General features: G+C 42.7%; 1 protein-coding gene and 1 pseudogene across 3 annotated transcripts; both read right to left on the bottom strand.

The window, feature by feature from the left end:
- Positions 1-2,794: 2,794 nt before the first annotated feature.
- Positions 2,795-199,350, bottom strand: KCTD1 (potassium channel tetramerization domain containing 1). 3 transcript variants are annotated; one of them, XM_053571664.1, is made up of 6 exons: positions 101,343-101,860; positions 67,285-67,595; positions 52,041-52,219; positions 27,288-27,432; positions 8,606-8,911; positions 2,795-3,806 (listed from the first exon to the last, which is right to left on the bottom strand). In XM_053571664.1, the coding sequence occupies exons 3-6, from the start codon at positions 52,202-52,204 to the stop codon at positions 3,648-3,650; spliced, it is 774 nt and encodes a 257-aa protein (XP_053427639.1). In that variant the 5' UTR covers positions 52,205-52,219; positions 67,285-67,595; positions 101,343-101,860; the 3' UTR covers positions 2,795-3,647. The 3 variants fall into 3 exon arrangements, with proteins under 3 accessions (XP_053427639.1, XP_053427637.1, XP_053427638.1); XM_053571662.1 differs by lacking the exon at positions 67,285-67,595 and adding an exon at positions 99,180-101,151; XM_053571663.1 differs by lacking the exons at positions 67,285-67,595; positions 101,343-101,860 and adding an exon at positions 199,237-199,350.
- Positions 144,591-154,090, bottom strand: LOC128572104 (60S ribosomal protein L30-like; annotated as a pseudogene).
- Positions 199,351-288,358: the final 89,008 nt, after the last annotated feature.

Below are 288,358 nucleotides of genomic sequence, written 5' to 3' on the forward strand. Positions count from 1 at the left end.
GTGCAACAATTGATAAGACAACTGACCTAGAATCTTTAAGTTGAGGTCATGGAAAGACAAAGCAACAACAAAAAGGAAGGGACATTATTAACAAATGCAATGCATGATCCTTGACCAGGTACTCTAGGGGAAAAAATAAGCACAGCTATTAAAGATCATTTCTGGGACAGTGGTGAAATTTGAATATGAACCGTATATTGGATATAAAAGGAGTGAAAAAAAGATTGTGACTCAATTGTGGTTTTATTGCTCTCTTATGGCACTTTGGTATCTGGGACTCTGTATGTTCTCTAAGATCTAAAAAGGTGAAAATTACAAGTTAAATGCTCCATTGACTTGGAGGAGGGTTTTTACAGAAAGAATGTGCATGTGGGTTGTAGTCATATAAATGGACCTACAAACTTATAAAAGAACAAAGTGGGGATGTGCCTGGGATGGTACTAACTACACATAAGACATGCTGGAGGATTGTTAACTCTGACAATAATCAGAGTCCCAAAGTGAGCCCGTTGCATTATGGATTTCAAGAAATGATGCCTGATGAGAACGGATTGCTGGTAAATGGCAGAGCAATTTTATTCTCTTTTCAGTAGGACATGGATGACCGAGCAGCTGGTAGGAACAGCCCCGTCTATCCCTGTCTAAGACAGTGTTGTGTTAGTCTCAAATAAAGGGAAATTACACAACCGTATGGAAGCCCAGCTAGCAGTCATTAAAGTAATTTGGTGTTTGGGCTGCCTCTGTGTTCCAGGGAGTGATAGGAGCCATTAATAGCTTACTTTTGGTTTCAGAAGTCAGAGATATTTTCATTACTGGTGTCCTCGGGCACACACTTTTTAATGTAAAAAAAGAAAGTAAGTTCAGGATGGAAATAGCCCATCACAACAGGAACGTTCTCTGCAGCAAAAACACATTCTCGTTTACCTGCCAATCTTAGCAGCATGCCAAGTTTATTTTGAGTGCCTGGGATGAGGAAGAGGAAGAAAGGAAGATAGGCCGGCGTAAGGCTCGTAGATAACCACGGCCACTAACCTTGAAAAGCGGAGGACTTCATTCTAAAGCAACACTAAGATCTCAGGTTTCTTACCATTGGCTAATAATACAGTGATTATTTTGGCCTGAGATTTTCCCTACTTCTCCTGAAGCCATAATGTCCTACTTTTAAGATTTTTTTTGACAGGTGTTATGGTAGATTCAGGTTGGTCACAAACTCTTTGCTACTTTTCCTGAAAGGTGGATTTTGGCTTTATGTCAACCAGAAGTAGGTCACCTAAGTGGACTGTACAGTCCCAGGGCCAACCGTTCAGAGGTCAGTGGCTTCTGCCTTCCTTTTTTTTATTTTTTTGAGACAGAGTGTCACTTTGTCACCCTGGGTAGAGTGCTGTGGTATCAGCCTAGCTTACAGCAACCTCAAACTCCTGGCCTCAAGCCATCCTCTTGCTGCAGCGTCCCACGTAGCTGAGACTATAGGTGCCTGCCATAATGCCTGGCTTTTTTAGAGATGAGGGTCTTGCTCTTGCTCAGGCTGGTCTTGAATTCCTGAGCTCAAGTGATCCACTTGTCTCGGCCTCAAGAGTGCTAGGAGTCAGCCATCACGCCTGGCCTTCTGCCTCCTCCCTTCTGACTTTTACTTGGAACCCAGTTACCATGTTGACAGTGGCCCAAGCCACATGGAGGCCAACAGCCAGTATGAAGGATAATAATTAGAAATAAACATATCCTACATCAAGCACACAAAGTGAACTCAGTGTGAGTTTAAAATGGCTTGTTTTTTTTCCAGAGGCTTAAGGGACCTGGGCCCCCCTGGGACACACACAGAGTTGGTTTGCCTGGAGTTAAAAATTCCACAAGCCCATTCTCTGAAGCTGTACACCCCGTGAAGCCTGAGATCAAAGGGCATGCCGCCCTTCCGGGCCAGAGGGTTGACGTATGTTAACAACATATTGTCAGAGGTCTATAGGTGCTCTGCCCTGAGGAAAAGACACAGTCGTTACTTCATACTGAGTAAACTGAGTGAACACTCGAAGATACTCTTCCATTAACCCTGTTCCCCTGTGGCTGCTTTCTTCTTTGTGATCTTTATTTAGATACTTGCCCAGAGATTAGTCAAGTGACTAGAAGAAGATGTTTACTTTAGAAGTGATTGTGTTGATATGGTAACAGGATATTTCCTTTCAAGTTAATGTCAGATAGGTAAAATGAGGTAATGGTGAAACTAACAGATAATAGATGAAGTGTGTATGTGACTAGAAAGGTATAAAATCAAAACCCCGAATAAAGAATTTCACTACACGCCATCCCATCCTGTGTAGTCGGTTTCTTGACTTAATAATTATAGAAGCAAGTTTACACCCACAGCAAAGCTGCTGTTCGTTCGCGTTTCCAGTCACGCAACACAGTATCAATTGGCAGCCCTCTGAGTGAGCCACCTTGGACATGCCAGCACAGTCATGCCTCTGGATCACATCATGTGAAGAAGCCACCTCCTGAAGGCCAGTTAACATGCGAATCAGAGAGTCACAAGACACAGTGAAACGCTATTGTAAGCCACCGAGTTTTGGCACGGTTTGCTCTGCAGCAATAGATAACTGAAATAGGTGTGACTGACAATTTCATAAGAAGGAAGATTTATCTTGCTAGCCAACACAAATATCGAAACACAGGAAATAACATTTGCTGAGTCAAAAGAGAACTGTCTGGAACAGGTGATGACGTCTTTACCCTTTAGTGGGTTTGGACTTCAAAACCAGCCCCGGTTGTCAGGCCTCTTTTTGATGTTCAACACAGAAAATGGAAAAGAGAAAAATCTGACTTTAATCCAGCCTCATACCAACACGTGTGTCCCACACAGACCTTATTTTTTAAACAGAGTTTATTGTATTTAATACATTATAAAATTTGAAAAATTGTAGGAAAGCAGCAGACTCAAACCGGAGCAACTCTAACAAGAAATAATTCTGGCCCCTTTGCCAAACTGATCAGTTTAAAAACAAAAGTAAAGTTCACATCTGTGAGGCAGACAAAATGTGTGACTTCTGTACAAACTACATTTAAAATTTCACGTCTAACGTCTTTCCAATGCGATGTGCTTAGGAGAGTTTTCCTGAAGAAGTCCTGCCTGGTCCCCACCTAAAGAGAGACATAAAACCTCCATATGCAGAGAAACTCGAGTCAAGGTGTTTTTTGTTTTGTTTTTGTTTTTTGTTTTTTTTAAAAAAGGAAAAAGAAAGACAAAGGAAAAAGAAAGGATGGGTGGCTATTGGCAATGGAATCTGTAGGAGAGTATGGCCTCACCGCTCATGGCTTATGGGTCAGAGGCCTTCGGAGGCCCAGGACACTTCACGGCCATCACAGCACCAACTGCAGCTATCACCTGTTTTCTTTTTTTTTGCATTTCCTACCTTTTGACATATATATATATGTATATATATATATTTATATATTTTTTACACCGTGAGGATATCACTATTCCAATTGTTCCCATATGAATACAGGTGTGGTCTCTATTGGATATAAATGTGTCTTGTATTCGATTTTAGGTCCAGGACTTGTTTTGCTGTCCCAACTGCACATAAATGTCCCTTTTTTTTTGTTTGCGTTATTTGTTGTGTATGTTTTCCTTTTTTGCATAAGAAATATATGTCCGTTTAGTCCAGAGGCTCTTGCTTTATCCGGATGACGGAGGGTACACGGGGCGTCCTCCTCAGCTCTCGCCGAAGGACGTATTCGCTGAACTGGGATGAGTCCACTCCTCCCCCACAGGAGCCCACGATTTCAAACCCTCTTTGCTGCAACCTCTCGAGGACCTGCCAGAGGACAAGACAAGCATCTGGTTAGGAGCCAGGTAAGTCAGTGGTCACATAAAGAACCCAAAGGACTGTTCCAAAGTGTCAGATCGCGTGCAACTCTGGCCTGTCTCATCTAACCCTTTTTTCTCTCTGAGTTACTTCTCTCAAAGGAAGACCCTGGATTAAAGGGCAGGAGGGAAGGAGCAAACATGTATTATTTGCCTTCATATGCTGTACACAGGCTGGTGACAACACTTGGCAGTGTTAGTCCCATTTTGCAGATGAGAAAACTGAGGCTCATGGCTAGTACGTGATGATATTGGGTTTCCAACTCAGGTCTGGCCTCAGCTCCTGTGTTTTTTGTATATTCAATGCTGCCTTCTCTGCCAAAAATGTGGGTTCACATATTCCATGAGATGACAAAGGATACGGAAAGACAATGCTATCTGAATTTCCTTAGCGAGTGATTCACTTGTACTCTCAACTCTGCCAGTAGTCAAGTCTCTCAATACAGCCTGAATATTCTATATTTCAGCTTAGGAGATAGATGTAATTTCAATAGCAGAACAAATGGGCTACTCAAGACAGTGGAGGATTGGGTGGTGCCTGTGGCTCAAAGGAGTAGGATGCCGGCCCCATATGCTGGAGGTGGCAGGTTCAAACCCCACGCTGGCCAAAAACTGCAAAAAAAAACAAAACAAAAAACAAAAAAGAAAGAAAAGACAGTGGAGGTTCCTCCCCCACAGGTTTGTGGCATTTGAAATAGATGTCTTGCCTTGCATGCATTTAAGGAGGCAAGAATAAATGCAATGATTATGCATTTGAAAACATATCCAAAATAAAGACTAAACTTCTCCCAGAAACAGAAGCCACAGAATCTGCCCCTGAGTTTTGAAACCAAACACGTAATGCCAGAAAGGTCCCTGGGTTTGGTACTGCATGTCTGACAGGAAACAGTACCTGCTACTTTTAGACAGGCAGAAATACAGGGATGTGACCTTGAGCACTCTTTTTCTTTAGAAATCCAATAAACATCAGACTTGCAAATGGTCCTGGCCAGAGTTCTCAACATAATTACATCACTTCTACACCACTCTAAAAGCAAGATGACTCAATTATAACTTTGCAAAAATGTCACACTTTTTTTGGGAAAGAAATGAAATGTTACCAAATGACTCTCCAAATGCAGTCAATATAAGTAAACGCTCACTGTTTTTTTTAAGCTATTAATTTCAGTTACCACTAAGATTATTTTAAATAACTTTTGTTATCTACTTTCTTTTTTTTTTTTTTTGAGACAAGGTCGCATTCTATCACCCTGAGTTTAGTGGTGTGATTATAGTTCGCTGCACCTTTGAACTCCTGTGCTCAAGCGATTCTGCTACCTCAGACTCCCCAAGTGCTGGCATTACAAGTGTGAGCCACCTCGCTTGGCTAGTTATCTACCTCTGTATGGAATATAATCTGCTACCTTGCAAAACAGCTTACTAGATGATGTGGGAAAGCAAGAAAGTATGTTTTCTAAAAATTACAAGCTCCAATACAGGTTGGCAAATTAAAAAAAAAAAGTCTTAGCCGGGCGCGGTAGCTCAGGCTTCTAATCCTAGTACTCTGGGAGGCCAAGGTGGGATGGTCACTTGAGGTCAGGAGTTTGAGACCAGCCTGAGCAAGATGAGACCCCTATCTTTATAAAAATAGAAAAACTATCTGGGTGTGGTGATACATGCCTGTACCCCAGCTACTCAGAAGGATGAGGCAGAAGGATTGCTTGAACCCAAGAGTTTGAGGTCGCTGTGAGGTAGAGTGACACCAAGGCACTCTAGCCCAAGCAACACAGCAAAACCCTATCTCACAAAAAAAAAAAGGTCTTTTTAAAAATTATTATTATGATGATTATTTTTGAGACAGAGCCTCAAGCTGTTGCCCTGGGTAGAGTACTGTGGCATCACAGCTCACAACAACCTCCAACTCCTGGGCTTAAGCCATTCTCCTGCCTCCGCCTCCCAAGTAGCTGGGACTACAGGCACCCGCCACAATGCCTGGCTGTTTTTTGGTTGTAGTTGTCATTGTTTGGCAGGCCTGGGCTGGATTTGGACCCACCAGCTCTGGTGTATGTGGCTGGTGCCTTAGCCACTTGAGCTACAGGTGCCTGGGCCAAAAAAAAAAAAAAAAAAAGGTCTTTATGAAAACATAACATTGTGCCCTGCAGGGCTCTATTTCTGTAGGTGCATTCACAAGGCTTGTGCACACCAGTCAGCGTAAGGACAGGGTGAAGAAAACAATGCCCAAATTCAAAAGCAAGGTGTGCTTCAGTGGCAGGTAAATAAAGAGACAGAGAACAGCTCACTCTAAGAATTTCCCAGACAGGCGGGAAGGCAGCCTGTCAGCAAGAAACACCCTGGTCTGCTTTGGCCAAATCCCTGCAAGATGCCTTGTTATAATTAGGGAAGGAAACACGACGGTGAGGGAGCTCTGAACAATAAAAAAACCTAACTCAGACATCCATTTTTCTTTCAGTGTTGTTAAGGCCACCAAATTGCTAATAGGAAATCTTAGCTCTTCCTCCCTGGGGGTCTGACAGGCATGATATGATAATTACTCAGTATGGTCCAGTGCTTTGTTGGATGTGGCAAAAGCTATTTCAATGTGATGCAAATAGCTTATGAAGTCATTACTTTTTAAACGTCGACGTGTTAATAGCAAAGTTCCTTAAATTGAGTGATCATTTATTTGGGAATGTTAAACTCACTCAGGGGCGGGCAAGTGTCATATGCCTTATTCCAAAGTCTGTGCCTACAGGCTTTGGGAAGCAGGAGCTGGTCATGCCAGTGTGGGAGACCAAGTTAATCCAGATAAAGATTTCCACATCTGATCTGGGGGATGTGTAATGAATATGAGTTGATGATAGCTATTCACCAGCCAGGGGCGTGGGGCCAAGGCCTTCTTAGCCCGGCTTTGAATGCTTCTGCCCTTCCCTCTGCTCCAGTGGAGCACCTGGGCAGGGCAGGGTCTGCATGTGGCAGGTGACAAGCCTTCTGGGATTTAGGGGCTTTTTAAACAGCAGAGGCTCAGCAACGCTGAGCAGGGTGGCATGGGAGGGCCACCTCCAGGGGGCGCCATCCGCACAGGCGAGAATGTGAATGTTGTCCCAGCAGCCGCCCTACTCGCTGCCAGGGAGCATGTGTGCCTTCTTCTGGCATGTTTAGAGGTCATTTTCTGCGAGTCTTCTGCTATTTTGCTCTCAGACATCTGCTCCCCAATTTTAGAAATTACAAATAGTCGTGGAACAGTCAAGGACTGTTGGTGAGATAGTGAACAAAGTCATGGACCCATTACTACTAAAAAGGAGAGCAATTAAAAAGAAGGGGAGCGAACCCCTCACTCCCCTAACTTGGCACAGAACTGGAGGCGGCATGCAGCTGTGCCTGTTTTCTCAGCAGTGGGACGGGATTAACAGTGCTCGCCTCTTCGCGGTGTTACAGGAAGCCAGTGCGCGTTCAGGCTGAGGCCCGGGGTAGGGCAGAGTCAGTGCCTGGCACACGTTAGCTAAGATGACACTACACGCCTGCCCCCGGACACCCAGGGCACCTGGCACCCCCTTGCGTGGTATAAACCAAAGTGCTGAAATCCACCCCCAAGTCTGCTGTCCCCACAGCTTCTCCATTGCAGGAAATGGCGATTCTACTCACCTAGTCCCTCCACCCCAAATCTCAGTCATCCTGGGTTTACAATCCACAGGCGTCATCAGAGAATTGCGTTAGCTCTATGCTGGGAATTGACACTTCACGAGCCCTGCCTGAACGGCAGCTTTCTAAGCCATTTCCTTGCTGCTGTTTTTCCTGCTGTTGGAATACCCTCACTTTAAAATATAATTTCTGTCAGGCTGCTTTTTGCTCGAAATCCTTTAATGGCTTTTCACTCAATTCACATGGCAAATGAAACCAAATGAAAAGAAATTAAAACAAATACTCTTAGAGCTCTAGGAGGCTCTTCACAACCTGTCCCTGGTCTCTGCTGGCTGGTGTCCTGCACTCTCCCATTGATTCACTTCTTAAAGCCACATGCTGGCTTTCCTAACAGTCATTATCCCCAGCACACACACACAATATATTTATTTTTTGATTCCGAGTCTTGCTCTGTCACCTAGGCTAGAGTGCAGTGGCATGATCATAGCTCACAGTAACCTCAAACTCTTGGGCTCAAGCAATCTTCCTGTCTCAGCTTCCCGAGTAGCTGAGACTACAGAAGCCTGCCACCATGTCCAGCTAATTTTCTATTTTTTGTACAGATGGAGTCTTGCTCTTGTTCAGGCTGGTCTCAAACTCCTGACCTGAAGTGATCCAATCCTCCCATCTTGGCCTCCCAAAGTGCTAGGATTATAGGTGTGAGCCACCATGCCCAGCCATGGGCAACGTATTTATATGGGTTCTTTACTCCCACCCCACTCCCATAAAGCAAGTTTTATGTCTTGTTCTCTTTTGTTCTTTTCTGGGGGGAGGGGGGTCTCACTACATTGCCCAGGCTGGCCTCAAACTCCTGGGCTCAAGCAATCCTCCTGTCTCAGACTCCCGGGTGGCTGAGATTATAGGCACAAGCCACTATGTCCAGTTGTCTTGCTCTCTGTGTCTCTGGCATTCATCCCAGCACCTGGCACAACTGTAGGTGTTCAGTAAAGATTTGCAGAATGACTGAATGAATGCTGTAGGGGGGTTATAAATCACCTGCCCAGTCTCGGTGTTAGCATGTGAAGCCAAGGTTAAGTAACAGTATAAGGGTGACATTTGATGTCACATGGTGTACGTATGGCAACACTGTACCTGGACTGAGTTGAGGTGACAGTAGCCATTTAGTGGAAACCTGATGACGTGCGTTGAGTCGTGATTCCAGCCGGCATTGACTGAGTTACACATCACGTCGCCAATCTCTGGAAAGACTTCCTCTATCAAGGATTTGTCACCGCTGAGTGTGATCCTTTCTCCAAGATCTGGGGCCACACGCACCACGAGGCACTCACAAGGCCTGGAAAAGCGACCAGTTTCTCTGTCCTGCTTCCATCTTTCCATTTCCAACAACATGGGCTGAAGCTGAAAATATTTTGCCTCTTCATATAACAAAGTGTAGTCCTAAAAAAAAAAAAAAAAAAGATATTTCCCAGAGCAAAACATAAAGTACTGAACATGTCCACATTTAAGAGGGTGCTTTTTTCTTTTTCTTTTTGTAGAGACAGAGTCTCACTGTACCGCCCTCAGGTAGAGTGCTGTGGCGTCACACGGCTCACAGCAACCTCCAACTCCTGGGCTTACGCGATTCTCCTGCCTCAGCCTCCCGAGCAGCTGGGACTACAGGTGCCCGCCACACGCCTGGCTATTTTTTTGTTGCAGTTTGGCCAGGGCTGGGTTTGAACCCGCCACCCTCGGCACATGGGGCCAGCGCCCTGCTCACTGAGCCACAGGCGCCGCCCTAGAGGGTGCTTTTTTCAATTCTGCTTTTTCAGTAATCAGATCTGGGCATGCATTGCTCGCTGACATGTTTGGGAAGGCTCGGTTTGCATTCATTCATCAGTGATGGCAAAGGGAACTGTGGGTATTAAGGGGCTTTATATGAATTAAGTCTCGTAACCCTCATCACTGCCCAGTGAATTAGGCACCATTATCATCCCATTTTGCAGATGCGAAAATCGAGATCTGAAAAGGATTCTCCCCAAATTTGTCTCTTTTAGTAGAAAAATGAGTCTGGGTAGGTCAAGTTTGATTGTGTTGGTGAGAATCCCATTTCTATCCTCTCAGGTGGAACACAGAACTTGATTAGGGTGAGGCACAAGTGTGTCAACATGCACCTTTGTCCAGAAGCCCACAGTCCTGGTCCCTTCCGGTGGCAGCTCCAGAACTTGCTGCAGGAGGGCGTGGGGCAGCAAGATGGTGGAAGTGTGGGGCTGTAGACAGTGAGCACTGGGCACCCGGAGGACAAGCACCAGCTTTCAGTTGAATTGGGGTGTGGATCTGTGATGGTCTGGGGAGGCCGGTGCAGATTTAGAAGGCTAATGCCCCATCCTCCCCCCTGCCACTTGTTGGTGTGGTCATCATAAAGTCAGAGAAACAATGTTAGGCTGGACTTCTGGAAGATATAGGTAAAAGAGGAAACTAGTCCATTTCTGAAAGTAAAGTCAGTCACCAGTCCGTAGGTCTGGTTTCTTTAGCCTTATAAAAAAATCTATCGAATTAAAGCAGAAATCTAACAAGCACGTATTCAAACACACTCATAAGCCACTGAGTGGGAAGACAAAGGAACATGAGGGGGAGGCGGCACCCTGGGGACAGTGCTAACAAGCGGGTCAATATTATGTCTAACGTAGCTATGGCCACAATCGTTTCTGGGTGTGAGATAAGTGGATACTTGTCCAGACATGTTGACTGTTTTAATCAACTAACACAGGTCTTTCTGACTTCCTCCCCTGGGCCAGGGCTGGCAGGAGAGCCCCAGTGCCTCAGAGAGGCCCCTTCTGTCCCCAGGGGATGGAGTGTGAGCAGCTGGGATGACCGGGGGGACTATTTTCATTTTGCACTGAGCTCTTTAGCTTGCAAATCAAGCAGCAGCAGAAGCAGCAGCATTATTGGAAGCTTCCAGAGAAAACAGTATGGACAGAGGAGAGTACTTGGGGGCCTCTGGCTCAGCTAGTTTCCATGCTGGGAACCTGGGGCCTGGTGGAAGATGCTGTCTGTGGAAGATGCTGGGGTTCACGCCAACCTCAGCAGAAGGCGCTGCCTCTTTATCCGTCCTTCTCCCGGCAACCCCGGCATTACAGGAGCCTGGGTCCCCACCGCTCTGATAATCTTCCTTGTACATGTTCCTACCCGCTTAGCCTCCTGCCCCACAGGAGATCCTGTTTTGCTGGAAGGAGTTGAGAGGTAGGCTGAGGTGTGGCCATACTTAAGACAGGGCAGAACTGGGGCCCCCAGCCCAGCCTGAGGGACAGGAGTAGGGACACTCTGCAGGTGTCTCCTGGTCTCCTGGGATCTCCAGCACTGGGCTTTGCCCTCCCTGCATTACACCAGCTGTGAGACACTGACCTACTTACTTTACTTATCAATATGACAGCTCTCAGAGAGATTTAAAAACAGCATTGAAAGTTACACAAGCAATAGAAGCAAGAAATTCTGCTACTGCTTTTTATTTTCCTGTGAGATTTAATTACAAATTTTAGCACAAGGAAGGATCTGGACTCTGCTGAAAAAATGCCTTGTTTTTCTGGAGCCATCAAGTCTTTAGATCCTAGACTACAGGTGCTTACAACAGTCTTCTTCACTAACTTTGACCCTGTGGAGGAATCCTTCCCAACATCACTGAAAGTGACCACTCGACCTCTGATTGAATGCCCCCAGTGATGGGAAGCTTACTACCTAAGAAAGTTCAGAATACACTTTGCTGGCAACTCTCTTGTAATTGTATCATTAGAAAGACCCAAATTTCCCTGTAATACCAACCTACTCTAATTCTGCCCTCTGGGGTCACAGTGATTTTAATCTCTTGTTGACAGGTTAACCTTTCAAACATTTGAGGACAACTGTTACATCTTAACAATTTTTAAAGTTGAAAATACCCAATCTTTTCAACTCTTTCTCATTTGTTATGATCCTGAGGTGTTTTTCAACACCCAGTGTGTATTTGACTTTGCCAACATGCTTCCTTCCTACAACCCTGACCAGAACCAAACCCAACACTTGTGACGTGATCTAAAGAGTGCCTTGTACCACCTTCGTTTGGCCAGAGGCCAACCACTATTCATGCAGCCTGCATTAGTTTCTTCTCGCTACTGTGACAATCACCACAAATTTAGTGGCTTAACACTACACAAATTCATTCTCTTGTAGTTCTTGTCATAGGACAAAGCTCAAAGTCTAAAATGGGTCACCAAGGCTATGTTTTTTCTAAAGGCTCTAGGGGAGAATCCCTATATTAAATTGCCTTTTCCAGCTTCCAGAGGCCCCCATGGTCCTTGGCTCCTGGCCTTGCATCATTTCTACGTCAGCTTCTGTTGCGACATGCCTTCTCTCACTCTGCACCCTCCCCCCGCCTTATTTATAAGGAGCCTTGTGATCACATTGAGCACCTTCAAAAATCCAGGATAATCTCACCATGGCAAGATCCGTAATTTCATCACATCTGCAGAGTCCCTTCTGCCACTAAGGTTCCAAGAATCAGGACACAGACATCTTTGCAGCAGTACTATTCTGCCCACCACACAGCACAGCTGTGTTGTCTTTCTTAGCAGTCCCACGACTTTTGAGTTGAGGTTTTGCTTATAGTTAAATCCCTACACTGCTTTCACAAGAGAGGCCATGACTTGGGTGTTTTTCTTTTTTTTTTCTTTTTCTTTTTTGACACAGGATCACACTCTGTTGCCCAGGCTGAAGTGCGGTGATGTCATCACAGCTCACAGCAACCTCAAACTCCTGGGCTCGAGTGATCCTCTTGCCTCAGCCTCCCAAGTAGCTGGGTCTGCAGGCGTGCACCACATCGCCCAGCTGATCTTTCTGCCTTTACTCCTCTGCTCAGGCTGGTCTCCAATTCCTGAGCTCCAGGGATCATTCTCCCTCAGCCTCCCAGAGTGCTAGGATTACAGGTGTGAACAACCACACTCTGTGAGAACTAGGTCTTTCAGCATTTGTGAAAATTTTAAATCATTTATTGTCTGTCTCCCTTTAACTTTCACATAGGTTCTGAATTTGTTCCACTTTATTGGGAAAACCTGGCTCCTCTCATTCAGTGTTCAAGGTCTGTCTCTCATTTCTGTGTCAGTTTAAACTGGGTGTTCTGTTTCCTGTATGTGAATCATTTCTGATAGTCCTGAGAAGACTTGGCTAGGTCTGGCCCTTTGTTCAGGCTGATGATCGGGTAAGGAATTAAGACTCTCGAGTTTGGCTATTCAAGCAGTTATGAAACCTGTAATTCTAAGACCTCCAGCATGATTATGGCACTTGCTGGGTGTCTTGTTGAAATACTGTGCCGTATGCAGTAAACTCCACTTATCCAACTCAAGCAACCAGCATGCATATCACCTACCCTCACCCCCTAAAAAAAAATCAGAGTTTAAACTGGGTGCTCCATGCTGTCAGTAAGCCAACGCTCCGTGCAGCACGCCAGCAGCTCCCATGTGTAGCAGTTTTAAGTGTTACGTGTGTTATTTGAAGTTAAAAAAAATATGTAGTGAAGTTGAAGTGTATTGACTGCCATTTAACTAGAATTGTACGCGGTATTCACAAAGCTGTTTTATAATGCAATGCAACTGTGCTACAATAAGTAAAGTTTGCCTTTATTTGTCTTAATTTGCTTTGAATTAGTGTATTTCAATGTTAATATCAAGTCATACAGAGTTTATGGTATAGTGTATAGAATTTATTAGGCCTATTTTTAATAGTAACTCTCAAGCAACTGTAAACAACATTTATTTGGACTCTACCAATCCCCATGGGTGCTGGGTAATGAGGAGATTACTGTATTTGGGTGGGACTCCGAGGGGAAGACTGCAGTTCTGGGAGGATCCCAAGGCTCTGTACTGCCCAGGGACTGTCCTTAACTGTTTAGGGCTTCAGCTTCCTCATCTGTAAAATGAGGCGAGATAATGACATTGGAATTGCTTCCGGCCCTAATATTCTCTGACTTTATGTCCATGACAAAGCCCCAAGCTATCATGTTGTCTGTTATAACCCAAAGGAATGAGGCTAACAGGACTTGAGGTTAGAAGTCCCCCTATGCTGACTCTGAGTCCTCGCTACCTTCTTTTCCTCTAAACGCTCTGCGTTTAAATGATCCACTTGGAAGTGTGGCCGTGGAAGGACAGAGAGCTTCCCAGTATAATGTTATTGGAATTCATCATTATCTGCTCTTTGAAAATGAGGGAAATGCTGGCCCTTTTTAGACTTTAGGATCTAAAGGATCCTGCTAGGGTCTTTAAGTGGCTCCGAAGGGTGCCCCTGAAGGCCACCCTGCACCTGGGATGCGTCTCAGGGCTGGCCTGACACGGCTTTAAGCTGCCAGGTCTTCCTTCAACCTCTCCTGGCCATCCCGCTCCTTTTCTTCCTTTCCCACGTTGTTCCATCTGGCTTCCAGAATACAGCCACTGTCTGTAAGGGGGGTGGGGGGTGGTGGTGACAGAGGACAGCTGAACACACGTGTGCTTCCCCAGCGAGGACTCACCAGGCTGACTCGCCTCCTAGCATTGGCTGGCCCCAGAACAGGAAAGGTCCTTCTCGTTGTGTTACCATTTTCTGCTCGGTTAGGCTCCCGCCAGCCATTCATTTCCTTGGCAGGCCCCTTTCTGACCATCTTTCTAGACTTCCTAATACCTGCTTCCAGTCTTGCTCATCAGGAAACTCCCAGCAAAGCAGTCAGGCTGTTAGTGGCTTCCTTTAGAAACCCCTTTCCTTCCTTAAGCAGGATCGTTTCATTTTACCATCTAAATCCCATGCTTTTTAAAGTTTAGCTTGTCAGTTCCCTGGCCTCGTGCGTATGTCCTTCAGCTTTCTCAATCTTCAGAAATCTTTCCCAAGGCCTTGGTTCTGCTCTGACAATGTCCCTTCTTTGGCTTGTACAAAACCTGATGATGGGGGCTCTTGTTTTCCAGGTACTTGGTGGCAAAAGGAAGGAGTTTACAGGGGAGCATCAGGTTGGCACTAGTTCTGAAGGAAAGGAACCCAGAGCACCCACTGTTCATCCTTCTGAGTGATGAGCTTTCAGCAAAGCCACTGAAGAATGTGCCAGCGGCTGTCACTCTTCCCCCACCCCACCCCATCCATTCTGTCTCCTCTGATTAAGTATCATCCAGATTGCTGGCTTCGTCCTATATCCAGTTAAAGGGAAACTGGTTACAGACCTACTACCATGTTTAAATGATTTAAAAATCCTAGAATACATGTTTAAAAAATATGTTTTTTGAGATTTACAATGATTTTTTGAGATACCCTGTTTCCCCGAAAATAAGACAGTGTCTTATTTTAAGGTGTGCTCCCAAAGATGCACTAGGTCTTATTTTCAGGGAACATCTTATCTTTCCTGTAAGTAGGTCTTATTTTCGGAGGATGTCTTATTTTCGGGGAAACAGGGTAGAAAGATCAAGATTTCATTTAAAAGAAGAGCTTGCCCACGACCCTGAAGATAGATATGTGGACTACGAAGGTAAATATGGGTAGACTCTAAAATGTAAACACTTTCAAAACTTCTTACATTTTCTTTTCTTTTTAGACAGCGTCTTACTCTGTCGCCCCGCCTAGAGTGGCACGGAGCAATCTCATACTCCTGGGTTCAAGCAATCCTCCTGGGTGGCTGGGACTATAGGCACCAGCTGGCTAATTTGTCTATTTTTAGTAGAGACAGGGTCTCACTTTGCTCAGACTAGTCTCAAACTTCTGAGCTCAAGTGATCCTCCCACCTCAACCTCCCAAATACTAGGGAGTCATTGCACTCAGACCTTCAAAACTTATTTGATTATGTATTTTCCCTAGAGGGAAGGAAATGATATATATAGCGTTATCAGTTTTCTACGGCTGCTGTAAGAAATTACCACAAATTTGGTGACTTAAAACAACACAGATTTATTCTCATAGAGTTCTTGAAGTCAGAGGTCTGAAATGGAGCTCACTGGCGTGAAATCCAGCTGTTGGCAAGGATGCTTTCCCTCTGGAGCCTCCAGGGCCACATCCATTTCCTTGGCTTTAACCTTCCAGAAGCTGTCGGAATTCCTCAGCCATGGCCAGCAATCACATCACTTCCTTCCACACATCTCCTTCTCTAACTCCCCCTCTCCTGCCTCCCTCTTCTAAGGACCTTGTGATTACATAGGGCCCACTTGGGTTACCCGGGATAGTCCCCCCATCTCAAGACCCTTAATCACATTTGCAGAGTCCTTTTGCCAGTAATACTGGCAACATAACCACATGTCGTGGGGATTGGGACTTGGGGCCCAGTACTCAGCTTACATTCACAGCTACTGGTCCACCAAACAACTCAAAGGCTTATTTAACTCCTAATGTACCTGAGGTTTAACAGAGCACAGGCAGTCCCCGAGTTACAAACATCTGGTTTATGTATAACTTGCACTTAAAAAAGCAGACTATTACAGTAAGTCTCCACGTTACAAACATCCAGCTGACACATGACTCGCTCTTACGAACAGAGGCTATTCCAGGTAATAGGTAAAGGTACCTGTTCCAACTTTACACCCAAATTCAATGTAAGAACACACCTATAGAACCTGTCTTGTTTGTAACCTGTGGCCTGCCTGTAGTTGACAGTTGTGTACACTGAAAGGGCAACTCAACTTCAACCTGCTGAAGAGTGGCTCCTCTGGGGGATCTCTCCATTGCTCCCAAGAGCCCTGGCAGCTCTTCTCATACCCAGGCTCAGGACAGCAGGACCCTGCTCTCAGGACCCTCTGGCAGTGCACGGTCCCCACTAGTCAGGGGGCCTGTGGATCAAAGATACCACCAGCAAAGCAGGGGTACTAAGAAAATGAGAGGAAACAAGAAGATTTTATATTTATCTTTCCAAGAGCATTCACGTAATAGTCATCTTAAGAAAAGACAGATCTGGCTGGGCGCCTGTAACTCAGTGGTTAAGGGCGCTGGCCACATGCACTGGGGCTGGTGGGTTTGAACCTGGTCCGGGCCTGCTAAAACAAACAAACAAATAGCCAGGTGTTGTGGCAGGCGCCTGTAGTCCCAGCTACTATGGAGGCTGAGGCAAGAGAATCCCTTGAGCCCAAGAGTTGGAGGTTGCTATGAGCTATGATGCCATGGCACTTTACTGAGGGTGACAAAGTGAGACTGTCTCAAAAAAAAAAAAAGAAAGAAAGAAAGAAAAGAAAAAGAAAAAAAGGCAGATCTCTGCAGGATTTACTTTGATTTTAAAGGTTTTTTTCCCTTATTTTTGTGGGGAGGTGGGATGACCCCCATAGTTTTTCAGTGTTTGAGGCTTCTAAAACTCTTAATTGCCCTGGCTTGAAATGCTTCCTTGAGTTGTCATTCTTTCTTTTCTTCAAAGCCTGGAGAGACTGGCCACTTGATCCTCTTCCCCTCCTACCATTTGTTACTTCTTGTCAGGAGGTCCCCTCCCGGTCCAGGGCACTGACTTCTAGCTTCTCCCAACTATACTTGTTTTCCTGGAGCAAGGACATTCGGCCTAAGATTTATTCTGATGGCTACTAAAGGAAATGAAAGAAGCAGCAAATTGTCCCTTCTCTGTCCTGCCACTGGCTCCACGCCCCATCCTACAGCCCTCCCATAAGAAGACTGAAGTACACACAGGTGCCGTCAGGGTGCCCATGGCAGGGCTGAAGGTGGGTCCATCTGCCTTCTGAAGCGACACGTGGGCCTAGCAAGGCGTATGGACCCTGTGCTGAAGGAGCAAGGCCCGATGTAAAGGGTGTAAGGAGGGTAAGGAGGGGCGGGGGCAGGGCAGAGAGGTGCTGCTGGGCAGGAGCTGGCTGCTCTGCCTCTGGGGGAATGCCCTTGGGAGGAAAGAAATGGCACAGGCAGAAGCACCAGGCTGCACCAGTCTCTGGATCAGGGAGGACAATCCTGGTGGCAGCATCTGAGACCATGGGCAGGGCACCCCAGTAGGTACTAGAGAATCAACTCCCTGGGGGCCTCCCAGCTCACCACTCTGCCTCCTCAGATAAGGGGTCCAGCCCACAGGAGCGAGTGGGCAGAAGCCCTGTCTGTGCGGCAACAGCTGATTGGCCAATAAGCAGGCCTCGGAGCCAAGCTGAGCCAATCAGATGGTGTCTCTGTAGGAGCCACGGCAAAGGGGCCCTGGGCCTTGCTGGGGCAGATGACAACCGTCTGGGTGTTTCCCTGAGAGACGCTTCCACTAATTCTATGAGATAAACTAGTACCCTCTCACGTAATACTCCTTTTCCTTTTCCCTTAAGCTAGACCGCTGGTCCTCAAGTGGGAGTGATTTTAATACTAGGGGGCACATTGCAATGTCTGGAGATATTCTTTTTTTTTCTTTTTTTTAATTTTATTTCAGGTTAATGTGAGGGTACAACTAGGTTACAATATTGCATTTATTAGGTAGAGACCCTCTTGTAATTGTGTCCTGCATCCAAAATGTGTGACACAGACACTTACATCGTGCCCCTTCCCCTCTCCTTCCTCCCTCATTCCCCCACTCCATCTTGAACTGCATTGAGTTTTTTGTGGGCATGTAGTAGATCATTCACTGGCTTCACGTTAGTATTGAGTACATTGGATATTTGTTTTTCCCTTGTTGTGATACTTTACTAAGAATGTGTTTCACCTCCACCCAGGTTAATACAAAAGATGTAAAGTCACCATCTTTTTATGGCTGAACAGTATTCCATGGTGTACTTTACCACAGGTTGGTTGCTGCAACTGGGAAGGAGGTGCTACTGGCATTTAGTGGGGAGAGGCCAGGGATGCTGCTGAAAAGCCTACACTGCACAGGACAGCCACCGCTGCCACCATGAAGCATTATTTGACCTAAAATGTTAATAGTGCCAAGACTGAGAAACTCTGAGCTTGACAGCGACTCTTTTTGTTGCAGCCTAAGGAACAGGCAACTCACCCTGATTGAACTGTCAGTCTTAACACCATTAACGGTGGTTCAACCACATCATGTTTGCCAACGTGATGTAACACAAAGCATAATACATCACTTGAGATGTAGTCTCCCTCATTTAAACCCATCAGGACTTCAGATGCAACTTCTGGTTTACAGGAAATCAGGGAACAGATTAATGAATTATCTCCTTTTTTTCTTTTTTCTTTTGGAGACAGGGTCTCAGACTGTTGCCCAGGCTGGAGGACAGTGGTGCAATCATAGTTCACTGCAGCCTCAAACTCCTGGGCTCAAGGGACCATCCTGCCTCAGCCTCCCAAGTAGCTGGGATTATAGGTGCACATCACCACAGATGGCGAATGAATGAAACTACATTTGACAAGACAACCAGATACATCTGGATGCTAGGACATTTTATGGGGCAAGTGGCCTAGTCTTTTCAGCAAGTCAGTATCATTTAAGAAGGAATCATACTAGATAGTAAAAGGCTAATGGGACATAACCTAATTCAATATGTGGTCAGATACTGTCTTAGAAAAACCACCTGTAAAGAATATTTTGGGATCAAGCAGGGAAATCTGAATATGCTTTTGGTATTAGAGGAAATTAGATTTTTGTCAAATAGAATAGTAGAGATTATTGTCCCAGTTAAGCACAGAAAAAGATCTAGAAGACCACTCACTAAAGTTTTACCACTGGCAATCTGAGTGGTGAGAACATACTCTTTAGTTTTGTTTTTTGGTTTGTCTATATTTTCACATTTTCTACAGTATCTTTTATAAATTAAAACTTTATTAAAAATAATGAATACATTTTGAACATTCCCAGGTATACATGAGCTATATATTGCCTGCTAGCAAATTTGTCTCTGTTTAGGATTGGTAGACATTCATATAAAGTGACCACAAAAGATGTTAGCAACAAGGGACACTTACCAAAGAAGATCTTAAAAGCAAAAGGAGAGAGAGAAAGAGAGAGGGAGAGAGAGAAGGAGAGAATTTTATGGTTCGCTATTAAAAAAAAAAAAGGACCAAAGCTCCACAGCACACTCCTGGTGCACTGTGAATTGCAACCATGCTGCGTGGCTGTAGATATTCGTATGCAGGGAAGAAAGCAACAATGAACAAGTAATTGGGGGGAGGGAAAAGCTAAGGGAAGATGGACACTTATATCCACAATAAAACACTACAGAGAAGTTCTGAGATCACTTATCTAGAGGACAGATTCCAGTGGCTTTCAGGGGGAACCAGGGCAAAACCAGCTGCCACACATGGTGTTCTGAAATGTGAAATTATCTACATTGTTAAGTGGGTATCTAGCTCGGACAGCACATTTGTGGAATGAGATTTTTAAGGGACATAGGAGGCTGTGATTTTAAGATTTCATGCACTTTCTTACCCAGCATTAAATGACTAGAGAGAAGCAGGTAATCCACGGATACTCTCCCTAGTAAATCCTAGAAGGAAATTCCCTCCCCAAGCATAAAACCATGTCCCTTTCCTAAGGTCAGGAGGAAACCTCTGGGAAGGAAGAAAGCACCTGTAGTCCTGCTGAGGACACCAGGCAGCCTGAAGCTCCTACGTGTTGGGGATTTGCATATTGGCAATGCTGGTGCAGTACCGTCCTCAGCCACCAGAGCCAGGTGACCACCTCACCTTCCGTTGATTCTTCTGCTCGTCCCACGTTCCAGAACACCCTCTACTGTAATTTATGGCCTGTCGCCCAGGGGTTCTGCAGGAAGGGTATTGAGGCCCTGGGATACGTGAGTTTCATTTGACAAGCCCTTTCCCCCCCCCCCAAGCCCGGGCTACAGCTAAATCCTTAGCCAATTCAAGGGTGTGGTCTGTATTTCAAATTGATGAATAGCAGTTCTCTGAGGGCTCGAGAAGCAAACGTCCCAATCCTAGGCAGACAGACGTGACTGAGTCCTCACTATGGAATCGGCTATCGCTGAACTCCACGCAGAAGTTTTGCCCTCCCCAGGATCTAATCTGAATGCTCTAAGAGGAAAAATAATGCTGTTTAGGTTAATGTGCTGGGGGTTAAACCAAAGTATATGCTCAGAATACCTAGCTCAATTTCTGAAACATATTGCAACTAAAAACAAAGGGCTATTATCATTTTCTAACTGTAATTCCCAATATATTCTTTTGTGATTCCTTGGAGTTTGCCTCCCTTTTAGTAATGGAAATTATAAATTAATAAACTACCCTGGCAAGCTGCATGGCATGACGATATCACGTACATGCCTGTTTCACACTTTCCACTTAGTCCTACAGGATTTTAAAGAGAAGACGTTGCCTACTTATTCTTGGCTTCTGGTCTCCTGAAGCTCTTTTGACCCGTTCCGTTTGTATTTAAATTAATTAATATGAAGCAATAATTGTGTGCCCGGCACATAATGTCCTCTTGAAAAACAGAAAAATGTCCCTGCCTGCAAGAACCTTATAATACAGCAAGGAAGTCAAGATATATGTATACACATAAAATAGCCAGAGTCCAAATACAAGAAAGTATATGACCAGGTTTTAGTTTAGCTGGCATGAACCACAGTCTAGTCTGAATGTGAGACTCATGCCACTCATCTGTTCATCCATCCACGTATTTATTCACTCAGGCCACAGATATCTACATGCTTAATATGTGCCAGGCACTCAGCTCGTGTGACACACTGCTAGCTAGCTTCCCCAACAGCTCTCCCTCACCTCTCTCATGGCTATTTCTCTCTCTGCAGAGGCAGTAAAGGAGAAGAAAAATCCCTTTCCTGACCCCCCCTTTGAAGCTAGAGAGGCTTGGTTATGGCCAATGAACAACAAAGGGAAAGTCTTCTGGAAGCCCCCAGAAGACCTTCTGCCAAAGACAGAGTCTTCTGAGTTAAAAAGCCCTCTGCCCCCTTTCCCTGCCTTGAATGAGGACATGATGCCTGGAACTGTGGCTGTCACCTTGGGACCCTGAGATGATCGGTGTGAGGCTAGAATGTCAACACCAAGGATGGCAAAACAAAAAGACAGAAAAAGTGCTGGTCCTTGCTCACATCCCTGAGTAGATACCTCTGCCAGCAGCCACGGACCTCTGACTTCTCAGAGAAAGAGAGAAAGGCAATCTCTATGAGTGAAGCCTCTGTTAACCCTGTGCTGACTCTTGTACAGCTGGGTATATGGTATAGATGTTATATCTCTGAACGGCAGAGATAGGTGGTAACAAATATACTGTGTGTGACCACAGAGAATCAGGGTCACAGGCAAACCTGAGCTAGATCGGGGCTGGGAAGGATGCTGAGGGGACATGATCAATTGGATAAACCCTGAATTTAAATAAAGACTGGGGAAGAGCAGAGGAAAGACTGACAGATGCACAGAGGGGGCTGTCCTGAGCGGGCCAGAGGATGGCACCTGAGGACCTAGGAGAAGTCCTGTAGGGCAGGTGTGTAGGGCAGTAGTTGGTGAGGCCGGCAGGGCCCAGGGAGTGTTCTGGGCTGTGTGGACTCTGATAAGGATGTAGTGCTTTGCTCCAGGAAAAACAGGAGGTGTCTGGACAGTTTCGAGAAGGAACAAGTCATCCTTATCCTTTTTGAATAGTGTCACCTGGTTAGGGCGGGAGATGGAGGCATAGGGAACCGTGGGTATGGCAATCGAAGGGGAACGGGGATGCTGGTGGTGATGGACTGTTCTGTACCTTGTCTCTATCAATGCCAATATCCTGGTTGTGAAGTTGTACTATAATTATGCAAGATATTACTGGGGTAAAATGGGTAACACAGGACCTCTCTATTATTTCTTACAACTGTATGCAAATCTATAATGATCTCAAAATAAAAAGCTTAATTTAAAAAGTGTTTCCTGGTTGGGCATGGTGGCTCACACCTATAATCAATATCAGCATTTTGGACGGCCAAGGCAGGAGGATCACTTGAGGCCAGAAGTTTGAGACCAGCCTAGGTAATATAGGGAGAACCCATCTCTATAAAAAAAGTAGGTGGGCGAGGTGGTGAGGGTGGTCAGGAGACAGAGTAGAGGACGGCTTGATTCTGGGAGGTGGAGGTTGCAGTGAGCTGTGATCACACCACTGCACTGTAGTCTGGACTACAGAGTGAGACCCTAATCCCTGGCTGACACACATGCACACACGCGCACACACACAGACACACACACACACGAAAGCATCTCCTGGTTCTAATACTGAGAGCGCGTCAAAGATGGGTGAGGGTGGGAGAGGGGAGAACAATTATGAGGTCACTCAGAGTAGTCCAAAACTCTGCTGAGCCTTGAGCTAGGGAGGTGGGAGGAGCGCGGTGGATTGATTCCAGAGGCTTCCGGGAGATAGAATGGCAGACGCACTGACAGATACGTGGGAGGTGAAAAAAGAAAAAGTCCAGAAGGACTCCCAGGTTCTTGCCCTGAGCAAGTAGGTGGATTCTGGCACGTTTTGCAGAGACGGGATACAAAGGAAGAGGGGCGGGCTTTGTGCGTGGTGCAGGCAGCGGCGGGGAGAGGGGCAGACGGGCAGGCTGAGCTCATTTGGGGCCAGCTTCAGGTTAAGGAGCCAGTGAACTCTCTAGGCAGAGATTCCGAGTGGGCATTTGGAAATGCAATCACCTAGAAGTGAGGTGATTTCAGTATTGCACTAAGTCTTTTTTCCAGATGAAGTCTAGTTATATATAACTTAGCAAAAAATATAATGAAATCCTATGGCTGTTTCCCTTACTGATAATTTGACTTCTTTTTTGACAGAAATTTATTTTACTGTTTTATGTTTTTACCTAAGTAATATTGAAATGTGTGCTGGTTGCAAACAAATGAGACCTAATTTTTTAGAGACCTAATCTTACTTTCTTGCCCTCAGTAGAGTGCCGTGGCATCACAGCTCACAGCAACCTCAAACTCAGGCTTAAGCGATCCTCTTGCTAACTAGGCAACATCTGATGTTGGTGGCTCCAGGTTGGACAAGTGACTGTCACTGCTGGAGTCTGTACCCTGAGCAGGGATGTGGCCCTTTCCCCATCTCTATGTGAGCCCAGTACCTGCTTTCTAGGGGGGGCCTGACTCTCCCTCACTCTCTGTCCCTCCTACAGCTGGTGTGGGACGTGGGCCTGCAACACCCCTTGGTGGCGGCTGAGTGGCTTCTGGGCTGCTGTTTAGACCAGTCAACTGTTTCTGGGTTGTGTCTGAGTTCAGACTAAGGCTGGAGGTAGAGACTTACCTCAGCCCTGGGCCTGTGGGGTTGTTCTCTAATCCAGCTGTTATCTGAAAGCCCTGAATGCAGTCCGCACTCAAATTAATAAAGAAGTATGAAGAAAAATGCAGGGAAGAGATTCGAAAGTTGGCATGCAAAGAAAAAGCAGCACATGGAAAGTGACTCTTGAGAACCCTTTAAGAAGCTGGAAACAGCTTCTCAGTACACAGCCCCTCCTGAGCTAGAAGAGACCTTCTTCACTGATGAAGCTGCTGACTTTGACGTTGCCCGAGCCAGGGCCATGTGTCTTCAGACCCTGGGATGGTGCTTGGTGCGGTGAGAGGTACCCCTTGGCTGGGGAGCAGTGGGCTCCACACCTTCCCCAGGCTCATTCCAGGACTGGGGAGGGGACACCCACTGGCTGCAGCTATTTTTCTCTCTCTTGTGTTCTCGTTTCCCTGCCAAATGCATATAGCTGTTTTCATATATTAAAGAAAACAAATGTGTGCACCACGTGGCTCTTCTGTACTCTCTTTTCCATTTGGCTAATACTCCTTGGCACACGAGAGGATGGAGAAGAGGGTAAGGGAGCCCTAAGTCCCTTGTTAATTTCCGTCCTACTCTTCTAGATTTTCTCCTATGCCTTTATATATGCGCAGATATACATGATTTTTTCAAATAATTGGGAAAATACTATACACATAGTTCTGAAGCTTAATATTTTCAAAAAATAAAATTTTGGTGATTTTTGCCCCCCATCCTATCATACATCAATAGCTACGAACTGTACTATAGGATGGATACTCTATAATATTGTAAGCATCAGCCATCTTGGAACTTTCTCTTTTAGTCATGTCTTATTTTCACTATTATAAACATGACTAATTAATGCTCTACCTATGTATATCTCCACATATTTACACGAATATTTCTAGAAGAAAATTAATAGATATATAATTGCTAGATCAAAGAGTATACATATGTGAAACTTTAATAGCCACTGCTGAACTGCCCTCCAAAAACGTTCAATGATTCTCACTCTCAACCACACTGTCTATTCCCCAACATGTATATTATCAATCTTTTTCATTTTTGCCAATCTAATGGATAAAAAGGAGTATCTTGTTTTGTTTTTGTTTCATTGACATTAAAGAGATTGAATGTCTTTTCAAATGCTTATTGGCAATTTCTGTATTTTCTTTTGGAAAATATTCTTTATAGCTATAAAAATTTTCCACTGGGTGTCTGGGATATTTCTTACAGATATTTAGGTGCTTTTTAAAGGTGAATATTAGTCTTTTGTTGCAAATACGATAAAACCACCATAGTTGATCACCTCCCTACACGGACCACCTCCTTAAGTAGACCTAATTTTCATAGACCAGACATGCACCACAGGTATGTATTAGTACAGTAGACCTCGTTCCTTTTGTTGACCACCTCTGTACGTTGACCAGTTTGTTGCAGTTGGGTGGTCAACTTATAGAGGTTCCACTGTGTTCATTCTAGTCTGAGCCTTACCTTTAATTTGTTTATGTCTTTAATTCAACTTTTTTTAAAAAAAGAATGTTTTCTGGGTAATGAGTCTTGTTTAGATAGGCCCTTTCTGCCTCATAATTATACTTTTAGAAATTCTTTAGTGGCTCGGTGCCTGTAGCACAGTGCTTATGGTGCCAGCCACATACACCAATGGTGGCGGGTTCGAACTCAGCCTGGGCCAACTAAACAACTGCAACAAACAATAGCTGAGCATTATGGCAGGCGCCTTGTACTCCCAGCTAAGAATCGCTTAAACCCAAGAGTTTGAGGTTGCTGTGAGCTGTGACGCCACAGCTCTCTACTGAGGGCGACATAGTGAGACTCCGTCTCAAAAAAAAAAAGAAATTCCTTTGTATTTTTCTAATACCTTTACAGCTGTAGTTTTTATGCTTATTTCTGGCATTTTTGTGAATTTATGATGTGAGATCAGGATCTGGCTTTACAATTTCCCCAGATGTCCAATGCCGATTACCAACCTTCTTTTCTTTCCCTACTAATCTGAAATGCCACCAATTTCTAGATACATAGTCATCTATCCCTGAACCCGAAACTTCGTTGATATATTTGTATATTTTAGCCCTGACATAATTGTACTTAATTATTACAGCTCTATTTTTCTTTTTTTGAGACAGAGTCTTACTCTGTCACCCAAGCTAGAGTGCTGTGACATCAGCCCAGCTCACAGCAACCTCAAACTCCTGGGTTCAAGTGGTCCCCCCATCTCAGCCTTTATGTTACATTTTGATGGTGGCAGGACACATCCACCATCACCCATCTTTACCACCACTATTCTGAGCTGGAATCACAGTAGTTAAAAGTAACTACTTTTGCTTATTTTTTCTTTTAATTTCATCTTACACAAACTTTACATATGGGTCAAACGTCATTTTGAAAAAATCCATTACTTAAGTGGGTTTTCATTGAGGCCAGGTGTGATGGCTCACGCCTGTAATCCCAGCACTCTGGGAGGCTGAAGCGGGTGGATTGCCAGAGCTCACAGGTTCCAGACCAGCCTGAGCCAGAGTGAGACCCTTGCCTCTAAAAATAGCCAGATGTTGTGGCAGGCGCCTGTAGTCTCAGCTACTTGAAAGGCTGAGGCAAGAGAATCACTTGAGCCCAGGAGTTTGAGGTTGCTGTGAGCTGGCAGGCCATGGCACTCTACTGAGGGTGACAAAGTGAGACTTTGTCTCAATAAATAAATAAATAAATTAATTAATTAATTAAATAACGAATAAATGGGTTTGCACTGTGTAATTTGACGCCTTCACAACACTGAGGCTTCCCATTCAGGATCACAGAATGTTCCTTTATTCAACTCTTCTTTTATACTTGCAATAGAGATTTGAGGATTTCTTAATCAGGCCTTGTATATTTCTTGTTAGGTTTACTCCTAGGTGTTATAATCTTTGCTGTGGTATGTTTTTTTTTTTTGCAGTTTTTGGCCGGGGCTGGGTTTGAACCCGCCACCTAAGGCATATGGGGCCAGCGCCTTACTCCATTGAGCCACAGGCGCCGCCCTGCTGTGGTATGTTTTGCTAATATATTTTATGATTGGCTCTCGTTATTCTATAAAAAAGCTATTGAGTATAATATGTGGATCCTGAGTTAAGCTGCTTTAATGAGTTCTTTATTAGCTCTAATAGTATTTAGCTGGTCTTCTATTTGAAGAAATGGAAGAAATATTGTCAGCTGCAAAAATTCCATTTTCATATATCCCCTTTTAATATTAACACTTTGTTCTCCTTGTCTAACCCCATTGCCTAGAGTTACCAGTACAAGGTGGGACTACCTCAAAGTAAGTAACTTTAACGCTTGTTACTAACTTTAAAGAAACTATTCTAAAATTTTCCTGATCACGTTTGCTTTAGACTTCTGGGAGAAAAAGGTCTTCATTATATTAAGGAGGTTTTCTTGATTCTCTAGCTCTTTAAGACTTATCAGTAATGAGCTTTGAATTTAATCAAATTCTTTTCAGTGAGTTCAAATGAATTGTAATTGAATTCTTTTAATAAAAAGCAATCCTCTTTTGGTCATGTATAAGTTTAATGACCATATACTCTATTTCACGAAGACAGTATAACCACGTCAAAGAGACCTCTGGTACCATTAGAGTTGGTGTATGTCAAAAATGTGGAACTAGAAATACTTTTGGGAGCACATCAAAACAAATCACATATTTATGCTATTGGCAATTGACTGTGGATCCCTCACCTTGAAATCATCAGGAATGAGGAGTTTTGATGTTCGTAGAAAATTCAAGATATATCTGAACATCTGTCCATCTCTGTCAATGAAATAGTGCTGTTTGAGACTGTCCAAAACAATGGGTTCTGTACCATCAAAAAGTCTTCCGATTCTGTGACAGAAAAGAGGGAACAGTGAAGACAATTAGATCAATTGTTTGGCCGCTAAGACTAAGAGCTACGGTTTTGTGTCTCTATCAAGGTAGCATTTCGAAGATGGTAGTCAGGAAAAATCACCTGTTAAGTAGTTATGAATCTGAGAAGTGCTGGTCCCCTGCTTGATAAATATCTCAGGACCAGATAATTCAAAATAGTCCCAGGCTTTCTCAAGTAAATTCTGTTATTCACTGTCTTTCACCTGCACAGAAAATGTTCCTGACACGATAATTATGGCTAAGTGCTGTCAGTATAATAGAACAGCATGTCTTCCCCTGTGTTACTTAAAACAACCTTCTCTGCTACTTGGAAAATGTTACTGCTCCAAAAGTGTCTTTTAAATAGATTCTATTAAAACAGCAATTTTTGTTCTCAAGAAATCTGTTTTCTGGGCTCAGCTTCTGTAGCTCAAGTGGCTAGAGCACTAGCCATAGTCACTGGAGCTGGCGAGTTCAAATCCAGCCCAGGCCTGCCAAATGACAATGATAACTACCAGCAAAAAAAGAAAAAGAATAGTCAGGCATTGTGGCAGGTGCCTGTAGTCCCAGTTACTTGGGAGGCTGAGGCAAGAGAATCGTTCAAGCCTAGGAGTTTGAGGTTGCTGTGAGCTGTGACACCATCGCACTCTACTGAGGGCGACACAGTGAGACTCTGGCTCAAAAAGAAAAAAAGAAAGAAATCTGTTTTCTGAATGTTTCCCACCCCCGAATCCCAAACATTCTAAAAATAAGGCAATGCCTACACGCTAACATCTATATTTAATTATAAAAAAGAATAATTTAAAATATTAGTCATTTAAGAAAGTATGTTTTCCATTAACAATATACAGTCCAGTTTCTTAAGTCTCAGCAAAAAGCATTTTTTACCAGCCAGGCATTATTATAAAAAAATAAATATTTGGCCACCTCCCCAAAATATAATCTAGTTCTGGGACGTGAGTGGCTACGGGTAATAAAAATAAAAAAGGATCCATAATGCTTTCCCTGTGTTTAGAGTTAGACTTGGACAGTGTGCTACAATTAAGACATTTTGCATCATCATTTACCCCGCTAAGGAAGGCTGAGCCTACAAAGGTCAGTATATAAAGTATTTAGTCAATGGGAAGTGGTCATATCCATACTATCAACAAGTGGAATGCTGGCTAATGACACACAAACCTATCAGAAAATAGAATTTACACATTAGAAATGACCAAAAGGTGCATGTTACTTTTCACTAACAGTGTAGACGGCAAATGACTCCTTTTTTTTTTTTTTTTTTAAATGAGAAGCTTTTGCTGATCTCAGAACAAGCCCATCTGTGATTTGGAATATCATTCTGCTGCTTTGAAGATTTCTGAAATCATACATTTTCTAAATATATGTTGAAATGGGATAGGTGTAATGGTAAAACAATTGTAATCTCACCTCCTTAAAATATAGTAGGAAAGCCGCTTCCCTCCTTCCCTTTCAAAAAACGAACAGCATATAAATTTCTGTTCTAATAAAAATCTTTTAAAGATAATTTAAAAACTTGTGTCCTATCAGAAGGTAGTAAAGGCAAAGAAGAAAGCAACTAATTGTGGTAGGAGCTATATTTCTAGAAAACCAATACATTTTTCTGAGCTAATAGTTTTGTTCAACTTTCCATGGATTGACCCTGGTTATCCAGGGTGTGGATCACAATCATGCTGGGATCCTTTCATTGTACACCACCCAGTCATTCATTTCTCATTGATACACTAATCAAATGGTAGCACTTGAAACTAAAATACACTTAGTCACTCCCTTGTCGTGTTTCCAAGACAGTCTGATGCGGGATGGGAAAGTCTGAGACTTGTTTGCCTATTATAAAAACATTTTACTCTCCACTGTTAATAGCATGATAAATTTATAGTTGACAGGGGAAGAAAAGGGAGCTATATTAATTAAGTGCTTTCCAAATGCCTCTGACTATTCTCAGCAATTTGTATGTGTAACAAAGCCATTATCCTCATTTTAAAGATGAAGAACCAGACGCAAAGAGATGAGTAACTTGCCCAACTAGTTAAGTAGCATTGGGGGATTTGTGCACAGTCTGTCTGATCTTACAGGGGCCTCTCTAAGGACGAATGGAATGAAAAGAATTACCACTATTGAATAAAAGATTTTAGTTCACAGTTTTTATTTCTATCACCTATTTCTTGGCAAGAACTTTACAATGAAATTCCAAGCACCTGTCCTGATTGTTTTCTGTAGCCTGAAATCAGTATCCATAATCTTATGTCATTTTAGTAAACAGAGATGAAAAGTTGGTATTTTATTTGTAAATAAATCCTATGCTTTCTAATCTTAGATAAGCGCTCCTTTTCAAGTCAAGTCTGGGATGTACACCAGCACGAATGAATGATTCATAACCGATACTGAGTGAATGAGTGAAGCGATCAGGAATGAAGACTGGACTGAGGAGGCATGGCCAGTTACTAGCTGTAATCTGGATGAATGGACTTCTCCGTCCCCGTTTCTTTTGAAAAATTAAGTCTCGGGCGGCGCCTGTGGCTCAGTGAGCAGGGTGCCAGTACCGAGGGTTGCGGGTTCAAACCCAGCCCTGGCCAAACTGCAACAAAAAAATAGCCGGGCGTTGTGGCAGGCGCCTGTAGTCCCAGCTACTCGGGAGGCTGAGGCAGGAGAATCACCTAAGCCCAGGAGTTGGAGGTTGCTGTGAGCTGTGTGACGCCACGGCACTCTACCAAGGGCAATAAAGTGAAACTCTGTCTCTACAAAAAAAAAAAAAAAAAAGAAAAGAAAGAAAAATTAAGTCTCACTGTGTTTTATAAAATGACCCTAACTTTTTCTCAGGGTTGATGAGAACATTTAATGTGGTCAGGGTGGGCTCAAAAAGCACACATCGACAGAAGGTGTTCCAAGCTAGCCAACACAAACGTCTAAGAGAGCCGCTCTTGGACGACTGTAGGCACGAACAAATGGATTGAAGGAGAAAAAGGGATGATCCTGGCAGATGCTTACTGCTTACAGACCTTTCCAAAAATAGAAGTGTCACTGAAGTGGTTTTTAGGATGCAAAAAAGCAAGAACAAAACCACAAGACTCTGGCAGATACAGGACACGGAGCGCAGATGTACCCTCACCTCCCGTTTAGGTGAAGCAGAAAACAAAGGAAAGAGCAGGTGAAAATCTGAACCGAGGCCTGGCAGTAAACACGCTGGCCTGGTGTGTGGCCTAGAGGTGGCTGCACCCTCCGAGTGGGCAAGGCAGTGGGGAGGGGGGGATCTCCAGGTGGATCTATCAGAAGTGAGGGGGATGAGAAGCTGAGTAAAGGTGCTCGCTGCCAGGCAGGGAGGGCCCCCAGCCAGCTGTGGCATGATCCAGGGCGGGAAGGCAGGCCTGGGCCCTCCCTCCCTGGACTCCCCATGGCCAGGTGGCTCCAGGTCGGAGGGCAAGGGCACCTCGGCATGGAGGCCCACTCCTGACTAGGGAGAAAAGCCACCCTCAGGAGAATAAAAAGCTCCCTATCTGAAGCGACTAATGTTGGGAGTCATCAAAGCAGTCCACCCTGTTGCTATCTGCCAACTTAAAAAAAAGGAACATCTGTGCTGTGCAAACAACGTGGAAAGAGGGTTTGGTGCCAGTGGTCATAAAATGGTGTCCCTGGGGGGTTTTTGCGATTGGGCTGACGGTGCCATGGAAAAGTATTGTTTGGCTAAGCAAATACAGGGGGAAATTGACACAGGCTGTATTTCTTGTGGACATGTGAATGGAGCTACAAATCAAACTGCAGTGATTTGTAAACGCTGCTGCCTGAAAACTATGGGGAACTGATTGCAGTTTACTAACCTTGGAGAACATTCCTGTTTTCCAATTGACCACGACCAAGCTGGTTCTTGATGACGGATGGCTAGTTTTTGTTTTTTCTACACTCACTGAATCAAGTGGCAATGCTGAGAACGACTTCCATGATTTCTTTGATGTTTTTAAAGAATAATTAGTACTATTCTAATACATATTTGTTAATGTTTTTTAAAAAAAATTTCATTTTGAACACTTACAAACTTATGCCAAAGCAGAGAAAGTAGTATGAGGAACCTCCACGTGACTATCACTCAGATTCAAAAGTTATCAACTCTGTCTCTATCTCTCACTCTCTCCCACTGGAGTTTTTTTGAAGTAAAAATTACACCATTTTACCTGTAAATATTTCCTGAATGAACAGGATGATAAAGTTCACTAAAAATAAATTCACTAAAAACAATAGATAGTGAAGTATATCTTGTTTCTTGCTTTCTAAATATTAGCACTCTGTTACTTACTCCTATTTATGAAGCAAATAATGCTGGACCTCAGCTCAGGAAATCAAGGCCTTTTTGCTGAGAAGTGAGCCTGGTTCCCAGACATGGCTCCCCTCCTGCTGGTGTACTGGGCTGTACTTGCCATGTATTAAAGAATGATCTTAAGTGAAAGAGAGTACTTACTGGGCAAGGATCTGCTTTACCTGGCTTAGGGCGAATCATTCATTCAGAATTTTTTCTTGTGTACTCATTCATTTATAAGACCTGGTTTCTCTAATTTTCTGTGACTCAGCTCCTGCAGAATTTCTCTTCCCTTCTTTCTTGTGTAATCATTCAGTTATTCATTCATTCTTTCCACCAATAATTGTGGAGCCTCACTACACTGAGCACAGGGGATACAGTCCTTGCTTCTGTGGAATTCAACAGTTTGTGGGGTTGGAAGGGCAGGTCAAGCATGGTGTGATCAAGTGTGTCACTGGGCGTGTGGAGTGGGCTATGGGGAACACAAGAGGTGCTTCTGACTCACCTAACTCAATGTGGGGCTGGCAGGAAGAAAGAAAGCTCATCGGACACCTGAAGGACAAGGAGAATTTGGCCAAGTCCAGGGGCAGGAGGGAAGGTTAGATAAGCAGGGAGAAGGGTGGGAAAGACACAGAGGCTTGCAGCCAGGAAAAGCTGGCCTTGTGATTCCTTTCCAATGGGGCGGACTCAGGCCGGCTGAAAAATGAGGCCGGAGTGGCAGAAGCCAGATCGTAAGCCAGTCAAGGAGTTTAGACTTGATCTCGAGGGCAATGGGGACTGATGTCAGGCTGTGAGATAGTAAGAAAAAGAGCAAATTTAGAAGTGAGATGGAATCGAGATCCCATATCTGAAATCGTATCTCCTCACAGACAGGGCCTCTGGCTTATCCAAACACGGTTTCCTTGGCCTTGCTTTTGACTACGTCATTTGCCTTGTGCAGTGGTTTAAAGCCCTGGCTGCACAGTGGACTCACCTTTGTGGGGGGCTTAAAAAAAATACTGATGACAGGCCCCAGCCCCAAATACTCTGATGGGATTGGTCAGGGCCAGGCTCCCTGAGTACCAGTAAGTCTCACCTGAGTTGAGAGTCAGCATAAAGGGGAAGGAGCAAAGAGATGGAAGATGAGCTAGCAGGGCCCTCAACCCAAGACGCCTGCACCTGCAGCCATCACAGCGGTCCTTGAACAGCACAGGAGCTCCAGGATACCACATTCAGCCTCCCATTTTACAAATGGAGAAGCAGAGTCCCAAATACGTTACACTCGAGGACACACAGCTGGCTACACAGGGGTGGCTGCAACCCCCATCGTGCTGCCTGGGGAGGGGGGGCAGGCAGAGAGTCATCACATTCAAGCCTGTGGAGGACAAATGCTCTGGAGCCAGTCACCACTGATCGGATAGTATTACGTGCCTAAGAGTGAGCTGGCTGTTTAATCTCCACAGCGATCCCAGGAAGGGGCCTGCCTCATTCTCATTTCACAGGGAGGAAACAAACCTAGAATGGTCAAGTGGCTTGGCCAGGGAGCACAGCTTTTGAATGAGGGAGCACAGCTTTTGAATGAGGGAGCCCAGGGGCAGCGCCTGTGGCTCAGTGGGCAGGGTGCCAGACCCACATACTGAGGGTGGTGGGTTCAAAACCCGCCCCGGCTAAACTGCAACAAAAAAATAGCCAGGCATTGTGGTGGGCGCCTGTAGTTCCAGCTACTGGGGAGGCTGAGGCAAGAGAATCACCTAAGCCCAAGAGCTGGAGGTTGCTGTGAGCTGTGCCTCCATGGCACTCTACTGAGGGCGACAAAATGAGACTTTGTCTCTTAAAAAAAAAAAAAAGGAATGAAGGAGCCTGGGTTCTAACCTGACTCTAAATCCTGTTTACATGACCACTAAATGTGTTACTTTTGCATTTATAATTGAAAAACAAACAAAAAAATTCAACTTTCCCTTGGGAAATGTATAGTTGCTATAGTTCAATAGAGCTTATTCATGTGACATATTGTCCAAGAATGTTTGGTTATTATCAACTTTGAGGGGAAGCTAATTTACTTAGTAGCTGGGATACAAAAGTTGAGGCTCTGGGGCTTGGTCTAGCTGAGTTTGGGGAAAGCACCGTGTACTGAGGAGATGGCCGGCACCGAACCAAACTGCAACACTCCAGGACTTCCAAGTTACTTTCAAACTGCTGGTGTAACTGTGCAGGGGCAGAAGAAGGGATGGGAAGGAAAACGAGTCCCAGGACAATGAAAACTGCTGGGAAGAGCAGCACACGAGGTTCCACCTCTGTTTACCTTGCAGCTCTCGACCAATATGTGTTGTCCCTATGTAGATCCTGACAAGCTCCTATGGATGGGATCTGTCACTCAATGGCTAAAGAAATTCAGCCTGAAGAGGTTTCTGAACTCCAGGCTCCGTATACCCCATCCTCCCCAGCTGAGCTGTGTGGCACACCCCGTGTGTGTCACCTCACGGCACCCTGTTGTGTAACATGACACCAGGCCTTGCTTTACAGGAGGCAGGGAGGCACCATTAATCCTCTCAACTCTCCCTGCGGGCCTGGCACAGTGACTGCAGAGGGAGGGCTCATCTGCAGGACAGGGCGGAGAAGATTGTGCTCAGGGGTGGGGCTCAGGAATCAACTCACTGCAGACTAAGGACCAAGGGAGGAGGAGGGCGAGAAAAGGGCAGGACACCAGCACTTGGGCCTTTTCACCCACGTAGCTCTTTGCTAGAAATGCCTTTTTTACCTCTGGGCTCTTAAGTCATGGAAAACACAGTTTGGACTTGAGGAAAAGATGTCATTGAGTTTCTGGTCCAGATTTGTTCTGCAGACTAAGGGATGAAGAGGTAACTAACACTTACTTCCTCAGCCTTTGGAGATTTTTTTTTCAGTTTTTGGCCGGGGCTGGGTTTGAACCCACCACCTCTGGCATATGGGGCCAGTGCCCTACTCCTTTGAGACACAGGCGCTGCCCGGGGATATTTTTTAAAGTGTAAAAATGATACTACTCACTGCTAAAAACTGAAAAAGCATAGAGGGTGAAGAAGAAGCAAAACCAAAGAACAGTCTGCTGTGGTTCCAGGGAACTATTTAAAAAAAAATCTGATTGAAAAGAGTATTTTTCTGTTAAACCATTTTTTTGTCTTCAAAAGCATCTGTAGCTTCATACTTTTTAATGTCTACTAACTTGGATTCCCAACCAAGCTTTTGTCCTCACATCAGAAACCTAAGATAGGGTAACCTCAGGGTAGAGTGCTGGGTGGAGGTGTGCATGTTTGCATGTGTGTGGGTGTGCATGCACGTGTGTGTACGTGTGTGCGTGTATGTGAGGCATGTGGACAGCTGTGGCCCCAGGAGCAGCCTGGACTCTGAACAGCAGGGAAGGAAGGAGACCTGGGGAGAGGAGATGGTGTTGTATCCAAAGGGTACCTTTAACTTTTTTTGGCTGAGATGGGAGAAGGCAAAAAAATCAGGTACAAGAGGAGAAATGCCAGGTTAATATCTGAAATGTTTTGGAAACTTTTCCAAAAAAGTGATGGTTCCACATGGTGTCTCCCTGTTTTTGCAAATATTTTTAAATGTTCATAATAAAAACTATGTTTTATTTTTTCTTTAGAGACAGAGTCTCACTTTGTTGCCCTCAGTAGAGTGCCGTGGCGTCCTAGCTCACAGCAACCTCCAGCTCTTGGGCTTAGGCGATTCTCTTGGCTCAGCCTCCTCAGTAGTTGGGACTACAGGTGCCCACCACAACGCCTGCTAAACTATTTCCTTTTTTAAAGGGAATGCTATGCTGGCTATTATTATAATGTTAAAAATAATCACTAGTCAATTCATTGTTTTAGAAGTCTGAATTATCATAAGCATTTCATTTGTTTAAAGTATTACAACTGTTTAAAAAATTCTAGGAATAGCTCTTTAAAATTCTTAGACTTGAGAAATTTCATCTATATTTCATGAACACAGACAAAAATGAGTTCAGAGCTTATTACAGAAATGGATAGATGAGAAGAGAGAAAAATACCTCTTAAGTAAAAACAAACAAAACAAATTATACGTACTTATGGGAAGTATAATTAAGTACCTGTTTCCTGAGGCAGTATCATTTCCTTAAATGATACATACAACTAAAGTAAAAGGAAGGCAAGTTTAAAATATAAGAAAAACAGTACAAGTGCAATGACAATTCAGGAACTCAGAAGTTTGGAGATGGGTTACTGATGGCAGAACTGATGGCTCAGGGGTAGCTCAGCGCCACTCAGGAGGCTGCTAATCCTCCAGTAATTTCATGAATCTTTCCCATGACTCTTTGGCTAAAGATTTTAAAAATCAGGCAGAGTTACGATGACTGTTTACCAGGAAAAAATGTATTATTATAATGAACCTGATTTAAAAATTAAAATACCAGAATTTATATAGGTCGACTCTTTACTTCTGTATTTACTGAACCTGTATTATGTTCTCAGTGCTCTGCTGGGTCTCTTATAGCAAGGATGATATGGTCCCACTAGGTGCCAGAACTAGCAGCCCCAAGCAGGCAGGGAAGGCTTCCTGCAGGAGCCAACGCCCATGCACGGTTTTAAGAATCGTTAGGGTCAGGGTCAGGGCACAGGGGCTTGGAGAATAGATTGAAGACCAAGGGCTCAGCTTGAGCGAGGCCACCAAGGCAGGAAAGGGTATGATGGGTGAAGTAGGGACATGGCAAACGAAGAATACATCTCTCAAAATGTCAACCTGAGCAGGACATGTAAGGGGGCCATTTTGCTCAAGTGTTTCAGCATGGCTCCTCCAGTCATGTCTCGGGAACCCACCACATTCAGCTCTAAGACCCATAGATCTGGGTTTGATTTCTTCATCTGAGCAATGGGATAATACCTAGTTCTAAGAATTCTTTTTTATTTATTTATGTATTTATTTGACAGAGTCTCACTTTGTCGCCCTCGGTAGAGTGCCATGGTGTCACAGCTCACAGCAACCTCCAGCTCTTGGGCTTAGGTGATTCTCTTGCCTCAGTCTCCCAAGTAGCTGGGATCACAGGCGCCTGCCACAATGCCCGGCTATTTTTTGTTGCAGTTTGGCTGGGGCTGGGTTTGAACCTGCCACCCTCGGTATATGGGGCTGGCGCCCTACCCACTGAGCCATAGGTGCCGCCCAGTTCTAAGAATTCTTATGAGGATTAAATGGATATATAATAAATCTAATATCTAATTAAATGAGTATCTAATATTTAATTGACTGAGTGTTCACTGTGGGCAGGACATAGTACTGGGTCTCCAAACCTCTGTGAGGCAGGTACTATCACCGCAACTTTACAGGTGAGGACACCTGGCCAACTAGTGCTTGGTGATGGTAGGATTCACAAGCAGACAGCTAGATTGCAAAGCCCAAGCTGGGCACGGTGACTCACACCTGTAATCCCAGCATTCTGGGAGGCTGAGGCGGGTGGCTCGGAAGTTCAAGACCAGCCTGAGCAAGAGCAAGACCCCATCTCTACCAAAAATAGAAAAACTAATGGGCATTGTGGTGGGAGCCTGTAGTCCCAGCTACTTGGGAGGCTGAGAGAAGAGGATCACTTGAGCCCAAGAGTTTGAAGTTGCTGTGAGCTGTGATGATGTCATGGTACTCTACCCAGGGTGACAGAGTGCAAAGCCAGCATGGCCCTGTATGCCACTGCTCCTAGGTGAAGCGGTGCCTGCCCGGCATGGCCCCCCGCCGATGCCAACGGAGCTGCATTTCTGGGAGAGCGCGTTCTATGCCAGCACAGAACCCTGACTGTACGTAAAAGCCTGTTGTGCACCTTCAATTGAAAGAAAACGTTGAAGGTCCCCTGGGCTTGCTCTTTGGTTTGAACAACGAACAACTGTCCACTGAAAATGATTTCTAGGGCAGACGGCTATTTTTCTAAGATCAGTCCTGGATCAGATCATCACCACTCTTGGAAGCCCAATTTGGTATTTTCAGCAAAAAACAGTTTCTGTTTTAGGTTTTCTCCAGCTTTGTATTTGGACAGGCAAGCACAGACACTCACCCAGAGCCTGTCTGCTCCCACACCCGCCCACTCCCAACAGGCGCTTCTGTATGGGGGGGAATTTCTGATATACCGCTTCGTCTTTTCTCTTGATTAAAAACTCCAGAATGTTTCTATTTTATAATAATAATTACTACTCATAGAGAAAAGTGTTCTAATAGCTGACATTGATTGAGGGTTTGTGTTAGGTACTCTGTTCAAATCTTTATCAGCCTATAGTTCCAGCTACTCGGGAGGCTGAGGCAAGAGAACTGCCTAAGCCCAAGAGCTGGAGGTTGCTGTGAGCTGAGATGCCAGGCACTCTACCAAGGGCAACAGAGTGAAACTCTGCTTCTAAAAAAACAAAACAATCAAAACCTTTATTGATTATCTGATTTAATCTCCATTCAGTATTTACAAGTGATGTTTTGATCATCCTAACAGAGAAACTGTGCACAGCACCGTTGAGGAACTTGGCTAGGGTTTCCATCCCCAACTTGCAATATCTGTCTGTCCCAGCGCTCCAGCCCCTTCCCTGCTTGGGCTCCTCCTGCAGATCTTCCCCCTCTCCCGCCTGCACTCCAGCTGTCTTCTTGTTACAAGATAGGCCTTTGCACGTGTTCCTGAGTTTAATCTGTTATGGGGGACCATCCCGATTCCTGGGTTCTTGGTATTAGCAGCCCTAACTATTGCACCAGAGCCTTCCTTTATGATGAAACAAAATGTTCTTGACAATTCCACCTGTGTTGTCAACATCTCTGAAAATGGGATAGACTCTGGGCCCGTCCCCCTGAGCCAGCTGCTCTCCAGGTGACCCCGTCTCTCCCCCTACTTTGTGATTATCAGTGAAAACAAAGTTTGCCCCTATTTCCTTTGGTGTTTTGCTATTCCAGACTATTGAAATTTACTTAAAACATGTCCTCGTTGTCACTTCAAATAAAGACGTCATATTAACTATAGGACACCTGAGAAGACTCTGGCCAAGCCAGCTATTTCTATTTTCAATTTAAGAATTTTTCCCATTTGTAATCATGCCAGCCCAAGAGCAGCTTACAATGAAAGCATTTTAATCTTTTGCTCTGAAGAACCAGAGGCTAACCGTGGTGCTTAATAAAAAAAGAAAGAACAAGAAAATATATATGTCTGATTTACCTAGAGACTAGGTAAGTGCTTTTTGAGCGCCTAGCAGAAGATGCACGGGAGAAAACAACTCAACCACCCTGATTCCTCCGCACCTGCTTCCACCCTTCCTGTTGTGCACGGACTCTCACACACAACTTCCCTGCTGACATCATTCAGGGGTCTTACCACCGCAACAGAGTATCTGTTCAAATATGTAGAGCATGGAAGGACGGTTAGAAGAATGAAAATGAGTAAGTTAGTCGGACATTGTATGACTTGGGCGTGACTAGGAAGCTGAAGACACATTCAGAAACCAGGCTTTGCAACGAGAAGGCCAAAGGGAGGAGATTTAGCTTCAGCACCGTGAGTTAGAGATCTCCTTAAAAGAGAGAAAGTAAGCCGAAAACTGGACAAGAGTCCTATTTACACAGCTTCAAAAGTATATCAACATTTAAAAGAATACATCAAACATCCACCCTACCCAAGATCTTTTTAGAATGGCCTAACTGCTTCTTCCAACCACAGTGGACAATGAGCCTGGTTGGCTTTAGACTGAGAGGCTCAACATTTCCAACTTCTATTGCAAGGTTATTTAAATACATAGCAGTCACCAATCAAGATGGAATGTGAAAAATATTAAGTTTATATCAATCAGCTCATGATTCAAGGACACTTGCAGGTGCGAGTGGTTGGGAAATACCCAAGGCACTGCTGACAGTGTTCTGCTCTTGGCCGCACCACAGCCAACAATGTGAGGTCTGTAGGAGTGTGTCTTGTGCAACTGTCCACGCCCTTCTGGGCTTCGGCTTGGCTGATCATAGTTCAAGAATTTACCCGGAGGCACCATGCTAGTCCATAGCCACGCTGGGCAATAGGTGTATGTATCAATATTTCTCCCTGCCCTTTTTTTTTTTTTTTGTAGAGACAGAGTTTCACTTTATTGCCCTCGGTAGAGTGCCGTGGCGTCACACAGCTCACAGCAACCTCCAACTCCTGGGCTTAGGCGATTCTCCTGTCTCAGCCTCCCGAGCAGCTGGGACTACAGGCGCCCGCCACAACGCCCGGCTATTTTTTGGTTGCAGTTTGGCCGGGGCTGGGTTTGAACCCGCCACCCTCGGTATATGGGGCCGGCGCCCTGCTCACTGAGCCACAGGCGCCGCCCTCCCTGCCCTTTTTAACAAAGAAGAGAACCAAGCCCTAACCTGGAAATCATTTAAAGAAATAGAAGTTTCCCAGCTACTAACAAGAATTTCTCCTTTTTTTCCTCTTCCTTTTAAGATGATCATATATAGAAGTTGAGAAGTTTTAGGAGTTGTTTGCTATCATTGCTTCCCATAACTTGTGGTTCCTCTGACCTTTCATTCAGAAGGCCTGGGTGAGAAAGAAATACTTTTTCTCAGTTTTAAGATCTGCATATAGGATTACAAACAGGTTCCTCAACAGCCTGATGCAGAATGTACCTGGGAACATGAATCAAACCAAGGTTGGACAATTCTGTTTGTTAGCTCATCCTAGAAAAAAAGTGCTGCGTAATCTCATTGCTGACTATCACCATGGTCACCTTCAAAGTGCTCCCCTTGGCCATCTGGTGACAGTAGTGATATTCAGCAGCGAGGGACGTAGCACTTTTCCTTTCTCTAGGAAGAGTTTGAGAACGTAATTATCTGACTTTCTATCTTCCCTGTTCGGCTTTTCTGATCAGCACAGACAGCTAGCAGGGTGAAGAACAGAACTCTATTTATTTTAACAGGGTTCCCCAGCTCCGCTTAGCTGTTAGAACCTAAGTCTATTCCAGTCCATCTTAACGTGCCCAGTAATTTTCTCTGAATTCCACCCTTAAGGCCACCTTGTTCCTTCTACAAAGAATCATCAAAAATAGTGATGTTTTAATGAACCACCTTCCTTACAGCCCCTAAGGTTATGGAACAGTGGGATACACTTAAAAGATGATTCTTTTTTTCTTTTGTATTGACTGTTTATGCCGTGTGGGGACTAGTAAAGTTTTCGTTCTTTTTAGGTAAACTCAAAAGGCTTCAGGGCTTTTTACGCTGTTTTTTTCAAAAATCTGTTTTTGGAGGAATGGAAGGGGCCTGGCCAAGCCTAATGAGGCTGGGTGGGAGTTCTGGAACAGTGTCAGCTCAGATCACAGAAGCAAGTCTGGGCGAGCTCAAGTTCACCTTTCAGTTATGAAGCCCCCCCACTGCCTGGCAAGGTTTTCACTGTTTGAAAGTGGTGGTTAGCTGTTGTGCACAGTTGTAAATTGTCTTCTGAATATGAAGAACACACTAAGAAAAACTGTCCAAGAGTAAAAATAATCATTACCAACAGAAAAGATAAACAGCAGGGTCATCACTAAGCAAACTGACACACGGCCTTCATGGGGCAGCAGGAAGCCAGGGACAGTGTCCTTTCCACCGATACCCGGTCTCAATGAGGTTCAGACAGTCCACCACTGTCCTGTGGTGATCCAATAGTGGGATTGAACATGAATTTTTTTTTTAACATTTTCTTTGCAAATGGCATTGCAACCAGCTTGGAGCTTTTGGGTATCTACCATTGAAATATGAATGCATGAAAAATGCAGGCCCTGACAGCACACCAACTTCTCATCTACCATCGTCTTGAACACCTTGGATAGGCCAGCATGGAAGTGTTCTGCACCCGCTCCAGGTGGCTGCTTTGGGGACAAACTGCCACCACTTTCTATCTCTAAGCATCTTGGGAGTAAACTTTCAGAAGCAAAATACTGATAATGTATCTTTTGGAGGTTATAAATCCCACATTTTTAATAAAAATAAATGAAATGGTATTTTAATAGGTGACTTACATAAAAATAACAGGCTGAGCCATCTGGTAGATGTGGTAGACCAGACTTTGTTACTGACAGGGCATCAGCAGAGGGCATTTATATGTTCAGGGGACCCATAAGATATATTTCAGTGTGACTTTCTGATACAACCTATAGGAGGTTTGTTTTTTTTAAGTTCTCTCATTTTATTTTTCAAATTTTTTAAATTAATTAATTTTTTATTGAGTAAAAAATAAATTTGGTATAGTGCCGTGCTGCCACAGCTCATAGCAACCTCAAACTCTTGGGCTCAAGCAATTCTCTTGCCTCAGCCTCCCAAGTAGCTGGGACTATAGGCAACTGCCATAATACCCAGCTGTTTTTAGAGATGGGGTCTCTGGCTCAGGCTGGTCTCAAACTCCTGAGCTCAAGCAATCCACCCACCTTGGCCTCCCAGATATTTTTTAGAGAGTTTCACTGTCACCCTGTGTAGAGTGCTGTAATATCGCAGTTCACAGCAACTTCAAACTCCTGGGCCCAAGCCATCTTCCTAACCCAGCCTCCTAAGTAGCTGGGAGTACAGGTGCCTGCCACAATGCCCAGTTATTTTTTTAGTAGAGATGAGGGTCTCACTTTTGCTCAGGCTGGTATAACTACTGAGCTCAGGTAATGCACCTGCCTCGGCCTCACAAAGTGCTAGGATTATAGGCATTGAGCTACAGCGCCCAGCCAAGTCCTCTAATTTTAAATGAAAATTATAGCATCATGTTTTTTGGTTGTGAGTAAATGCTTCTGTTTGGAAGTTAAAGAAGAGCACTGAGTTTGTGCATTGGCTTAGTGAAAAATGACTCCAACTTGAGAGTAAACTGTATGTGGGCTTCTTCCAGCCAAGGATGCAGACAGCATAGATACCTCACTGTGTCCTAACCTACGAGTGCTCCTTGGACACACAGAGACTTCATAGCTCTGTGAGGCTGGTCACGGTGCCAGGGAAGATGACACCAGAGTAGTGTGGTAGACACAAGAACAAGGCTGTCACGTGTAATACTTCCTGGCCTCCAAGCTTTCTACATGGCCAAAATGCCATCTGCTTTTTAGGAATTCACTTATAGGGCTTAAATGTTGGTACTCATCTGCTATAGAGAAGCTCTCAAATGAAGCACTAACCCAGAATCACAGTTATGTGACTGGTAGAAAGAAACTACCAGAAGCCCGAATCTACCCCTAAGGAGAGAGGCATGAGATTCCTGAGCTGGGCTGTATGAAATAACATGCAAACTTTGTGTTTTTGAAACAGAGGCCCACTCCATTGCCTCAGGCTAGAGTATCATAGTGTCAGCCTATCTCACAGCAACCTCAAACTCCTGGGTTCAGGCAATCCTCCTGCCTCTGCCTCCCAAGTAGCTGGGACTACAGATCCCCGCCACAACACCTGGCTAATTTTTTCTATTAGTAGAGGTTGGGATCTCTTTCTTGCTCAGCTTGGTCCTGAACCCCTGAACTCAAGCAATCCTCCCACCTTGGCTTCCCAGAGTACTAGGATTACAGGCATGAGTCCCACACCCAGTCAACAGGCAAACTTGTAAGCCTCTTTGAATGGAATTGTTCTCAAGAACACAGTGAAAGTGGCGCACACTTTGCACATATTAACCTCATAAGAGATTATTTAAATCTTCTATGAAATACCTACTAATTAATTTTCAAGCAAGCAAACAGAGCACATGGCTTATTATAAAAGTTCTTGTATAATGAGGGGAAACATGAAAATACAATAACAAAAAACACCAGCAAAATGGGGTGTAAGCAAAAATAGCCGGGACATTGCTCAAGACGCTATTCACGATTGATCAGAAATTGGTATGGTCTGTGTTATTGTCCCAAGCGATGTGGGTCCTGCCAGAGTCAGTAAGAAGAGCCTCACTCTGCCAGCACCTCTCCTGGCACACCAGCACCCCGGCCTCAGTCCTGCACATAGACGCATTTATGTGTCACCACCCTGCTTTGCAGATTGGGCGCCCATGGGGATCACCTGGATGCTTAATGAAACTGAAGATTTCTCTTACATCCTGGGAGGCACAGATTAAGTAAACAGCAGGTGGAACTCAGGAGTCTGCATTTTTTCAGGGACCCTGACATGATCCTGACTGATACAGGGACACTAGGGAAAAGGTATCAATTGGGGGAAAGCATTCTGCAGGCCAAGGCGACAGTCCCATTCATCTGCTTCCTTACTCTTTCCCTTCAGAGTAATGAGGCCAGACAGTCCCTTTCTGGTTTGTCCCTTTTGAAGAAAAAAGAATGTAAATCTTTCCCGCCCAGATTGGACAGGCCAGTCAAGTCCTAAGATCACTTTGGCACCTGATGGCTCAAAACGTTTGCCCTTCACTCTGCAGCTGCACTGTGCTGGCTGAGTTGCTCCAGGTCACAGAGGGAACGTTAAGCAAAATTCATTCATGGTCAACAGATATTTACCAGGCATTTGCCATGTGCCGGGCTCAGTGCACAAAGCACCAAAGACAACTGGTGGGTATCTGCTTAAAAACCTAAGCTTAGGTTTAGAGGGTGTATTTTTAAAATGAAATTTTAACGAAGTTTTCCAGGTTGGTGTGTGGGTGAGTACATGCACATGTGTACGTGTGTTTCGTGCAGAATGGACGTGAGCCCTGAGTGGGTTTGTTACACTTTGGGGCCTGCTGTTCCATTGGCAACAAGAAGGGAGGGGCACAGCGGGAAAGAGGTGACTAACGCAGCCATGGGACTGGGTGCCCCAACCCTGGAGAGCAGCCCTCAGTGTCCCAGTGCTGCCCCTGCCTCATTCCTTCTGGTGGGTGCCCTGTGCAAGGTCAAAGCTGGGCACTTTCTCTTCACAGGTACAACCAGCTAGCCCTGAGGCAAGTGGCAAGGTCCCTGGTCCAAGGCCAACTTGGTCCCTGGCTGCAGCAGGCTTGTACAATGGACATGGGGGTCGGGGGAGTCCTGAGAACAAAGAACTTGGGAAACCCACAGGAACGTGAGAACAAGACCTGTTTATTCCACTTCTGGTCTGAGGCAGTTCTTTCCAAACTTTTCCACGTCATAACACACATAGAAAATGACAGCGTGTATCTGTATGACTCTGGGGTGGCAGAGAAGGTTGTTCATGCCTAGAAGCAACTGGCCAGGACTGCCTCAGGGGAGGAATGGCCCAGTGTGTGCAAACTTCGCCCTGGCACTGACTGAGAAGCTCTCAGCTAGGGAAGAAGGTGAAGGTCATCTTGAAAATAAAGTGGCTTGAAATATCGTAGATGACCTGCCCTCTTAAGCTGAACACCACTCTTAGAACACAATTCCGAGAGATGGAATTCAGCCATGGACTACGTGGCTGACTGCGGGAAGCATTAAAAAATCCCATGCCCAATCCCAGCCCTAGAATAATCAAATCAGAACCTTTGGGGGAGGTCCAGGCACTGTTTTTTGATTCGGGAGTCCCGCTCGATTCTAATTTGATCCTAAGGTTGCAAACCATTGTTAACAAAGAGGGAAGAACAAGGGTCACGTAGTCAATGTGGGGTCAGAGACTGACCCGTGAGGTTAAGTCTCAGCCTCTCAGAGAAGAAGGAAGATACTGGGGTAAAGATAGTTGCTGCCTGTGAGGTCACTGGGGCATGGGACATGAGACGATATATGTAACGAGCCCGGTCCGGCTTGTAAACTCCACTCTGTAATATGAATAACTTCATTCAGTTACGCTCCCTTCACTGTTTTGACAAAGCCTCTGTGTACAATATTTTCCCGTCACTTATTCATACATCAAGCAAACTTGAACGTCCACTCTGTGGCACAATACTTGGTACCAGGGACACAAGGACGAAACACAAGTGAGAAAGACCTTTTCAGGGATTGGGTTTCTATCTAAGATGACGTTGAGTTTTTGGGAAGTGAGAGGTTAATAAGGGTAGGGAATCTGGCTCACAGTCCTGAGTTACTTCACATTGGGATACCCAGCGTGACTCAGGAGTCACATGGCTGTGCCACCCTCCCAGGGGGACATGGATACAGGATGTCGGCAGCTGAGAGGGTGGCCTCCACCTTCATGGATCAAGTATGATTTGGGATACCAAAGTGACAAAAATCTGTTCCTAAACCTAAAATAAAAGGCAGACTAGATTTTGTCTTGAAAATTTAGATGAACAAATAAAAATGATGGGGAAAAAAATCCACACAGGAATAAAATTACCTTTAGACTTAACACACTGCAAGGTGGGCCCATTTATCTTGTGTGTTATTTTTCTTAGTAGCACTTAACCATTCCCTGAAATACTGCTTGCTTATTGGTTGTTTATTTACTGGCTGTCCCCTCCGCTCCCCCAAGTAAGCCTCAGGAGAGCAGGGAGTTTTCTTGGCCGCCGTATGCCCTGGCAGAGGGAAAGCACACAATAAATCTGAATGAGTGAAGAACCTCACGGGGAAAACACAGGCACTGTGCGGCTCTCTTCTTCTTTCACTTGTGCTCTAAGACAAGATTTTATGATTTAGATTACTTGAAAAGTGAGGCCAATTTTGTTCCCTAGTGGCAAAGGAAGTTTGTTGAATTCACCAGTAGTGCAGTGTAAGTTACCAAAGAACTGGCTTTTCAGCACTCAACAGAAAAATCCAGTTTCATTGTTTCATAAAAAAGAAAAAGGCTTTTGAAGCCAACTATTTCATTTACCCTTTGCCTATATAACAGAGGAGCAATTTTCGAAAAGCAATATTGTAAGATGAAAAGAAAAGACAGAAAAGAGGAAAATTTCCCCTATTACCCTGGAGAAACTTTCCATTTTTCATTTGCCAGGTGCTTGTTCCCTTTTCAAATCCCTCTGTAAACAAATTTTCTTTTCTTTCTTTCTTTTTTTTTTTTAAACATCAACCAATCTTACCCGTCAAAATCGTTCCTCGTTTCACGCGTTAAGCGTTATACCTGCATTAGCAGCGGGCATACGCTCTCTCTCTTCACTTGGGCTGAGATGATACAGCTCAAGTTCACTTCCCCTCATCTAAAAACTCCAATAACCTAGTCTGTGATTTTTAACTTTGAATACACATTGAATTCTAAAACATGTGGGTCTAAAGAGCAAGCCATAATAAAAAGCTTTCTTTTCAATGCCGTGCGATAATTCTGAAAGCAAGCGCAGCAAACTACTTGGCAAAGCTGAATGCATTTTCTTTTCCCAGCCTTTCTGTTGAGATAATAAAACATGGGACAAGGATGCTGGACCCACATCTAAGGTCTGTAGTGTTAAAATGGGAACCGGGAAGTCATAAAAAGGGATGGCACAGAATCCCCAGCCTTGAAACAGGATTTACAGCAAAGTCCCTAGGCTGGCGTATAAAAATTACAATAGAAAGCTTTTCAATTGTCCTCCAAACGTACACACCAATCCTTTAATTATTGCACTTGTCTGAATTTCCTTTCAGTGTAGCTACACGTCAATAATCCTGTAATGGCTAACACATCTGAGAGTGACGCATGCCAAAAGCTGATCACCGCTGGCAAGGCACACATGCTTGGCAACCCCATCCTAAAGCTCCAAATACACACACCCCTTGGGTGGCCACAAGTGTTGATTGACTCCAAGGCTGAACGTAGAGTCCTTTGAGTTTTGCAATTACCCACATAACGCCAGCGTGCTTAGTAACTCTGCTGCTATTTAGGAGAGACCAATCTAGCTTAATCTACTTATGTGGGAGTCAACTCATGTACTGGATTTAAGATGTACAAAAGCTCTGTCAAGCCGTCAGGTTGGACGGCTCAGCGGATTGAAACAGGAGACCTCGCCTTTCACCTCTAGGTCACTGGGTGACAGGAAGCTCCTCAGGGAGACCCCTGTCTTAGTACCACCCAGGAGGTTTGGTTAATTAGTGGTTTCAGCCCACTTCCTGGTTTTAAAGAGTTCACATCTGAATAGCCATCAACTGTTGCTATTCTGATTGCTTTTGTTAGCGATAAGAGTAAAGAATAAAGTATGCCTAACTCTAAACTCATACTTCTGTCTTCTTTTAAAGCAATCACAGGATGTATCTTTCATATCACACACGTGGCTAGGAAGATCTCCAGGGTCTACCTCGAATATGTCTAGATATCTAACAGCTAGTAAACTATTGAGCAAAATATTCCATTTTCTTAATATATCCATTTAAAATCTCTTCTTGATGGTGATCTATTTTTCTTGATTTTTTTCTTTAACTTGTTTGATGTAAAATTACTACAGATCAGAACTGGATGTTTTTCTTGGGGATTGCAATTCAAAACAGCAATCAGAATTAGCCCTGTTAGGATCCTCTGAAAGGGTCAGTGTTTACCTACAGAGATGGTGTAGATTAACTTGACTCATAAACATCTCCAAAGAGCTGTTTGGCGTCTCATGCACATGTTAGGTAAGACAGTACATCACCGAAATCTGAAAAAATTTGAAAACTTCAATCCCTTTAGCTCAAAAAAACACTTGATGACGGGAAGTGAATAACAACGCAAGCGATTAACCTTATGAGATGTAAGTCAGCTTGCTTACTCCATCACTGCTTAGGGCTTACAGGCTTAAAAAACCACAGGGGAGCAGCGCACTCCCCCACGCACACATGCTGTGGAAACACTCCTAACCTTAGTACTACATAATTACAGAAATGAAGACTGAAAAGAATTTTCTTCGGTGAAATGGGCCATTATGATATAGCATGAAATATTTACTGAGGCAGAGGCCTATGTTCTCCAGGAGGGACCGAACATCTTGGTGTTGTTCAAAGCCAGATGGTGAAAAATCAAGACCTCTGCAGAAAATTGCAGAGCTCCTTATTTTATTGGTCTGGGGCAGGGCCTTGCTTTTTAATGATTCCCAGGTGCTTCTCAGGGTCAGCACTGTCGTCCTGCATACAACTTTCTGGGGACGATGTTCCAAGGGTGTTCTTTAGCCAAGACAGTAGATTAAATACAGATAGAATTTAAAAATCCCCTATAATATTTCAAAGATACTAGGTTCTTTGCAGGACCTTTAAAATTGTAGAAAGTTATTGCTGCTTTTAAGGTCACTTTTTACATACCAATTAGTACTTTTAAACTACAAACAAGTATCCCCTTAAAATCTCAGACAAAGCACTCCTTCACTCTGGGTTGAACCAAGGAAGAGACAGGTGAGTCAGGAACAAAGAGCTCTAAGGAGTGGGGCAGAGGATGTCCCTCAGGGTAAGAAAGGCTTGAAGCATCCTAGCTAGAATCTAGAATTAGAACTGGAGTTAGTTGTGATGCCATCACCATGGGCAACCTGATGTTAGATATAGGATTTATCCCCAAATGGTTAATAATATGCAAGAGATTTTCCCATAAATTGGAAGGAACGCCTGACACTCATAGGGAAAGCATGAAAAACTATTTCTCCTCCATTGCTTTGATTACTAAGATTTGTGTACGGGTCCCCTTGAGCTGGCTGCTGCGTTGAAACGCAGTTATTTAGCAAAACACCTCCAAAAAACGCAAGAGGGGGCAAAGCAATGCATAGTAATCAATTTGACATCAAACCAGTGTTACCTGACCTGTGTCATTTAGTTTATTAGGTATAAGCAACAGAAACAGAATTACTTTGTAAGGCTTGTTTCAAAAGGGTCTCAACAAATTATTTAAGATACCCGTAATGATAAAGAGGAGCTCAGAACTTGTGACAGGTGTGGGTATTTAAGGTCTAGGCCAAGAGTCCCCTGACAGTGTAGTAATCCAGCTATGATGCTGTTTCCATTGATAGGAAATGAAGGAATGGGATATTTTTGGATCTTGAAAGGCAGTTTGAAAAGAAGCAATTGCTGGGTTTGGCAGATTAAGTCTATATAGGCAATCTTATGGGTCAGGGCATGGTGTGCTTTTCATAATCACATGTAATCCTCCCAAAAACCTTGCAAAAAGACATATTTGTGCTTGTTTTACAGGAGGAAAGACAGGTGTTCAGAAATTGGAACTGTCCATAGCCAAACAACGGTTAGGCAAATGGCAGAGACAGCATCTAAACCTGGAACTAATGAATCACAAATTATTTTTGCTACTGCGCCTGTGATATTGTGGTCCATTGGTGTCAGGAAGCCTAGGGAAAGGTCAGAAAGCCTGGGGAAAGGAAGATAACAATTCTACCTTTTCTAATTCTGTGGGTGAAAGGAAAATTCAATTCTTAATGTATAGAAGTATCGGGTTGGGGGAGAAGTAAGTTTAATTAGGTGCTTGTATAAAAACATCTGTTCACAGATCAGAGATGTCCAATAGAAATAAAAAGTGAGACATGTACTTTTTATATTGTCTAATAGTCACATTAAAAAGATAAAAAGGAAAAAGTGAAATTAATTTTAATAATAACATTTTAACTCAATGTATTATCATTCCAACATGAAATCAATACAAAAGACTATTGAGTTGTTTTATTTTTTCTGGTACTAAGTTTTTCAAATCCATTGTCTTATTTTACAACTGAGGGGATACTTTAATTTGGAATGGCCACATATAAAGTGTTCATTAGCTACATGTGTCTGCGGGCTGCAAAGGAGACGGTGGAGGTACAGAGAATAGAGATTGATGGAGTCTGGGTAGTGAGGGATGAAAAGAGGATCCCTAGAAATACCCATGGAATGATGGGCTGAGGAAGGATCTGCAAATGGGACGCCATTTGAGCTCTTCATAACATACAGCATCAAAATGATGAAAGTGGCTAATTATTTGAGAGACAGGAACTGAACAGAAGGAGCCACTATCCTTCTATCTTCTAGCACCACTAACAGGCCAAGTGATGCCAGGGAGCTTGACAAGGAGCCAAACCCGGGGGAGCAGGATTGTGGTAAAAAACCCAGCCTGTTACAGTGAGCACTGGAATAAAACCTCTTGCTTAGGTCATAGGCAAATGCTGTTATTATTAGTAACTCCCCTCCCATAACAGGGTTCAAAAAGCAAACAGAAGCAAAAGGCTACCAGCCCAGCCCAATGAATTCTTCAGCTACAGCTGAAGATTTGCTTTTGACTCATATATATTTTGTGACTTGATCCCTTGAGTTAACTGTTCATTTGAAGCACCAGCAGTAATTTTTTGTTGTTGAGTTTGATATTAGCAGTTAGAAGAACTGGAAATAGTTTTTTTGTTTTTTTTTAAAGAACACTACTTATATAACAATATTCTTGAAAACTACAGCCATTATTATCACACGAATTTGTAGTACCTACCATAATGCACTTAGAGAAGGTGGGGACTCAATAATACCAATACATGACTCATATGATCATTTTATTTTAAAATATATAGTCTGGGCAGTGCCTGTGGCTCAAAGGAGTAGGGCACTGGCCCCATATGCTGGCGGTGGCAGGTTCAAACCCAGCCCTGGCCAAAAACTGCAAAAAAAAAAAAAAAAAAGAAAAGAAAAAGTATATGTATATAGTCTGTTGGGTCACTGGATGAAGAGAAATTGATTTTATTGAAATCATTTCATGTTGATTATAGACATTAAATCTGGAAATCAAGATAGAAAATATTTCATCTTCCTTCTTCCCAACTTTTATGTTCTTTAAATATCAGGTAGTGGAGACAGATTTTAAAAAACCCTGCAATCAATCTTCATGTACTTTTCAAGATGACAGTGATTTTTATGTCAGCGCTATCTGCTTAGGCAGTAAGCTACCTGTTATCTGTCACTTTGTAAAATGTTCTTAAAAATGCAATCGGTGCTCTTCTGAAGCTCAACCAGTGTGTTTTTCCATTTCCTATGAGCAAAAACAAGCAGAGAAACGCCCTTTCCCCTGATATCAGCCCACATGAGCTCATGCCTCATCCTTTATCCACCAGCAGGGCTGGTGAAGATAAATCCCTTTACAAGATCTGGGCATAACCCCTGAATATGAACAGAACCAAGAAAGTTGTCCCAGGGTCCAAAGGAAATTCTTTCTTTGGAATCCTTTTAGAAATGGGTGGGGGTGTAGAAGGGATATCTCATAAACAGAAATGTATACTGCCTATTTGTCAAACACTCTCCTTCAAACAATTCATGAATTTATTTACCTGCCTTGAGCTTTCTCATCAATGACTCTTCATTTTTTTTTTTTTTAAACAAGACTTTTTTGGCTTCCTGGACTTTTGCATACTGTTCTAAATATAACACCTCACTGATATGAGTCTCTCATTTTTTTTTCCAGTTTACAAACTGATGGGCCAAGTAATCTACAAAATGATCAGAACCTGTAAGACGTACAGCCACATTCTACAGCAGCCTCCGCTGTAGCATGGCCCACGTGGCGCCCGCAAGCCTTGGCCAGGCCTCGCTGTTATGCTGGTCAAAGGAAAAACAGTTAGGTCATCAAATACATGCACTTTGGAGTGTGACTTTTCAGTTTTTGAGATTACCTTGATTCAGGGTATTTGGTGAGGGTAGCCAGGCTGCTGGTGTACATGTGGCCGCCCACATCAATGTGGACGGGCGCATTGGATTTTGTGAGTTGTGCTGGAGTAGGAATGCCTTGGTTGTTCAGTGGAGAAGCAGGGGATCTAGTGATCAGAGGTCTTGACATATTGGGCCGACTGTCCTACAGAGAGATAAGCAAGTTTAGACATTTTTTCTCTTTTCAGTGGAGAGAAAGGAAATACACACATCATAAACAATAACGCGTGATTAATGGTGACATTCATTCGATAATAAAACCTGGAACATTGGCAGAGTCCTTGTTTTTGTTAGCATGAATATTAGAAAAACAAATTCTGTAGCAAAGGAAAGGAAAACTTCACATACTCAGAATCAAGAGCTGAACTAATGCTCACTTCAAATAATTCTGAAGACTAAGAGCATTTATTATACAAACTCTCCCATTTCACAATGGGGGAAATGGCATGTGGAAGAATTCTATTCTTTCCAAAGGAAGAGACAACACTTATTACGCATCTAAAGAAAATACGTGCGATTGATCCTTCTCTTTGAAAACTTCCTCCTTGTTACGTATTGGGAATAAAAACAGACTGTTGGCACTTGAGTTCTACAAATTTTTTTTTTTAAGAGACAGAGTCTCACTTTGTCACCATCGGTAGAGTGCTGTGGCGTCACAGCTCACAGCAACCTCCAGCTCTTGGGCTTAGCTGATTCTCTTGCCTCAGCCTCCCAAGTAGCTGAGACTACAGGCGCCCACCACAATGCCTGGCTATTTTTTGATGCAGTTTGGCCGGGGCCGGGTTTGAACCTGCCACCCTCAGTATATGGGGCCGGCGTCCTACTCACTGAGCCACCCTACAAAATGTTTTCTTAAATTTCTAGTTTTTGAATCAGGAAAAAGAGGGCATAGCTGGTCTAGCCATCAGCTAGCTAGCTAGCTTACGTAAAGCAAACTTGCAAAGAGGCACCCCAGGTTTATCAGTTAGCAAATTAAAAAAAAAAAAAGGCAACCCATATTTTATCTCCTTTTCTCTGTTTCTTTCCCTCCCAGACCATGGGTGTGGGTATGCTTTGTACAAGAATACACCCTCCTACGCTGTATGTGTGCTTATAAACCACCACAGAGCTGCCCTTCTGTTTGCCTGACTTCTTGAAGAAATCAAGTTCCCAGGTGGTGGCACTGGGCGGATGTTGATGTGGGGATGTGTCATCATAGCAAAGGTGCCATGTGAGCAAAGAGACCAGAATGAGGACCTCTCAGGATGGCGGCAGGGACACGTGTCAGAAACCGGGCTCTTGAGGAGATAAAATATTACATGTGTTCCATGGATTCAATATAAATATTTCAAATATGTCTTTTTGCTTTTACATTAGAGCCCAAACCACAGACAAGTCCAGTCAGGTCTCTGGCACCCAAGGGGTCCCACATTTAGAGTCTATAATTGAGGAATGAGCTAAAATAGTGTTTATGTATGAATTCTGTAAGATTGACGGCAGGTGACACGTGCACGCTCCTGGCTTTATAATTTAGCCAGAGACGGTTTTCCAACATGCAAACAATGTGTGGCAAAGCCGGTGATAAGGCATACTAAAGGGATTTTGAAAAATGCCTTTGATGGAGATTACAAAGAGGAAGTCATCTAGTTTTTGTGCATAAAACGCAGCATGATAAAATATAAATTTGCGAAACATCATAGATTTTATGATCTGGAACAGCTTTAGGAATTACCTGGGGCACAACTGTTAAACTACTTAGCATTAACCACATGTCCAAGCAAGACTGTGAATGCACATGCTTTCTAAAACTCAACATCTACCATAAAGGGGTGGTGATTGGGCCTTTACACAAAATATTTACCATCTGTGTTGTGCTTTTCTACATGCTGAATTAAACAGAACCCCAGAAACAGTCACAGAAAAGGACTTCACGTGTTAGTTCTTTTTTTTTTTTTTTTTTTTTTTTTTTTGTAGAGACAGAGTCTCACTTCATGGCCCTCGGTAGAGTGCCGTGGCCTCACACAGCTCACAGCAACCTCCAACTCCTGGGCCCAAGCGATTCTCCTGCCTCAGCCTCCCAAGCAGCTGGGACCACAGGCGCCCGCCACAACGCCCGGCCATTTTTTGGTTGCAGTTTGGCCGGGGCCGGGTTTGAACCCGTCACCCTCGGTATATGGGGCCGGCGCCTTACCGACTGAGCCACAGGCGCCGCCCACGTGTTAGTTCTTAAATTGGGTGGTAGGCTCCAGGGAGTTCACTATATTATTCTCTATAAATTCATATGTATTTTTAACAATGAAAAATAGCCACTAAAAAAGCACAAAAGGATGTCTGAAATATATAAAGAAAAGGAGTTGAAGGGTTATTGGGTAGGGGAAGAAACCTAAAAAAATAAAGGCACAGTTGGTAGGAAATACAAAATAGTTAGGATTCAGGAATATTAAAAAGTAGCATTTTAAAATTTGGATGACACAAGACACATTTTTCTTTTCTCTTTTTTTTCTTTCCTTCAATTCTCCAAGACATCCGAATACATTTTTCCATTAAAACCCAATCATATAACCTCCACTTCTAAGAGATGCATACTATCTAACTTCCTTCCAGAAAATCACTTCCTGGCTACACACACGCGCGCACACACACACACTCACTTCCTGGCTACACACACACACACACACACACACCCTGCTTGTTACATTTCGGCCCATCACAGCACTGCAAAGTCTGTAATAGTTTTTCAATTGGACACATTCTCTGTCCTGCCTGAGGGTGCTCAGGCAAAAATGAGCAGATTTGCAGGGTTAATATCATCGTTAGTCTGTGACCCCATTCAGCACAGCACTAACACCGCAAGGTCTATACAGAAGGGAGAAAAAAACCAAAGTGTAACTGATTGGTTGAAGGATTCCAGATTTGTCAGAATATACACCATTTATACTGCAAGTCATACATGTATGGATATTACTAAATTTAAAACTGAACCAGTGTTTCTCCAGCTGAGAGTAGTGGGTGGGCATTAAAGCTCAAGGGCAAGGACAAGAGCTGCCCTCCTTTGGGGAGCCCTTCCCCCCCTGCTCCTGGGCTTCTCCCCACCCTGGATGGGTTCCTTGTTCTGTGTCCCTAATTACGGTCATTTTTAAGGCATCATCTGATATTAGCTAACAGAGGCAGAGCTTTCCTCTTGGTATTTTCTGTGTGGGGCAGACTGTAAACACTTTTCAAATACATAAGGCAGGGTTTAGGGGAGGCTCTTTGGGGCTGGGAAGTCTCGACACTTGCAATGGACCTTGGAGTTGACAGTCAACCCTCACCTCATCCACTCTGGATGTTTCATCTAGCACGATTTTGGCAGCCTCCTCCCCTTACCAGTATCAGGAGCTGATGCTGAAGTCCCAGCGGGGATGCTCCTACTGCAGCTGCCATCCCCCCACCAGCCGAAGGGTCAAGCCGATGCGCAGGATGGCAGAGTGGAGGACAAGAAAGAACCCGGTCCTGATGTCATTGAGACACCAAGTCAACCAACTCTGAATCTATCTTTAGAATCCCTGTCACTTGGGCAAATAAATTTCTTTATTTTCTTTTTTGAGACAGGGTCTCATTCCATTTCCCAGGCTTAAGTATGATGGCACAAGCCTCCAGGTGCATGCCACCATGACAGGGTATTTTATTTTCATTTTGTAGAGACGAGGTCTTGCTATTTTTCTCAGGCTGGTCTTGAACTCCTAGCCTCAAAAGCAGCCCTCCTGCCTCTGCCTTACAAATTACTGGGATTACAGGCATGAGCCAAGAGGCCTGCCCAAATTTCTTTATTTTTAAAACTAGTTCGAGTTAAAATTTCTGTTAACTGTCCTGTTACATGTCTGCACCCCATCAGATGGTTTGGCTTGGTGAGACTTGGCCTGTGATGCTAAAAACAGCTGCCTGCTGAGATGTGGAATTTTCTATCATATCGTCACTCTTCTTTAACTCCGTTCTCCCATTCTCTCCGTTTTCCCTTTAATCACTTACCCATCATTATCTTAGTTTGCACATGTCTTTTAGTATTACTTCTGATGAAAGGAAAACTATAGCACTCCGGGAGGTCAAGGCGGATGGATCACTTAAACCCAGGAGTTTGAGACCAGCCTGAGCAACAGTGAGACCCTGTTTCTACTAAAAATAAAAAAACTAGGTGGGTGTTGTGATGGGTGCCTGTAGTCCCAGCTACTTGGGAGGCTGAGGCAGGAGGAATGAAGTCCAAGAGTTTTAGGTTGCTGTGAGTTATGATGATACTACAGCACTCTACCTAGGGCGACAGAGTAAGATCAATCTCAAAAAAGAAAAGAAAAAAAAAAAAAGGAAAGGAAAACTATAAACTTTCACCAGATAGAGTATAAAGAAGTTGTAAGTGCCACTATCACTACTGAAGGACCAGCTCAGAACTACAGTCCCCACCCCCGGACCCTTGACCAGTACTGGTCCATGGCTTGTTAGGAGCCAGGCCACACAGCAGGAGGTGAGCAGCAGGTGAGTGAGCAAAGCTTTATCTGTATTCACAGCCACTCCGGATTCTCATATCACCGCCTGGGCTGTCTCCTGTCAGATCAGAAGCTTTGTCTTTTTTTTTTTTTTTTGTAGAAACAGAGTCTCACCTTATCGCCCTTGGTAGAGTGCCGTGGCATCACACAGCTCACAGCAACCTCCAAATCCTTGGGCTTAGGCGATTCTCTTAACTCAGCCTCCCAAGTAGCTGGGACTACAGGCGCCTGCCACAACGCCCGGCTATTTTTTTTTTTGTTGTTGTTGCATTTTGGCCGGGGCTGGGTTTGAACCCGCCACCCTCGGCATATGGGGCCGGCGCCCTACCCACTGAGCCACAGGCGCCACCCAGATCAGAAGCTTTGGATTCTCACAGAGGCACAAACCCTCTACCGTAAACTGCACAGTGAGGGATGTAGGATTCATACTCCTTATGAGCATCTAATGACCTGAGGTGGAAATGAGGAGGCAATGCTAGGTCTGGGGAATGGCTGCAAATGCTGATTATCATTAGCAAAGAGGGAAGACCAGTCCCTGGTGCCAAAAGGATTGAGGACTGCTGGCTCAGAGCACCTGCCGTATATATCTGGAAGCTGGTCAGACAGGAGGCTGCCTCTGAATAAAACCCCTATGGAATGTACTCCTCCCCAGGGGAGGGGAACCCACCCTATCATGAAGTGACTGAGTCACTGCCCCTCTCTCATGCCAGTCTGTGCTCCTTCCTTCTGTGGTTTATTAGTGTCTCCTACGTGCTGGGTACCGTACTAGGTCATGGATACTCAACAGCGAACAAGACAGACTGTTTTCTGCCTTAACCGACTGTTGTCCAGTGGGAGAGAAACCACGAAACCAGCAACTCGACAGGGCAGAAGGCCACTAAGGTAGCTGAACAGAGGCGACACTTAATCCAGGCTTAGGGGCTGGGAAGGATGGGGAAGGGTCCTTAGAGACAGTCTCAACTGAGAGCTAGCAGATGAGACGGGAGGCTGGAAAGAGGGTGCCAAGCAGTACTGCCAAGTCCCCAAAGCGCGGGAATGCATGGTATATTCTAGAAATTAAAAGTTCAGTACAGTGTGGGAATTCAACCACTTATTATTTTTCTCCCCCAAAGTGGACGGATGATGCAGGAGACAGAAGCGTGTATGATGATGTGTGGTCTCAGAACCACAGAATTAAAGGACAACTTATAATGGAAAAAATAAATAAGGCTCACAATAACATCTTCCTGTCTGGTAGAGGGGCGGTGGAAGAGGCGGTAGGCCGGGAGCCCACACCGGGGAGCGCTTCCTGCAGGGGTGGGAATGCTCTCCATCGGCCTGTTCAGGTCACCATCACTGGTCCCCAGTGACTTCCTGAGCACTGAAGTGTGACAAGTGCATCCCAGGAACTGAATCTTTAATTTTAATTTCTTTTACCTAATGTAAATGTTGATTGACATAGCTACCCGTGGCTAGTGGCTATCATTTTGAACAGCACAGTAAACTTGGCTTGAACATTCCTTAATATTTGGAAGCCCAAATCCGAACAGGCTTGGACTTACCACTCATGTGATAAGAGAAACCCGTGTGTTTTGGAATGGGACGTCAGTGGCATAGGACCCTACGACACAATCTTCCCTCTCTCCTTCTAAGAGAATTTCTGCCTTCTTTACTGATGCCATGGGGCAGGATGCGGGGGAGGATTCGGCAGAACATCGCAGAAAAGGGACCAGACACAAGAGAGCACATTCCGTGTGATTCCAGTCATAGGAAGTGCCAGGCAGGTAAAGGAACCTGGGACGGCACCTTTGGGGGTCCGACTGGGAGTGGTAAAAATGAGCCGCAGGAGAGCCAGGAAAGTTCGATGTCTTGAGCTGGGTGATACGTAGGTACCCTTAAGATTTATTAAAAAAAAAAAAAAGATTTATTCACTTAATTATAACTCCTATTTAAATAAAAGGAAGATAAACCAAAAATAATCTGGGAAAAACACCTCCTCCAATCAGGATCCTTTACTGTTCAATTATTCACTTAAATTTTGATGAGATATCTTTTTTTAAAAAAAGCCACAAAAATGTTTATTAATTCCTTTCATAGAATTCACCCCATCTAAATTACTCTGTTATGAACCAGTCCTCGGGAATTTTATTTCTTCCTTCTTTTCCCATGTCTATGCTGCACAGATTTTCCAGGCATGTTGATCAGTTTATCTGTAAAATTTCCATTTCCCAGGTGCTTTCAGTTTGCCGCTTCCTGGTAGTTTACATCATCCAACTCACCTACCCAACAGACCAGCAGTGATTTTTGCCAGTAAAATCCTTTAAGGGATTTGACTTCGGGCATCTTTCAAAAGCAGCAAGTGAAAAATTTGCCTCCTAACCTAGCTGTGGCCTGTTCAAACAGGAGCCCCAGGGCACTGCATTGAACAAATGAGCTAAAGTTTAAACCGAAAGTATTAATGACTTTATGTTGAGAATGTATGTCCCTGTCTTATGTCATGTTTCACTATCGAGTTGGACTATATTCTCTCTTTCACTGGAGAAAGAAACAAGCTTCTTCGTGTCACTTCCAGAAAAGCAAGTCAATAGTAAAATACTTTTATTATTAGATAATCTAATTCATCACATTTAATAGAATAGTGAAAGAATTTAATACAGGTCCTAACTTTTCCATAAATTTCAATCTGGATTAAAACACGTATATTTCTCTCTCTCTCTCTCTCTCACACACACACAGAACATCTATATTATACCTCATGCTTGCAGAAGGGAGTGTTCTCATTAATTCTGATAATCTGACAACTGTAATAAAAGTATCTTAGGCAAATACCCTGCTTCCTAGGATGGAAATTTATGGCTGCCTTGGGAGTATTATTTCAGGAATGACACAATCCTGCCAGACTCTCGATAACAGTTCTCAGAGAAAACCATCACTTCACTGACCACAGTTACTTCATCATCTAGCCAGACTCCCAGTTGAGTGTCAATGTTTTTTGGAAAAGGCTTCATTTGTTTCTTCATTCTCTTAAGTATGATTTATTTGGGTACCTATTGTCTGTCAAACTCTGAAGTCTTTATCGACTTTAACTAAATAACGGAATGAGCCTGGAGAGAGAAAAAAATATCTTTCCTAATAATTTCACCTAAGTTAAAAAAAAAAAGAAAATTCCCCAGTAGTGCTTCAAAATTGATGAGTACTATGTATATAATTTATTTAGAGGGCAGTTTCCATCAATCTCAACCCTTTGGAAGACAGTAAAGAATTAGGCCACAAAAGTCTTTTGACTATCTGAATTTGATGTCAAGCTCTCCACGCACTTTATTCATAGGTACCCTCTTCAAATTCATAGAGACTACTTCCTTTTTTTAAGAACCTAATCAATCTTTTTAAAAAAATTTATTACCCCTTTCTTTTTTTTTTTTTTTTTTTTTAGAGACAGTCTCACTTTATCACCCTCAGTAAAGTGCCTGGCATCACAGCTCACAGCAACCTCCAACTCCTGGGTTTAGGCGATTCTCTTGCCTCAGCCTCCCAAGTAGCTGGGACTACAGGCTCCTGCCACAACGCCTGGCTATTTTTGTTGTTGTTGTTGTTGTTGCAGTTTGGCTCGGCCTAGGGACTGAATTCACCACCCTTGGTATATGGGGCTGGCGACCTACTCACTGAGCCACAGGCGCCGCCCACCCCTTTCATACTGTTGCTGGGACTGAAAACTAATACAGCCTCTTTGGCAAGAAGTACAGAGAATCCTCAGATAACTCAAATTAGACCTCCCATTTGACCCCACAATCCCATTACTAGGCATCTACTCAAAAGAAAACAAAATCATTTTATCATAAGGACGTTTGCACTAGACTGTTTATTGCAGCTCAATTTATAATCGCCAAGATGTGGAAACAACCTAAATGCCCATCAACGTGGGAATGGATTGACAAGCTGTGGTATATGATGGTGACTTCATGTATTTTGTATTATTCTGGATGGAGCTGAAACATATTCTTCCCAGTAAAGTATCACAAGAATGGAAAAGCAAATATCCCATGTACTCAATACTAACACGAAGTCAGATGATCTGATTCACATCAACATAGGAGAAAAACTCTTTTCAATTCAAGTTGGGGGGAGGGAGAATGAGGGAGGACAGAGAAGGGAGGGGGGCTTTGGTGTGCTCCCACTTAATAGGCACAATGAGGGGGGTATGGCACATCTTTTTGGTGCGGGTCTGAACTACAAGAGGGACTCTACCTAACAAATTCAAATATTGTGACCTGGTTCTTTGTACCTTCACATTAACCTAAAATTAAAAAAAAAATTTCTATTGCTCATTGACACATGAGTAATATTTTAATCCATGTATACAATGTGTAATGATCAAATCCAAGTAATTCACATATCCATTACCTCCAACATGTAGCATTTCTTTGTGTTAACTTCTAATTCACACATTACAACATTTACAGCTACTGGTTTTCTAGCTCGTACGACGGCAGCTAATTACCAAAATCATATAAAGTTAAGTCCTATAAAAAATCAAGCTCCAGACTAACTTAGACTGGAAAGCATATTGAAGAAAGATTTCCGTCCAAAAACAGTAAAGGAAAACATTTTTCTAAGTTAACACAATTTTCAAAACTTCATACCACTGGAAAAGTTTCATATAACAGAGTGCCCTAAGGGTACAGGAGAAAGAATTCTGTTGACTTGAGCTCAGCCTTGCCCTTGGTGTGATTTTGGAGAAGTTACCAAACCTATTGGACTCCAGTTTCCTCATCTCCACACCCCACAGAGAGGCGAAGAGGCAGTGCCTGTGAAGACCTTGAACACAGGGCTCGGCACAGAGAAGGAGAAATGGAGTTTATTTCACTCCTCTGCACACACAAAAATGTAATTTGATAAACCAGTAAATCAAAGGTTTGGAGGAGCCTGCTCTGGACCTAGTGAGAAGTACAGGAAACTACTTTTATGTAGCTGAGCGGGCAAGGCCCAGAAAAAGGAGAGTGTCTTCACTGATTTAATAAAGTACCACACTGCAGGGTTCAGACAAAGAAAATAGGATAGAGCAAAAGAAGATGCTAATTCTGTGCTTTGGACAAGGGCATGCAAGGAAACAGATAATGAAATTATCACAGTTGGTTTATAAAATGAAGTGGCACTTGAGCCGTATTGATTTTTCTTTTCAGATAAAAATCCTAATTTCATGGGGAAAAAAAAAAAAAGAGTGCTTCAAAGTTGTTTCAAAATGACCATCAAGTACATTAAATCAATCTGGAATTCTTTCCTAATCTGAAGTAGTAAAATGCTACCCTTCTCGCTGTGGCCAGAAGTGACTACTGTGAAGTGACTACTATTTCAATGCACAGTCTCTCTGCCAGATTTGGAGCAAGTGCCCTGAACATGCTTTCTGTTTCTTCCTTTTTCATAATGAGATCTGTGTCTGAGAAGCTCCCTTATTAGATTACCAAACTGAGGCCATGAAAAGAATGAGTATTTCACCATTTCTCTGCTTTCTGGTCAAAAGGAAAATGAACTTGACGAAGAAAATATAATAGAATCTTGTCATGTTTATTATTGCTGAATTAATTTAAATAGATTTCTTAGATATTTTAAATGAGCTTAAAATACGATAGGGTATTTAAAAACATATACTACAAACATCATTAATATCTTTAGCTCAACTAAAGATATTAATTTGAAAAAAATTTTAAATATAGGGCCAGGAGCAGTGGCTCAAACCTGTAATCCTTGCACTCTGGGAGGCCAAAGTAATAGCACCACTTGCGTTCAGTAATTTAAGAACAGCCTAGCTGAAAATAGAAGAACTAGCTGGGTGTGGTGGTGGGTGCCTGTAGCTCTACCTACTCGGGAGGCTGAGGCAGGAGGATCACTTGCATGCAGGAGTTTGGGGTTGCTGTGAGCGAGGCTGATGCAACGGCATTCTAGCCTGGGCAACAGAGTGAGACTCTGTCTCATTAAAAAAAAAAAAAAATTAAAATGTAGCTTTAAAGAGACAGAGCATGTTCAGTAATACTACCTAATAGTTTTATAAGGAAAGGCCATTTTTGCAAAAATATGTATAGTTACAATGAAAAATTCTGGAATTAAATGCACCAAAATATTAGCAGGGCTTAAGCCTGAGTGATGACATCACAGGCAAAGTTGTTTTGATGTTTTTATTTCTTTATGCTTTACAGAATTGAATATTTATTACTTTTGACATTTTATAAAAGGAAAAAACTCAGCTCTACATTGCCCAATTAAGTCACTTCGTACGCACTCTTGGCACACTGTAATATTTTAACTGTCATAATAGGGATTTTTGGGACATTTTTTAAAAAGGACTAAATGAAGAAATACAGAAATGGAACTAAATTTAGGGCTAATGTTTTCCCTCCCCTTTATTTTCTTGCCAGGGAGGAAATGTGCAGAATTGAAAATTAAATGAGCCTCAGGTCATGGTAAGCTCATGTTCAGCTGACACAGAAGTCTATTTTGTTTGATCCTAAAAGAAAGGGGCAGTGGTGTGTGGTTTCCACACTCCTGGGGCCCATCTGGTTATCTGCCCCCTCTTCCCAGATCCCTCCATTCTCAGCTCAAAAGCACAGCTAAAGTGATGCACAGGCGTACATGTCTCCTGCGTTTCCAGAAGTTGGTGTTCTGTGCTCACTCTCGGAGGGAGGATTCAAACGCAGCAAAGGCTGGCAGCCAGACAGTGTCTGACACTTACAGAGGGGCCTTCAGGTCTGAAATCAGAAACCTCTGCACAACGTTAGGTATTATCGCCATTTCACAGCAAAGGAAGTTGACTCTGAGGTCAAGTGCCTTGCCTATAATTATCTAGTAATAAATTTTACTGTGATATTTTACGCACTAGACATTGTGTTCCCAGATAAGGTTGCCACTCTCCTATTCCTAGGCTATACATGCTCTGGCTTTCCCAGGAGAGGGGTATGTTTGCCTTGTTCCTTTTACCTGGTCTGTTTGGGGATGAACACACTGCCTGGAGGGTTAGAAGGATGGTTAGTGGTCACTGAGAGGGCAGGAGCCAGTTGGCCCAAATGGATACCTCCCCAACTCCAGAGAACTAGCATTTTATTTACTTCCCTAAGTCCTAGTTCTAGGTGCAGTTAGCAGGATCCATCTGCCCCTAAATAGGCAATAAACTTGACTTCTTGGATGTGGTCATAAAAATTCTTCATTTAGCACGGTATCTAAAGCAAAATGTGTTCCTTTTAACCTTAATTGAGTCTCTGGGAATCTCCTCTTAAGATTCTTAAATGCCCATTTGCCTGTTTTTTTTTCATTTGCTTTAGTTTTAACATTAAAAACAAAAAATTAAAACAAACAAAAAAATCAAAACATACAGGTTTATAAATACATGCTTCCTCTACATGTATAGAAGATGTGTTTACTGAAAGTTCATTTGCTCCTTGGTTCATTTGTTTAGAAAATGCTGGCTGGCTGCTCTACTTGGTGCCAGGCTAGGGCACTGTGGAAGTGAAATCCTCAGAGTTGAGAGTTTAATCTGCAAACTGGCCATATGCACAGGGAATTCCTGATGACAAGAGACACCCGGGTAAATAAAAACCTTTAAATCAAAGGCATGGTGGCTCACACCTATAATCCCAGCACTCTGGGAGGCCAAGGCATTCAGATTGCTTGAGCTTATGAGTTTGAGACTAGCCTGAGCCACAGCGAGACCCTGTCTCTAAAAATAGCCGGGCCTTGTGGTGGGTGCCCGTAGTCCCAGCTACTCAGGAGGCTGAGGCAAGAGAATTGCTTGAGCCCAAGAGTTTGAGTAGCTATGAGCTGTGATTCCACAGCACTCTACCAGAGGGCTACAGAGTGAGACTCTGTCTGAAAAGAAAAATTAAAAATTAAAATCAAATTATGTCTTACATATTCTGAGAACTACATATGGATACTCTCAAGTGATCATTTTGAAGCCGAGCAACATGTTGGTGCCATAAAGAGCACACCTCTCTTGGTTTTATGAATCCAGGCCATATTGTTTTTAAATAAGACATTCCTATATTTAGTAATTCCACACTACAAAGATCACACTTCTACCTTTTGCCCCAATTACCTTTTAAAGAAGGAAGTACTTTCAGCACTTCTAATGGTGGTGACATCAATCGAGGTACCTGAGCTCAGAACGTTTTCCTGAGGATGTGGTGACATGCAGACCAAGTTTTAGTCCAATCCATGTAACCAGCGAGTTATGTGGCCTTGGCCAACCATTCTCTCCCTTCCGTTTTCCCATTCATGATACATGCAGTTGGACCAGATGCTCCTATAATGCTCTTTCCAGTTCTGAATTTTTACTAGTCCTACGATGTTTCAAATACAAACCATCAAACCATCAAATTCAAATATCTTAAGAAAGCTAGCATTTTAGAAGGTCAGCACTGAAATTCAAAATTCCTTTGCAAGAGAGGAGAATTGGTCATGAAATGAAAGGCATTCCAAAAGTGTGAGTGCAGGAGGGAGCCGACTCAGAGCGATTGCTTAACAATTGTACCATTTTCTCCAGCTGATTGGGAAGATTAAATTTTAATCACTACTCCTTCTACTTGCCTTCACTGGCAGAAGGAAATAGCAAATAAAATGTGGTGCTTAACGAGCAAAATGCCTACTTCAAAAAAAATTTCGGAAGTAGTATTGTTTTAGTGGGGTATTTTAAATTTATTTATATCTTACACTGTTCTGGAATATTAGAGTAGTCTGAAAGCAGCTTATTTGAGATTTTCGTATAGATTACAAAAATAATTGTTTTAGTGATAAAGCAGCACGTTTTTGTTTGTTTGTTTGCAGTTTTTGGCTGGGGCTGGGTTTGAACCTGCCACCTCTGGCATATGGGGCTGGCGCCCTACTCCTTTGAGCCACAGGTGCCGCTTAAAGCAGTGCTTTTTAAAAACAAAGTTAGGATCTCTTGTAAGCAGAATCAGTGGCATCTCTTCCAAAAGACACAGTGGGTAATAAAAACAGAAAATGAGGGGGCGTTTGAGGGAAGTGCCAATGGGAAGACCCTAGACCCAGTGGGTCACGTGTCCTGTTGCCAGGCAAACGCCAGGCTTTACGGTTTGCCAAAAACACTTGCTGGGATCTTTATGCTCAGAAGTAAACAAGGTCAATTCAGTTTGCAAACTCATTCTAGAGAAAGTGCTACCTACCTCATTGCTGAATATCACTACTATCACCTTTGAAGTACTCCCCGTGGGAAGCTCTGCACCAAAGCCAGCACCTAGTCCGCCCTTCAAAGCAATTTTATGGACTAGCCATCTGAGCTGTTGTCGTACCAGGCAGGGTCTAAGAATTAAGTTTACAAGCTCATCTGAGAAAAATTGCCTTGAAGGGTGGACTAAGCCTGGCATCCCCACCGGGAGTACTTTGAAGGTAACCGTAGTGATATTGAGCAATGAGGTATAGACCACTTTTGTAAGATAATCTTGAGAACTATTGTCCGACCTCAGAGACTGATTTTCTTCTGGCTTCTGGGTCCTGCCTCTCAGTTACATGAGTCCCATTTGGAGTTGCTGATGGGAACCGGTCCTGAATAAATGCACTGCTGAATGAATGGGCTCCTCTGGTCCTGCCCGTTAGGATGTGGCCAAAGCAGCAACGGTGGCCAGTGACCCTGGGAGGTGCTTGCAGCCAACCTGCCAGCCCTGGTATTAGCACTTGTTTCTCAGAATATCCTGGAGAGAACAGTGGTTGCTAAAACGTTCTGCTCGGGAGCAGATGGGTGAAAAGAGAGCACTGAAGCCACAGATGAAGGAGGCATCTGACCGAGCACTAAAGACAGCCGTGAACAACCCTCCTCCTCAGTATTTGATTGCATTGAGCTATTCTTTAGAATTTTCACACTGTAAAGGAGACATCTGTGTTCTTGGAGATATGTCTTAAAATACAAACCATCGAGAGTACAAAACAAACCAACTTTTAAAAGACCAACCTGATTGGGAAGAAAAGTTCCCTATAAAAAAATGCATTAGAAAAAAAAATCATTCCTTCTATTGCCATGGTGCCTTCTGCTTATGAAGTAGTTATCTAAGAGATCCCAGGACTCCAAGGACTTTACCAGCGGTCAGAACCTGTAATTAAAGGTCTGGAGAGGGAAGAAGGCCAGGCCTCTGCTATTTATCGCAAAGTTGGAACACTGAGGCAGCAATATTTAGGTTAGTTGATTTAAAGTTGGAAGCAAAATCCTCTGAAATCAGAGCTTGCATCCTCCCATCTCGGGTGTGCTGTCTCTGTCTGGGGCAAGCTGGTGGTGTCAGACCCAGCGGGGCCTCAAACTCTGAAAACAGGCCTTGCCCTTGCCCTGGCAGCAGGCGGCATTGCGCAGGGGCATTCTGCTCAGAGAAGCAGAACGGGCAGCAGGGATTCTAGGGTATTACTAAGAGCCCAGCTGCAAAATGGTTTTTTAAAGCACAAGACACAGTACTTGCCTGTGGCAATGGTGGGGAGTGGGAGAGTGCAGGGGGCAGAGGAAATTTTGTCTGGGGAGAAGAGGAGCTTCCCTCTCAGAGAAGCAGGAAAGGGGCAGACAGCAGCCTGAGAAAGGTGAGAAGAAAGGGAAGAGGGGCAAAAAGTGGGGAAAGGCCAGGAGTGTAGCAGGAAAATGAAAGAGAAACTGATGGAGAGGCAGGAAGAGAGAGACAGGAAGAAAGGGGTGTGGGCTGGGAAGAAGGAGTCAGACCAGCTGAACCTCCTCATTTCCCAGCCACCTGTTCACCTGTGTATCCAGGAGGTCAGCTTCTAAGGCCTGTGTTTTTGGCTGCAGGTCCTCTGGTTTATACCACAGTAGGATCTTACTTGACGCCTCTGCAAATGGGCTTTCTTGCTTGCAGCCATCAGAAGTTTGGGAGAAGGGTTTAAAGATCCCCCAGGTCTTGCAATTTGCTATGGTCACCAAATCCAAATGCGCTCTCTGAACGTGGCTTCCTTAAGATGACTGTGAGGCTGACGCTTGATTTTTGGAGAACCATGAAGATCCCTCGCCCAGATGGAAAGTTCCTCAGTTTATGAGCTCACAGAAAAATGGTCCTAACAAGAGGAACGGAAGATCACAGGCATCAAATGAAAGCCTGCGGATGACAATCAGAAAGGAATCAGGCTGTACGGGTCACACAATGGTCCTTCCTATCAACTCGCCACAGTGCCTCCTTCGTACTTTTTGGGGTACGCAGTAGAAAGTGAACAGAGTATGATGACGATAAAGCAAGTCCATAAGGCTCTGTAATTGAGTGCTCTGATCTCCTTCCAGTAAATGACCTCAGCGATTTATCCCATAGGGCAGTAGCCCTAAAACGCTTTTTGATTTGTTACCTACCCATCAATTAAAGAGAAAAAAAAACCACAATCTCATAGTGCCAATAGGCACACATGTCAAGTAAAGAGAAATTAAACATTAATGAGGTGACGGGGCTTTTGTGAAAATAAAGTAAATACATAATACTTCCCAGGACAAAAACACAGACACTGTCACACTACACAGGGAGCGTCCCAGGGCCACAAGGAACTAGGCAGCCTTGTGTGCCGAGGAGTCTCCAGGGTTTCCAGAGGCAGCATGGTAGGAGTTTTTGTAGGATAATATTTAGAAATAAACATATCCTACATCAAGCACACAAAGTTTTGATATCTCTGTGGCTTAAAACAAGTGACAAGAAGGCAGCCACACAGCTCTGTGGGCTGGCCCCCGGATCCCTGCAGCTCCAAGAGATAGCCTCAGACGGGGCAGACCAAAAGCCCCAAACAAAGTATTTTCACAAGTGAAATGTAGTACTCAGAACTGTCCTTGGAAGTCAGTCCGACTGCAGGCTCCGCAGCGGGTGGGAACGGCAGGCTTTGCTCACTGCTCCCCTAGTCTGTCACACAGCGCCTGGCATCCCGCAGGCACACATACACAGAAATTCCAGGGGAGAATTCATAAGCTGGGTGTACCATGGCGCCCCGTCTTTCACCTTCCTTCACAAAAACTTGTTTTCTCTCCAACAAAGTGTCAAGAGACCACTCCAGTATGGAGAACAGTAAGGGAAAACAACAAAACTAACCTGGGGCTGGAACAGGCAGAAAGTTTAAGTAATGCAATACAGCAACATTATTGAAACATAGAAACTATGAGAATGTTATGAATAACTGGGGTAGACCTTGACTCTGTAATGCAAGTAGTAACTTTTCAAGGTGAAGTAAAATATTGTCTGGTATAATCTTTCTCACAGCTAGTCAGTCTTTCTAAATTCTAATTGGAAAAACATTACTGACACATAGGGCAGGGTATACGGAGGCCAAAAACAAGCCTGAGCTCTGGGGCCAGACTGCTGCGATCCACCCTAGATCCATCTCGAACCTGCTGGGTGAGTTAACTGCTTAGCACCCCAGTTCCCTGTCCTTAAGCTGGTAACAATAATGCCTTGTACGATTATTAAGAAACACCAGTAACTCATATAAAAGTAGAAAGTCATGGAATGTAGAATGGAAAGCACTTATTTAGGGTCCAGAACTAAAAAAAAAAAGCAAAGTTATCATTTTTAATGACAATTTTCAAAATTGTACAAATAGTAGTTATAAATTTTTAATGATTGTCTTTAAGGGATATTTACAAAATAGCAATCTACATGTGTCACTCACACACCATCTTATTTCTTTACTTCCTCTGTTTTCTAGTGGTTCTGAACTCACAGTGGAAACTCAGCACACTTCATACTGCACAGGTGACACTGGGCTGTACAGATACCCAGAAACCTGTACATGCACAGTAGGACCTCTGTAAGGTGACCACCCAAGGGACTCTGACAACATGTCAACATACAGAGATGGGCAACGTAAGGAGCCAGGCCTACTGAACTGATGTGTGCAGGTGGGTCAACTGGAGGAGGTGGTCAGTGTAGACAGGTGGTCAACTGGGGGGGTTCTGCTGAGGGATAATGCGCACTAATGACTTCTGATATTATTACCCACCAAGAATAACAAGCAGGAAATTCATTTTTTCTGCTTTTACTTTATTTCCAAGATGTTTAAATACAACTTCTATCACAATTAAGATACCTGGTAAATGAAAATTTCCCTGACTTTCACGATTATGCCTATTCTGATAAGTATCGTTTTTTACCTATATTAGAAATGCCTAACTTGAATGATAGCCTTCGATAGTCACTGCTTAATAGTCACACATGTGAGAACTGGACGTGCTCTCAGAAATACAGAGCATATCTGTTTTTTATGCTTCTTATCTATGGGGAAAAGCAAACAGTAAGACTCCAGGTACGAATGATGCTAGCAACTACTTGTTCATAAGTCAGTCTAGTATTCTATGGAAAAGTGTTTTGTTGGGAGAAATTAAAAAATGTTCTGCATCTTTATCTTTGAAAATAACACTGGCCTTCGGATGGAAATCCTAAACTAAAGGTCATCAAAGGAAGTTAATGATCTAACTTTCTGGTCTGCTTATCACCTTTGAGAGAAGATGACCTGAGCTGTAACATTCACTCGACCATGTATACAAACTAAGACTCAAAATAAATTCCATCCCTGGAATTATTTCATCTGCTAATAAGGTACTCGATATCCTATTTCACGTGCTTGTTAGATGGATATTAAAATGTTAAACAAATTAAGCAGGGATTATCACTTCTCTCTCTAAAGCTGTATTTGGTTGTGCTAATATAATTTAGTTGGACGATTATAGAGAGAGATGGGAGGAGGTAAGAAATTAGCTTACTTGAAATGAAAAAAAAAGAATTGTGGAGTGGGACCATGGCTGTTTTAGGTTAGAGTCTATATATTTGGAGCCAATTGCTGGCATTTGTTACTCTTAATTTACAAATCTGTAAGAAAGCATCAAAATGAATTCAATTCAATCTTAATGAGACAGCTCTAGTGAGAGCCTATTCACTGTGCTTGTTCTAATTAGCATGAATATGTCCTCAATGTCAAATATGACAATACACTTAACTAAATTAATGTTAATGCCGTAATACAGGATCCTATTTGAGTTAGTAGCTCTAAAATAGAATTTGCATATTAATATTTTGATAATAAACAGCAAAGAAATTCAGCCTAGAAAAGAGTGGGTTTGTGATTGCTTCTGAAAAAAGGGAAACTGAGTCTGAGGGCAACTGGATGCTGCTGGCAAGCACAGTTCCTGCTTCAACACATCCATGTGCCCAGCTATTTTCTTTCTGCCTTCTCCCCACAGAGACATGGAGCCCATGCAACCTTGTAAAACTAAATGGAAGTCAGATGATCCTGCCCTAAATTATTAATGACTAACAGTATTTGTGGAGACTCTACAGCAGAAGGCCTCAGGTACCCCTGTGGAAGTTATTAAGTATAATTCTTGCTTTTTAATTGCCACTTACGCTGAAATTACTACCTCTTCAAGATTTATACAAAGATAATTTAGAGATTTAGTTTGAGGTGGATGTCGACACACACTAATTGACCTTAATTCACATGTATTTCTAAAGTGATAGGAAGGATAAGGGAGGAGAAATATATGACAAATTAGATCTAAAAAACCCCACAAAAATTAAAAATAACTGCTAATGGATGGTGTTGGCTGATTTCATATTTTAGTTCTAAAATGTTTAATACTTTCCAAACAAAAACCGATAAAATCACTATTCACCTCTTTCTGTGGGTCAAGCAAAAGACTGCCAAATTATGAACTTTGACTTCATACCTACTGATTCTCCGGCTTGGCTAGCACTGGAGATAAGAACATTGGGAAGAACAGTTCCTGGTTTGAACAGGCATGACATTAAAATAAAATGTCTCAATGCTGGGCCGGCACCTCCCTGCTCTGTTTGACTGTCCTAACGGCTGGAACTCTGGAGAGCTGAGTTTTAGTGTCCCAGACACCTGCCATACAGAACCTCTGCGGCTTCTCACGCATAAAGATGAAGAGGCAGAACCCCACTGGTGAAATGCCCACGTGTGGCCACTATGGTACCAAATCAGAAAAAGGCAGAGCTACCGGGGGAACAAGAGTGAAAGAGGGGACAGGCTCACCGCTGCACTGATACATGGTTGTTAAAATGTTAGACAAATTAAGCAGGGATTACCACTTCCCTCTAAGGCTATAGTCAGTTGTAGTAATACAGGCTCACCCCTCCCTGGCAATGGGTGAAACATCAGGGTACGGAAGGGGGAATAATGCTGGCCTGAACCATTGCAGAGGGGCTTCCGCTGTTATGGTCTGCAAGTCCCTGAGTCGCAGAAATGACAGGTGACATCTGGGGGGGGAGGGGTGTGCTTCTATGTGCCAGGCACCCCTGACATGCACTATGTCATTTAATCTTTACAATGGCCTGGGACGCCTCATTGAAAACACCACTAGAATTAGCAATTATGAATTGGGCTGCAATAAACATTCTGGTACAAATATCTTTGTTATGATGTGATCTTTGGTCTTCTGGGTATATGCCTAGTAGAGGAATTATAGGATTTAATGGCAGTGCCCATTAATCCACAAATGGATTAATAAATTGTGGTATATGTACACCATGGAATATTATGCAGCCTTAAAGAAAGATGGAGACTTTACCTCTTTCATGTTTACATGGATGGAGCTGGAACATATTCTTCTTAGTAAAGTATCTCAAGAATGGAAGAAAAAGTATCCAATGTACTCAGCCCTACTATGAAACTAATTTATGGCTTTCACATGAAAACTATAACCCAGTTATAACCTAAGAATAGGGGGGAGGGGGAAATGGAGGAGAGGGAGGGGGAGGGGGGGCGGAGGGAGGGTGATTGGTGGGATTACACCTGTGGTGCATCTTACAAGGGTACATGTGAAACTTAGTAAATGTAGAATGTAAATGTCTTAACACAATAACTAAGAAAATGCCAGGAAGGCTATGTTAACCAGTGTGATGAAAATGTGTCAAACGGTCTATAAAACCAGTGTATGGTGCCCCATGATCGCATTAATGTACACAGCTATGATTTAATAACAATAAAAAAAAGAAATACCAAAAAAAAAAAAAGAAAAGAAAATACCACTAGAGGCATATTCCAATATTCCCAAGTGCTGATCTTGGCAAAAGCTCAATATCCCTCAATTTAACCCATTATCCAGGGAGCAATAAGCAGAGACTGAAAAAAAGAAAACATACTTTAAGAAACTGCCTTGTTTTTCCAGACTAAGTGTGTAAGGAGAGTATTCAGAAGCTGATATAATGACAGGAAAGGAAAGAATCAGACAAATGAAAACAAATTAGTTGCTCTTGGAATTAGAAGCTATTATTGTTGTTGTAATTTGGTTCTTTTTTTGGAGAACATAGCAAGTGATATTAATTATTTTTAAATAAAGAGTTTATAATTCTAAAAATAAAACGAGAGAGAGAGAAACTGTCTGTTTTATAAATGCAGAAAAAAATGCTTACTTCCAGGGCTGATCTGATTTAATGAGGGTCTGAGGAACCTAAGACAGGGCCATGGGCAGAGTAAGGAAATGTTAAACTTTTCTTTAAAGATCTACCAAAATTGAATTCTAAGGGCTGAATTTATAGTCATTAAAAACTTCTATACTAGATTCCTGTGGACTCACGGTTCACGTTAAATTAAAAGCAGACAAAAGGCCAGTGGTTCATCCCTGTAATCCTAGCACTCTGGGAGGCCAAGGTAGGTGGACTGCTTGAGCTCAGGAGTTGAACACCAGTCTGAGCAAGAGGGAGACCCTATTTCTACTAAAAATAGAAAAATTAGGCCAGGCATCGCGGTTTATGCCTATAATCCTAGCACTCTGGGAGGCCGAGGCAGGCAGATGGCCTGAGCTCAGGAGTTCAAGACCAGCCTGAGCAAGAGTGAGACCTCATCTCTACAAGAAACAGAAAAACTAAGGCAAGAGGATCACTTGAGCCCAGGAGTTTGATGTTGCTGTGAGCTATGATGCCAGGCACTCCACCCTCAAGGGCAACAAAGTGAGATTCTGTCTCAAAAAAAAAAAAAAAAGAAAAGACAAAAGAAGAACTAGCTGAGCACTGTGGTGGGCACCTATAGTCCCAGCTACTTGGGAGGCCGAGGCAGGAGGAATCACTTGAGCCCAGGAGTCTGAGGTTGCTATGAGTTAGGCTGACCTGACCCCTCCAGCCTGGAGCAACAGAGTGAGATTGTCTCTAAATACACACATACATGCAGATATAAGCAAAAAAGCCAGCAGAGAGAATATATACTATATAATTTCATTTACACAAAATTCTAGAAAAGGTGCAGCTACAACTAATCTACAGGAAGCAGGCCAGAGATTGCCTGGGGGCTGAAGCCTGGGAAGAAACTTTCTAACGTGATGGAAATGACCTTCACCTGGACTGGGGCAGTGTGGCACAGGTAGAATATATCTGTCAAAACTTACTGAACACTTAAAATGGGTGCATTTTGTTGTAGAGAAACTATACACCTCAATAAAGGTAACTGAAAAAAAAAAAAAAAGCAGTTCTAAGAAAAACAAGAAGCAGGCACAAAATTTCACACCTAGATGTTGAGCTGAATCTCTTTTGCATGTTTGTATTAGCATTGACATTCTGTATTGAGTTATGGGTTGAACTGTGTCCCCAAAACTTTTACAAGTTAAAGTGCTAACCTGGTACCTCAGAATCCAACCTTCCTTGGAAACAGGGCTGTTGCAGAAGTAATCAGTTCATACTAGCGTAGCAAGGGCCCTGATCCAAGGACTGTCATCCTTACAAGAAGGGGACATTTGGACAGACACAAGCCCAAGCACAGGAACACCAGAAGACTGCCAACGAACCACCAGAACCCTTGATCTCAGACATCTGGCCTCCAGATCTGTGAGACAGACGATAGAGTTGTGCTGTTTAAGACACTCAGTCCGTGGTTCTCTATGATGGCAGTCCTAGGAACAGAATATAATCAGGCGTATTTTTTACTCCAACTACATAGGATTAGACACTTGAGCTGACTGTAACTTTCTTCTTTAATCAAATCTCAATGACATCTATTTCTAGCTTGCTCACTACTGTCCCCAAGACAGAGTCCACTGGGCTCTTCTGAACAGCAAACCTGCTTGGAGCTCACGAACCACTAGTAAGGAAGTATTTTCTGAGCACCTACTGTGTGCCAGGCACTGTGCAAGTCAGTTCATTTAAGCTCTGCAGTAACCAGGAAATAGAAACTAATAGATTTTCTGATAGAGAAACTGAGGCCTATAGAGGTTAAGTAATTTGATCAAGTCAAAAATCTTGACTGAGACCTAAGACTAGATTTTAAGCATCTCCCACAGTGCCTTGTATATTGCTCCATAACTCTGGAAATATTAGTGTTAGCTGACAGCCATGTGGATAACTTTTGGAGTTTCTGAATTAGACATAAATTATTTAAAATAGTGCAAACAGAGATGCATTTTTTTAAAGAGTTACTCCAAAACTACATTTTGTTTTTCATGGTGATGTTACAGACTTGTGTTTCCCAAAGTGGTACTAGGTATTGATTGCCAAGTGGAGGCAGGGGAGGATTAATGATCAAATAAATTTGGGAAACACTGAGTTAAAAAGGTTTCCTCATATAGGGTTTCCAGGAGGGTGGCATGTTTCCCAAATGTATGCAGCCCTGGAACCCTATTTCTTTAGACCCTAGTGCAGGATCATTCTCCCCTCCTACCTGGGAAACCCTACTGCAGTTAGTGACTTACTTTCTACATGACAAAGTCATTAGGATATGGCTATTGGAATCTCAATGTTTTCATTTATAAAAATGCAGGTAATACTCTCCCCCTCCCATCTCAAAGCGTTATTGTAACGAGAAATTAGAGATACGTGAGAAGGATATTGAAATCTAAAAAATTGTGTAAGGTAAGCCATGTGGTGTGCTTGGAAAATTAGAGGTGGGAAGCCTCCTATAACCTACTGCTGATGCCTCTTTCCTAAATTAAGAAAAACTTGTCCCGGTTTGGGAAAGGCAATTTGTGGAATAACAATGAAAGGTTTAGGTGCTTCAATTCTGGCTGGTGCCGGACTCCTGGGACACGGGGCGGGGGGGTGAACTCGCTCATTGTCGGCCAACAGGCCTCCAAGCACAGAACACACTCGCCCCTGCAGACCCAGAACGCCTTAACCCGAGCAGAGTTTGGAGGCTACAGCAGTGGCCCTGGTGAGACATGATGGGGGTGGGGTGCTAACTTAGGGACTGTTACCTCCCAGGTTTCTATGCAAATACCCTCAGACCACCTGCTCAGGTGAGCTTCTCCCGCCCTGCCATACAGGACCCTACCTCTAAAGTAATCACCACAACAACTGGGTCAGTTCCTCACTAGGCACATATTGCCTACTTTCCAGAGTGGGGGTGGAGAGTGCCTGTCACCAGGGACAGCTCCCATCACCACAGCCACCCTTACTTCAGGCCTTAGTTCCCTGCGGGGGTGGAAAGGTCAACCTGAAGGTGCCAGGGACACAGCGCTCACAGGCTCCTATCCCCTTCCAGCCTTGGTGGGAGAAAGAAAAAAAGACTCTAGAAGATTCCCCTCGTGTAGACAAAACAAGAAAATTCAAGGTCCCATTTATTTCAAAACATTGTCTCTATGGACAGAATTAGCTCAATTTATAATGGTATTATTTTTATGTTCGTATTATTTACTTGAGTCCCCAAATACACTAATGCTCAGGGATCCCTAGCCCAGGGACATTCATTATTCCACCTTCTTTCTATATTATTCTATTTTGTTCAAGCCTTCAAGTAGCTGCCACATACCCAGAAACTTATGAAAGCCCTCTACCTTTCAAAAACCATATGTGATGCAAACACAAATGTTGGGCTATGCATATGTCTGAAGGAATTCACGAGAAAATACATTGGTGGCTTTTTTCTAGGGAGGAAAATGGGGAATTGGTAGTCAAAAATAGCAGGCAGAGTCATTTTTCATGATATATTTTTAAATTTTAACATGCACATGTGTTAAGTTTGAAGACATCTTTAATTAAAAAAGATAAATAAATAAAGGCACCAAACCACATATGCTCTTCTGGAGTCATTTGTGAGAGACACAACTTTCATTCCTCCTCTAACAAATGTCTTGATCTCACTGTTTATATGTACCGCCTGGATGAACTATACCCAAAGAAGACCTTTGGAAAGAATGCTGAATATTAAAAAGTTCATTTCCCTAAAAAAACATGTCTCTCCTAGAAAACCCAGCCAATACTAGCTGCCAATCTCCAAAGCCTTCCTTTGATGGAGTCACACAGAGCGGAATTATCCGAACATCAATTTTTAAAACCTTGGTTTATTTCCTACATGTAACTCTCTTTTTCTACCAGTCAGTATCTTCCAGAATGGATTAAGAGGGGGATAACACTAGCTAATCTTCACTTGGTACTTCCCATGACAGCATGGTGCAGACGCCCTCTTGAGAGGGAGGTAGTGCTGCTCACATCCCCACTGCACAGGTCAAATACAGTTTAGAGATTAAATAACCTGCTTACTTAATCAAGTGCTATCAAGACCACATGACCAACTGCAACAACAAACGTGCTCTGGTTCTCTGGACAATCTATTTTATTCCAGGGCTGAATTCTGGGATGTGGTGACCTTGTGTCAGCCACTGTTTAATCACTCCCCATGGAGTCCAATGATATCCAGCTGTTTCACCTCATCCCCTTCTCTGCATCCAAATTGAAATGAAATAACTTGGTATCTTTCAAAGGTTTTCCAAAACTTTTGCACAAGCTGATTCCTCTGCCTGGGGCACTCTTCCCACTACCAGTCCCTTCGTGCTGTTGTGATTTCTCTTGTGAAGGCCCCACTCCCCCATGACCACCTGTTGCATCCCCTCGTTTGCATTTTCTGTAGGACACTAACTACTATAAAATATTTTCTTATTGTTACCCATTTCCCCTTTCTGTCTGTCTCATTCCCCCCTAGAATATACACTCTGAGAGGGCAGAGTAGTTGGCAGTCCAACTACCATTTCCAGAGCCCACACAGGCCCAGGAGCAAGTGTTCTAAGCAGAGTAATTGAGAAGTATGCAAATTGCACAGATATCTCTAGGCCCCCACCTCCCAGAGCCAGGGCTCTCAGTTCACACAGACCCTATGTTCCTGGAGGTGGGTGGCCAGTCTTAATTAGTACTTTCGTCTGAGTAGGGAAAAAATAACCAAGAATGCACAAAATTGTGAGAATAAAATCTGAGGAAAGAGACCAGCAAGGTATAGCAGCCTTTCCTCAAAAAAAAAACATGTGTTAGTTACGCATTCCTGGGGACTGGAGAACAATCTGGAGACCATGTCCTTGACCACACATGATGAATCTCCCTGGGCCTCAAGGAATTCATGAAATTCAAGTAATCTGCAGGGTTCTTTCCAGCTCTTGAAGGCTGTGATCTAGATCAAGGTTCCCTAATAAGGGACCAAGTGCCTTTGCAGAGATGCTGGGTTATTTGACTTGTTACGCAGATGACTATTTTATTATTTCTAAATAGTTTTTTTTTTTTTTTAAGACACAGTCTCATTTAATCACTCTGGTAGAGTGCCATGGCATTAATAGTGCACAGTAACCTCAAACTCTTGGGCTCAAGTGATTCTCTTGACTCAGCTTCCGGAGTAGCTGAGACTACAGGTGCCCGCTGGAACACCTGGCTAATTTTTCTATTTTTAGTAGAGACGGGGTCTCGCTCTTGCTTAGGTCTCAAACTCCTGAGCACAAGCAATCCACCCCTTCTCAGCCTCCCAGAGTGCTAGGATTACAGGGGTGAGCCACCTGGCCTGGCCTTTCTAGTTTTATACATGTGTTTGAACAGCTATTAGAAAATATAAGCCCATCAGAACTGTTATTTCATGGCTGCTGTCATTTGAGATGAGGCTAAAAACAGCCAACAGAAAGATACCAGGTAAACAGGAGCACAACAAAATCATAAAGAGCAAAAAAATCAAGCCACAGCGCATGTTGAGAGTTTCCCTTTGTTCCTTCGACCTCCACCAAGGCACCTACCTAGAGGGAGGCTGGAAATGGAGACCCATAGTCACGACTTGGAGAACAATGCAGGGCTAAGTGCTTGCCTCCAAGGGAGACTCACCCTGGAGAACTGGTATTCTCTGTGCCACCCATCTAGTACATTTTGGGATTTTTTTTTTTCCCCTAACAACTTTCAAACCACTGACTATACAATGGCCAGTTTCCCTAGGCTTTAAAGCAACTTAGTGTCTGGTTTAAAAAAAAAAAAAAAATGAGTAGTAATGAGTAAACCGCAGAGCTGTGAGCTCTAAGGCTTTAACCCCTTAATTCCAAACTACCTGCTTTTCTTATAACATCTCTGCCTTCTGCCTGGAACAGTGTGGTCTACCTTTACAAAGCCACAGCTTCTCCTGCTTGGCCTTTTAGGACTAGAAATCTACCTTGTAGGAGGGGCCAATCCACCCCCTCCACTGACTGTCCCTCAGCAGGGTGGGAGGCCAGGGTCCCTTCCAGTGCCCAGAGGAATGTTACTATGGACAGCTGGAAAAAAGAGGCAGGGGTGGAAACAGAAGAATGAAGCTAGAGTTAGAGGTGGAAAACAATTGAGTAAGTTACTGTCTTGACGTCATAATTCCATGTCATGGAACTCAGTGACTGGATTTCTTTTTTGTGCATTCGAACCAAAACAAAGCTATTAAGGTTGTATGAAGATCTTGGAAAAGGTGAAACTGAAAAACAAATTTTTACATTGGCAGGAGGGATGAACAGGTGGGGCGCAGAGAATGTTTAGGGCAGGGAAGGACTCTGTAAGATGCTGTAATCCGATACTGTCATGGAAGACACATTATCTAAACTCACAGGGGTACAGTAAGAGTTAACCCTCAGGTAAACTACAGGCCCTGGGGGATAACCATGTGTCTATGTTTTGTTGACTGTAACAAACAACACTCCAGCTCTGGATGCCAATTGTGGGGGAAGATGGTGTGGAGCGAGAGGTCCCTGGAAACTCTACTTTCTGCTCACTTTTGCTGTGAACCTACAACTGCTCTAAAAAAAAATTGTTTATTAATCAGAAAAAAATAAAAGAAAAAATTACTGCTCTTGCAAATCAGTCTTTTTTTCTTTCCAGAAAAACCCAGCAAATAGGAGACTGTCTTTTCCCTAGGAGCATCTGGTTTACTCAGGCCCAGCTCAGCCTGGAATCTAGAAATTGCCTCTCTCTGCATACATGCATTGTGCTTAAAATCAATTAAAGTCGTGCTAACAAGAGCTTATTTTAATTCCAAAAAACACCAGACCCAGCATGTTACACCGAATGGAACTCATTGATTCTCTCCCTGGTCTGAGAAACATTTTTAAACAGTGCTCCTTTTTTATTAGCTTTTCTTTTTCTACCTTGAACTTGATCCTCAGCTTTGTCACTGACTCTATTAAAACAAAAAAGATGCTGGAGTTCAACGTAGGTGGGATGAGGAATAGCCTTTAGTGGGGAGCCAGAAGCCTCTCTGGCCAGAATTTCAAGGGAGTGCAGTGGGCCTGTGGAGGTGAAGGACCCCAGCCAACAGAGCCAGCCTAACCTGCATCAATTATTTCCTCCTTGTTTTCAAAAAAGTGCATAAAACAACGAGACAACCTAAGGCCAACCACTGCGCAGGCCAAGACCCTGCCTGCCACACTCCCACCCGTTTTCTCTAAACAGGTTCAAATCTCTCCCTTCCTAAAAACACAGTAGAACCTCTGTAAGTTGACCACCTAAGGGATGGCAACAAACTGTTCAACATATGGAGGTGGTCAACACAAGGAACCAGGCTTACTGTACCGACAAAGTGCATGTGGTGCATGTCTGGTCTATGAAAATTAGGACAACTTAAGGAGGTGGTCACCGTAGGAAGGTGGTCAGCTATGGAGGTTCTGCTGTGTAGAAACTCCCCTCTGGACCCCCCTTCCTCCAGTTCTGCAGCCTTCTTCTCCTTGGGTGGGGGGGACCCTGAAGTAAAGTAAGGGTCTGGCTAGCTCCCCTTCCTCAGCTCACAACTCATGCCCACAAAGCTTCCGACCTGCTCCCTACTACTCCCAAACGATTCCTGCAAAGATGGCCAATGTCCTTCCTCTGAAGAAGCCTAAGGACATACACCCTGGTGTCAGCTCGCTCGAATCCCAGCTGCATTAATAACATCAACACTCCCTTTGCTCCTGAAACTAAGCCCCTCAAGTTCCTCCTCTCCCCTCCCGGCCCTTGTGGTGGCTCCATGCCAGCAACGCCTTCTCTGTCCTGCCTCCAAACACTCCATTTTCTGGGGCCCTCTTCTTTTCTTCCACTATGATTTCTTTCTAAGCAAAAATACTCTGCCCAAATGGCTTCAATTATCATCTATAAACTGATGAAATCCCAAATTTGGTCTTCCAAGCTTCGTCTTTCAGCCCAGACCTTTGCCAAACCTGTGTATCTACCTACTTATCCAACATTTCCACCTGCTTGCCCAATAAACCCCTCAAATCCAGGGTTCAAAAGCAGACCCATCACAGCCCTGTGCTCCTTCTGTGGGGGCCTCTATTTCAACATGCAGTGCCACCATCTGCCTTGATGTTATGCCAGAAATCACTGACTCTTCCCAGACATCTAACCCCCTCCTGCACCCCCTGATGAATCTCCATGTCCTATGGGTCCTACCTCCCAAATCTTTACCCCTGTCCACCCGCTATGACCATCCTGGTTGTCAGATGTCATCACCTGTCCCCTGGCTCCAGTGCCTCTGCAATCCGTGCCCACATTTCATTCTCCTCCGCTGACAACCCTTCCACAACTGTCCTGTCTGGAGGTGCTGCTTGAAGCCTTTAAATGGCCATGGCACTTGCAGGCCCTTCCTCAACGTGGCAGCTCTTTCTCTCATCGCTTCCCTGACACTGTCCAGGATCCAAGCCCACGGACTTGCATTCTGCTCTGGAATATTCTGATCTTTCCTGTATTGAGGCCTTTGCTCCTGCACAGCCCTCCATCTACCAGGGCTCCCAGTTCAAAACCCTTCTCTTCAGCACGCTCTCTGTACCCCAGGAAGTGAAAACAATGAGTACATCCACCACAAGAAACAGAGCGGTGGAAGAAAAGTACCAAGGAGAAAAAAAAACAGACGAGTAGGTTTATATGCTTTTATTAACTGCATTTTGCCCTCTCAGACCATATTCTTTAAAAGAAAATATAATCGAAGGAGCTTGTGCCTAAACCAGAACAGAACACAAATTTCCAAACCATACTACATAACCCTTTGAGAATATTACTTTTAGTTTCTGTAGCTGTGAATGGGGTCCCCGATCAAATCCCATAAAATAGAATTAGTGACAAGTCACTGATATTTCCCGATACAGTATATGCTATGTACTAATATTAATAGAATTAAGCCAAGACAGTAAGAGGAGGATGGCCATAACGACATCAACAAAGCCCAAGGCAGACAGCAAGACAGACAGACAGACAAGGACTCAGGCTCTCCAGCCCTCTCTTCTATAGAAGGATGCTTACTTTATTGGACCAAATTCTGGTAAGGAAATAAAAACAGGAGACCAATATTTATGCCCTGGGTTGACATTTATTCCCTTGGTATTTTGAAGCAGTATGCCTAGAATTCCTTCTACTCTTTTCTCTAAACCCAAATTACAACAGTGACCCTCCCCAAGTTGAAGTTTCCTGTCTAAAACATTCTCCATTTTGCACTGTCCACGCTACACTTTGAGTAGATATTACATATTAGATGACTCTGTACTTTTACACAAGGGTTTCTCTGCATTGTCTTTCGGTGGGGTTGAGGCCGAGCCACGGAAGGGTAGAGGAAACATGAGGTTAGGGGGAAAGGCAGAAAAGGAAAGACAAGTAAATATGATTCAGTTTGAGGTAGACAGCAGAGCATCTGCACAGACCCAACACACAGAAGAGGCCGACAGTCCCGGCTCCTGTCTCTCCCTCCAGAGAGAGACCCACTCTCCACCAAGTCAGCACTGCCACCAGTATCCACACGGTTAACTCATCTGCTGGCTTCTTTGGGGTACATGTGATTCCCATTGCATGCTAGGAAATCAAACAAGGCAGAACAAATTAAATTTGGAACTCATGCAACTTGACCTTTCAGGGCATGCCACAGTAAGCATACAACAGATATTCAAGAAGTGGTGTGGATTTTTTTCTTTATTTTCCTTTTCTTCTTCTTTTCTTTATTATTATTATTTGTTTTGGAAACAAGAATTTCACTCTGTTGCCCCAGGCTAGAGTATTGTGGCCTCAAACTCCTGGGCTCAATGATCCTCCTTCCTCAGCCTCCTGAGTAGCTGGAACTACAGTGCACCTGCCACAATGCCCGGCTAATTTTTCTATTTTTTTTTTTTTTTTTTAGTAGAGATGGGATCTCAATCTTGTTCAGGCTGGTCTTGAACTCTTGAGCTCAAGCAATCCTCCGCCTTGGCTTCCCAGAGTGCTAGGATTACAGGTGTGAGCCATGTCATCCCACCTTCTAACCTTTTGTTTCTAATCCAGCCATGGAATTAGTTCTCATATTTTCAAGAAAGGGAAAAAAATTAGGCCCTTTCTGCTCAAGGCAAAGTGGGCAAAGATTATAAATTACCCCTAAAATGTTACTATAAAGTATTTTTATTCATTTCTACAACTACTGTTGAGCACCTAATATGTGCCAACCCCTGCGGCAAGCACACGTAACACAGCAATGAGCAACCCCAGTCTCCAAGGGACAGGCTCTGTGTAGAGGGTAGAATAAATAAAAATCATAAAAACACTCTGATTATGGTGAATAATAAATAAAATAACCTTAAATCAATTAGAAAATTTCAACCACAGGTTGAAATACATTAAGTCAAATATATTATTATACATTAAGTGAAATATTGTAAAAAACAGACATATGGGGTGGCGCCTGTGGCTCAAAGGGGTAGGGCGCTGGCCCCATATGCCAGAGGTGGCGGGTTCAAACCCAGCCCTGGCCAAAAACTGCAAAAAAAAAAAAAAAAGAAAGAAAAGAAAACCAGAGATATGCATACATAAAATTAAAACATATAAATCCTAACCAAAAGTGGTAACAGACAGTATATAAAGTATATTAAAGTACGTTTTATTTTAATAGCCTGACCTAATATCAAAATTCACATCAAGAAAAAAATGAGAATTATAAGACAGAATTTTCTTCAATGCATTGCAACTTTGATCTAATGTATAAATGTGGTTTACAGACATTTTTGCCAGCATAGAATCACAGGTTCTTAGGGTTGAAAGGGATTTGAAACATCACCTGGATCCTAGCTGTCCTATTCAGAAGAGCTTCTTCTAAATTGGTTTGGTGAGGTGGCCTAATTGACACCCCAGTGGCAAAGTCAGGCTACAGTTTAGCTGTGACCACAGCTCTGCGCTGATCTCATTTTCCATATGGATGAAGATTTCAGACAAGTGCTCACCTATGTTATGGTTTCTTTTGATTCTATCAATAACGCCGTAGCTGCTTTCTTTTATAGGAGTAGGGGAGAAAGGCACAGATTTCCAGACAGATCTATTCAGAGAGGCAGTCTGGGGGAAAGTATGTTATCTGAGAGAAGAAAGACCTCAGTCCTTGAGCTTTTGGGTGGTGTGGGAGAACTGCCCAGAATGGGGATGCACTGAATAGGCATGATGTGATCACACTGTAAAGGGCACACATAACCTAGCATGTGGGGAGGCCAGGGAACTTGGTCAACCAGGAGGGAGAGGCTACAGTCAGGATCAACTCCTGACTCTAGACCAGATTCTGCTACTCAGCCTCTCTAGGCCTCTATCTCCTCATTTGCAATGTCTGCTCTATCTGCCAATAGACTCAGGAGGGCAGGTGTTACTACCCGCTGTGTTCTTAGGAAACTGTTTGAGCCTGGTGTGGTGGCATGTGCCTGTAGTCCAAGCAACTTGGGAAGCCGAGATGGGGAGAATCCCTAGTTTAAGCCTAGCGTTTTTTGCAAAATAGCAAGAAAGAAAAACAAAACTGTGTGGACACCCATTTGACCCAGCCTTTCACTACTATGTGAACTAGGAAAACGAAATCTAACGTGGCTCACACAACAGCAACCACCTGATTGATCCGGAAGGGCAGACGAGGGCAGATGCAGCTGGACTTAGGAATGGGCTCATCTGTGATTATGTTAGCACGAGTGGTCAGTGCATGTGGCCTGCTTCTGTGGGGGTGGAACCCAAGAGATGGGGAAAAAGATGACTCGTTAAGAGGAGAGGTCCTGGGATCTAGAGTCGCGGCTCAGACATTCCGTCTGTTTCAAGGACAGTTTTGTTGGTTTTCCTGTCTTTGCCACTTGGAATGTCAAGTCCATGAGAAACAAGACCTTCTCCATCTTGTTCCTTACCGGGTCTTGAGTCACCACACATAGAAGGTACTCAATAAATATTTGTTGAATGAATGAACAAGTGAAAGACCTTGGGTCCAGTCCTGGGTCTGCCATTTACTAACGACCTCCCAGGGCAGCTTACTTCCTCCCATCAGCGTATGAGATTGTTATGCGGATTACACACAGCAGTGCACCCTGAGTATTTATAACAACATGTCACACATATGGATTAGTTATTGGTTTGACTGTGGGAACAAATTCAGGAATGAGATGTGTAACCCTGTGACCCAGCAATGCATCAGAGGCTAATAATCTAAATGCAATTCATACTTTATGACGTAGACAATATTTACAGACTTCACTTCTAAACAAGTTAATACAAATGAAGACTGAAATGTGAATATTTGATGATTCACGTCAGTTGAGCAATTATTTTTGTTTTAGTCCAGTAGGAAAAGGGGGTTAAGAGAATGACATAATCTCTCTCAAATGAGCATTTTATTACAAAGACAACCACTGTTCTATGCAATACTTTGCCAGAAAGTTTTATATTCTTTATTGTATTTAGATGAAATCTTTTCTGGGTAAGTGGCCACGAAAAAACTTTTAAACTTATGCAACCTGTGTATACTTAAAAGGAAAATAAAAAAGAAAACAAGAAATAAAAAGGTATTATTTAAAAAATGAACTGTGCAATCCATCCTCTGGCTATATGTATTGGTTTATAGTAGTTAGGGCTTAAAAGATTATAGTTCCACATTCTAGATGTTTAAGATATTTATTAAAACAAATTCAGAATACAGTTTATTGGTTTCACAACATTCTAATGAAAATCGTAAATAAAAAGTGGTCTCTATAAATTCGTTGCTTATAATTAGTAAAAGTCACATTGTATACTTTTTTATGAAATGGATAATCTTATTGAACAAGACTTACTACCAATACTTGTAAGTCATTTTTTTTTGCTCAAAATCTATTTTGCAAACATATGTAAAAAATAAAATCGACTGAAAGTTAGTCAAAATTAATCCTTTAAAGCTGTGGTCTTCCTCTCCCAGGCCACAGACTGGCACTGGTCCACGTCCTGTTAGAAGTGGGTTACTGAGGAGGTGAGCTGCGGGCAAGTGCAGCTTCATCTATATTTAAAGTCATCCCCTGTGTTCACACTCCACCTGCCCTCCACCTCCTGTCATATCAGCAATGGCTCTAGATCCTTATAGGAGCGTGAACCGTACCGTAAGTTGCAGATGTGAGGGATCTCGGTTATGTGCTCCTTAAGAGAATCTACCCACCACCACCACCACCACCCAGGGTGTGTGGAAAAGGTGCCTTCCATGAAACCAGTTCCTGATGCCAAAGTTCGAGGACTGCTGCTTTAAACATTTTATAAAGTCCATTTAAATCATTTTCTTCATGATATCAATGAGAGAGTAAAAGTTTGAGGGTTTAATTTTATATTTTAGTAAAGTCACAGACCAGCTCAAACTGAGTTATCTATAACCTAATAACTATCTTTCTCCAAACATTACCATTTTCATTATTTCTCTTGATTACTGTTATTTCATTTTTGCCATAGACGTGAGTTCTCTAGAGTGAGTTCCTCATCTATTTCCACTTTCACCTGTTTCTAAATTGCTGGTGATTCTTTTTGGATTTTTCATCTTATCTTTAAAAGAAAATACTGAAAATCAGCTGTAACTTGTACATAATTCCCATACTTATCCTCTAATCTGTAATAATCTCTGATAGAGTGTTTTTTGCTGTCATTTACTGAGCACTTACTATAGGCTTTTAATACTCACAACAATAGTATTCCCATCATTTCCATTTAACAAGAAAGAAATGAAGTAACTTGCCTCCAGCCATTCAGATTGATTATTCACCTGACGTTAGCTTGGTCCATCCCTCGGCAATTATACCTGAACCAACAGAGAATATGAGTTCTGCTCTAAACTGGTGGACTTCTTCCTTTAGATTTAGCCACTTATCTTAACCTCTTACCTCTCCTGTACTTTGTTTACTATCTTTTCCCTGTTTTCCTTCTTACTCCCATATCACCAAAGTGTCCTTTATCCCGTGTTATCTGTCGTCACCAAAAACAGTTTGATGTATCTAAGGCTGTGGATATATAGATGTCCTTCCCAACGATGTTTGTGCACTAAGGCGGTGACTCCAAGACCACAGGACCACTTCCCTCGCCTGCCAAGAGCAGCATCCAGGGAAAACCCAGGCAGGGAGGGCCTGTCATCCTGTGCCAAGAGGTAAACCTTGGCCCCATAAAGCGCCTGAGCATTATTAAACATTTCCTATGTCAGGCATTTCATAGTTATTTTTATTGGTTCTTTTTACTGCGTGTAATTCTGCATCAAAACTGTGTTCATTTTTACTTTTAATTAAGTGCTTTGAGTGAAATGGAAAAGACTGAAGGTCCTACGGAGCAAGTCTTCAACTGCCGAATGGTCAGGGAATAGATAGAGAAACTCGGAGAACTGGGACTGGTCCCAGAGAGCCTGAGACCCCCAGCGAGGAGCCAGCCAGTCCTCAGCCACCGCAGGAAGCACTCCACTCCAGGGGCTTGGCTTTGTATTAAGAAAATACCTTCAATCAGCCTAAGACCCTGCATAGCTTTCAGCCACTGATGTCTCTGGTGCAGACTGACATTTGCAAGACTGGGATATTCATTTCATCCTAAATTATAATGTTCCTTTTCCTAAAATTACAAAAACACAGAAATCACATTAAGATTCTTTCTGTTTTAAAAGGACGCCCTTACCCATACACTTGTGCTTTGTTGTTTCTTTTTCTTTCCTTTAATACCTAATTGTACCACATTTGTACCTTTGGTTATAAAGCACACAGCTTAAAGAGTACCACTGTATTCAAGGTCTGGAGTTGGAACTAGACCCTGCTAACTTCGCTTCTTGGTAGGTGGGTACACTTGAGAAATTATACTTCCGAAAGGTCAGTTTTTTCTCAGCTGTAGAATACGTATGATCACGGTTCCTATCTTCCTCCTTCAGCTTGTTTATCCTATGTATCCTGTAGACGAAGTATCAGCACAGTTATCACACTGGCAGGGGTGAGTCTTCCAATTACGTGCCCGGCTCCCCTACAAGACTGAGTGATTCCTCCAAAGACAAGGATTTTTTTCTGGGTCTCCTTGGTCTGCCTAGCCCAGTATCTGACACTAGGAACTGTCCCACGAAGTCCTGACAGTAAAATCGCATACAGGCAAGCCCTCTGTAAACGGCAGGGCACAATCCATATGCACCTTACTGATTCTTTGGGGTGTGGCCCCCAGACCCAGGGTGTGGATGAAACATGTGAGCTGTAATTAAAATGTAAAAGGTGAAATGGTACTGCTTCTGAATTTCTTTGGGTTACTGTACACATACGCAATCTTAAAATATGTGGATTAACAACAGAGTTGTTCCAAGCGGTTGATTATGTGGTGAAAGGTGGCAGCTTATTCAAGTTGGGACATCTAAAATCCCAGCAGTGTCATAAGGCTTGCCCAAGAGGGTGGCAATGTTACAGCAAAGAAAAGGCTTAAGTTTTTGACAAGGTAATATTTTATTGTTATTATAATTTTTGAGTTTCCACAATCCCCTTACGCACACTTAAGGTTTTTTTTTTTTTGAGACAGAGTCTATGTCACCCTTGGTAGAGTGCCGTGGAGTCACACCTCACAGCAACCTCCAACTCTTGGGCTTAAGCAATTCTCTGGCTTCAGCCTCCCAAGTAGCTGGGACTACAGGCGCCCACCACAAAGCTTGGCTATTTTTTGTTGCAGTTGTCATTGTTGTTTAGCTGGCCGGGGGCAGGTTTGAACCCACCATCCTGGTGTATGTGGCTGGCGCCGTAACCACTGTGCTATGGGTGCTGAGCCAGACACACACTTAAGGTTTAAATATTCAGTCTTTCTGCTTGCTCAGGCCACCTTTGCTCTCGTTTCATAGACACTAATACACACCACTTGTTCTCCAGGGTTTACTTGTGAACAGTCCTCCAATGAGATAGGACCCCCCTCTCCAGCTAGTCCTCTAGACTCGCCCTAGGCATTCCACTGTAGTTTCTGCAGTGTCTTTTCTCTTAAGTATTTCTGCTACTTCTCACTGCCAAATTCCTACCCTTGCACACAGTAAGTGCTCAATAAATGCTTCTATAGGGGAATTCGATTTTCAGAGTTTTTCTGTACAGCCTTCTCCCTTTACCTTGCTTTTCTCATCACTCACATTCTCAGAGGTGGGAAGGCTGGAGAGAGCACTTACACGGTAGGATTCTATGATTACCTCATCTTCTTCACAAGTTTTTTCGGGGGAAAAGCAAATGAAGCTAGCATAAATCGGCTTTCTAATGTTCTTGTTATACTCTTATTTAGGTCTGTGTGTTTCTACAGCAACATATTTTTAAACTGCCAGCTCGATCCCCTGAAAAATAAACATTCTGCAACTCTCTTTCTTTCTGGAGTAAAAATCCAATGAGATATAGTTTTATCAGAAAAAATACCACAAAATAGAAGTCAATATTCTAGACAAGCTGGCTTAATAAAATAGACTATTCTAAAAGTCCATAAATTTATCCCATAAGGACTGTGCTAACTGAATATTATATTTAAAGGGCAAACCAATTAGAGGCAATAAATTCCTGCACTGTCATAGCAATCATTGCCATTTTATAAGAGCACTTTGTCACACTAAAAACAAGTCATAAGAGGTCATTAATCGGTCAGCAATATTATATCAAAACGCCACCAATTATCCTGACTCTGCAGTCTGTTCAAAACATATTAATGTAACTCAACTTTAAGTAGAATTTCTATTGATTTATATAGCGTCCAAGTCAGAAGTTTCATATTAGGAAATTGTAGTCCATTTATGCATTAGGCAAATGCAAACACCATAACATAGGATCTAGCCAAATACAGGCCCTACTTCTATAATACTGAAACTAAAGGATTTACCAAGGTTACTGCATAAAGTAACCTTCGTGTGAAGGTTACATTCTTAAGAAACCCAGTATTATGGCCACTCCTTTAATCACAAACCATTCCAAATAAAACCCTAATCTCTTACAAAAAAAAGTGTTGATTTCATGCTGTTCATGGCTGTCTCATTTCACTTGTGAATCTGCTGGCGTTTGGGCAGCATTATGTCCATCAGCGAGCTCTCCACCTCTCTTTAGTACTTGAAAATTTCCAACGCTCCATAAAGAGCAATAGGAAGGGCTTGTAGAACAAACCTAGGATGGTAAATCGTGCCTGGGCCACAGCACATACACTTCTTAAAGCAGAGACAGGAGAACAGGCTTTGGGGCAAAGGGGGAGGAAGGTTCAGGTAGGCCAGAATGCAGGAGGCTGCCCTGAGACTTCCCATCTTCCAGAAGACCTGGAGAAGTGCTACTGGCTAGAGTCTCTGGATGCTCCAGAAGAAAGGCAGAGGGGTCCTGCATAGCACCCAGACAAGCTACTTCCAAGAGAAACCTGGAAGCTGAGACTGGGACTTTATGATAAAGATCCACACTTGTTCAAATGTAAAACATTCTGTGCTAAGGTAACACGACGGTAGCAAATGTTCAGAGAGTGCTCCTGTTTTCAGCACTTTTCAAATAGAAATTCATTAACACTGACGATCCTATGATAGATACAGAGACTATTGTTATCCCCATCTGATCAAGGAGGAGGCTGAAGCACAGGAGGTCTGGGCAGAGCTGAGATCTGGTCCAGGGGGACAGGCTTGGAAGTCTGTTCTCAACCAGCATGTGATATGGCTTCTCAAATGAGATTGTTCCAAACCCTGGACCCCGAACAGGCTGGAGGCCCCACAGAGGGAGATGGAAGGGTGGTACTCGCTGGAAATATTCTTCTATGGACCCTGCATATCTACGTCACTGTTTTGTAAAGCTGTGTTTTAACAAGTTCTCTCTTCTTTGGTTGTTCTAGGAAAAGATCTAATGTCGTAATGTGATCTAATGTTCTATCATCTTCTCTTCATTTGATTCTTTTCTTTTTGTATCAACAGATCGTGGACTTAAAAAGCACAGAGTCTGGAATGAGACAGGCCTGGGTTCAAATGCCAGCATAGTCACTTACCAGTGGTTGGGACATAAGTAAGTTAGTATCTATGAACCTGAGGATTTACCAAGGTTACTGCATAAAGTAAGTAACCTAAACATAAAGCTGCCTCCTTTGCAAAATGGAAATAATAACCTAACTCCTAGAAGGGCTGTGTGGGATTAAACAAGACAGCGTGCAGACCAGTGCTCATAAACTGCCTACAAGTCTATGAGCAGCGGGATGGGGCAAGACCCTGCACTTCCCACAAGCTCCCAAGTGATGCAGAAGCTGCTGTTCAAAACCTTCAGTACGTTCTGATTATTATCAAAGATTATGTTCCACTTCATAGCTACAGGATCAGTCAGAAGTCGTGACGGCTTAAATCACATTGGTCTCTGCAGACTGACACCCAACATCACGAATGTCTCGTGTCCCCAGCTCTCCCTGCACGTGTCCTGACTGGAGAGGACCTAACAGTTACTCACCAACCCATGACAGCTGGGAATGTGGGAATACTGCATATTTCTAAGTTATGTTCCTTAAAAGCTACATGTCAAAGACGTATCAGAATTAACTCATAAGCTCAAGAAATGTATTATAAACACTTGTCAGACTAAAAAATGAAGATTTTGAGTCTCAAATTTCATATATTGTATGCATATATGTTTATATATGAAGATAATATCCACAAATATTTTATCTAAATAGAGAATAAGACTATGAAATTATCTATCTATCTAGTGCATTTAACTAGCTTTGGTCCCTGGACATAGTGGAAAGGGCTCAAATGGGAAGCTGTGAATAAATGATAGCTCCCTTTCTCTTGTGTTAAGAGAGGAAGGCTGGGACTTGAATGGTGAGACACTGAACTGAGCTGGTTAACCTAGGCTAGGGTCTTGCAGTAAAACTAGAAATTAATAATCACAAGCTGCCAAGGCAGGTGAATTCCTCACAAAGGAAGTGACATCTGTCTCTGTCATTCCTTAGTGTTCCTTCCTCAACCGTCCCCCTTCTCTCCTAGAGGCTGACTACTTGTGCCATCTTAAACCTGTCAGAGCCCTTAGTAGCACATTTTTACTCCTTTCTTCCAAACTGGATCAAAATGCCGTCTTCCATGGTTCCCTGCAGACAGGGAAAAGTAGTACAGCTGACCCTTGAAAAACATAGATTTCAAATATATGGGTCCACTTATAAGTGGATTTTTTTTTTTTTTTTTGAGACAGAGTCTCATTATGTCACCCTCGGTAGTGCTGTGGCATCATAGCTCACAGCAACCTCAAACTCTTGGGCTTAAGCGATTCTCTTGCCTCAGCCTCCCAAGTAGCTGGGACTACAGTTGCCTACCACGACACCCGGCTATGTTTTGGTTGCAGTTGTCATTGTTGTTTGGCAGGCCCTGGCTAGATTGGAACCCACCACCCTAGGTGTATGTGGATGGCACCCTAGCTGCTGAGCTACAGGCACTGAGCCAATATAAGTGGATTTTTTTCAATAATAGCTCCACCTCCCCTACCTCTTCTGCCTCTGTTACCTGAGACAACAAGACCAGAGCCGCCTCCTCCCCCCACCAGCCTACTCAACAGGAAGATGACAAAGGAGACCGCAGAGATAACCCACTTCCACTTAATAAAAAGTAAGAGTGTCTCTTCTGAAAGATTTTCCTAATAACATCTTCTTTCCTCTAGCTTAGTTTAAAGGCATATACAGCACATGGTACACACAACATAAAAAACGTGTGTCAATGAACTATTTATGGTCATTAGTCAGGCTTCCAATCAACAGGAGGCTTTTAGTGAAATATGGGGGGAGTCAAAAGTTATAAGTGAATTTTTGACTGCACAGGGGGTTGGTGCCCCAAAGCTCCAAATTGCTCAAACTGTAATTAAAGGTGTGATGAATCCAAATACTTCCAGGAAAGGCTGCATTCTTGGGGTAGAGATGGGCGGAGGGGGCTGGGTAGTGGAGCACAGGCTGGTAGAGTAGGGATGACTATGAGGCTCCAGCCTGTGCCTAGTCCTCTCCTTCAAAATCTCTGCAGATTCCCAGAAGAGGTACACCACCTTCACACTGCCTGCTGCACCTCTGGGACTGCCCTGCATCCCACAGGATTAAAAACTGCCAATGTCACTGCCTGGAGAGAGAGCAGGAGCTGAACTGCCCATCTCAGGATGTAGAGGGTCTCCAGGAAAAGGAAGTTACAACTGGGGCTAAAAATGTGAAAACCCAGCCCAAAGCATGTTGCATGCTTGGAGAAGTTGTCTGAAAACTCCAATAAAGCTCAGATACTCTGGGCTTAACAATTATGTAACCCAGCTCCTGCTTTCATTATTTTTGAAAACTCTGTTACCCGAGACTTGGGGAAAATTAACGAGACACACACACACACACACACAAAAGGACCTCTGTAAGTTGACCACCTAAGAGACTGTAACCAACTGGCGAACATAAGGAATTAGGTCTACTGCACTGATACACACATGTGGATGTCCTGTCCATGAAAATTAGGTCAGCTTAAGGAGGTGGTCATTGTAGGAAGGTGGTCAGCTAGGGAGCTTCTACTGTACATATAAATATAAACCAACTGAACCTGTCTGTCACTAATGAAAGCCTGATGTCATATATAAAAGTGTCTCCTTTGAGAAGAATGAAAAGATTGCATCAGGTTGCTAAAGTATAATAAGCTAAAAAAGGAAGAGAGTCTGATTGTAAAGAAAGCATTGAACAGACTTGGGAGGATTACTGAAAGCCCAGAACAGACCCACTAGGTTCAGCCTTCTGTTGTCCTAACGGATATAGCAGGGCCTGACATCGAGTTTATGGCCATGGACATTAGACAATACGTCCTATTCAGGTACAACCTCAGCACATAACCTTTTTGCCACGAGGTATCTCCGAAGGCTTAAATGCTCACTTATTTCTAGACCATGTAGCAGCTCATTCTCTGTTGTAAAGACTCGACACCATTCGGAACTCATCCTCTCTTGAAGGAGAAGAGGAAGCCTTTCAGAAATCTGAAAACCTAACATAAGTTTATAGAGCCTAAAACTTTAACAGGTCCCCTGTTTTCACTCTGAATTTCATGTATCAAAGCAGAGAATTACTTCAGCTTTAAGGGTCCCAGTCCCAGTCTCGGCAAATCCCTGCAGAGGGCAAGGACTGAATCCTGCTCCTCTCTGTAGCATTTAATAAGCAGGAAGATGCTTAACTAACATTAATTAATTTAATTCAGCATCTTAGAACACTAGAAGTGTTAAAAAAAAAAAAAAAGTGTGCCAGTGCAATGTTTCAAATCCCAAAGCCACATTTTCCTTCATTTTAGTTTATCAGAGTCAACCAATCAATAGCCCTTTTTGGACCAATTAATTCACCAATAACTGGATCCTCTTAGATCACAACAGCTATGTGGGGGGGGAGGGAAGAGGGAACTAAAACGACTCTAAACACACTCATTCAAGAGAATGAAAGAGCGGGTCAATTAAAGCAATCGTCACAGCCATTACCACAACTCTTTCTTCCCCCAAAGCCAGGTAATCCACACTACCCCATCCCTTATCTCCAGGGAAGTCTTTAATTGTATAGTGCAGTGACTAAGTCAAGAGCAGTAAAATAGGTTCTACAAATAAAAGTTTCTAGTTTACAAAAAAAAAAAAAAAAGTTTCTAGCTTACGACAAACAGACACAACTACTAGTTTACATGTCAGTCCTAAGATTTCTAACAGGTTAACTATACAGGAACTTCTACAGTAATTGTATTTTGAAGTGGCAATTAAGACACCAGAAAGGTCACTTGGAAGTCAAGTTTTATTGTATAACTGAAGTAGGGCTTTGCCCGGCCTCTGCCAAGGTGAGAACTCTACCTAAGTAGTCCCACCTACAAATAGTGGTCCTATGAAAAGAAGGGCTTCTTTCTGCTTGACATCTTCTTACTAATGACAAGAGGGAGGCCTCTGGATGACAGGCCTCTCCCCTGCTTGGGGAGCCAGGTTTTAAAAGTCAGAGAGATACAGAGATTTAAGTTTCAGATGAATGGGATTCACTTTCTTACTTGGCAGCAAATACTTCTTTATCTGTTTCAAGGATCACCATGGACAATGAACTGACATCTAATGTCGGTTTATATCAGTTTAAAATAATACAACTGAACACTGAAGGCAATATTCAACTTATGAATGTAAAAAAGAGAATATAAAAGTACAGATTTCTTCCCAAAACGACTGCCGTAAACCAATGAGTACATCACCTCTTAACTTTCCTTATTTTGAGCTAGTTAAAATAGATAATGAGGCCAAAATCTTGCTAAAGAGACTACTTGCCGAATGAAAAGTTGATTAATATATAGATTCTTGGTATGGAAGCTAAAATAATAGATGTTCACTATTTTCTGAATGAAGAAAGAAAGATACATACTTAACATAAAAGACATTTAATTTTTCCACCACTTGGACTTTTCATAAAGGAAACTAAACATTCTTACAGGAGAATGATGAATACTGTCACAAGTAATATTAAAAATCCGAAAAATGCCCATTTTTAAGAAGGCAGTTAATCCTAATGGCTTTATTTATTTTTATTTTTTTGAGACAGAGCCTCAAGCTGTCACCCTGGGTAGAGTGCCGTGGCATCACAGCTCATAGCAACCTCCCAACTCCTGAGCTCAAGCAATTCTCCTGCCTCCACCTCCCAAGTAGCTAGGACTACAGGCACCCACCACAACACCCGGCTATTTTTTGGTTGCAGCCGTCATTGTTGTTTGGTGGGGCCGGGCTGGATTCGAACTGCCAGCTCAGGTGTATGTGGCGGATGCCTTAGCTGCTTGAGCCACAGGCGCGGAGCCAATCCTAATAGCTTTACATAACCACTGCAAAGAAGTCCTGCCACAATGGCTCCACTCCTTTCACATTTATGAAAGTTTGATTCCATCAATAAGAAAAAAGAATATCCGTCCTTCTTAGCCTTCAAATTCAAAATAAGACTTTAGCAATTATTTCAGTATTACCTAAAATGCATGCTTTCCCCCCTATTAAGTAGATACATATTTCATCATCCTTCTGACAAGAGCACCTGAGTGAAACCTGGATCCCAGGGCTGTCAGCCTCTGGCTGCTCCTCAAAGGTAAATTAATGAACAACTAACTGTGTCTGCCCATTGGAGGCTGCTCCTGTTTCCAGCTGGGAAACTGTAAGGACTGACTCTGGCCTGCAGTGTAGACAATAAAACACCACCAGTGCATGGGCACCACCATCCCGGAATCTTTCCACTAATAGAAGGAAGTTTAAGTATTTCTGGAGATGATCTGGGTTAGTCAGACAAGAGCAGCTAAACACACCCTGTCACAGCTTCCAAGTGCTTCTAAGTATGTTTTATCATGAGCCAATTTTCAGATTTTGGTTCGGCACAGCCTACAAAAACTTTAGTGACAAAAGTATGACATTAAGAATCTAACTTCTCTTAGCATTTTTTCCCTCTGTGAATGACACAGAACATAATTACAAATCTCTATCATTCATCTAAGCTGACATACTTGTTCTCTCACAAAATGCTGTATTTTTATGCAAAGACAACAGCTAGAGGATGGAGGATACAGTCCCGAAAGTTTTTTTTAAATAGACCACCTGGGAGCTAGCAAGCTGCACCCAAAACTGTATCCTCTTAGATGACAGCAGCTATGTGGGGGGAAGAGGGAACTAAAACTACCTTACTTAGGACACAACCATTCAAGAGAATTAAAGAGCCGGCCAATGAAAGCAACCATCACCACCATCATCACAGCTCCTTCCTCCCCCAAAGCCAGACACTTCACCTGAGTAAAAATCACAAATTCCATAATCATTGGAAAGCATTTTCAACCAGTTCTATAAAATGATAAATGTATTAACACCTTCAAGAAGTAAAAAAAAAAAATCAATGCATTTAAAATAGCAGGCCCTTCATCTTTTGAGAAACTTGCAACTTTAGAAGACAATCAAAACATCAGTGTGTGAACTGTCCTGAAGAAGCCTACGGGGAAGCCAGAGGTGGAATTCAGTGTGACAGCACTTGGGAAGGTGGGTCAGTATTCGGCTAGATAGCCCATGTTTATAATTAGGTAACAACGACTGAAGCTTGAGGTACACAGGGCATTTCCTGGGGATTAATGACTAGCCAGAAGACTTGATGACCTAAAGCAATAACACAGGCCAGCACCTTCTGCCAGTCAATTTGTAGGAAATGCCCTGGACCTCAGTCCTAACAGGGACTTCAATAAATACAGAAGGAAAAACTTTAATATCAATTTTCCACTTAACATGCATTGCATAGATTGCTCGGACTTCATAAAGTGAGTTCCACACACGTTACTAGTTTTAAGGGAACTTATTTTTTTTTTTAAATTTACTATAGCCTACGTGAAATAAATGTGTATGAATATTTATTTGAACTGTTTTAACTAAGAAGGACTCAGAGCTAAGATCCTGTTTGAGAGCTATCATGATCAGATAAGCAACAGATGGACTCTCAAATCTATATTTAATTTGGGAGTTACTTAACAATAACTCAAGAATAATAAAAGCATCAGTATACAGTTTTATAGAACTGATTTACCTTGCTAAGGTAAATAAAAGATGTGGCCAAGAGGTTGCATTCCTTAAAACAAAACAAAACCCCCTAATCTACTGTGGATCTTTAAGTCATGATTCTATGTAACCCTGGTGTCAAGAAACTGGCAGACAGATGCCAGTAGACAAACTATTTCATTATTATCCCAAGAACATGTATGTTTTAATAAACTTTCTTAGCCTTTTAACTGTTAATCAGTTGCTACTACCCTAAACCAGGTCATTTCAGGGGTTCTTTATCAGAACAAAGTGAACATTTATTTTTGCTCTCAAAGACAAAGCAAACCCAAGTTCTCTTCTCCATTCTTAAAACTCTCTAACACAACTTATTTGCTAGAAATGTACTACGCACACCAGAAGTACAGAAAGACACGGAGCCTACAGGTCTTATGTATTTTAGAGAACTCTGGTGTTTATATTATGTTTATATTACCATTCATGGCCCCTTTCTCGGTTGGCCTTGAGGCTTGCCGATTAGCTCAGGAACAAATGTTTGAAAGGGTCAGTTTGTCCAGAACTGGAATTTCTACTCTGGAGAAAGCACAGAGGTACCTGACGCTATTCCTAGAGGGCTTGCCCTGCACTCCCAGATGATCAGTCAGAATTCCTATTTGTGCTCAGTACAGGGAGGTCAAAGTTGTAAAACCTCCAAGTGGCTCTGTCTGCCTGCAGAATTGAAAGCATGGTCCCCTAGAACCTCTGGGTTTCTGACCCCTGCAGTAACCCCCCCAAATGAATATAACTTTAATACTGACAAATATATTCCTCTAGGAAAAACAGTAAGGAAAGAGGTTATCTAACACTTTAAACCCCAGTCTTAATTTAGAATTCGGTACCACTTAGAATTATATACTTTTAGGATTGAAATATTTCCCTCATCTTTCTTGAGGAGACTGAAGCCCAGAGAGGTGAAATGCTTTGCCCCAGCCGGCTCAGCTTCTGGGCTAGCATTCTTATTTCCTAAGTTTCATCTACCTCCGAGATGGTAAGCTCTGTGGGGACAGACAGCAACCCTTCAGTGCCCAGAGCTGGGCACCACAGCCCCCACTCCAATTTGCAGCCTAACTGGTATCGCAGATACCAGGTTCCCACATGAATAATAACTTACAAGAGAATTTAACTTTATGGAAACTATACCCAAAACACCATTTTACATTCAACATGTTACAGTTATCAGCTGGCACTCAAAGGCCAGGATCTCCACTCTCTGCCCCTTCTTTAAAAAAAGAAAGCTACAGGAAGTGGGATTGGCAGGTTTTCTTTTTAATAATTTATAAGTGTTTTTCTACCTTCATAAGTTATGGAGAATATGTAATAGAGTATTTTAACCGTTACTTTACTCAAATATGTTTGAAGTAACTGCATCCTTTGCATGTAACACGTTCCCCCACCCTTTGCCTTTTAAAACTCATTCAGTGAAGAGGCTGCAAGAGTGAGCTAATCCTTTTGTTTTGAGAACTTTGAAGTTTTTCTCCTTACTGGGTAGCAGTAATTTGTTAGGTAGCATGCCCCTTCTCACATCTTTTAAGGGTAGGTGGAAACTTTCCCAAAAAGTACCAAGAGAGTTATGCTTCTAAGGGTGAAACCAAATTCAGTACAGTATACTGCCTACTTCTAAAAACTTTCACCTTCTCCAGACCTGCATTCACACAAAAGTTAGTCCCGAAGTGGTACCAGAGAAACATTTCATGCATAGAGTTAGGTTTGGTTACCTGGGTGGGGGAAACAATAGCAGGTGAAACTATTGTGGGAGAATTGGTGCTTCTGTGCCCATTGGCTTCTGGAAGAAGAGGCAGGGGGTCGTGTTTCACGGAAACCACCACCACCGCATCCACAGGCTCCGAGGGGCGGATACAAAGTCTTTTGGGGGAAGAGGGGCCGCAGATGTCCCCCGACCGGAACACCGACTCGTACAGGGAGCGCTTGGGCGCAGCCTCGGATTTCACGTCGGGCCTAACCTGGCTGTCTTTGGGGAGGATGTAAGCGTTCCCCAGCGAGGGCGGCTGGGGGCGGTGGTGGTGGGAGGGATGGGTGGGGGGATGGTGGGAGTGGTGGCGAGCCGCCCCGTTCAGAGCCTCAACGTAGCAGCCCTGCGGGGCGGGCGAGCCCAGCTTGGTGCCGATGCCTGCGATGCTGTTGAGCGTGGCGATGGAGACCGCGCCGATGCAGTGGTTGGTGTAGGTCTTGGAGAGCTTGGCCGCCTTGGAAAGCATCTGCATCCTAGTGCCCAGCAAGTTCTTGCCGATGGCTTTGTTCTCGTACCAGGTCACATCGCCCTCGCTGCAGTGATCCCGGGGCCGCTGGAAGAACGCCTTGCAGAGGGGGTTGCGCTTCGACAGGTACTTGACGAAGCTGGCGTAGGGGCAGAACTCCGTGCCTGTCTCGTACATGCGGGGCAAGTTCTCCTCGTCGCTGCTCTCAGCGCGCTTCTTGCTCCAAGAAGACGAGCGCGACTTGTGGTAGGGCCCGAGGGACTTGAAGTAGACGAACTTGCGACCGTCCTCATCCATGGCCAGTCCAAAAGAGTCCTCCTCCAGTTCGCGCTGGTTCTCGCGGCCGCGCGTGCAAAAGTACATGCACGTCTCGAACCAGACCTTGTTGAGCAGCCCAAAGGGCGTGTTGGTGCTGAAGACGCTGGAGGTGTACAGTTTGCGCAGGTCGGCGCGCGTGATGGCTTGCTTCTGGACCACCGGCCCGGCCCCCTGCTCCTCGAGCTTGCGGATGACCGCGGCCAGCGTCAGGTTGGCGCTGCGCAGCTCGGGGTCCTTGGTGAGGTCTAGCGTGCGACAGTACGGGGGCTCGTTGAGGTAGCGATTGAGGGAGCTGCGGATGCTGATGAGCGACGACTTGCTGTAGAGCTGGCCGCTTTTGGAGCGGGCCTCGGCGTAGAAGGAGCGCAGCACGCGGCACAGCGCCCCCTTGTCCATGGTCTCGAAGTCCGGGCTCTGCGCCTTCTCGCTCAGGTACTCCCGGAAGATGCGCACGGCGTAGCGGGTGGCCAGCCGGGTGTTCTCGCTCAGCCGGGCCCGCTCGGGGCGCTGCAGCACGTCGGGGTCCATCTCGGCGCCGTCTCCGGGTGGCCCGCCGCGGGCCCGGGGCGCCAGCAGTCGCGGCGGCGCCTCGGGCTCCAGCGCGGCGCTCTGGTCCATATTGATCATATGGACCGGCTCCGGCTCCAGCTCCTCCCCGGCCGAGTCCTCGGGCTCCAGGGGCTCGTCCCAGTCCAGCCCCATCTCCTCCTCTTCCTCCTCCTCCTCCAGCCCCCCACCTCCGTCCTCCTCCTCGTCCCCCGTTATCTGCACCTCCTGGATCTCGTCCTCCTCCTCTTCTTCCTCCTCCTCCTCTCCCGCGCTGCAGTAATGCGGACGGCCGTGGTGGCGGCGGCCGCGGCCCCCCGCACCGCGCTCGCCCTCGCCCCGCTCCCCATTGTTCTCGGCGGCGGCGGCGGCGGCGGCGCTGGCGCTGCCGCCCGCACTGGTGTTACAGTCTCCGCTGCCAGGCATTCTCGCCATATTGCCGTCTCTCTGCCAGTCCTCGGGCAGGGCGCATGCGCTATATTGGACCGCAGCGCTGAGAGCTTTTGTGTTTAATGACCTTCAGCTACCAGGAGGCAAAGCCGGGCTCTTAAAGGAGCCGCGCTCCAATTGTCATTCCGGAGCGCTGCTCTGGAGGGGCAGCGGCGCGCTGGGGATGGAGGGGAGGGGAGGGAAGGTGGGGGTAAATTACACCGGGAGAGATAGGGTAGAGGCCGGAGGCTGGCCGGACCTTCTTCGTCCCCCACCCAGCTCCCCACTTCTAAGAAAACTTTGGAAGAAAAAAAAAAAAAAGGAAAGGGAGGGAGAGCTGTCGGTGGGGGCGAAACACTCCCAACTTACCCTCTGGCGGAGTATTGCGCGGGCCCGGGCGAGGCAGAGGGAGGGCGGGCGAGAGGGCGGGACGGTCTCGCTTCTCTAAGTAATGCCCGAGGAGCAGTGCCCCTTCCACCGCCCCCTCATTGCCCCCCGGACACTGGGGGTCGGGGCGGCCGCTGCTCCGGGCGGGCCGCGGGTGCTGCTGCGAGAAGCCGGTCTCTGGGGCCGCCCGGAGCGGAGCGGAGCTGGCAGGTTAATGAGCAGGGTGGAGGAGGCACGGCGAGGCCCCGCACCCTCTCTGCGCCCGCGGCCAGGGAGCAGCGGGCGAGGCTTGGGAGCGGGATGGGGCTGGCGGCGGCGGCTCCCCCACCTACTTGCTGGCGGCGAGGCACGGGGGCCTGGGGCCAGCCGCGCGGCTTCCAGCTCCCTTTCCGACTCTTGCAAAGGAGCGAAACACGCCCCGCGTTAGCCTCATCCCTTTTGACTTTTCCAACAGCCACATTTAAGCTGTCATTAAAGACCTGGGGCGCTCCCCGTAGGTCTGGGGCAAGTCTGCGCCGGTCCAGCCAGCCCCGGGTAGGAGCGAGAAAGAGAGACTGGGTGGGGCTGGTGGGAGGGGAGACAGTGAACAGACGCTTGGTCCCCAGGGACCCCCTCCCCACCCGCTGCCCTCGCTGCCTGCCCCAGGCAAATGGACACAATTCCCTCAGGCGAGGCGCTCCACCAAGTTGGAGCTAAACTATTCCTAAGGCCCGTCGGGTGGGCAATCTCGCAGGCGGAAAAAGTGAACTTGGATCTCGGCCGCCGCCGCCACAATTCGGCGATTCGGATCCCCAGCGCGTCTCACTCCAAGTTTGCCAACCGCCATTCGGTTGCCCTCGGGGCTGCGCTGCCTCTGGCGCGCGGGGGCGGGCACCTCGGAAACTGGAAAGGCAGCCAAAGAGCTCGCCGAGTCCCGCTTTCCCATAGGAGACACTGCCCCACTTCCACCCAAATGCCCGCCCCCGGCGCGCCCAGGCTTCGGGCGCGTCCAGGCGTCGCCGCCTCCTGCTCTTTCGGCCCAAGGGCAGCGTCCCACAGCCGCCTGGGACCTCGGCTGTTCTCTTTGGCGGCACAACCCAGGCCACCTCCGGAGCTCGCACCGCATTCTAACTTTGTCCTTCTTGAGCGGCCCCAGTATGCCCGGGCACGCCGGCCAGCTGCGAGTGCCTGGGGCGAGGGGAACCGACCGAGTTCGGTCCCATCTGCGCACCCACCGCGCGCGGCCGGCCCTCCTGGGAGGCAGCTTCACCAGATCCTCGAGTACAAGCTCGATTTGCCTCCAAGTCAGAATTCTCGGCAGTTTGGTTGTAGGAGTCAAGTCAACTGCCCGTGCCTCCTTCCCTGGCCCTCCCGTCTTGCTCTCTGGGAGGTTGATTATTTTACACATAAGCAGAAACCCTTCATCAATTTGTAATTTTTTAAAAGGAAAAAGGGGAGACCAGGTCTTTGCGCCGCGTGGGCGTCCAAGTGGGAGTTGAGGGTTTTTGTTTTTATTTTTCTAGCGATTGCTGTTCGCCCTTCTCGGCCCTGGACGCGGAGAAGAGTTGAGGAAACCGCGCCAGGTGTGAAACAAGTTAGAGCAAGTTTCTGCCTCGCGGGCCGCTTCTGACTCCTCGGGGAAAACACACACACCTCGCTCTCTTCTACCCCCCTCCCCCCCGCTCTCGGCGGAGAACCGTCCCGAATTGTCCCCAAGGTGCGGCCGGAGCGGTGACCGGCTTTGTTCACAATGCGCTGGTCTCCCGGTCCTCCCCGGAAACATGCGGAGAGGCGTGCTTGTTCCCCGGAGGCTGGGGCAGTGGGCAGTGGGCAGCTAAGTTAGTTGCAGTCACATAAGAGTTGGCACACACCAGTCGCACACGGCTACTTCCGGAGGGCTGGCCCTTTGTCCCAGGATGCTCTCAGATTTTCGGACAACCAGACGCTGGGACAGGGAATTTCGAGGGTGTTTGGAGAAGTCAGGTGGGCTCCTGAAGTTACCTACCAGGGACTGCTCCCCCGCGGCCCTCCCCGGAGCAGTGAGCCCGGGGCGGCGCTGGCCCGGGGCTGCGCTCCCAGGCTTGGCCCGGGACCCAGGCCCACGCTTCGCCCCCGGAGCGCTGCGGCTCCCCAGGTCTCCCCACCTCCGCGGGTGGTGGGGTCCACCCCCTGCGCACTAGCTCCTCTGGGCGAGCTGCTTTGAATTGCTCGCAGTTTGCCGGAGGCGGTGTGCTGGGTTGGACGCTCCGGGAAACAAAGCAACCAAAAACAGCTCCCAGTTGACGTCAACTTATTTCCAGAAAAGAAAATAGTTTTGTGCTCCCAGGACAAAATATCCCCCAGGGCAGATCTCTACAGGCAAAAGCCGGGGGGAGGGGGTGGGGAATAGCAGAAGCGAAAAACCTCCAGCGCAAATAACTTTTTAACGGACTTGGAAAAACAGCAGTTTCGGGTGCGGCCAGGACAGCGAGCAAACAACGGGCAGGACCCGTGCTTAAATTAGATGCGACAAACGCACCTTGGAAAGCCTGCCTTGGCCTGACTATCGGGCGGCTGTGGATCTGCTTCGTCTCACCAACTCCGGAAACGCTACCAGAATTCTCTGCCCATGATGATACTTCATGGAATGCTACTGGAAAAGTCCTCTTCAGGCTGGGACCTACACTAGTCACCGGCAAGAACACCCAGGAAAACTAAGCAGTTACACACTCTTCTTCCCCCGACCAAAAAGAAAAAAAAAAGTTGCTTAAAAACCCAATAACAGAAATTACAGCTGAGTCCATAAAGTAGTTCAATTCCAAGTTTAATAAATGATCCGGTAAAAACATCCTGTGGTTCCATACACTCAGTTCCACACAGAGAATCTAAACAGCTTTCTTATTATTTGCTTATTTATCTATATTTTATTAGCTGTACGCTGGTTGTCCTGCCGGTCAGTCCAGCACAGGATTATTCCACTTGGTCCTTCTGCATCATGAAGTCCACTGAGCCCACCACCGTGACCACTGACTGCTGCCAGGTCACCCCTTTCAGAGGACACTTTATTTCCCATGCAAGAAGCAGGGCTTTATTATAAAAATAATTCCATTACTGTATGAAACATTTATTGCAATCATTTAACTGTCACAACTGTTCGCTATAAGCTGCTGTTGTTTACAACTACGAGAAAATACTCCACATTTCTCTCTCTGTATATTTGTGCTTCTCCATTTCTCAGAATACTTGAAAATAGAGACAGTTATTTTGGGAAGAAAAACTCCAAACATTTGCTCCTCATTTTATAATCCATCTGCTTCCATTTCAGGTTCACACTTTATGAAAGGTTGCACCATATAGAAACAAGTTCAGTGCTTCCTCCTTTCTGCTGGTAGTCTTTGAGCATCATCTGTTATTATATAGTTGATTGATACAGTTGCTTTTTATCTGCCTGTTTCCTCTACCAAACCAATATACCTTTGCAGTTTCAGGCTGGTGCCTGGGACATGGTGAAAATACCAGCCATTCATTTATACTGAATGAATGAATGAATGAACAGGATCTGTGTTTTGTTAAGTCCCATGGTTAGCAGGAAGGGTTTTTTTTTTTTTGTGAAAAATCTAGAATATCATGAACCTGAATTTCTATATTAAAAATCAGGAGACGCCTACATTATTGTTTGCAAGTTAAAATGAATATAATAGCTGTTTTGCATTAGTCTGTCTTTACCATTAATTCCCTCTTCTGTGGACCATGCTGTCAAAAGTTATTGCTGAAGTAGAGTGAGGGGATATTTTCTCCCGGTGGAGTTAATGTTGACTTTTCCTAAGGCAGATCTGGGGATGGAGGTGTCTGTGTATTAAGAGAGGTGTGTTGGGAGGATTTAAATTGGTAAATTTAAGGAATTTTGTGAGCTTTTCAGTGCAGAGGCCAGAAAAAGCATTTAGCTTATCACTTCAAAGAGATAAATCAAAAGAGAAAGCCATCCTCTCTTCATTTGATTACTAGAAGATTCATAAAGTGCTTTGGAGGTTAAATATAAATTCAAACTGAAGCTATTTTGACATACCTTTGTTTCAGAGTTTCACTATTAATTCTGCTGAATTCAATGGAAGATCATTTTGACTAATGTCTTTTGAACTCAGATAAAAATTGAGCCCATGTAATGTAATGCTGCTAAGTGGAAGAAAAGAAAAATAACTCCACAGGAGCAGAAACTATGTGTTACTTATTCCTGTATCTCCAGTTCATTTCTAAGTCAGTTTCTTGGAGTATTTTAGCAAGGTGGCTGGCCTGTAGGAGACCCTCAGTGAACACACATGTATCTATGTGTGGGAGAAAACGAACCGGAACAAAAGGTTGCTCAGCAGAGCGGTGACAGGCTTTACCTCTAAACCTAGCCTACTTGGGTTTGGATCCTACTTTGCCTTACCAGCCATCCTTTTCCATGACTCAGCCCTCTCATTATTATATTATCTGGGTGATGATAATAATAATGTCCCTTCCTCAGAGGATTTTGAGAATTAAATAAATTTGTATGTATGAAGCACTTACACAGGTCTTGAACATTAGTACACATGCAACTATTGGCTCTTATATAGTAAGGCTCTAATATTTCCCAAGCTTGACAGTAAACAAGAAAATCAACAACCAGAGAGGCTTAAAAGAGGCCACTTCCCCAGGATCTCTCTGACCTGGCTAGGGCAGGCAGGTCTGGTTCCATATGCCTTGCTTCAGCTGCTTGACCACATTCACCCTCTAGGAACTTTTTGAAAAAAAAAAAAAAAAGTCTTCAAAGATCAATTCCTTACCATCAGAATAATCCTGTGTACAATATTTACAATTTATTATTATTGCTTTTTAGAGACAGAGTCTCCCTATCATCTTGGGTGGAGAGTGCTACAGTGTCATAGCTCACAGCAACCTCAAACTCTTGGGCTCAAGAGATCTCTTGCCTCATCCTCCCTAGTAGATGGGACTACAGGTGCCTGCCACAGCACTGGGCTAGTTTTTCTATTTTTAGTAGAGATGAGGTCTTGCTCTAACTCAGGCCGGTCTGGAACTCCTGAGCTCAGGTGATCCACCTACCTCAGCCTCTCAGAGTGCTAGGTTACAGGTGTGAGTTTCTGCGCCCAGCCAGCACTATGCACAATTTGATTTGGGAATCTTGGGAAGACTAGAGTAGTACAAGGCTTTGGACTATGACACAACCTGTAACTGGATGAGAAACAGTGTAATCTTTGTCATGTGTCCAACTAGACACTGGTACGATTTTTTTTTGGGGGGGGGGCTTTTGGAAGTACTGGTCCATTTATATCTTTAAAGAAATGACAGTGAAGAATTTAAAGACAAAAAGAATGCCTACAGACCCAAATGGTTTCTATCGAAAGGCTGGCTCTTCTATATAAATCTTGTGGGGGCAAAGAGGGTATCCCCCATTTTCTTCTTCATAGTACTCGTGACATGGTGATGGACAGGAATAGAATATTTAGTTTCTAATTGCCACCTGGTAGCTATAATTCTAGGTCTTTCCACTCAATAATCATCTACCAGTTTCCTAGGCTATTTTTAAAACAAGTAAATGTGTAAGAGAAATATAATTCTCATAAGTAAATTCTGTTTTTGTGGAGCCTGAAAATGTGTTCTCTTTCTCTTTGGTATAATATTCTATTTTTTTTTTTCCTTTTCTTTTGTTGCAATTTGGCTGGGGCCAGGTTCGAACCTGCCACCCTTGGTATACGGGGCCAGCACCCTATTTACTGAGCCACAGGTGCTGCCCTGGTATAATATTCTAAAAATAAAATTTCACTTGGTTAATAAAGAAATCAAATGTGAAGGTTATTGAGGTTAAGTCAAATCAAAAGTTAATAATGATAGTCATTTCATTCTTTGTCTGCTGGTCATGGATCTTTTAAGAGTACGTGGATTAAAAAAAAGTATGTGGATTGAAGTGGACATTACTCCTATTATTATTATAAATAGAATCTCTTTCAGTGCCATTGCAATACTGAGTAAGGCAGAAAAGAAGATAAAGGTTTATTAATATGTCATGTAATAAATATATATTTTTTAAATGATGGAGGAGCTATTTACAATAGTTTCAGAATCTAAAATATTCCTGAAATTATTTGTATATTTCAAATACAGGGAGCTGCAAAATTGGTAGAAGCAAAACAAAACAAATAACAAAAACTAAAAAAAATCACTTTTTACCCAAATGTTGGTACAAAAACATGATTCTCATTATTTTATTGTCAATTGCAATTAAGATAGCCTTTTAAGAAAGCAGTTAATTGTCAATCTCTTCAAAAGCCCTGAAAAATGTTCACATTTCTTACCCAGAAATTGCTTCTGGAAATTCATCCTCTTAAGAAATATTGCATTCTATTTGTATTATATTTTGTTAAAGTTTGAATTATTGCATTTAAACCTCTCAGACAAATGAGTTTTGCAGTGTAGGTCACAAAGTGGTCTCTAGAACTGCATCTCATGATGTCTTAGAGACCTCCTTCTGTTGACAAAAAAGTTTCGAGTAAGTATTTGTTGAATGGAGGAAGGGAGGAGTTCACTAGGGTAGAATCACGCCTTGTCAACTTTCCACGGCAATGGTACCATTGAATGAATATCAATAATGATAGTGAAGAGAAAGGATATGTTCTACAAAGGCAAAGCAGGGTAAAATTTAAAGCTTATATTTCAATATCCTCTTGACTTTGAGAAAGTTTAAGGACCAGATTTTGAAGCTCTAGATATCAGAAATTGGTATCTAGGTATATTGTGGCAATTCACAGGACGTGCGGAGGAGAGTGTATGTACCTGCCCTGTGGCTGTGTTTCTAAATGAACTAAAAAAGAAAAAAAAAAAATCCCCTTTTAAATACCCAGAAGCACTAACCCACATTTTGAACTAATTGACTTACTTTTTCTTAGGAAAGCTTAATTTAACTGATAGGGGCACATGGGTTTATCTTAATATTTAAGGAAGCCCTGGGAGGGGGTTGCTCTATTTCTTTAATTTGATGTTGGAGATCCAGGCTTTGCACCTGAAGGAGGAAGACTGCCTTTTAGAGGGGCAGACAAGCGGGAAACCTTATGACCTAGCCCCTGTATTCTGTGATCTAAGTTTGCAGAGCCGTGGCACAGTTGCTCCCAGTAGAATACTCAGCATTCTTCATGTTTAGTCTTCCTGCAGTCTGTCCTTTGATTAGGATACCCCAGGGGTCATGTGGTGTCATTACTCCAAATAAAAACAAACTTCCCTGGGTGTTGATTGCATCTGCTTGTTTCACAGATCTTTGCTCTCTTTATGACTCATTCCCTTAAATTAAAAAGCACAAAACAAAAATGTGGCTTATCATTCTCCTCTGATTATAAAAGCAGTAAGTGTTCTTTGGCAGCGATTCTGAAAAGTACAGAAATCCAGGAGCACACATATGCCTCATGTTTCCGTCTGGTTACCGTGCAGCGCATGCTTGCTGTGGGCCTGCTCTTCCATGTTAGCACTCTCCATTCACTCCTATTCCTGCTTTATGTGAGTAGAAACCCCGAGACTAAATAACTCACCCAACTTCACACAGCTGGTGAAGTTCAACTCCAGAGAACACACACTTTCTGAACAGTTCACCAGTCCGGGCCCTTTCAGTTCTATTTTCACTGCCCAGAGAAAACCACTGTTAACAGTCGGGTGTATTTCTGTGAATTCAATCATATGTGGTTTACTGTTTAAGCACTACCTACGGTATTTTGAAAATCCATAATTCCAAGTATGCAACCAGTGAATTTTTGGCAAACTCTGACAAGCACGCGGTAAGAGCCGGGAAGGAAAGGGGATGTGCTCCCCACACTTCCTGATTCTGGGAGGAGTGAACTTTCAATAGGCCCACAGGGTCGGTAGTTTTTCTTTCCTCTTTCTAATGTTATCATATTGCAATCTGCCATAGAAAAACACATTAAGTCATCCTTTATCCAACTTAGGGAAGTTGAGTTGAGCTGTCAGAGTTTGAGGATGAATGATGAACCCCACTCCGGGTCTTTTTTGCTGTCCCCATGGCAATACGCACAGAATACCACTCTTATTACTACCTGTTTGAATTTCAGATTAATATGAGGGTACAAACAATTAGGTTACATTGTTGCATTTGTTAGGTAAATTCCCTGTTGTAGTTGTGTCCCCCACTGAGGAGGTGTACTATATACCCTGACATTGTGCCCATTAGGTGGGGGCACCTCAACTGTCCTCCCTTCTCTCCTCTCCCCCCTTTCTTTTCCCCTCCCGGAATACAGCTTTTAAACAACAGATCACTGAAATGCCTAGGAAGGTTTTGCTATGGCTATTGTTCCCAGTTCTGTGGCATTTGGATATAGTGGTATTGTAAGTGCTTTTTAGACTTTAGCATCATGCTTTAGTGGTCAATGTGCTTTCTAAATTCACTATTCATTTGGCTTTCCTAGAATTGTTGGCTGTTAGATTTAGAGCCTGAATCGCAGTGTCTTTAACCTCAGAGTGCATCAGAAATCAGAATTAGCTGAATCACTTGGAAAACTTGTTTCAGATGCAGATTCCTGGGTGCCAACTCCAGAGATTCTGATTTAGTAGGTCTTGGGTATGGCCCAGGAATGTGCATTTTAAACATACAGTTCAGATAATTCTAATACTAACCTGACCACACTTTGAGACCTTACTGCCCCCAAAGCAAATATAATTTCATCAAGTAATAAAATAATTTTCTCTCTCACAATCATCCTGGGGCAGTGAATTCATTTGAAAAGTGAACAGAAGTTATGAACGATGCACTTGCAAGCCAGTTCTGCCTACTATTTCAGGGGACATGGCGAGTCAAGTCTGCATGTTAAGACTCTGCTACCCTGGTCTCCAACACCACTTTAATAACTATGCTCCCCTGGTCAAATCATCCTCATGGCTCCTTTCCTACCTTAGTTCCAAATCCAAACTCCCTATAACCTTGCCCCTGTCTGATTCAGCCAGTCTGGGGTAGGACTGAGAGTGTGCACATCCCCAGGTGACTTTCATGCAGTGGTGAGAACTGCTGGCTTAGGAGAAGTTGGACACAACCTCCACAGGGAAGAATCAGCGTGCGGTTGAGGGCGTGGAGCCTAGTGAGGCTCCCTGGACCAATTCAGCAGTCCTGGGGGAGGGTCTTGCCACTGGCTGAGCCTATGGTTGGGAGGGGCTGTTAGGAGGCCTGAATCTGAATGCACCTTCCTCTAAAATACCAGCTTCCTTTCCAACTGGGAAATTCCTTCTCACCCTTCCACCAGTCTAAATTGTCTTGATTCCATTAAGGCCCAGCTCCAAATCCCACTTCTCCACAAAGCAGGGAGCAGTGACCTTGCTCTTCAGGCTGCTGCGGCCAGGCCCTTTGCTGGTGCCCTTCATGGGTGTGTGTGCTGCCCTCGGCCCTTTGGTTGTAAGTTGCAGGCTCCCAGGACTGCATGTGACTTTTCTTCCTTGTACTTGCACTCTTGAGAGTTTCTTCTCTTTAGGAGGCTTCACACTGTACGGTGGTGATTCTCAACATGGGCTCTACCTTAAAATCACTATGGGAGCTTTTTAAAAATGTTAACACCGCTGAATAATTAGAGAGAGAAATGTCAGCCTTGGCCACCTCTCCCACAAACACCCCTTGTTCCCCCCCCAAATATAAGGAAAATATGGCAAAATGCTTTTTTTTTTAAAGTGTTTAACCTACATCTTGGGGGGTGTTCATTCTGTCTACTTTTGTATATGCCAAATATTCTGACAATAAAACAACATGTATCATTGCCAGATCTTACCCCAGATTTACTAAAAGTAAAGCTCCTGCACCCAGGTCTGAGATCTTAAAAGCCTCTCTCTCTGGTTTTCTGTTATCAAATTACTTCTTTTTATCCTTTAGGCCTGTCCTAGAATGCATGGTGCTCACTATTGGTGGCATGTAAGAACTTGCCAAAAGAATCAATACTTAGATCCTTTCCTAAGGAATCTGATGGAATTGGTCTGGGAAGTGGCCTGGCATGGGGCATTTTTTAAAGCTTTGCAGGTGATTCTAATGTGCACCTAAGACTGAGGTCCATCTGCACTGGTCTATTCAGGGGTCCTTAATATAAGGTCTTAGGGGGATCTGGGATGGTCTGTGACCTGCAGAAAATGTATGCAAAATGTTCCATATATATACATCTGTGTATTTTTGTAGAACAAAAATCCATAGCTTTCAATAAAATCTTACAGGAGTCTGTGTCTCAAAATAGTTTTAAAAACATCCACATGGATGTGGGGAAATAAGCAAACATATCCTCTGTTGTTTGTAGAAGTCTGAATTGGTACAGGCTTTTTAGAGGACAATTTGGAAGCAGCTATCTGTGGGTAAAAGGTATATCCCTTTCAATCCATTAATTCATTTCTAGAAATCTGAGCTGCACACAAAGATATATATGTACAAGGATGTTCTTGAAGCATTATTTGTAATAAAGAATCACTGAATACAATCTAACTCTACAGATGGATGGTGAATAAATAAATTATGTCTGATCTAGTCCACATAACGCTAGCTGTTCTGTTACCTATAGAGAATAATATGGGTTTACAGGTCCTGAGTGCAATGGTCTCCAAAACATTTTGTTAAACAAGTAAAGAACATTAATGAAAAGTGTAAGTCCATTTGCTGAAAAAGAAATTAGCTAAAATGACACATCCTTCTTTCTCCCCGGCTGCCTGAGGATCGCCCGCCATCACAAAGGACATGGTAACTATCCGGACCAGGAAGTTCATGACTAACTGACTACTTCAGAGGAAACAAATGGTCAATGGTCAGGTCCCTCACTCTGGGAAGGCAACAGTACCAAAGACAGAAATTAGGGAAAAACTAGCCAAAATGCACAAGACCACAGCCAATGTCATCTTTGTATTTGGATTTAGTGGTGGGACTTTGGTGAGAAGTGGGAAGACAACGAGCTTTGGCATAATTTACGATCCTTTGGATAATGCAAAGAAAAATGAACCTGGGGCAGCACCTATGGCTCAGTGGGTAGGGCGCCGGCCCCATATACTAAGGGTGGTGGGTTCATACCTGGCCCCGGCCAAACTGCAACAAAAAAATAGCTGGGTGTTGTGGTGGGCGCCTGTAGTCCCAGCTACTCAGGAGGCCCAGGCAAGGGAATCACCTAAGCCCAGGAGTTGGAGGTTGCTGTGAGCTGTGTGATGCCACAGCACTCTACCAAGGGCAACAAAGTGAGACTCTGTCTCTACAAAAAAATAGAAAATAAAAAGAAAAATGAACCCAAACATAGACTTGCAAGGCATGGCTTGTATGAGAAGAAAAAGACCTCAAGAAAGCAGCGAAAAGAACATAGGAACAGAATGAAGAAAGTCAGGGGGACGGCAAAGGCCACTTCCACGGAAGCACCAAGCCCTACCAATTCTAGCTCATAATTTGCTCTAAATCTATCTGCTATGTTTTCACCCCCTGCTGGCAAAGAGTGAGATGGAGATTGGATAACAAGTGACGTTAAAGACTCTACAATGACGTTATCTGCAGCCATTGTATAGATTTTTCACAAGAGGATTGATAAGGACTTTTCATGTGAAAAAAATAAAAAATAAAATAAAATGACATATCCATACTTTACAGATGTAGATGCATTGGGGAAAAAAGGGAAACCTGAAATTTTTTACAGTAGTGACTTCTGGGAAGGAATGGGTGTTATGAATGAATGACTTTAACTTCCTGTGTTCTGTGTATGCTTCGGTGGTGTTTGAGTCTTGCACTGTGACTATGAGATCCCTTATTGCTTATTTAACAGGAAACGGGGCCACGTGCTGACATCTTTGGACTCTGTCTCTGTGGCTTTCATTGCACTATGGAATGGCTCCTGTTTCCAGCTGCCTATCATATGGACCCTGGGTCCGTCTGCTTGTGTGTCGTATAGGTCTTCCAAACCTAACATGCCTAAAACCAAAACAATCTTCTCCTTACTCCCCACCCTCCGTTCTACATGTTCTATTCAGTGCCTGCCACAACCCAGACATTTCTAAGGGATGCTGCATTGCTCTCAAGCACCAGTGAAGGGACAGGTTTGTCAAGCCAAGTTGTGCCAGGACAACCAAAGCCCAGGTAACTGGAAAGCTGGATTGAAATTCCTGGGCCAAACAGTATCCCTCTGGGAATTATGAGAGCTAAGTTCATCAGTAGGGAGAAGACAGGGGAAGCCAGCCATGGAAGTAGCACGGTTGCCCCGCTAGTGCGCTGAAGACCCCGGCCTGCTCTGATTCCAGACCCACCTTCCATTCTGGCCTCCTGGAATTCCCGTGCTGGGGATCACTGGGGTTTCTCTTCCATTATAGTCGCACTACATCCCTATAGTTAATCATCCCCGGACTTAAATTTCTTTTCCTGACAACTTACAGAGCCCAACTAACTGTGCCTTCACCCTCTGCCCAGGCCCAACTCCAGAGTCTCAGACTCAGCCAAAGGCACCAAAATTCACTGTGGTGGTGACCGAAACCTGGCCGATGTTCCTTCTTCCTCCTCCTTCAAGCTCCTTCTCACCTTCCACTTCCACTGAAGCACCACGCCCTACCAATTCTAGCTCATCATTTGCTCTAAATCTATCTGCTATGTCTTCATCTCTGTCTAAATACCCTCCATCCAAACCGTCTTCTCCTTTATTTCCTAACTCTGCAATGCACCACGCTGGGAACCCTGTGGTCACCTTCACTGCTCCCTCACGTTCATGTCAAATCTGTTCCATCCAGCTCATGATCTCTCGTTCCAATGGCATCACCCTAACCCCTTCAGGCCACGTCTGCTGTCAAGTGACACAGGGAACAGGGGAGAGGCTGAGACTGAAGGCAGCACACCCCCCAACCCGGGGAGTGAACAGCCTGCAAACATGTCCAGGCTGGGCTTAGTCCTTATCCTTGGATGTCCATGAGATGCCTCTGTGCCCTTTAAGTTGGGCTATTTGTGTGTCTCCTCCTTGAAAACCAACAAACAAAACTAAAACATGCTCCCTGCCTATACCGTTAGTGGGGCCACCATTCCCCAACACCAGCCCACCTCTAGCTACCAGGGAGTAATTGCACTTCCTTGAAAACACTTGTCTTGCCCTACCTTGGCTCCCAGTCTCGTGGCTGCGCTCTTCCTCCCTCACCAAACTCAATCCCCAAGATCTTTTTGGTATGAATTCACATGATACCTCTTCTTGGAAGCCTGTTACCTCCCCTTCAGCAGGCTGGGCTTCCCTTCTTTCCAGAAAGAGAGTATGCACTGGGGTAAGTGCGTGGAGTCTGGCACCAAACTGCTGCGAAGGTGCTGTGTGATCTGGGGGCAACATCCTTCACCTTTCTTAGTGTTTTTGCTTGTAGACTGGAGGACTGTTGCGAGTATCAGATGTGTTAATATGGGGAAGTGCTCACAAAGTGCCTGGTGCACTGTAAGCGTTTGGTGTGTGTTAATATAGACCGTGATCCTGCCACAGCAGCATTAACCACTTAATTGTGCATCTTGGTCTCAGCTCAAGTCCTCTGAGACACCTTTTCCAACTCCCTATGGCAGAACTTGCCATGACTCCCTAGCCCTGTAGACAGACAGACCTACATTTTAGCAGTTGCATGTATTATAATTGCTATTCTTCTTTTTTCGAGACAGAGTCTTGCTCTGTTGCCTGGGGTAGAGTGCCATGGCCTTACCTCACAGCAACCTCACACTCCTGCGCTCAAGCAATCCTCCTGCCCAGCCTCTCGAGGAGCCCTTGCCCTTGGATGTCCATGCGTCTACAGGCAACCACCGTAAGAATCAGCTAATTTTTCTATTTTTAGTAGAGATGGGATCTCGCTCTTGCTCAGGCAGGTCTCAAACTTCTGCTCTCAAGCAATCCTCCAGCCTCAGCCTCCCAGAGTGCTAGGATTATGGGCATGAGCCCCTGCACCCCGGCCTGCTCTTCTCCTTAACTAGAGTCCTTCGGCTTCATTGAGAGCGGCTTTAATATTTTTGTGTTTGTATTCACATTGCATAACATGGTTAATGGCACGTGGGAGGTATTAAATGGATGTTTGTTGCATTAATTTTAATTGTGAATTTTCTTGCCTAATCACCCATTAGGCTGCAAACTCCTTGTATCCATATTACTCTTTGCATAAGGAGAGGCAGGAGAGACAGTGGTACTAGGTCGGACTGAGCATGGACTTGAGCCAGACGGCCTCATTGAAATCAAGCAGGGCTACTTCTTAGCTGGATAACTTTAAGCAGGTCTAATTCCAAGTAACTCAACCCACATCCCTAGCCCAGGCTCTCACTTCACTGCAGTGTGGACCATGGGTGTTTACCTATATGTTCTGGGCCTTCGTCCAGGCAGCTCCCCTGGACCTAGGAAGCCTTTCCCTTTTATACACTTGACACATTCCCAATTATCTGCTAGAGGCATTCAAGAAGCCCACTCTGATCTTTGTCCTGCGGGAACACTTCCACATACAGTGGTTCTCAACCTGTGGGTCGTAACCCACAGGAACTGTATTAAAGGGCTGCAGCATTAGGAAGGTTGAGAACCACTGTTATAATTATATCTCTCCAGAGAAGCTACAGTGTGCCCGCACATTTGTGTATTTTTTTTTTTTTGTAGAGACAAAGTCTCACTGTACCGCCCTCGGGTAGAGTGCCGTGGCGTCACACGGCTCACAGCAACCTCTAACTCTTGGGCTTACGCGATTCTCTTGCCTCAGCCTCCCAAGCAGCTGGGACTACAGGCGCCCGCCACAACGCCCGGCTATTTTTTGGTTGCAGTTTGGCCGGGGCTGGGTTTGAACCCGCCACCCTCAGCATATGGGGCCGGCGCCCTACTCACTGAGCCACAGGCGCCGCCCCATTTGTGTATTTTTTTAAAGAAAAGTTTCACAGGCTCGGCGCCCGTAGCACAGTGGTTATGGCGCTAGCCACATGCACCAAGGCTGGTGGGTTCGAGCCTGGCCTGAACCAGGTAAACAACAATGACAACTGCAACAAGAAAACAGCTGGGCGTTGTGGCGGATGCCTGTAGTCTTAGCTACTTGGGAGGCTAAGGCAGGAGAATCGCTTAAGCCCAAGAGTTTGAGATTGCTGTGAGCTGTGATGTCACAGCACTCTATCGAGGGTGACAGAGTGAGACTCTGCCTCAAAAAAAAAAAAAAAAGGAAAGAAAAGAAAAGTTTTACCAGGTCATGGAAGATGCAATACTGAATCAAAGCCAGGCAAAAAGTAACATCGCGATGCATCAAAAGGAAAGAGATACTTGTGGCTGTATCACTAATGTGATGACGTGGGCCAAATCTTCCAAAAAGTTGGAGTAACTTTTCTTTAAAGAGTAGCCATTATGGAGTAGATGAGGGGCCAGGAAGGGAAGCTCTTGTTAATATTGGTAAGATCCTTTGAAGGTGAAGACTGGCGGGTGATAAGTGCTAAGTGTCGGATTACTCTGTAATTAGGGACCAGTTCTGTTCCAGACCATCTCCTTCTCTTGGCAGAGTATCACATTGTTTTTGTGAACAATTGATTCCTTTCATTCATAACCTTTCCCTTCATATTTCTATGGTTCTAAGGGGCTCCATCACAGTCACCTGGATTAGGCCGTCTTTCAGATTTCTTCCTTTTGGTTTTTAACATAGGAGGACTTAAATTCTGTCTTTGAAAATGAAGCAAGCTTTCCCAGAATGTTCTGTGGATCTTCAGTCTCCGAGAGATGGAGGGAGCAAGCCTATCAAGAACGCCCCATGGCACATGGAAGAGTTTTTCCTGTCCACCTGCAATAAATACACTTGAGCTTCTTTTTTCAGTGACTTCCATTTTGTGGGCATTAGTTTGACTCTTCCGAGTCCCAACTTACTTTTCTGGATGAATTAAACTGCCTTTAATTTGCTGCTTGCTGCTCGTGTGGGGGTGAGCCTGCTTTGTTTCCAGAACTTCTTCCCTGTGGGAAGTTGAAGTGTTAGTGCCAATTTCTTTTTTTTTTTTCCCAAAGAAGGATGGAAGAGTTAAGTTTAGTACTAAGGATTAACTCAGCAGTGGTTGTTAAACTCTTTGAAATCATTAGATGAAAAGCAAAAACAGATCTGTACTAAGTATACATATCCTTGTTATTTTTGTTATTACTGTAGGAATTTTCCATTCTGAGAGTATGTTATTACTGGATAATTTTCTCTCTGGATTTATGATGTTACGTTTTATTTAGGAAACACGTATTTCTTTCACAAATATTCTTTACATTTCTTACCCATGATAACTTTTCTTACCTTGGTAGAGTCTGAACCCTGTGGGATACTCAGGTTTTTTCTATTTGCAATGTTAACATAAACCTAAGTGCGTTGTAGGGGTCAAAAGCCATGTGTTGAATTGAACCAAATGCCTTGCCATTTTGAAATGCTATCAAATAGCTGTAATTAAATACTTCCCCGTCAACGAATTCAGTGAAGGATTTTGGCATTTTTGACCATTTCTTTCTTGAAATTCTAATTCTCAAGTTTCCTGGTCTGTCTAAGGATCCTCATACCATATCCCAGGCTGGGTAGGGAGTAGTAGAAAGTCAGACCTATGAGGTCAGCTGTTTCTGCCCAGACCCCTGCCTTGTGTTCTACCCCTACAGGAGCAGTTCTGCAGAGCTCCTTCTGGCTGTCCTGAAATAAACTGACAGAATTTGCCGGTGCACCACCAGGCTCTGAGTTGGTTAACAATTTGCTGAGAAGACAGCTCTGAAATTGCTTCTGCCTACAGAGGATGGGTATATATGAGATTTCCAACTTGACAAATCCTTTGGGGAAGTCTGAATTTGCAGTCTGGGGTGGGAGCTCGTTCGTGGAGCATCTGCGTGAACATTCTGCCCGAGCAGCCTGTGGGCCGAAATCCATGAGGCTGGTACTCAGAGGTTCAACTTGATTCTACAGGCTCTGTGTTCTCATCCCAAAGTCACAGCCCACACAACTGGCATTTCCTTTGGTGGATTGGAGAACCTCAGATAGTCATTGATCCCCAAGCTCTGTTTTGGAGGCAAGATTTTAAAGGAGATAGGGAAGGGATTTTGACCTCGTCATCTGGTATTTTCCATTCAGGGATGTGTGTGCCCCAATATCCCCAGGCTAGGAGAAACATTAGCTTTGTGGGTAGTGCCCCAAAGGGTTGCTGCTCCCTCAGACAAAGAGCAGGGCAGGGTTTTCTCTGGGTGCCAGGGGCTCTCTGGGAACTGGGGAAGAAAGGAATGGAAATGACTCTGAGAGCCTCCTGCAAACCCTCTCTCTCCCAAACACTGCTCAGCCATTCCCTCTTACTCTACAAATTACTTTCTAGAGATAAACCAAACCCCACCAAGGTCTCGACCTTTTAGAACAGGACCCTGAATGCTTGTAGGGGTCAAAAGCAAAAACCCCACCAAGGTCTCGACCTCACCTAGAACAGGACCCTGAATGCTTTCTGCTAATCCCATGTTAGGCTAAGAAATCCCAAGACATAGCTCAATGTTTCAATAAATGCGTTAGTAATTCACAGGTGCTAAGATTGGAAAATTATTTACATACAAATTACATAACGACCACTCTGGAATCTATTTGCAATTTCAATGTACTTTCTCGGAGTAAGCATAGAGAAATGGCTGTAGCTCTGTCTTAGGGGTGATATGAGGATGAAAGGGAACCACTTGGGTACTAGAGACTGAAGTCTAGTACTTCTTTTAAAACCTGAAATCATCTATTGGAATTTAGTTTGAGACGGAAGGAAGGACACACAGCTTATAGGAATCGAATGGGCACTTTGAAGATGATGGCTTTCTATGCAATAAAAAAAAAAAGAAAAAGAAAAAGAAAAAAGAAGAAGAAGAAAAGAAGAAGGTGTCCTTTCTCTCTCTCTGTTAGTCCATCTGAAGAAAAACACTAACGGAATTATACATTTAGGAAAAGTATTCTTTCTGAAATTAAAATCAAGATGGTCAAAGCCCCTCATTTTCCTAAACATGTGTAGGATTTTAAGTCAGCACAAAAGCTTAAATGTTTTTCTTCTCTGGCCATTGGGAAAGTCATTTCATACCCATTTTCTCTCTACTGAAAAAGGAAGCGTGATTAACAGTTTTCATGAGGTGATGTTCAAGGAAACCCTCCAAAAGCAAAAGTAATATAAGCAGAATTATCAAGGGGAGAAAGAGTAGGGTAGTTAACAAATATTAATGGACCAGTTCATGTAGTTTTTAATGACTTTCCCCCCAGTAAACATGAAAACCATGAAGTAGGATGTAAAGACAGTCATTTGTATAATCATTGGATCTAAAACCATTACGCAGAAGGATAATATAAGTAAAAAATAAAGTAATTAACATGATCCATTGAGAGCTTAATCAAGGCCAACACTCTGTTTGCTCCCTGTTAATTTGTAACTAATTTGCTGCTACTGAAATACTTTCCATATCCAGCTCTGTGGACTGGAAGTAAACCACTGGAAGCACCCCAAAACTGCTCTGATGTCTTGTGCTAAATCGACCTCTGTTGGTACTGTTGAAAATCTAAAGCTGTACTCCAGATGTATTTTTTTGTGAAAAAAACAAACAAACAAACAACAACAAAAACAGCAAAAAAAAACACAACAATGCCCTTTTTCCTTTTTTTGGTTTGGGCATAAGAAATATATTTGGGTTAAAGGTAAGGGAGAGGAATTATTATTTTTTGTATATATATAATATGTATACTTTTTTTTACATATATATGCACTTTTTTTAAGACAGAGTCTCACTCTGTCACCCTGGATAGAATGCCATGGTGTCACAGCTTACAGCAACCTCAAATTCTTAGGCTCAAGTGATCATCTTGCCTCAGCCTCCCGAATAGCTGGGACTACAGGCACCTGCCATAATACCTGGCTAGTTTTCTCTTTTTAGTAGAGACTGGGTTTCACTCTTGCTCAGGCTAGTCTTGAACTCCTGAGCTCAAGTGATCCTCCCACCTCTGTCTCTCAGAGTGCTAGGATTACAGGCATGAGCCGCCACGCCCAGCTATTGTTTAATAGTTTTAAAAAGCAATCAGTCTCCCACCTCCATTGCATGACCAGCATGGTAACAGAAGGATTGAGCTGAGGCACCTTCAATAATAATCTGTAATTGACCTTTGTATGGTGTGTTAGGTTTTACAAAGTACTTTCACATGTATTATCTCATCTAAACCAACCCCCCCCAAATGAGGAAATGCTATTATTATTCTACATTCCACATAGAAGAAAGCAGGCTGAGAGCATTTAAACAACTTGGCTCTAAATAACCCAGGCATGAAGACACAGGGCCATCTTAATTCAGTTGAACCCTGTGCTTGAATCCCAAGGCCTCTATTGCTTCACTACACTACAGCTGCTGCTTAAAAATTGGAGAAGCACTGCATGGGGCTCTGAGAAATAGGCTTAGTGCTCTGGGCAGAGCTCCTCTCAGTAACTGATAAAAACCCACTCAGATCCCTTCCTTCCTGACAACTCACAGCTCAAATGTCATGGAAAAGAAACACTTCCTACCTCTCTCGCCTTCCTCCCGCCCCCGACAACACTCTCCTATTCATGCTGTCAGATTCTTCTTGCAAAGCATTTGGGACTCAAGTCAAGGAGGAGGGTGGTGCACACTGCCTTGATTCTCCTGACAATGACAACTAAACTGTTACATTAATTGTTGAGGGGGAAGAAGAGGTACAGATTATTCACAAAGAACAGATAATTCCCAGCTTACCTTGGGTTATGAAATACCTGCTCTAACTTGATGTTAACCCTCTCTTAGTTCAGACCTGAAATCACCTATTGGAATTTAGTTTGAGACAGAAGGAAGGACACACAGCTTATAAAATTACTCACTCCCAGGTAATTAAGAATAATATATTGTCTGAGAAACTGAATTGATGAGATGTCAGCAATTAACTGTAAGGTCCTGTAGCGCTGGCACTACCCGAAGCCAACCAAAGCCATGTGCAGAATTATGGGGGGAGCAAGGGCCTGGGAGGGAAAACAATCGGTTTGCTGTGAAAACTTAACTTCTCTGTAACCAAGGTCTACAAATATTGACCAAAAGCCTACAATGTTGAAAATAAGACTGATATTAGTAAAATCATCGACCAATGATACAAATCAGGCTAGGCTTACATGCTGGTAGTAAATCAACTGAGTTTCAAATACGGAGAGATAAAGGCACTTTGGAATAACCCAAGAGGGCTTCGTGGAGGGGGAGGGCTTTCTGCTACCCTTTGGGAAGAATTTGGTTAGGCTGCTGTAGATCTCATAGTTAGGAGTCACATGGAGAAAGCTGGGTTTGGGGATATTAATATTGTAAGTATGGTGCAGGGAAATTTGGAGAAGACATTCCTTCTGGAAAGATATATGGAGAACACTCAGAGATCTAAAAATAGATCTGCCATTCAATCCTGTAATTCCTCTGCTGGGCATATACCCAGAAGACCAAAAATCACAACATAACAAAGATATTTGTACCAGAATGTTTATTGCAGCCCAATTCATAATAGTTAAGTCATGGAAAAAGCCCAAGTGCCCATCGATCCACGAATGGATTAATAAATTGTGGTATATGTATACCATGGAATACTATGCAGCCTTAAAGAAAGATGGAGACTTTACCTCTTTCATGTTTACATGGATGGAGCTGGAACATATTCTTCTTAGTAAAGTATCCCAAGAATGGAAGAAAAAGTACCCAGTGTACACAGCCCTACTATGAAACTAATTTGGGACTCTCACATGAAAGCTATAACCCAGCTACAACTTAACAATAGGGGGAAGTGGGAAAGGGGGGGGTGGGTAGACGGAGGGGGATCGGTGGGATCACACCTGTGGTGCATCTTACAGGGGTAATTGCGAAACTTGGTAAATGTAGAATGTAAATGTTTTGGCACAGTAACTGAGATAACACCGGAAAGGCTATGTTAACCACTGTGATAAAAATGTGTCAGATGGTTTATGAAGCGAGTGTATGATGCCCCATGATCATACCAATGTATACAGTTATGATTTAATAAAAAAAAAAAAGAGAGAGATGTTTAGGAGGACTAGAGAGGAAGACGGGCTGAATCTGAGGAGTATTGCAAAGAGCAGTTTCTAGAATATGTGACTAAAGAAAGGGAATCCAGGTGGTGCCTGTGGCTCAAGGAGTAGGGCGCTGGCCCCACATACCGGTGGAGGTGGCGCGTTCAAACCTGACCCTAGCCAAAAACTGCAAAAAAAAGGGAATCCAGTGAAGCAGTTGTGAGCAGGGGAACAGGGCTGTAGCTTGAGCACTTCTACTAATAGAAGAACTCTTCTGCACTTTAGCTCCTTCATCTAAAACAAGTAAGTTGACTTCTGTCTCAGACATTAAAAAATTCCATGATTTTAGTCATTTGAACCTTGGGGATAGGAAAAATAGTATGTGAGTTGACAGGAATCAGAAAATCTGGAAAAAGGCTTCTCATTATGGGATTGTTTAACTTCATTCCTTCTGAGGATGCTCTAAGTCCCACCCTGAGTGTGACTCTATTCTAAGAATGTTCCGGGCTTTCCATAGATATAACTCTTGATTTCCAGGGGATGCTCTGGTATACAGATGCTTCTCAGTTTCCCATGGGGCTACATCCTAATAAACCATCCTAAGTTGAAAAATTATTTGGAACCATCGAATCCCTGCCGGTCAGGACGTCTACCCTCTGTGTGTAACTCCATCCCTCTCTAAGGACGCTCCAGTCATATATAGCTCTATGAAAATGTCTAAATCATGCTCTGAGTATAACTCAATAACTCTGAATTTGCTCTAGGCACTTCCATGGTTCTACAGATATTTTTGCCAGATGACATTTCCAAATTATTCACTTCTATTTCTACTATTACCAATAAAATATTTGTACTGGTAAGTATCCATTCCATCTAAAATGCCTGGGCTTTCTTTCGCAGAATGTAAGGGCTTAATAGTCAACTTCCAAGTAATCACTGAATTTGAAAAAAATTCTTTCTCTCACTAGTTGGAGGGCAGGGACTGAGTGTCCATTCACTTTTGCATTCACAGGCACGCATGTTATCCCTTACACACATGAGACCAGCCAAGTCAGCCCTGTACATGTTATCAAATGAATGAATGGATTAGTAAGTTTATTAATGGCAGAATTCCAATTCCCCAAACTTTGGGAAAACTACTGTAGCCTTAACAAAAAGAGGAGACATACTTAAGAACACCCCACATTGCAGTTTTTAAACATGCCCACATCTGGTTATACAGTTGTCCCTCTGTATCCAAGGGGGATTGATTCCAGGACCCCCTTTATGGTACCAACTTCTAAGGATGTTCAAGCCTTTGGGCCAAAGGGTGTAATATTTGCATATAATCTATGCACATCCTCTCATATACCTTAAATCATCTCTAGATAACTTATAGTACCTAATACAAGGTAAATGCTGTGAAAATAGTCGTATGCTGTGTTGTTTTTCATTTTTTAATTGTTTTATTGTTAATTTTTATCAGTTTTTTCCTGGACCTTTTATTTTGGATAAATATAGGAATACATATGATTAGGTTACATTGTTTTGTGTTTGTATTTCTGGATATCTTCAATCCATGGTTGGTTGAATTCAAGATGTGGACACAGAGAGCCGCCTGTGTATAGATATTCCTGAATCACACATGGTGCGTGTGCACAGGAACTGGCCATCATAGTTTAACCCGTGTCAAACAGACATTCAAAAAAATATCACAGCATAGTAAATGCAACTTTTGATAAAGTTCACGGTCCCTCCTACTCCAAACTGCCTCTTTAAACATTGGCCTGACACGTTTGGTATAGAAGTCAAGAAGAACAAATTAACCCACTGAGTGAATTTATTCTAGTTGGAATATGTGATGGTAAATGGTACTTAATTCTGTATCCATTTTATACAAATGAACCTCATGCTAGCGGTAAGGTTTGAAGAGTCATAGCACCATTATGGAATGACCAATGAGAGTCTCTCTGTGCAAGAATCACTCCAGGTACATCAAGGAAAGTGGAAAGCCAGAGACACTGTGCAAACCAGACTATGAGCCAGATTATAGCAAGTTCTTTTCATCAATTTTGGATACTATTTTGTTAGGGCCAGAGTTACCAGAAGGGCTAAAGGATGTCATCAGGATGACGATGACAATATGATGACCCCATGAAGACTGATCAGCGTGTGGGGTGCGCTGCTGGACTGCTTCCAGATGCAGGGACTCCAAAGACCAATGTGGAATTCTATCAGTAAGCCAGTCGGATGGTGCGGCCAAATACTCCAGTTTTTTTTTTTTACCTCTCTTTAAAGTGTTTTTCAGGCCGGGAGTGGTGGCTCACGCCTGTAATTCTAGCACTCTGGGAGGCCGAGGTGGGTGGATTGCCTGAGCTCACGATTTCGAGACCAGCCAAAGCAAAAGCGAGACCCCCGTCTCTAAAAATGGCTGGGCATTGTGGTGGGTGCCAGTAGTCCCAGCTACTTGGTAGGCTAAGGCAAGAGAATCACTTGAACCCCAGAGTTTGAGGTTGCTGTGAGCTATGATGCCATGGCTGAGGGCGACAAAGTGAGAATCTGTCTCAAATAAATAAAAATTAAACTTTAAAAAATAAAGTTTTTTTCAATCAACCAACCAACCATTACTTATTCAGGAATTGCTCCCCTCTCCCAAGGTGGGAAACTCTGAGATACTAATTAAATTAGACCACAATCTAGGTGAGATGCTCCCAAGTTTACTTACTTACTAAAGTAAGTCACATTTCCAGGTAGTTGTATGGTTTCTCCAGTCAGATCAAACTAACGTAGGAGTTGAATGATACTGGAAAAGGTCAAGTGAAAAAAGGCCCTCTCCAAAATGGCTTATGTTTGGAGGAAATTATTTCATATTAAATATATTACTAAGTTAAAGGGAGTCACCACGATTGTGGGTGCTACAAGTACAGTCTGATGCAGGTGGAAAATTCAGTGTCTTTAAAATCTTGCAAAAGATACCTTGTGTTTATGTGTAAAGCAAATTGAATTTATAGATAAATACAAGCAGATTTTTGACCTACATATTGGGCTGTATTTGAAAGGCACACAGGTCACAAAACAAGTTTTTGTGGTTTGAGACTATTTCTTACGTTGCAGGACGTGTCCCACCCCTGGCCCTTGCCCACCAAATACCAGTAGTTTGCTGCAGTCATTGTGACAACCAAAAATCTCCCCCAATTTCCATCATGCCCCTTTTTAACAGCCACTGACAAATGCTGACCACACTTTGTACCCCAGATCTAGCCACCCTCTCGCTGATGCTGGTCAGATTTCTCACTCCACTGTGATTTCCTTGGAGCTCATATTTTGATCATCTTTTATTGATTATTAATAAACAGTAAAATGGCCTCTAACAATGCTGCCCAATTAGCTGAAAACCAAATAATAGAGAATTTTAAATAAACACACTCTATCCTTCTTTTATAAAAGTGGGCAACTAAATGCGCTGACATCGGATACTTGTTCTTAGATCCCAGTGCACGCTGCCATGGGGCCCTTACTGACGACCTTTAGGCAGCACAGTATTCTCCTGTAATTTAGGAAAGATTAACTCCCATTCAACATGGGTCCCAGTTAACACGAACTGTTAACAAAAAATGTCTTTTCACAAAAAAAAAAAAATAATTCTCAGGAGTGCAAATGCTTTGTGGACAGGCCTTCTTTGTTTTGGAATTTCTCAGTGCCTCCCAGGTAGCTTTGAGCACAGAAAGCATGCCACACATAGCTGTTGAAATGGACTGAATTTGTCCACACAAGCTATTTATAGTAACTATTAGTATTAAGTTAATCAAAACACCCTGGTGTTAATCCCTTCAGGCAGGCAGAATTCTAGTGTGCCATGTTTCACTTTTAAGTATGTCATCATCACACAATCAATGAAGACAAATGCAAGTTGTGGTGAAGATCAAAACTTCACGTAGGATTCTTTCAGTGATTTTATTGTAGATAAAACGAAGTAACCTGAAATCTGCAGAGTGATTATGTTGGATAGCCTCACGTCATCATTTATTCATTCCCAGGATAAAATTGTTTCTCCTGGGCCCTGCAAGAAACAAGTTTGGCTAAGACAAGCAACCCCCAATTATAGGTATCTTCATTATGGAAAAAAAAAATGTGTAATTAACTTTTGCAGGTGCAACAATCCTGCCACCGTGAACCAGGGAGGAAATCTGTGAAATTATCCTACGCAATTTTCTCCAGTGTAATTTGGAAATTAGCCCACCTGGAGACATAAACCCACAATTTCCTCTGCCACTGTCTTATCACATTCATCTTCTCTTCAGTGCTGAGATTTCGGTTGTAGAAAGAAACAGGTCTGAGCACCCGAATCTCAGCTGTGGAGTAGAATATATAAGAAGTTTGAATTCCAGGCCCACTGACTTTCACGGTGGCTTTAAAGACCATAAAAACCAACCGAAAGTCCTGCAGGGCATAACTAACCTGCCAGGAAGAGCCCTGCCGAGTTGTGGCAGCTCCGATACACGTGCAGACTTGAACTTGCCGAGCCCAGCGCCAAAGCCTGCGTGCCTCGGAAACCACAGGCCGTGTCGCCCTCGGAAACGTGGCGTGCGTGCGCAGCTCGGGAAGCAAAGCTTGTTAACCCCAGACACCATAACCTCCCGGACAGAACCATTTTTAACTTTCCTCTTTAGTAGGGAGAGAGGGACGTGTGATCTAGACCCCAGAAATGGCCTGTTTCTACCAGTTAGTTACTGCCTTGGTGCTCTGGGGAGATGGCTTAGCCCCCAGCTTGGCACCTAGAGAAAGATAGTCTTTATTTGCTCGAGCTCTTTGGGATCTGAAAGGTAAAGACTCTCAACTGTTCCTCAAATATTTGTACATCATTTAACCTGCACTGGCTCTGCATCATTCGACTCCCCAACTTTCCCAGGGAGACTGGATCACTCAGAAGCTTCAGCAGGCCATCTTCCCTCCTCCTCACTCCTTCCCCGAAGCTTTATGTGGCTCAGTGAGTGGGGTGCTGGCCCCATATACTGAGGGTGGTGAGTTCAAACCCAACCCCGGCCAAACTGCAACAATAAAAAAAAATAAATAAATAAATAAAAGAAAACCCTCAACTTTTGATTATTGGAGCTTAAGAAACAGCCAGAGATGAGGCTGTGTCAGCCATGGTGATATTGGGTATTACCTTGCTATCTGCATAGCTTGTTTGCTTTCACTTCATACAAATGCTGACACATTCTAGACACGTGGACGTGTTCAACACACACGCTTAGGGACGGTACACGCCACCTCCGCCTCGGCACTGAGCCACCTACACTCATTGCTCCCGAGAAGCTTCCCTGACACGGCTCACCCCGCCGGTAGAGCTCGGATCCCGCTCGGACACTGCGTATCGTCCTTGTACTATTTGACTACGAATTCCTTTAAGTCGTGGATTGTATTATTTATTGCTGTTTCTCCTCTGGTTAGCACAATGAATAGCACACCATACCAATGTGTTTATTAAATGAGTGGATGGATACCACGTGTGGAGAGCTATGTTAACATTTTTGATATTTTTTTGCTCATCTCTTAAGTTGTTTAATTTAGTCATTTTTAAAACTTGTCTTTAAGCTTTAAAGAGTTACAGACACTCCTGGTAGCCATGTCAAACAATTCAAAAGTACACAGAGAGGGGAAAGATAAATCTGCTTTTATTCCTCCTCTTCAATCCCACTCTCTCCTCCAGCAGCAGTCCCTGTTAAAGCCCTTTCTTTGTATTTATAAACATACATTTAATAGACCAACAAAAATAATTTTTAAAGCAACAGATTTATATTTTAGGATTTTTTTTTAGTTTTGCTTTTTCTACATAATATACAAAATGCCCTATTCTTTTGTATTTATAAGCTCAGAATAATTATTTGTCCTGGTATTCTTCTACTTACTTATTTATTCATTATAAAAATGTTCAATGCACTCATTTAAGAAATTGAATAGTATATAAGGCTATAAAACAAAGGGTAAAATTGTTTTAGCCCATTACCGCTCTTTGCTCGTTCCACACCTCAGAGGCAAACACTTGCAACTATGCTGAGTTTTAATACCTTTTGACGATTATCCCTACAACTCTAAATTATTTCTTGATGTCCCCACATTAGAGAGTATCTGTCAACTCCTCCACCCTCCCACCTCCTTTCTTCCTGTTGTTATATTCAGTTATTTTAGGGGCAATAATAACCTTATATAAAGTGCTAAGATTCTGTCTTGTCGCATTGACCTCAGCCAGCAACTACTGGTATCCTGATGTGTGCTGTGTGGATGTTGAACACCCATGCTCTCCCTCCACTCCTTCAAACTTCTCTCAGCTACGCCATCTATCACTGTCAAGGTTTATAATATTTACATCTGGGCTTCAATAGTTTCCAATTTCTTCTGTGCAATGCCTCTGCTTTTGGCTTCCAGAAACTTTTTGAGATGTCTTGCATGCTAATGAAACTTATCTTGTTGTTCATGTTGTTATAAACCAATCCTTTGAAGGATATCCTTGTTATGAGCTCTATGGGGCTTGGAGAAATAGAAGAGATAGCAAATGCATGAGCTTAGTCCTCCATCTTGAACTGGGCTCTCTTGCTTTTTCTGAATGTGATTATTTCTTTCAAATAAATTCATGAGCATTTCCCATAAACACGATGGCGTCTGTGATTTGAGTTGTGTGGGAAAGAATTTAAGTATCTGGGAAGAAGCTGGTCAGAGGATGATCTCTGTGCCATCACTGCAACTCACTGTACTTCTTCCTATTTGCCCTGTCTCCACCTTGCTTCTTAAGAAGCAGTAATAGCACAGTTCTTTTATAATAATGATGTTATTTTGGCTCTCTACTTTTACAAACTTTGGTAGTATATTGTTCTTTATAAAAGATCTGAACTGACTTCAGTGCAAATATATGTACACTGAAATTAAAACTCTTTCAAGGATTTGAAATTGCTTGTATAACAAATTGTTGTCAGGATTTGTTATTATGTTCTATTCCCAAATGGATGGTAAACTGCTTAAAGAACTTCTGAGGCTGCATCTTACTCGTTACAGACAAATGTGCCTAGCAAAGTGCAGCTCATGTCATTGGTATCCCATTGGCTTGACTGGACTCTACTGAATTGACCTTGGCAATACCTGTTGACTGTCCATTGCAGACTTCTGGGCTTTCAACCATGGGAATAGGATGGCTTTACTCCTTTCTTCCCTAAGTGCATGAAGGGGCCCTTGACATGCCTGAGAAACTCCATTTTAATCATAATTACATAGGACTTCTCTTCCCCTTCTGCATGCCAGTATTAAATGCACCAGGGAAACTGATTTCAATTACAGTGGATGCCTTACCCCTACTAGTTGATCAAATTACACATACACGTGTCCGTAGAGGTTATCCAGTGCAATTCTTGGTACTGGGGAGCACAAACAGGGTACCAATTATTTAAGAAGTGCTCATTAGTAATTAGAAAGTAAATATAATTACCACATGCCAATTGCATAGGAAATAAGAATGCTTTTCAACAAAGCCAGGCTTATTTTACGTGTCCCAAATAGTTCCCACAGGATGTGTTTTTTCCTGCTTTTTTTTTTTTTTACTCCACCAAATACTGAGTACATGCAGAAGATGAACACTTAAGAAGTAGGAAACATACGTATATAATGTGAAGCTGGGAAAAGAGAGGTCTTCAGAAATATGTACAAAGGAAGGTTAAAATTTTAACGTTAAAAGTGCTATATCCTCCCTCCACCAAGAGGGTAATGGGTGGGGCCACATCTACAGTGCATCTTAGAATGGGTACAGGCGAAACTTACTAAATGCAGAATACAAATGCCTGCATACAGTAACTAAGAAAATGCCATGAAGGCTATGTTGAACAGTTTGATGAGAATATTTCAGATTGGATATGAAACCTGCACATTGTACCCCTTGATTGCACTAATGTACACAGCTATGATTTAACAATAAAAATAAATTAAAAAAAAAAAAAGAAGTAGGAAACATACAGACTGAAAACTCCTTATGAGTCTCATTCCATTGTATCTCCAGCACCGCGCTGGGCACAAAGTAGACATTCTAAACATACTCATTGGATCTTTTTAATACCTACAGAAGAAAAGAAGTTAATTTTATACAGTGTGGGCTTTTTCTTGCCATCACAAAAAAAGCATCCAAATGCTTGAAAATGCCAGGGTAGTATTTAAATTTATAAAAAGTTTTTAGAGCTGAAAATTACTTTAGTGATTAACACCCTCCCCCTTCCAATTTCACAATGGATAAAATTAAGACTCGGTGTGACAATGTGATTACAAAGCCAAAAAACCCTTTTCTAGATTTATGCCCTACTCTCCACTTTCTGTAACTGCCCTGTAGGCAAAGGCAATGTCAAACATTCCTCTTGTGTCTGCCCTGAACCTCACACTAGTGGAGAATATGGAGGGTTCTCCCCCAGTTAGCATCCAAAAGTGTAGTCTTATAGGCCAGGCGCAGTGGCTTACATCTGTAATCCCAGCACTGTGGAAGGCTGAGGGGGAAAGGATTCCTTGAGCTCAGGAGTTCAAGACCAGCCTGAGCAAAGTGAAACTCCATTTCTACTAAAAATAGGCAAATTAGGTGGCATCTGTGGTTCAAGGAGTAGGGTACCATACCGGAGGTGGCGTGTTCAAACCCAGCCCCAACCAAAAATTGCAACAACAACAACAAAAATAGGCAAATTAGTTGAGTGTGGAGGCACAAGCCTATAGTCCCAGTCACTCAAGAGGCTGAGGCAAGAGGATCACTTGAGCCCAGGAGTTTGAGGTTGCTGTAAACTATGATCACGCCATTGCACTTTAGCCTGGGTGACAGAGTAAGAATTTTTCTCAAAAAAAAAAAAGTTGTCTTATACCCTTGGCACTAAAATCATATATGGTGATTGGTTAATTGTTTCGTTTTGTATGTAACCTTAGGAACTAATTAAACATCTATTTTTCAGATGACTACAGAGAAAACAAAAGCTGTAGTTTTTTTTATAACTGTCATCTGGGGTGTTCAACCTAATTTAGATAAAGTTAACTTAGGGTTTTCTGTATTGCTTCCCCTAACAGGGTGAATTCCCTTCTTAGGATTTAGTGGTGTTTTCTTAAAGCATAAGTATTAGAAATATTTTTGGAAAAAGTCAAATTTTTCCTAAATCATATGCAAAACCCAGAAGTTTTTTTCTCATTGTGAAATTTCATATTTTCATTGCTTCCTAACATGGGGAAACACTCCATCATAATGGTGAAATAGTCCAGAAATGACCAACCCAGAGCTTGGGAAGAGTACAGACACACAGGGGGAGAAAACAGAAGCCCTTTCTTCTGTTGGTGCCTGGATCTCTCACATATTGGAAGGAGCCTCGTTTATCCTTTGGGGTCACCACAGGAGTATACACAAGGGCAAAGAAGAAGGTGAGAGCTGCCCCGGGTTCTGCTTACTCTCTGTCTACTCTGCCATGTGAAGTTGGCCAACAGTAACCTGTTCTCACTTGTTCTCTGGGAAGCAGTAAGTTCCATTTTTAGAAAGGCATCCATGGTTATGGGAATGTCCTGAGTGCAATGAAGAAAAGGACAGCAGCGTCAGGGGAAGTGACAGTCGCTGTTCAGTGGGCGGGGTTTGCTGCCGGAAGGGGAGGAGCTTAGGATGCCCAGTGCTGTAGGGGCTTAGCGGGGTTTACTAGTGAATCTCAAGCCTCCCTCATTAAATCAGATCTATAACGTGATGGGGACGAGGCACACTGAGTGCTACTGCTGAGTTAGAAGCGTCTGAGAGCAGGCCTTTTTTTTCTACAGCACTGCCTTTGTGTGGAGCCAAGGGATGTGATTTATACTATTACTATAACTATTGTTGTTACCTCTGTTGGCCTTGACAATGAGGTTCCTCTAGATTCTAAAAGAAGTCACAGAAAGTCACCGCTTTCAGAGGACATCCGGGAGGGGTCAAGACTGTGGCCTGCAGGCCAGTCCAGCCCTGCTGTCTGTGGAAGAGTGGTGAGCTATGAATTTTTATTGTTTGCATTTTTAAATGGTTAGCAATAAATAAGTAAATAAAAGACCATTTTGTGACATGCAAATTACATGAAATTCAAATTTCCGTGTTCATACATAGTTTTACTGGAACACAGCCATGGTCTTTTTTTAACATACTGTCTTGGCTATGTTTGTGCAGCAGCAGCAGAGTTAATAGTGGTGACGAGACTAAGTGGAAACTATTTATGATCTGATGCTATAAAAAAACTCTGCTGACCCCTGGCTAAAAGTATGGATTGTGCCCAGCAAGGAATTGGTTATAACATTTATGGTACATGCTGGAAAAAGAAGGCTATACAATCATGAAAAAGAATCCGATACATCTCCCTGTGGACAATGTCTATGATATGTTAAGTAAAACAACAAAAATAATGAGTGCAATATGTTTGGCTTCTCTAATATTGTACTAGCGTAATGTTCCTTGGGTCTTTTTCACTCACTGTTGGACTCCCAGTACCTAGAACTTTGGGACCCATAGTACGTTGTCAATAAATATTTGTTGGGCTGGATGAGGTGGAGCATGCCAATAGTCCTTGCTACTTGGGAGGCTGAGGCAGGAGGATCAATCACTTAAGCCCTGGAGTTCAAAGCCAGCAAGACCCCATCTCTACATAAACAAATAAATACTTGTTGAATGAATATAATACAACATCAAGGAAGCTACAAAATATGTATGAATTTGGGTTCATAAAAACTTAAAAGGCAAAAATATATTTTTTGCATGGCAAAATCCACCATAAGCAAAGTTAACAGACTAATGATAAACCTCAAAAAAAGTACTAACAGCTTATTCCTTAATGAGCCCCTACAAATCAATAAGCTATCAAAAGGCAATACACAGAAAAGTAACTGCAAGGGGCTCCTTAAGTCTATGAAAAGAAGGCCGAGTTCATTCATAAGAGAAAAGCAATTAAATTAAATGAGATACTGTTTTTCAATCTCTCAGCTAATGAGCACACATTCTACTGGTGGATTTGTAAATTGGCAGAATTTTCTAGGGAGTACATTTTGGCAGTATTTAAACAAAACTTAAAGTGTATATATTCTTTGATCTTGTGGTTCTAATTTCAGAAAGTTACCCTATGGAAATATTCACATTCAAAATGATACAGTTGATAATTATTTACAGAGGCACTGTTTACAACCCCCAAATGTTGGAAATAATTTAAATGCACATCAATAGGGGAAATAAAAAAATGTTGGAAATAATTTAAATGCACATCAATAGGGGAAATAAAAAGTGCAGCCTGCAAAATACCATGCAGCTCTAGTAAATAATGAGGCAGCTTTTCATGCACAGATATGGAAGGATATTCCAGTTCTATTAAGTGTAAAAAAGCATAAAAAGCATGTATAGAATAATACCATTTGTTTTAAACAAAGAAAAAAAGGAGTTCCTTACATAGACTGTGTTTGGAAAAAGACAAAAGGGTCCAGTGGTTGCCTTTGGGATGGGTAGCAGGGAAGAAAGGAATTTTACTCGTATTTTGTCCCTTTTAGTTCTAATCTGAAACAAATATAAATAATATTGAAATATGAATTGTCTGAAAATTGAGAAAAAGATCAGTCAAATATACCTAGAAAAATCTGAAAGAATATATACAAATAATTAACTTTATAGGATATTTTTAATTTCTGTACTGTTTAATAGTGTATAATAATAAAAAATTAACCATAATGAAGATACAAGACAGTAAAATGAGCACGGGCTTTTATTCAAAGAGACATGGGTTAAAGGACTTACAGCGTCTGAAATGAATGGTTGTCTGATGTGTGTAATCTGACTTCCTGGGTGACTTTATTCTATGCTGAGAGTACTTCCTATCTGATGTACTCTATTTTACCTTATAGGAATTCAAAAACACTTGGCTGTAGATAACTTACATTATAATATATAAAACATTCTTTCCTCTGATCCTGTTACCATCTTAGCACAACAAAAATGCAATAAGGTCACTAACTAGTTCTTTCAACTATCATTGATTACATTTCTTAATAGTTGTTTCAGGAAATTTAGAAATACCCTTCCGGGTTAAAGAAAAGTCGCCAAATTCTTTCTCAATTTATCAAAATATAAAATCAACTCCTAAAGGAAAATCATCACAATCTCAGTATTGGTAGCTACTTTCTTTCTTTTCTTTTTCTTTCTTCTTTTTTTTTATTTTGAGACAGAGTTTCACTCTGTCACCCTGGATAGAGTGCCATGGTGTCACAGCTCACAGCAACCCCAAACTCTTGGGTTCAAGAGATCCTCCTGCTTCAGTCTCCCAAGTAGCTGGAACTACAGGTGCCCACCACAATGCCCAGTTAACTTTTTCTATTTTTAGTAGAGATGGGGGTCTCACTCTTGTTCAGACTGGTCACATACTCCTGAGCTCAAGCAATCCACACGTCTCTGCCTCCTAGAGTGCTAGGATTACAGATGTGAGCTGTTGTGCCTGGCTTTGGTAGCTGATTTTTTAATGCGCACAACAGCCACCTTGTTTCCCTACATAAATGCCAGGCTTTCCTTGATTTTGAGTTGGGCCTGTTGTTTTACATCCCTAAGTTAACATCAGCCCAAAGATCTAGACACAAATCCTACATAGTAGCCTCTCTTTGTATTGTCCAGAAGCCAGTTGGGTTTGGTGCTGCACAGGGTTGGTCAATTTGAGGTCATTTCTGGTGTGAAAGCCCAGACTTCTGAGCCTCTAGTAGGCCTGGAGTGAGAGCTACGATGGCCCCCTGAGTGTGCTGGCAATATCCTGGACAGAAATTTCTTGGAGTGCGGAAATTTCTACCTATGCTGTCCAATACAGTAGCCACTAGTCATGATAATGTGGTTAGTACAGCTTGATATGTGCTGTAAGTATAAAATACATACTGGATTTTGAAGATGGGGGCAAAAATTTAACATAAAATATCTCATTAGTTGTGTTTTATATAGAATATATGTTGAAAATGAGTTTGGAAGTACTGGGTTAAACAAAATATATTAATGAAATTAATTTTATCTATTTTTTTTTTAATTTCAGGTTAATATGAGGGTACTTGTGATCAGGTTACATTATTTGCACTTGCAAGAGAAAGTCCAAAGTCTGAGTGGTAGTTGAGTCCTTCACTCAGGGAGTGTGCCTCATCTGTTTATTTTTACTTCGTGTGGCCACTAGAAAATTAAAAACTATGTTATGTGCTTTGCTTTATGTCTCTGTTAGTGCTAAGTTTGGGGGTTCTTGCTCATTAGCTCAGTTAATCATTCATTCAACGATTATTTATAAGTGTGTGCCAGTCATCGACCTGGGTCCAGGAAGCACCATGACAAATAAGGCCCAGTCCTTGCCATTAAGGAGCTTTCATTTTAGTGTAAGAGAAGGACAGGGTGTGCTGAGACAGGCGTGCACAGGGTGTTTGGGGAGCACACAGGAGGGCTCCTGACCTCCATGGGGTGGGTAGTGTTGAGCTGGAGCAGGGAACGGTTTTCCCAGAGCAGATGAAATATAAATTGAGTGCTGAAAATCAATAGACATCTATCCAGAGAAAAGGAAATCTGAGGGGTAGGTGTCGCAGGCAGGGATAACTACACACACAGGAGTGGGAGGCAGAGAGATGGCAGGCAGCTCCCTTCAGGGAGGAGCAAGTGGCCCAGCTGCAGGGTAGGAGTGCACTGGGGGATTTTGGAAGTGGCAGGCAAGTCCAGATTGCAAGGAACTATCCTTCCAGGTGTCTCCTGCCTCTGATTTTAGGTGATGCCACACCTCTTTTGGACTACCTTAGCCCTAGTCAGATGCTGAGCCTTGATATCAGGCTAGAGCTTGCCTTTGGGAGCCAAAGAGAAAGGTAAATTTAGCAGGGGTCCTGTGTAGCCAGGACCTTCATGTGTTGGGAAGGGGTATTTTTTGTTCATTTCAGCCACTAGCATGCTTTTGGTAACCAATACATTTTAGCAAATATATTTTCAATTATGGAAAGATCATTATCCAGGACTAGCTCATAATCCTAGCCCTCTGGGAAGCCAAGGCAGGAGGATCACTTGAGTTCACAAGTTCGAGACCAGCACGAGCAAAAGTGAGAACCCCCATCTCTACAAATAATAGAAAAAAAAAAAAGTTAGCCAGGCCTTGTGGCAGGCACTTGTGGTCCCAGCTGCTTGGGAGGCTGGGGTGGGAGGATTGCTTGAACCCAAGGAGTTTGGTTGCTTTGAGCTAGGATAAAACCATGGCACTTTCCTCTGGGCAACAGAGTGAGTCTCTGTTTTAAAAAAACCACTGTGTGTATTGATAAACTACTTGAGGCCTAAAGTTACTGTCCAAATGGAATTCTTTACCTGTACAAAGAATTCAATGTTTGACCAATGTACTGCAATAATACTGGAGTCAAAAGTTTTTATTCGGCTATTTAACAAGTGGCCTAAAAAAAAAAAACAAAAAAACAAAAAAACAAGTGGCCTTAAACAAAGTAATTAACATGCTGGGGCCTCTGTTCATTTTTTTTTTTTTTTTATTGGAAAACTCTGTTCATTTTTTTAATGAGAGATTTAACTCCATGATCTCTAGTTTTCTTTTAGTTTTAACTTCCAGAGAGTCTGGTAAATGATACCCACACCATAAAGAATTATCTAACTTGGGCGGCGCCTGTGGCTCAGTCAGTAAGGCGCCGGCCCCATATACCGAGGGTGGCGGGTTCAAACCCAGCCCCGGCCAAACTGCAGCCAAAAAATAGCCGGGCATTGTGGCGGGTGCCTGTAGTCCCAGCTACTGGGGAGGCTGAGGCAAGAGAATCGCTTAAGCCCAGGAGTTGGAGGTTGCTGTGAGCTGTGTGAGGCCACGGCACTCTACCGAGGGCCAGAAAGTGAGACTCTGACTCTACAAAAAAAAAAAAAAAAAAAAAAAAAAAAGAATTATCTAACTAGGAAAAGTCCATGTATGGCAGCAAGAGGGCAAAAATGGGATTTCATTTAGATTAATGGTCCAAGTCAGAGAACTCATTACATATTTTGCAACATTACTCAAAAGTGTCATATTTTATTGAATTATGCTAATTCATTCATTTTTTTTTTCACAAAATCAGCAATAAGCACCCTTTGCACAGATTGTTCCTGATAATAATTTTTAAATATACTCAAGATGATTAACTATAGTTAAAACTTAAGTACTACCGGCACTTCTCATTTTATTGTGCTTCACTTTATTGTGCTGGGCAGGTACTGTGTCTTTTTTACAAATTGAACGTTTGTGGCAGCCCTGAGTCAGGCAAATTGATTTGAGCCATTCTTCTCACACATGCTCACTTCTTGTCACATTTTGGTAATGCTCACAATATTTCTAACTTTTTTATTATTATCATGTCTATAACAGTGATCTGTGATCATTGAACTTTGACATTACTATTGTAATTGTTCGGATGTACCATAAACCATTTTCGTATAAGACGATGAACTTTACTGATGAATGTTGAGTATATTCTGAATACTTCACTGCTCTGGCCATTCTCCCTTATCTCTCCCTCTCTTTGGCCTCCCTATTCCCCGAGACACAATGTTGAAATTACCCTAAGTAATAACCCTATGACGGCCTCTAAGTGTTCAAATGAAAGGAAGAGTTACATCAGAATCATTTTAAATCAAAAACTAGAAATGATTAAGCCTAGCGAGAAAGGTACGTCAAAGCCAAGCCAGGCTGAAAGCTAAGCCTGATGCACTAAATAGCCAAGTTGTAAATGTGAAGGAAATTAAAAGTGCTACTCCAGAGAACACACAAATGACAAAACAGCAAAACAGCCTTATTGCTGATATGGAGAAAGTTACAGTGGTCTGGACAGAAGATCAAACAGCATCCCCTTAAGCTGAAGCTTGGTCTAGAGCAAGGCCCTAACTCTCTTCAATTTTATAAAGGCTCAGAGAGGTGGGTGAGGAAGCTGCAAAAGAAAAATTTGAAGCTAACAGAGAGGTTGGTTCATGAAGTTTAAGGAAAGAAGCTACATCCATAACAAACAGTGCAAGGTGAAACCGTCAGTGCTGATGCAGAAGCTGCAGTAAGTTATTTAGAAGATCTAGCTAAGACCACAAATGAAGGTGGATTTACTACTCAAACAGCCTTCTATTAGAAGAATATGCCATGTAGGACTTTAATAACTATAGAAAAGAAGTCAATGCCTGGCTTCAAACCTATAAAGGATAGGCTGATTTAGGGGCTAATACAGCTGGTGATTTTAATTTGAAGCAAATACTCATTTACCATTCCAAAAATCCTAGGGCGCTTAAGAATTATGTTAAATCTACTCTGTCACTCAATAAATGGAACAATAAAGCATGGATGAGAGCACTTAATGTTTGCATGGTTTACTGAATATTTTCAGCCCACTGTTGAGACCCACTGCTCAGAAGAAAAAGATTCCTTTCAAAATATTACTGCAGAGTGACAATGCACGTAGTTACCCAAGAGCTCTGATAGAGATATTTTAAGAGATCCAGGCCTACTAACACATATCCATTCCACAGGCAATGGATCAAGGTGTAATTTCAAATTTCAAGTCTTATCATTTAAGAAACGCGTTTCGTCAGGCTATAACTGCCATAGATGGTTATTCCTCTGAGGGATCTGTGCAAAGTAAATTGAAAACCTCTGGAAAGGATTTATCATCTACATGCCACTAAGAACATTCATGATTCATAAGAGGAGGTCAAAATATCAACATTAACGGGAGTTTGGAGGAAGTTGATTCCAATCCTCTTGGACTTTGAGGGGTTCAAGACCTCAGTGGAGGAATTACCTGCAGATGTGGCGTACATAGCAAGAGAACCAACAAGTGGGCCTGACAATGTGACTGAACTGCTGCAACCTCCTGATAAAACTTTAACAAGTGCTAGATTACTTTTTATTGATGAGCAAAGAAAGTGGTTTCTTGGGATGGAATCTATTCCTGGTGAAGATTCGGTGAACATTATTGAAATGACAACAGAGAATTTAGTCTAATAACTAATAATCTTAGTTATTAAAGCAGTGGCAGAGTTTGAGAGGATTGATCCCAATTTTGAAAGAAGTTCTACTGGGGGTAAAAAGACTATCAAAAATGGTCACATGCTCACAGAGAAATCTTTCGTAAAAGGAAGAGCCAATCGTTATGGCAAATTTCATTGTTTTCTTATTTTAAGAAATTGCCACAGCCACCCCAACCTTCAGCAGTGCTACCCCAACCTTTAGTATTCACCACCCAGATCAGTCAGCAGCCATCAACATGGAGGCAAGACCCTCCAGAAGCAAAAGATTACAGCTTGCTGAAGGCTTGGATAATCCATCATTCACACTTTTTAGCAGTAAAGTATTTTAAAATTAAAATATTTTTATTTTAGACATAAATAATTTAGTAGAGTAGGCTATAGTAGAGTGTAAATGTAACTTTTATTATACTAGAGTGCCAAAAAATTCATGGGACTTTATTGCAGTGGTCTGGAACTGAACTTGCAATATCCCTGTTATTTTTCAATAAAAATGTTATAAAAATATTAAATAAACTAACAAAACTAGCACAGTTTTTGACGAAATAATTTTCCAGGACATTAACAGCATATTCCAATGTTAGTCGTCATCTGTCATGAGCCTCCTATGTGCACCGCCCCTTCTAGATTCCATGGTATAATCAGCGCAGTTTTCTGGGAAACACCAAAAATACGGCATAGCAGAGAACAGCAGGTCTCAAACTTTTCTGGTCTCCAGATGCTTTTACATTCTTCCAAGTTACTGAAGACCTCCTAAAAGCTTTTATGTGGTTTATATCTATAAATATTTGTCATCGAAGAAGTTAAAGCTAAGAGAACATTATAATATTTATTTAAAAAATTTTTAAACATTCTAAAATCCATTCCATGTTAGCATACATAATATATTGTATATTGTATACAAAAAATAGTTTTGAGTAATGAAAATAGCGCAATTTTTCAAAATAAAAGGTTTATTGAGACAGGTGTAACTGACAAGATTTTTGCAAATATCTTCCGTGTCTGGCGTCACCGGAGACGGCTGCGTGGTCTGATCTGCTTCTGCATTTAATCTACTGTGATGTCCCATGTCGCGTGGCCTCTGGAAAGCTCCACTGTACGATTGAGGGAAATGAGGGTCACAGAAACAAATAGCGTCTCAGTATTATTGTGAAAATAGGTGTTTTTTTGTTTTTTTTTCTTTTTTAGTATTTTATTTTTTCAAATTAATATGAGGGTACAATTTTTAGGTTACATTGTGCTCACCCCCAATGTAAAGTTCCATCTTCTGTCGCGGGGAGGAGTTATACACCCTCACAATATGCACGTTAGGGGAGGTCCCGCCTCCTGCCCTCCCTCCTTCACAGGGAAAATAGTTGTGAGTCACAGACTTCCCTGGCTAGTTTTTTCAAGTAACCCCAAGGGTCGCGGAAGCACACTTTGAGAACTTGGAGCGTACTGGTTAGCTCTGAAGAATTTGTACTCAGTGGGAAACAGAGTCTGCAGGACCCTGGCGAACGTGTGGGATTCCCAACAGTTGCAGAGTAATACAGAGTCACTGAGGGACACGGGCCCTGGCAGCCGAGTGTGGATGAGTGGAGTGCAGATCTCAGGAGTGACCATTGCCCAGGAGGCAGCTGACATTAGAAACAAGGTAGCAGATGCAAAGCCCCTCATCTTGAGAGCTGAGTTGTCAAAGGAACACAGCCCAGAGAAGCAGGAGCTGGTTGGGGAGGAGCTTCAAGCAAGCCATTTGCATTTTGCAGGACTTAGGAAACAATGTGCAGAGCCAGGAAGGGGTTCTGGAAGGTTCCTGATATTCCACTGTAGAGATCATCCAGTCTATTGCTTTTCACGCTCTCTCCTTTTTCAAAAGCCTCTAACACGGAAGCCCTAATACCTGCAGTCCAGAAGAGTTGGGAAGAGGAGGTCCGTGCGGCCTGGCTGACTTAACATTCTTGCCGTCCCCACACAGACCCAGCCAACTCCAAGGCATGGCCTCAGAACCCTAGACTTCCAGGAAAACCGGAGAAAAACCATGGTCTAACTGCAAACAACAAGAGGGTCCAATGCAAGGTCCCCTCTCCCGGGCCCACGTGTGGACAGAAGAGGGAGAGGAAGGGAGTTGTTTCCATGAGTCTGCCTCGTAATTATAGGCTCTGACTGGCCCTTTGCTTGTGGAGTTAGGCTTTGGGGGGAAAGGGGGGCACAGACCAACAGAGAGTGGAGGCGCAGGGGTGTGGCCCAGATTTTCAGTCTTGGACCCTGGGTTGGCCAAATGAGGGCCTTAGTGGAGGGAAGGACCAATAACGTTAACATTCATTGAGCACTTGCTGTATGCAAGGCATCCTGTTTAGCACTTCCCAAAATGGTCTTGTTTCAGCCTCACAGTGCCTCTATGGGATTTTTTTTACCTTTCACATTTTATGGAAAGTGAATTAGACAAATGGAGTAACTAGAGCAAAGGGGTGCAGGTCTCTCAGTGGTTGAGCCAGGCTTTCTGAAATTCTCAATGTAAAATTAGTTATATATAAAGTCTCTCTTTTTAAATAAACTTTAAAAAGGTTATCAAAGACATGCTCACAATGTTTTCAAAATATCTTGGCCACTGTGGTAGTTTCTATCCATGGCCTACCCTTTGGCAAGTCCCCTTTCTTGCTGACAGAACCCCCCACTTTATTCAGGTGCGTGTGGGCTGTCTGTGTCAAAGGAGGCATCCGTCTTGACTGGTGTAAGCCCAGCATGGTGGTTCCATCTCTTGCCAGAAATGAACACACGAAGCAATTCTGGCCAGTGAGGGAGAGGAAGAGAAGTTCACTGGGAGACTTGTTACATGTGCCTGCTGATAAAAAGAAACGAGGGAAGACACAGCACTTTCTCTGACTTCCAGTAGTCCCGTGACATCCGGAAGCTGTCTTGTGAGCGCTGGAGTAGTTGATCAGACAGGGCAGAGCCAAGAGGAGGCAAAGCTTTTGATGTTAAGCTGCTGAATGAATGGATCTCAGAATAGCCCCGTCTCTATACTTCTTAAGTGACAATTTTTTCTTCTTATGCATTAGAAATGTATTAGACCATTTTTGAGTCTCTTGTTATTTGCAGCTCAAAGCATCCTAAACAAATGGTTCCTGATATTGTCCCATTTAGAAAGGGAGCTGATCAAGCAATACCTAAAAATGTACAGTTGCTTTGCTTTTAGCAGTGCTTTTCTCAGAAAATATAAATTCAATAAGGCCTTCTTTTCTGCTTGTCTGGCACAGTTATACCGGCACAAAGATGAATAGCTATTTGCAGAGCAATGTTAAAAGGTTACATGATGCAGCTGCAAATATTTACTTATTTAGGCCCTTGTATGTTCCATGATGGGCAAAAACTGCCTATATGCCTTTTTCATATTTCTAAGTCCAGAAATCTTTTATACACATAAGGGATAGCATTTTATCATGTGTTCAATAGATTTTTGGGTAGGTCCCACATTGTATCTCTTGTAGGGGACTAATTTTAAAAGCAAACTAATGACTTAAAAAAAAAATTCTCATGTCTCCTAGTCCTTATGGTAAGCTGCAAATCATAGCTGTTTGACAGACCAAGAGTGTTAATTACTTATTATCTATGCAAAGGGGACAGAGGTCAACAGTTCAGATTAGATAATGTGTATGAAAATACTTTAAAAAACTAAATTATCTGGCAGCACCTGTGGCTCAGTCGGTGGGGCGCTGGCCCCATATGCCGAGGGTGACGGGTTCAAACCCGGCCCCGGCCAAACTGCAACAACAAAAAAAAATAGCCAGGCATTGTGGCAGGCGCCTGTAGTCCCAGCTACTCGGGAGGCTGAGGCAAGAGAATCGCTTAGGCCCAGGAGTTGGATGTTGCTGTGAGCTGTGTGAGGCCACGGCACTCTACCGAGGGCCATAGCGTAAGACTCTGTCTCTACAAAAAAAAAAAAATTCATTTTCAATTTTCTTTACCTATCGTTTAAGGATTATTTTGTCTTCTTTCAGAAAGAATAACTGAGGATGAAAGATAAATCATATTGCTCAAGGTCTCCCAGCTAGTAAAAAAGAGGCCCTGAGCTAGAAATTGGGATTGAATCCCAACTCCAGCTGACTGTGGAGCCCAGACAAATACCAAATTCTGTTCAAGGCACTGGAATTACCCTGTGGGCTTCACTAGGGCCACCTGCTCAAAAGGTGTGCAGGAAGGGGAGGTGGAAGCAAAGGATCTCCGTAATCCACACACATGGCGTAGTTAGCTGTATGGATTCTCTAGGTACCCCAATTTCCTGTCTAAAGCAATCAAACAAAAATCCTGGGACAATAAATTATTTTTAAGATTAGAGCATAAAATCATGCACTTATGCGGTAACCGTAAGTACTAGTTACTTTGTTAGTCTAGTGGCAGCTTCTGGCCCCTATGCATATTTGTGAAAGTCTCCACCACTTCTACTAAAGCCTCATCCAAGCCTTGTTCACTACACATTAAGAACACAAATTCAAGAATTAAATTCTCAGTTCCCATCTCTTACAAGAATTAAATTCTCAGGCTTGGTGCCTGTAGCTCAGTGGTTAGGGTGCTGGCCACATGCTCTGGGACTGGTGGGTCCCAACCTGGCCCAGTCCTGCTAAAAAAAAAAAAGAAGGCCAGGTGTTGTGGCAGGTGCCTGTAGCAATCAAACAAATGCTACAAACAGCCTACTTGGGGGGCTGAGGCAAGAGGCTCACTTGAGCCCAAGAGTTGGAGGTTGCTGTGAGTTACGACCCCACAGCACTCTCCTGAGGGTGATAAAGTGAGATTCTGTCTCAAAAGAAAAAAAAAAAAGAATTAAATTCTCAGTTCCCGTCCCTTAAGAATAGAAGTGTCTAATTCTTGAAAACCCATTATTCGAAAAATATCCTTTATAATACAGAAACTTTTTAAAAAGTGTTTTCTTCTTTGCTGAAAAAATAATTTAAATAATCTTCAGAACTATTTGCTTCTTCCGCAGTGAAGTATAGGAAAATGCCTGTGAAATGACAGGGTAACCTTTGCTGAGAAAAACGTGAAAGGATACTTGGGTTCCACAGGTCCCTTGGCATTGTTCGTTTTTTTTTACGAAGAGTCCCGCGGCTATCAGCATTGAGCCCTGATGGCTTTATGCCTTTCATTCCCTGCCATGGCAGGGGTTTCCACCTGCCGTGCTGATTCACCTGTTCATGCTTCCTAGACAGATTTACTTTCTGTCCAACATGAGCCCCATTTATTCTTTTTTTTAGAAAAAACAACTCTAGGAACTTTTATTAGGGAAAAAAATGTGCATGACTTACTTTTCACCAGTTTGTTCTGGCACGCTGCTAGTGGTATCAGAGTCACCTGGACAGTGATGGCTGGGCTGCATACACAGTAGTACTTCCTGCATGCTGTCCCCATTTCCATATTATTGCCACTGTAGTGATGAACATCACTTCTGGCTTACATGGCATAGTACTTTATCTCAGATTTCCTCAAAGCTGGGCAGTTCTTAGCGAGGATGACCAATTTTGCTTTGCCTTGCCTGATCACCTTTAGAGTCTGCTTGTGCCCAGCACACACCTTTTACTTTCCATAATGAGCTGGAGCCTCAAATTGATTGACTCCAGGGACTTTTTCATCTCCTTTGTGGCCACCGTCTTCCGACCTTAGGTGCAGGACGGCCCCCAACCAAGACTAGCCAAGATGGCTGGGGAGTGAGAAAGCAAACAGGCCTGTATATTCTCAACCATCCCCACTCCAAAGAGCTTGACTTCCATCTACTTCAGCAACCCACCCCCTTAGCCACACCCTTAACTCTGCTATCACTTGGCGCTGCACCAGCTCTGAAAGCTTAAACACCATTATAACCTCCTATTTTCTACTTTGCTCATGGTTGTGCAGGCAGCTGATATAATGGGGGTGAGGAGAAGGAAAGATTTTAGAAGTAAAGAGATCTAGGTTTAAATATTGGGTCTGTCATTTGCTGGCTCTGTGACCTCAGGCATATGACTTTGCATTTCTGGGCCTTATGTTCTTTATCTGTGACAGAGAAGTTTGTGGGACTGTGATATAGGTTACATTGGACTGAAACTGCCAAGCAACACAGTGGATGATCAGGGAAGAAGCCAGCTTCTTCCCTCTGCCCGACTCTTCCACATAACTATGAACTTTATTCTTAGATCTCAAACAGATCTAATCAAACGCTGGTCTTTCTACTCTCTCATGCCCCTCCGGGCTTCAAGGTCAGTCATTTCATTCTTCCTGAGGTCCCACCACAAGCTCTGGGTGAGCACCAACACTGGAACAATGCAACATTTCCCTGCTTCACTCTCCTGACTGTCCAGAGCCTTTTGCTTGCTCAGGATGGCCCCAGGCATTTGTATGTTTGAAGCTTCTTATGGAGGAGGAAGAGGAGAAGAAGAATGTCAAAATAGGGTTATCAAACTTGTGAATATTTTATGTTCAGGGGCATTACTTCATCCCCAGCCCTGATGTTTTCTTTTGCATGGAAGAAATCCCATTAGCATAGCAAGTCATCTCACAGCTTGGTGAGCTTAAAAGGCTGGGCTTGCAGGGTCCCTTTTCTGCTCTTTAGGCATTTCCCAGCATCTCTCCATACCACAGTCTTAAAGGGACTGCCCTGTCCCCTCCAGCTGGGGAAGGTCCAGGTCAAATGCTGCCAGCCTGGAAGTTTGCCTAAATCAGCACCAGGAAGCTCACTTGCCTACAAATGTACTCTGCACTCCTTAATGTAAGTTTAGTAATAAAAGTAAAAGTTTGGTATCCATATGGGAGCTCATATTTGAATGGATATTCAGAAGTTGGGTGGAGGAGAGAAGTGATTTGTATTGGGTTTCTTTAAAATCCTAAAGTTCACATTTAACAAACTCAGTCTTTTAGAGTTAAGAGTATAGGGCATTATGATTGGACTATCCCTATGATAGGGAAATTGAAACAAAAACCACAGTGGCCCTAGGTGAGGGGATCTGGGCGACTGCAGTGGCGACTGCAGTGGTCAGTGGACTTCTTTCAGTCCTGTCAGTGGAGGCTTAGGCCCCTGTGCTGGTCAATTTTATGCATCAACTTGGCTAGGCTGTGGAGCCCAGATATTTTGTCAAACAGCAGTCTAGAGAATTGCACGAAGGTGTTTTGGGATGAGATTTAACATTTAAATCAGCAGATTTGGATCAAAGCAGACCACCCTCTGTCAAGCGGGAGGGTCTCCTCCAAACAGTAGAAAGCCTTCTGGTGCCCAGGAAGAAGGAATTCTGTCTCCAGACTGCTTCTGATTCCCGACTGCAGTGTCAACTCCTGATGGAATTTCCAGCCTACTACCTACCAGCCCTACAGATTTGGGACTTAGTAGCCCCCACACTTGGGTGAGTTAATTCCTTGGAATAAATCTCTCTCCCTCTACCTCCTCCTCTCTTCCCTCACCCCCAACCTCTCCATGTGATTGGTTCTGTTTCTCTGGAGAACCCTAATACAGACTCTATATATAACTCCATTTGGACATTAGGTTGAAAGTCTAAATTGGAGAACCTTTACGGATGACATCAGGACTGGCAAAAGGGACTTCCTTTCTACCCTCAACCCCATTTCCATGATAGGTCCTAAGCATCACTAGACATTTCTGATTTCCAACTCTGCTCAGCCCCTGTTTTCCTTAGGGTTCCTTCATTCTTGTCTGACATAGCAGAAGTCACTAGTGAATCTCCAATAACCTTTCTCCATTATTTGGTAGAAACAGACTCCTGAATTTTAGATGAATACTTGGCCATCTAGTTTACCCTGAAGTTTGGCATCACCATGGTTAATGGGATGCAATAGGGAGGGGCCTGTGCAACTCATGGGCACCATTCTTCCTTCCTTCTACTTGCGGCAGAATGCAGGTGAAGGGGCTGGACCTTCATAAGGGGGCTTTGGGATGGGAAGTAACGCAGGGAGGAGAAATCACAGAGAAGAGGCATGGGTGCCCAGCACTATGACACCATCGTCTACCTTGGGCTCACCACTGCTGGATTTCTTGAGTGTCCATTTACTTTTAATTAGACGCTCTTAAAGTTACAAATTCTATATTTACTAAGGCAAGACTATAAAATTAAAAATGCAAACCTAATTGTTATGGACTGAATACTGGTGTCCCCCACAAATTCATGTGATGAATCCCCTACTCCCAAATAATGGTATCTGGAGATGAGGCCTTTGGAAGGTAATCAGGGTTAGATGAGGTCATGAGGCAGAAGCTTCTTGGTGAGATTAGTGCCCTTATAGGAAGTGACACTGGAGAACTTGCTCTTTCTCTTTCCCTTCATGAACAAAGAAGAGGTGATATGAGCACACAGCAAGAAGCTGGCCATCTATAAGCCACAAGTAGAGCCCCCACCAGGAACTGAACCCTGCAGGAACTTGACCTTGGACTTTCCAGACTCTAGAACTGGGAGAATAAATTCATGTCACTTAAGCTACCCAGTCATGGCATTTTGTTATGGCAGCCCATAGGACTACTAATCCTAACGAGCGTACCTGCCAAGGGATTTCAGTGGTTAAACAACTGATGTTTTGAATTCAGATAGATTCGTAGATTTGTATTGGGCCTCCACTTTGCTCATAAGAGTTGAGTGACCCTGACCAAGGTGCTGTACCACCCTAAGTATCAGGTTCTTCTGAAAATGGAGATAATTAATATCCAATTCACAAGATTTTTTCTGAGAATTAAATCAACATTCCAAGCACAGAGGAACAGCTTTCTAAATGACAGACAGCCATTGCTATTGTTTCTACTGTTATTATTCTCTATACCAGTTGCTTTAAACATTCTTCTCTCTTCAAGCCTGAGCTCCATCTGTCAGATATATCTAAGAGATGTTAGGTGGACTGCTATTGAAAGAGTTCTTAAAATCACAACTAGCTTTTGTTTTTTATTTTTTCTTAAAAAATCTGGTTGTAACACCACTAGAGCAGAAACAGGTAGGCATCTGGGCCAGCTTGGGGAGTGGTGTGGTAGCCCAGAGTGGGGTATTGGTGTCTCAGTGGGTAAGGCCTGTGTAGAAGGGCTCCTTGTTGTAGGCATAGGAGTCCCCAAGGAATGAGCATGGCCTTTATATCAAAGGGGCAGATTGGCACAGGTCATTGGAACCCAAGCAAACTAAGGAGGACGCTGCCAGAGAAGGATGCCTGGGATGAAATTCAGAGCCTGGGGTGAGAGCAGGAAGGCACCTAATGAAGGACAAAGGAGCCCCCTGGTGTGGGCTGTCAGAGCCAGAGCAAGATGATGAGGCCGTCCAGGCAGGAAGGGGGGAAGTGCCTGGAGGTGTAGAGACTGAGAGGAGGGCATCAGGCAGGAAGGGGCAGCAGCAGTGTAATCAATAGGATATTGATTACATACAGAGGACTGATCCACTCTGTATGTATGTTAAGGATATTAGGACTTGATTCTCACGGTCATAAAAAGGAGGTGGAGATCATTCCTCTGTAATGAGGGACTGGAGGTAATGGTAGGATCTCAAATTTCTGAATATAAATACAGCAGAGATAGAAACAAATAGAGATGCTAATAGACATGTGTGTGCATATGTAAGTTTCTTAATTCTTTCCACTGAGAGGATTTGGGAGTAACAACATATCCATAGCAGTAAACACACCTTACTCTGAGATCGTGGCTTCTGAAATACAATTCTCCAGTGAAAGACATCAGGACTCCTTGGAGAAATGGCTGGTTCCAAGGCTGATTCTAAAACACTGTACCCACCAGCAGTCACTCCGGTTTCCCCTTTCCCCTCAACTCCTGGCAACCACTAATCTGTTTTCAGTCTATGCATTCTGTATATTTCATAAAAATACAATCATAAAAATATATGGCCTTTTGTATTTGGGTTTTGTGTTTCAGTTATGTGTTTCCAAGGTTCATCCTATTGTAGCATTATCAGAAATTCCTTTGTTTTCATGGCTGAATAATAATCCAATATATGAATATATCATAGTCTCTTATCCATTCATTAGCTGATGGACATTTAGATAGCTTTCATTGTTTGACTATTATGAATAATGCTGGAATGAATATTTATGTACAAGTTTTTTGTGTGGATGTACATTTTCAATTTTTTTGAATATATACTCAGGAGTAGAACTGCCAAACTGTTTTCTAAAGGATCTTCACATTTTACATTCACACCAGCAGTTTGAGGATGCCAGTTTTTCCACCTTCTTACCAACACTTATTATTGTCTGTTTTTAATTTTAATAATTTTAATTTTAGTAATTTTAATAGCCATCCTAGTGGAATGAAGTGGTGTATGAAGTAGTATGAAGTGGTGTCTTAACATTGTTTTGATTTGCATTTCTCTAATGACTAATAAAGTTGATCACCTTTTTTTTTGTAGAGACAGAGTCTCACTTTCTGGCCCTGGGTAGAGTGCCGTGGCCTCACACAGCTCACAGCAACCTCCAACTCCTGGGCTTAAGCGATTCTCTTGCCTCAGCCTCCCGAGTAGCTGGGACTACAGGCACCCGCCACAATGCCCGGCTATTTTTTGGTTGCAGTTTGGCCGGGGCCAGGTTTGAACCCGCCACCCTTGGCATACGGGGCCGGCGCCTTACCGACTGAGCCACAGGTGCCGCCCAAGTTGATCACCTTTTAATAATATGTACTTATTGGTCATTGGTAAATGTTTTTTGGAAACATGTCTATTCAAACTCTTTTCCCATTTTCAACAGGTTTATTTGTCTTTTTATTCTTGAGTTGTAAGAGTTCTTTATATTGTATATTCTGGATGCAAATTTTTTTTTTTTGCAATTCTTGGCTGGGGCTGGGTTTGAACCGCTACCTCCAGCATATGGGGCTGGCGCCCTACTCCGTGAGCCACAGGTGCCACCCTGAATGCAAATCTTTTATCAGATCATAATTTATAAATAATTTCTCCTATTTTGTGAATTGTTTTCACTTTCTTCATAATATCTTCTGTAGCAAAAAAGTTCTTAATTTTGTTCAAGTCCAACTTTTCTATTTCATCTTTTGTTACTTGTGTTTTTGATGTCATATCTAAGAAACTATTGGCAAATCCAAGCTCAAAAAGATTTAGCCTTATATTTTCTTCTAAGAGTTTTACTGTTTTAACTCTTAGAGTTAGTTGTTAGAGCTAATTTTTGTAGGTGGTAATTTTGTATATGATAGTATGTACAAAATTTTATTTTATTTTATTGTCATGTTCTTTTTTTTTTTTTTTGTAGAGACAGAGTCTCACTTTATGGCCCTCGGTAGAGTGCCATGGCATCACACAGCTCACGGCAACCTCCAACTCCTGGGCTGAAGCGATTCTCCTGCCTCAGCCTCCCAAGTAGCTGGGACTACAGGCGCCTGCCACAACACCCGGCTATTTTTTTGTTGCAGTTCGGCCGGGCCGGGTTTGAACCCGCCACCCTCGGTATGTGGGGCTGGCGCCTTACCGACTGAGCCACAGGCCGCCCTATTGTCATGTTCTTTTGCATGTGGGTACCCAGTTGTTCTGGCAGCATTTGTTGAAAAAGCTATTCCTTCCCCTTTGTTTTGGTGTTCTTTTAGATATTCTATTGTCCATAAAGGTTTACTTCTGGACTCTCAATTTTATTCTATTGATCTATTTGTCTATCCTTATGATTACTTGAGTCTTGTATTATGTTTCAAAATTAAGGGAAGCACGAGTCTTCCAATTTTGTTGCTCTTTTCAAGATTATCTGCAACAAAGGAATCTATGATTTTGATAGAGAGTGTATTGACTCTGTAGATCAATTTGAGGAGCACTGCTATCTTAACAATATTATGGCTTCCAGTCCATGAACATGGGATGTCTTTCCTTTTATTTAGTTCATTAATTTTTTTCAATATGATTTGTTATTTTCAGTTTACAAATCTGGTATTTTCTTTGTTAAATTTATTCCTTTATCTTTTTAGTCTATTTGATGCAATTGTAAATGGAATTGTTTTCTTGATTTCATTTTCTTCATATTGTTCCTTATTAGTCCATACAATTGATTTTTTAATATTAATCTTGTATTATGAAATCTTGCAGAACTTGTTTTGATAGTTTTGGGTGAGTTCCCTAGTATTTTCTGCATTAAAAAATTATGTCATCTGTAAACAGAGATAATTTTACCTCTTCCTTTCCGATATGGATGGCTTCCTTTCATTTTCTTGCCTAATTGCACTTGCCAGAATTTCCAGTACCATGTTGAATAGAAGTAGTGAGAACAGAAATTCTTGTTTTGTTACTGACTTTAGGTGGAAAGGATCCAGTTTTTCACCATTAAGTATCTTAGTTGTGGGTTTTTCATAGGTGTATTTTTATTGGGTGAGGGAGTTATTTTGTGTTTTTATCATAAAAGGTGTTAAAATTTGCCAAATGATTTTTTGTGTTAATTGAGATGACTTTTATTCTGTTAGTATGATGTATAATATGTTAAACCAACCTTGTATTCTTGGAATAAATTTCACTTGATCATGGTTTTATGTGTTGTTGGATTTGGATTCCAGGATTCTGTTGAAGATTATTGCATTTATATTTATAAGGAATTTTGGTATGGTATTCCTGTCTTATGATGTCTTTATTTGATTTTGATATCAAGAGTAATACCAACTTCATAGAATAAACTAGGAAGTGTTATATTTTGTTTTCTTGAAAGTACTTGTGGAGTTTTGATATTTAATTATTTATGCTTAGGTACAAGAAGCAAATTGTATATCAGGTTGAGTTAGCTTTAGTTCCTCTCCCAGGCTCTCATCACACAATTTCTCTTCCCAGAGGTAAAGATCATTATTTGTTTCTTTCCTGAGCAATATAAACCTATCAGCCACATCATGGAACTCACAAACTTTGCTTGGAGGCTTTCTCCTCCTCCTGGGTTAACAGCATCATGATCCAAATAAATCTTAAGTTCTTTTTCTGCAGCTGTATCGGTACAGAATAGGCTCAGCTGTGAATAATGAAGACCCCAAATAAGAGAGGACCTAAATGTGACAATAGTTTATTTTTCTTTCATTGAAAGTCAGGAAGTAGGCAGGTTGTCTAGGGATTATTTGGTCTTCAAGAACCAAGGCCCTGTGTACAGCCCTTATCCCTCTGACCCCAGAATGGTTGCCTTTGTTCCAGACATCACAGTTGGGTAAAGAATGGGTGGGGGGGTACCAGAAAAAGACCATTTTCAACTGTTTTTTAGTGAAGGTTCAGGAAGCTGCCATGTGACACATCTGTTTTCATTGCAGTGACCAGGATATACTCAGATGATCTCACTTAGCTGCAAGAAAAGCTGGGAAATGTTTTTTTTTGTTGTTGTTGTTGTTGTTGCAGTTTGGCTGGGGCCCGGCTTGAACTTGCACCCTTGGTATATGGGACTGGTGCCCCACTCACTGAGCCACAGGCGCTGCCCAGAAATGTGGTCTTTATTCTAACAGAGCCAACATGGACTCACTAAAACTTAGTGTTTTATTATGGGCATAGACGAGGGACAAGTAGTTACTACCATACATTCAGTCAGTTTTGTCAGCAGTGTTTTCCCAAATTTATCATCATTTTTTCTTCTCCATTTTTCTCTTATACAAGTTTTTACCACGTCTCACCTAAATTCCATAGTACTGTAGCTTCTTAACTGGTCTTTTAGGACATGCACCTTTTCTTTTTTTTAACTTTTTTGCAGTTTTTGGCCAGGGCTGGGTTTGAACCCACCACCTCCGGCATGTGGGTCCGGTGCCCTATTCCGTTGAGCCACAGGCACAGCCCTGAAGGATTGTTACTTTTTTTTTTCTTTTTTTTTGCAGTTTTTGGCCAGGGCCAGGTTTGAACCTGCCACCTCTGGTATATGGGGCTGGCGTCCTACTCCTTAAGCCACAGGTGCCGCCCTTAACTGGTCTTTTAATGTCCTGTCTTTTCCCTTCATGAAATTTTCCATTATATATTTTCTAAAAAACAGATGTAATCACATCAATTCTGTAGTGACATTTGAATTGCCGCAAAAACAAAAACAAAAACAAAAAAACCAACAAGTCTCAACTCAATTCCTCCACATGGTCTCCAAGATGCTTTTAGTTCTGGTCTCTGTCTATTTGAACTTTTTGCTCAAGCCATAACTAAATCCTGGGGGTTTCCCCCTTAAATATTCCACATTTTTTCCCCTAAATATTCCTATACCTTTTTAACTGTGGTAGATTGATTAGAAATTTTTTTGCCCTTCTTTGTTTACAATGCTACTTCATAGGTCTTTCTGTGAAGAGATGGGTCTGTTTCCCCACCTGTTGGATCTACACTGGCCTAGTGACTTGCTTGGGCCAATGTGGGCCCTTGAGCATTTCTGCTGTCTCTTGGATCTGTCTCTGTCATTAGAACACGCCTGGAACAGCCCGCTGGATGATGAGAGGCCAAGTGCAGTGCTGCTGTGTTATCCCACAGCCAGCTCTGACCATGCTGCTCTCAGCTGGACTGCTGGCTGCCCTCAGACCCATGAGCGAGCCCATCCACAATCAGCTGACCTAGATAAGACCAGCAGAGTGGCCTCACTGACTCATGCGACATAATAAATGCTTGCTGTTTTAAGCCACTGAGCTTTGGGGAGACTTGTTTGGCCCTCGCTGTGGCACTTGGTCAAGGACACGGTGCTTTTGCATGTGCCGTTCCTTCACTTTGAAATGCCTGCTTCTTCCTAAACTCTCCCCTCTGTCAAGACCCAGCTCAAATACAATGTCAACTGGAAAGGTTTCTTAGGCCTACCCGGGCAGATGCCGCCGCTTTCTGAGATGAGCCTCACTCTGCTATTACAGAACGCAGCACGCCGCTTCTTGCTCATGCACCATCTCTCCTTCTGGCTGAGCTAGCTGAGGGCAGAGACCACCTGTCCTGTCACGTGCACCAAAAATATCTGTTGTACAAAGAAAAGACTAAATTCTAGGATTTTAAGTATACATAATCCCTTCTCTTTTATTTTCTCTTTCTTCCAAATGATAAATATAGTTTCCTTCATGCCTAGGCTTTTTCTTTTGCTATGTACCTGCCTGGACAAATTTCAGTCACTCATTACATATTGGCTGATGTTTTAGTGTCCCTTTTTTCCTTCCCACATGTGGCTTTGTCTATCCAGGGTCATATTTTCCTTAAATGGTAATCTCCATATTGGACAGTCATGTTCCTCCTTGAAATTTTCAAATTCTTAAAGTTTCTCGATTGCTTGATTTTAATTTTCAATTATATTTACCACCATCATAGACTCAAAAGTTATCTATTCACTTGTTTAAAAAATTATTTTTTACTTTTTTTTATCTTCCTTTGAATAAACTGTTCACTTTTAAGGTACTACCACCAGCTTCCTTAGAAGTGATTAGAAGTCACTCTGTTTGTTCTCTCAAATCTTCTACTTCCCAGTGAGAGTGGAGAGGGCTGAGAAACTTGTTCTAACCACAGGCTTATTGGCAACCAGGTGGGATCCTGCGACCTGTGGTTTTCAGTTCTTTAGTTCGCCCAGTTCGCTTGGAGCTTTATTTGTTATAAGTCAGTTGGACGTGACTCAATTGTCAGTCCTTAGTGCAAAATGATAAATTTGTGACAGAAAGAACCTGAAGAAAGGCAGAAAAGCCATCCTTCCGTTCACTGTAGCATTCTGGGAAGGAGCCTGGGAGTGCAGGGCTAGCCACCCTTGGGGAAGAGTTGGCAGGCAGCTCCCTCCCTCAGCACCATCACCCCCTACTCACTGCCCTTCATTACTCTTTGTTGTATAATTCATGACGTCTTATGTCTTACTGGGCACAGTGTGGCTTCACTGACTTTATACTGAATACAGGTTATTTGGTGATTTTGAAGAAGGAAATCCATTGGCAAGAAGTGTGCTGTGTCCCTTCTGCAAGGTCTGATTTCATCAGAATGCTGTGCTGTTACAAGCCAGTTTCTGATGTTAAAGTTAGCAATCATTTACATAAAAATACAGCAACAATAACATTTAATGCCTTTCATCAAACCAGATTGTAAACACTAATTAGTTATACTTCATCGTTGTCTGGCGGGGCTCAGTAAATTATGATGCTTGTTTTATAGATACTGAAACAGAGACAAGAGATTAGTGGCACTTGCCCAAGGCCCCAGAGGCCGATCTCAAAATTGGGGGTATAACTCTAGTGCCCTGTTCACTAGACCTCTCTGGATTTCTAGGAGAAAATTTTAAAATAGTGCTGACACCTCATATAACGCAATGAAAAAGTCTTGCCATGTCAGCCATTGTATTTTGTATGATACATTTAAGTAAAAATCCCTGAGCATTAAATATTTAGGAAAAAATTTTAATGAAAAGAGTAAACATCTCAAGTGCCTGGCATTAAGGCATCATGGCCTAATTCTTCCTAATGGGCTGTGATTTTAAAATGAATTCAGTTCCTCCCTCTCTGATAGAGTACATTACCATGCTGGGCAAATTAGGCCAACTGGCTTGAAGCAAAAGGATTCTTGCTTAAGCACCAAGTTCAGCCTTCAGGAGGTTCATGGAGCCATATGACAAAGTGATAGACCATATCTAAACATAGTGTCTCAACAGTCCAAGGGATGGAGATGTCTTGTTGTAAAGTTCTTTGATCTTTAAAATTCTGGATACAATTTACTTTTAAAATAATTGATTTTTCCCCATTAAGATCATTTCTCAGGATGGTATGGAAACCTTGCCTGTGAGCTCCAAAGGGGGTAGTTTGGACTGATTGCAGTGCTCAGATTGTTAACATGCCTGCCCATCCAACAGGATTTTCTATTCTCTCAATGACTAAAACTATACCCTTCAAATTCTAGAAAGAGCCTTCAGAATATAATTTTTAAGAGCATAAAATCAACTGTATTCTATTTGGGATACGTCATTTAAATTCCACGGAGTGGATTGATAAACCTCTAAAATGGTTTTGCCAAAAGTGAGTCCTATTTCTGCCATCAAACACAAAAAGTGTGTCAACTTACTGATTTTGGTCTGTGATGTGTAAAATGAAGATAGGTGCGCTATGCCCACTTCACGAGTGTTTTATCTGCTGAACACTTAACTTATTCAAACATGCTTCATTCACGAATTTATTCTGAGAAGCCAAGAGAATTAAGTACAATCTCATCATGTTTTTGAGAATCAACAAAAGATGTGTGTACATCTATGGTGTCTGTACATATTTACCTTGCAATCTTATATATAAGTAATATAATTTTACATTGGCAAGTGTCAGGGAAGAGAGTGTTGTACAGGGGTGGGGAACCTTTTCATATTGGAAGACCACATTCATTTAGCTTTAACCAAATAAGGCTGCATTCAAGAAACTTCAATTAGATATATTTCAAAATGTACATTATTTTGCAAAAACCTAACTACTCCATACTTAATTTCAAAAAAATAAATTATCTGTCAATTTTAAAGTCAAGTAACCTTTTAATGACTTTTTTTGGGTTTTCTTTCTGTTTTTGCTTTTTGGTGGAAAGCATTTGACTATTTGCTTACAGCATGGAGGCCAAAAGTTTTAGTTGATCCTCCAGATGGGCATCAGTCACTTGTGACTTTGAGGGCATCTTGGTGTGGGTTAGGTAAGAGAATGTAGATTCACAGCAGTTAAGTGGTTGAAAAGCAAGAAAGCATTTTTCAGGCATGTTGCCAAAGGTGTGGGTATTCTGCATTTTTCCATATTTCAATTAGATCTTTCTTAGCATCAAACAATGACTTTCAAATGTCACCTACTGAGTGCTCAGACAATTCCATCTATAGTTCTTTGGGTGCCTTAGTGATATCAAGTAGGTGAGGCTGAAATGCTGATTTAAGTGTTATGTCATGAGTCTCACGGTTAGTGAAACTTTCATTGAATTTTTCAATTCATAGGTCTATAATAGGTGCATATTTTTCAAATTATTCGCATATATCGTCCTGAGTGTCGCTGATCTTTGTTAGCTGGGGAAAATGTTCATCTGAAATTTCCCTTTGAAGAAGAAGCATTGTTACAACTTTTTTTCCCCAAAATGCTTGGATTTTTTTTGCCACATATCAGACAGTTTTAACTTGCAAAAAAATATTCAAGTTGTTTTTATTTGACATCATATCACATAGAAATGCTGCAATTGTATCGAAAACTTCTTTCAATAATTCAGATTGCTGTTTCTGTTCTTCATAAAAATAAACTTTCTGTTCCAGCAGAAATAAATTGTTATAACTAACACCTGTCCCTGTGATAGCCAACTCACTTTAGAATTGATACAGCAAATCCACACTGAATACCTCATCATTCAACTATAACATGTTATGAAACTGAAAATGCTGTGTTGCATTTTCAGGAATATAGTTAACAATACTTGTAACTTGCAGGCACAGACAGGGTTTCAAGCCTATAATCCTAGCACTCTGGGAGGCTAAGGCAGGTGGATTGCTTAAGCTCAGGAGTTCAAGACCAGCCTGAGCAAGAGTGAGACCCTGTCTCTACTAAAAATAGAAAAAGCAAGCTGGAAATTGTGGTCCCAGCTATTTGGGAGGCTGAGGTGGGTGGGGGTGGGGGTTAGTCTGGAACTTGAGCCCAGGAGTTGGAGGTTGCTGTGGGTGAGGCTGAAGCCATATCACTCTGGGGCTACAGAGTGAGACTCTGTCTCAAATGCAAAACAAAACAAAAATGCTTATTAACACTGTTGCAAAATGTCACTTGGAATAGTAACTAACCTTAGCACAGAGATTTTGTTGATGCTTGCAATGTGAAAAGAGCATCTGGATCTGTTAACACTTTTATATCTATACAATAAACCCTTCATGGTTTCCTGTCATAGAAGGTGCACCATCTAAACACTCACTAAATTTACCAAGTTGTGGCTCGCTTCCCACAACACAGTGGTTATAGCACCAGCCACATACACCAAGGCTGGTGGGTTGGAACCCAGCCTAGACCAGCTAAACAACAATGACAACTGCAACAAAAAATAGCCAGGCATTGTGGCTATGTGGGTGCTTGTAGTCTCAGCTATTTGGGAGGCTGAGGGAAGAGAATTGCTTAAACCCAAGAGTTTGAGGTTGCTGTGGGCTGTGATGCCCCGGCACTCAACTGAGGGCGACATAGTAAGACTCTGTCTCAAGAAAAAAAAAAAAAAAAAAAGAAAAATTACAAAATTCATTCCAACTTCATGATATTCCTCTTGAAAATTGTTGGAGATATCTATTCCCTATGTTCCATTTTCAAGAGTGCCCAAAGCAAGTAACTAACCCTGCAGAACAAAGAAGATCTTCTGTCATGACCTGAATGAAGTATAAAATCCAAGCTGAGTCAGTAGTATCAGCTGAATCATCCACAGCAATTGAGTAATATGTATTTTCCTTTTGAAGTATTGCACGATGTTGTTCTGTTAAGTTGAAGGCTAATTCAAGCTGCAAATCAGTTATGGTTCTCCTTGAAAGAGAAGGTTGTTTGTACTTTGAATCATCATCAGGATTTAAGCATCCTACAGCTTTGACAAAGCATTCTTTCACAATTTCTACATCACTGAATGGCTTTCCTTTTTCCCCAAGTATATATGCTACTTACCCTGTTTCCCCGAAAAGAAGACAGTGTCTTATTTTAAGGTGTGCTTCCAAAGATGTGCTAGGTTTTATTTTCAGGGGACATCTTATCTTTCCTGTAAGTAGGTCTTATTTTCAGAGGATGTCTTATTTTCAGGGAAATAGAGTAATAAGTTGCTTCAGTGTCATTGTTTCCAGGTCTTATTGCTGCTTGAAAGAATTGTCTTTGCTTTTGCTTTTTTATCTTTTAATTTCTGCAGTACAACCTTTTGCGCCTCTCTCCCTAATTTAAAATATCTGTGGTATTTATTGGTGTTACATGTATACTGCTGACGAGCACTGAATTCCTTTAATGTAAGAAAATTGATATTGTGATATTGGAATACCACAAAGCAAGCAAATCATCTAATCTTTAGCAGAAACAAGATAATATTACAATTCCCAATCCTCATGAAAAAATCTGTGTTCTTCCTTCAGGATTCTCTTGGTGTCTGACATGATAGGCTATTAAGCAGACAGAATTAAAAAATACGGTCGAGCGGTGCAACTATTCACAAATTCCACTTCAAACAAAAACCAAAAACCAAAAAACACCATTGTCAAAAGCTGATAACAGACCAGCATGCTCCACCCCCATAAACTCTTGCCAACCTGCCACCAGTCAGGTGCGTAACAGCCATCAATGCAACCCTTATGGCTTACTAAGGTTCTAATTGTGCTGTCAATCTGGGAGGATTATTATTATGAGTTTTTCCAATCTGGCTGGAAGGAACAGGCACTCTCCTGGCCCTGTGTGAGTACGTGGCACCATTCCCTCTCCTTAGTCTTGTGAATGATCTTCCCTTAGTCTGGGTATTTCCCTGACATGCATGTGCTAATCATATTCTGCTCAATATACTGTAGGGGACCCAATGCAGATTTCAGAAGTTCTCTTTCTGTGCAGCTGTTTCCTCCTCTCTGGGACTCTGTCATGCAAACTCTGGCAGCCTTGGCATCTGTGGAGTCTTGATTTACCTCCTCAACTCCGAGGCTTTCTCTGAGGTCTCTCTATCTATTATGGACTGAATTGTGTCCCTTCCAGAAGGTACAGTACTTCAGAATGTGACCTGACTTGGAAATAGGGTCTTTACAGAGGTAATTATGTTAGAATGAAGTTATTAGAATGAACCCTAACCCAAAATGACTGATGTCTTGGATTTCAGACTTTGAGCCTTCAGAACTGTAGCCAATAAATTTCTGTTGCTTAAGTCATCCAGTTTGTGGCACTTTCTTTATAGCATCCCAGCAGATTAGCACATCCTCCTTGCACTATAGACTACAATACTACTTACTGTCTTTCATGTAGTAAGCTGGAGCTATCACAGGTCCGTCATGTGTCTTCCATTTCTCACTCCTTTGCGGTCTGATGGTCAGTGTCTTAAAAATCAGTGTTTGTTTGTTGTTGTTTTAGGTGGAAGGGTGAAAGTGCCCCTGTTCATCCTTCTTGTTTAGATGTAGAAGCCCCAGCTCATTAGATTCCTAATTTTTTGGCATCCAGTATCACTGTTTAATATTCTAGCTTTCACGATTTGGCTTGCCAATGGGATTACAAAGTTTAAGATCAGAGACCCTTGCACTAACCCCAGTCCTGGGCTAGTGCCCCGCACACAGTCGAGTGCATTATGTATCTGAGCTCAACAATGTATTTTTGGTTCTCTGGACTCAGCACACCGAGGATTGACTCATGATGAAAAATCAATGGATGTAAAATTTCTTATTCCACTTGGTATTTTTAGTGTGTGAAAAATAGCCTGAAACTAAAATATTTTTGTTCCTATCTTGTTTTCAAAGAAATGACACTCTGACTATTTCCTTTTTAAATTAACAGTCACATATATTATAGCACTGAGCCATAGAAAAAATTCTTGGGCCCAAACCACCCAGGCTGTGAAATAAAATGAACAGCCTGTCACTGCTCATCTGGATTTCCTGCCTGTCATTTTTGTTTGTCTCTCGGCTCTTTTCGGAGAAGGATGTAACACTATTTGGGACCCAGTGTTTCCTTGGCAGGGGTGTGAAAGGAATAAAAGAGAATCACAATTTTTGGTTTCATTCTGGCGATTTAAATTAAGTCAGGGTTTTGGGTTTTTTTATTGTACCGCTAAAGGAAAGTGTCCACTAAGAGCTAAAACATACAAGGAACGCTGGTCCAAGATTTTCTAAGTATAGGCTTTTTGAATTGTAAAGTTATAGATTCATGGCTTTCATATATCGTTTATAAGCAAGGATTTTTGTTCTGCTTTGAATAAAGAGTGAAGAGGCTCTTTCACACGACCAAACTACTGATAAAATATGCTGATAATAATTTTACACATTCATTCAACAATCATCCAGCATGTCCTTACCTCAGGCCTTTGCCATACTGTTCCCTCTGCCTGGATTGCTCTTCTCCTAGATCGATAGAGCTCACTCCCTCACTTCATTCAGGCCTGTGCTCAAGTGTCATCACCTCAGCAAGGCCTTCCTTGGCCACGCTGTCTAACAGGGCACTGCAGACCCATGATCCCTTTCCTTCTTGACCTTCTTTTCCTATACCCTGCTTTATTTCCTTCACAAAATTTATTTCCCATACACCTGACAATAAAAAAAAATTTATATATACACATATGTTTATCTAACACACATGCATTGCTTTGCTGTTCATCCACTCCCCTGACTAAAGGATCTACCCCATGGAAACAGAAACGTTCTGGTCTATTTTAGCATCTAGATTAGTGCTCAGCACACAGGATGCATCCAGTTAATATTGGTTGATTTCCTAGTCTGGGCAAAGGGGCTGGAGGGAGGAACTACAATGTCAATCATCCCAGTACCTAATTCTAAGTAGTTCACCTTCTAATAGAAAGACAAACACAAAAGTCTAGGACTATACCCCAAAGCCAAAGAGCAGACTAACTCATGCACAGGCCTGAATGAAGTGAGGGAAAGCGCAGAAGAAGGGGTGGGAAGAGAGTGGGCCTGGCCCGCACACTCACGTGACTGGCAGAGAGGATGAGCTATCCAGCCTGAAGGCACAGTGAGCAGGGGTTGGGAACTCTGGGAGCTGACAGAATGTTTTGGACTTGGGAGGAGACCCACGTGGGGTGTGAGGACGTAGCAGGAAATGAGGCAAGAATAGAGGCTGTCGGTCTGATCTTAGAATGCCTTGAGGCCGGCGTTTGGAATTTATCTTAAAGGAGTAAAGTTAGATAGTATTGTGAAAACATCTTCAGCTAATCAATCTCCTATCCAGGAAATTGGATGTTTATCTGTGTCCCATGGAATGTGACCTCATCAGTGTGGTGATCGTGCTGATCTTGTCCCCTTAAACATATCCATGGACACCTTTTCTCTCAGCCATCATGTCACAGAAAGGGGTAGCACTGCTGTAAGAATCATTAGCAGCTGTCATGGGCAACTTACTCACTGATTCACTTACTTCTTTTTTTAATGATAACCTTCCCAGGGGCAGTGCCTGTGGCTCAAAGGAGTAGGGCGCCGGCCCCATATACCAGAGGTGGTGGGTTCAAACCCAGCCCCAGCCAAAAACTGCAATAAAAAAAAAAAAGAATAGTAATAGTAACCTTACCTTACAAGGGATCTCCATTTATGTTTCCGTGTAAAAACAACCCAGGCTTTCTGGAGTAAGCCTCTGGATCTTGTTACATGGATTAAGTGATTCCGTGCAATCAACACAAGGACGGAGCAGTGAAGTGGAGCATCAATCAGAATATTCCCCTCACCACACAGGGAAATACTATAGACTTAGGGAAGCTTTATAGACTATTAAAGGTTTGTAAGCAACTTGCCACCCCATCCCTTCCCACTCGCACACCCCGACTTGATTTTTCCACCTCATAGATGAGAAACTGAGGCTCAGCCAGAGGAGCCATGGTTCAGCGGTTTCCAGCTTCTCAGCGGCTGAGCCAAACCTCTGAGTCAGGTGCAAACTCTGCCCACCCGACTCGTACCTGTGGCAAACGAACTATGTTTGGGCGGCTCAAAACCACAGGCCGATACGGACATTTTGCTAGTTTTGAGGGAGAGGGCCGTTGGTGTGTAGAGGAGTTCAATAATTAAAGAAATAAGAAGTACTGAGCGTTCTGAGGTGTGAATGACGATCTACTCTGAGTAAAGTGCAAAATCAATTTGGGTCTTAAAGCTGGAAAAGAAGATGTCAAAGGAAACTTCTGCTTTGAGTGAGCCCTTCTAGCCTCGGAATCCTGTCCCGTTGAAGGACTGGTCCCCTGGAAAGTCTGAGATACAGCATCCGACCCCACTCTGATTGGCACGTGAACACTCATCTACCTATTTTTAATGGCCATGTTGTTGTTGGTTGGAGACAAAAGGGAATTGCAAGGGAAGGAGCCGAATTCCCAAAAGCACACCCTCCTATAACAATAGGAATTGGTGTCATTAGTGCTTTTAATCATCATCAGAGACAATAATTTTTGTCTTTAGTTTTCCTTTTTTTCCTCTTTTTTCTAGTTGGAGTCCAGGAACTGAATTGGAATTAACCACACTCCGTAGTTCGTAGCTCATCACCCCAGTCTGTGAATCAGTGACTGACAGACTGGTCACAAGCCTTTTATCCTCTTCTGCCCCCTCCCCCCCATCCCAACCCCTGCAGGTGGCCTTTCTCTTGAGTTGTAAGGTCTATTTCTTTGTTTTATGTATTCTTACCAGACGTGGATTATTGTTTTATATACCTATTTCTTCTTTACTATTCCTTCAAGGCCCCTCCATGATATTATGTTTACTTCTAATCTATGACTTCTTCTTTGTTTTTTTTTTTACCTTTTTTTTTGGTGTTGTTAAGACTGGAACTTACTCTGCTGCCCAGGTTAGAGTGCAGTGGTATCATCTCATCATAGTTCACTGAAGCCTCCAGCTCCTGGAGCAATCTTCCTGCCTCGGCCTCCCAAAGTGCTAGAATTACAGGTGTGAGCCCCAGCACTAGCTATAATCCATCACTGATAATGCGAGTTGGACCTCCAATGGTTTTGCTTATCCACTTTACCAGTGATGAACATATAGATCACTTTTTGAAAATGGAATGCTCAATCTAGTCCAACAGAGTTTCCTATATAGATTCAATTCTTTGTATTTCATGGATATGGAGAATAAGCACCACTTACCATTATTATTATTACTGACCAAAGAAATGCAGAGCTCTGCCCAGGCTGTTGAGTGTACTCTGCCTAACCCTGATTCAGTGGAGGGAGGAAGGGAATGGGCTGGGAATTGCTGGGTCTGTCTTGCTCTGCTCACAGAACACCTACGACTAGTGGACTCATGCATTTTAAACAAATTGGCCATTCCAAGATAACCTTTCAGGGTCATTTCTCCAGGCTGAGCCCGTTTAAAAACACTGCTCAAAAAACAGATTATGTCTTGAGTACTGTTACATTCAGGGTCAGGGAACAGGCACTGTAGTAATCCACAGAGCTAGTTATGTCAGCCAAGAGGAATGCATGCTGTCAACTGCTGTACAGAGATGCATATCGGAGCTGACGCTTCTCCACACATCTCCCTCCTGGGTTTTGTTTGAGGAGGAAAGGCTCTCAATGAGCAGGGTAACTAACAATTTAGCTTGTAAAATATGATACAGGAAAATCAGGATAAATAAGAGTCTTTCGGCCTGCTGAATACTTTCATTGGGCTAAAACTCTGAGAAACAGAGGGGATGATGTTTTATGAATTGTGAGAGGTATTTTAAGTAGCCAATACTATCACTATAATGCATTTAATTTATTGAACAATCCTACAGCCTCCTATGTGGTAAACAATGGTTTGGGCACTTAGGATGTAGCGTCCAAGTCTCCCATATGTTGGTTGTAACTGAACCAAAAGTTGGATAAGGAATATAGGTGGAAAAGAGAAGTAGACTTAATATATTTGTTTTTATTCCCAAAATGGCAGCTGTGAGCTTAGTGTTGAGGAATGAATGGAAGTAAAGAAGGGTGGAAGGAAGAAGGAAATAAGGAAGGAAGGAAAGAAAAGAAAGGAAGACAGGAATCTGTGTGAACTTTGGAACTGTAACTCTCAGCACAGTCCAAATAACTAGTTCTTCTTTGTTGACTTTATATGTGACCTTGAGCAAGTCATTTTATCTTTCTAAACTTATTTTTCTCATCTGCAAAATAGGCAAGACAATCATCTTACAAGTGGTTGTGCAGACCAGGTGGGGATACCCTTAGAAATTGTCAAGCATTGTATTGTACGAGTGTTAAGCGTTTGAATAAGTTAATTAAATGAATAGGGAGATGAATGAACACATTTATAATAGTTTTGTTGGTATTCTCTTATGACAAGTTATGGTGCCTGTGTGGTTTAGGAGAACCTGACCAAGTGGACTGGAGCCCATGTTCCACCCATCCACCCACCTACTCCATCTTTAGAGAACCCCAAATCCAGGATTCAAGGGACACACTCTCAGAATAAGCACGGCCACTATCGTAATCTCTCTCGGTTACTCAGCTCCTACAACAAGGATAAATGTGAATGGGGAAGGCCCTTAAGGCAGGAAAGTGTTTCAAGATAGACTCTGTTGGCAAATTTTATTTACAGTTCTGTGCAGGACTCGATGTGCTGCAAATCCAATTAGTGTTCTGTATCAACCGTTTTCCACATCAGGTTTGTTGTTATTTAGAATGAAAGTAGCTGCATTTCTCTTGAAATACTGGAAATTATACATAGAAGAACTGCATTTTTGGTTGAATGTTTCTTTCACAAACTGCAACAATGGTCTATTTCAGTGTTTCCTCCAAGAATAACAAGATCAGCATTTTATAACCCTCCATGAAAAACTGCGCCCATTTCTTCCTGCCTGTGGAGGGAAGCTCAAGACATCTTCTGGATTCCTGCATAATTAGGGCTTATTTGGCAGAATTGGCATGATTGGTACTAATCCAGTCTCTAAATTTTGAGCATTAGAAAAAAGGTTTAGCCTAGCTAGGTAGGCATGAGTCGTGTATATATGCCTCTGTTACCTGCAAATCCTGTGGTGTGTCCTGTGTAAGTAGATGTATAGTTCCTTCTATATAGGAGTATAGTAGATGCTGCTACTGTACCTACTGTATACTTCCCACTAGAGTGTTTCCTTAACATGTTATTTCTTTATTTGACTTTTAAAATAGATTTCACTCTTTTTTTTCAAGGTAGACTGTCACTCTGTCACCCTGGGGTAGAGTGCTATGGTGTCTTAGCTCACAGCAACCTCAAACTCTTGGGCTCAAGCGATCCTCCTGCCTCAGCCTCCTGAGTAGCTGGGACTACAGGCGCCCGCCACAATGCCTGGCTAATTTTTGTAATTTTAGTAGAGATGGGGTCTTGCTCTTGCTCAGGCTGGCCTCGAATTCCTGAGCTCAAGGGATCCTCCCAGAGTGCTGGGATCACACGTGTGAGCCATCCTACCTGACCTAGATTTCCCTCCTTATTTTAGAAAGTATACATGCCCACTTTTGGAAATAGAAAGTGAAAAAAAAAAAGTCTCCATAGTATGAGCTCCCAGTTACACCAACTAGTAACATTTTGATTGCGTCACTTTTTGTGTAACTGTGGGAGTGAGATAGACGTATTATCATGGACACTGTAGGTTGTCCAAGAACAGCCATTGCTCCCCATTTTTGCTGCTATTAGCAAGTGTTTTTTCTTGATCTGGCTTCTCACAACCATGCGCTTCAGGTCTGTGCTTCGGACCCAATTCTGTGCGGTGGAACCTGAGGAGCTGTCTGCAGGTGGGTAAGGATCTTGTAAAGTAGAAGCATAGGAAAGAACCCACCCTCTTCTCTGCATGTTCAGATTATAAAGGGGAGTGACTGCCAGCACACTGGGAGTGGTGCAGGGGCAAATGAAGAGCACGTCTGTACTCTTCAAGGCAAACCCTGCTGGCTGAGCTCAGTTTGCTGTGTCTCTCCTGGTCTCTGAGCCATTTAAGGGCAAAGACAAATTCATTGGTTTTACAGTGTCTGTTTCTTTACCTCTCATGACCAGGCCTTAGCACAGTGACTGGCACAGCGTTGACTCTATGATGTTACGGAACGAGAGGATTGATGATCGGCTTCATTATTGTGACTGGATACCCTCCCCCATAGTAGGTGACAAGTATTTCTTGAGTATGACAGATGATCCTCAGCTATTCCCTAGTGAACTGGGCTGAAGGCAAATTTTAGGGGGAAAACTATGCTAGTTTGACACTGTTTTATGACAGAGATCAAAATCGCTAATTTGATGGCAATTTTAAAATAAAAGATAAGGGTGGTGGTGTCACTTCATTTGCTAGGGAGCACAACTCTTGGAATGGCGCCCAGCACTTGATGGAAGAAAGAAGTCTTCAGAAAGCTATGCTGGAGAATTCTTTTTTTTTTTTTTGGTGGGGAGGGAAATTTTGTGCATATTTTTCTTTCTTTTTTTCCCTCTTTTCTACTATGGGGACTCCTTATTAGTTTGGAGAATTGCTCTCCTCATGCCTTGTGCCTTTCCTTTAATCACAGAAATCCCGCTTACTGAACCACAGTGTGCCTTCCCTGTCAGGTTGAAGCTCCGGGCCAACGGCCACATCTGCCTCCCGCCCTGATCTCGGCACTTCCTACTGTTCCACAAACACTTGTCAAATGAATGGTTAAAAATGAGGGGTGTGGGAATTCATGTTTGCACAAAAATCCAAGCCCTCCAGAAGATGAGTCTGTACCTTGGGTTGTAAGGCGTGACCTAGGTGGGGACGGGGAGGAGAGAGGACAGGTGAAGCAGCAGCCCACCTTCACCCCCACCCCTGCTGTCCCAAGGAGATGCACTAACAGGAAAAATGCACCAGGGGGCGGGCCAGAGCCGCTGAGAATGCCAACCTGTTGAATAGCTTCATCTTTGCTAGCGCTAATTTTTAGTGTCAGTGAATACCGAGTTGTTCTGAAAAAACATTTTCTCTTCTTAAAAGGCACTGGAAGACCCGATTTCTTCTTTCATGGTGTCATCATGCATTCCCCAAAGTACATTTTTATTCTTGTTAAATAGGAACTAAACAGGCCTGTGAAGGTTCTCACAAACTTTTTGTAGCCTCTTGGCTGCAGAGCTAAACTGGTTCCAGGAAGGAGCCAAGAAGTTCATGGATTTCTGAGGATCATGCCAAGGCCTGAGACCCCTTCTGTGCCAAGGACGGGCTGAGGAAAGGGCCATGAACCCAAATTTAGAAAACATGGATTCTCATGGGTTTTCTCTCTACGTAGCTGTGCGGCTTTGAGGAAGTTATTTAGCATCTCTGGGACATATTTTCCTTATCTGCAAACTAAAGAGACTTATTAAGGGCTAACATTTATCAATACAATAAAATCATGTTTTCAAGTTATCTAAATTCTCTACAGAAGACCACAGAAGTAAGAAAGAGGAAGTGGGGAGGAGGGCAAGAGAGAACCTGGCTGTAATAACTCAGCTGAGGAGCAGAGGAGATGAGAGGATTGGGGTAGCTACAGAGGCGCCTCATTTTGGAAAAGCACTGGACTGAGACCTCAAGTTCTAGCCTCTGAGGTCTTGTTACTTCCTACTCGCGTCTTCACTAGGGTATCTGCCACAGACTCAACTTCCCACCCTAAGCCATCATCTTCTTCTCACAAACCATTTCTTCCCGGTATCCATGCCCGCCACTGGGCAGCACACTAAATGTCCTTCTCCTACACTTAACCCTGGAGTCCTGGCCAGCCACTGTCTTTTTTTTCTTACCATAGAGCTAAACTCTGGGGCAGGGTTGACAAACACATGCTGTTATATACGGCGATGAGTTCCGTCCAGACAGACAGGATTCCTGATTGAAAATAATGTGCATATGACTCTGTGAGAAAGAGAGAGGACCCTGCTTTAGGTGGCCAGAGAAGGTTTCTCACAGAAGGTGACATTCAAGCTGAGACCAAAGCTGGGGCAAGAGCCTACTGGGTGGGTAGGGCAGAGGGCAGTTGTAGAAAGGTGGGGGAGATGCTTGCCTGGGCCCTGGGGAGAGTTGAGAGAGGTCCGTGTGACGAAGGGGTAGTGAACAAGTGATCAGAAAACAAGACACAGGTAAAACAGGGACATGGGGCCCTGCAGGCCACCCAGGGAATGGCTTTATTCTAGGAGAGACAGCAGGTCTTATTTTATTTAGTACTTTCATTCATCACCTATATTCAATCAGCCGTCACATTTGGCTAATCTTTGTTTAGAACAAATATTTCCAACATCTTTCATTTTTAAGGTCTGGTCCTTTCACCTCATGCTTTGACAATTTCTTCCTTGCTCCCCTGGCTCCAGATCTCTGCCCCACCCTCGACCATCCCCCCACCTCCTCCCCATCCCTGACATTTCTTATCACTGAGTCTGCAGACTGCTCCTGTCGGATCTTCCTCCACGCTTTCATTCTATCCTGTGGCCATTCAGAATCTTCCATGGCTTCCCTTTGCCTGACATAATGATGAATTCCTCTTTTGGGGTCCTTTCTGGCTTAGCCAACCCACATGTTCCCTTTCCCTGGCACCTGTTGCTGCTTTGGTGAAAACATGCAGAGTGACCCAAGCCGGGCCAATCAGAGCACATTTTGTGCTTCTGAATCCTAGGACAGAGATGCTATCTCTCCTGGACGCTGTAGGGATGAGCATGAAATCTGGAACTACTAGGGTGATTTTGCCAACATGAGGGTTAGGCATGGAAAGATGCTGGATGCTTCCTTAAAGACACTGGACTTTACAGTTTCATGAGTCAAGAAAACCCTCTTATGATTGGTGCTTACTCGACTGGGGCTTCTGGGGCTTGCAATTGAGAGCATCCTAAGTGCTTGAGCACAGGCCAAACCCTGTGCCGGCAAAGCCCTTGTTCTCATGAAGCTAATCTCCTTCTAGGAAGCTTGCAGGATGGATACCGAAAATAAACAAGGTAACTTTATATATTGTTAGATTCAAAGAAGAAAACAGGCCAAAATGATAGAGAAGGCTTGAGCAGAGGGAAGGCTACTTTAGATTGGATAGTAAGGGAAGGCTTCTCTGAGGAGGTCATATTTAAAGAGAAACAGGACTTAGCCATGGGCAGATGAGGGGGAAGAACATTTCAGGCAAAGGGAACCACCAGTGCAAAGTCTCTGTGGCAGGACAATGCTTGGTGAACTCTAGGAACAGAAAGGAGCAAGGGGCATAGTGGTGTGAAATAATGATGCTTATTCCTCATTCCTTCATTACATCCCCCACTTTCTATATACATTTTGAAGATTTCAAGGCCTAACTTATGTCCCACTTTCTTGAACTTTCCTTGACTGAGCTCAGGACCCTTCCCCCTTGGATACAGTATTCCCAGGCTAGTCCTTCCTCTGCAGAAAGGTGGGGGAAATGCTTGCCTGGGCCCTGGGGAGAGTTGAGAGAGGCCTAGAGCTAAACTCTGGCAACTCGAACTTGCAACGTGGCCTCCATAGGTCTCCATGGCCTTCTAACTTTTTCTTATGATTTTACTGATCCTCTTCAATTTGATTCTAGTTTGGGGGAGTAGTTTTTCGGTTTTGGTGTGTCCATCACAAAAGCCTTATGCCAGTAATCTTTTCTTTTTTTTCCACTCAGTCTTTCTTATTATTATCCTAGCGATTGATCACAGTCAGCAAAGCACAATTTCAATCTCCCTATGCCAGTAACCTTAAATGCTGTGAGAACACACTGTGTTTCCAGATCCACTATCTTCCTACCAGGGTGTATTTGAAATATTAGATTGAAACTACGTGGAGTGTAATTTGTTGTGAGGCCAAACGTATCAACCATCAGCCAGGACATGTGCTTCAACATATTATAACAGTATTTGAAATTACAATACCGTTCAATGCATTGGCTGTGGATCCAGAAAAATCCTCTTTCTTGAACCTCAGATCTTTAAGGAAATTCTTCCTTGTAATGAAGCTATGTATCTTTAGTCACTTGACTGTCATCTAAATTAGCCGTGAACAGAAATTATTAAAATAACAACAAATAACAGTATGCAATTTAGTATTTAAATGTAGGCTTAGAACCTGCATTTGAATTTTATGTATGTGACTACTTTAGAGATAAAATGTGAGAAGAGGGATGGGTTATCAGTACACATGTGACCTAGTCCAGTAATTCCTGGTAGCTTTTGATAGAAGCCACGACTAGACCTTGTTATCCATAAAGGAAAGAGCCACCTGGTTCTTGCTCCGGGCCGAGGAAATCTGTTGGTGAAATTGCTTGTCCATCCAGGCCTGACTGGAAGAAGATAATCCAGGCACTGCCTTGGCCTCACCTCGCTTCCCATCCTGTGACCTGCCAGAGCAGGGCGTTGAGAATAATCGCCTTCCCTGTGCTCGGAGCCTCCTTCCTCCCCTTACCGCAAATGGTAAAGTGACCACGGAATTTACTGTTGCTTTATTATTCTGTGTTCTCTATGCCAGGCACACGTGTCAATTAATTATTTATTTTTCATCCACACTAAAAATCTATGTGACTCTTTGGACCTTGGCTTTTTTCACCTGTAAGACAAGGACCTAGTCTCAATGATGTCTAAGGTCATGGTCAGTAAGCTATTATTGCACCTAACATACATACGCTTCTTTTCCATAGATCTGATTTTCATTGTAATTCCCCCTTACTACTTCCATGCAAGTTTCTTTAAAGAGTGGAAATAAATCTTCTTAGAAGCAATTCACATTTTGTGAACAACTTCATTACAGCTCAGCCGAATTTCTTCAAACATGCCCAAAGCACTAAGTAGGACAACTTGAAAGTTCTAAAGGAAACAGTTTGCATTTGGGGAAAAAAAAATAGTAAGAAAAGTATCTGAGTGATTTCTTAAGTGGTGAAATCCCCCTTTTTGCCCTTTTTCTTAAGTTTTAAAAATAGCCTAAATGAAATCTTACTCAACTTTCTACAAGAAAATATACCTTTAGGCTGAGAGACAGCATTAGAAATTTCATCCTAAAGAATTATTTTGTGTGTGTGTGTGTGGGGTATGGGGTGGAGCTATAAGAGCCTGAAGATAGAGGCTTCTAATTAAATTGCCCTCTCAACCAGAACTGCAGAGTATACGCTATAATCACCACAATTCGGTTTAAATCTGGGACAGAATGATAATTTTGTTAGTTCAGAGGTTTTTAAACTATGGCTTATAACTGCTGGAGAGTTTCCGATGACTTCTCAAGGTTCTGCAAGGCGTGTGTATTTGCTGGGGGACCAGGGGACTTGGAGGAAATGAATAAATAGGAAAGATTTCACAGTCTCAGGAAGTTTAAGTAGGTCTCAGATGGTTAGAAAGTGCTGGAGTTGTCCTTCTGGCTTTACATGACAACAAGTCCACAACAAATTATTAGGGAGGATGTTTGGAATGCTTTTCTTACTAATGGCAATGGATTTGCCTTTATTCCAATTGACCTGCGGGGAGTAAAAGTAGCTACAGGAGCCATAAAATGAAACAGGATAAGGTAGCCCAGCCCATGACCTTGGCCCTCAGCCTCTTGGCGCTAATGTGTTGTAGGCATTCACTCACTGATTTGTTCAGTAATATTCATCAAGTGCAATATGTGAGTAATGTGCTAGGTGCAGGGGAAACTACGGCAGAAGAGGTAGATGGGGCCAGAAGCTCACATTCTTGGGGGAGCAGACATCAATGGATAAATATGCAGGTGTAACATGTTCATTAAAATTGTAATAAGAGCTGTGATGGAAATGTTAAAGTTTACTGAGAGCACAGAACCCAGCCTGCTGCTATGTTTATCTCAGTCTTGTGCCGTCAATGTCACCACAAACAATTCGTGAAGAATTAATTCACAAAGAACTGAGCCTCGTTTAGGTAGTGGGCCCTGTCAAAGAGACATTTAAACTTCAACCTCAAAGACGCGAAGGAAAATCAACCAGGAAATGTCTTGTGGGAACAGCATTCCAGTAACAGGGACCAATAGGTGCCAAGTCGCTGTGGGGGGGTGGGGGAAAGGGCAGTTTACAGAACACGGGGGTGGGGTGGGGAGGGCTTGAGACTCATTCGGGAGATCAGCAAGGTCAAAACTGTATCCACAATAATACTAAGTTGTTACTTGGTTTTTCACTGTGTTGATAATTCACATAAATGGTGCAAAAGCAACAGTGGATAAGACTGCAGGTGCCTCCGCTAATGCAGCTGATGGCACTGAACTGTATGCGGTCACTATACTTTCACCCCTGCATGCTCACAGTTTAAAAAAATGCCAGTTTCACTGCTGGTGGGACTGCAAACTAGTACAGCCTTTCTGGAAGGAAGTATGGAGAAACCTCAAAGCACTCAAGCTAGACCTCCCATTTGATCCTGCAATCCCATTACTGGGCATCTACCCAGAAGGAAAGAAATCCTTTTATCATAAGGACACTTGTACTAGACTGTTTATTGCAGCTCAATTTATAATCGCCAAAATGTGGAAACAGCCTAAATGCCCACCAACCCAGGAATGGATTAACAAACTGTGGTATATGTATACCATGGAATACTATTCAGCCATTAAAAAAAATGGAGACTTTACATCCTTCGTATTAACCTGGATGGAGGTGGAAGACATTATTCTTAGTAAAGCATCACAAGAATGGAGAAGCATGAATCCTATGTACTCAATTTTGATATGAGGACAATTAATGACAATTAAGGTTATGGGGGGGGAAGCAGAAAGAGGGACGGAGGGAGGGGACTGGGGCCTTGGTGTGTGTCACACTTTATGGGGGCAAGACATGATTGCAAGAGGGACTTTACCTAACAATTGCAATCAGTGTAACCTGGCTTATTGTACCCTCAATGAATCCCCAACAATAAAAATAAAATAAAATAAAAATAAAAAAATAAAATAAAATTACATACACACACAAAAAAAAAATAATGCCAGTTTCACTTAAGAACATTTTTCATGAAGCAGTAAATGTTATCAATTTTATTAAGTCTCGACCCTTAAATGCATGGCTTTTTAATATTCTGTGTTGCTAACTCAAACTGTGCATAAAGCTTTTCTACTGCATACTGACACAAAGTGGTCTCAAGAAAAAATGCTTGTGTGGTTGACTTGTGAGCTGAGCGATCTACTTTCTCATGTAACACGATTTTTACTTGAAAGAACAATTGCCAGATGCACTGTAGTTATTGAGACCTGGGTCACTGGTGGACATTTTCTTGGAAATGAATGGCAGATACTTATCACTGCAAGGAAAACAACTGTGGCAAAGATGAAATTTAAATTTTGGAGTGAAAATTTTAGAATGTTGGAAAACTTGTATCTGCTACTATGCTCTGATAGCTTCCTAACACTGACATATGTTTTCTTTATGAGATTGATGGTGATAATATTCCAGGTACCTGTCAGACAGTATAATCTCTAATTTTACTGAAACTTATCAAAATCTCATTTGTGAAAAAGCTGTGTTTTATTTATAAATAAAGATATAGAAATTACAAATAGAATAGAACCAAATACCATATCAACAAACCAGGTAGGGTTTATTCCAGGAAAGCAACAGTATTTTAATATCAAGAAAGTAACAATAAAGTCCTGGACCATTTAATGATGGTGATACGTTCTGGGAAATGTGTTGTTAGGCAATTTCATCACTATGCAAACATTGCAGAGCACACATAGCTGTGTCATAGCTGCTTCTCCCAGGCTGCACACCTGCACATCCTGTTACTGTGCCGAATACTGTAGGCAATTGAAACACAATGCTGAGTATCTGTGTATCCAAACGTAGAAAGGGTAGAGTAAAAATAAGATGTTATAATATAATATGAGGGGCCACTGCTATTTGTGCAGTCCATTGTTGACCGAAGCATCATTATATGGTCCATGACTGTACTTCAACAAGCTAAAGGAGAAAATTAATAGGATCTTATCAATAGAAGCTTAAGAGGCATTAAAGGCAATACAGCAGCCATTCCTAATCAAACTCTAAAGTATGACGATAAGGAAATCACTTAAATATAATCCAAGGCGGGTAGAGGGAGGGTGATTGGTGGGATTACACCTGCGGTGCGTCTTACAAGGGTGTATGTGAAACTTAGTAAATGTGGAATGTAAATGTCTTAGCACAATAACTGAGAAAATGCCAGGAAGGCTATGTCAATGTTTGTGATGAAAGTGTGTCAAACGCTCTGTGAAACTAGTGTATGATGCCCCTTGATCATATCAATGTACACAGCTATGATTTAATAAAAAAAAATAATAAAATAAAATCCAAATATTTCCCCAAAAGCCCTCCGTCAAATGTACTTACTTAATGGTGACATTAAAACTATTTCATTTAAAATCAAGATCTGGGCAGGAGAGCCTGCTATGACTATTACTATTTGACTTCGTCTTGGAAGGACTAGTGAATGCAGTATGAAAAGAAAGTAAATAACTGTAAGAAACACTTGAACAAAATAATGTTTTTTGCTGATGCTATGGAAATTCTAAGAAACCCTGATTTTTTAAAAATCAGAGTTAATAAGAGAATGCAAGAACAAGAGGATACAAAAAAACTACACATATATTATTAGCTGTTATCTTTTCTTTTCTTTTCTTTTTTTTTTTTGTAGAGACAGAGTTTTACTTTATGGCCCTCGGTAGAGTGCCGTGGCCTCACACAGCTCACAGCAACCTCCAACTCCTGGGCTTAGGCAATTCTCCTGCCTCAGCCTCCCGAGTAGCTGGGACTACAGGCGCCCGCCACAACGCCCGGCTATTTCTAATAATAAGCATGTCGAAATTGAAAAGAATAAATATTCTATTCATAAAGTAGTGAGCAAAAATATCCAGAAATACAGTTGACAATAAAGGTGCATCTATTTGAAGAAAACTCAGTCTCAGTAAGGGTCATAAATCAAGATATAAACAAATGAAAAGATAAGCCACATTCTTAGATGCAAAGATAAAATATCATAAAATTATCAGTTCTCTCAATGAAATATATATATTTTATGCAATTACGATTAGAATTGCAACAGTTCGGAGGGAAGGGAGGAAGGAGGAGACTAGATGAAATGATTTAAAATTTCATAAGGAATAAATGTATTAATTTGGGAATAAATGCTCAAGAATAGCAGAAAAAGAATAAAAATGAACAGTGAAAGGGGAATTGCCTTACAAGACATCAGAAAGTGTTATAAAGCTGTTATGAAGTAAATGAGGTATTGCCATGAGAATGAGAAATAGATCAGTGAGATTGAGAAAAGAGGATCCAGAAATAGTCTGGTATATGAGAATTTAATATACACTGTAAAGCAAACTACTAGGTTTTGATATATCAAACCTAGTAGTTTGCTTTAGTGGGAAAATAATACAGTAGGTTAAAAACACCGATGCGACTGGCTATCTATCGGAAATAAAATAAAATTAAATCCCTATTTTATACCATACACAAAAATACATCCCCAAGAGTATGAAGTCTTATCTGTAAACAATAAAACAAAACAAATTATTGCAGAGGAAGACCTCGTGTACAATCTAGGGACAAAGAAACCTTAACAAGATTGGAAAACATAGAGGCCATAAAAGAGAAATGTCTCTGACCACGTTAAAAGGATGTACGATACTTTTAACTTTTACTAATACTGCTCAGCAATAAATATATGCAATTATCATTTGTCAATTAAAAACAAAATTACGGCAGCGCCTGTAGTTCAGTGGGTAGAGCACTGGCCACATACACTGAGGCTGGTAGATTCGAACCCGGCCCAGGCCAGCTAAAACAACAATGACAACTGCAACAACAACAACAAAATAGCGGGGCATTGTGGTGGGCGCTGTAGTCCCAGCTACTTGGGAGGCTGAAGCAAAGAGAATTGCTTAAGCCCAAGAGTTTGAGGTTGTTGCGAGCTGTAACGTCACAGCACTCTACCCTGGATGACTGCTTGAGACTCTGTCTCAAAAAAAAAAAAAAAAAAAATATATATATGTATATATAAAACAATTAAAAATTTGCCCCCCCCCGTATGTATATGGTAATAGATATTATAAACACATTCAAAACACAAATGATAGATTTGGAAAAAAATACTTATAACCCAAATGACAAAAAATTAGTTTATATCATATAGAAAGAGATTTCTTAATTTGGCATCCCAATAGAAAAATAACGAAAGAATAAGAAAAGACAATTTACAGAAGCATAAATCCAGAGAGTCAACGAATGCATAAAAAGATGCTGGAATTTATTATAGTTGGAGAAATGCAAATTAAAGTAATAGTAAGACATCACATCCTGCCCATCAGGCTGGCCAAAATTAAGGATAGCTGAAACATATATTGCAAAATAGAAATGTAAACTTTTCAGCATGCTGGGAAAGAAATGTAGCAATATCTATTACAATTTGAAATAGACACACTCAGAAGAATAAACGAACTGTGTGGGGTATGCATACAATGGAATACTGCTCAGCAAGAAAAAGGAAAGAACTCTTCTACACACAACAGTCTGGCTCCATCTCAAAAACATTATGTTGACAAAATCATCCAGACACCAAAGAGTCCAGACTGTGTGATTCCATTTATATCAGTTCTAGAATAGGAAAAACCAATCTACAGTATTAGAATACGTGTATCTGTATGTATAATTAGAGTAGTATTGAGAGTGGCAAAAAAGTGGGGACAAATTGAATCCTCGTTCGTAAGGATTGGGAAATGGAACCATGGAGTCCACATGAAGGATTAGTACACTGCTAATGAACAAGAGAAGAATGGAGCTGTACCAGTTGGCTTGGGGGGGGTTTCTGTAAGGTACTAATCACAAGCAAGGCACAGAAATGCATTTATGATATAATCCCATTTTGTGAAACAACGGCTCCAACCTCTGTACCAAAATGTGTACATGTGTACATGCATGTGACTTTGTGTCTGAATCTCATTGTAGGAATATGGAGCAAAGTATGGAAGGAAAGACAGAGATCAGTCATGTTCACGTGGATTTCCAGGGGAGGGAGTGTCAGGAGAAGGGGAGCAAAGGGGCATCAAGCTAAATGAAAAGACAGAGCTAAAACAACAGTATGTGTGTTACAATTACATTTATGCATTTATATAATTAAAATTTATATTTATAGAGGACTACTCAAAGAAAAGGCTGTCAATCTTGTAGATATTTTAAATTTGGATTAAACCAGAACTTCAGAGCTCTGTATTTGGACGACATCATTTCAGTCTTTCTTTATTTTTACTGAGTTGAACTCTGGTCCTCTCTCTTTTACAGAAAAGGAACTAAAGCTGTAAAGCTTAAAACTGACTCACTTACATGACCACAGCTAAGGAGCAGCCAACCATGGATGTGAACCTGGGTGGTCTAACTCTACAAACCATACACAGAACCCTGGCAACTTGCTAAATGCCTTCTGAGACTCTAGGGAAGAGTAAGGCAAAATTTAAGGAGGTGCCAAGAAGCTCAGAGAACCAAAGAGACAATATTTTAAAAAAATAAAATTAAAATAAGAAAATCCACATTGAACAAAAACATCAAAATTGTCGATAAAGACAGGATTCTAGGCTGCCCTTGCACAGCTTGGTCTCAGTCGCCTCCCCCAACCTCAGCTGCCTTGGACCTTATCTTTATTGACTACTTTGATGTTTTGCCTATGATGGATTTTTGTATCAATTTTGATTTCAAAAAAAATACTGCATTAAAACATTATTGATCTCAAGTTCTGAGTTTTTTGATGCCTCTTAAATGTTGTGCTCAACGTAATTATCTCACCCTGGTCCCTGACCTGTTTGTTTCCACCATTTGGCCACCAAATGAAACTAAGCAAAACCCTATCTCAGAGGCTCAGTCCTCTTGTCTATAAAGTGAGAATGATAACAGTTTTCTTGCCCGCTGCACATGGGGCTACGGCAATGGTTCTCAACCTTCCTAATGCTGCTAACCTTTAAGACTGTCCAAAGGGGTCGTGCCCCACGGGTTGAGGACTGCTGGGGTAGGGTGAGACACTAAGAAGATATGAATACAAAATTTCTTGCAGAATATTTGTATTCTTGCTCCTAGAGTTGCTCAGGAAGGGATAAGCCAGTTGCATCCTCCAGACCTGGACATGGTCCCATGCGCTTGGGCTGCACATATCCGTTGCTGGAAAAGCTCTGGAACCTAATCTTTGTTTGCAAGGCTACTTGGCAGCTGAAGGAGCCTTTAACCATCCTCTCTTTCCCTGTTCTGAGCATACAGCAGGAGAATGGACATCTTAAGCTACAGCATTGGTTCTCTAAATCCATGGTCCCCAACCGGTCTTGGTCTGTTAGAAACCAGGTCACAGAGCGGGAGATGAGTGGCAGGTGAGTGAGCGTAGCTTCATCTGTATTTACAGCCACTCCCCACTGCTCACATCACTGCTGAGCTCTGCCTCCCGTCAGATCCCTCCAGCCCTCCTGGCCCCAGTAGAAAAACTACCTTCCACAAAACCAGTCCTTGTTGCCAAAAAGGTTGGGGCCCACTACTCTAACTTGACGGTAACACAAATCTCCTGGGGATCTGGTCAAAAACCACATCAATTAGTCTAGGGAGGGGCCTGAGAGTCTGCATTTCTACCAAGCCCCAGGTGATACTGAGGTTACTGGTGCACAGACCACAGTTTTATGGAGTAAGGAGCTACCTGGTGAGATGCTTGGTGAATGGGTCAGAAAGACCACAAATTGCTCCCTAATAATAATAACACCCTACATATCAGGCACCTCAGTGAATAACCCTTACAATAGTCCTATAAGACAGGTTCTTCTATGTTGACACCCCCCAGCCAAGGACCACCCAGAAAATAATTCTGGTCACACAAAGGAAAATTTATTCAGCTTGCAAGTGAGAAGACATATCAAGGAACCATGCAAGGGGGTTGAAGGGCTCAGTATGGGATTTGGTTTTTTGTACTGGGCACATTTAAGGAGAGTCTGAGGAAATGAGGGGCCAGTGTCATCCAAGAGCAAGGGCAATTTGATGATCAGCATGTACTGATCATCTGTCTAGGGGGACAGAAGATTAAAGTGGGCTAGCACTGCCATTGACAGAGGAGTGAGAGGCAAGTTAATTTGGTGGGGGTGGGGGGCGTTTATGTCTGTGGTTGCAGAGCATCCTTTGTATTATCCATGGTGGTCTTGGGGCTGATTTGTTCCTCCGTGGTCACGGATTGACCTTGTCTGATTATTATTTGTATTCTGTGATATTTATGTTCCTTTGGAAACCATTTCAACCAGTATTGTCCTTTGTCCCGGGTGGGCCAGGTCCCTGCATCTCACAGGGGCTGCTCACACTAGAGCAACTTCCTAGGAATTTCTTAAGTTCTTCCCTGGTGCCTGAGACAGGCCAGGGCTGGATGCCCCGAGTCCCAGCTGAAACGCTTATGAGCCCAAGCCTGGCTACTCGTCTTCAAAGCATTTTGAATCGTCATCCAATGCCCTGAGGAGGCTGAGGACCTCGTTACCATGTGCCCTGGGTCTGGACACCTGCTCCAGGAAGGCAGCCCTGCGAGCAGCTTGTCTCCTAGGCTGCTGATGCAATATTTCTTTATAGATTGTGTGAGATCAAACTGCCAGAGGGACTCAAGTTATTTACATAGATGGAACGCCACAAAAATAAATATTTGCCTGGGGCCCACATGTCCATGGGTCAGACCCTATCATAAACTACCCAGCAGGTACCGGGACTATGTTCGCTTTTTTGACTATGATCACCCTATTATAAAGAAAAGGAAACAAGAGGTTCCCAGTGGTTCAGCAGCTCCCCTGGGCTTCCAAAGTGGGCAGGTGGTGAAGGTGGAATTGAAGCTGCGGTAAGCAAGCCCCCAAGCCTTCCCTTGTTTGTGCTCCATACGCTGAAGATGCTTCCAATGCTGCTTCTACTGTTCAAATTCTTTAAATGGTTAAAACAATTTTTTTTAATGCGTGGCACTTGGGAATATCCATGCATCTTCCACATTTTCCTCTACCCCCACCTCTGTCTCTTGGACTGTTTCTGATTAGGGGCCTCCCATGCTCCTTCTCAGCCTTGGTCCAGATTTGGCACAGGATAATGGGAACACTCCAAAGCGTTAACTTTGGCTTTATGTGAACACCAGGGACTGTGAACAACGAAGAATGTTCTCTCAAGTGGCAGGAGGACTATCCAGATTGCTGGGGGTGGTGCTGAGGTTAGCTGCTAAGAGGAGGCGCTGGGTGAGTGGGCAGGAATGCAGAATGTGTTCAGTCTTCTATTATGGGGTCAGCCCACCTAGTGTGGTCATCCTCCTCTCCACCGACTTCAAAAACTGGAAACAGAGGGAAGTTGGGCCATGACTAAGAAGCTTGGTGTCCTATCAATGAAGAAAGGAAACTCTGTTGCCTCAGTGGGATGAGGTCTATTTTCTTCTGTTGGAAAAGATTCTAGAACACTAATGTGTTTAGGAAGGCTTCTCTGTGTGAGTCCAGTCGGCAGCCCACCCCAGAGGCAGTGTCTATAATGGAGAAAGCGTTGGCTTTGAAGTCCACCAGCCTGGGCTAGAATCTCAGCTCTGCCCGTTTACCTGTGCCGTGCAACCCTGTGACAGTTACGTAAGCCCTTTGTGCCTCAGTTTCCTCATCTGAAGAGTGGAGAATAATAATTCCTTCCTCAAACAGTTGTGAGAATCGAACAAGATGATGTCAGTACAGTGTCCTATATATTGTGGCTATTTTTGAGACAGAGTCTCACTCTGTGCCCTGGGTCATAGCTCACAGCAACCTCATCATTCTCCTGGGCCCAGGTGATCTTATTGCCTCAGCCTCCTGAGTAGCTGGGGCTATAGATGCCCACCACAATGCCTAGCTAGTTTTTTCTGTTTTTAGTAGAGACAGGGTCCTGCTTTTGCTTAGGCTGGTCTCCAATGCTTGAGCTCAAGCAATCCACTTGCCTTGGCCTACCAGAGTGCTAGGATTAGAGGAGTAAGCCACCAGCCCAGTCTTATTGTGGCTATTGTCATTCTTGTTACATATGTTATATTGAGGGTGGTTTAAGATCATGGGCTGGCACTCCCTGGGGTCACTTTAAAAAATTAGGGAAATATCTCCCATATATATGTAATTTGTTTTTAAAAATTGGGTGCAGGGTGGCGCCTGTGGCTCAGTGAGTAGGGTGACCGCCCGCCCCATATATCTAAGGTGGTAGGTTTGAACCTGGCCAAACTGCAAAAACAACAAAAAAATAGCCAGACATTGTGGCGGGTGCCTGCAGTCCCAGCTACTCAGGAGGCTGAGGCAAGAGAATCGCCTAAGCCCAAGAGGTGGAGGTTGCTGTGAGCTGTGATGCAACAGCACTCTACAGAGGGCGGCTGAGACTCTGTCTGTAAAAAAATAAATAAACAAATAAAAATAAAAATGGGGTGCAAGTCAATCATCCATTAATACACCCAAAACTTTTGCACCCACTTCTTATATTTTCAGCCTGTATCATACCTACTCGTAATAAAGTTAAACAGCTATTCAACCTGTTATGTAATAGAAGCTTCTTTCATTATCCCCAAATTCCCACTCTCCACAGTTCACTATCAAATCATTCCAAGTTTACTCTATTTATAAACTTCATAACTTCCTAGACACTTGAATATCTTCTTTTTCACCTTTAACATTTTATTTATCTCTCACCAGGTTTTTCTGGTAACTCTAAGTCTTTACTGATGTACACCTGCAAAAACACTCTAGTGTTGAGCATACCACGCTATTATTTTTTTCAACCTCAGCATCTCTATTCGTAAGGCCCAGCGATCTGTTGGCTCTTCTGGCTGCTGAAGCAGCCACAGTGTGGGAAGGCTATTTAGCAGCCCTTGTTTGGGGGTCAGCTGTATCAGCTTTGAAGGACTGCATGTGTATGTTTCACATGCTAGGGGCGATGATGGTACCATTCAGACAATGGGAGTCTTTGGGCCCATGAAGGGAAGTGCTCAGCAGGGCAGTTCAACTACTGCTAACTGCCTTTTATTCAGCTTTCTTACCTCTCCACATTTTTCTTTTACATATTACTGTTGCCAGTGACTATTTCTAAAATGTTGCCCTTTATCATGTTGTTCTCAAAAAAACTCCCCAAATTCCCTGCATGCAATTGCCCCTCCACTCTTCTTTCCTACCTCCCTTGTGTTTTTGTCCCTCTACCCATCTTTAGACATTTGAGGATTCTACAGATGTCTGGAGATGCCAAAAGGACTGTGGCTGAGCCTGAAGACTTAGGGAGCTCTTGGTCAGCCACACCCGGCCCCCCACAGTACCGGAGGACCCAATTGAGAAACAAGTTCCCTGAGAAAGCTGGAATCTGGACCAAGCCTTCAAGCATGAACAGAGGTCTAGTATGACAGTACTGATGTCAGAGGAGATGACAGACCCTGGGAAAAAAACACAAGTAAAAAGAGAAAATGATGCAGGACACAACACTTGGAGACAAAGAAGAGCAGAGAGGCTGGAGGCTGGGATGCATGTGGAATGGTGGGAAGTCACCAGTAAATCCGGCTGAGGCCGAGGGTGCAGGGCTCCCTAGGACAGGCCCAGGGCTTGAGTTGAGTTCATATCATGTAGGCAGTAGGAAGTTACTGAACATTTTTAAACAGGGATGTAACATCATGAAATTTCCAAAGAAAACATCAGTTTAATGGTTGTAAAGGATTTCATGCTTATTATGCAGAATTGGGAAAATATAGAAAAGTAAAAATTTAAAAATAAAAAAAAGTACGTTCCCGAGATAAACATGATTGCTATCATGACTGTATTCTTACTATCTCTTTCCACATGCACACATCACAGCCATTGTGTAGTGAGTGCTAATTATGTGCCAGGAACTGCTACAAGAGCTTTCCTCATCGAAATCCTCTCAACCACGTTGTGCTGTAGGTAAAATGCTGACTCCAGTCTGCAGATGAGAAAAGGTTCGGGAGCTTCTCTGGGTCGCTCAGTTGGCAAGTGGCAGTGTTGGGCTCTGGAGGCTCCAGCACCCGTGTTCTGCACCCCTGGGCCACACTCCTACATGGTGGTGGTCACACCATATACAATCAACATATAATCAGTGCACATGCATGGGAGATGGCAGGTTTTTTTAAAGATAGAGTTTGGCATCCTTATATTCTGAACTGTTTTGTGGGAGAATTTGGGGGAGAGGGTGAAGGAACTTGTGTTGGTGGGGAGTTGTTTACGGAGAGGAGGGAGGAGGAATGGTGTAATGGACAATGGCCTCTATAGTGGCCCAGAGGAGACCGGGTGGCCCAGTGGTGGGAGGAGGGGAAACAGATAAAGGAGACCTTCAGGAGGTAGGAATGCCAGACCTTGATCCTGCACATGTATGTCTAAGAGGGATAGGGGGAAAGGAAGGGGTCAAGGGGATTTTGTTCTGGGCATCCGAGCCCTGGCCCTCGCAGTAGGGAGAAATGTTTGGGAAAGCAGACCAGCGATGAGTTGGGTGTGGGGCCTCAGGGGATGTGCTGTCTGGCAGGTGGAGGCACGGCCTGGAGAGGTGGAGATCTTCAGATGGGAAACAGCAGAGTCAGCTGCTTTGGTTCGTACTGAATCCAAGGGACGTGAAGGTCCTTGGGAATGTGTCTGCAGATAACGTTAGGGACATGGTTGGAGAGGACAAGGATCTCAGAATCTAATGATACTGTGGGATCAAGATCTGAAAAGGCAGCCAAATCCTAGAAGCCAGGTGGGTGGGGAAGAGGAAGAGGCAGTGGGAGGCAAGGTTTTCCTCCCTAAATCCCCATTTCAGCCGGGCTCATCTCTCACCTTCCAAAAATGTCTTCCATGTTCACCTGCAGAACTGCCCCAGCCGGGCCTGCTGTGCGGTCTCTAAGGCCTGATTGCACTTTCTCCTCCCCAGCCACCAGCCCACACCACTGGCCCCTAGGCACATTTGCCGCCAGCCAACCCTATTATAATCTACCTATTTCCCCCAAATTTCAAGCATCTAGGGGCAAGGTCTTACCTTCCTTATAGCCCCAGGGTGCCTGAGAACAAGACACCGATTAACTGGTTGCTTGTAACCACAACATAGACTGTAATATTTTACTTGTATAGCTTGAATTTTAAAAAACATGTTCTCTCCATACACCAGAAGATCCCTGCCCTTTTTAGCTCAGTCACAGCTTTGTGAATTCTTCCCATGGCATATTCTTCCCTGGTGGGCTAGCATTTTGCTACTCGATTGCTTCACAGGCAGCCCAAGAGTGAAGTCTCACCTTCTGTTCACTTTCCTTTTTCATTTTCCCACTGGTCTCTATCAAAGTAATCCCCCACCTTCCTTACTCCCAACATGTGACAACTCCCCCATTCTAGAACCACTGGTGCAGCCCTCTGGCATGCCCCTGCTTAACCATTTAACTCTTTGCAAATATTTCATTAATCTGACGGGACTGGGGTGGCTAGTCTGCTCCATGCCCCTTCTTTCGGCACAGACTGCAGTGACTTTTCACCAGCCTTTCAGGCAGCTATACATGACAGGTGACAGATCTCGACATGAGCTTTCCACATTCATTGTGAGTTCCTTCAAGACCCATAGGTTCCATTTAGAGCCAGAAAGAATCATCACTCATACACGTGTAGCTGTCTGCGTATGTGTGTATGCACACGTGTATGGGAAGTACAGTGATGATTACACTGACAGTGACTGCCGTTTTCTGAGCACTTACTACAATGCCGGGCACTACACGGAGTGCTTTACAGACGTGGCTTCATTTAATCCTCCCTTCTCTGCTGGCACTCTTGCAGGCCCTGTGAAATGTTGGGCTTGCTCCTAAACCATTCCAAGACAGGAGGGGTCTTCTTGGCTTTCCCAGTAGGGATGCTATGAGTGTAGACACAGGAGTGCTTCATGATCAGTGCAGAAGCTTAAAAGGGAATCCACGGCAGTGGTGCAAGTGACTGTCCCAATCCTCCCCACCCCTACCTCTTGCCACCTCTCCCTCAGGGAAAGTGACTACAGGTCCAGCTGCAACAGGTCAACCTGGGGAAGCAATGACACGTGTCCTTTTCCCAAAGAGTTTGTTCCCCTCTGGCATGTGCTGTGAACAACATTCCATTAACTAAACAATGGTTGATGGGATTCTATCATAGTTCATTAAAAAAGAAGATAGTTTAGGAGGACAGGTTTCCTTAAAAAGAATAAACCATTTTCCCCATTTTGATTTTTAAATTTCCAGTCCTGCTTAGGACTATTAAAATTTCAGTTGGAGGCTGGCACCTGTGGCTTAGTGGGTAGGGCATTGGCCCCATATACCCAGGGTGGCAGGTTCAAACCTGGCCCCAGCCAAACTGCAACCAAGAAAAAAAACAAAACAAAACAAAAAACACCTGGGCATTGTGGCAGGTGCCTGTAGTCCCAGCTACTCAGGAGGCTGAGGCAAGAAAATTGCCTAAGCCCTGGAGTTGGAGGTTGCTGTGAGCTGAGATGCCACAGCACTCTACTGAGGGTGATAAAGTGAGACTCTGTCTCTACCAAAAAAAAAAAAATTTCAGTTGGAAAAGTGTTGGAAAAGCAACAATATTGATGTTGAAATATATAAAATAGAACAATAACGAACTCCCCTAAATGGTTTCTTAAAAGAAAACCAAAATAGTTAAGGAAATCAAAAAAGGAACTTCACTGAGAAATAGGATTGGATTCGGTGATAAGCAGAGATAACATTCCGTGCTGAAGGTCAGTTAAGTAGCTTGAAACACTGAAAGACGGCAGAAGTTTTGATCCCAAGAGAAGTTAAAAATAAAACCTCTTAGATCATGTTCCACCCTGTGTTTTGTAACGCTGTCCCATTTTGAAAAGGCACAAGAACATACACTAAAATGAAATGTGATTTGAAAAGTACAACCTACGGGGCAGGGAGGAAGGCGGGAGACGTGAAGCCAGATGGCGGTGAGCGGGAGGGGAGGCAGGGGAAGTGGCAGCACAAGGCAGGGAGGCTTTCTGTTTTGTGTTAGAGGATGATGTATTAGTCAGCTCACGCTGCCGTGACAAAATAACGCAGACTGGGTGGCTTAAACAACAGACATTTATTTCTCACGGTTCTGGAGGCTGGGACGTCCATGCTCAAGGTGCTGGCCAAGGCAGATTCTGGTGAGGGCTCTCTCCCCGGCTTGTGGACAGAAGCCTTCTCACTGCATGTTCACATGGCCTCTTTGTGTGAGAGCACAGAGAGACTGGGCTTGCTGGTGTCTCTTCTTATAAGGACACCAATGCCATTGGATCAAGGCCTACCCTGGTGAAGTTAGTTACTCTTCATTAAGTCCCCCAAAGCCCTATTTCCAAATATAGTCACACTGAGAGGTAGGCCTTCAACATATGAATGTGGGAACACACAAACAGATCGGTTATTTTGCAAATAGTTGGAGGCTAAAGGAAGGGACCAGTGGAGAGAGGAAAGACAACATGAGGAGGGATACAAAGAAAGCAGAAGAGGACTACTGGAGCCACACAGGGGATTGTGAGCATCTCAGTAAATCAGGATGCAAGTTTATCTGATAAGTGAGAATAAGTCTGGAATTTGAGAGGAGTAAAGAGACCCAGAACAGCCATGGTGGGGAGCGAGGTAAGAAGTTAACTAAGGATGCCAAACAATAGCAAAGGGCCAGCTAAGGTAAGCTGACATGATTGCCACCCAGAAAGAAGCTTAAATCACCTCTCTATGGAGGTCTGCCTGGACCACACTGCTTTAGTTTTTTGCACAGCACTTAGTTGTATTTGACTATGTTCTCATCGTGCCGCCCCCAGAATGGCAACTCCACGAGACTCTGGACCTTTTTGCCTTGTATCGCTGGAGACCTAGGGTAGTGCCTGACACAGTAAAAACCATGTACATACTGGCTGAAAGGGTGAATGATTTTGTGATGGCATCAGTCACAAGAATTATGTGACAATCTACTAGTGTCAGTGGGGGTCCCAGGATCGAAAGTGAGGAAAAAGGAAGTTTGTCCAGGACTGAGTGTTGGCAAGAGAGAAAGGTCAGAGAAGTCAGGTGATGGAAGAGTTCAGGGCACTGGTGAACGTGCTGTGGTGACAAGGGGGTCCCCTGAAGCCAGGCTGAACACGGAGGGGGAGGGGACGGAGGAGACAGGCAGGGGAGGTGAGTAGAGAAGCAGGCACGGGTCTTCAGACTGCCCAGAGGTCAGGTGTGTGGGAACAGTAGGAGAGTGATGTACTGTGGTCAAAGGAATGCTGGGATGGGTAGGAGAGTGATGTACTGTGGTCAGAGGAATGCTGGGATGGGAGATTGCTGAGCTGGAGAGGGGCCAAGTGCTGGAAATGGCCAATTTTCGTCCTTGCCAGTGAGTTGTCAACATGAAGCAGAAGGTGAGGGGTACTCAAGTTTAGCCCATCAAGGCACCACTAAGTAGAGCAGCCTTTCCTAACATGTGTTCCAGGAATAGTAATTCTGAGAGTTAATTGGCACTGGCAGAATAAAGGGCTCTGTGGTCAAATAAATTTAGAAAATGCGACTTAGAAAACTGATCCCCCTATTCCAAGACTTCTACAAATCTTGAAAAGACTCCAAAAGAGGACATAGTGTTTCCCAAATTTATTTGATGGATGAATCCTTTTATATTTCTCTTCGGGCGCACCTCCAGGGTCTCTTGTTCCCTAGAACACCTGTTCTCAAAGTGAGCCCCTGGGGCAGCAGCAGCAGCATCCACTGGGAAAAGGTTAGAAATGCAGTTTTTCAGGGGCCTCACCCCAGACCTATCTGGACACTCTGGAGGTGGAGCCAGGAATGATTAACAAGCTCTCTATGTGATTCGGAAGAATACTAAGGTTCATGAACCACAGAGGTAGAAAATACTCTGGGCAGGCTGATTCATATTCATATTTGGGAAAGACTATTTGTTAAGGGGTTAGATAAGTCTTTCATGTTAAGGCTTAAATCATATATAAAAGTATGACTGTAGAAGTTGAAATGGAGAAGAAAAATGTGCCCAATAGTAATATACAAATTAAGATGGCAATATTTAATACTAGCCCAGTTAATATGTCACCTGAAAATATTAACAAAAATGATATTGCATCGAATATGCCTTTGGCTTATTTGTATAGTTACGTTCCTCTGTTGGCATGAATTAAGAGCTGACTCCTTTCCAACAGACTTTGTCAAGTTGGTAGGGGGCAGGAGAAAGAAAGAGAAATGGATTTGAAATGTATTTATTTTCTTTTCTTTCATCTATTCTTTGACAGAGTGACCAAAAAATAATTATGAGGCCAAAAGGTACACAGCAATGAAAAGTTAGAACAGAAGACAGATCATATGGAAACTATATCATCAACTCTTGAATAACCAAGCTTATCAGAAGGTATTATATTCAGGTGTTAAAAGTATCTATCATACTCCTTAGCAGAATAATTTGGAAACATGCTTACCAGATATTTATAGATTGCAGGAGAGCTGTCAAAAATAACTCAGCTATATGAACACTTCAACTGTAGAATAAAAATGAAGTGTGACTCTAAAAGGAATCTGGGTGCATGTTTTCAAAAGTAAAGTCTGAATCCAAGCCCAAAATCTAAAATGCATTTTGACTTAGACTTTTCTTTAAGAAGGAAAAAGAAACAAAGAAGACCCCTTGAACAATTACACATAGTTAAATGATGGAGCTTTTTAAATGGATTAAGCTTTAGCTGGAAATATTCTTAGTTTCCAAATGCATTAGCCATACAGACATATCAGAAGTGAAAGAATAGCATTGTGCGAAGATTTGCATGAACACAAAAGTTAATTGGAAGAAAAATATGGTAAGAAATGTCCCTGATTTCTTAAGGTGGAAGTTTGCAGTATTTCCGTTCTGTCTTTTCAGTCAGCTCAGCTCTGACTCACCTTTCAATAATATACACATTTGGTGTGGTCCCCAGGACTCCATTGATCATCAACTCCTGTGGCTATTTCCACGAAATGGGGATGAGCTAGATTTAAGCAGGTCAAGATCAAGATCTGCTTTTCCTGTAGAAAACTACCTAAGCTTCCTATGTAGCTAGTGTGACTTACACAACCTTTGAATGATTCATTTCTCACATACTCTGGATCTTTGAAATACAAAATTCTCAGCCACTGAAGAAGGCTGAATTCTGAAAGTTCAGTCCTCATTTTGAGACCTGTGTCTTCTACCAAATGTCATTTAGGCATATTGCCGAAAACAGGGTCCCTTAAGTGATTAGACACCAAATTCTAAAACCCACCTTCCATCCCAGAGGTGGAACAGCATTTTGGATCAGGGAGAGGCTGAGTTAATTTATACTGCAGGTGAATTTCTTTGACCATTGTGAGTTTCTGAAACTCGCCAGGCAAAAGAGCTATTCTGAGAGGTGGCCCTCACATATGAGAGAAGGTGATGGCATTTAGCAAATCACCTGGATCTTCCTACTTTCTCATAGAATGATGAGAAGTGACTCTCAGAAGAGGACAGGAGTGCTAAACAGGAGTGGAACCTATCTGAATCTTTGTGGGCCATTCACCAATGCTGCAAATGGCTGTGAGCCTATAAGTATGGAATGGCCCCTGGTAAAAATTTTAAAGAGTAAGACATTTTAAAAAGTTCATATACCTTGTCGTGTATAACTGAGCATACGCTTCATAACTGTCATTGTTGATTTCTCTTGTCTTTAAATCACTCTGGCAGTTCCAGAAGGCCCCATGGTTTACCCCTTGAGCGTACTGCAGTCTTGCCATTAATTTCTTTTCCTCTGTCTCAGTGTAAATTAGAGAAAAAGTGTTTACATGTCTTTGGCATTAACTTATTGTGTTTCTTTCTTACTGAGCAGGGAAAGAGTAAATACTTTTACCTCATTGGACAAGATGGGAAAGTAATAGTCCTATTTTTAGAGAGCCTGAAAGGATTAGAGGAGTTAAAATGTGTAAAGTTTTTAGCATATGGAAAGGGCTTCATAATTATTAGCTATGAATAACAATCATCATTAGTAGGAGGCAAAAGTAACTACAGGTTAAGGGCTGGAGACTGAGTTTGAATGCATTGTTCAAATCTTGACTCTACCACTCTCCAATATGTGACCCTGAGCAAGTGACTTAATCTCTCTTTCCTGGACCTTCTCATCTAAAACACGGGGAATCTCAATAACAACACCGTCCTGGGTAATAGATGATGATTTGAAGAAATAATATATTGCAGAGTCCTTGAAAAAGGGAATGAAATTCAGGGTTAGGGTCATGCAGTTAACAGTGCAGCATTTTCCAGAAACAGGAAAACCGTGTTTCAAATAGGTCTTTGGCATTCAGTAGCCGGTAACACTGTTCCAGTCCCTGGTGGTATATGTCTGCCTAACATGGATTATTATCTTTACTAGTGTTCCTAATTACTGTTACATTGAGTGCTCTCAACCCAAAGCCTGCGTGCGACAGCATGGGAGCGGCTGCAGGTCGACTGCACTTTCTTCTGTTGATTTGATTAAACACCCAGCAAAACAGATCTCTTATCCTTCCTATCTGTGGGAGACTGGCGGTAAGTAAAGTGCAACAGATAACAGTGCCTGTTTTCTCTCCTCCCTGCCCCACAGTCCAGAAGGAAATAGGCCAAGGCCACTCTGAGGTGTTGATCCTTCCACCTTCTCGGCTATTCCCATAACAGAGCCAAGGCAAGTTTTTAAGGCTGACTCAGCCTCCCTTTTCCACTGAGACTGGGACCGTGGTGAGAAACTAAGGGAAAGACCAGAGGCTATGCCGAGCTTACTTGTCAATGTGTGCCACTGCCACCTGCTGGATGGAATGGTTATCACACCTGGGCCGATGTTTCAACAAGCGAATTCAGTGATTCTAGGGTGTAGAACCCTCATTTCATAGCATCAGTTCCAAGTGTCTGCAGATTATGGGAATCTCAGGATAACTGCATCTCATGGCAACCTTCATGTGTGTAATCAACAAGTAAAATAGGAGCATCTCCGAAGCAACTGTCTCAGCATCAATAATTTCCCAGATCAAATGTAGTCTGTCCCCAAACAACTGATCTAATTGGGAGGGGCATCTCGCAGGACTTGAATGCCCTTGTTTATGGCACAAAAGTCCTTATGGGGGGTAAAATCAACACCAGGTTTTAGTCTTATGTTCTCTAAAATTCTGTGTTGACACGTGAAACAATTATTTTATCAAGCACTTATCTTTTATGCAAGGCACTATATTAAAGAACTGAGGAATAATCTTAAATAATATTATACGGATATTTTCTGAGTGCTTACTATGTGCTGGGCATATTAGGCGTATCCCACTACATCAATTCTCATAGCAGCCCTTGGGCTATTGTTATCTCATTTATAATTACCTCATATTGTTATCTCATTTGCAGTTCAAGAAAGTATTACTACCTCATTTACAGTTCAGAAAAGTGAAGCTTAGGAGATGAAGTAATTTAAGCAAGACAATACCATTAGAAAGCGATGGAGTGGAATTTGAATGTGGGTTAGAGGGCGCAGTGCAGGTGGGGAGTGAACTCTTAGCACCATGGACCAACCTAGCTTTTTTCTTTTCCCCACACAGGGTCTGGGTCTTTTGTTTTACACACATTTTCTGTTCCATTAGCTACAAATTTCCAGCAAAGTGAAAGTGCTACAAAAACAGTAAGTGATGGTAGCAATAGATGCTTTGGAAACATTTATCAGGAAGACTGTCCCGTCCTGTAGCGAGCCTTTGAAGTCTATCTGGTGAACACTCTCTTCAGTGCATAACTCTTCTTCTTAATAGCAGCACTGGTGTCAGGGCTGAATTGATGTCAGTTCTCATTGGATAGGAAACAAATCCCTGTTTCGACCAGAATGACAGAGTATTTGTGAGTAAATGATTTGCTCAGCAACAGCTAGAGAACCATTCAGATGTTCTGATCATAACAACTGCAAATAGTTTTTGATGTTTTCTTTTCTCTCTTGGCCTAAGAATAAGGTGCTGGGGCTGATGGGGAAACATCAGGTGTAGGTGGGAGAGGGGGAGAAGAGGGGAGAGGATGAAGGTAAGCTGGGGTTAGAGCAGGCAGGTACCCTGCCAAGCGCCTATGAGAAGGGCTCAAATAGTATGTACTGGACAGAAAGGACAGGAGTGTGGGTAGCAGCAGAGTGGCTAACAGTGGGTAGGGCTTCATAGTCAAGCTGTTGGGTTAGAATCCCTGAGCTGCCACTAGCCCAGTCTTTGACCTTGGGCTAGTCACAGAACCTTTCTAATGCTCAGTTCCTTCATCTGTAAAATGGGCAAATAATAGTACTTGCCTTGTAGTGTAATCTGGGCAAGATTATCTGGGGCATCCGGTGAGGTCTGCCTATGCCACACTGGCCTCTAGTACTTGCTTCGTGAACCTTCGTCATGGATAGTACCAGCACCCAGGGATTCAGAGGCCTCCTGGGATTGAGGTGGACAAAGGGACTCAGGGGCCAAGATTGGGGTGGCTTCTTTAGAGAAACTGCCCTTTGGGGTTGTTCGATACCACTTACTTGCATTTCACATTGACACACATACTCCTTTTTTCTTTTTTACATCACTATCCCTTTATTTTCTATCCCTTGTCGTTTTGTTTAGGAATGCTTTAATAAAGCAAAGGTAGATTTTATGTATTTACTTTTTTATCATTGGAGATTCATTGAGAGTGCAAGAAACCAGGTTACACTGATTGCATTTGTTAGGTAAAGTCCCTCTTACACCTTGCCCCCAAAAGGTGTGGCACACACCAAAATCTCATCCGACACACATACTCTTATTTTTCCTCTCGACAATCCCATAAGGCAGGTTGGAGAGGTAGTATTATCTCCATTTTTACAGAAGAAATGGATCTTCAAGCGATAGTTGTTTTTCCAACCAGAGCCTGCCCTCGGAGAGACCCACACGGGCCCCATCAAGAAAAGTAACTTATTGGGCGGCGCCTGTGGCTCAGTTGGTAAGGCGCATGCCCCATATACCCAGGGTGGCGGGTTCAAGCCCGGCCCCAGCTGAACTGCAACAAAAAAATTGCCAGGCGTTGTGGCGGGCGCCTGTAGTCCCAGCTACTCGGGAGGCTGAGGCAAGAGAATCGCTTAAGCCCAGGAGTTGGAGGTTGCTGTGAGCTGTGTGATGCCACGGCCCTCTATCGAGAGCCATAAAGTGAGACTCTGTCTCTACAAAAAAAAAAAAAAAAAAAAAGAAAAGTAACTTATGGAATTGCGTTTGTTTATCAAACTCCTGTGGAGAGTGTAATATTCAAATTGTTTCCTGAAAATAAATGAAACTCAAATTTCCTGGAAGGAGCTCCAACCTAGAATTCTCTGGACAGAGTACAGCTAGAAAGAAGAAAAGCTACTGTAAAGCTCTCAACTGAACTTCACTTCCTCATAAGTTTTGATGTTGAAAGGAAAACTGAATGCTTTATTTCAGATTACTTTAAAATTAAATACCTACTCATTAGCTATTTTGGTGGTGAATAAAATACTGGGCGAAACTATTTCCTGATTGTTATACAATTTTGTGAAGCCAGCCACGAGAGAACAAGTTTTAGAGAAATCAGAACAAGCAGAAAAAATGGGGATGGTGTTGGAAATAACAAAAACACTTAAGAAAAGTATGAAAAGGTTGCATTTAGACAAAGCTACCCAAGATTAGTACAGAAAGTTAGAAATAGAGGAGGGACAAATATATCAGAATCCAACTAATTGGGAAACCGTTTAGGTCTCTAAAAGTTTTCAGTGAGTGATTTGCATAATTGTGTCAATTATTTGTATGTAAGTAGGATTTAAAAAACCAGAGTGGAGCTGCTAATTTTGGGGATCATTTAACACGTGGACAAAATTTTTAACACAACTAATTTGTACTATAAGGCACAGACTTGATTTTGTTTCAGAAGGTTTAAACATAGGCCTACTTCAATGATGAATTCCAACTTAGCCGGACTTAGGTAAATGGAACCACAAGGAGTACTTCATGAAGGAAGGGCACCCTGGATAAGAGGATAAAAGCAGGCAGGTGAGTACCTTAAACACTGCAGTCACTCTAAACACCATGGATGAACAAGTAGAGGAATGAATGAGGGACCACATGCAATAGTTTCCTCTGTAAATGCAGTTACACTGCACGTGAATACAGCTTAGAAATGGAGTGAAAGGTACAAAATCCACCCAGGCTTCAGAATTCCAGTGTCTATTCAGTTGTCAGAAACGTAGGCGTCTATATGGCATTTTTCTCTTCTTGCTCACTCATGGCCAACCCTTTACTTAGTTCTGCAAATTTGACCTCATAAATAAATCTCAATCCCTCCCATCCCTCGTTTCCCTGGCTACTACTCAAACTCCAGCTGTAATAGCTTTCCAAGGGTTATGCTTCCTCCTCTCTGAGTCCCTCTAAACATTTCCCAGAGGGCCACCAGAATTATCTTTGCAAAACTCTGATCTGAGTATGCCCCTATGGCCCCTCTCCCAATCTTCCCCACCCACCCCTTCACACTACTCTTGGGGTTGAGACCAAGGTGCCTGTCCCTGCACCCTGCTCTCCTCCATGGCCTCTTCCTCCTCTCAACTCCAGCCAGTTAACCCTGGAGTTCCTCCTCCTTTGGGAAGCCTCTTCCAGCTTGGCAAATGTTTCCCCTTCCCTCTGCCTGCAACTTAGTCTCTCTTCTCTCTCTGTCATTTAGATCTTAGTGTGTAGTATTTTCTTTGGAATCCTGACCCCAGTCTAAGCCCTCTTTGGTTAATGCCACTGGAGCCCCAAGTTCCTTTTCCTTCAAAGCATTCATTCTCTGTCAGTTGTTCGATTATCTGATGAATGTCTGTCTCTCTGTCTGGATCATAAGCTCTGGGAGACTGGGGACTCTGAATGTTTTTCCTCAACATTGTGTCTCCAGCATCTAACACAGTGTTACACACACAGCAGACACAAATAAATATTTGTTCAATGAGTGAACTGACTTAATGAATATAGGCTTGTTATTCTTAAGGGCTAATCCCTCTGCTTCGCTTTCTGCACAGTTATCTCAAACCAAACTCATGAACACACAAAAATTATTTACATCTAATGCGTCCTTATGAATGAAAAGCCAGAGAGAGTTGTTTCTCACTTCTGCATGAGTAAGCCTTTAAAATACATCCAAAAATTTTATTTTTATTCCCAAGATGGTTTGTTCTAAAGACAGAGAAAATAAATGCTCCATTTGCTTGGGAAGTTATAAATTGCGTCCAAAAGAAGGTTCAGAAATGCAGTTTAATGAACAACTAAATAAAAGCCTTGGTAAAATGATGGTTCATAAACAAACATCCTTTGAATGACTCAAAAGCAATGCACATGGGAAAAGATCTTAGCAGAAAACATTACATTTTGGAATTAGGAAACAATCATCCTGATTTATGAAGGTCAAGACAAGAAAGCATTTGTATAAGTAACTGCTATTGCTAAACGTAGAGCAAAAGGAAGTTTAATTTCAGAAAGTTCTCTGATATAATTCATCTGCCATTAATTATTCTTACATTTAAAAACAAATTGCTTTGGATAATTTGATGCCAAAAGATCCACAATGCATTATTCAGTGCAAACTGAATAATATGCTTTCCTCGTCATCGACTAGAAGTCTCACTGCAGTAACTTTCTTAGTACTTAGGGAGTATAATTTTTACAAGGATTATTGAATACTCTTCCCAGAATAAATATGTTAAAGGGAAATGAATGGACAGTAAGTCACTACTGCTGAAATAAATACGAACCAATCTTTTATCTGCACTCCGACTATGCAAGCCCCAGCAAAGAAATTACAAACATGAAAATCTTATAGCTAGAAGAGAGACCCCTAGTGTGTGTTAGAGAACTTTATATTGTGCTTTAAGCATAATTAATACAGCAAAATCTCTGTAGTCATTTTGCATACTGTGGTGGGAGATTTTTGCCAACTATTATTCACACTTAATTCATTTAAAAATTTCTTCCCAACAAATGTATGAATTTTTGGCTAATTATTTCCCTTTTAGGAACCTAAGCCTAGCCCAGTGAAGTTTTCTCAGGGATGCAAAGTTTTAAAGTGCCATGGTCACCTTTGCAACCTAATTAGTAAACAACCTACTGTCATCATACCAAAGGCTAACAATTCTTTCCATCCAGGCAGCAGCAGGACTCCTGAGTCAAATTGTTTGCAGTGTGCAGCTTCTCAAATACCCTAATAGTAAGCCAAATGCTGCACAAACGTAAACAGAAAAGGACTACAAGGACACACTGCCCATTTCGCGGGAGACAAATGGCTTCATTGCTATTTTAAATTCATCAAGTAGGCTATTAGTTTCCTCAGATCCCCATATATGCTGGTGAATTCCTTGATGAAGAATCACATTTAATGGATCATTCTATGGCTCCAGCCTCAGCCTTTAAAAATCCTTTATTTTCTCCTTTTCCACATTAAAAACACGTTTGAGAAACACACAAAAAAATGATTCTCTAAAAAACGCACACATACACACAAAACAGGAGGTCTCTTAAGGAGTCTACTGCTGAGAAGGTAAAAGCATTTTGCTCATTTTTAATTTGCTAAACAATCCAAGCATGCTTGGTACCCAGAGGGTATTCTCAAATAAACTTGTATCTCTAGCTGCCAGCTTAGTTGATTGAAAACAGAAGGCAAACGTTTCTTAAAGAATGAGTATGTTAAACTGTTATGTCTCTCCGAGTACCACCAAGGCTGCATGTGCCTCACGCGCGCGCACACACCACCCGCACCACCACCACCCCAGCCCAGGATTTGTTTGCAAGCAGCCAGTTCTATAGTCTGAAAGGTAATGCAGCATTTGTTCCAAGTGACTTCTGCCCACTGCGGTGCACCTCTTAGCGAAGAAGCCAGTGCCACCGAGATCCTGGGCAGTTCCTGCGTGCTCTTCTCCACGTACAAAGCCGACGGCCCCCTTTCCAACTTTGCTAACTTAGTTGGCTCCCGCCTACTCGGCCCCCGAAGCAGTCACGGTGAAAACGCTTTGATACCAGAAAATCCTTTCCACCACAGTGCCAGTGTTCGAAAGCACAAAGGCAAACACGGTGGACCCGAGATAGCTAGAACATTGCGGTACGCGGGGCGGCTGTGCGGAGCGCGCGTCCAGGTAAGGGATTCCTGCACCAGAGGTCTGGTTTCCTCTTCCAGGATGTTTTGGGACTCAGCCTCACTTTTAACGCGAATGCACCGTAATGTAACCCCTACTCCCAGTTCTATTTCCAGGAGGCGCGACTTTCCGGCCAGGTCCCTCTTGGGGGCAAGAGAGGAAGCACACTTCTCTAGTAGATAAAGAGGGGCGGCGGAGCGGGGGGCGGAGGAGGGAAGAGGTCAGAAAGGAGCCCAACTGCATCCCGCCAGCCCACCTCTGCGCCCGGAGAGCCGGTTCAGAACGCGGAGACGGGAAGCGGCCGGGAAGCTCTATCCCTTTAAGGGAACGGTGGCCGCCAGAAGGGAAGGGAAGGACGCGGGCTCCGGACTCGGCGCTGCGGGCGCTGCAGGCGCCGCGGAGAGAGGTGAGCGCAGCAAAGCCACGGCCACTACCTGCAGCGCTCACGGTCCCCCCGCCTGCCCCCGCCTCCAAGGAGACTTCTAATCCGGAGCATGTGCCGTGCCCTTTATCAGGGGAGGAGGTGGGGAGGAAGAGGAATGGGAGCTTTTAAAAAATAAATGAAACCTTTGCATCCAAAGGGGGGAGGTGTGTGGAAATGGGAGGGAGGGGGAGGGGGCTTTAAAGGCGTCCGGGTAGGCGGAGGCGGCGAATCTGGATCTGCCCAGCCGGGGACGAACAGCGCGGGGCACCGGCCGCGGCGCACAAAGCCGAGCAGGCGCTCCAACCCGGGCAAAAGGGGAAGGAAAAATTCGCCCCGGGGCCCGATCCGTTTTGCAGCCACAATGGCGTCTTTCACCGGGCGTCCAGGGGCGCCGCCGAGGCGGCCAGCGAGGAGGGGGCGGCGGCCCCATGTCCCCATCCGGGGCAGGAGCGGAGCCCTGGGCACCGCGGCCCCTGCATACCCCGCGGGGCGGTGCGCCGGGCGGCTGGGCACCCGCGGCGGGGCGCGCTCGGCGGGGCCGGTGTGCGGGCGCGGATCTCGGAGCCGGGGAAGAAAGGGACGCGCGAGGATCGGGGGAGGAGTGAGGGGTGAGGGAGGGCGGGGGCAGAGCCGCCGTGGAGCGGCCGCCAGGGAGGCTGGCGCGCAGGGCGGCAGGCGGGCAGCGCTGGCACCGGCTCCGAGCGCCGCGGCGGCTCCGCTCCGAGATCCGGAACCCGGCCCTGGGATCCGGAAGCTCGGGCCGGGCGCGCCGGTTCCCGGCCCCCAGCTACGGCCCCCCGGCCGGCCGCGCCCGCTCCGCTGCTCGCTCCGCCCCGCTCCCTCCGGAGGAGGAAAGCCGAGAACCGTCAGCGGCGGCCCCGGAGGAGGCGGCGGCCCCTGCCCCGCCGCCGGTCCGCGCGGATCCCGAGCAGCCCGCCGCGGCGGGCGGTGTGTGCGCGAGTGTGCCGCGCTCTCGCCCCATGCCTGGCACATGCGTAAAAGCGAGTTGCGCCCAAAGTCCCAGCCATACCCTCCTTAGCAAATAATAACAAACCCAAACCGTCAGATCTTACCTGAAACATTGAAGCACAAAGTCTCTCTCCAAGTGCCCTTTTCCTTTTCCTCTCCCCCCTTTTCCGATTTCTCTCCCAGCGATCTGCTCGGCTCGCCACACCAGAGAGAAATGCAATAGCTTGGCTAAGGTAGACAGAACAAAATACTGAGAAGAGTTGCTCCAGGGCTTTGAAACCCCTCAAGGCAGGGATCAGGATACAATTAGCTCATGCCTCTACCTCCAGTCTAAATCAATCTCCAAAATAAAACTTAAATCAAATTAACTGATCACAGGGCACACAATTGATCGCCTTCAAAAATAAAGGTCTACATATACGTATAGAGAAATATACATATAAGAATGTTTTTCCAGTTTTTTTTTTTTTTTTGGTGGAAAAACAGTCTCATTCCAGCCTCCAACTTGCTTTTTACCCTCCTCTTGCACAGAAAAGCTGATTTTAATCGTTGTGATTAGTTTTGATGTAACGTTTCCGCGGGCGATTTCTGCAAATGGATGGAGTGTTTCTTTGCCAAAAGAGGGAAAAGCAGCAGATGATGATAATTATAAGGATTGTTGGTTGTTTCTTTTTATTTGTGTTCGGGGCTCCCGCTTCACTTTCTCGAGTTGACCTGACATTGCTGTTACACTAAGGTCGACAACTTGTTGATGAGGATCACTGCCCTGTCTGATCACAGGATAGGTGATAATTTGGCAATAGGGAAGCACATTTTCGGTTCCTTTGGCGACACAACGTCCCAAATGACGTGGATAAAAATAAGCAGCATGCAGCCTGCTTTGCCCCAATCAAGTCTGAATCAGCGCCTGGGGGTGATACACAAACTCATTTCAAATGTTCAACCATGCAGAATTGTAAAAAGATTGAAGGAGTTACACCGCATTTTTCTAAATGGCAAAATTAAAAGAAAACAAAACCTACGTTAGGTGTAGCCAAGGACCTACCGTTTAAGCTTTATTTGATCACCCCTGTGAACGCACCTCCCCTTCTGCCTTCTCTCTGGCTCCCTCCACCCGGTGTCTTTTACAGTGGGGGTTGTATAATTCCATTATTTGACGGAAGTGCTCAAACACAGCCAGAGACGCTCCCAAGAACACATTTCCCCTATTGCTACTCTGGCTCTGACCTCCCCCACTCATCACTTCTTCCTCTTTAGGTCTTTGTTCAAAGGGATTGTGCCCAAGCCAGTCTTTATCTTAATTCTTATCAGTGATGGTGGGATATTCAGTTATAAACTCAAGGATCACCTCCAAATTAGTTTTATAACCTTGCAGGATACTTTTTGAAATGGTAGGTTTTTGAGCACTTCACAGTTCATTAATTCAAAGACTCTGCTGACATTTCTTATGAAAAAGACTAGGTTGTATGGTCAAAGATACTAAAAAAAAAGAAAGAAAAAACCTAAATAGAACCAGACATGTCCTGCAAATACCTGCAACTAGCAGCAGTTCACAGGAAGTATTTTTTTTTTAGCCATCATTTTATTATACCTTGAAGGTAAGCCCCTGCTATATAATACCAGCAGAAAAGGGGAGGGTCAAGTTTCTAAAACATATGTTCAATCAGATCAGTGCTATAGTGACATCACAGGTTAATGTCATAATGAGAATCAGGAATGTTGGTAGATTTTCTTTTTTTGATGTAACAAGTTCATATGGCATGGGTATCTGGTTTGAGAAGTGCCCTCTAAGAAGAAAAAGAGAATGGCTTATAAAACAACACCAAAGAAAAAGAATCATATTCTTTGCACATTAGTTTTCTCTCTCTCTTTTTCTGCCTACAAAGTAGATAGATTATCTGATCTGCAATAAAATATTTTTAAATGTCCACAAAACCCTCAATTCAATGTAACAAAAACTGTTCTCACCTCTAAATGGACTACATGTTAATATAGGAGAACCTGAGAAGAAAAGAGACCTCAGAAGAAACATCCTCAGTCGTTGATAGGATGACCTGATACGTTAAAGGCGTGGCCTAAAAAAAAAGAAAAAAATTAAAAAATATATAAAAGCATGGCCTAAAGTGACTTTTAATCAAAAACCTTGTGTCACATAGAGAACAAAGGAAAAAAAATAAAAATTAAAAACATAAATAAAGGCATGGCCTAAAGTGACTTTTAATCAAAACCATGTGGCATTGTCCTAGAAGGTTAGAGCTGGGAAGATGCTGGGCAGGTAGCTACCCCTTCACCATCATTTTATAGATGAGGAAACTAAAGCAGCTTGTAGGATGTCTGGAACCAGCCACCAGCAAGGGATAAGCCACAAGAGACAGAGGAAAGGAGACTGGTGTCCTGCCAAAAGCACTTACCTTGGTAAATTAGGGATAAAATTCGAAATTTTGCTCGCATGGCTTAAACCATACTCTTTGAATTCCCTTTCTGCAATTGTCCTCAAATCCTATAGCACAATCTTTTATGTAAGTATCTTTGATGGCAACGGATCTTTGTTCTTTGATAGTGTTTGGAAATAATAAAAAACTCATACCAGATCTAGGGAATAAGTGCATGAGGAAGGGTGGATTATGCTATTTAGAGTCAAATAAGAAAATAGGACTAAAAACAGTAAGACTAGTTTTCCTCTTATTAGTTCCTAAAGGGAGTAAAGACAATTCTCAAAACATTTTAAGAAATGGAACCGTTACTGGAAACAAGGGCTTTACTTTCCAAGATTAATTGCTTGGAAGGGAATAATATTCATTTGAATGAATTAAGTTCTGGAAAGTTCATTTTTTAAAGACATTTTAATATTTCAGAATGACATAAAATATGCTCTTTTTAAACTTTAGGTCATTGACATTTCAAAGTGATCCAACCTATTTGGTTGATCACTGAACTTGTAATTTCAGTGGCAAACAGACTACAGGTAAGTTCTCATTTTATGTGGTAGAGATCTTAATTTCCTTGTATTTTGAAGGGATCTCAAAGTTGAGGCTACAGGATAGGGATTCAGAGTCAAAGGATACTACATATAGTCTGCAATGTAGTTGATGAAAAGTATAATGTATTGTTTTAAAAATGTATTTTGTTCCATGCCATACGAAGAGATGAGTGAACTTCACAACTTTTGACTCAACAGTGATGACAATTTATTTAATTTTAAAGTAGATTGTTAACATAGCATGTAAAAGGTCAGGTTTATATCTGAAGTATGGGATAAGAACTTTACTTCAATCAGTCCCTGTAATCATAGAATTACTTGAAATTACTTTAATCTAATTAACACCCATGCAAGTGAACTTCTGTACTTTATGGTGCTAATTGCACTTTTTTAAACCAAATGTTAATAAGTTAGAGAAAAGAGTATATTAAAAACCCTGGAGGGAGAGGTGGCTCACCTAGTTATAATCCTAGTACTCTGGCAGACTGTGGCAGGTGGATTGCCTGAGCTCTGGAGTTTGGGACCAGCCTAAGCAAGAGCGAGGTCCCTTTCTCTACTAAAAAAAATAGCCTACATTGTGGTGAGTGCCTGTGGTTCCAGCTAGCTGGGAGGCTGAGGCAAGAGAATCATTTGAGCCCAAGAGTTTGAGGTTGCTGTGAGCTATGATGCCATGAAACTCTACCCAGGATGACAGAGTGAGACTCTGCCTCAAAAAAAAAAAAAAAAAAAAAAATCCTAACTTAAAAAATAATAATAATAATTGAAGTGAGGCCAGTAGTCTAACAACTATTAGCCACAGGGAAGATAATAATAAAATCATCATCCAGAAAACAATCATAAAGAAAACACAGCACTCTGTTTTCATCTTCCAGGGTCTCACTATCAAAATATAAAATAAATTCAGAAAAGGCAGAAAAACAAAGATAGGATATTTTAAATTGAAATCATGAGCTCGGCTGAAAAAGTTTTAGCAGCATGACTGTTGTGCAAGAGAAAATGGCATATTTTTTAAGGGGAGCAGCAGTCCCCTTCTAACATTGACATGGGACAGCTCATTTGGTTGCATCGTGTTCACTGAACCCTCAAATCACAAGTTCCCACAAAACAGCTCGACTTGGTCCAGGGTAGCCCTGCGGTATAGTCTTGGTGATGATTTGACACGATGTAGACATTAGTTGCTTAGATGAAATGTGAAATTGCAAAGCCCATCACTGAAGCCGCCAGACACCCAGATCAAATTTAAAAATCCCATTGCACTTTCCATCCAGAAGAAGAGAGAAGCCCCATTGCTTGGGCTCAACCTGGGCTTACATAGATATCATTAGTAGTGACAAGGCTGCCACACTTCTCCCCTACATGGTTGCTAAATGATAGTATTTCCCTCCTGGCTCCAGCAGGCTCCATCTGGGACTACCATGAGAGGCCCTGCCACACAGCAAGGCAAAGTGTGTTGTTTTATTTTATCTTTGAGTCCGATTTTTATTTTGGGGGATGGGGAATCACCTGTTTTTTATCAGTTAACCTGAAATTCCCTGTAATGCTGTGGAATGTGCACATTTTCTTGGAGTTGAATAGGAGCATTAACGAGCTCTCACAGAATGGGTTTGTGATTCCTGGAGTTGGCCCCAGCCACCACCTGTTTATAATTAGCCTCTGGAAAACACATTAGTTTTCTATATCACTGTCAATGTTGAGTCTGTAGTATCTCACTTTCTGAGAAGGAAAAGTGTCTCACAGTTGCTGACAGGCTGATAGGCATAATTCTGAAATAGATACAAACAGTAAGGTTTTGTATCAAAACCCTTAATCAATTTGGTCTTTTATCAAAGTTTTTCTTTAGTTGTCTGAAGTAAACATGAGATACAATCTCACCTTATAAAGTAACACAGAAGATGTGTGAAGAAACATCTTCAGATACCCTGGCCAGATACCCTGACCGCCAACTTTGAGAGTCTTGATCAGTAGAGAAACACACTAGTCCACAAAGGAGTAGATGTGTGCAGAAAGTTATGAAGCATCTATATTCATACTGTATTTAATATTCTTTTAAAAAATTGTTTCAGATTCATTGAGGGTACAAAGAATAGGTTACACTGTTTGCATTTGTTAGGTAAAGTACCTCTAATAATTGTGTCATGTCCCAAAGAGGTTGCCCTGCACCGTACCCTCCCATCCCCTCTCCCTGCTCCCTCCTTCCCACACCCTGGTGTTTAGTATTCTTTGCTGGATACTCACCTTCTACACTTTGAGTAAATAATTGCAGCTGGGTTTTATAACTCTGCCACCTTAACCTGTGTTGTGTCCTGATCCTGAATTTCTTTAGCCATATAATATGAATGAAAATTCTTAATCTTGAAGGGTTGTTTTGAGGTTAAATGGGATAGTATGTGGAAATATTTATAACTATGCCTGGCACACACAATAAGTTTTTAATAAACAATAGTAGTTATGGGCGGCACCTGTGGCCCAAAGGAGTAGGGCACAGGCCCCATATGCCGGAGATGGCAGGTTCAAGCCCAGCCCCAGCCAAAAACTGCAAAAAAAATAAAAAAATAAAAAAATAATAATAATAAATAAATAAAACTAAACATACTTAAAAAAAAACCTCAAAAAAAAAACAATAGTAGTTATTATCATTATGATTTATATATAGTAGTTGTTGAATAAGTAACATGGCCTAGTGGTGTTGCTGTTGAAGTTAATAGCCCAGAAGAAGGATATTTATGCAGTGGGGGTACCTAATGTACCAAAGTCTCTGTAGCTGATCCTTTTCAAAGACAATAATTAAATCTCATTTTATTATTTAATCTAGAAATTATATAGACACCTCACTTTTTAATATAAAATAATAGAATGAAATACGATTTTTCTCCAAGGTAAATTCTAGCTATGAAAAATCATATGTTGGTGATGCTGTTTACTAGGCAACACACTTTCTGGTCCTTGGAGGATACTTGATTTTGACAGAACTGCCTCACACATATAAAACAATTAATTAAGCATTATATGTAATTGCTTGTGTAAGACGTGAGACTTGACTAGAATTCTGCCATGAACCTCTTTCTTCATAATTGTGTGCTTTTTGCCTTTCAGGAATTACAAAATCAGTTCAAGCAAGCACTTTACAAACTAAATTTTAAAAAAAGAAAATGTAGTTTTGAAAATAGGAAGAAATGAACTTCAGGGCTGACGCAAATCTCTAAGAAATGGTCCAATCAATCACATTATATCACCCTGTTTTCTACAGTCTCCAGTTTACGTAAATTGTTTCCTAAGCTTTAGACCTTATCATTTTCAGATTGTTCCATGCAATCTGTCAGGCTATCCATTTTAATGCTCTGCAGTGGATATTTTAAGGAAACATTTTTAATAAGATAAACGTTTCATTAGGTATTTGGTACCATTAATATTTTGGATTCCAGTGCCTCATAGTAAACTCTCTGGCACTGAAAGTTACTTGTATTTGCAGTCTTTATGCACAGCCCATCCGGTATAGAACCACTTAGCTCCGCTTCACTGTCCTGCTGTCTGAACCAAGGCCGTTCATGAAAAGCCCGTAATACAATCGCAGTCCCTCCAGGGCACCATATACATTTATGTAAGTTCTCTCTTCTTGCATCCTTTGGGTGTCAGAACCTCTCAACTTTGCTAACCATAAAAAATTTGCCTTAAGCATATTACTAACTTTAAAACTCTAATGATGTGGATGTCATTTTTCAATTTTAAAAAAACCTTTCCCTGCGCCACCCCTGAAAAATCTCAATAAAACTTATCCAGTGGAATCATGCTATGGTTAAACACATAAAATTTATTTAAAAGAAAAAGAATTGTGAATGTCCTGTAGTTAAAAAAAAGACCAAAACCAAAGGTCAAAAAATAAGAATTAAACAAGAAACAAACCTGTTACACTTTAAACTGGGGTAAGAACCACTATACCCAAATAACTATTGGAAGCAAGAATCTGTGTACTTTCTTTTAAGTTATCGAGAAAGCCGTTTCTGGGCCTTAATGAGTAAGCCTGATTAGTTAAAATAAGCACTTGGAGGTAGGAAACAGAATGGATAGGGCTATTCAATATGGGTGTTTAAATGATTTCAACATTGAACTTGATAATAGCATTAATAACACTAGTGATAAGAAATAATTATGACTGATGGTGGGGAACTTCCATTGTGTAAAGACCATCTGCTTATGACAGTCAGACATGACATTCTAAAATTAAATCCTCAATCTGTCCCTTTGAGGTTGCTTTGTAGATAATGGATATCTTAATTTTTAAGGAAAAAAAAATCCATTGTACCAAACATACAGCAGCTCCTGCTGAGAAAACAAAGCTTGTATGTCTGTTTTCTAATTGTTGATGTCCCTAAACGAAACGACGGCACTGCAAGAGCTATGATAGTAGCTCATCAGCCTTGCTTGATTTATTTTTTGCTTCCAAAAACTTTGATAGGTAAAACATTATTATAATCTTAGTATTCTTTATGTCTTTAAGGCAATGCTAAGAATTTCCCCAGATTTTTCTCCCATAGTAAAGCCTATTTAAAGTTTTAAACCTCTGGCCTTCAACAAATACAGAATTTAAAATTTATCTTTACGTCCTAAAGAGAAAAATCAAAAAGAATGCATTTAACTCAGAATCTGGAAAGTGGTGGCTACTAATAGCTGTTGTTTTAGTTATTACACCTAGGATTTAACTATTTCTAATTTTTAGATTTTGGGGATAATATCAAAATAGTGTGGGGACAAAAGGACAAATATTGTGTGATTCCACTTAGAATTGGGTATAATAAAATTCATAAAGATAGAAAGTAGAACAGTAGTTACTTGAAGCTGGAGGGAGGAAGGAATGGGGAGTTTAATGGGGAGAGTTTCAATTTGGGAAGATCAAACATGGTGGTGATGGCCGTACGAGAACACGAATGTAGTATGTGCTTAATGCCACTTGATGCACACTTAATAATGGTTAAAAATGGAGAAAATGAATAAATTGCACCAACATTGAACTCTGAAAAAATAGGTGAGGGTTAAAAAGCACAATATGGTAAAAAAATGAAGCAAAGGACCCAGTTCTCTGCTTCCCTTCTTAATTAATGTTATATCCAAGTTGGATCTGGTCACAGCTGCTTCTAAGGAAGTGGGGCAGAAAGCCCAAGCCTGCGTTGGCCATTTTATCACACTGCAGGCCCGGTCTGAGTAATCCCAATTGTATTTAAGATGAAGAAAGAGAAGGTGTATCTCCCCCCAGTCCCCCCCTAGCAGAGAAAGAGGCTTCGCCTGGCTCAAAGACCAGTGCTCTTTCTCCCACAGGAGACCCTGCATTTGTGTTATTCACAACCAGTTATTTTGCTCTCAATTCTTCCTCCTCTAACTTTCTTTGGCTTCCTAGACAAAAAACAAGCTCTCCTGGAAAGCCTGTATAAACTGAAACACTGAATTTACTTTTCGAATAATTTGTTCTATGCTACAATATTCAGTAAATAAGAGGAGAAAAATCAAATTGGCTGATTTATTCATCCATGGGCTATCAAGATCTTTTTCTGGGCCATGAAACTAATGACTTCTTCTCTCTTTCCTCTCCTCCTCTGCACTTCTTTCTTTTTCTCTTTTCTGTGAGGGTTTTGACTCTTGTAGTTGCTTTGATATCATGCGCCTTGTATGGCCTCCTGGGATTCTGTGAAGATCTCTCTATAGACAGAGGCAGGTTCCCGGGAGGAGTCAAGGTGCTCATTCTTTGGTGGCTTAGTCAAATGCATAAGTCAGATACATCAAACAAGATGCCTCTGTCTTTGGAAACTGCAGTAAGAGTGAGCAGGAAAGGGGTGGCTGCGCCCCAAAGGTAGAGTAACTGTTATTAATAATAGTGAGGCTGAGCTTTTCTATCACTCATGCCCACATCTATTTTTTGATACAAGGACAGAGGGAGACAAGGAAGCAGGTGGGTAGGAAAGTAGCAGGAAATGCCTTTCCCTTGCTCCTCAGCTAATTGGTATGCCTGTAACACTGTGCTAGGTCGTAATCCCGGTAACTTGCCTTGGTTCACAGAGTCTAAGACTGGATGCCTGGAGGCCTGATGGACATAGGTAGGACCAAGAGGGCAGAACACAAGGTCTCCATTCTTTAGCTAGGTTGTAATCCCGGTAACTTGCCTTAGTTCACAGGGTCTAAGACTGGATGCCTGGAGGCCTGATGGACATAGGTAGGACCAAGAGGGCAGAACACAAGGTCTCCATTCTTCAGCCACGCCATTTGTATTCCACCCCATTTTTTTTTTAAACTTGTCTAACTAACATCTTTTTTCTCCTGGGCATCTCTGCTCATCCTCTGTTGGTGACAAATAAAGGGAAAGGTGTTTTCCAACCAAAGTGATTTCTATTGGAACGTCTTCACAGCCTCATTAGCTGGCTCTTAATTTCAGAGAACCTTGACTGTGTATGTTTCCTAATTAGACGAGGAAAATCTAACAGAAGAGCTGATGCCGCCTTCCCCAGGCAAGCGTGTGTACAAGACAGCTACCATCCAGAGGAAACTGTGCCCAGTCTTCCTTTGTAATTACTTTTCCTTCAGCTTCCCTGAAACTTGAACTTTGGCAAGACAAAGACTTTGCATCCCCCTCCTGCCCCATTTCACAGTTGTAAGTGTCAAAGCACAGAGAGATCTTGAGAAGGGCTAAGCTTAACACTTTAAAGGTGCAAGATTCTCTCGTTTTCTTCCCTGTGCTGTGTCTCTATATGCAGTTTTATATGAATTGCAGATATAGAGACACACATTTCCTTTTGAAGAAGAAAAAGGAAGTTGTTCCTGCAATTGAAAACAAATCCCATGATTTCTCAATGATCCTACGGTTTCCCAGACTGTGTTAGGCCCTGCTCTGGGGAGTCAAGGACCTTGCCTCTGGCGAAGGCCACTGTGTAATACATTAGGGCAAGAGAGAGGAAGCCTGTCACACACAAAGCCAATTGTACCATTTTAGACACAACAAGAAATCTCTCGCTCAGGCCCCATGGGGGGGTTTGATAGCCTAAAGCATCAGAATTGATTACCCTTGACTTGCTTAATTCCAAATGTCCTTGGTAGTCAAGAAAAGACCTGGCTGATGTGGAGTTCAAAACTTCACGGCCACAGTTAAGAGTTTGTAGTATTAGTTGTCTGGACAATAAGAAGTTTGAAAAGAGATGAATTGAAGCTGCTAACCTCTAATATTGCAAGCCAGACAATGATTATGGCCGCGGCCTTTGTTGCGCAGAAGGGTGCACTCGCCCCTTCACACTCAGGAGAGACATGAAGTGAGGAACAGGGAGGTGACACACTCCTCTTCCTGTGCTTTCTGAGGGGACAGACGTCCTGTGTTGACAGAGGGGCCTGGGCCTTAGTAGGCTCTCAGTAAACAAGTCTCTTCAGTGCTTTCTCTCAGACCTTAGAGCAAAGATGAAAATCTCTGGAGGGCCTGCTTGCTCTGGCCCATCTCCCTCTGTACTCTCCCGAGGAGCCCCTTCCGCCCCCCGGTTGCCTCTGCTACTCCGTCAGCTCTCCCAGCTGGGCTCACCAGGGCCTTGGCACAAGCTGAATCTCCTATACATAGAGAGATTCTGGTCCCCTGCTATGGCCCAGGCATTCCTACTCATCCTTCAGCCCAAATATCACTTCCTCAGAGAAATCTCCCTTCCCTAGGAACCAGATCAGCACTGTCTGTTACAAGCACCCACAGCTCACTGGACTTTGCGTTTAGAGCACTAATCAGTTTGCAGTCATGTGTCCACTTTCATGATGTTGAAACTAGAGTCATGCACCGCATACAAGGCTCCACTCAATGACAGACAGCACATATGACCATATATCATATATTTACTGTGCTTTCTGGAATGTGAGTAGCAACTCCTTGCAGAGTCCATCCACTGAGGACTTTCGGAGGCAGGTGAGCCTCAGCACACTTCAGAAACGCCGGTCTGCATAGCTGGCTGCCTCGAGATTGCCCTCAATGTGAACTCAGACCTCTGTGGGAAACAATTCTCCAGAACCACCACCACCTTTCAGTTCTAATCTAGAGCCAGTAGATGGTAGAGTTGGGGGGTAGGGCTTACCGATTTTATTGAGAATCCAAGAAAATCATGAACATGTGATTCATGGCCGTGGGATAGATGCTGAAAGAAGGTAAGAGGAGAAGCTAATGGACTCTTACGGCCAAGATACATGGCTCCTTCTTGGCCGTGGGAGAGAGGTAGAGCGATGCAGTGAAAAGAACGCAAGCCAGGGTCTGCCCTGCTCTTTATTGGCTGTGCAGCCTTGCGCCATCAGCCTTGCAGACCTTTTGAGCATCAGTTTGCTTATGTAAAGGATGGGGGCAATTAGTATAATACCTATATTGTTGTGGTGTTAGGAGGATCAGAGATAACTTATAGAAAGCCCTTGGCATATAATACACATGTAAAAATGCACACATACATGTATGCGTGTGTGGTATATTGCGTGTTATCTTGGATTTCAAGGGGGAAAATTTTATATATATGTATATAAAGACCTCTTAGATAAAAGAAAGCAAAACATGACAAACTCTCAAAAAATCTTGTCAATCCCTTAAGTATGCATTTTACTTCCCAAGTGCAACACAGAGGAAGAGAGTTCTAACCAACCAAGTGTTTACTGTCTGGTTGGGAAAATAATGTTTTATGTAGGAAATAACCAGAGAGCAATGCAAGGCTCGCATCTCTGAGAAGAAACGATAGGTTAGGCTGGGTTAGCTTGGAAAGGCATTGAGGGGGGCTGCCCAGGGTGGTAGTGGAAGGCGGACAACCAGAGATGAGTCCCTGCACTACCCCCAGTATTTTTGCCTAGTCACTAATTCCCGACCCTTGGTTATCTCATTTGCAAAATGAGGAGAATATTTGCCTGTCTAAGCATGGTAAAGATTAAACAAGATTCTGTATAGAGAGACCACTGAGCACAGTCATTGGAAAATAGGAAAAGATCAACAACTCCATGTGTGCGTATGTTTCCCACTAAAAGTAAATCTTAGATAATAACAAATGTTGGCAAAAATGTGGAAAAATTGGAACCCCGGTATAGTTTCTCAAAATGTTAAACATGGAATTACCATATTACCCAGTAATTCCACTCTGAGGGAAAGGAAAACATACACACCAATAAACCTATATATGAATGGCTGCCATCCCGGCCAGTGCAATGGAGGGTATCCCTGTCTGTCGTGAATGGCACAGCGACATTATTCATAAGAGCCCCAAACTGGAAACCACCCAAATGTCTGTCAGCTGATGAATGGATAAGCACAACATGGCGTATCCACAGAGCGGAGCATTAGGCAGCAACAGAAAGGAGCGAAGTGCTGATACTTGCTGAAACTCAGTAGATCTTGACAACTAAGAGAGATGGGAAAAATGGAGCGAATGCGAAAGGATCCCAGGATTCTTCTGGGGGTGATGAGAATGTTCTGGGATTGGATAGGATGACAGTTGTGTAGTATTGAGACTGTGCCAAATGCCGCTGAACGCTTAAAAAAGAGTGAACTGTAGGGCGTATGAAACAGTTCAGTAAAGCTACATAAGAAGAGGTGAATCTTAAAAGGTGTGGCATTTGTGCAGGTCGTGAGGAGCAGGCAGGCACGGCAGAGGACAATGGACCCTGCGACCCAAGTCTGTGACAGTAGATTTGAGGGACGGGGAGAGAATACTCTCACTGAACAGCCATGGGATGCAGAGATGTCAGTTGGGTCACTGAAGACTGAGCCCTGCAGTGTGACATTAACCTTGGGGCAGCCCTAGGTCTCCGTGGCGTGGTAGAAAGGGCCGAGAAAGTTGCCTTTTCTGAATTCAACATGGAGCAGAATGCAGCATGGACCTGGGAAAGGGAAAGAAAAGTCAGAGGCAGGAGGACTGGAGTAGCTTCCAATTAAAATTGGAGGCTTCTCGCTGGGTGTTTGGTTGGGTTCAAGGTGAGCGCTTTGGTCGGGAGTGGAGGACATGCGAGGGTTGTTGCCTGGCTCCTTAGCTGCAGCATGCAGCCCCGGGCACTCGGTCAGCTGCCAGTGGTGGTTGGCACAGCCCCTCCTGGGTTGCTCTGTGAACATGTAAAGAAATTCCATCGTCTCTCACAGTACATTTTGCTTTCTGTGAAAATTGTCCTTGGGGTAGGAAGATCCTCATTTTCGGTGCAGAACAAACACAAATACAATATTTCATATCTTCTCTGCCATTTTCACCCTTCCCTGTAATTGGAAACTCTTGCCCCTAGTCTCACCTGTAGGACTCTGTCTTCAAATGTGGAGTTCTCTTCTCTTCACCAACCCCTCCCTCCCTCTCTCTTTTTTCCCCCTTCAAATTTTCATGATCCTTTATTTTATTTTTCAGTTCTTTTGATTAGTGAAGGTAAAGGGAGTAGGGGAGAAGAGGGAGAGGACGTTTCTGTTTCATTAGTTTCTGATAAAGCGTGCGGTTTTTAAAGGCTGCTTTCATAAATCCACACACTTTCTGTTGAACAGTCTTTAATTTACCTCCTCCTTTCAGCCTTCAGTTCTGTGCTCAGAGGCATTCAGACCTCGTGCACCTCCACATGGTGTCTTAACTAGCCTCGAGCTCATTCTGAGGGTTGAGCTTCTCTCTGCCCTTCAGCTTGCTATTAACCATTTTCTTCTTATTTCTGGAGTTTGCTCTTTTCCCTCAAGTTCACTGCTGCAGAGTTTCTCTTGGGAGTCACCTCAATTATAATATCAAACCGAGCTCATGGGGCGATCTAGCTGCCCACTGCAGTCCTCCCACTCAGACTTCTTCTTGTTGTGCAAAATGAAATAAATTCTCCCCTCCTTGCTAGTAGACACCCATCCAAGTTGCACTGGGACCAAGTTGCTTATAAGGTATCAATATTTCACTTCCCCGTATGGTATTTGGTATGCTTCATAGGCATAAACCACAGAGAATCTTCGCTGTTCTAATTACTAGTATTGTTTTAACAACTCAAATTATTGCTTAGTGAATAAAGGTTGTGCATATTAGTTTTTAAAATCAGTCTTTTGGATGATTGGGATTTGAAACCTAATGGCTTTTTCACTTTTGTAAGTTATTTCCCCAATGAAACACATACAAATTGAGCTGTTGACATTTGGGGAAGGTTGGAGGAGTTTCGGGGTGCTCGTTCTTGGGTAGCAGAAGTCACAGCAGGTTGCTACTTTGGGCTTCTTGAAGGGTTTTTAATCTCTGGGGACCCACCCCCCTCCCTTTCTCCCTCCCTTCCTTCTTCCTTCTTTCCTTCTTCCCTTCATTTTTATCCTTTTATTTCTCTTCTTAGACACATGGCAGTTGTTCCTACTTTCCTTTCAACTGAAAGTGAAGGTATCTTTATCACTCTTAGGCTTTTCCTCCCATCTTCCTGTCTCCCTCTGTCCATTGCACCCAGACTCTACTTGTTCTTCAAGTTGTCAAGGTAATCCTAAAAACCAACTTCTACATGCGACTCTGAGCCTTTACAAATGCCATTCTTCTTTCCAGAAATGCCAATCTTTGCTCTTTGGTCCAGTAGGATAGCTCAACCCTAAACCAGCCTGAAGGTTTCTTTCTGTCTTCCCATTGGAAATATATAAAAACTATTCAGGGGGCAGCGCCTGTGGCTCAGTCGGTAAGGCGCCGGCTCCATATACCGAAGGTGGCAGGTTCAAACCCGGCCCCGGCTGAACTGCAGCCAAAAAAAAGCTGGGCGTTGTGGCAGGCGCCTGTAGTCCCAGCTACTCGGGAGGCTGAGGCAAGAGAATCGCTTAAGCCCAGGAGTTGGAGGTTGCTGTGAGCTGTGTGATGCCACGGCACTCTACCGAGGGCCATAAAGTGAGACTCTGTCTCTACAAAAAAAAAAAAAGAAAAAAGAAAACTATTCAGGGCTTCTTTCTTAGGACCTAAGAACATTCTGGAGATTTCGAACTTACCACTTGGGCCCAGTACAAGAAGTGATGTAGTTGTGGTCATGACCCTGCTCCTATGCCCTGAAATCAACCACAAGTCCCTGCTCTTGTTCCTAGAACACCTGAACCTAAAAAGCTTCCTCTAACCTAGCTCCCATCCTGGACTCGGGGCTCGGAGGACATTGCTGGTCATTCATTCATTCATTCATTCATCCTTCCTTACATTTGGTTCACAAATACCTGAAGGAAAACATGTGAGAGGGTATAGGAAGGCCTGTGAAGTGCATAAATATAATATATAAATTATGGTCTCAGAATGTTGCTTTTTTAAAGTTTCACTCTTAGGATAGGACCCTGGGATTTAGGATGAATATAATTTTCTTATCATTAAACAATGGTTCTGTTTACATATTTCTTGCTAAACTTAGTCTTGTATTAGCTTTATGTGCAAGCTTGATCAGAGATATTAGTATAGTATCTAAGCCTGGTCATTTTGTATGTATTGGTTTCTAATTAAGGAAGAGTTTTCCTTAAGGGATATACATGGAATCTTACTCTATTAATTTGCTTCTTGGCCCTTTATGCTATGATCTTCGGCCAGATTTTCACTCCTGGTTGTGAGAACACACTTCAGGAATCTCATATACCCCCATGCTTTCGGGATGGGAAGGGAGACAGGCCACCCTGGGGGCTGCCCTCCCTCTGTGGGGGCCATCCTATCTAGCCCTGCCCCTCAAGACTCCCGCTGTGCTAGCCAGGTAGATAGAAGGGTGAGTCTCTCAACCCTGGTCCCTATCGATGGAGTTGTCTGATAGATTATGAGGGGAAACAATGTCTGAGAATGTCAGCGGGAGCCAGAGCTTCTCCATGGCGACTCTGCAATGAAGCAGTGCACTCCACACCATAGAATCCTAGTGAGACATAACATTATCTCGTGTCCAACAAGAAAAATAATGCAGCCAGTTAAATTATGATAGTCACTGATGATAAACATAATGTGCATCTGAGAAGCAGTGAAATATGGAGGAAGTAGTTACCTGCATAGAACTTGGAGTCTGGCTGTGTGGATTCCAATCTCAGCTCTGTTATTTTTAATATTTTGACTTTGGGCCAGTCATGTACCCTGTGCCTCAGTCTTCTCATCTGTTAGGATGGTAATAATAATGGGACCCACTTGAGAGGGTAGTTGTGAGTATTAAATAAATGCCTACATTTAACATAGTATGTATAAAGGCTCAATAAATGTCAACAATTGTTAGTTGAATGCTAATAAAGAATAGCAATTAACTGCGAACATTATCAGGCAGTTGCTCTGTGTCTGATGTGGCACCCAGCACTGGATGTGGGTTACGTCCATTACCTTGACCTTGAGTCACCCTAGGAGGAAGATGCTATGGTTATGTCCACTTTTTGGTTGGAAAGCTGAGGCAGAGGGAGGTTATAGAGAAACTGCATGTTAAGCTCGGCAGATCTCTGTTCTCCTCCCCCCCCATTTTTTTTTTGCTTAACATTTTACATTAGCATTTTTCCCCTCTGCTTCTCTTAATCAGGAGCAGACTTACCATAAAGCTAATGAAGCTTAGGTTTTGGAATGCCTCATCTACACAGGCTCCTTCTCAACTCCCATGGGCTTCAGGGAGTTTACCGAGTGCTCAGGCTGCAGAGAGGGGAGGCAGGTAACTGCCAGAGCCTGCCAGAAACATTTCATTTCAGATGGGCCTGCTGCAGAGAGAGTTTGGCAGAAAGAAAACCACGGTGGAAGTCTGCCTAGGCTGAGGAGCAGTGTGTGTGCATGTTTGTAGGGGGCAGAAGGCCTCAGCTCAGGGAATGGGATCAGGAGATAAGCAGTGAGACTGGAAAAGGGTTATATAAGCAAAGCGTTGAAAGATGTGTATGGCACCTGTAGTCCCAGCTACTTGAGAGGCTGAGGCAGGAGGATCACTTGAGTCCAGGGCTTTGAGTCTAGCCTGCGCAACATAGCAAAACCTCTGTCTCTTTCTCTTTCACAAAAAAGAAAAAAAGAAGAAGAAAGAAAAAGAAAAGAAAAGAAAAAAAGAAAGAAAAGAGTGTTGAGAGACTTTAAAAAGGGCATGTCATTGTATTAGTTTCCTCTGGCTGCTATAACAAATTACCACAAACTTCATGGCTTAAACCAATGTACTTTTGTTATCTGGCTGTTCTGTGGGCTGAGCAGTGTTCCTTCTAGAGGGGAGTCTATTTCCTTGCCTTGTTTTATAGCTTCTAAATGAGGCTGCCTGCATTCGTTGGCTTGTGCCCCCTTCCTCAAATTCCTCCAATGGCAACTTCTTGCTTCCATTGTCACATCTTCTATTAGTCATTCTGATCCTCCCGCCTCTCTTTTATAGGGAGCTTTATGATTACACTGAGGCCCCCTGGATAATTCCCCAATCTCAAGATTCTTGACTCACTCATACCCTTTATTTTCATGAAAGGTAACATTTTCCCAGGTTCCAAGGGTAGGATGTGAACACCTTTGAGGGGGCTATTATTCACTTTACTTCAGAAATTATACAATTGCTATTAAAAAAAAAGATAAAATATGCATGAAACAATCAATGGGCCTGGACTTTGACTGTCATGCAGTGCACGTTTGGTGCTAAATCATTTGTAGATGATCTGTTTTTGGTTCACTGTTTTGTACATAGCACAGAAGCTCACTCCTAACAATCTATTGAGTCTACCTTGACATAAGGATTTGTAAATAAAAAAATTGTTAAGAGGAAAAAAGTAATGGAAGAGGAGAAACTGGTGTAAGGGAGGCCAGGTAAGAGACTGATTAATATTCCAGATGAGGGATAATCAGATCATGGACTAAGACAGTGGGGGGAAATAGATCAGTTGGGAGATGTTGGAAGATAGACTTGTTCTCAAAACCCCATTCTGAGCATTTGGATTTCTAAGAAGCTCCCAGGCAGTGTCCACGCTGCTGGCTCTTGAGCAACCCCTTGAGTAGGGTAATGCCAGCATTCACAGGCGTCAAGAAGGAACCCAAGAGGCAGAGCCCATGGATTCTGAGATGTAAGAAAAATCCTAAGAGAGGATGGTGTCTCGATGCTCCTAGGGGATGGGAAGATTTTTAAGGAGGATGTGGTTGAAAGAAGAAAAGAAGGTTACAGAAGGCTCAGCGCCCATAGCACAGTGGTTACAGCTCCAGCCACATGCACCTCAGCCTGGGCCAGCTAAACAACAAAGACAACTGCAACAAAAAAAATAGCTGTGCATTGTGGTGGGCACCTGTAGTCCCAACTCCTTGGAAGGCTGAGGCAAGAGAATGGCTTAAGCCCAAGAGTTTGAGGTTGCTGTGAGCTATGATGCTACAGCACTCTACCGAGGGTGACATAATGAGACTCTGTCTCAAAAAAGAAGGAAAGAAAGAAGAAAGAAAGAAAGAGAGAAAGAAAGAAAGAAAGAAAGAAAGAAAGAAAGAAAGAAAGAAAGAAAGAAAGAAAGAAAGAAAGAAAGAAAGAAAAGAAAGTTACAGAAAACTGCCCAAAAGATTTGCCCATTAAGTCACTGGTGTCCTTACTGAGAACAGTTTTGGGTGGGGGTTGATCTCTACCATCCTTGAATAAACTCTATATTTATCTACCAATGCAGGGAACTGCATCATGGAAGCGCTGTGGCAGGCGATGGGTGCTCAGAGCCACACAATCTCAGATCAGGGGCCTCTTCGGGGGGTGTGCTACTTTTGCCATTGTGAGAGCTTATTTTTGCAAAGATACACAGCAGCAGACAGCCTGAAATAGTGGACCTCATGACTATTCAACAACTGCAACAGCAGTTCCAAAAGGCTCAGCCTGGTGGACAGAGGAGGAGCCCTCTTGGGTAGAGACTGGCATCCAGCAGCCTGCTTGTGCAGTTCATTTCCGTGGGTCTTCATCATGCATAATTATTTCCTTCCGGTGTTATTTTCTATAACATCTTTCCTCTCTGAGCATTAAAAACAGATTTTCGTTTGTTTAAGTTGTATGTCAACCTAAAATGATAGGATTGAAATTTGGTAGTAAATGCCATGCCTCTAAGAATACATTAACCATGGCTGGTTTCTCTTGATATCGCCTAGTTTGAGGTCCTTATATCTCCTTGGATAACTAGCCTTTTTATTTTTACTTGATTTATTTATTTGTGAGAAAGGGTTTCATTCTGTCACCCAGGCTTGAATGTCTTGGTGCCATCATAGATCACTGCAGCCTGGAATTCCTGGCCTCAAGTGATTCTCCTGCCTCAGCCTCTGTGTAGCTGGGACTTCAGGTGGGCACCACCACACCTGGCTAACTGGTTTTCTTTTGTTTGTTTTAATTTTTGTTTCTCACTGCATTGCCCAGGCTGCTCTCCAACTGCTGGCCTTAAGTGATCCACCCTCCTTGGCCTCCCAAAGTGCTGGGATTACAAGTGTGAACCACCACACCTAGCCCATCTAGCTTTTTAAAAGAGCACTGTTGCTCTCTTCCTCCCTGGCTGCCCGAGGATCGCCCGCCATCATGAATGACACAGTAACTATCCGGACCAGGAAGTTCATGACTAACCGACTACTTCAGAGGAAACAAATGGTCATTGGTATCCTTCACCCTGGGAAGGCAACAGTACCAAAGACAGAAATTAGAGAAAAACTAGCCAAAATGTAGAAGACCGCACCTGATGTCATCTTCGTATTTGGATTCAGAACTCACTTTGGTGGTGGGAAGACAACGGGCTTTGGCGTGATTTACGATTCTTTGGATAATGCAAAGAAAAATGAATCCAAACATAGATTTGCAAGGCATGGCCTGTGTGAGAAGAAAAAGACCTCAAGAAAGCAGTGAAAGGACGCAAGAACAGAATGAAGAAAGTCAGGGGGACGGCAAAGGCTAATGTTGGTGCTGGCAAAAAGGTGAAGGACTAAAGACTCTACAGTGATGTTATCTGCAGCCATTGTATAGATGTTTTCACAAGGGGATTAATAAAGACTTTTCATGTGGAAAAAAATAAAAAATAAAAGAGCACTGTTGCACATTTGTTACTGCGTAAGTGGGCTAACATTTTTCTTCTGTATTATGAAACCACCGGCTATGATCTTACCAAGTAGAAAGAAGATTATCTACAGTACTGTGGTGAGAATTTGTGCAGGAAAAGAAAAAAAAAGGAAGCTTGGAAGCCCACTGGTTCTGTTTCCCTATTCACAGAAAAACAACCATTTAAACATGGATTTTCAAAAAGGAAAAAAATCAAGTAAAAATAAAAATTAGTTTTGAAAATTTTAGTTTGCATTTGCTCATTTGCGCATTCCTTTTTCTTTTTCTTAGAATCAGAAATACAAACTTTTGATGTAAACACATTTTGGCATTTTAGTTGGCTTATTCTCTGGTAAAGTTGTTTTTTTTTTTTTAATTCTCTTTACACACTTTGAGACTGATGCATTGATTTTCCTGGCATGGCATTTAAAAGAATCTGATTCTACGTCACATTATCGTATCATTAACACTAGGTGCAAATAATCATTTCATTTCCACTGCTTCATAGAGGATCACCAAGAGTGATACCCATTATCAAGGCCTTCTTGGTGCTTTTTTTTTTTTTTTTTTGTCCACCTGTCATATTGGCAAGTTTAACAAAGGAAAGCATACTGGGCTGAGTAAAGAAGTATGTTTGTGGTCTAAGAATTGTAGCCGGGTTGAAGTGGTGTAATGAATGTACAGTAGTTACTACCATTCACTGGGAACAATGTCTTCCACAGAGTCCTGCGAACTCTATCGGGTTGGCTCGGCCAGCCTCTACCTTTCTGGGAAGTGGGAATTACTATTCTGTTTTTCAGAAGATAAATCCAAATCTCAGAGCAGTCAAGTAAACTCTTCCAGGTCACAAAAATGTTGTATTTCATTGACTTTTAGACGTCATCAGGTGTAACTCTCATGATTTTATGTACCACTAAGAAAGAAAAATGTCCCCACCATTATTACACAGTGATTTCTTTTATTCCTTAGAATTTTTATTATATACTTCTTGAAAAAGTTTGTTGAACTTATTTCGGCTTGGAGTTCTGTCATATACATCTCTTGTATGTATATAAGAAGAACAGTGCAGGCTGGGTGCAGTAATTCTAGTACTCTGAAAGACCAAGATGAGTAGGTTGCTTGAGCTCACAAGTTTGAGACCAGCCTACGCAAGAGCTAGACCCTGGCTCTACTAAAAGTAGAAAAAGTAGGTGGACGTTGTGGCAGGTGCCTGTAGTCCTAGCTACATGAATGGCTGAGGCAATAGGATCTTTTAACTCTAAGAGACTGAGGTTGCTATGAGCTATGGCACCGCAGCATTCTACCCAAGGTGACAGAGTGAGACTATGTCTCAAAAAACAAAACAAAACAAAACAAAACAAACAAACCAAGAACAGAATACATTGGTTCAGTTACTTACAGAAACTTTCCATTCTGAGTGTGGTTCTTCTGAATTATTTCCCAACCTGCAGTCAACAAGTTCATGTTCAGCTGCACAAGCTCTATGCCGTCAAGAGCACTGGTGACACATCATTTCCTAAGAGATGTCTCCGTTTATCTCCAGGATGCCCTTCTGAGCTGTTCACAGATCATGTCTGTGGGCAGCAGCTCACAATTGTCAGATGTATTCTGATTTCAGAGACATTAAAATGTGAGTAAATATGTGTCTTTAGGTTCAAGTTTAGGCATACCAAAGAAACTTCTGGGTCATCGGGTTCCAGAGGTAGACATTTCCGACTATGGGGCAGCAGCAGGGGCTGGTTTGAGCTGTACTCTAACTTCTTATGTTCCTTACACCTCATTCAATTGCTAGTAACACCTGTGTTCCCTTTCAAACCTCTGATGAAGGTGGCTTGGTGAACTTTTGTGGGAAAAGGAAAATTCAAAACCCAATGAAGAAGTTTTTCCAGTCGTTGCTGTTGAAACCTCCCCAACAAATGGTCTAGAGCACACAATTTCACAAACATCTGAATCCAGCATGTTCTGCTGCGATCCATCAGAGTGTCAAGATTCTGCCGTTGATTCTGTGCAAGGAGATTGGTTAAGAAAATCCTGAAGTTTCCCAGATGCAGGCAGCAGTCCTCTGAGGAATTGACTGGGATTTCCTTGGGAGTGCTGGTCTCTGATTGCTGCATTCATAATAGCTAGGTTGAGCTGAAAAGTCCTACAGTAATTTGTGGGGGAAAGCCTTATTCCTACAGAGGGGAATCTACATCATCATAACTCAGTCCATCGTTCAGTCCCCCTGGATAGAGGATGCCCCCTTTTCCTTACACACAGGACAGATCACTCTAAGGGAGGTTACTCCAGATACTCATGTTTTGTGCAGGAAAATATATCTGTACGTATTTTCCATTTTGCCCTTTTCGGTTTTCTTTGAAAACTGGAGTTTGTTTGTTTGTTTTATATTTTGGCAGCTAGGGAGCAAGCTATTTCTTTTCCGTTTGTTTCTCCGACTCTTTTTACAGTTTAACAAGTCAAATACAAAACTCAGGGGAGTTAATAAGCCTCCTGACGGCATTGTGCATAGAGTCACAATATTGATTGGTTGTACTCCATTGGAATGCCGTAGAAGTGCCCCAGACCAAAAAAATTTTAGATGCCGGAAGCCTCAAGCTTTCCAATTAGGCTGAAAGGTTCCCCTGATAACCAGTAGTGCCGAAGCTTTTAAAATTGTTTAGTTCTACCAGTCATCGGCAACATTTTTTAGTTTTGAAGGCCAGAGGACAGTTTGGTATCAGCGAGGTAGCTCCTCTAATGCACTCACAGTCTTCCTGATCAAATATTCTATCTGGAAAAAAAAAAAATCTGCAGCTTAACGCAAACTGATCATAATTGGGAGCAAATGTTTCTTTCCCTTCTTCTATGCTGTCTCCTCCAGTGCAGTCTATTTTGCATCCAAAGATACATTTGAAAGTCGAAATCCCTTACAGCTAAATATTCTAAACTGACAGAAGAATTTCTAGTGGCACAGCAGCCTAGAGCCATGTTTTTATGAGGACATCACTTTCTATTTCTAAGCTCCAGCATGCACTCCTGCTTTCTTATTGCTGGGAGCCATGCCACACCAACTTGCCTCCCTCTCAGCTTTTAATGTTTTTTTAATGGAGTCCAGTTTTCCTCCTAAGTTATGGCCAGCTTTCTGACAAACCATCAGACACCTAAGTGACCAGAATAGAGGTGTCCAGATGTGACACAGGAAAAAGCCACATTTTCATGCCTTTCAACAAAACCATATTCTAGCCATTCAGTTTTTTTCCCCTGAGTTTGCCATCAAGGCTAAAAGGGGCTTAAGAAAACATTTTAAAAATTAATATGTGATACGAAGTCTTTTCTTGTAAGCCACAAGCAAAAGCAATCGTTTCTGAATCTGGCTGGCCTGGTGAGGGTGCTGCCTGGACAGAGAAATAGCAGCGCCGTCACATGCACCTGTTACGCACAGAATTGCTCAAGTGGTCACAAAGTTAGTCATCTAAGGAACTAACGCAAACGTATTTGCAGGTACCTGGTTCTTGAAAAGAATTTAAGAAGATAAAATGAGTGGCAAATCATGGAAGATGCAAATTCATCAGAGAATATAGGCATCTTTATGATAATGGAAAAAATACATGCTCCTAAAAGTCAGCAATTTAGATGCCTTTATCTATATATTTGAAAAACATTTGTAAAGCATTTAGTAATTAAACATGCCCTCAGCTGAGCAATAATGCCCAGGGTTGTCCTTCTGGCAAATAAAAGCTAACTGTTCTTGCTGTGCCTGCCTTGTAAGATTTCTGCTTGGAATCATGTGAGTTGACTGTGATGCTGGCTGTGAGATTGTGCGATCTATACAGTGATGTGAATAAATTAATCCTGACTGGGAAACAAGCAGAATCTTTCTAGATTCCCAGCAACTGGCTCTTTGTTTCAGTTCAACATCTTCACCTTCCCAATGAGCTTTTCCACCCATGTTAGCTTGCTCTGTCTTACCATATTGCTTTATTTTTATTTCACTAATCACTGTCTGTAATGATAGCTTTCAACTTTGTGCTGGTTTATTGAATGCCACTGCCTGGTAGAAAATAAACTCCTTGAGGGCAGGATGTCACCTGTGTTCTTCTCATCTGATTTCCTAGCTCCTAGAACCAGCACTGGCACTTCTGCACGTGGCAGGCCCTTCAATGAGGAAAGGTCGGGCTCATATCTGTAGTTCGAGCTCTTTGGGAGGCTGCAGGGAGAGGATTGTTTGAGATCAGGAGTTCAAGACTAGCCTAAGAAAGAGCAAGACCCGATCTCTAAAAAAAAAAAAATTAAATTAAATATTTAGCCAGGTGTAGTGGTACATGCCTGAAGTCCCCAGCTACTTCAGAGGCTGAGGCAGAAGGATGACTTGAGCCCAAGAGTTTGAGGTTGCAGTGAACTATGGTGATACCAGTGCACTCTAGCCTGTGAGACAGGGTGAGACTCTGTCTCAAAACAAACAAACAAACAAAAAAAAAAACCAAACAGGTGAAGGTTGAATGAATGATTGATTAAATGAATGAATGAAAGGAGAATGCTGACTACTGCCTAAGAACACTGGATGATTCACATATTTGGTGTAAGATATAGTCGTACTTGGAGTCTAAAACGTAACCTAATGAGGGCAGGAATTATCTTTTTACTTCAAAAAAACCATCTCCACAGCATCTGATATTTTACGCTGTTGGAGATTTATTCATGGAGAGTTCTTGAAGAGGGGCCCTAGTCTTGTAATTCACCTCAGAGAGGATATAGGTGGGGGATGTGCTGGGAGCTGGGAGCCCTCAGGGACAGGGCCCACAGTGATTACCTGGATGGACAGAACCATCCTCCCCAGCGCTGACAATTTTCTTACCTCCAAGCTCCCTGAACAGTTTTTCCTTCAACAAGGCACAGAAAAGTGTTTTGCCACAAGGTTAGTATTTTGGGTGCTTTCTGTTAAATCAGTCCTTGCATCTTTACTTAAAAAACTGTTCTTAACAAAAAAGCAGTTTCGCGATGGCGTCTGAGATTCATTAGAAAGATTAGCAACTTGGGAAAAAAACAAAACCAAAACACAAAACGTCTTTGAATTTGATGTATTTTATAGAAGGGGTCTAGTTTGAAGTTGCCCAGCTTAACTTTCATCCAAATTGCCCTTAAGGAATGTTTTTTAATCGGATGCATTTTTATTCGTATCTTCTGAAGTGGCTCCCCCCAACCCCCTTTTTACAGGAGGGTAGAGGAAGATGGAAAGCAGCTTTTATTCACTCCAAGGACAACTAACTCACATACAACGAAGGGCAGAATAAGTCTCTAGGTGCATATATTAGCCTAAGGGTGTCATGGAGGGTGTGTGTGTGTGTGTCTTACTTAGGAACCTCTTTAAAAATAATTATCTTGTGATTAGTATCTGATGCTAATGGTGTATTTTCATTTAAAAAGTGTGAGGTCTTTATTTTCTGATGCAGCAGAAACTTCTGATACAGGTGAACTTGTTTTCACCTTTTCCTGGCTGTTTTCCTTCCACTGCCTTAATGTAGACTCAGCCACATGGGTGTACCTCTCCCTGCAAATGGCAGATTTTCTAATAAAACAATCTCTCCTCATATTCTAATTCCAGTGGAGTCAAATAGAAAATATTTACTAAGCCCCCCCTTTTAATATTTGAGGTGTATATTTTCTAGATGGTTAGAAATAGAAAAAAGGAATTAACTGTTTCTTACAGATTCCATCTAATGTCTCTGCTTAATAGGGTTACCCAGGGAAGCCCCATCTGGAGGAAGCATTTACAAGTTTAAATGTGAACAACAGAGATAAAGACGCACCATAGCGTTCTTCCCAGCCAAAGCTCATTAATAAAATTTTGATCATGTTGGAAGACTTTCAATGTGCGTTTGGGGACAATTTTGTGTCCAGTCTAATCGCTAACTACAGCGTTTTTTCCCTCTCATCCCTTAAGTGATTTGAGAGGTTGGCATGCCAAGAGTGGATGATGGGAATGCCATTGTGAGCCACGTATGAAAGAGCCATAATGAATTGCTCTGATGTCACAAAGTCACAGCCCACCCATCTGATGTGATGGGTGAGGAGTTGTGGGGATTCGGTTCTTAGCTGTTAAAAAAAATAAAAAGTCAACAAACTGCTTTGAGGGAGAGATGGGGGGGGGAATTAATGTAAATTTCCCCATTGTCAGAGTTATGTCAAGTAGTTCATACACATTTCTAAATTAAATATGTGCGGAAAAGGTGTTCTGTGGAAGTTGGTAAGGTCGATATCTAGACTTTGTATAAGGTATGGCTTTCTGCAAGTTGCCATTAAAACATCACTTTACTTTTCCCCCTAAAAGATGGTAGGAATAAGAGAAGAGAGAACTTGGAACAGGAAGAGAGGAGGAAGAAGAGTGGGGAACAGGAATTTGGACAGTCTGGAGCCTCATCTGTAAATGGGGGAGGACAAGGCTCCCTTAAGTGTGCATGTAATATTTAACTGGTGCATTCATATAACATCTTGACTTAATAAATGCAAAAGAAAAGAAAAATGAAAGAAAAAAAATCCACAGCAAGACAATAACAATTTCCTCCTCACGCCCACTGCCTTAGGGGTTTTTCCTTTGAGCCTCAGAGCTTATCCCACTGAAACTCATCAATTTTTGCTTTTATGCTGGAAATGCCCTAAAACGTTAGTGGCTTCACAGCCATCCCTTTGGGGTGAGAAGGTTTCACAATGCTCGCCTAGCCTCACAGCCTGTCCCCAGGGAAGGCCAGGGGGCCACAGGGCAGCAGAGAGAGACCTTCTTCTCCCCGCCAGCCTGCAAACAAAGGGCCTGACCTCAAAGCTCCTGCCCCAACGTGTGACCTCAGGGCCAATGGCAAAACATTTTATCTCTGGGTCCTAGTGACATAAGCTCCTCAGGCCCTGCAATTGTGGTTTATGATGTGACTCGAAACCTTTGATGGAATTACTATTGCCTTCTATTTCTCTGCCCAGCCATTTATTATTCTGTATATTTTTGAGAGCTGTGGGAAACTTTCATAACCAAAGCCTGAGCCAGGCGAAGAAAACTTGTTCTATTTGGAATTCGTAATGAAGTCAAAACATGGCCTGGATTTTCTGAAAGGCTCCTTTGGCTGCCTGCAACAGCTCCAGGGCACAATCAGACAGGGATGGAGAAGGCCTGGGAGCAGATTTTGTTACCAAGAATAGGACAGAACAATATTTGCCTCCAAAACACTGGGGCTGCTATTTACCTTCTCAGCTGGAAGAAGTGAGAGATAAATGCCTATTTCACATAAAGTGTAAATACCAATTCTTTAATTTCTGACTTTCAGGATTTTATTTTTTCTTAACTTCCCTTAAATAATAAATTAGGGAAAAAAATTTTTTTTAGCATATTTGATTTCCTAAATGGAGTATGTTCCTTATTTCAGAAGTTTTGAGCCCCCCAAAGAGCTTTTACTTTGCCTAAAATCTACATACGGAAGGGTCTGGGTCACAATTATGAGACATTTTAAGGTGATTGTGGGTTTTGAGAATGCTCCCATTTGTGTATGTGCAGTTGGCAATGTTTTTATTTCAGAAAACGACTGGGAAAAACCAAGTTTTGCTATGTTTGGATCAAAAACTTAGTCTGCTTTTCAGAAGCGCTCACAAATTATTTACTGGCTTAAACCCACTCCCCCAACAGGAGCCTCAGTTCCTAACAAAAGCGGTAAGTTGTAAAATGGAGTTTTTAATTTTTTATTTAACTCAAAGGTTAACAGGAAAAGGAGAATTTGGTCCTTCACTGTTTCAAGTTAATGTTTATTTTTCACCATCATTTAAAGAATTTTTTTAAGGCCCTCGTTTCACTGCTGAAAGCAGAGTACAGAACTCAGATTTCATGCCCCAGGGCTTGAATAAAGGAATAAAAACAGCACAACATTTGCATCTATTTAACTGTCTCAGTTCTAAGAGCCCCCTTACAGTGAGGAAGGGGGGCTATATCTCTAGGTTAAATGAAGCTTTTCTGAGATATTTGCTGAAAACACAATTCAGAGAAAGATAATCATTGTCAGAAATGACCTAGGAATTCAAGGCCTTCTGATTGAAAACACAAAGCTTAGAAAGGTGCATTCTCTTCCTTCTCTGCCTGCCCAGATATCAATGAACATCAGCTAAAGGTGGCTGAAGAACCAATTTCATGCATCTACTGTACAAGGAAATGAACTGAGCCAAGGGCAAAAATAAAATTATACAAATGTTATTATAGACTAGCCTGCTTCTGTCCTAGTTTAATTCAAATTTTAGTGCTGCAGGCTTTGCTTCTGGCGGTAGCCTTCCTGAATAAATCAACATTTGCTTACATCTAAATTATTAGGGGAGCATGTGACTTTGTTTATTGTATAAATTATACGCAAGGTTAAAGCATTAACTGTTCAACTGGCTTTGTTTGGTCACCTCCCCAACTCTCCCTGAAATCATCTCTCCCCCCAGTAGGAAATATAAATCTGAAACTACTAAATTTTTTTAGACAAAACAAATAACAAAGCTGCAAAGCGTTATGAACTTGAACCTGAGGTTATGGATAAGAGCACTGTTAAAAATGGGATGGGAGACAGTCATAGATAGCCTTAGAAAAAAGGAAGGGGCGAGGGCCCAGGAATTGTTCACCTGAGCTGTGATATGCTATTTGCACAAAGGGAAATGGTGATTTGGTAAGTAATCGGTTAAGTTGATTAAGGCAGCCAACCAAATGGGATAATTTAATATGAAACTAAAGAAAGCCTTTTGGCTAGGATTTTAGTAAGGAAGGAATTTTAAACTATATTGCAATGTTGGACCCAAACATTTTTTATTGCCTTTATCTGTAAGAAAGTTAGACATAGACTCTGTGGAAAATGCACTTAGGAACAATGAATTTTTTTTTTGTCTCTGCCCATCACTGAACGATTCCTGAAAGCCTCTCTATAAATGTCCAGGAATAAGAATGGGCTTTGATAACCAGACAATTTGACTCTCTAATGATCTAGACTGACCAGATTAGTGCCCTGTGTCCTGCTATGAGAACATCCAATTTAAAGAAACATCAAGGGTCCCGACTAGACAAATCAGAAGGTAATTATTCCATTTACAAAGGTTCTTCTTTTTCTAAGATGGTCCATAGTAGGTTTCTCTTAAACACTGACCTTTTCCATGGCAATAAATTAATTTTCAAAATTGTAATTAAATTTAATCTTTTCCAAGATTATATGATTTCTGTTTCCTTTGTAGAAACACTCTCTGCAAGACAGAAGACTTTTGTACAAAAACGATCCTTTCCAATAAATGGTGCTAACCTAAGATTGCTCAAGAGGTTGAATTGCTCCTTCAACCCTTCCTGATTCTTTCTTTCTGCATTCTCAGTTGGGCTTTGAGATCTTGGACAGCAATTCTGTAAAGGATCACCTGCAGGAACCCCCCGGGGTGGAGCCCAGGACTCTGTGCAGTAACCAGCTTCTGCGTGAGGGGGCTGCACGTGAACTAGTGTCTGAGAGTGACTTTTAGTGCCTGATATGGAAGCAAACTAGAAGTCTGACAATTATGTCCACAAACTTGCCACCGTGCACTTACGTGCAACTCTGTACAAACAACTCCGTAAGGCTTCGTAACCTTGGTATATCAGTGTCTCACAGCTGTATTTGTGTCAGTGTGTGTCAGTGTCTTGTTATCAGTGTTCATTATTGTTGTTTCGTGTTTTTGTGTACCGTCTTGAGAATGTCAGAGCAATGAACAAATATTCATAAATCTCTTGTGAAACTTGGCAAGAGTGGAAGTGACATCAGAGACATCTTAGCCCAAGTTTATGGGGATAATGCCATGAAAATGTACAAATGAATGAAGCATTTTTCTGAGGGGAGAGAAGGCATCATGGATAAAGAGAGATCAGAGTGGCCAGCAATGAGTACAACTGATGAAACATTGCAAAAATCCGTTGGACTAGGTGTCAAAATCATTGGCTGACTGTGAGAAGCACAGCAGACCAAGTACTTAGAGATAGAAAAACAAGGAGGAAAATCTTAACTGAAAATCTTGGCCAACACTTCACGGCTCTTGCATTATGACAATGCACCAGCTCAGACAGCACTGTCTATGTGGGACATTTTAGCCAGTAAACAAATAACTGTTGGAACATCCTCCCTACTCACCTGATCTGGCCCCCGATCATCTTTTCCTTTTTCTGAAGGTAAAGGAAATATTGAAAGGAGGACATTTTGATAACATTCAGGACATTACAGGTAATACAAAGACTGCTATCATGGACATTTCAGAAAGAGTTCCAAAATTGCTTTAAACCGTGGACTAGATGCTCTCATGGGTGCATAGCTTCCCAAGAGAAGTACTTCGAAGGTGAATAGTGATATTCAGCAGTGAGGTACATAGCACTGTTTCTAGAATGAGTTTAACTGAATTGTCAGACCTTGTTCATAGCTCTTTTGATTCCCTACCATGGGCTTTGCTGCATCCTCTGTTCATCGTATCCTGGAGCCCAGCCCAAGGTAAAGTGGGCCCCAATCCAAAAAGGCCTCCTGCTCTCTGTCTTCTGGAGTAGCCTTACTGACTGTGTGGTACATCTTGATTTGTATTGAGACAGTGCACTGGTGAAAAGTCACCACACATAACTACAATTCTATCTGAAATGATTTATCAAGTGTAAAAGTAAATTACTTTCCACCCAATCAGCATCTGTGAGAAATAGCTTTTTAATTACAGTATTTCAGAGTGGAAAAAGTGGAGACTGTGCAACCAGACAACTCTGGTTTAAAATCAGTTTCACTGTTCTCTCTCATACGATGTTTGTCAAAAAATTAAATGTCTCTGATCTCAGTTTCCTCATCCGTGATATGGAATAATAAATTATAAATATGCAGAGTGCTGAGGGAATAATGAATAATGTGCAAGGTGTGTTTGGGATGTGTTAACTGCTTCATAGAGGAGGATGATCCTTATTTACCATTTCCAAGTAGCTGCTGAATCCATAGAGAGTGAGCCTGAAAGGGCAGCTGCTGCGGAGGAAATATTGGAGTGTTCCTGGTGTGCACGGTCAGGTTGGCCTCCACCTGAAACTGTTCACTTCCTGATCAAACCTGGGGCCCGTGAGCTTCTCTCAGAGTTCCCTGAAGGAGGAGATGGAGAGAGAAAGGATAGGCAGAATTCACAGAGGGAAGTCATTTCCAGATAACTTCTATAATTGATATTTTTACAGAGACTCTGTGTTAGAAGATAGAACATTTACCTAGAAATTAATGTGATGAAGACTTTAAATGTGAAATGGGAACTTGGGAATACGGAAGAGATGAGAACTAATAAATGTTTTCATAGACGTGACGTAACACAGGAAGATATAGAAAAGACTCAGGTCAAACAGATTTAGGATGACAAAGTGAGAACAGAATGCAGGGAGAAGGCGTGAAAGACCTGGCTGAGAGACTCACCGGTTCCCCAGCTGGGTGCCCTGAATGCCAGGAACAAGATTGATGACGACCGCGATTTTTTAGTGGCCTAATCCGGTGGAGCAGGAATTTGTAACCCTCACAATATGGTGTCTTAACAAGTTTTATTCCTGCTTAGAAATGTTACACCATACATTTTGAACATGTTACATAACTTAATTATCACTTTAAACCTGTGAAGTTGTTTTTATTCTTAGCCCCACGGTCCTGGGACTATCTTGGGAAGTGGTTATAGCGTGAGTCATGGAAAATACCGATTGAATACCACATGGTGTGAAATATGCCTTCCTAGCAGAGGTGTACTGTCTGTCTTCCCAGTACCCATGTACCTATACTTTTATGGTAAAATGACACCTCAAATTCCTTTTGGGAAACCACTCTGTCTCACTCTTAGGCCACATAATTTATTATTATTTTTTTTTTTTTGTAGAGACAGAGTCTCACTTTATCGCCCTCGGTAGAGTGCCATGGCCTCACACAGCTCACAGCAACCTCCAACTCCTGGGCTTAAGCGATTCTCTTGCCTCAGCCTCCCGAGTAGCTGGGACTACAGGCGCCCGCCACAACGCCTGGCTATTTTTTGGTTGCAGTTCAGCCGGGGCCGGGTTTGAACCCGCCACCCTCGGTATATGGGGCCTGCGCCTTACCAACTGAGCCACAGGCGCTGCCCCTAGGCCACATAATATAGAAAGCATCAAATTCATCCCTAACATAAGAGATGGGTGCCGACTGGCCTCAGCAAATCGGCATGCTGTGTGCTCCTGGTTACAGAGATTGGTTCACTCATTGGCCATGTGACCCAGTCCGATCCAAGCACTGGGAGGCTGCACTTTCCTACAGGACTGGAAGCATGTGGGCTGGTGCTACCATTGCCACTTTGCACTACATGTAGACCAAGAATAAGGCCCAGAGCAGAGGAACCTGGAGCCCAGCTAGGAGATGAACAGAACACGAGTCTTGGGGACATCAGTGGAGCTCAAATGAAACCATTCCAGAAAAGAGTCCCATCTTTGACTTTTCATTTGTGTGTCACGCCAGTTAAGTTCCCTTAGCTTACATTCATCTTGGTTTCCTTTCCAACAGAAGAGCGTCCTAGCTGGTAGTTACTAACTGGAAGTCTCACTTGCTCTCACTCTGTGCCACGGGGGGAGTTGTACATAGAGACGGCCTGTTGGGTTGCCGTTATGCAAACCAAGGACAAAATGGAAAACTGGCAAGTTACGTGCAGTTTTATGCACTGAGAAAATGTAAGGACAGTCTCTCCCTCACAGAGCACTTTCTGCAGAATTGCTACCCTGTGCTCCCAAAGATGCACTAGGTCTTATTTTCAGGGGATGACTTATCTTTCCTGTAAGTAGGTCTTATTTTTGGAGGATGTCTTATTTTCGGGGAAACAGGGTAGTTATATACTATGATAATTGTTCTTTCCACCTTACAATTCTGATCATAGCTGGGCATGTGATCAATTTTTAAAAAAAGACTTTGTCAGACTCTCTTTTCACCCTGACTGTAGTTGATGGAATTTAAGCAGCTTTTCCAGGTAATTCTCTTAAAAGATAGCCACCATGTGTCCTTTGTCCCTTTTTCCTTTGTCTTTTTCTTCATTTTGCTGCCTAGCATGTGGATATGTTTGCTGGCTGGAGTTTTAACTATCATCTTGTAACATGAGCCCAGGCTCTACGTCAGAAATGGCACAGCTAGAAGGTAAGAGGATCTTGAGTCCCCAGGCCATAAGGGAGCAAGCCACCTTACAAGTCTAGTTTGCCTATGCCTGAATTCTTACCTGAGAAAGAAATAAACCTCTATCTTAAGTCATTATTGTGAGATTTTGTGAGCGTCACATCTAGTCCTCATGAATATTTCCTGATGGCAGTTCTAAGAACATATTTTATGAAAAATGAGAATTATTTCCTCCATCTTGCTTTCACTATCCAGAAAACTGAAAATGAGTATAGTTAATGTATGCAAAGTCCACATGATATTGGTATTTTAAAAATATATTTTAACATTAATAATTGCAGCACTACTCAAGTTAAATCCAGGCAAACCAAAATGATTCAAATCTTCCTATGTGCCAGGTGCTATGCTAGGCCAATGGAGATTTGTCAATGATCAAGGTGTGAATTTATTCTTTCTTTCTTTTTAAAATTACTTCTTTTGTGAAACTTTGTACCTTCTGACTAGTGACTTCCCATCTCCCCCCCAGCCCTTGCCAACCACCATTCTACTCTCGACCTGTGTGAGCTTGACTATTTTAGGGTCCTCATAGAAGTGGTGCCGTGTAGTATTTACCCTTCTGTGTCTGGCTTATATCTACATGGTATAACGTACTCGGGGTTCATCCTTGTCAAAATTGGCAGAATTTTCTTTTTAGAAAAATGTCTGAAAGAGATTCTGTTGTACGTATGCCATGTATTTTCTTTATACATTCATCTATTGACAGACACTCAGTTATTCCCATATCTTAGCTATTGTGAATAATGCTGCAATAAACATGGGAATAAAGATACCTCTTTGAGATCCTGATATTAATTCTTTGGGTATATACCCAATTCCAACCTGGAATTGCTGGGTTCTATGGCAGTTCTATTCTTAATTTTTTGAAGACCTTCCATGCTGTTTTCCATAGTGGCTTGCCAATTGAGATCCCCACCAACAATGTACGAGGTTCCCTCTTCTCCACATCCTTGATGACACTTGTTCTCTTTTGTTTGTTTCACCATCCAAGCAGGTGCTACGAGGTGATGATTTATTGTTGTTTTGATTTCCCCCTCTCTGATGATTAGTGATGTTGACGTTCTTCATCATATACCTCTTGCCCAGTTATATGTCTTCTTTGGAGAAGTATCTACTGTAGGTATGTGGTTTGAAAATAATTTCTCACATTCCTTAGGCTGTCATTTACTTTGTTGGTTGTTTCCTTTGCTGTGAAGAAGGTTTTCAGTTTGATGTAATCTTGTTTATTTTTACTTTTGTGGCCTGCATTTTTGGTTTCATATCAGAAATATTTGCCAAGGCCAATATCAAGAAGTTATTCTTTTATGTTTTCTTCTAGGAGTTTTAACATTTTCAGATCTTACATATAAGTCTTTGGCTCCTCCACCCCTCCTTTTTAAGACAAGTGTGAAAGAAAGTTTATTGAGGAAGAGAAAGATAGGTTTACAGACCAAGAAAGTTTATAAAGCAGAATACATTCACCATAGACAGTGAACAGGACCCCATTGTTCCTATACAAGGAAAAGGCCCTTTAATCCTTTTGGAATTGATTTTTTTGTACGGTGTAAGATTGGGGTCAAATTGTCCAATTTCATTATTTGCATGTGAATATCCAATTTTCCCGATACTATTTATTGAAGAGATTATCTCTTCCTCATTGTGTATTCTTGGCACCCTTGTCAAAGATTAGTTGACCATATATGCATGGATTTATTTTTACATTCTCCATTCTGTTCCATTAATCTATATATCTATTTTTATGCCAGTCCCATACTGTTTTGGTTACTATAGGCTTGTAATATATTATTAAACCAGTAGGTGGGATGCTTTTAGTTTTTTTGCTTCTTGTTAAAGGAGTGAATGTGATACATAAATTTAATTTTTGGTCATAAATTAATTAAAACACATGTACAAAGATAAGATTTCAAGGTATTTTAAGGAGAAATAAGAAGCAAGGTGCTATGCACATTGTAGTTTGGATAAACGTTATTTGTAGTGGTATAAACACTATCTTAGAAACACTATCTGAGAACCCCTACTTCACAATAGCTACAGTTCAGATTTTATAGGTTGTCAGGGTTGAAATTAATAAGCTACAGGGGTATCAATGGATTAAATTCTATTTGCCTTCCAGAGGTGTTTCACATTGCTAGTTAAATGTGAAGGAAAGGAAGAATTTTTCAGCTTTAAAATTGGGAAGCTTAATGAATGTTACGTAATTCATGAAGATTTTTTTTTTTTTTTGAGACAGGATCTGACTGAGTCACCCTGGGTAGAGTACTGTGGCATCATAGCTCACACCAACCTCAAACTCTTGGGCTCAGGCAATCCTCTTGTCTCGGGGTCCTAAGTAGCTGGAACAATAGGCACCTGCCACAATGCCTGGCTAGTTTTACTTTTTTTTTTTAGTAGAGATGGGGGTGTCACTTTGTTTGGGCTGATATTGAACTCTTGAGCTCAGGCAATCCACTTGCCTTGGCCTCCCAGAGTGCTAGGAGTACAGGTGTGAGCTTTTACTAGTATTTCAATTTCTCAATAGTAGGCAAATTAAATGTTCATTCCTGTGTTAAAGCAAATGGAGGCACAAAAGGAAAACTAGAAAAGATCATAGAAGTCGTGGTGGCAGAAACTGGGAATCCCAGGCATGTCCTTTTAGCTTGGTGACCGCTCATCTACCCGCACATTCACATACGGGAGTTACTGGTAGGTACAATTTGTTTGGTTGGTGAATGTCATTTTCTAAGGTTTTTGGAATTCCTGGAAGAAATAGTGTTCTGTCAGGTGTGATAAATACAGAAAAGTACAAGGAAAACAAGATTTGTCCATTTGTTCTTGTTGTGCAATGAACTACATTAAAACTCAGTGGCTTAGAACAACAGCCAGTGATTCTGGAGGTTAAGAATTAAGGCTGAGCTCAGCTGGGTGGTTTTGATCTTGTCTGCCTCATCAACTCTGTGTTGACTATGTGGGTCTTCCGGGGGTTGGTGACTTTTGGAGAAACTCGACTTTCTTCCACATAGACTCTCATCCTCTAGAAAGCTAACAAGAGCTGATTTCCATAGCAAGAGCAGAGTTTCAAGGCATCCTGAGGATTGGTCTTGGTCTAGTCTTTTGTGACTCTCACTGCATGCATCCTGGCCCAAGCAAACTGCGGGTCTAGCCCTCTTGATGAGAAGAGCTGAAAGTTCACATTTCAAAGAACATCAGTATAGGAAAGGGAAACATATGGCCAGTTTTTAATCAATCTTCTGTAATGGACAGGAGCAGGAAGCTGAGGGAAGATGGGCTTGGTTTGTTGTTGAAAGAGTGGGGAGAGAAGTAGGAAGAAATAAAAAGGGATATAGGCACAGAGAAAGAAGGGCATTAAGGAGCAATGACTGGTTAAAATGTGATACAAATAGCAATAGGGAACCCCAGAAGACCCTTAAGCCAGACAGAAATGTAGATGAAGCAGAGGGCATGTAAAAACATCCTCAGAGTTACAGGAGACTTCTGGCTGAGGGTATAGCAAGAGAAGTAGAGCGTTTGTATCTCTGGGTTTCTGAGTTAATGATGCTGGCAGTCTCTGGACCAGCCAAATTGTGGTGGATTTATTATTTACATTACAACTGCATTTAAAAATGAAAACATATGTCTACATTTTCAATGCTTTGAAAATATCATTGAATATGCTGTAGAATTTAATATCCAGTATCAAGATGCAATTTCCCTATCAAATAAAATTGTTGTTTGCTTTCTATATTCTATATTATTATGGAAATTTCACAGTTTAGCAGCTACAGTGAAGTCAACTGAAATCAGTGGGCCGCCTGTTATGAGAGCTATTTTCTCCCACCCCCCAAATATCTTGATTCTCTTTCCATTGATGCTAATATTATTTCATGCTAATAATATACTTTGTTTTGATGTCCTACAACCCAATTCACAGGACAAAAGCAAATGGGTTTTTTTTGTTCTTTTTTTTCCTCTGTGGTAGAAATGATAGTGTACTGAAATAACTCTAGCAAGGGAACATCTTGGTGGCATCCTATATTTATGCATTCTCCCTCCTGTTTCTGTTGACAACACATTGCTGAAGCCAAAAAATACAGCATTGCTTAGGGCCCAGGTAATTGTGCTGACTCCTGCAAAGTTTGTCTGCATTTGCTCTTTTTTTTTTTTTAGAATGTTATTATTATTATAATTATTATTATTTTATTGTTTGGGATTCATTGAGGGTACTAAAGAATCAGGTTACACTGATTGCATTTGTTAGGTAAAGTCGCAAGAGGTGTGCCATACACTGTGATCTCCATCCTCCTCCCACCTTCCCTCTCTCGATCCCTCATTCCCCTACCCCCACAAGGTATTAGCTCAACTATTGCATTCATATTAGAATTGAGTACATTGTATTCTTGCTTCTCCATTCTTCTGATGCTTTACTAAGAAGAATTTGTTCCAACTATATCCAGGTTAATACAAAAGATGTAAAGCTGTGGTATATGTATACCCTGGAATACTGTTCAGCCATTAAAAAAGATGTCTGCATTTGCTCTTAGTGATCATAAGAGTAATGGTAACTTATGGTGAAACTGGGCAATTTTGTGAGAAATCCCATCTTCTGGGAATAATTTAGACATCTCTTATTTTATTTTATTTCATTTTTATTGCAGTGTGACAACAGCAAGTATCCAAACCCCCTTCACAAATAATGTGATTTCTGAGCTTGGATTCTTGACTAACAATGTTATGGGGAGCATGTTATGAGATGAAGTTAATAGTTGCATATTTTGAAAAATATACAGTGTTAGACTCTGGTAGTTCCTATTTTTTTCTAAAAGTGATCTTCACATCTTGTTTTCATTTTCTTTAACTTGATGTCTTGGGTTTGGCTGGCTGTGGACTCCAAGTAGGAAAGTAGGATTGACTAGCAAAGCAAGGGAAAAGGGACCATCTCTGTTTTTAGGGCCCAGATGATGGTTATTTAACCTGTAAATCTGAGAGATTCTGTAAAGAAAATATTCAGAAAATATCTCCTTGTGCAAATGAATGTTTCTGGTAGGTTGTGTTCATTATAAAGCCATGTCAATTAATTCTTGTGTCAATTAATCCTTTCAAGTTAGTTTCTACCTCTTTCTGGCTGCATGGCTTTGGGCAAACACCTTAAACCTCAGTCAGTCTCAGTTTGATAATATCTCATAAGATTGTAGCAGAAATTAAATTAGCGGATATATTTGCTGCACCACTTGGCATACAGTGTCGTCATCACTGTCTTCATCATCATCATGAATCAGCTTCCTCACATCCATTTCCTCGCCCTGGAGTTCAAAGCCAAAGTCCATCAGTCTGGCTTCACCCCTTATATGCATGTTGACCAGTAGATGCTAGATACACAGTCGGCTCTCAACAAGTTCTTGAGAAATGAGGGCATGAGTTTACGAATTCATCAATTGTATTGTGTTAATAATTACAGTGGTGTGTATATATATATATATATATATATATATATATATATTTGTGTGTGTGTGTGCCTCCTTAAAAGAAGGATTAACCCAAATAAGTTGATTAATGGGTTGACATACACATGACTGAATGACTAGTCACCAAAAACTTCTTTGCACCAGGGATTTATTTATGTTTGAAAATCCTAAATGGAAACTCAATAACAAGTGGCTAAAAGCAGGGTTGCCTGGAGGCGGCCAGGCCCTCTCTTGGCTTATCTTTATCTCATCTCCCACAGGGCTCCTCAGAGGCCCCCCCTTTGGAATTCTGGGGCTCAGAGAAGCCAGGGCAAAAACAATCGCCCTAAGGAGTCATTAAGATTAATGTCTTTACTGTTTGCCATTTGACTCTTTTAATAATGCTTTTTTTTTTAAAAACTTGAAGAAAAGTATAAATGTCCTACCCCAACAAATAAGTAAGTGAGGCGATGGTTATGCTAACCAGTTTGATGTAAGCATTCCACATTGTATATCAAATCGCCCCCATTGTACCCCATAAATGCATTAGTGTACACAGTTATGATTTAATTTTAAAAAAGGCAATGTTCAGAGCTATAATATAAACTGAATATCAGGCAATGGATACATCCACATCATTCCAGACAGCGCAAGTCATCACAACCTGGTGATAATATGCCCTGTTTTTCAAGGAAAGAATCCAAGGAAAATCCCAAAATTATAAAGTACAGAAAACGTCAAGATTGTGTTCAATTTCCCGAGGCATCTGACTTTCCACGTTCTGGTCTCTAATCAGCCTCTTTTCCAAGGCTTCCTGTAGGGTTATCTTCTTTCTAATTGGTGCAGCCTCCTCAGCGCCTGTCCTTACACAATCTCCTTTTGATTGTAGTGACCTCTCTTCTCTCCATGTCTAAATCCCATACATCTTTCAAGTCCTAAGACAATTCTGTCTCTTCTAGGATATAGTTTTCTACAAGTCTCTCCCTTATTTAGATCCACACAGTGTAGCATTTAATTGTTTTGTGTCAGCTTTGTCTTCCTAAGTAGGTCAGGCTCTCCTTGAGGGCGAAGATTATGCGTTAGTTTCCCCGGGTTCCCACGTGGAGAGGCTCTGAGTGATAGATACATAGTAGGTGCTGATTAAATATTTGTTGATTGATTTCCTGCGAAGGGGTAGCTGCAAACTAAAGGGAAAGCACTAAACAAACCAAGGCAGTGATCTGAATCTCCCTTTGGGAAGATTCTCTTATGGGAATGGAAAAAATTCTTCAAAGAGCCTTGTCAGCCAATGTTCTTCTTTGAATGCCCTTCTAATGAGGTATCACGCGGGGGTGGTGTGGGGCTGAGGGAACACTGTTCTCTCTGGGAGGCGTGGGGACAGCTACCAAGGAATTCCCAGGGGCAAGGGGACTCTGCTGCACGGGGGCATATGGGCAGAATATAAATCAGAAAAGGACATGGAGTGCTTGTACACTTACATTTACACCCAAGTACGTGTAATGCACATCTCTGGCCTACAAACAAGAATGAAGGAAGTTTGACCCTGATGGGGAGATAGAGCACCTGAGGTTCTTTGGGGTTGATAATATTCTTTAAAGTTGAAGTGGGGATTGCTGACAAAAGCACATGGCCCTTGGCAGCATGAAACATGACTGCAAGTGGCCTAAACCTCTATACTTAGCCTCTTTTGCAGCTTAGTGTGGGATTCAAAGCTCTTTCCAGGGCAGAGACTGGACAGAGTTCCCCTAAGTGATTCTTTACAAGGTTAAAAGTTCAGGGCTCAAAGGAAAGGGAAATGTATGAGGATCATACCAGCAGGATGGGTGCAGGAAGAGAGCTGCTGTGCCTCTGCCCCCGAGAGGTCAAGGATGAGTGGGTGGAAGTCGGTATGAGTGCACACTCTTCTAAGTTGGATGATGGGGGCATGTCTCACAGAGACATTAAAACCGCTGGGCTGCTGTGAGTTGATGCACTTGCACTTCTGACAACTCAGTAATCACACTATGAATAGGAAGCAGTGGGTGCCATTGTTTTAGAAATTGAGGTAGGGGCTAATGGTCTTGTTTTGAACAAGTACCTTTTATTCATCTAGCTAAATTTTCAGGGAAAGTGGAAAGCCATGGATTCTCAGGCTACAGGTAATGGTGATACCCTCCAGGAGAAATAGATGTTGATTCTACTCTTAGAAGATGCCAGTGAAAAAGTCAGTATGTCTTGGTCACCATTGGCTAACTTTTGGCAAGATTTACTAGGGATGTGTATGCAGATGGCTTACCTGATGGATCCTGCCTAATATGGATGTTATAATTCTTACATGGAATTTTTCTTTCCTCTCTGGTCCAAAATACTTTCTTTTGTAAAATTGTTATTTTCAAAATAATTCCTTTGAAATTAATGAAGCGCACAAAATAATTACAAACACACACACCTTCTTCATCTTTCTTCTTAGATCCTTGATCTTTGCTTCTGCTTCCAAATCTCTCAGGATGGTTTCTGTGTCTCTATCTGGAACATTCTTTTTCTCTTCAGATGGGGTTCAACCAGGAGTTCTTCAATGTTGTAAGGCCACCAATGTCTCATAGCACCCAGACTCTCCCGGGGAGACTGTTGGGCAACACTAAGAGAGAAGAAGCAGATGAGGAGAAAAGGTTAGGACGTTTTTGATGGAAAAAGACAAAATCGATGTTTATATGGTTGAATATACAATAAGCCTCCCACTGTTGCCTTGGATTCCCAGAGGATATCCATTGACAAATTGTTCCAGGCAAAGTGCTAGTTGGGTTCTACCCAGTCTCTGCTTGGCAGTCCAGGAGTGTGTGTGTGAGGGGCTCCCATGTGGAAGATACTCTCAGATGTGACTTGTTCTGTTTCCTGCATTGAGAAGGAAGAGGGCAGAGCAGAGGGAATGGAAATCCCAGAGTATGGCGCACCTAGGAGAGGGGCCAGGAGAAAGGGCCCCATCTTGGTAACTCTCCTTACCGGCTCGCAGGGTCTGAGGCTCCCACAGTCCTCAAGGGTGCTCCAGGGGGCTCTGGAGGCCCTCAACCCCTTCTCAGGAAATGTGTGAGACTCTGTTTTTCCTGCTGTTTTATCTTATGAGGCTGGATTGTCTTCAAATACACAAATTATAACAACATATTGCAACAAAGTGAATACAGAAGCCGATATGAGAAACTAGCTGCTTTTTATTAAGACAGAAGTTTAAGAGATTTGCCCAAATCCCAAACAATGTTACTCTTCTCACTCTTTTTATTTTCTGTTTTGGAAAATATAGTTTTAAAAATAGAATAAAAGTGCTATTTATGTTATCTATGTGTTGTTTACATTAACATGTAATGGATTTGATTTGTTTGAAATAAATCACTACGTGAATATTTTAAAATTTTCTCAGTTTCAAATTCTAATATGGTCAAGGTAGACAGACATAATCTACATAAACACAGGCTCTTTGAGGTTCTCAATAATCTTAAAATGGTAAGGGAGCCAGGAAACCAGACCAAAGAGCTCTTTCCTTTGTCTCAGCTCACTGTCTGATCACAGCACTGCTTGGGTGAACATAAACAGACCATGGACCTCAAGTCTTCCTTCTAGATGGGTACTCTGGCCTGGCACAGTGGCTCACACCTGTAATCCTGGCACTCTGGGAGGCTGAGGTGGGTGGATTGCCTGAGCTCGAGACCAGCCTGAGGAGGAGTGAGACCCTGTCTCTACTAAAAATAGAAAAAAATTAACTGGGCATGGTGGTGGCCACCTGTAGTCCCAGTTACTTGGGAGGCTGAGGCAGGAGGATCACTTGAGGCCAACAGTTTGAGGCTGCTGTGAACTATGATGCCACCACACTCTACTTAGGATGGCTGAGTGGGATTCTGTCTCAAAAAAAGAAAAAAATAGATGGAGGGGTCCATATTCTTTTGTGCAAGATAAACAGGAAAGGTGTGTCCTTAGTCCAGAGGTTTAATCCGGAAATGAAAGTGAGGAGACTCAAGTTTAGGTCTTGGTTTTCCCTTTTGCTTCAGAATGAACATAATTAAGATCATTAATAGATGGGGAAGAAAAATAATTAAAAGATGAACTTTTGCCTTAAAATAAACACTTGCAGGTCATGCTCCCATGAAGTTATGAAGACACCTATATGCTCCTGGCCAGGGTGCAGCTAGATGGTATCTGTGCCCACCTGGAGGAGGCCTGGTATTAAGATAAAGTGGCTCGGAGAGCTTGTGGCTTTATAATGTGGGCACGTGGGCTTGCAAGCCTGACACCCACAATCTGACAGACTTACTCACCCAGCACAGGTGTATCTGAAAACAACTGGTCTCTTCCTAGGGAAGACCTGTCCTCAGCTGACAGAGAGGGGGGAGCGGAGTCAGCATCACCAAATTACTTCCCCTGAATTTGCAATTGGATAATGTAGGCTTTCTTTGCCAGTGAGGAGTGGGAGAGAATGTGCGGAGGCAACGTATGTCAGTGCTGGTGCACTCCCTCTGCCTCATCACCAAACACATTCCTCCATTCATCTAAGGGTTCCTGGGTGCCTGCTCTGTGCTAGTTCTGAAAGAGCCAGTCCTGAGCAAGGAGTGTCCACTGGGCATTGGCAGGGCTGTGGGGCAGAGGGCCAGCCTGTGTGCAGAATGGAGACGTGAAAGGCTGATACCTGGGGATCACGCAATAAACACTGGGAAGGGGGGTTGGGGTGGACATCAAGATGCCTGCAGATCCATGAGTTCCTTACGCACGTGAGGAACAAGTATCCTGGACAGTCGTGTACTCACAGCGCCCCTCTTGGGGATGTGCTCACAGCGCACCTCTAGGAGCCAGCAGGTGCTCTGTAGACAGATGAGGTTTGCTGAAAGGGCAGGGATAGAGTCATCAGCTTTGTGTTTTGAAAGACAATTTTTTACGTACTTACTAAGTTCCAGATGCAGGTACTAGTTCCAATATCATTCCCTGGTCTCCAAGGATCCAAATTCCCCAAAGCCCTCCCTTTCTGGAGGATCTTATTGGGACACCCATAATTGCTTGGCTGCTGCCACTGCCTGTGGTCACAGCTGTGGCCCACCTGGTGTGGACACCCTTCCTCTTGGCTGGTCCTCTTCCAAGCACCACTGTGCTTTCTCCAAGCTGGAAGGTGTCCCCTCTCATCTCGACTAATGACAACTCCTGGGTGATCAAGGGTCTTATCATGCTCTTTTTGTTTTATGGACGAATTCAGAGCTGCCAGGTCTATAAAGAGCACTTTCTGGTGGCACATCAGTTGAATTTATCACTCACTCTGAACCAGGTCTGAAGATGGGTCATGTGGGTAGCGCCCGTAGCTCAGTGGGTAGGGTGCCAGCCACATACACCAAGGCTGGGGGGTTCGAACCTGGCCTGGGCCAGCTAAAACAACAATGACAACTGCAACAACAACAACAAACAAAAAAAGCCGGTGTTGTGGTGGGCGCCTGTAGTACCAGCTACTTGGGAGGCTGAGGCAAGAGAATCGCTTAAGCCCAAGAGTTTGAGGTTGCTGTGAACCATGATGCCCTGGCACTCTACCCAGGGCAACATAGTGAGACTCTGTCTCAAACAAAACAACAAAACAGATGGGTCATGTGTGAGATGATCACAAAATTTGGGGTTTACCTTGTGACAATTTTGAGAATGAGTGGAAGCGTATGAATGATGACACCAGCATAGCAAGCAGGGCACACTGGGATTACCTTTCTGTTCTTCCCCCAAAGCGGGAATATTTGGGGGGGGGTTGTGTTCAGGTGTCCAGTGAACCGTCTGACAGTTTTCTTCTCATTTTCTCCTAAGAAGACCTAGGAAGTTCTCCTGCAAATTGCACTCTTGCTGAACTGCTTTGATAAAATAAAAGTAGTGGTTAGCATCTATATAGCACTCACCCAAGTATGGTAACCTGCACTGTTCTCTGCTTCATTTATTTGTCAACTTATTCAATCCTTACAACCGAATGAGGTCAGTGTTCTATTTTTATTCCCATTTTACAGATGAGAAAACAGGAGCACAGAGGTTAAATTGCTTGTCTGAGGTTGCAGAACTTGTAAGCAGCAGAGCCAGGATTTGAACGTGAGAGGCTCCAAAGCCTGAGTTTGTTAACACCGCACCATTCTGTCTTTACTCTGCAGCCTAACAATTTAGTTCAACCAGCACTTATAGAAGACCTCCCACAAACGCTGTTGGTGGCAAGTCAAACAGACACGATGCCTGCTAGGGTCCAAGTTCCTCTGCAGAGGCTATCAATCAGGCCCACTCTTGTACTGGGAAAAGAACCTATTGGGTCTCCTGTAGCGAGGATCAGCAATATTATGCAACACGCAGATTTATATTCAGCTTGCAAGTTACATTTGGATGGCCACTGCTGAGTCACCTTAGTTCTTAATTCTCAGACTTCCTTATTATGGCTTGTCCTTTGAACCCATAATTAAAATCTTTCAATCAGAGGCAGTGGTCCCAAAGCAATGTGCACTATTTATGAAAGTGCCAAGGGAATGTTCTCAACAGGCAAGGAAGGTTAATCAGAGTGTGCTGGTGGCTTTGTCTGCGACTGCCAATTTCTCATGCTGTTACTGCATTTTCTTTGGGAGGGGGCTCCGTCTTTGCAGAAAGGGATAGGAGCAGAATCCCCAGGGACAACCCTTTTTTTAGTGTACTTCCTCAAGAAGTACAATGTATGTGATGACTAAGTGCAATTTTGACTGCCTGATTACAGTTTCCTCTAAGAATTCGTGATGTTGAAACATATGCCTTCAAATAAAACAAGAAGAAGGCTTTAATCTTGGCCTTCTTGGTACAAGAGGTTTTTTTTTTTTCCCTTTCTTTTATTGGCACGAGCACATCTGTGAGAAACAGGGAGCTTATTGTTCAGCATGCAGGTCTCTGCCCTGGCCAGGAAACGCTGATGCAGTACTTAGGCTCTGTGGAGGGGCGAGGCCTGGGAGGTGCTCGCCAGGGAAGAAGAGAGCTCACAGATAGCAGTGTTTAGCCTGTCCTTCAAGACAGCCTTCCAGGAGTGTGAAGGCAATGGACGGTGTTCACGTGCACGCCTGTGTGTTTACACTTAGAAAAATTACAAAAACCAACAAGAGACACTAGTGCCCCAGCCCACGGTGTTGTTTTGCCTGCTTTGATTTACATGGTGCTGAGATGTATACAAAGCACGCAAACGTACGCTGTCTCCACCGAGCCACACGTGGGCTCCAGATTGTTGTATTTGAAAAACCCAGAAGAAAGTTAGGATATGAAAACAGTGTGTTTCCAAATAGGGCATTTCTTGGGCAGCATTTCTCCTAAATGAAGCACGGTCTGGTGTGCTGAAGCTAAACTGTTCCACCCCAAATTGAGCCCTGTTGGTCGAGTGCCCATCACAATGAGAGGTCCATATACCGAGCATTTTGCAGGGGTTGGGCACCGGCTGGTGCCTCACATGCATCACACCACCTTATACCGACTCAGAGGTGGGTGAGGATGGCCCTTTTATAGATGGGGAGAGTAAGGCTCAGAGATAGCGGACAACTTCTCCTAATACAGTAGATCCAGGAGCCAAGCCCAGCTGGTCAGGTTGGGTCAGAAACTCACCATCGGCCTTTAATTGTTCTCATATCAGAATTGAATACATAGGGTTCTTATTTCTCCATTCTTGTGATGCTTTACTAAGAATAATGTGTTCCGCATCCATCCGGGTTAATACAAAGGATGTGAAGAAGACTCCCACGGCAATCGCAACAACAAAAATAAACAAATGGGACTTAATGAAACTGCAAAGCCTCTGCATAGCTAAGGTGACTACAACCAAAGCAAACAGACAACTACACATTGGGAAAGGATATTTGCATATTTTGAATCGGACAAAAGCTTGATAACTCTGATCTACAGAGAACTCAAAGTAATCAACATAAAAAAAAGCCAACAATCCCTTAAATCACTGGGCAAGAGAGATGAATAGAATCTTCTCAAAAAAAGACAGATGAATAGCTTATAAACATATGAAAAAATGCTCATCCTCCCTAATAATTAGAGAAATGCAAATCAAAACCTGAGATACCATCTAAGCCCACATCCCAAAGTCTCAAAACTGCAGATGCTGGCGTGGATGTGGAGAGAAGGGATCACTTTTACACTGCTGGTGGGACTGTATGGTAATTTTACGGGTGACTTTTGGGAAACACTGTATTAAACTGTATCCAAACTCCTATAAAATATCATCTTCTCCCCAGAAAGTTCCCTTTCTATAGTTATTTTTATCATCTCCATCTATCTATCCTATCTCTATAATCTATCTATCTTTCCTTCTATGAGGTTTTTTTTAATGCATTTCAAAGTAAATTGGAGACATCAACATACTTCCCCCTAAATGCTTCATAATGTGTATATCACTAAAATTCAATATGTGCTTATGGTTCTTTTTTTTTGATATAAGAGTTACATGCAATGAAATACACAGATCTTAAGTACATATTTGCTGAATTTTCAAAAATACATATATCTAAGTAATTCAAATCCTTATAAAATATTATCATCACCCCAGAAAGTTCCCCCATACCTCTTCACAATCGATTAATGCCTCCTGCCACCCCACACAGCAGCAGACAGCCGCTGTTGCTCTTTCTGCCAATGACTCTTTTGTGTGAAACTTATTCCACTTAGCATGTTTTAAGATTCATCCATAGTGTAGTACGTAGCAATAGTTTGTTCCTCTTTATTGCTGATTGGTATTTCATTGTATGAATATTTTATAGTTTGTTTATTCATTTTCCTATTGATGGATTTTTTTCCCCCAGATTTTGGATTTCATGAATAAGGCTGTTATGAATATTCATATACTGGTCTTTTTGTGAATATGTATCTTTGTTGCTCTTGGGTAAATACTGGGGAGTAGAATTGCTGGGTCACAGGGAGTGTGTGTGTTTAGTTTTGTAAGAAACTGTCAGAATTTGTCAACGTGGTTAGACCATTTTACAGCCCCAGCAGTAATGCATGGCCTTCCTTCATGCCCTTGGCAGTGGCCCCAGCAGTAACGCATGGCCTTCCTTCATGCCCTTGGCAGTGGCCCCAGCAGTGACGCATGGCCTTCCTTCATGCCCTTGGCAATGGCCCCAGCAGTAACGCATGGCCTTCCTTCATGCCCTTGGCAGTGGTCTCACCAGTGATGCATGGCCTTCCTTCATGCCCTTGGCAGTGGCCCCACCAGTGATGCATGGCCTTCCTTCATGCCCTCGGCAGTGGACCCACCAGTAACCATGGCATTCCTTCATGCCCTCGGCAGTATTTAATGTTTTCTGTCTTCAAATTTAGCCATTCTGGTGGGTGTCTAGGCAGAAAACTGATGTTGATAGCGATAACAATAGCTCGATGAAGGGATAGATACCTCTCTAGTACAAATTACAGTCGCTATTCCTGAGATTTCACTTGTAAACTCATCACCTTGGCTGTTGCAGTGGCTCTCTAAGTCCCCGCCCTAATGTTTCCTGATTGACAGATGGAAGTGCTCCGGGCAGTACTAATTTTCAGGCTGATGCTTACTAGAGTACAATCAGCTCACTTAGGCCTTCTTTGTGTAGCTTGGGTGCTTAGCTTTAACCCTTTGACATTTCTTAGCTTTACTTCTTTGTCAGACAAATTTCTTAGACCAGATTGCAATTTCTCTTCTTTTTCAGAGTTTTCACCTAGCAAAAGGTTGATGATTTAAATGTCAAATGAGGCACTCTCCAAATAAAACGCGCAGAATAAACAGTTTTGAGGATTTAGACCTTTTTTTTTCTGCCATTGTTGCTTGTCAAGCTTCTTTTGATTCCCAAGAATGGTATGGAAAAAAAACAACAACCAAACAACCCACGTGCTAGAGGTGGGAATAACTGGCCTCCATGCTTAAGTGTGTGCAGCTATGTTCCTGGGTCACCCTTTCATTCATCCTGACTGAATGTCTTGAGGTTGGGGGGCCTCAGTTTCCCCGTTTGCGAAACAATGAGGCTGGAACAATTAAACTTTAAGATTTAATGACTTTTTAAAATTTCAAACAAACAACAAACAAAACCTTAACAAACATTCTGTTTTGTTTAGAAGATAAGGTATTTTTTAAAGCCAGAAAGTAAAGATTTTTACTTTTAAAAAAATATGTGATCTTTTAAGATTTCCTACCTTTATTCCTGCCAGCAGCTTAATGATATCCTGACAGATTCATGGAAAAAGGTCTCTCTTTTCTATTTGGACTTAAAGGTTTGCTTAATTTTGCCCTCGACTGTTATCAGATGCTGCAGCTCCTGCTAGTAGGAGTCTACCTAAAACTGTGGAGGTAGTGGGAAGCTGCTGTTTATTTTGCTTTCACTCTGGGAGTCTTTTGGACAGACCGGGTGTTTTTCCTACTCACATTATTAGTCTATGCTGCTCAGTTGTAGCTGATAATTGGGCGGTGGTGGTAAAGACAGAGAAGAGTGTGAGGAAGAATGTTTGGGTGGACTGCAGTTCTCCGTCTGTAGGCAATCAATCGGAACAGGAAGGAAGGGGCTAGGAACAGCCAGAGAGGATTGGCTTAAGGGGAAATAGCTCAAATCTCAGTGAAAACAAGATAAGGGTTGAAGAGATAGAATCTGCTAATAAAGGTGTGTTCCCTTGCTGGGCTGCTAATGCCTTCAACGTATGGGAGAGTTTCCTGGGGTTTTATTCCTTGCAGTCTCAGGAAGAGAAAGTATCTTGGTCACAGAGGAAACCTTCGTGGACAGACAAATCACAAAATTCTTGGGCACACACACCAGGTGCTTCTCTGCACTGATTGTGATTTTTGCTGCTATACAGAGAGCACTGCAGATGACGCTGAAGGTCAGGTGAAGGTGGAGAAGACGCATCTCGCACCACCCAACTGCAGGCTAATTGGGAAGGAAATGGTTTCAAACCGACAGACTGTGGCCTGATAACCGAAGTCTCATAGGGACAAAAGGTTCGTGTGGTTTAAAGGGGTAGCTTTGCCTATTTAAATTGTGCAAACAAAAGACATGAAAGCCCCCTCCTGGGATGGGAAGTTCTATTAGCAGATATTACCAGCCTTGCTTTTATGTCCTCCTGTGTCACAAGCCCTGAACATGTGCTGTGTGTCCTCAGGCATTCATTGGTTAATTTACTTATTCAAAGTAAGGCAACAACAACAAAAAAGCAACAGAAAAACCCCAAACAAATTACATACTGGGGAACAGACAGCATTAAGATGCAGTACACAGTTTTGATATGTGGGTTTTTAAAAGAAATGTGTTTGATCTGAAATGGTACATATGTTAAACTCCAGAGAAAGGACGAAGTCTACAGTGGCTCTTTTGGGAATTAAAAAATAAATAAATAAATAACTTCTTTGAAGGCATCATGTTGAGAACCTGGGATCCTCTACCATAATATCAGGTACTACTCTGTAGCCAACAATGGCCTATTGGGGCTTGACTTTAATCAGTGTTTCCAGTAAAGACCACTGGAGAAGGCTGATTTTTGTATCACATGGATGTGGTAAAAGTTAATTATATCCTTTGGTTTTGAAGTCTTTATAGAGTTCCGACGAAAGTAAGCTTGTGTATGTTCCCTTAAGTTTTTAAAGCTGAATTGAGAATACAAAATAATTGGTACTTGAAACTTTGCATTCGGTTGGGTCTTCTAAAAGGACCATTCGACAAGCTATGAAGACATTATCTTGTGGGTGACAAGGCATTATCTACATTTTGATAATGGGAATATTGAAGTCCAGAAAGGTTAACAAAAAACTTATTTATGTCACACACTCAACAAAAATGTTGGGATAGGGTTCCAACCAAATATTTTCTCTTGTCTCAAGGATTAATTCATGAATTTTCCTGTTATAGACTCTGATAGTCCTGTGTATTTTGTGGACTATTCAGTATCTCTAACATCACAGTATTTAACTTTGGATTGATGTCAAGTGTTTAAAAGAAATGTATATGATTGGGCGGTGCCTGTGGCTCAAAGGAGTAGGGCACTGGCCCCATATGCCGGAGGTGGTGGATTCAAACTCAGCCCAGGACAAAAAAAAAAAAAAAAGAAATGAATATGAAAGGAAATCCATAGATACTTCTTATTTTATGCTTTTGGATAGAACATCCTTTCCAGAGCAATGCTACTACCATTGCTAATAAAAACACAATAAACCTAAAGTAAAATGACTTGTTGCTATTGAAACTTATTTTTATTTTTATTTTTTTTTGTAGAGACAGAGTCTCACTGTATGGCCCTCGGTAGAGTGCTGTGGCCTCACACAGCTCATAGCAACCTTCAACTCCTGGGCTTAAGCGATTCTCTTGCCTCAGCCTCCCAAGTAGCTGGGACTACAGGCGCCCACCACAACACCCAGCTATTTTTTGGTTGCAGTTCAGCTGGGGCCGGGTTTGAATCCGCCACCCTTGGTATATGGGGCCGGCGCCTTACCAACTGAGCCTATTGTAACTTATTTTTTAATTGAGATTTCCTTTGCAATTTGTCTTTATTATTTAATCATTGCTTCCCAAGATTTCCCAAGCTTGAGAGCATTTAGAATTTCAAACTAATATGCTATATTTATGTTTCATAGTATTTAAGGGACTTTCTCATCCCATCCAGGAGGAATGGCAAGTCTGTGGCACTCATGGCACAAGATCTGGCCCATATAGAGTTATCAATTGACCTTCAGAGCATTTACGAATATACCAGGGATTTGTGAGTGAGCTTTACTTGGGTAGCTATTCTGCGGATGGCTGGTATGTGAATGCTAGTATTCCCACGAGAAATATGGCTTACCGGGCAAATTGAGTTTTACTAAACTCTGAACCCTGCAATGAGTACCAGCTCAGTGTGAAAAAAAGAGTGATTTGAGGGAAAACTTACCTACCCTCTAATTCTTCCCTACCGATTTATCATAGTAGCAGAAATACCAGTATTTGCAGCCATTTCTTTGGTTTAAGGCTCCATGTCCTGAGGGTCCCTGTTAAAATGCAAATGCGTTACTCAGAAGGGGCTACTCATCAATCCATTTGCACTTTAGTAAGGATTAGTTTATCAGATCAGAGGAAAGAGAATAGCGCCCCCAGGAATGGGAGATAGGAGGTCTAGTTTGATTGGAAAAGGGGCTGGGGAAAGTATTTTCAATAAGCTCTTTGCTGTCTTGACTATGTGCCTTTGTGAATATATCTTCTATTGCATTAATTGCATCCTTGCCGCCATTGAAATTCAACTCTACCTCAACTGCCCATTTCAATGCTTATCTTTCCCCTGGAGTATTTTCTGAGGTATCTAGAAAGAAGTTAGGTCTCTCCTTTCTGAATTCCTAACATTTATTATTTGTTTCTTTCATTAGTCAAATCTCATTCTTGTTGTAGATAGTCCTATATTTATATACATGTTATTTGCCAATTTTAAGGTCAACTCCTGGAGTGCTGTGGAACCAGATTAGTGACCTGCAAGAGAGAGGATCCCTTGGGTGGGAGTGAAGGGCAGTGACTTCTGCCTGTTCAACCAGCACCCTGGGTTCTGTCATGATTCCTTTACACAGATTCTCTCTTCACCTCTTCTCTTTGGGTTGATGACTCTCTGGCTTGGATTTTGGTTTTGTTGTTCATGTGATCCTTACCCTGTTTTCCAAAGGCCACACATGTTGCCTCAAGCACCTGAGTGCCTGTAGGGCCATTCTACCAGGTGGCACAGCTGGGCCTCTGCTCTGGTAGGCTGGTCTGTGCAACGGGTGGAAGTACCAGGACCACTCTGGAAATCAAAGTAGCTCTGGCTCCTTGGTCATAAAAGGGATGTCCTTGTTTTAGCAGAGCACTAGATATCAGGTTCTGGCCTCTAGATTGAGGTCCTGACACAATCAGGTCATTGGAGAATGGTCTGGCTTCTGGGCTGCAGGTATAGCTGCTCAACTAGTTAAAGACCTGATTAAAAACAGTGACGTACAGGGACCACATGTCAGGAGAGGGAGTTAGCTGGTTACAAAATGCTGGGATGCAGTGATCTCTGATAGGAAGCCTCTGTAGTTGATGGCTACTCTTTTATTTTCTTACCTGAATCATAGATGGGGCCATGGCCCTCTGTTTTTAATTTGTCTTTTCTTTCTTTCTTTTTTTTTTTTTTTTTGAGACAGAGTCTTATTCTGCCACCCTTGGTTGAGTTCTGTGGCATCATCATAACTCATAGCAACTTCAGTCTCTTGGGCTCAAGAGATCCTGCTGCCTCACCTTCCCAAGTAGCTGGTACTATAGGGGCCCACCAAGATACTTGGCTAGTTTTCCTATTTTTAGTGGGGATAGGATCTTACTGTTGTTCAGGCTGGTCTTGAACTCCTGAGCTCAAGCCGTCCACCCACCTCAGCCTCCCGGAGTGCTGAGATTACGGGTGTGAGCCACTGCACCTGAGCTTCCATGGTCCTCTTTAGCTGATTATATAGCAGTGTTTATACCTTACACTTCTGTATTATCTCTTAAAATTCTTTGGTTGCAAGCAAGAGAAGTTACTTGGGCTAATCTGACTAAGGAGAGCATTTAACGGCTTTGGTAAATGAAAACTTTAGGGATAACAAATTAGATGTAGTTCATTTCAATTCTCATATGATGCCATCAGGACCATATCTCTCCCATGTCAATTCTCCTCTCTTCTGTATTGGTGTCATTCTCAGGTCCAAAGAGGTGCATTGTCAGAGTCTGGCTTTCGTGTTTCTTACAATGCATGGTCATGTAGCAGAAGAGAAACTCTCTCTCTCTCTGTCTTCATAGCAATCCCTCTAAAGAACTCCAACTGGCCTCACTTGGACTACATGGTCATCTATTCTTCTTCTTTTTTTTTTGAGGCAGAGTCTCAAGCTGTTGCCCTGGGTAGGGTGCCATGGCATCATAACTCACAACAACCTCCAACTCTTGGGCTCAAGTGATCCTCTTGCCTCCGTTTTTCTATTGTTGTCGTTGTTTAGCAGGTCCAGGCCAGGTTTGAACCCACCAGCCCCGGTGCATGTGGCCGGTGCCCTAACCGCTGAGCTATGGGTGCCGAGCCGACATGGTCATCTATTCTGATAGGCCAGCCTGAGTCACAGGTCCACCATTTGTTGAGGGAAGTGTTTCCTTTTGATTGACAGCCCTGCTAGAACTGCATGGTGGGGAAGAGGCAGCACCTCAAACAATGTGGTACAGGGTAGCCAATAAGCAAACAGATGTTCAGCACACTTATAATGTACTCACCTAAGGTCTGTTGATAACGATGATGGAGGATTTCCAAGAGAAAAAGACCAGGTCTCCAAACAGGGCGTCTGGAGGCAACATGGGGGCATGAATGGGGGCGCGGGGTTGGCCACGAGTACCAGAGAGGAGGGGAGTTCTGCTCACAAAGGAGGCTGGAGTGAGCAGTGCTGCTAATAGTGGAGATCAGCCTTCCCTATCTCCTATTTTCGCTTGTGGCTGATCCTGACTGACATGAAATGCTGTTCAGGAGGGTACACGCTCTCCAGCAGCTCCCTTTTGGGGGTGGTGATACCACACACTTGCTGGTTTTGATGAATCACCCCAGATAGCAGGAGGCTTTAGTCTGCTCACACACTAGATCAATTTCAAAGTCTCAAACTGCGTATTATAATTAGCAAAGCAAACCTCCAGAGAGTAATCTCTAATCTAAAGAAAATACTGCATGGACCTACTAGAATTTTCCTGTAAGTCTTTTTTCCCCCCTTAATGAAGTTTTGGTGTCCAAGCGGAGTAAGAAAACTGCTCTTTTAGAAGGTAGAATCTGATGTTGAGATTTCCTTATTAATAAGAATAGTTGAAATGGCAGCAGAACTCTCCATGTTTAATGGCCCTTTATTAATTAGTCTTCAGTATCACAGATAGAGTGAAAATGTGACTATCATTCTATGGAAGGAGGAAAAATAAATCTCTGTTGTGTCAATCTGAGGCATCGAGTCTCAATTCTCTTTTGTTGGGGCTCTCAGGGAAGTGGATCCTTACTCTTCTCCCCGGTCTTAAAGGGAAGCGTGTGTAGGTTCTGACACGGGGGAGCCTCTGTAAGCACAGAGCCCAGCCGGAGGGGAGCAGAGTCAAGAGACAGAGAAAGGGACGCTGAGGGCGGCGCCTGTGGCTCAAGGAGTTGGGCGCCGGTCCCATATGCCGGAGGTGGTGGGTTCAAACCTAGCCCCGGCCAAAAAACAAAAAAAAAAAAAAAAAAAAGAAAGGGATGCTGAATCTCTGGTGGTATTTTTAAAGCTCAGATCAAACCTTGCCTGAAGTTTACTTTGTGTGCTACTTATGGCCCCTTTTCATCAGCTACTTTGAGTTGGATTTTCTTTTAAGAGAAAATCCGTCAAGAGTTCTAACAGTCCCAGTGTTCGATACAAATAGCCTTTGTCTATGGAACAGACACCGTGATGGCGAGAAATGGTTTCCTCGGCTAAGACGGCTAAGGAGCAGCATTTACTTTCCTTCCTGATTCTCCTTGCCTTTCCTGTCTTTCATATAATTAGGGTCCCACTGTGAACCTGTAAACAAGCCCCAAATGAATGAAATTCCATGTCTGGGATGTAGCCAGTTCAGAGCGGGTTGGGCATGATGCAGGTGTTGGGGGAAATGTATTTTGGCCATGGTGGTGTAGGATTTCTACAGATGAGAGGTGACTCTACAGAAGCAGCGTGCTGAGTTAAAAAGACCCCTGGGCAGGAGGCAGGAGGGAATGGGGTTGTGCCTCTATTAGCTTGTGACTTGAAGATAAGAAATGTAACTGGCCAGGGCTCAGCTTTCTCATTTGTAAAATGAGGGGCCTGAACTAAATGGTCTGGAAGATCCTTCCAGCTCGGAAGATGTATGGCTTCATGAATTGAAGCACCCAGCCGGTCCTTCCAGGGCAGCAGGAGGCTTCATGAATTAAAGCACCCAGCCGGCCCTTCCATGGCACCCCAATGTCTCCTTGGAAGGAGGCTTCTGAGTCTGCCGTGGGCCACCTTAGAACTGGTAGACTGGGAGGTGGTGGGTTTGACAGCCGCATTCAGCAGCTGTTTGCTTGATTTTTATTAATAGTATTACCACAGATAATAGTAGGCAGCTACCCCTGTATGAGAGGAGAAAAAATTATCATGAAAGTACTCCCTTCCCCCGTCATGAATTTGAAGAGTTAGCCTATTTGGAAGAGCACTGAGACTTGTCAAAAAGCAAGTGAGGCGCTAGGCTGAGACTTGAGCCAAGATCCCCTGACACTCAGCCCAGGACCAGCTCAGGAAAGGGACAGACAGCTGGGAGCTGGGAAAATAAAAGTCACCTGCTGCCAACCTCTGCCTAGGGCTACCCTCCCTATACCTCTGCATTAGAGGTGCTGGGTCCCTTCAGAGTGACCTCTGCTCCTCTCTATGAGCTGTGACAGCAGGAGGTGGTGGCAAAGGGGCCCTTCAGTGATGTTTTTCCTGGGCTGTGACTTGAGGGGAGGAAGGTGAGGCATGAAATCCCTAACAGCATCCCAACATATCACAGCCGATTCATCCTGTTCTCTTTTTTAATTAAGATATAATTTACATATCAGAAAAGTCACCACTTAAGTTTGGTTTACTAACAAGATTGCACAATCATCACCATCTAATTCCAGAACATTTTCATCACCTCCTAAAGAAATCTTGTATCCACCAGCAGTCACTCCGGCCCGCCCCCCAGTCAACCACTAGTCTACTTCCTGTCTCTACGAATTTGCCTGTTCTTGACTTCTCATGTTAACAGAGTCATACAATCTGTGGTCTTCTGTGTCTGTCTTCCCTCGCTGGTGTTCATCTGTGTTGTAGGAGGTCTCAGCACTATACTCCTTTGTGAGGTTGAATAATATTACTATGTATGGCTAGATCACATTTTATTTATCCACACATCATTTTTTTTTTTTTGCGGTTTTTGTCCAGGGCTGGATTTGAACCCGTCACCTCCTGTATATGGTGCTCGCACCCTACTCCTTGAGCCACAGACACCATCCATTCTCCACACATTATTTGATGGACATTTGAATTGAGTCTGCTTTGGGGCTGTTATGAATAAGGTTTCTGTGGACATTTGTGTACACACTTTTAAGGCAAGAAATGTTTTTCTTTGTCTGGGTATAGTTCTAGAAGTGGGATCGCTCAGTCACGTGACAATTATGTTCAACTTTTAGAAAAACAGCCAAACTCTTTCCCCCATCATTCATCTTTTCTTAACTGCAGGTGCACACAGAAAAATAGAAATTGCTGTCATCTTTGGCTGAAAAGGATGGGGCTAGAATGTTATGTTTTATTTATCTCTTGTATAACATATTCCTTATCCTTTTATGTTATAGTCAAGAATGAGCTGGGAAAAATTTCAGCTTTGGAATTGGAAAGGCCTGGGACAGTGCCTTAAAATTTCTGGGTCCTTAGTGTCTTCATCTGTGAATTAGACAACCGTGACCTAGCTCTGGGCAAGGAGGGCCTACAGTAAGGAGGAGTTGATTCAAGGCTATACCCACTGACCTCCCCCAAGCGAAGGATCACTTCTTTGTTCTCTGTATGCCCAGCACCTGCAACGGCCCCGTCACAAAGGACATGTTCCCTACTTGGTCATTCAGTTACTAAATATATGATGAAAGATGAATGAAAACATCCCTATGGAAGAAAATGCCTGCATGTAGTAAGTGTTTGATAAATGTCGGGTGATGAAATGAATGAAACCCTTCCCTGCCCCTCCAGAAAGCAGCATTAAAACTGCAGGGAAAAACCGCTATTCTAAAAGAGAAAGTTCCCAAGAGAAATATTTTTCTTGGCATTTGGGAGACTGTGCCTAAAATCACTCATAGACAACATATGTGCAGCTGTCTTTTCCCCTTTGAAATTAGGCTGCTGTCTGTCTCTATATAGAAGGAACAGCCTTCTTTTTTGTAGAGTAATCCTCTCTCTTATCATTGGAAGCTGAGTAGCGGGAGAGCTGGGGAAAGCTGGCCGGCCCTGGATGCTTCTGTTTGCTGCTGTTATGCCTTGGCTTCCCAACCGTTCTGGACTTGCCAGGGACAGCCTGGCACACAAGGAGCTAAGACAGTTTAGTTTAACACAAATTGAATGATACCAGCCTCAAGTCCCAATCAAAGAGATTTACTGTGTTTTTAAAAAGATACGAATGTTGACTTGACTAGTGCAAAGATGCCTGGAGACTGCACCCAGTGAGGAGCCCTATAGGGACCATTAAATCAATGTGGCTATAGCATATCTTAGTTGTGATCACCTAGAAGTATAAATCAACCTTGAACTCCAAATTAAGATAGGCTCTCCAGATAGCTGGCACTTTTAAAGAATGGCATAAGTCTTTTGTTAGAAGACTTTAAAAATGCACAAAAGATATATCAATAAGAATCTGGGCAAATTTCCATTTACGGACGGGAATAATTTTCTCCGCTGTGTCTACAGAGGTCAGGCAAAGTCCAATTATTTACATAACTCAGGCAGAAACATCCTGTTGAGGGGCGGGTGGGAAGGAGTGGAGGGTCCGAGCTTCTTACAGATGGTCTGTCCTGATGGATCAGGTTCAAAAACTTGACTCTCCATTTTGTTTTCCCTGGGAAGAAGGGACTCCTTACCAATCCACCACAACATATGTAGTGTGGCATGGGTGGATGTCTGCAGGGAGCTGTAAGGCAGGGCTGATGGTGAGGGGAAGGGGGCTTTTTAAGGAGCTTTGGGGGCTGTGTTGGGTGGTCTGTATGTGTAACCCCTCTGTGTTGATCTTATCTCCTAGGTGAGAGAACTTGAGGCTGAAGGCGAAACAAATTGTTCTTTGTCTAACAAGGTTGCCACACTCTTGCAAATAACATTTCCAGTCCATGGGGGGCCATATAGAGTGTCTGCCTGGTAGCCAGAGCAGATTATAGGGCATGAGGGTTTTGTGTATTTTTTTTTTAAATGCAACTTTGGAAGAGTTCACTGTGTGAACCTGGACAAGTCACTTCATTTTCAGGACTCTGTTTCTTTTCCCCACTCAGAGCATCTGACTAATCAATGTTTTCCAGGATGAGGACACCACAGCTCTCCTGTGGCACGCTCCTGGGATGGGACTCTGGGGCCCCAAACTCTCTTTTAATCAGTTCTGCTTTTCCTGTTCCATACATTGCAATTCACTCAAATATGTTATTTGCAAAGCAAGCTGTCCTACTAAAAAATACTTGAAAACCCACTGGACTGGTGTGTCTCTTAAGCTCCCTTCTCACTTTCAACTTCAAAGGCCTGAGTCGCCAGCAGTTCCCCACTCCCTGGCATCCTTTCTTTGCTCAGCTTTGGGGAAGGCGGGAGGTGAGTTGTTAAGATGAGGCTGTGAACCCACCAAGTCTTAGCTTAGTGTTATTGTGAGAGCCGTTTCTGTAACTCAGGACCTGCTGCCAAATCCTGTGGTCTAAACCCGCAGAAGGAGAGCTGAGCCGCTGCCAGCTCTAATTCCAAGTTCCACACCCTCTGATGACCTCATCTGGGAAGAGGTGAGACTCTGCATCTGGCTGTTAAGTTGCATAAACCCAGGAAATTGTCATTCTTTGAGGGTTTCCTAAAAGAAATGATTGCCTGCCTCATAACATAGGCCTCAAGAGTGGTATAAGTGGGCTTTTTCCTTCTTTTTTTTTTTTTTTTTTTTTGCTTCAAATATATTGCCTGGTAGCCTGGAGGCCAGCTCAGGAAGAGGGGTGGGCAGGCAGTGCAATGCCCTGTAACTGCGGCCTGGTATACATGCTAATGAAGTGACCATCTGCATCAAATAATTATGAGTGGTCTCCCCTGACTGATCTCCATGTGCTGACACAGACTGAGAGGAGGTGCCCCCGTCAAGGCAGCCGCAGCCTGGGGAGGGGAGGCTGGAGAGGAGAGCAGGAGAGCTCCTCCACTTCCAGGCACACAACCTGCTGAGTGGACAGGTGCTGGCAGTGTGATGTCCATGGGCAATGAAGCCTGCCTGTCCTGCGAGCTGACATCTATATCTCCGTCTATCTGAATTTTAAAACCGACACAACATAAGGAATGTCACTGTTGATTACTCCGTATTCACATGCGTCTCGATTGCATTGGAAGCCCCGTGAGCACATGTCATGGTCACAACTGCCTTCTTCCTTCAGCTGAACTGGCTAAGCCACTGCAGTGGGGCAGGGGCGTGCGTTACTAACCTTCTGACTTGGACTCCTGGTTGTGGGTGCTGGCCAGCGTTTGCTGGAATGGCAAAAAGATTGTGAATTGCTTTTTGTGTTTGATGATTCTGGCCAAGTTCAAACTTCCCTTTGTTAGTTAGCTAAATTATAGTTGGCATTTAGACCTGATATGTACATGATTTTGGGTGTGGCCAGTTGTACTTGTAAAACAGTGTCACTTTGGAACCCATACATTGGCAAAGCGCAAGAGGAACTAGGTCTGCCCACGCAAGCCATTTCTGTCTCAGATGCTCCCAGTCCTGACTGTGGCTCCCTGCCAACTTCTTCTCATTTGGCATTTTTCCATTTTCCTAAGAAAACCTCTGGCTGGGCAGCTTCCGGCCCTGCTAAGCAGGTATCATCAGATGAGGGTTTGTGGTATAATTTTGTATCACCAGGAGCAGGGGATCTGTTTCTCTTTGTTGAGAGAAGCAAATAAATCTGAGATTTTGAATCTATGCTTTATAACCAAGAGAAGATAACAGATATATTTCCATTTGTGTTTTAAGACAGAATTTTAGGTCACTTGATCACAGTTAAGACACAAAGACACAAACAGATATATTTAATATTCTTCAAAAAAAAACAGAAAAGAAGAAAGAAAATGTCTTATTTATTTATATCTGTCTACTTAGGCGACTATTTAGCTAGCTAGCTAAGAAGTCTCAACCATCTAGAAGTCATTCTAAAAATCCAGCACTAATATAATTTGCCTTTCTGGGTAAATACAATCCAAGGTTTTCCTAGGAAGAGGAGGAGACCTCAAATAGAACGTAAAATGCAGATGAGAAAAATTTATGAGTGAAGCAAAGTTAAATTCTTAATGAGAAATCTCATGTTTGGCTTCCAACTCAGTCTAAAGAACACATTGACTTCCATTATAAGCCTTTTATTGGCTTTCCATTTGCCCAGTTCTTATATATCCTTATTTGAAGCTGGGCACTGAGAGATCCGAGAAGGTGGGTTGAGTATACACAGTGCTGTCCTGTTCCAGGTCCTTAGAAATGATTGAGGAGGGGAGACAAGATGGCGGACTGAAGCCAGCTTTCAACAAAGGCTCCCGTCCAGAAGGAGAGTTAAGGGACAGGAATTTAGTAAGTATCCTGGTGGACTTGAGCCTCAACAAGAGAGAAGGCTGAAGAACGCACATCAACACCGCTGAGGCAAGTTGTGATCACAAGGACGCAAACAAAAGGTACAAAATCCACCACCAAGCGGACGGGAGTCCCCCTCCCCCATGAGACCGGCTCTAGAGCCCCATAATTCAACAAGCGGGCAGAAATTAAAGGACCTCCCACTACACTCCACAGGAGAGACCTTCTAAAAACTGGACCTACCTCCCCTACTGGGGTGCCGTGGCGTTCTCCTGCCAGACATAGGGCTGAATAAAACTTTGGGAATCCTTTGCCGGCAACCCTGAATCCCCGGCGCTCCCCTCCCACCCACTGAGGTCTGGAGGCCTGTCCCCCAGGACTTCGGATCCTTGGGTGATTTCTCAAGGGGAGTGGACAGTCCCCGAGTTGCGACTGGTCAGCATTGACTCTGAGGCGCGCCGAGTGAGGAGAGGGCACCGGGCTGAGGGGGAGTCACGCCTCGCGGCACTTCCCTGCGGTGCAGTGCAGCAACCCTCCCCGGGCATACGGGGCCCAAGACTGAATCAGACTCTGGCCTCCCCGCTGAGAGCTGAGAACCCCTACTCTCACTCGGGGTCTGAGGGCCTATCCCCCAGGAGTTCGGATCCTTGGGTGATTTCTCAAGGGGAGTGGACAGTCCCCGAGTTGCGACTGGTCAGCATTGACTCTGAGGCGCGCGAGTGAGGAGAGGGCACCGGGCTGAGTCACGACTCGCGGCACTTCCCTGCGGTGCAGTGCACCAACCCTCCCCGGGCATAGGGGACCCAAGACTGAATCAGACTCTGGCCTCCCCGCTGAGAGCTGAGAACCCCTACTCTCACTCGGGGTCTGAGGGCCTATCCCCCAGGAGTTCGGATCCTTGGGTGATTTCTCAAGGGGAGTGGACAGTCCCCGAGTTGCGACTGGTCAGCATTGACTCTGAGGCGCGCGAGTGAGGAGAGGGCACCGGGCTGAGTCACGACTCGCGGCACTTCCCTGCGGTGCAGTGCACCAACCCTCCCCGGGCATACGAGGCCCAAGACTGAATCAGACTCTGGCCTCCCCGCTGAGAGCTGAGAACCCCTACTCTCACTCGGGGTCTGAGGGCCTATCCCCCAGGAGTTCGGCTCCTTGGGTGATTTCTCGAGGGGAGTGCACAGTGCCTGAGCTGCGTCAGGTCAGCGCTGACTCTGGGACACGTGAGCGAGGAGAGGGCACTCTGCTGAGGGGAAATCAAGCCTTGGCGGCACTTCCCTGTGGTGCAGTGCAGGAGCCCTCCCCGGACCGTAGTATTGCGTGAAACTGAATGAAACTCTAGCTTCCCCCCGCCCCACTCCCAATCGGGGTCTGGGGGCCCATCCCCCAAGAGTTCTGATTCTTGGGGGATCTCTTAAGGGGTGTGGACCCAGCACAAACTGCGGCCGCTCAGTGCTGACTGTGGGGCGCGGGACAGAGGAGAAAAGGGTCGCCTGAGTGCCCACACCAGAGCAGCAGTTCCCTGGAGGTAGATCAACAGCCGTTTTTTCTTTACCGGCAGAACGCTCACTTCTGGATATTCTGAGGCCACACCCCCTGTCTCCCTAGGCAACCAGAGGAGGCCACCGGTGACACGGCTCACAAACCCGGAAGCCTCCAGGGTGGGGCCGACCCAGAGAGGTGTTCAGACGCAATTCCCCAGCAGCAAAGACGTTTGAACTCAAAACAGCCCGTCTCCTGTAGGCGACGACAGGAACAGAGACAGAACCTCACAAAGTTGTCTGTTCTGTTCTGTTCTGTTAGCAGCATCCATCAGGGACGGGGCTAAGCCTGAGTGAACACCTCCTTCCCATCACCTGCATCAAACACTCAAAGATGTCAGGCCCCATCTCCTCCTGCTAGATAGCGGCAGTCTGCGGGGGCCTGGCAGACTTCCTTGCGATTCAGGCAGGTGCAAACCCCTGGAGTGTCTGTTCACTGCAGGCAACTGGGTTAGCCATCTGCAGAGATACAGGTGACTGGGTTCGACGGAGGGGCAAAGTGGGGAAGGAGACGTCAACCTTCCCAGACTGCTCTGTTTGCTGGGTGGCTCCTCCTGACTCCACGCTGCACTGGGGTGAGCTGTGTCAGAGGAGTCACCAGGCCCCTGTGATCCAGTTCCCAGAGACCTCTTGAACCCTTCCACCTGAGACAAGTGCCGATTGAGACAGCTGATTCGGACCTTTTGAACTGGGCTGATAGACTGAGGATCTTCAGGCGGTGCCCTGGGTGTGCGATTGTAGGAAGGTTTGATTCTCCTTTTCCAACTGGGGCCAGAGGTGGGCAGGCGGGGTGACTTAATTGCTGATTTTTCCACACAGCTGAGACTTCAAGCCAGAGTAGAAGTTGCAATAGGATCGAACAGAAACCAGCTGAAAACAAGACAGAACCACTTTGCTCCACCACACCAGACAGGGCCCCAGTTTCTCAGGCCACAACACTGTACGGGCCCTCTATAAAACCCCAGGGGAAAAACCAAAGGGAGTAAACCATGGGGCGGAATCAGCGGAAAAACTCTGGTAACATGAATAACCAGAATAGATCAACCCCCCCAAGAAAAGATACGGCAGATGTGATTGAAGATCCCATTCATAAACAACTGGCTGAGATGTCAGAAGTCGAATTCAGAATTTGGTTTGCAGACAAGATTAATAAAATGGAATTAGGAATTCGAGGAGAAATTCAAAAATTGTCTCAAGAATTTAACGAATTTAAAGACAAAACCACCAAAGACTTAGACACACTGAAACAAGAACTTACAGCCCTCAAAGATATGAAAAATACAGTAGAATCCCTCAGTAACAGAATGGAGCAAGCAGAAGAAAGGATTTCTGACATTGAAGATAAAGTCTTCGAACGCTCCCAATCTCTCAAAGAGGAAGAGAAATGGAGAGCAAAAACGGATCACTCACTCAGAGAGCTCTAAGATAATTCGAAAAAAAAACAACATAAGGGTTATAGGAATTTCGGAGAATGATGAAGTAGCTGCCAAGGACACAGAGGCCCTTCTACATGAAATTATGAAAGAAAATTTTCCAGACATGCCTAGAGAATCTGAAATTCAGATAGCAGACAGCTTCAGAACCCCAGCACGATTCAACCCCAATAAGCCATCTCCCAGACATATCATAATTAGCTTCACTAAAGTTAACATGAAAGAGAAGATTCTCAAAGCAGCCCGGCGAAAGAAAACTATAACGTACAAAGGTAAGAATATTAGAATAACTGCAGATCTCTCTGCTGAAACTTTTCAAGCAAGAAGAGGCTGGTCATCAACTTTTAATCTCCTAAAGCAAAAAAACTTTCAACCCAGGATCTTGTATCCAGCTAAACTGAGTTTCATCTATGATGGAGAAATTAAATACTTCAATGACATTCATATGTTGAAAAAATTTGCCATAAGTAAACCAGCTCTTCAGGATGTTCTCAGACCTATCCTCCACAATGACCAACCCAATCACTTCGGATCAAACTCCAACTTCCACACTGGCGAAAGGATTAAAAATGTCCACTGGACCTTTGAAAAACTCGATACCCAAAATTCCACCAGACTTATCAATACTCTCCATCAATGTGAATGGCTTAAACTGTCCTCTAAAGAGGCATAGGTTAGCTGACTGGATACAAAAACTCAAGCCAGATATTTGTTGCATACAAGAGTCACATCTCAACTTAAAAGACAAATACAGACTCAGGGTGAAAGGATGGTCATCCATATTTCAGGCAAATGGTAATCAGAAAAAAGCAGGTGTTGCAATTTTATTTGCAGATACAGTAGGCTTTAAACCATCAAAAGTAAGGAAGGACAAGAATGGTCACTTCATATTTGTTAAGGGTAATACTCAATATGACGAGATCTCAATTATTAATATCTATGCACCCAACCAGAATGCACCTCAATTTATAAGAGAAACTCTAACAGACATGAGTAACTTGATTTCCTCCAGCTCCATAATCGTTGGAGATTTCAACACTCCCTTGGCAGTGTTGGATCGATCCTCCAGAAAGAAGCTGAGCAAAGAAATCTTAGATTTAAACCTAACCATCCAATATTTAGATTTAGCAGACATCTACAGAACATTTCATCCCAACAAAACTGAATACACATACTTCTCATCAGCCCACGGAACTTACTCCAAAATTGATCACATTTTAGGTCACAAGTCTAACCTCAGTAAATTTAAAGGAATAGAAATTATTCCATGCATCTTCTCGGACCATCATGGAATAAAACTTGAATTGAGTAACAACAGGAATCTGCATACCCATACAAAAACATGGAAGTTAAATAACCTTATGCTGAATGATAGCTGGGTTAGAGATGAGATTAAGAAAGAAATCACCAATTTTTTGGAACAAAATGACAATGAAGACACAAGCTATCAGAACCTCTGGGACACTGCAAAGGCAGTTCTAAGAGGGAAATTTATAGCACTGCAAGCCTTCCTCAAGAGAACGGAAAGAGAGGAAGTTAACAACTTAATGGGACATCTCACGCAACTGGAAAAGGAAGAACATTCCAACCCCAAACCCAGTAGAAGAAAAGAAATAACCAAAATTAGAGCAGAATTAAATGAAATTGAAAACAAAAGAATAATACAACAGATCAATAAATCAAAAAGCTGGTTTTTTGAAAAGGTCAATAAAATAGATAAACCTCTGGCCAACCTAATCAGGAAAAAAAGAGTAAAATCTCTAATATCATCAATCAGAAACAACAAAGACGAAATAACCACAGACTCATCAGAAATCCAAAAAATCCTTAATGAATATTACAAGAAACTTTATTCTCAGAAATATGAAAATCTGAAGGAAATAGACCGATACTTGGAAGCACGCCACCTTCCAAGACTTAACCAGAATCAAGTGGAAATGTTGAACAGACCCATATCAAGTTCAGAAATAGCATCAACTATACAAAACCTCCCTGAAAAGAAAAGCCCGGGACCAGATGGTTTCACGTCAGAATTCTACCAAACCTTTAAAGAGGAATTAGTACCTATATTACTCAACCTGTTCCAAAAGGTAGAAAAAGAAGGAAGACTACCCAACACGTTCTATGAAGCAAACATCACCCTGATCCCCAAACCAGGAAAAGACCCAACAAGAAAAGAAAATTATAGACCAATATCACTAATGAATATAGATGCAAAAATATTCAACAAGATCCTAACAAACAGAATCCAACAACACATCAAACAAATTATACATCATGACCAAGTTGGTTTTATCCCAGGGTCTCAAGGCTGGTTCAATATACGTAAATCTATAAATGTAATTCAGCACATAAACAAGTTAAAAAACAAAGACCATATGATTCTCTCAATTGATGCAGAAAAAGCTTTTGATAATATCCAGCATCCCTTCATGATCAGAACACTCAAGAAAATTGGTCTAGAAGGGACTTTTCTTAAACTGATAGAGGCTATCTACAGCAAACCCACAGCCAATATCATATTGAATGGAGTTAAATTGGAATCATTTCCACTCAGATGAGGAACCAGACAAGGCTGCCCATTGTCTCCATTGCTTTTCAACATTGTAATGGAAGTTTTAGCCACCGCAATTAGGGAAGAAAAGGCGATCAAGGGTATCCATATAGGGTCAGAAGAGATCAAACTCTCGCTCTTCGCAGATGATATGATTGTGTATCTGGAAAACACTAGGGACTCTACTACAAAACTCCTAGAAGTGATCAAGGAATACAGCAGCGTCTCAGGTTACAAAATCAACATTCATAAATCGGTAGCCTTTATATACACCAACAACAGTCAAATTGAAAAAGCAGTTAAGGACTCTATCCCATTCACAGTAGTGCCAAAGAAGATGAAATATTTGGGAATTTACCTAACAAAAGACGTGAAAGATCTCTATAAAGAGAACTATGAAACTCTAAGAAAAGAAATAGCTGAAAATGTTAACAAATGGAAAAACATACCATGCTCATGGCTAGGAAGAATCAACATTATCAAAATGTCCATACTACCCAAAGCAATATATAATTTCAACGCACTCCCTATTAAAGCTCCACTGTCATATTTTAAAGATCTTGAAAAAACATTACTTCGTTTTATATGGAATCAGAAAAAACCTCGAATAGCCAAGACATTACTCAGAAATAAAAACAAAACAGGAGGAATCACACTACCAGACCTCAGACTTTACTACAAATCGATAGTGATCAAAACAGCATGGTATTGGCACAAAAACAGAGAAGTAGATATCTGGAATAGAATAGAGAACCAAGAGATGAATCCAGCTACTTACCGCTATTTGATTTTTGACAAGCCAATTAAAAACATTCAGTGGGGAAAAGATTCCCTATTTAACAAATGGTGCTGGGTGAACTGGCTGGCAACCTGCAGAAGACTGAAATTGGACCCACACCTTTCACCATTAACTAAGATAGACTCTCATTGGATTAAAGATTTAAACTTAAGACATGAAACTATAAAAATACTAGAGGAGAATGCAGGGAAAACCCTTGAAGAAATTGGTCTGGGTGAGTATTTCATGAGGAGAACCCCCCGGGCAATTGAAGCAGCTTCAAAAATACACTACTGGGACTTGATCAAACTAAAAAGCTTCTGCACAGCTAAGAACACAGTAAGCAGAGCAAGCAGACAGCCCTCAGAATGGGAGAAGATATTTGCAGGGTATAACTCTGACAAAGGTTTAATAACCAGAATCCACAGAGAACTCAAACGCATCAGCAAGAAAAAAACAAGGGATCCCATCGCAGGCTGGGCAAGGGATTTGAAGAGAAACTTCTCTGAAGAAGACAGGTGCACGGCCTTCAGACATATGAAAAAATGCTCATCATCTTTAATCATCAGAGAAATGCAAATCAAAACTACTTTGAGATATCATCTAACTCCAATGAGACTAGCCTATATCACAAAATCTCAAGACCAGAGATGTTGGCGTGGATGCGGAGAAAAGGGAACACTTCTGCACTGCTGGTGGGAATGCAAATTAATACATTCCTTTTGGAAAGATATATGGAGAACACTCAGAGATCTAAAAATAGATCTGCCATTCAGTCCTGTAATTCCTCTGCTGGGCATATACCCAGAAGACCAAAAATCACAACATAACAAAGATATTTGTACCAGAATGTTTATTGCAGCCCAATTCATAATAGCTAAGTCATGGAAAAAGCCCAAGTGCCCATCGATCCATGAATGGATTAATAAATTGTGGTATATGTATACCATGGAATACTATGCAGCCTTAAAGAAAGATGGAGACTTTACCTCTTTCATGTTTACATGGATGGAGCTGGAACATATTCTTCTTAGTAAAGTATCCCAAGAATGGAAGAAAAAATACCCAATGTACACAGCCCTACTATGAAACTAATTTGGGACTCTCACATGAAAGCTATAACCCAGCTACAACTTAACAATAGGGGGAAGTGGGAAGGGGGGGGTGGGTAGAGGGAGGGGAATCGGTGGGATCACACCTGTGGTGCATATTACAGGGGTATTTGCAAAACTTGGTAAATGTAGAATGTAAATGTTTTGGCACAGTAACTGAGATAACGCTGGAAAGGCTATGTTAACCACTGTGATAAAAATGTGTCAAATGGTTTATGAAGTGAGTGTATGATGCCCCATAATCATATCATTGTATACAGTTATGATTTAATAAAAAAATTAAAAAAAAAAAAAAGAAATGATTGACACACACATGCATTTATAAACACGAGAGCAGGAATCTTCCCACGGACCACAAATTGTGAGACATCCTGGAAAGAAGGAAAACAGACTCAGATTGAAGGAGGAAACCCAATTGGAGATGCCACAGAGAATACTCTTGCAGAGGAGATTTGCAAGAGTAATGGGCCTCGTACCCATCTGGTGGTAGGCGTCGGTTCCAGGAGTGAAACCCAGGCCTTTTCTCGAGATCACCTATATTTTCACTGCAACTTCTTCACAAGGCACAGGAGACTGGCTGGGTCTGCACAGCACCAAGTGAGCAGCAACGTGGCTGGATCTTGTTGATTTGAGCACTGGCCTTCGGCAAGATATATAGTTAGGGATTAGTTCTGATTGTTTCTGTTTGATTTCAACTTTTGTTGTTTTTAAAAAATTAGCTTTATCAAGATATAATTTATATGCAATAAAACTGACCCATTTTAAGTGAATGACAATTAATTATTATGGAAACGTATAATTCGGACGAAGGTATACAGGGTGGAACCAGCAGGGATGACTTAGATACAGTTCCCCAGAAAGTTCAACTGTAGTTATCATGCAATCAGGCCATTCCTTTCCTAGAGGGTGCTCAAGAAAAAAACATATGTCCATGCAAAAATTTCTGCACAGGTATCTGTAGCAGCCTAATCCATCACCCTCCAAAAGTTGCCTCGTGCCCTTTGTAGGCTTTTTCTGCTCCTCTTTGTTATCCAGTCATTGATTTAGCTTTTGTCAATGTAGTTTTGCTTTTTCTAGAGTTTGATTTAACTGAAATAAATAGTATGCAGTCTTTTGTGACTGATTTCTTTTGCTTTAGCACAGATTTTTTATTTTTATTTTTTTGAGACAGAGCCTCACTCTGTCACCCTGCTGACATGGTTATGCCGTGGTGTTATGGTTCACAGCAACCTCAAACTCCTGGACTCAGGCGATTCTCTTGCCTTAGCCTCCTGAGTAGCTGGGATTAAAGGCACAATGCCGAGCTATTTTCTCTATTTTTATTAGAGACTGGGTCTCACTTTTGCTCAGGCTGGTCTGGAACTCCTGAGTTCAGGAGATCCACCTGCCTCAGCTCCCCAGAGTGCTGGGTGTACAGGTGTGATCCACCACGCCCAGCTACAGCACAAATTTTTTAGGTTCATCCTTTTTGTCAGGCGTATCATTAGTTCATTTCCTTTTATTTCCGGGTAGTATTCCATTATTTGAATAGACTGTGATTTGTTTATTTCTTCAACAGTTGATGGCCAATTGCATTTTTTCTAGTTTTTGGTTTTTATGAATAAAACTACTGTGTTAGAGTACAAAACCTTGTCTTATATAGATTGTCATTTCTCTTGGAGGAATACCCTAGAGATGTGGTATGTGTATTCTTACGTGGTTTAAAGTTTTTTCATTGTTTTCCAATATTCATTCTACCACTTTGTGTTCCTGTCAGTAATATATGATGGTTTTCATGCCTTCCCATCCTCTTGTCATTCTAGTGACAGTTTTTAAAATTTTAGCTATTTTACGGGTGTGTGATGGTATCTCGGGGTTTTAATACATCTTTCCTTAAAGACTAATGATGTTAAGCATCTTTTCCTGTGTTACTTTTCCATTTATATGTCTTCCTTAGTGAAGTGTCTATCCTATTCTTTCGTCCTCTTTTTTCATTGGTTTGTCTTTTAATTATTGAGTTTTAAGGACATTTGTCACAAATTTCACAAATATTTTCTCCTAGTCAGTGAGAGAAACAGATCCACCTTGTTTCTGATTTTAGGGTGAAGGCATTTAGTCTTTCCCCGTTAGGTATACTGTTGGCCACAAGGTTTTTGTAGCTAGCTGCTATTTGTCCAGTAGAGGAAGTTTCTTTCTATTCCTACTTTGCCGGCAGCTTTTATCATAAATGAATGTTGACTTATGTCAAATCCTCCTTCTGAATCTATTGAGATGAACTTGTGGTTTTTCTCTTTGCATTTGTTAAGATGGAGAATTATATCGACTGGCTTTCAGTGTTAAATCTTGTATTCCTAGGATGAATTACTTGGTTTTAAGGTATTATTCTTTTTATATGTTGATGGATTTGATTTTCTAAAACTTTGTTAAAATTTTTCATGTTTATATTTATGGGATGTTGGTCTAAAATTTTTTCTTATACTATCTTCTTGTAGTTTTGCTATTAGTTTTGCTATTGTATGCTATTGTCTCATACAATGAGATGGGAAGTATTCATTCCTATTTTTTTGAAAAAATTAGTGTAGAATTTGTATTGTTTTAGAGATATTTTAGAAGAATTAATCAGTGAATTCTTATGGAAAGTTTTCTGAGTCTTCTTTTGCAGTTTTTTTTTGTGGCTGGGGCTGGGTTTGAACCTGCCACCTCTGGCATATGGGGCCGCTGCCCTACCCCTTTGAGCCACAGGCGCCGCCCGTTTTCTGAGTTTTCATAGGAAGATTTTAAACTATGGGTTAAAATTCTTTATTGTAAATGGGGCTATTTGGGTTATTGGTTTCTTTTTGCATGAGCTTTGGTAGTTTGTGTCTCAAAGAATTTTTCTGCTTCACCTGAGTTGTCAAATATGTTGGCATCGAATTCATAATATTTCCTTATTATCTTTTTAATAGCTAAAGGATCTATAGTGGCATTGTACCATTCATTCATTTCTGGTGTTGGTGGTGCGTATCTTCTGTTCTTTATTTTTCGTCATTCTGGCCAGAAGTTTTTAATTTTGTTCATCTTTTCAAAAACAAGTTTTTGTTTTTGTCTTTCTGTTTTCAATTTCATTAATTTACACACACAGAGACTTGTTTTATAGCCCACAGTATGATTTATCTTGGTGACTGTTACAGGTGCACTCAAAAAGAGTACACATTCTGCTGTTGTCAATGTAAGTATTTTATAGATGTCAGGTCAAATTCATTAATTAGTGGTCAGATCTTCCATAGCTATACTGATTTTCTACCTGCTTGAGCTATCAATTACTGAGAAAAGAGTGTTGAACTCATCAATTGTAATTGTAGATGCATCTATTTTTTTCTTTGAATTTTTATCAATTTTTCATCATATATGTGTAATTTTTTTTTTTTTTTTGTGAGACAGAGTCTTGTGTTGTTGCCTGTGGGGGCAGTGGGGTGATCTTAGCTCACTGTAGGTTTGAACTTTTGGGTTCAAACGATCCTCCTGCCTCAGCCTCCCAAAGTGCTAGGATTACAAGTACGTGATGCTGCTTCCCCACCTTTTCTTCATGTGTTTTTAAACTCTTTAGGTATATACATTTAGAATTGTTATGCCTTCTTGATGAATTGATAACATGTCTCTATCTCAGGTAATAAATAATCTGTGTTTTAAAATCTCTCCTGTTGGGTGGCACCCGTGGCTCAAAGGAGTAGGGCCCTGGCCCCATTTACTGGAGGTGGTGGGTTCAAACCCAGCCTTGGCCAAAAAAAAAAAAAACCTGCAAAAAAACCTAAAACAAAACAAAAAAACCTCTCTTGTATGATACAGCCACTCCACCTTTCTTTGGATTAGTGTTTTTATGTGTATAAGTTTTCATCCTTTTACTTTTACTTTATCTATGTCTTTATAGTTCGGTAAGTTTCTCATAGACAGTGTACAGTTGGATCTTGCTTTTCTATCCAATTTGAGAACATCTGTGTTTTACCTAAAGTGTTTGGACCCTTTATGTTTCAAGTTATTATCCATTTGAGTTTAAATCTTCTATCTTCTCATTTGTTTTCTATTTGTTCCATGTGTGTTTTGTTCCTTTTACCTTCTTTCCCTGTCTACTTTTATTTTATTATTTATTCATTTATTTTTTTAAAGATGGGGTCTCTCCATGTTGCCCAGGCTAACCTTGAACACCTGGCCTCAACTGCTCCTCCTGCCTCAGCTTCCCAAAGTGCTGGGATTCCAGCCATTAGCCATTCTGTCTGGCTTCTGTCTGCATTTAGGTTAATTTATTTTTCATGGTTTCATTTCATCTCTACTTTTAACCTACTAGATTTGCCTTTCCATTTTACTGTTATAATTTACTCACTTTAGCTTCTTTTCTGTTGATCCCATCATCTGTTTTGCTTATTTCCACTTATTAATTTTTCTATTGTTAAAGGACATATTTTCTTGCTTCCTTTTATGTCTTGCAATTTTTTTATCAGACATTATAGATTATGAATTTTACATTATTGCTTGCTAAATTTTGTTGTACTTTAAAAAATATTGTTGGATTTTGTTCTGGTGTACTATAAAATGAGCTCAAATCAGTTCATCTTTTTTCATTTACACTTATATATTTAGAGATGGCATCTCACTCGGTCACCCATGCTGGAGCACAGTGGTACAATCATAGTTTGCTGCAGCTTTGAACTCCTCGGCCCAAACAATTCCTCCTGCCTTAGCCTCCCAACTAGCTGGGACTACAGGCATGTGTCACCATATCTGGTAGATTATTTTTTATTTTTAGAGATGGAGCCAGTCCAGTCTTGCCCGGGCTGGTCTTAAATTCTTGACCTTAGACAATTTTCTCAAGCTGCTGAGATTATGGGTGTGAACTGCTGTACCTGATTTAGTTTATCTTTTTGATTTTTTTTAAAGTTTTGTTTGGGCATGTTCATAATAGCCTTTAGTTTGGGAATTTTTTTTTTTGTTGTTGTTGTTGCTTTTTTTTGAGACAGAGTCTCAAGCTGTTACCCTGGGTAGAATGCTGTGGCATCATAGCTCACAGCAATCTCCAACTCTTGGGCTCAAGTGATCCTCTTGCCTCAGTTTTTCTATTTTTAGTAGAGCCATTGGGGGTCTTGCTTTTTTGCTCAGGCAGGTCTTGAGCTTGTGAGCTCAAGCAATCCACCTGCCTCGGCCTCCTTGAGTGCTAGGATTACAGGAGTGAGCCACTGCACCCAGCCAGTCTAGGACTATTTTAATCCCATATTAAGATGATATCCTTTTGTGGATTCTATCTGATGACCATATTATAAGATCTTTCTGCTTTGTCTGGAGGGGCACAGCCTATTGTCAGCCCCATGTGAGCTTTGGAAATTATTCTGTGTATTCATTTTTGGTGATTCTTTTTCTCACCTCTGGCAGTTTCTTCTTTTGCACACGCAGATCTGTACTCAGACAAAGACTTGAGGATATGCCTCCACAGATACACAGACTTCTCTCACTATGTAGTTTCTTCACCCTTGCTCTCTGCCCCTCAGGTTTGAGCTGCCTTGGCTTCTCTGAACTCTAGTTTCTGCTTCCTCAGCTCAGTAGGACTGTAGGTCTCTGGGCTCTCCTTCCCTGCCCTACAGCCTGAAAACTGCCTTCATCAAATGTAATAAGTCACTGTTCTCTTGACATCCCAGTTTCACACGGCCTATTATTTAATGTTTTACAACCAGTCATTGGTTTTGTTCTGTTTTCTTGTTTAAGGCAGGATAAATTCAGTTTCTGTTCTTCCATCTTAAGTAGAAGTCCTGTCTTATATGTTATTTTCTCATATTAAAGACATTTTACAGTTGAATGCTGGGCACAGTGACTCAAGCCTGTAATCCTAGCATTTTGGGAGGCCAAGGTGGGTGGATCACCTGAGTTTAGGAGTTTGAGACCAGCCTAAATAAAAGCAAGACCCCGTCTCTAAAAATAGCCAGGAATTGTGGCGGGTCTCTGTAGCACCAGCTACTTGGGAGACTCAAGCCAAAGGTTCCCTTGAGCTGAAGAGTTTGAAACTGCTGTGGGCTATCGTGCCATGACAGTCTACCAAGGGTGAGGCAGAGTGATACTCTGTCTTAAAAAAAAAAAAAAAAGAGAGGAAAAGAAAAATAGAAAAAAAGACATTTCAAAGTTGGAAAATAACAAGTTCAGAGGAAACTTAAAGGCAAACTCTTTATCTTCCATCTCTGTGCCACCAAACAGAGCCTCCAGTGTTACCCATTTGCCTACCACAAACTTCCCAGGAGTTTTTAAACTCGACTCTATTGAAAAGTAGATTAAAATTGAGAAAAGAGATTGGGCTCTTGCTTGCATACTGAATTCCTCATAGACATATGCCGTTTGCCTTCTCGAATATCCCATACATAGCCTGAGGCTTCCAAGGACCTCCCGGAAGCAGTCACATTCTTTGGGTTGACCAGTTTGCCTTTGTTTTTCAGAAGAATGAAAGTCAGAGCTTTCTCCCTGTGCCCCTCTGAGGATCCTCTTCCAGGGTCCGTCTGTTGAAACCCTTGAGTGGCAAGTGCCACTGTTGGTATCAAAAAAGCTCAGGAACTGAAATCCCCAGGACCTGACATGAAAGGGAAGTAAATGTGTTCCCTTGAGTAGGACAAGCTGAAGCAGCCAGCTACAGACATTTTATTGAAATCTCATATTTTATTTTGAAGATCTATGAAGAACTCTTTGAATTTATCTGTGTGTGTTTCATATTTTGAAATCATGTAGCCTTGACGCTCAGTGGTGTACATACCACAATTGCCCTGTTGGTTTCTGTACCACCACACAGTGAATTTCAAGCATTGGCCTGTGCAGAACCCCAATCTTCTTCTTCCATTTCTCTCAACCAAATGATACAGGCGTAATTTTTTCTCATTCTTTTTCCTCTCAACCTATAGTGGACCAGGAGCTGGTAACTTGTTAACTCATTTTTTGAAGGTTGCCTGTACCTGCTCTTCTGGCTTCATCAGTGCATGCCTTCTCCACGGCAAGATCACCCATAGGGTGTGTGATCACGTCTGGAGCATCACCTCCGACATTTCCTCCAGAGGCTAGTACTGACCTAAAGACAGAAAAGGCCCTGGGCTTTAAGTGACTATGTTATAAAGTTAGATCAAGTTAGCTCGAAGTTCTGAGTTTTCCTGAAACCAATAAGGATTAACTGAGTCTGGTTAACTACTTTTTCTCTTTGAGCCCGCTGTGCAGACCTCTCTTCTGCCTTTGTGCCTCTCCCCCGTAGCTGGATGTGGTGGTAGCACAGGAGAGGGATTAGGGGATAGGGTAAGTAGTCAAGACTATATCCCCTGTGTGCCCAGGGTAGAGGAAAGAGCCAAGCTGTTATTTCTGCTAGCCATCCAGATGTCATTGTGTGGTAGTGGAGAGCTGCAGTTATTGCTTTCAATTTACTAATGGGAAACAGAGACTCGGAGGGGCTGGATAATAAGTGCCTGGTTACTTGGGTGGAAAGGGGAGAGGGAGAAGAACACAGCTCCTCAGGTCCCAGTCTTCTTACCACGGTGCTTCCTGGGTGGTCCAGCAAGTCAGCGAAGGGGCATCTGCTCTTTAAAAAATACAGATTTGCCTTTCTAAAGGGAACACATTTTATGAAGGGGGTGACTCAATTTAAGACACTTGGTCAAATCAAAGAATAAGGAGAAATAAAGTTAGTCCTCAGAGCACCACCCAACAGCTAGTTCACCCTGATTCTTCATGGCTGTGAGCTTTCCTTGAACTGTCTCTCTTTGGGGGAAATTCTCAAAGTGCATTTATCCCAGCGTAATAAACAACAAGCAATTTCCCTTGCGAGAATTAGTTCTCAGCCTTCTGTATGGAAAGATTTCATCTTTATTTTCTCAGCATTTTAAAAGTGTCACTTAAAAAAATCGTGCATAGGATTTTCAGGGTAAAATGAGGTACTGTAGTTGTGTAGACTACGTAAACCTGAGACGCATACGGCGTAGTTTTATCATTCAAGAAAAATACCTTTTGTTATTCACAGAAAGACAGGAATAGCAGCTTAATCCTAAAAACCCTTCACATGGCTGCTCCTTTCCGTGTTGCTGTGTCCCATGGCCAGTTTTCAAGTAGGCAAGGTACGTGCTTCACAATTCTTGGAGAGTCAAAATGCAACATCTGGCAATTAGTAGCAAATGGGAAATTGTGTTGCTTTCTCTAGGTCTGTAAATCTTCCTGTTTTATGAGCCTACTATAAGACAAACACTTCTCATGGCCAGGCCAATCCTAAACTACTCAATAAAAGCTATTACTTAAATCAAGGTTATTATTATAATCTTAATACATAACATTATAGGGCTTGGTTAAGATTAAGGAAGGGCGTGAGCTTGGCTCTTCTGGAGAAGATACATTTCTGCTGTTTTGGAAACTCATCCCAGTTTCACTGGGGGAGCTATCTTGCTGTACCCAGGCAAGTAGAGGGGGTTTGTCCTTTGGAGCTGACTGTCCAGTGCAGTGGTCATTAGTCACTGTGACTACTGAGCTCTCGACATCTGCCTCACTCAGATTCAAATACTGCTTTAGATTTTTTTCTGTATTGGTGGTTCACTTACCTTGGCAGAAAATGCAGGAATTAAAGGGGTGTGAGCATCCAGGCCAGACATAAAGCAATAGGAGGAATTAAGCTAAAAAAGCACATGGACTCCGAATTCTTTGAGTTCAGCCCTAGGGCAGTGGTGAAAGTGGCAAACACCTCACCTCTTGTGATTCCTTTGGAATAACTCTGGGTCTTTACCCTCTAAATGAACACTGTCCAATAGAAATATAACAGGAAATACATATATAATTTTAGATTTTCCTGTAGCCATACTGAAAAAGGCGGGGGGGGGGGGAGGAAAAAGAAACAAGTGAAGTTAATACAGAAGACATCATTTAAATGTGTAATCAATGTAAAAATTATCAATGAGGTATTTTATATTCTCTTTGTGCACTTTGGAATCCAGTGTGTGTTTTTCAATTACAGCACACCTGAAATTGGGCTGGTCACTTTTCAAGTATTTAAGAGCCACATGTGGCCCATGACTATAGAATAGGATCCTTAGACTTTTGGGTTTAGTTCCTACAGGCAAGGGAAAGATGTAAATTAGAACCTAGAATAAAGAGAAAGTACCTCATGGTTATGTTCAAGTTTATTACAGATGATACTAAAATCTAAATACAGACTTCTAAACTTAGAAGTCTTTGGAAACTTAGATTGATGTCTATTCTAAAAATCTAACTGGAGGTAAAAAAGAAAAGAACTAGCTATCTATTGATCACCTAAAATGTTCCAGAAACTATGCTTGTTGCTTTACATTTAATGTCTCATAATTATTCCTCATAATAACTGGCCCCACTGAAAGTTAGCAAAACAGAGATGCAGGCAGGTTGCATTGACTCCCATCAGTAATCCCAGCATTTTGGGAGACCAAGGTGGAAGGAGTGCTTGAGGCCAGGAGTTTGAGAACAGCCTGGGTGATAATGAGACCCTGGCTCTATAAAAAAAAGGAAAAATTAGCTGGGTGTGGTGGTGTGGACCTGTAGTCCCAGCTACTTGGGAGGCTGAGGCAGGAGGACTGTGCAACAGAGCAAGACACTGTCTCAAAGGAAGAAAGGAGGAAGGAAAGAGGGAAGGAGGAAGGCAGGGAAGAAGGAAGGGAGGAAAGAGAAAGAAAGAAAGGAAGAAAGAAAAAAGAAAAGAAGGAAGGAAGGAAAGAAGGAAAGAAAGAAAAGAAAGAAAGAAGGAAGGAAGGAAGGAAAGAAAGAAAAGAAAGAAAAGAAAGAAAGCCTGCGATGCAGAGGGAGTCAGAAGGCCACCCAGAGAAATGCAGCTGTAAGTCAATAGTGGAGCTGGAATCCTGACTGAGCCCGACTACTTGACATGACTTTATTCATCCAGAGATCTTAGGCCACCACTCAAGTAAATTTAATCTTCATTTGACAAAAAACTTGACATTAAGCCCTTTAAAAGAAGTCCAGAAACCTCGTACGCCACATAATTTCCATTTGTAGTTTTTATTTTCTAAGTTCTATGGCCTTTGATATATTCAGGAAAAGATGTGAAAAAAAAAAGCCCAAAGACATCCATTTTGTAAGTAAGTAGATAGGAACACAGGTATGTCAGTAGACTGCCTTTGGTGCATGGGAAATAGCATCGACACATTGCTGACAGCTGGATGCTGTCGTCGGATGGCACTGGGTAAGCTTGTCCTTTGTCTTCTGACGTCTACCTGCCCTTCATCAGTTCACCTTCTTGCTGAGCAATGTTAGAGTTTCTGGAAGGTTTATTGGCTATTGAATCTCCTTCCAACAATTAAAATGATGTAGAGTCTAGGAAACATAGTTCTGAAATTTGATCCTAGTTTATTTGTGAGGACTCTGGTTTCCTTTTCTAAATAAGTTGAGTGTCTTGCATGCTAATTCATCAGGGTTGTTTCCCCAGTTGGAAGACCCCAGGCAGGATGTGTGGCGATAAACTTCCAAGGTGGGTGGCTCTGTGGGGGAAGCATGGCATGTGACAACCTCCGGCCTTTGAAGGACTTGTGGAGAGAGCATAGATTTCAGAGGAAAAACTACAAACCAAATGTCTTTAAAAAATGTATGAATGAGCACCAGGTCATTTCATTGTAGACGGTTCGGGTACTCTAAGTGATGAGCAGACGTGCCATAATTAGTTCAAGATCCTCAAAAGTCATGGAGCCACGGCCTCTTCCTGAAAGCTGTCTTTTAGAGAGAAGCTTTTCCCTGGAGTGGCTTTTCCTGTACTTCTCTAAGAATTCAAGAGATGTAAAGATTAAAAGCCATTGTTGCATTTAGAGATTAAACGTAAAGGAATGAAAACTATTTTTCCTGGTTACAGAAACTCTCCCTCTCTCTCTCTCTCTCTGAATCATATTGGTCTGGTAGGAATTCCGTACCTAGAGAGAAATGAATGAATCTGTTCTAGAAGACTTTCTGTATGTGAAAGACTACAGTAACACAACATGGGGTGTGTTTTCTGAAGATAGCTGGCCACATCATTTTTGCTTTGGTAATAATGTTTTAAAAATTGGGAGGGAATGAGCAAACCATGGCTCATGAAAGACTGGTTAATCCAACTAGGATTGGTGGGAACATAGACCAGGGCAGGCTCATTAGTTCTAGACGTGGTGGTTGTTTTTATATTGTAAGTCCTTGCTGGTCTCGCAATATAGTCTTTCATGAAGAAAAATAAAAACCTAGACAAAACGACTCCCCATTCAAACCAAATTGTCATGTGTTCTGGCGTGTAAATGGAATTACGCTCTTTACAGCAGCGATTTTTAGTCACACGCACTGGGTTAGATTGATTGTCAAATTTGGGAAAGGGAGAGAATTTCCCTCTGGGGTCCACTGGCAATTATTTTTCAGTTGTTTTTGCCCTGCCCTGAAGCATGAAGCCAGTCTCATTTTTAGGATCAGGTGAGTTTATCCAACATGATCAATTTCCTGTGATTGTCTGCTCTGTCACTGGGGGGAGGGGAGAGCAGCTCTCGTTGGTCACACTGACACTAAAAGATGTCATTTGGAAATTGACCAGGACATAAAACTAAGAGCCTTTAATGACAACCACAAAAACATCCAGAGACTAATAAAGTCATGGAGCACGTCAGGACAGCACAGAGCGGGTCCCCCCAGCTCAAGCCTCTGCTCCCTTTAATAAGGTACAGCGCTGGTAACTGGTGTCAAGTCGTAATGCATCATGTCTCCAGAGCGCTTTGTCAGGGCCTGGAGACTAATGTGACCCGACAGGTACAATGGAAGGTAATGAGTCAAATTCTCCCCGCTGCCTGGCATTGCTCCATGGGAGCTGCAGGTGCTGAAGAAGGCCACCTGCTCGCCACTTAGAGGGGTGGTGGGCTCCATGGCCACATCTGGATGGGGGACCTTAGTTAACAACTTTTCAGTTTGGATTTCTCCCAAATCCCATGGGTGAAATATTCCTTCACTAATTCCATGGGCACTGTATCTGCTGCCTGGGGTCTCAGTCTTTGCCTCTATTTCCGCAATGATAGACATTTCCTCTTACTCCTTTCTTCATCTTTAATTCAATCCAACAGACACTTATGTAGAACTCTTACGAGCCTTCTGATTGTGGTCCCTGCTCCTGCTCTCACACTTCGTGGTCCACTCGACACACAGATGTCTCCTTAGCATTTTGAACTTAAGTCATCTGCCCTCCCATCACCCCATACACTCTCAGCTGTACTGCTTTTCTTTCTGCTCCCTAAATATACATATCCTCATTCCTGCCTCAGGGCAGGGGGACTTGATGTCATGGAGACCAAGAGAGATGAGTTTCCAGAGGGGGGCGTGGTCAGCTGTGTTGAGAGTTATTGAGAAAATGCCTATGCTGGTTAAGAGAATCCCCCACTAACTTTGGGAAGATGGAAGTTTTTGGAGCCTGCGATGTTAGCAATTTCTCTGATGACATGGATGCCATATTGTAATGGCTTAGGAGAGAAAAGGAAGGGAGGGAGGGGAGGAAGTCCTTGGAGGCTACCTTTTCACAAAAGTTTGCTCTGAAGGAGGACAGAGAAATGGAGCAGTTGCTGGAGGGAGACGTGTGACAAGGGCAGTGTTGTTTTTACTTTATTGCAGGTAATAGATGGGGGAGCATGTTTATATGCTGCTGGGCTCCTTTAGTGGAGAGTCTTGGAGGTACAGGAGGTGTAATGGTTACTATGGACAGAATGAGAGAAGAGTTTGCCTTTAATATTCCATGCACCACGGGACAGAGGGAAGAGAGCATTGACAGATGGGGGTGGGTGGACAGAATTTTTTGGAGAAGGCAATGGACAAATGATCCTGTGATGGCTTTTATTCTCCCAATAAACATGAGGCAAAGTCAGCATTTCCAAGAGAAGGAATGGAGGGGATAGCTGGACATATGAACAAAAAGGAAAAACTGTGAAATCATCTTTTTAGAAAGTGTGAGTGTGGGGAGGAGGAGCAAGATGGCGGCCGAGTAACAGCTTCCTTGCATCTGGGCACCGTGAGTCTCGGGAGATAGGACTCCAGGCATCTCTGGTGGTGGGATCTGCCTATCATCACCCCTCTGAGGATACAGGGAGTCAGTGAGAGACTTCTGGACCCCAAGAGGAGGATTAAAACAGTGGAAAAATGGCAAGTGGCTGTGTGTGTTCAATCCGTCTAAACCCGCCCGCAACTGTAAGTTCAGTAGCAGCGAGAATGCAAACCAGAAAGGCCTTACCTATGAACTGTTTTGGTGTCTTTGGACTTGGCACTCAGTTGAACTGCCTTGGGGAGAGCCTGAGCGGGACTGCGGAGAACTTTGGCCATTGTCTAGAGCCTCAGTCTTGAGCCGCTGAGCCAGACGGAGCTAATAGTGTTTGGCTGTGGGTCACAGGGAGCCATTGTGAGTGATCTGCCCCGGCAAGCTCTGCCCTCAGGGTCGCAGAGCTAGAATAGGGTGGGAGCTGGTAACGCAGTGACCAAGTAGCCTAAGGGTGGGGTCTGAGCCGCCTTGCAGCCCTAACCCTCAGGGGCAGAGTGAGACCAGTTTTGGCACACTGGGTAAGTGGATAGCCACTTCAGCAGTGATTCCAGCGACAAGCACTTTCCTGGGAAAGCTTCTGCTCAGCAAGTTTACAAGTTCAAAGTGCCTTTTAAGTGGGCTGAAGAGAGATTTAGGGTGTCTACCTGCTGGGGTTTGAGAAATCAGCAGCCTCCAGTCGTATCAGAACTGTGATTAACATCTCATACCCCAGAAGACCACGTGTTGCCCAGACAATATTCAATAACATATACATACTGCTTGGTTTTTGGTTGTGGTTTTTTTTTTTTTTTGGTTTGGTTGATTTTTTTGTTTATTTTGATGTTGTTGATGTTGTTTTGTTTTTTAATTTCAACCTTTCCCACACAGATCCTTTTTCTTTCTCAATTTTTCTAGTTTAATTATAATTTCCCATTGCTGCCTTTTTAAATAACTACAACTTCATTTTTGCTAGTGTTTCTACCAATATCATTTGGTTTTTCACCCAATTTTATCCCCGTAAAGTTTTCTGTTTGCTTGTTTTGGTTTGATTTATAGCATTTTTGTTTTTCCTCTCTACTTGGTGGAGGTGGGGTACTGTGTCTGATCAGGTTAGCAAACAGCTGCTGACCTCAAGGGAACCACGCAACTGGGCACCCCCAGAAGGTGGGGTTTTTTAAGGTTGTGTCAAAGTAACCTACTGTACACCTATATTGCCCTGTCTCCCTCTTTCTGTGCCTCTCTTCTTTTTGTCAATATTCCTTATACCCACCCCCTCTCCTTTCTCTATCTTTCTTTTTTTCTTATCACTCAGTCCTCCTTTCTTTCATCCCTTTTTTGCTCTTCATCCTTCTCACCCTTCTGGTCCTGTAACCCTTAGTCCACAGGCATGAGAACTTAAAGAGCAAGAGGAAGTGAAAGGAAAATTAGGGCAAGGAAACAGATAAAAGAAATCACTCATGAGGAAGAATCAGCAGAAAACTCCAGGCAACATGAAGAACCAGTCCAGAACAACACCTCCAAGGGACCATGAGGTAGCTACTGCAGAGGACTCCACTTATAAAGAAATGTTAGGAATGACAGAAAGGGAATTTAGAATACACATGTTGAAAACAATGAAGGAAATGATGGAAACAATGAAGGAAACTGCTAATAAAGTGGAAAATAACCAAAAGGAAATACAAAAACAGAATCAAATGAGAGATGAATGATATGAAGAATATAAAAAGGATATAGCAGAGCTGAAGGAACTGAAACAGTCAATTAGGGAACTTAAAGATGCAATGGAAAGTATCAGCAACAGGTTAGACCATGCAGAAGAAAGAATTTCAGAGGTAGAAGACAAAGTTCTTGAGATAACTCAGATAGTAAAAGAGGCAGAAAAGAAGAGAGGGAAAGCAGAACGTTCACTGTCAGAATTTTGGGACTTTATGAAGCGTTCCAACATACGAGTTATAGGAATTCCAGAAGGAGAAGAAGAATGCCCCAGAGGAATGGAAGCCATACTAGAGAATATTATAAAAGAAAATTTCCCAAATATCACCAAAGATTCTGACACACTGCTTTCAGAGGGATATCGGACCCCAGGTCACCTCAACTCTAACTGAGCTTCTCCAAGACACATTGTGATGAACCTGTCCAAAGTCAAGACAAAAGAAAAGATTCTGCAAGCTGCCAGGAGTAAGCACCAGTTGACCTACAGGGGCAAATCCATCAGAGTGACCGCAGACTTCTCTAATGAAACTTTCCAAGCAAGAAGACAATGGTCATCTACCTTTAATCTACTTAAACAGAACAATTTCCAGCCCAGAATTCTGTACCCTGCTAAGCTAAGCTTCAAAATTGACGGAGAAATCAAATCATTTACGGATATACAAACATTGAGGAAATTCGCCACAACAAGACCAGCTCTACAGGAAATACTTCAACCTGTTCTGCACACTGACCACCACAATGGATCAGCAGCAAAGTAAGAACTCAGAAATTAACGGACAGAAACTAACCTCCACACTGATGCAAAAGATAAAACTAAGCAATGGACTTTCACAAAATAAGACGAATAGAATACTACCACACTTATCAATTATCTCAATAAATGTTAATGGCTTGAATTCCCCACTGAAGAGACATAGATTGGTTGACTGGATTAAAAAACACAAGCCATCCATTTGCTGTCTGCCAGAAACACACCTGGCTTCAAAAGACAAATTAAAGCTCCAAGTCAAGGGTTGGAAGACAATTTTTCAGGCAAATGGAATTCAGAAGAAAAGAGGAGTTGCAATTTATTTTCAGATTCATGTGGATTTAAAGCAACTAAAGTAAAAAAAGACAAAGATGGTCACTTTATATTGGTCAAGGGAAAAATACAACAAGAAGACATTTCAATTCTAAATATTTATGCACCCAATTTAAATGCTCCCAGATTCTTGAAACAGACCTTACTCAGTCTGAGCAATATGACATCTGATAATACCATAATAACAGGTTAAAACTGTTTAAGAGGACCTTAAAACTCCTCTTACAGAGCTGGACAGATCCTCTAAACAGAAATTAAACAAAGATATAAGAGATTTAAATGAGACCCTAGAACAACTGTGCTTGATAGACGCATATAGAACACTCCACCCCAAAGATAAAGAATATACATTCTTCTCATCACCCCATGGAACATTCTCCAAAATTGATCATATCTTGGGACACAAAACAAATACAACAGAATCAAAAGAATTGAAATTTTACCTTGTATCTTCTCAGACCATAAGGCACTAAATGTGGAACTCAACTCTAACAAAAATGCTCAACCCCACCCAAAGGCATGGAAATTAAACAATCTTCTGTTGAATAACAGATGGGTGCAGGAAGAAATAAAACAGGAAATCATTAACTTCCTTGAGCATAACAACAATGAAGACACAAGCTACCAAAACCTGTGGGATACTGCAAAAGCAGTTTTGAGAGGAAAATTCATCGCTTTAGATGCCTACATTCGAAAAATAGAAAGAGAGTGCATCAACAATCTCACAAGAGATCTTATGGAATTGGAAAAAGAAGAACAATCTAAGCCTAAACTCAGTAGAAGAAAAGAAATATCCAAAATCAAATCAGAGATCAATGAAATTGAAAACAAAAGAATCATTCAGAAAATTAATGAAACAAGGAGTTGGTTTTTTGAAAAAATAAATAAAATAGATAAACCATTGGCCAGACTAACGAGGAATAGAAAAGTAAAATCTCTAGTAACCTCAATCAGAAATGATAAAGGGAAAATAACAACTGATCCCACAGAGATACAAGAGATCATCTCTAAATACTACCAGAAACTCTATGCCCAGAAATTTGACAATGTGAAAGAAATGGATCAATATTTGGAATCACACCCTCTCCCTAGACTCAGCCAGGAAGAAATAGAGCTCCTGAACAGACCAATTTCAAGCACTGAGATCAAAGAAACAATAAAAAATCTTCCAACCAAAAAATGCCCTGGTCCAGATGGCTTCACTCCAGAATTCTATCAAACCTTCAAGGAAGAGCTTATTCCTGTACTGCAGAAATTATTCCCAAATATTGAGGAAGAAGGAATCTTCCCCAACGCATTCTATGAAGCAAACATCACCCTGATACCAAAACCAGGAAAAGACCCAAACAAAAAGGAGAATTTCAGACCAATCTCACTCATGAATATAGATGCAAATGTTGTCAACAAAATCCTAGACAATAGATTACAGCTTATCATCAAAAAAGTCATTCATCATGATCAAGTAGGCTTCATCCCAGGGATGCAAGGCTGGTTTAACATACGCAAATCTATAAACGTTATCCACCATATTAACAGAGGCAAAAATAAAGATCACATGATCCTCTCAGTAGATGCAGAAAAAGCATTTGATAAAATCCAGCATCCTTTTCTAATTAGAACACTGAAGAGTATAGGCATAGGTGGCACATTTCTAAAACTGATTGAAGCTATCTATGACAAACCCACAGCCAATATTTTACTGAATGGAGTAAAACTGAAAGCTTTTCCTCTTAGAACTGGAACCAGACAAGGTTGTCCTCTGTCACCTTTACTATTCAACGTAGTGCTGGAAGTTCTAGCCAATACAATTAGGCAAGACAAGGAAATAAAGGGAATCCAAATGGGAGCAGAGGAGGTCAAACTCTCCCTCTTTGCTGACGACATGATCTTATACGTAGAGAACCCCAAAGACTCAACCACAAGACTCCTAGAAGTTGTCAAAAAATACAGTAATGTTTCAGGATATAAAATCAATGTCCACAAGTCAGTAGCCTTTGTGTACACCAATAACAGTCAAGATGAGAAGCTAATTAAGGACACAACTCCCTTCACCATAGTTTCAAAGAAAATGAAATACCTAGGAATATACCTAACGAAGGAGGTGAAGGACCTCTATAAAGAAAACTATGAAATCCTCAGAAAGGAAATAGCAGAGGATATTAACAAATGGAAGAACATACCATGCTCATGGACGGGAAGAATCAACATTGTTAAAATGTCTATACTTCCCAAAGCAATCTACCTATTCAATGCCATTCCTATCAAAATACCAACATCGTACTTTCAAGATTTGGAAAAAATGATTCTGCGTTTTGTATGGAACCCGAAAAAACCCCATATAGCTAAGGCAGTTCTTAGTAATAAAAATAAAGCTGCGGGCATCAGCATACCAAATTTTAGTCTGTACTACAAAGCCATAGTGCTCAAGACAGCACGGTACTGGCACAAAAACAGAGCCATAGACACTTGGAATCGAATTGAAAACCAAGAAATGAAGCTAACATCTTACAACACCTAATCTTCGATAAACCAAACAAGAACATACCCTGGGGGAAAGACTCCCTATTCAATAAGTGGTGTTGGGAGAACTGGATGTCTACATGTAAAAGACTGAAACTGGACCCACACCTTTCCCCACTCACAAAAATTGATTCAAGATGAATAAAGGACTTAAATTTAAGGCATGAAACAATAAAAACCCTCCAAGAAAGCATAGGAAAAACACTGGAAGATATTGGCCTGGGGAAAGACTTCATGAAGAAGACTGCCATGGCAATTGCAACAACAAAAATAAACAAATGGGACTTCATTAAACTGAAAAGCTTCTGTACAGCTAAGGAGACAATAACCAAAGCAAAGAGACAACCTACACAATAGGAAAGGATATTTGCATATTTTCAATCAGACAAAAGCTTGATAACTAGGATCTATAGAGAACTCAAATTAATGCACATGAAAAAAGCCAACAATCCCACATATCAATGGGCAAGAGACATGAATAGAACTTTCTCTAAAGATGACAGACGAATGGCTACAAACACATGAAGAAATGTTCATCATTTCTATACATTAGAGAAATGCAAATCAAAACAACCCTGAGATATCATCTAACCCCAGTGAGAATGGCCCACATCACAAACTCTCAAAACTGCAGATGCTGGCGTGGATGTGGAGAGAAAAGAACACTTTTACACTGCTGGTGGGACTGCAAACCAGTACAACCTTTCTGGAAGGAAGTATGGAGAAACCTCAAAGCACTCAAGCTAGACCTCCCATTTGATCCTGCAATCCCATTACTGGGCATCTACCCAGAAGGAAAAAATCCTTTTATCATAAGGACACTTGTACTAGACTGTTTATTGCAGCTCAATTTACAATCGCCAAAATGTGGAAACAGCCTAAATGCCTACCAACCCAGGAATGGATTAACAAGCTGTGGTATATGTATACCATGGAATACTATTCAGCCATTAAAAAAAATGGAGACTTTACATCCTTTGTATTAACCTGGATGGACGTGGAAGACATTATTCTTAGTAAAGCATCACAAGAATGGAGAAGCATGAATCCTATGAACTCAATTTTGATATGAAGACAATTAATGACAATTAAGGTTATGGGAGGGGGAAGCAAAAAGAGGGACGGAGGGGTGGGGCCTTGGTGTGTGTCACACTTTATGGGGGCAAGACATGATTGCAAGAGGGACTTTACCTAACAATTGCAATCAGTGTAACCTGGCTTATTGTACCCTCATTGAATCCCCAACAATAAAAAAAAAAAAAAAAAAGAAAGTGTGAGTGTGGTTGACCTAAATGGAGGAGTGTGGCAGAATTTCTCTGCAGACTTGAGTAGCCACTGAGGAGTTGTGGTCATGAACTTGAAGAGGCCGCATGAGGGTGTTTTATTCTGTGGAGTAGCCTCTCTACGTTTGAAGGAGACCAGTGAGCATGGCATTGAATTGAGTGAGACCCACGTTTGAATGCTGCCTCGCTTTCTCACTAGTTAATGGAGTTTTGGAAAAATTCTTTAGCCTTCTAAACCATTAGTTTCCCTACATTAAAATGGAAATAATTTCTACTACTGTTATTATTATTATTTCCATCCAGTAGATTGAAGTTTGTCCTCAGAAACTTGCTGTAAGCACTGACTTTTCTTACTGAGCACTAACTGTTTGTACCTTGAGGCATTGAAAGGAAAATCCTTCAAGTGCACAGACAGACACAGTCGTGACCCTTGGCCTTTTGCACATTGGAGATCATAGAACTAACATTTTCTCAGATGCACAGAAGAACTAGGGCTACCTTATGCTATATGAAGGTCAAGGTTTTTTTCTGTAATGCTAAAGACTAATAATGAACAGTGGGCTCCTTAGAAAATAAAAAATAGTACAGCATTTTACCAAAATGACCTGTCTCCTTGATTTCCTTTAGCATGGCTGTCTAATATTGCCCTCTTTTTGGATAACGCTTCTGATTCAATCTGACTCCTATGGATGGCAGAAGAGGATGAGGTCACTCTGTGGAGGGAAACCCAATGACATTAAGATCATTTGAAAGCAGGGGCATCAAGCAACTTCATTTTCAAAAATAGATGAAGAGAGTTTCGGGTGAAAGACATTGGTGGGCCAGGTAAGTTAGGTGGGACTCCACAGTAATTTGTACTGAAGCTGCTTCATTATACGTGTGCACGTGTGTATGTATACACAGACGTGAACATGTATGCACATAGACACATGTTTGTGTGTGTACATATGTACACATACATAGCTATACCAATGAGTACCAGTGACACCCACATCTCCATCATCCAGATTCAAAACCTGTTTCTTCCACTCCTGCAGTATTTTTTTAGGAAATCTCAGGCATCCCAACAATATTTATTTGAAAATATTTTCATGTGATTTTCTGAAAGATAAAAACTTAAAAAAAAATACAGCCGTAGTATCATTACCATGTCTAAGAAATTTAGGCATGATTCCTTAATATTACCAAATATCCAGTCAGCATTTATGTTTCTAATTGTCTTACAATTTCTTTTACAGTCTTTTTGTTTATACTGAAGTTGTACTGTTACTTTAAATTCCAATTTAGGAATATAGGGTTTTTATTTTAACTTCTTTCATAGATATATTCTTTCTTACATAATTCTTTATGATGGAAGTGTTTTTGCTCAGAGAGACGTACTAAAAGGGAGAAGGCAAAGTGCAATTCTATGAACAAGGAAGTTTACTTTAAATGTTATCCTTTGGGTCACATGAGCTTTCTGATGCTGCAGGGATTTCATAGGATTAAAGACTCAGCCTATGAGGCGGAGGCTTTAC

This window comes from Nycticebus coucang, chromosome 19 (genome assembly GCF_027406575.1).
Source record: "Nycticebus coucang isolate mNycCou1 chromosome 19, mNycCou1.pri, whole genome shotgun sequence".
Taxonomy (NCBI): Eukaryota; Metazoa; Chordata; class Mammalia; order Primates; family Lorisidae; genus Nycticebus; species Nycticebus coucang.

Excerpts from the sequence above, each read along its gene's own strand:
- KCTD1 (XM_053571662.1), bottom strand. The coding sequence starts at position 100,979 with ATGGCGAGAATGCCTGGCAGCGGAGACTGTAACACCAGTGCGGGCGGC. Across the intron at positions 8,912-27,287 it reads TCATTCCTGATGATTTCAAG|GACTACACTTTGTTATATGA; the intron begins GTGAGGGATCCA and ends TTTTTTTTTTAG. Across the intron at positions 3,807-8,605 it reads GTCACCTCAACTCAGTCCAG|GTCCTCGAGAGGTTGCAGCA; the intron begins GTACAGTGTTGC and ends GTCCTCTGGCAG.